We start from the raw sequence: 279,614 nt of genomic DNA on the forward strand, positions 1-279,614 counted from the left end.
TCTCACCCTGGCCAGTGTGGCTCAGTGGCTGGAGCATCACCCCTCAAAGCAAAAGGTCGCAGGTTCATTCGCACGTGCCTGGCTGCCTGGTTTGCCGGCCAGGTCCCTGGTTGGGGGCGGGTGGGGGTGGTGGGAGGCAGCCTAGTCACTTCCAAACCTGGAGCCCAGGGGGCCTTTGTGTCTGACCCCTCACATGATTTTTGCTCATTTTTGGTCACTGGAGATGTTGGCCTTGCTTTCGGAGCCTGGCTTTGACATTTACATGTTCTATCCACAAATGTTCTCTTTCACTGCGTTTTGATTGAAGCCAGGAATGCGTTGGAGGCAAACTTGCCGAGCTGTTTGCCCCGATGTCAGTTTTATTTCTTTCCCTTTATCCACGGCAGCCCCCCCAGTTGCCCTCTCTATACCCACCCCCTTCTTTTCCCTCAAACACACCCGTATGTTGCTGGGGGTGCTTATGTGCCCCAACCACATTCCCCATCCTCCCTTTTTATAGAAGTAGCTAATTAGAGGTAAGGAAAGGATCATTTTGTGAGGCTTCCAGGAAAGCGCTTGAAAAGAAGCCGCTCCACCTGGACCCTTGCAGTAGAATTGCATGCAGATTCTCTTTCTCCTTTTAAAAATCGAGGTGAAATTTACAATTCACATAAGGAGAACCATCTTGAAGTGCGCAGTTCAGTGGCATTTGGTACATTTGCCACGTGGTGGACACATTGGACCTCTGTCTAGTCCAAAAACGTTGTCATCACCCAGAAAGGAAACTTTAAGGTTCCCTTCTGCTTTACGAATTTGCTTTTGAATGTAACAATCTTGAATCCAGGCAAAACGTGGTTTCCGCTCACGTGCAATCTAGGATTTAGCCCTGATTGTACTTGGAGTGGCCACCGACAGGGGCCCATAACGCACGAAGTATTTTATTCTCCCCCCAGGGCCAGGCTCCATTGTCAGTTGGTGAAACGTTAAAGACCCTTTGTCCCAGGCCTGTTCTCTGGCTCCTCGTGATACTTTTCGATTATTTCTTTACGGTGAAACTGTCAGAAAGATACGCACCTCCCGGGTCCGCGCAGCCGCCTCTGGGAGGACGTGTGAGGTACACTTTTTACTGTTTTCGTCGGTGTGCGTGGTGACCTACTTCCCGTGTTCGCGTTTTGCACCTTAAACTCCCTCCTCCCTCATTTCTTTATCATTCATCTTTTTAAACAGTTGCTTGGCTGTGCTAATTTGATTACATTTTACATCTGTATTTCCGAATCTCTCCCTTGCTTGGCAGCTGTGAGGAGGCCCCTCATTCCAGGGGCCGGTGCCCCCGGGAAAGCGGGGCCGGGGCCGGGGGCGGGGGAGCGTGGAGTGTGGGGAGGTGGGGTGGGGGGGCGTCCGAGGTGGACCTGGAGGGTCCGCGAGGGGCGGGGCCTCCCGCGGGGTCTGCGGCCGCGCAGGGCCCGGGCCGCATTGCGCTCTGCGCGCCGGCGCGCGTCGCTCCTCGGCGGGGCGTCCTGGGGCGCTCGGCCCGCCGGGCGGGGACGCGCCTGGGGCCGAGGCCGGGCCTGGACGTCGGACGGCCTGAGTCTGCGGGGGCCGTGTCCACACTGAATGGGGGGCCCGAGCGAAAGCGCAGAAAGGACCGTCCTTCCCGGGAGGCCGCGCTTGCCGCGGGGTTTTCACCCTCATTGGAACGCGGCCCAGAAGACGGAGCGACAGGCCGGCCCGGGCCCCGCGGATTAGCGAGGTAGGTGGGACCAGGTGTGCGCCCTGCCCGCGGGCTCCGCGTCCGGAGCCCGGCGCTTCGCCCTGCGCGGCGCAGGAGGTGGCGCCCGTACCTGAGGCCCCAGATCCACACCCGCCATGTGTGCCCGCGGCCTGCCGGCGGCCGTTTGAATACCGGGGCCCCTGAGTGTCCTCAGCGCCTGTGGCTGGTTCTGCGCAGTGTAACCCTAACCCTAACCCTAACCCTAACCCTGCTGGCCGCGGCGCGACCCCGCAGAGCTGCTGCGCCGGCTGCCTCGGTGCCCGGCGAAGCCATCAGATCCAGGACTTTTATTTGTTGGATATTTTTTATTATTGTTCCAATCTCACTACTAGGTATAACTCTATTCAGATTGTCTATTTGCTTTGTGATTTAGCCTTGGTAGGCTTTGTGTTTCTAGGAATTTGTCCATTTCACTTCGATTATCCAATTTGTTGCCGTGCAGTTTTTCATACTTCGCTCTCATATCCTTTCTATTCCAGCCGGATCAGTAGCAATGTGCTTGTTTCCATTTCCGGTTTCAGTTATTGGAGTCGTCTTTTTTTTTTTTTTTCCCTCCATCTAAGCAAAGGTTTGTCCATTTTTGTTTATCTTTTCAAAAACAACAACCACAACAGCCATTGGTTTCATTTCTTCTGTTGTTTTTCTACTTTGTTGGTTTCTGCTGTAATCTTTGTGCTTCCTTCGTTCTGGTCGGTTTGGGTTTAATTTGTGGTTCTTCTTCTAGGTCTGTAAGTTGTCAAGTCAGGTTATTGACCTGAGCTCATTCTTGTCATTTCCTGTGAACCTTACGGTTACAGCAGCGTCCGGCCGGCGGCTCCTCAGCGTCCTCACGGTCGCACCAGCGCCTGTGCAGACCGGCAGGGCGGACGGGCACTAGGGCAGGATAGATCAATTAGGGGCGCTCAGGCCTTTGCTGCCCGGGAGGTGGCGAAGCAGTTTGGAGACCACGGAACTGCAGGAGCAAGTCCCGAATGCCTCCCTATCGCTCGTGTCCTGACCTCCCTGCAGCCGCTGCCCTCAGCGCTCAGCCGCTCTCCTGCCGCGCAGCTGCGCGTCCTGGGCGTCTCTCTGACTTCGCTTATGCACTGGGGCCACATCGGTGAGGACGCACTATTCAGAGAAGCCTAGCCTGACAATGCCCGATAGAACTGCACTTTCTAGCGGAGCTGGTGTGGCTCAGTGTATTGAGTGCGGGTCTGCGAACCAAAGAGGTCACTGGTTAGATTCCCAGCCAGGGCACAGGCTTGGGTTGCAGGCTGGGTCCCCAGCTGGGGCCGCGTGAGAGGCAACTGATGGATGTTTCTCTGGCACATCGATGTTTCTCCCCTTCCCTTTCTCCCTGTCTTCCCCTCCCTCTAAAAATAAATAAGTACATGAAATCTAAAAACAAAAACAAAAAAACTTTCACTCAGTGGCTGAACCATGAGCACCTCACGCGTGATCACTCTCTGTGAGAAGCACCTGGTCATCTGCCCGCGGCTTTTGTTCCCGTCCAAAGGGCCTCTTCTCACCCTTCCTTACTGCGACGTGTACTAGGTAGGAACTACGCTCATCTGTTCATACTGATAGATACGTTTATTCGGAGAGCCTTTCCTGAGTACACAGGCCCATGCTGCGTCCTTGTAGATCCTGATAGGTAGGGAATATAGATTGGCATGGGACTGTGACCGTCTGTACACTGTGCTTTGAGTGGATTTCCAGGTAATTGTGATACATCCTGCCTGTTGAGGGCCACCAACTGAATCTACTCAGAGGCAACGAGAGACACACTCAGACGTGCTGGGGGCCGAGGCTGCAGATGGGAGCGGGAAACAAAATCATGCGATGTTGGTTGAAATTCAGTCTTATCAAGTGCTGTCTGGGTACAGTTAGTGCTTTCCAAAGTGTGTTAATGAGAAATGTAGGTAGTGACTACCTTCAGTGTTTGAGAAAATGGAGTTGAAGAGGCATGGTTTGAAAAAGGGTGTGTGTGAGAGAGAGACAGACAGACAGACAGACAAAGCTAGGGAGAGATGCATTTCCTAGAGGACATCAGAGTTTTTAGTTGAACTGCTGCTGGGAAGTAGGCTGCTGCGTGTAGGGATCTGTATCAAAGGTGTAACTTGTGATTGACAGTGAATATTTATAAAATATTTGTTGCGTGTTTTTGTAAGGGTATCTTGAACAACTGACATCTTATTTCATGCATTGGCACGGATAGCGGGCCACATCCCTAGAGATGCACATAATCTGTTTTATCCCACATCTGCGGCTTCCTGTGCGGCCCCTCCGGCCCACGGTGCGGAACCACCCTCCCGCCTTCATGGCCGTGGCTCTGCCGGGTTGGCCCCATTATCTTAGCCTCTGTGTAATGCTCTCCCCTCAGTTCATCTCCTGTGCTTAGTTTCCCCTCTTGTTTTAGCCCTAAAGGTCCTATTTTTTAAATAGCAGATAGGTATATGTCCACCGCTCACTTTACTCTTCCTTTCCCACTGTAATAGGCATTTTCTTTCTTTTCTTTTTTTTTTTCTGACCCAAGGAGCTGGGGCCTGAAATTTGAGAATCAGCAACATAATAAATTATACTAACATAGGAAATGTGTTAACTTTTTAATAGTACACTTAATTTTTTTATTTCTAGAAGTCAGGAAGTTTGATAGTCAAATAAACAGGAACCATGAAAACCAAGATACACATCTGTGGTGAGTTTCACTCACCAACAAAAAAAACCACCCTGACTACGAGAAAGAGAATGTTTTCAGAAAAATATTTACTCTGGGCACAAACCCTGTGTCTGGGGCGGGGGAACCATCCTGTCAATATGACTCGTGGACTGAGTTTGAAAAATGTTTCAGCACCAATAACTAGTGATAAAAAAATCATTCCAGTAAGAACTGTAATGGGATTACTGCACGTGGGAAGTTCCTTATTGGAAAACAAAAACAACAGGGAAACATCCATATTGGAAAGAGATCTGACGACTCTAGCCAAGATGAGAAACCCCTAAGTCGTACCGAGGACCGTACGGAGCTCCGGAAAATTCCCACGCTGGGACCACCGTTTGAAGACAACGGCGTGTGGAGGCTTCTCTGATACGGCAGCCGTGCTAGCCCCTCAGGGGCGCAGACAGAAGAGAAACCCTGCGATCGTAAAGAACGGGGGACCCATCAGTGACATGTCCGCCCTCGGAGCCCATCAGGCAGCGCGCACAAGGAAGAAGCACCCCGAAGTCAACGAGTGTGAGAAGTCAGCCCTCGTCAAACAGCAGGAAGTTAACAGAGAGGAGAAAACCCAGGCATCTAATGAAAATGAAAAAAATTCCAATCTCAGAAAACTTGCCCTGGAGAGAAAACCATGGAACGTAGTCGTTGTGAGAAATCTTTTAAGCAGGAGCCCCACCTCACTCAACATCGGGAGACCCATGCAAGAGAGGAGCACGTGAAAGCAATCAATGTGGGGAAACCTTCCCGAGACCGCAGCCCACAGACCCTCAGAAGAGCTGCCCGGGAGGGAGACCCTGTGACGTGACAAAGCCCCCGTGAAGTCAGCCCTAACCGATCGGCAGGGGACCACGTCAGACACGCTCTCTGTGAGCAGCGAGCGTGCGTCTTTTAGGCGTAGCTCAGCGCTGAGAGTCCAGCCGAGGCCCCCGCGGGAGGGGAGCACTGTCCACGTAGCGAGCGTGGGAAAGGCTGCTGTGCAAAATCACGCTCCGGCCGTCAGCAGAGCACACACACGGGGAGCAGCCGTAAGAACGGACGGCTGTGGGAAGTCCCCCCGCGTGACTTCCTGACCTAACTACGCAGCAGAGCACTCACAGGGAGGAGCCCCGTGGGCCGATGGGCGTGGGAGGCCCTCCCACGGTAGGCCGGCCCTCCTGTGCCCCGGGACGCGCGCGGGGCACTGAGCCAGCCCTCGTCCTACGCCGAGCATGTCGTCCAGGGAAGAAAGCTGCGGCTGCTGCGAATGCGGGGAGACCTTCTCTGCGCACTCAGAGCTCATCTAAAACTCAGACAGGTTTGGAGCCCTACACCTGTAACGGGGGTGGTAACTCCGCTGCGATGAATTGGATCCGCACTGTGATGGAAGGAACATCCACAGGGGAGAAGCGCCACGGATGCAGTAAATGCGGGAAGTCCTACGAAACGTCAGCCTTCACTCTCATCAGAAACCTCACACGGGGAGAAAACCACGTGAAAGCGATGAGTGTCGGAGAGCCTGCCACGTGAAGTCAGCCGTGAAGTCACACCGGAGCTCACCCTGGGGAGGCTCGGCCCTTTAAACATGATGATGTGGAAAGTCGTTCTACGTGAAGTCACTTCTGAATACCCCTCAGAGCGGTCACCCAGGACGGATGCCCAGCGGGTAACAAGTCTCTTCGGTGCCGGCCGCGGGGCGGGCGGTCCGGGCGAGCCTGCTCAGCAGCCAGCTCACTGGCGCCGCAGGGAAGGGGCGGGAGGTCGTGAACAAAGGGTCCTCTGTGGAGACCACGTCTTTAAGAAAACCTGCGATGTGGCTTTCCACAGCCCGTTCAGCTTGCCAGCTGCGGATGGTGTGGTCAGCTGCCTCTTAGGAAGCCCACGTGTCCGACTTTTTCTGGAATTAGTTTCCACTGGGGTATCCACAAGCCTCAGTATCGGTTCATACGAGTAGCAGAGAGGTGTGGTCCCTAGTGCCTGCTCCCCAGGGCGGTTAGAAGCCCATGGAAGAGAAAGGCCACCCCCAGCAGGGACAAACCCCCTTCCGGACTGATCCCTCTCTTCTGGGCCCTGCACCATCACTGAAAGCACCACCACCTGCGTCCAGGGCAGCATGCCCACCCACTGCGGCGGTGTGGCTTTGGAGCGAGGGGCTGCGGGCCAGCACCCCGCGCCGGTGTCCACTCGCCTGAGGGGACCAAGGCGCTGCACTGCTTTCCTGTCTCTAGAAGGCACCACGGTGGGTGAGAGTATGTGGTGTCCAGCCCGCGTCTTCTCCGCCTGCCCGAACCTCCCCGAGCAGGAGCCACGTCGGCCCTCCCGCAGAGCCGTCGCCCCTGCGGCGTGGTTCCCCGGCCTGGGCTCGGCTCTAACTTCTGTGGCATCTCTGCGTCGGGCTATGGAAACAAGCCAGTGGCTCATGCTAGTTCCTCAATTTGGCAGGAACCATAGACTTCATATCCAAGGAAGGGAAAGCTCTGTTTGTGGTGTAGCTACCTCGGTGATGAAAAGGAAAAAGCAACCTAATTTTAAAAGGGTGTTTCCTTGTTGAATGGTCATCCTGCAAAGCTGGCCAGTCTCTGGACGGAGACCATGCCTCTCAGCATGCAGCCGCCTTTGGGGAGCTCAACTGGGCGGCCCAGCCAGGCAGACGGCGATGGGACAGAGGCGAGGGGACCTGTGGCCTCAGCCACAACGTGGCCATGTCTTCATCTTGACCTATTTGAGGCCACGGCAGCCACGACTGACCCAGCCCTCCACTAACCATAGAATGATTAGAAACATGGGAGGGGGGCTCATGCCCACCTGCCAGGGAGGGCTGACCTCCTGCTCAGCCCTTGGACGCCCCTCCCAGGGCTCCTGATCTGCTCACGCCATGAATTACGACGTTGCTGTGTCTACACAGCAAGCGCTCGCGCCGTGTGAGCTTTCAGCCTTTGCTGCCCGGCAGGCACGGACTCGGACCACGGTGCTTCCTCCCGCTGACTCGGGCCTGTGTGACCTACACGCTCGCCAGGAGAGGTAAGCTTCTCAAACGTGGCATTCCGTCAGCTCCAAGACAAACCGTTACAGAGGTACCCAAACGTGATCGCAAGTGACCAGGCCAGGCTCCGAGGCGGCGGCCCCGCACCGGCCCCTGTACTGCAGGCTCTCCGCCAGACGGAAAGAATGGCGTCAGCCACGGGAGCTTTTCAAACGTTTTACTGAAAATGCACACCGTGCGCTTAAGCGATGACGATGACACGCGAGTGTGGGAAACCTTTGCAGATATCACTTCAACAAACATATTGTGAACACATGGTTCCTACACAAAACTCTGCAGCCTGCCGGGCCTGCAGGTCCTGCTCCGTGGCACAGTCCAGTCACCTAGAAGGCAGCGGAGGGAAGTGTGACAACAACACGGGTGCCCAACTGGTGGAAACACGTGAAAAGCGCGGCCGTTCATCTCAGCGGTGAGGGGCGAGTTATCCAGACAGAACAGGTGTCAGGCTCTGGGGAGCAAGCAGAAGTAGGTCCTCACCTTACTCTGTATGTTGTCAACTAACATTGTAGCAACGATGCATGGGGGATATAAATGAACCTAAGCAATTCTTGAATGTCGTGAATTATAAAAAGGAAGATTGTATCAGGTTCCAAAGGTCCTTAGGTCAACGATGTAACAATTCAAGGAAACATACACTTAATTGTTTCTAATGCTCAAACTACTTACATCAAAATTTACAGAAAATAAATCTCTATGTCAACACCTCGAAATAAATGATTTACCTAAAGTCCAGTTCTCAACTGTGTAGCTCCTACAAAAGTGTAACTTTGTATCTTGTTATTACTAACAGAGCAACCTAAATCCACTTGCTTAAAAATAAAGTTAGTCTTTCACAGAAGAAACAGTCCAGAGGTGAAGTGGCTACGTGGCTACGTGGCTGGCTGGCTCAGCAGCCTCAGCATCATCAGCCGGGCCCCGGGCCCTCGTCTCCAAGTGCGCTCCGTCGCAGGGAGACATGACCAGGCCTCCCATCCCGACAGGCAGCGTTCGACACCAGGTCCCATGTCACCCTTCAGGGTTCCTTGAATCTCAGAGGAAACCTTTGCCAGATATAACCTGTCCGGTATCTCCTTCGTAGACGTGCCTAGAATTGGCTCCTATGACCACTCCATCCCTGGTGCTGAGAGAGGGATAATCATTGGTCAAAACTGATCAGGATTTATCTCCCGTTCCGTGAGGAGACTTGGCGACGCAGGCTGTGCCAGCAACCAGTAAGGAGCAAGTGACGAGGGAGGTTACTCAACGATGTCTGCACAAACCCATGCAAACGTGTTCATCCACTCAGGACCCGGAAGCAGTAGAGCACAATGTTTAAAATACTATTATAGAAAATAAAAATACAGGTCATTCCTCGGTTACATTGTACAGTGGCCTGCACACTTACATTTGTGCAGACATCCCAATAATAATAGATGGAAAAAGTTAGATACAAATTAGAAAAAAAAAGTAAGTAAAAATGGGACTATTTTTAACCTGTGTAGAATTCAGTGAATATTACAGTTGTTTCTCACTATTGGAGGCTTCAGTAATAATTTAAAATTAGCTACGTGGTTTTCTATCTACTTTATGCATAACTGCTGTCTCGCTGACTCAGATACAGTTGATAATATTATAAAAAACATTGACTTCTTTATGGAAGAATCAGTTCGTTAACAATGATCAAATACATTGTGTTAGGGAAGACTACAAGAAGCAGCATCCTTTATACCTATCATATATTAGTTCAATGACAAAGCCTATCAGATACTAACATGGGGGTGCTATTTAAAATAAGGGATCTTGCTGCATGTCTTACAAATTACTCCGAAGGACACACTGCCTTTTCAAACATGATTCAGACTGAACATACAACTCCTGTAATGTATCATTCTAAAAAGCAAACATACAAATAAAGTTGTACATTCTCAGGAAACACTTATATATGAGTTTAATGTGGCTGTGGTGCTGTCTTGGTTAGCTCTCTGATTTTACAGCTTCTAGTTACACAAGGAGCACAGTTATTCACAACGTATCTTTTTGTACAAAAAACTTATTATATCAGAAACATAACTTTTAGTATCAACAATTTCCAAAGGAGTGTTTTCCACCTCCCTTAGAATGACAACTTCCCCTTGGTATGAATTCCCTGAAATGTAAGAGTTGGAAACCACGGAAATGTATATACATTCTATGTCTTTATAAATTTTACTCCTGTATAGTCTGGTGGCCAAGAAATCATGCAGCCTTGTCGCTGCTGTGGTTTCTACCCTGTGAATTTTCAGCTTACAAGCCTGACTGGCGCACAGAGGCCGGTCTGCGCTCCCCCCAAGTGCTCGGACCTAACGACTGTGGCGGGGCCTTGCACACTGAAAGGCTCTCCGGTGTGGTGTGAGGTCTGGCTTCAGAGAAGTCTTCCCACATCCAGTACATTCGCATTCCCTCTCCTGTGGATTCTCTGATGGCTATTGAAGGCTGATTTGTGGTAGAACTTTTTCCCACATTCGTTACATTCATAGGGCTTCTCTCCTGAATGAGTTCTGTAATGTACAGTGAGGTATGACATTCGAGAGAAGGCTTTTCCACACTCGTTACATTCAAAGGGCTTCTCTCCTGAGTGGATTCTATGGTGTATGGTGAGATATGACATCTGAGAGAAGAATTTTCCACATTCGTAACACTCATAGGCTTTCTCTCCAGTGTGCGTTCTCTGATGTCTATTTAGGGCTGAATTCTGGCAGAAGGTTTTCCCACACTCGTTACATTCATAGGGTTTCTCTCCTGAATGGATTCTATGATGGATAGTGAGGTACGACATCTGAGAGAAGAACTTCCCACATATGTAGCATTCGTAGGGCTTCTCTCCTTTATGTATTCTTCGATGTCTACAAAGGGCTGAATTCTGGTAGAAGGTTTTCCCACACTCGTTACATTCATAGGGTTTGACTCCTGAATGAGTTCTGTGATGGATAGTGAGGTACGACAACTGGGAGAAGAGCTTCCCACATTCGTTACATTCATACGGCTTCTCTCCGGTGTGTACTCTCTGGTGTCTCATGAGGGCTGAATTCAGGTAGAAGGTTTTCCCACATTCGTTACATTCATAGGGCTTCTCTCCTGAATGAGTTCTGTAATGTACAGTGAGGTATGACAGCCGGGAGAAAAATTTCCCACACTCGTTACATTCGTAGGGTTTCTCTCCTGTGTGCGTCCTCTGATGGGTGGTGAGGGTAGACTTGCGGCAGAAGCACTTCCCGCATTCATTACACTTGTAGAGCTTCACTCCCGTGTGAATTTTGTGATGGTCATTCAGTGCTGACTTCTGGGAGAAAGTTTTCCCGCAGTCATGACAAACGTAGGGTCTCTCCCCCGAATGTGTTCTCTGGTGTTGTGTGAGGTGTGTCTTCTGGCAGAATGATTTTCCGCAGTAGCTACATTCATAGGGCTTCTCTCCTGAGTGAGTTCTCTGATGCTGAATGAGGTGTAACTTCTGGTAGAAGGTTTTCCCGCATTCGTTACATTCATAGGGCTTCTCCCCCGTGTGTGTTCTCTGATGGACAGTGAGGGTCCCCTTCTGGCAGAAGGACTTCCCACACTGATTACATTCATAGGGTTTCTCTCCTGTGTGAGTCCTCTGGTGGATGATGAACTTGGACTTCTTGCAGAAGGATTTCCCACATGCACTGCATTCATAGGGCTTCATTTCCATGTGAGACGCAGGGTGGACACTGAGGTTAGACATCTGGAGAAAGGCTATTTCAGATTCGTTCCACTTGTAGGGCTTCTCCTCCATAGGAGTAACAAAAACTGGATCCTTTGCAAAGGCTTTCTGGCATTCAATATATTCAAAGGGTTTCTCCAAAATATGAATATTCTGATAAATACTGTCTTCATTCAGAGTATAAGCGTCCCCATTTTGATTAAGTTCACTAGCTTTCTCTCCTGGGTGCGTTTTCTCAAGCTTCACGTGGAGAAGCGCCTTCCCGCACGCGCTGCACGCGTCGGGCTTTGCTCTCGCGTAGCTCCCGTCGCTGCTGATGTACTCGGAAGTGGGCTTCCAACTCTGCCCGCAGGAGCCACACTGCGAGAGTGCTCCTCTGGAGGGAGCGGGGTTGGGTTCCACATTTAAAGTCTTACCAAGAAGACTGACCCTCTCTTCAGTCAGGGTTTTGCTGCTGATGGACACAGCCTGCTTCGAACGCCTGTCTTCGCTTTCCTGGACTGTCTCTATCCCATCGACTTTCCAGGTGTCTTCTAAAAAGAGGCAAAAGTAACCAAATTTTGTACATCTCCCTACACAAGATATGGACTGACACACGCACAGGACTCCCATGTGGCACAGATGCCAGCTTCCCAGACAGATGAGAACAATTCCATGCATCCTTTCCCCCTTATTCTTTGGTTTGGGGTAACACGCAAACACAGTCTCCCGTGGTGACAAGACGGGGAAAGACACTGACAAACACACAAGTACCTGTGATCTTTACTACCTTATAAGATCCTGCTCAAACTGGGGATAAAAGGCAAAATAGAAACTCAGAGCAGCGATCAGAACACGGGGTGCCTTCCGAGTGCCCGACGGGCCAGAAGTGAGAGGGCCCCCAGCAAGCGGGGTCACGAGGCGGGGCAACGAGGGGGGCTCGGGGCACGGAGGCCATGGGATCTCTCCCAGGGTGGTCCGTTCCGGGGGAGGAAGAGCAGCGCCTCACACAGGGCCGTTGCCGACCCGCTGGGAGAGACGTGACGGCTAAGGCGCTGTCCCCTTGCCCTCAGAGGTCTGTGGCAGCGTTTTGATTGGTCTAGATCCTTCCAATCCAAAAATTCGGCCATTTTTTCAGATTCCACAGAGCAGCGCCAAGCACAGCGACACCTAAACCCCCTCGGGGTTGGGGTGACAGTCCTGCACCCGGGGCTCTGGCTCTAGTTCTGTTCCCTTAGAGGACAGTCCCGGGAACAGCTGTGTCCCACGGGGAGCGCGACCGACCACAGAGCAGGCCACCCCTTCTCAGGTTTTGGGTTTCTTAACTATTCTAATGTTACGATTTAAACAGAACTCATGCTGACCGTGGGACTCTGTGTGCTCCTCTCTGGACACGGCGGCGGGAACTCTGGTAGGTGACCAGGGCAAGTGCGTGACCGGCCCCCTGGTCAGCAGCATCCCTGGCGACGTGGGGACAACACCGTGCCGCCTGTGGGCTGCGGTGGGATTACGCGAGTTAACACAGATCACGTGCTCCCAACGGCGTCCGGCACAAGAGACGCGCTCGGCACGCTTAGCAGCTATGTTTTCCACTTCCAGTCTCCGGACATCCTCCTTCAGCTCGCCTCGTCTTTGGCGCACGCGCACGGCCACTTAACTCCGAACGCGGACGGCACTGAGTTTCGCTTAGTGTGCACACGTTAAAAATCAGATTCCTCCACCTGCTCCAAAAATTGTGACCTTTATTTTCACTCATCTTACAAGTTTTTAGACAAACTTGACTACTCTCCTTGCTAGTGTCCACATCAAAGCCTACAAGTGCCATAAGCCCACTGTCCAAATAGCCGCAGATAAAAACCTGGTGGAGAATACTTCCCACCACCTCGATGCACAACGAGGACGCGACCTGCACCGTCCTGGCCTTCTGAGTGGCTCCTGCCCCAGGAAAAGCAGCCCCTCCACTGGGCGGGGGGCCGTCAGACGCGGCCTCAGGGCGCCCGCCTGGACGCGGCGGGCAGCACCTCCCCCACGCTGCCTCGCAACAGGCCTGAGGGAGACGCCGTCCAGGCCGCTGCGGTGCTGGCAAGGCCAGTGTGCGCCCTGCCCTAAGCCTGCTCCTGCTGTGTCACTCGGTCCACGTGACTTCCGGCCTTGGTTGGTGCAAACCCTGCCTCCAGGGGGTTTCCCTACTTTATCAAAACGCTTCTCGAACCTTTCTCACCTCAAGCAGCCATCTTCCCTTACAGCTGAAAGTAACTACCCTCCATACAGTCCCGTTAGCACAGCGTGACCCGGCCTTGCAGCAAAACACCAACACCCCACGGGAAAGGCTGAGTTTCGGGTTCCTCCAGACGGCCCTGTTCTCTGTCCTTAACTAGAGCCCGGCTCTTAGAATGCGTGGCTCCGCTTCCTGTATCTTTTGAACCCTAAATAGAGACCAGAGATGCCGTTCTTAGTCTGAACGCTACGGGTGTCCTTCAAGCACCTGCAGAACATGGGAGTGTGGCCCAGACATGCATGTTCAGAGACGATCACCCGCAACGTATTTCTGACAAGATGGACAAGAACGTTCTGCCACCTACCCAGCTCCCAGGTGACCAAAGAAATGCACATGCACCACCCGGTACCTCCTGCGCGAGGCCGAGCCTGCTTGGCCGGGCTGGGAACCGGGGAGGAGAGATGCTCAGGCAGAGACCACGCACACCCCGCCGGACAGCGGGCGCCTGACTCAGGCCTCACTCTTTTAAAGGTATCGCCAAGAGCAGAGTCAAAGTCGAAGGAGAGAAATTGGAGTAAGGATAAGAGTTAGGAAAAACTTCAAGGAGGGAAGGGTTTGAAAATTTGAGCTCAGCCTTAGTGAACGTGTGATCTGGCTGAATGAAGCCCACCCCACTGTAGGGACACTAATCACATGAACACGACCCATTTAGGAATCTGGGCTAAATGGAGTTTTGTCCAAATGGAGCAGCATTTCGGGAAGCAACTGAAAACTGCTTTTTCCAGGCAACACAGCGTGCGCACGGTGGCGTTCCCAGGAGGACATGGAGCTTACGCTCCCTTTAGGGAGCCTGGGGAGCCTTGCCCTGCGCGATGGGCCGCGAGAGGCGCTGGGCACTGCGGGTGAGCACGTCCTGCAACCCCAAGCCTGGGAGCGCTGGCCCAGAGGACAGGGCAGGCGGACGGGGTGCGGCAAACAGACGAGCAGCACCCGGGGGCTCGAGGCAGGAGGGGCCCCTTGCAAAGCAAACCACTCAAGGGGGAAGCAGGGCCCACAGCCACACCTGCTGTGGCGGGGCACTGGGAAGCCTCGGGGACTGAACGGTCAGTAAGAGAGATGAGGTGAACCCAGCTCCTGCTGTCACCAAACTTAACAAGGGCCGGGGCCCAGGAATGACGACCAGCTCACGTGCACACGACAGCGCAGGAGAGCCGCCCTGGCGACCGAGGCAAAGGACGGGAGTCCGGGGTCCCGCCTCAGAGAGAAGCGAGGAGAGGAACAGGACAGAGACACAGCTGGGGCATCTCACAGCAAAGAAGAAGAAAGGAGGTACTAAGAACAGAAGGGACACATAAGTTATTTTTTATTAATAGACGAATGACTGCCTCAAAACACAAGGAGGCTGTGACACTGGCTTCTGAACGTGCCCTGGGAGCGAGCGAGGCGCAGCGTTTATGAGGAAGAAGGAAGCAACTGGACTTTGGTTCTGGGAGGGAAGCGTGGGAAACCCGGTTTTTGTGGGGAAGGAAGATGCCTTTGGGGGCGAGAGTCAGGGAGCTACCTGTATCACTTCTAAAGGTTTGGGACCATTACAAGCTCCCGGAAGGAACACGGCCAGTTACCACCAGTCCCCTTAGCACCTCCGCAACGCACCTGGGCCCCTCTGAAGCAGCAGCTCGCCTTCTGCCCACGGCTCTTCCCCTTGCTCCAGCCGGATGATAACTTCCGGTTTGACAGCGTGACACCCTGTTAGCAGAGACGAAGGAGAACCTGAGCCAGGCCGTTGGCCTGCCGGTCGCTTCTGTCTGAGCACAGTGCGGCCTGATGGACTCCGCCCCCGAGTGCCCACCTGAGCCTTGTCACACCCAGGACCCCTCCCTGGGCAGCAGACCGGAATGCCCTGCCGGGCGACCGGCGTGCGCCGCCCACACCTGCCCGTCGCGTGCAAAGCCGGAGTTGGGCGTGCGAGGGGGACCCCTACGCTCGGCCGCCGAGCGCCCGGCCGGCTCACCCACGGACACCAGGTGGCTGTAGTTCTCCAGCATCACGTCCCGGTAGGTTGTCTTCTGCTCGGGGCCCAGCTGCTGCCACTCCTCCTGCGTGAAGTCCACAGCCACGTCCCTGAATGACACTGGCCCCTGTAACAGCGATGTGATGGGAACTGGATGACGCAGAGAAGGCGTCCAGGGACAGGAGCTCGCCAAGCTCACGGGTTAAGTACAAACATCGTACACCTTTTATGTTGCGGCCATGGAAGGAAATCAAGCTATCGGGCAGAACTGAAAAGAGTTCGTTCAGTGTACATAAAAAAAAGAAACTGCTGCCTTGCACTGAGAGCCAGGGACAATCCGGCTGCTGGGGACACTGAGGCTGGCAGGCACAGGCCTGAGGGCCACTCGTAGGCACACAGGCCACACTTTGCCCCTTCGCTTTGCCAGAACGCGAGCAGTCCTGGCGTGGCTCCTCTCACGCTCCTCCTCGCCTCAGGTCATCCTGAGGTCGGGGCCCCGGGCTCCGTCCTCGTCCGTCCTCGTCCTTCGCTCGCTGCCGCCTGCGCTCGCCGCTCCAATGGAGGTCTCACCCGGCTGCCTGGCTCAAACTGCCACCCAGGCACCAACATTTCCCAAATGCGTATCCCTGGCCCGGACTCCTCTCCTAAATGCCAGGCACACAGGCCCTGGGCCTCAACCTCAACGTGCCTGAAATTCAGCTGCTGTTCCTGCCCAACCTGGTCCTCCTACAGCTTCTAGAAGGAGCCGACCTGCAGTGTTTGCTGCAACTGCCAAAGTGCAAGCAGGCCCGGCGACATCCAGCCTCGCCTGGGGTTTCACCGCAGAGGTCGGCCTGCAGCGGGTCTGCCCGAGGTTTGTGCCTGGAGTGCGCCGCCGCCGCCGCAGGACGATATAGCCTTGCCGCGAATGTCCTGAACGGCCCGTGGCGTGGTGGCAGCTTGCCCACGTTCACTCTAACGTGTAAGGAGAAGGGGAAATTGCACTGCTCTCCCTCTGGCTTGAAGCAAGAAGCTTTATGAGCACTTTTCCCTTTAATAAAGCGGGGTTTCAGGAAACCTGGACAACAAGCTGGGAGAGCCATCAGAGCTGCAGGTGCTGAGGGGTTTTAGGCGAGTGACAAAAGACAGGGAGCAGCCCGATGGCAGGCAGCCGCCCAGAGCCAGCGTTGTGGTCTCAGAGGCGCTGCCACACAAGCCAGAACATTGCACAGGGGAGGGGGAGCGCTTTGTGACCTTCTCAGTCACCACCACCTTAGAGCCAGCTTTCCCTGCACGCAGGGCCACGCAGCCCCCTGCAGCAGGGGAGGGGACACGTCTCCTCAGCCTTCTGAGAAGCCTCTCCTAACTGGCCAGGGAGGGAGGAAGCACCGGAATTGCATTAGCAACGACTGAGAAAAAGGGCGGCCCCCGGAGGACGGGAAGTGACAAAGAGCCAGCAGAGGCCGAACAGAGGCGGTGATGTGCCCAGATCTCACACTTCTCCCGGGAACAGCGGGAGCTGCTGGGCCGAAGGTCGCCGCCCCGGGCCCAGAACCTGCCACAGGGTCCTTCTCCACTTCCGGAAAAAGAAAGCCACTCTCAGACACTCAAAGCCCCCGGAGCCAGCCGGGAGCTGGCACACCGCCTACACAGCCTGTCCAAAGACAGCGAGGACGCGCGCTCCCAAGCCAGGAAGGGGAGGCGAAGAACAGAGATAGATGAGACAGTCGCCGGGCCAATGACTCCCTCCCTCCCTCCCACCACCACGAAAGGCGCTGCAGCCAGCGCTCCCAGAAGGGCGCCCTCTCGAGCTAGGAACCCCACCTACACAAACTTGCTCATTTGGGGACATTGAAAAAATACAGAGTACTCGGTTTCTCAAAATGAAAAAAATCACAGGATTATATGGTAATCCTGAAAAATAAAGTCAAAAGACCAACAAACTTGCAAGAAAATGTTTACTAACATGACCCAAGCTGGAAAAACATATAACCATTTAAGACGACTTTGTAAGTCAGCAAGAAAGCAAACCGGTATCATGACAGAAGGGCCGGCCATGGGCACGAACAGGCACTTCCCTTGGAAACAGACATGGCCAATCTGAAAAGCCTGCATGCGGTATGGTTCTGACGCTCTGACATTCTGGAAAGGGCCAAACCACAGGCAGTGAAAAGGTCAGCAGCTGTCAGGGGCGGGGGCGCGAGGGAGAAACAGGTGGCGCCCAGGGGACTTCAGGGTCCTGACACTATTTTGTACGGCAGAGATACGGTGGGTCCACGTCACTAAGCATCTGTCCAAACCTAAACCGTACCAGACAAAGAGTGAACCCTATTGGAAACTGCGGGCTTCAGACACTAATGTGTCGATACCGATCCTGCAGTTGTAGCAAAGTAAGGAACTGTAGCTCCTGTAAGATGGTGGCAGGAGGGGAGGCTGGGAGGGAGGGGTGTGTGAGGGCTCCGCCGTCTGCGCAACTCTCCCGTAACCCTGAAACGGCTCTAAACGTAGTCTATTGATGGGAAGCACGTTTCTAAATACGTAAAAACGTCCAGCTCGCTCACGACTGAGACTGTCGTGGGCCTCCACACACGCCGTCGGGGCCCAGGGTCAGCCCGGCACCCCATGCTGTCCTCCTTTTCTGGCGTCTCTCTCGGAACCCGGGTCCCCTCGACTCACTCCCCTCCATCCGCGCTTCATGCCCATGGTCCCTGCACAGCGCGGCGTCCTTTTATCAGAGGACTCGCTTTCCAATGCCAAGGTTTCAGATTCCCCACAAGAGAAGGCAGAGTGGGGGCAGCACCGGCAACCCCTCAGGGGGCCACGCCCACGGCCGTCCGCGTCGCACCGTCCCGCCACTGCGGGCCCTCGTCCTGAGGGCGCCCAGACCCCCCCCAACCCCCGGCCCCCGGGAGCCACAGCCGGTCGCCTCGTGCTGCTCTCCGTGGGAGCACGTCGCCAGCCCCTGCAGCCGCTCGGGTGCTGCTCGTCTCAGGGCGGTCACCGCCACGCACTGCCGCGTCCGGCCCACGCCGGCCCCTCTGCCGCGTGACGCCGCCGCACGCTGTGACGGGGCGGCTACCGCCGGCCTCTGCTCGCCGCCACCGCAGGGCCCCTGTTCTGATGGCTGGGGGGCGGGGGATCCGTGATCGCCCACAGCTACTTCCATGATCACCTCCTCCAGGGAGAATGGATGCTCCTTGAGGGGAAGAACTGCCTCTTAAAATCAGGGCCAAGGACAGACCCGGACACAGAAATCAGCAAGGAGACTGACTACAGACGGGCAAGGGGGCAGTGGCACTATTGCAGACCCCGGGGCACCCTGACCGGGTCAGGCCTGCACGGCGGGCTGCACGATAAAGCGTGACTGGGAGATGTGCAATCTCTGCCAGAGACATCGCTGCCCGGTCTACTGTGTGGCCCCAACAGGCGACCGGAGGGAGAGGTGTTTATGGGACTCATTTGGAGGATGAGAGGGCCATTGCTCCAGACGGTCCTCGGGTTACCCCTGCATCAGGCAGTAAAGGCGATATAGCTATGGGACAATGGCGTTTCCGTTACCAGCAGTTATGTGCACCGTGCACCCGCCGGGGGCATGCCCTTGGCTTACAGGAAGCGCAAGGCACCAATGGTAACGGATCAGGGTTTGTCATTCTGGGAGGCCAGTCACAATCACGGCGAGACTGTCAACAAAATCTTTAAAACCCATGACAGAACAAGTGTTTCAGCTGGTCAGTTGTTAGTCAAGTAACGGATGGCATTTGCCTTTTTTGTAACAAATATCAAGAACATGGACACACTGGTCCTTTGGCTTTGGGAGCCCTGAAGAGTCATGCTGTCCACACACGTGAACATGACAGAAAACGCCTGGTGCTGATCTGCTGCCCCGTGATTTGTCTGAGCACATCTTCTATCTGGTCTACTTGCCCATTTTAAAGCCTGAACTATTTGCCTCCTAAGGTGTATTATAAAGCAAACTAGAGAGTAAACACATCACCAGAAGAACTCACCAGATATTTATTCATTTTCTGCTGCTCTTGGAAAGATGTGGATGACGGTGAAAGTGAAGGCAGACCTGGAGACGGAAAACACAGGCGACCAAGTTACGTGCTCTGGGCGGCGGCTAAGGGGGCACTCTTCCTGCGTCAGACCTCAGCCAGGAAGTTCCAAGGAAGCCATCTAGGGGAGACTGTCCCTATAAACCTAAAGAAGTGACTGGAAGAATGAAAGGGAAGGAGCACCCACTTGGACACCTGAAACTCCCACACTGACTGAGTGGATACATTTCTGATTAGTGAATGAACATCAAAGCTACTGAAAGAATCTGCCATCCTTACACATAAGATGAAAAAAGAAATTTTGTTACATTCATCTTTCCTACTGTTCTAACAACTTAAGATCAGAAAGTCCGCGGGATGCTGTAAGTAAAAAGGATATATTTAGGCATGGCTAAGTCTTTAAATCATTTGTACCAACTGGAGTGTGCTGCCCAAAGGATCTCTTATCAAGAAGCTTTGACTTAACGGTAACAAAGTGCAGTCTCTCCCTCTGCCACCGAGGCAGCAGGACGGCCCCCTTGCAGGCTTAGCCTGCGCTGCCCTGCGTGACTGACCGCACAGGGCAGAACCAGCGGGAGTCGGCACACACTTAGATCAGAGAACAAAGGTCCCGACGCGCCTTTAGAGACCCGTCCGGAACGTGGGGAGGACGAGAGCTGAGGAACGGGTGTCGGGTGTGCAGGGAGAAGGGGTCACGGCACGTCAGCAGCCCAGGCTGTGACACGCTAGTCGCCCAGGAGACCGAGAAGTCACAAGGCCCAGGGGAGCGCCCACTCCAGAGCGGCCAGCCGCTGCGCCCCGGCCCAGACACCGGGATCGCCGGGAAGCGGCCCCCGCCCCACCCGCCGCACACTCGCGTGTCCTCGCCCCGGCGAGACCCGGCCCTGCTCACCGGGGCCGCAAACGCACGACCTACCCCGGCGGGACTCGCTGATCTGCCCCGAGGCTCCGGGACCGGGCTGCTCCTCCGGAGCCTCCTCCCCGGGGTCCCCGCCGCTGCGCCTCCCAAGGCCGCGTCCCCGAGGAGCCGGCTCTGAGCCTACGGGACAAACCCACTCAGGAGAACATCCCTCCCGGGGCCTCACCGCCCCGCGCGCCTCGGCCGGGCCGCCGCGAAGCAGACGGGCCCGGCCCGGACCCCGCCGCCGCCGCCCAGCTCCTCGGGCCTGGCCCGCAGGCGGCGGGGTCGCCTCGGGGGTCCCCGCTCCAGACTCCGCCCGCCCGCGCGAACCCTGGCCCGCACAGCCCCGCGCCCGCTGGGTGGAGGCCCGACCGGACAGCGTCCAGCCCCGCAGGCCCCGGGATCCTCGCCCAACGGAGGCCAAAGCCTGGGAACCACGGCCAGCGGTGACCTGGGCACGGACAGGAAGCGACAGCAGCGCGCCGGCAGTGCGCGTGCGCGAACACGCACACAGCCCGGGGTGCACATGCGCACGAGGATGCCGGAAGTCCGCCTGCCAGGGCCCACCGGAGCCGCGGGACAAATACCAGGACTCTATTTCCCATAAGTCCGCGTGCGCCGAGTTAGGGGAGGTCTTAGTAGTCCTCCTGCTGTTAAGAGTCTGGTAACTGGTCACTGATACTCTTAAGCTCTCAAGGTAAGGACAGAACTAGGTCACCAGGGCACCTGGTGCAGCAGCGATGTTATAGATTTCAGAGGTCTGATGCAGGGGCAATCGGGGTCCCAGGGGACCTGGTGCAGAATTGGCCCTTAATCTCGTACGGACACCTGGTGCAGCAGCGATGTTATAGATGTCCGTTTGAATTAAGGGGCAATTGGGGTCCCGGTTTGGACGGCCGTTCTCCCTGCACAGCACCTCTTAACATCTATAACATCGCTGCTGCACCAGGTGCCCTGGTGACCTAGTTCTGTCCTTACCTTGAGAGCTTAAGAGTATCAGTGACCAGTTACCAGACTCTTAACAGCAGGAGGACTACTAAGACCTCCCCTAACTCGGCGCACGCGGACTTATGGGAAATAGAGTCCTGGTATTTGTCCCGCGGCTCCGGTGGGCCCTGGCAGGCGGACTTCCGGCATCCTCGTGCGCATGTGCACCCCGGGCTGTGTGCGTGTTCGCGCACGCGCACTGCCGGCGCGCTGCTGTCGCTTCCTGTCCGTGCCCAGGTCACCGCTGGCCGTGGTTCCCAGGCTTTGGCCTCCGTTGGGCGAGGATCCCGGGGCCTGCGGGGCTGGACGCTGTCCGGTCGGGCCTCCACCCAGCGGGCGCGGGGCTGTGCGGGCCAGGGTTCGCGCGGGCGGGCGGAGTCTGGAGCGGGGACCCCCGAGGCGACCCCGCCGCCTGCGGGCCAGGCCCGAGGAGCTGGGCGGCGGCGGCGGGGTCCGGGCCGGGCCCGTCTGCTTCGCGGCGGCCCGGCCGAGGCGCGCGGGGCGGTGAGGCCCCGGGAGGGATGTTCTCCTGAGTGGGTTTGTCCCGTAGGCTCAGAGCCGGCTCCTCGGGGACGCGGCCTTGGGAGGCGCAGCGGCGGGGACCCCGGGGAGGAGGCTCCGGAGGAGCAGCCCGGTCCCGGAGCCTCGGGGCAGATCAGCGAGTCCCGCCGGGGTAGGTCGTGCGTTTGCGGCCCCGGTGAGCAGGGCCGGGTCTCGCCGGGGCGAGGACACGCGAGTGTGCGGCGGGTGGGGCGGGGGCCGCTTCCCGGCGATCCCGGTGTCTGGGCCGGGGCGCAGCGGCTGGCCGCTCTGGAGTGGGCGCTCCCCTGGGCCTTGTGACTTCTCGGTCTCCTGGGCGACTAGCGTGTCACAGCCTGGGCTGCTGACGTGCCGTGACCCCTTCTCCCTGCACACCCGACACCCGTTCCTCAGCTCTCGTCCTCCCCACGTTCCGGACGGGTCTCTAAAGGCGCGTCGGGACCTTTGTTCTCTGATCTAAGTGTGTGCCGACTCCCGCTGGTTCTGCCCTGTGCGGTCAGTCACGCAGGGCAGCGCAGGCTAAGCCTGCAAGGGGGCCGTCCTGCTGCCTCGGTGGCAGAGGGAGAGACTGGGCCTGAGAAGGGCGGTGACTTGTCCGAGGTGTCGGGGTCTGTAGGTGGGGTTGCTGACACGGCTAAGGCTCCCGGGTCAAGGGTTGTCCCCGCTGTGTTACCATTTTCTTAATAGAAGGTTAAGAGCAGTGCTAAGTTTAGTCAGATAAACACAACCATGCCTTGATATACATTTATCCCATTTTTGAAAGCTCATGGTCTATGTTCCAGTGGATTCTTTGATTTTTAGCAATTGAAAAGAACAGTAAGAACATATGTAAACAGTATAAAAGGACTTTTTTCACTTTTTCTTTATTCCTGGCCAACTCTTTGAAAAAGGAATCAGTGTTTATATTCACCAATGAGAGTAACCTAACTATTTTGGATCCTTCTGGCGTTGACTGGTTCAAGTGTGTGTTTCTCTTATTACTCTTTTTAGTCCCTTCTGAGTGTTCATGGGGTATCATTTTCTTGAACTTTCTTTGGTGGCTTTTGTGCAAGAGATTCTTGCCTCATCAGGCCAGGCTGCTCATGACTTCAATTACTTGCTTCTTCTCCCCTAGGTCCACTGTTAACAATCTCTACAGTTTCCCAGGAGCAGCAGAAAAATGCGAGAATTCCAGGTGAGTTTTCCCACCTGGCATTGTAATACATTTTAGGAGGTTTATAAGGATCCATACTTTAAAATAAGAACATAGAGGTACATAAAAGACATGTGAAATGCAGTTCTGAGAGTGTGAGACTGGTGCCAAGAATCTGTGTTAAATTCACTTATACGGGTAGCCTGGTACTTTAGAGCCGTTGAAGTTGAGCTGCAAATATGACCAACCTCCTTGACTGTCAAAGAAAAAGGAAAATACCATCCACTATGTGATTTCTATAGACTATAAGAAGATAAACCATTTTTGTTACCTGTGTGTTGCGAAGATTTCCTGGGACTGGGAAAATTTTCTTCGATAAAGTTGATATAACATGAATAGATTTTATAATAATCATTGCAATATATGGCTCATACTCACCATTGTAAGCAGAGGGACCTCTGCCCAAGGAGAACTTGGTGCTTTTGATTTTTCCAGGCACCAAAATACTGTGATGCAACTAGACACATTTCTGTCTTTCCTGTTTTATCCAAGGATAAAACTGAAGCCCTGGACAGCGACCTGTGCGTCTCTCAGATATTTCTGTTAGTCCATTTCTTTGGCTGCCCAGCAAACAGAACAAAAAAGCATTCTCTTGTAAGGGTGTCAGCGCTTCCCGTTCCTGCCTGAGTTCTCAGAGTCTTGGCTTTGTCTGTACCGCTTTCCTGCAGCTGTTGGTAAAGATCAGCAGTGGCCTGATTGTGGCCAAATCCAGTGGACATTTTCCAGTCCTTTCCTCACGGGAGCATTCATCTGCCTTTGATATCTGTTACTTCCAATCTGATATTTTCTCTCCTTATTTGGCTTTAGAAACATTTACCCACATTTCTGTACATCTCTTTCAACACTAGAGCCTTTCAAAAGGTGAGTGGGAATAACGTACAATACCATCCTTTATGATATATCCGGTGTTCAAAGTTTCAGTTTTCCAAATGGTTTTTTTTTTCCTGGTTTATCCTTTTCAATCAGGATACAGAGTCCATATGTTGCAGTTGGTGTATTGGCCTTTTAAATCTTTTACTAGTAGCTCCCTCTTTATGTTTCATGTTATGTGTTTGCAATATGTTTTTTGAAGAAATTGGGCTGTTTATCCTCAGTTTCCCGCAGTCTGGATTGTGTTGGTTGCATTGCCATTTGTTTTAACTTTACATTTTTTAAAAAATCCCTTGTACACCTTGTAAAATTAATAGTTAGCTCTGGAAATTCACTCAGATGTAGGTTCAGTTCTTTCGGCAAGACTGTTGTGTGAGACACTTGTGTTTTCTTTTCCAGAGGCCCACGTTACCATCCTGTCTTTATTCTGTGATGTTAGCGTCTGTCGGTCCATGTTCATTGCCATGATCCGTCACTTCATTAGGGGAGACCAAGTGGTGATGTGCTTCTTACCATTTCTCCCTCATTTACTAGCTGGAATTCTTTTCTAAAGGAGAAAAAAAATCTCTCGATCGGTCCTTGCCCTTTGGGCTAAGATCAAGTGTAGTATCTCTCTGTTCTCATCAGTTTAATATCAGACACGTGCTCTATCCGAGGACCACACATCTAATGGAATTTTTGGAGCAGGGAGATAGACTAGGAGCTTACTCTGTTCACTCTGCAGCATTGCGCAAAATGCATTGGCCCGATTCCGTGAGATAGATAACTGTGTCTAGATCTTTGAAATCCTCTCAAGGAGCCGGTGGTGCACGCGGGGATTCAAGCAGCTTGCAGTGGTCCCAACTGCAGGGCCAGGGCTGGAAGTCAAGTAGCCAGTCTCTCGAGTCCCAGGGATGAGTGAGCACATAAGGCGGACCTTCCACCTGGGGCTGTTCGCTCGGGCTGCGGGGAGTCTGCTGGTGTGTGTGTGCACGTGTGTGTGTGTTGTGCGTGGCCCCCAGGACTGGTCCCTGCCAAGGTTCACCTTCCTTCTTTTCAATTAATTGAGTATTCTTTATGATTCCACTTTATATCGTTTGTTGGGTTGTTAGCTATAACACTGATTTGTTACTTTGGTGGTTTCTTTGGGGTTTATAGTATGCAACTTTAATTTATCATGTTTTATCTTCAAGTAATATCCCATTTCACATGGAGTAGAAGTTTACAATTACCTTTCACTATTCCCTCTTGGTCTTTACCCTGTTGCTGCTTTTTACTTTTATAGGGAGTATCCATCCTATGATACACTGTTATTTTTAATTAAGCAGTTACCTATATCCATCCTATGATACATTGTTATTTTTAATCAAGCAGTTACCTGTATCCATCCTATGATACATTGTTATTTTTAATCAAGCAGTTACCTGTTCAGGGAGCCCTGGCCTGCTAGTGGGTCAGAGCAGAGATCCCATACCCCAGGGCTGCAGGTCCATCGCGGTCAGGGCACATGCAGGAATCGGCCACTGAGGGCGCGAATGACCGGAACCACAACTGGATGTTTCTCTCTTTCTCTCTCCTTCTCCCTCTCACTCTCCTTTCCTCTCTCATTACTTACAAGAGGTGTTTTCTCTTATTACACCTCTTGTAAGTAATAAGAAAAAATACATAGTTACCATTTCTGGTACATCTTTTTTGCTGCTTTTAAACTTTTCCCTTTATCACTGGTTCTGACAATTTGATTGTGATATGTCTTGATATTGGTTTTTTCATGTTTCTGTGCTTGGGGATCATTGAACTTCTTGGATCTGTGCATTAATGATTTTCATCAACTGGGAAACTTTGATGATTATTTTTTTAAGTACCACCCCCCTCCCCCACCACCACTGTTGAGTGATTTCTATTACCTGTGTGTTACACTGCTTGAAATTGTCCCAAAGCTCAGGGATGCTCTTCATTTTCTTTTAATTCCTTTTTCCCTGTGTTTCATTTTACCCAGTTTCCACTGTCTGTCTGCATGTTCACCACCCTGATTTCCGGTCATGCTGTTAATCTAGGCCAGTATGATTTTCACCTAAAGAAGATGGTGTCATTTTTATCTGTAGAAGTTAAATTTGAGTCTTTTAAAAATATCTTCTGTGTCTCCACTCATTTTTTTTCAGCATATGGAATGCGGCTATAAACCATTGTAACATTCTCCGCTAACTGTAACCTCTGTGTCAGTTCTGAGCCCATTTCAGTTGAATATTTTCTTTCCTCCCTCTTTCTCTCAATTTCTTAGCTCCTTCTCTTGAACTCTGCCTCGGTTCTCCCTCCCCGTTCCCTGGCCGGGGGCTCTCAGGCGGCGGCTGCAGGGCTCTCCTTGTTTGTTATGTTTCCCATCTCTCGTGGGAGTGCCGAGTGTGTCTCCAGCAGTAAAAGCCTGACTTTAGAACTGAGAGCACTGAAGCAGGAATATCTGCGAGCGTGCTTGTCTGTATAAGTTTAAAAAGTGTGCATACGCGCTTGTGTGTAATTGTGATATATGTGCATATATGTATTGCTTACATAGGTATGTATCACATATACGATGCATGTTCAGCTGTAAGAGTTTGTGTGTAAATATATACATACATTCATATTAGTAAAGTATCAGTCAATTCCTATTTCCTTGAGAGTTTTCTTTTTCAAATTCCGTTTGCATATTGAATGTTGCCAGAGACTTTTTCCGCATCTTGGAGATACAAGATTTTTCTTCTTATCACATTAATGGATTCTAATGACAGATCATATGAATGGGTTGGCAAGTATTAAAATCTTCTGTTTTCTTGGAATAAGTCCCATTTAGCTGTTATGTGAGATCTCTTCAATCTGGTATTGGATTCTGTTTGCTACTATTTTACTTTGGATGCCGGCCTGTGCTTTTCATACTGAGTGAGCCGCCTCCTGACCCTACGGCCCCCGTCCCTGTACTTTCTTCCTGTCCTCCCTTCTGCTCGCTGCCTCTACAAATGTGCCTCCTCTAAGTACCTGTGTAAGTGGAGTGACACAGTATTTGTCTCTTTGTGACTGCGCTATTTCCCTTAGCACGATAACCTTGAAGTTCGCCCATGTTGCAGCATCTGTCAAAATTTCCTTGTTTTTGACGGCAGAATCGTGTTCCATTATGCGCGTAGACTGCATCTTGCTGGCCTGTTCACCCGCCAGCGGACGTGGGGGTTGCTTCCACATGGGGCTGTTGGAATAATGCTGCTGTGAGCAAGAGGGTACAAACGTCTCTTCAAGCCCTTACTTCCAGTGTTTGGGGTGGAATTGCTGGACCATGCGGTCATTCTGTGTTAGGTGTTCTGAGTCCCACTGGACTGTGTCCACAGCAGCCGCGCCGCGTTTCAGCTCCACCAATGGTGCGCTCAAGGGCCCAGCGTCTCCAGTGCTTGTTATGTGGCCAAGGGGAAGCTGTGCGGGTTGCTTGCTGGTGAGAGCCGTTTTCTGGGAGCGGCCTCTGGGAAAAACCTCCACGTCCAGTATGGACTGAGTTGACCGTGCGTCCCGGTTCACCTGAGACGGCCTTGGATCACACCTCAGCTCCCGGTGTGCCGTCTGCCTTGGTATTTGTCCCAGATGGAAGTTTCCTGTTTGGCCAGCGAGTGTGTCGCCCCCTGATTATGGGGCTCTGCAGCGGCATGCGGTGCTGGTCGTGGCCGCAGGGTTTGACCCGACTCGGCAGTCATCCGGCCGCTCTGCGCCCTGGGGGCAGGAAGCCGCCCGGGCCGCTCGTGGCTCTCTGGGCGGGCCGGGGGTCACTTGTGCCACGGCCGCCAGCACAGCCAGTGTGGCAGGGAGGGGGACAGGCAGGGTCCTGGGCGCCAGTGAGAGGAGGCAGGAGAGGGGGCCCAGCCAGGGCTGCTGAAGAACACAACCGGCAACAGGCGGCTTTGTGCACTTGCCCAGTGTCCACTCAGCGCCTGCAACTCTGCGAGCGGGAATGAAGCTTACTCATCACGGCCTCCGAACCCAGGTGCTTCCATTGTGAAACCAGAAAACAGTTTCTTTGTGGTTTGAGGGTTTTGTTAGTTTATTTTATTTTTTGGCACAAGAAGGTCTGAACCCAGAGACCATGCGTTTTCTAAATGGTTGGTTTTTCGTCCACAACTTGTAACATAAAAGGTGTACCATGTTCCTGGCTGACTTCACCAGGGAGCTCGGTAAGCTCTTGTCCCCAGATGCCTTGTCCCCGTCACCCAGTTTCCCCCATGGTGCCTTTGCAGGAGCCAGTGTCGTTCAGGGACGTGGCCGTGGACTTCACCCAGGAGGAGTGGCAGCAGCTGGACCCCGCGGAGAAGACAACCTACCGGGACGTGATGCTGGAGAACTACAGCCACCTGGTGTCCGTGGGTGAGCAGGGCGGGCACTCGGACTGTGCTCTGGGAGGGCTTCTTGTCCAGTGATTTTATCCTCCACTTTGAAGAAATAAGTGATAAGCCCATTGAATTCCCTTTGGGCACCAGGTAGTGTTTGTATCTCTGCTTCTCCGTGAAGAAGTTCTATTGTTGATGAGGTGCAAAGCGGGCCAGCTTGTCCTGCAGCCTCGGGGGCAGCACTGTCTGTGCAGGACGCGCCCCCAGCCAAGCAGCTGGCCCGAGCCTGCTCCGTGTCTCATGCACAGGGTACGACAGCGCCAAGCCCAATGTGATCGTCAGGTTGGAGCAGGGAGAAGAGCCATGGGTGGCCGAAGGTGACTTTCCATGCCAGAGCTGTCCAGGTAAGTTAGTAGAATGTCACAACTTTAGAAACGATCCCCGGACCCCTGGGAGTGACTCCCGTACCCCTCCCTGCTCCTCAACGCCCTGAGTCCCAGCTCCCGGGAAGCACTTGCCCGCCAGCTCGTGGCTGCAGCCTCCCGTGGTCTCACATGTGACGGCCACATGCAGGGGCGTGCCAGGCTTGGTGACCAGCCTCCCCACTATCACAGAATTCCTTTGTTTCCAGGCACTCGAAAGGCCGGCAGAAAACGTTCTCAAGGTTGTCCTGTCTGTTCTTATCTCCCATTTTCTTTCCATTCTCGCTGTGAAGTGCCCCAGGCTGGTTTTCTGTGCCCAGTTTCTACCCCCGCCCTTTGCTCTCAGATGCTGACACCTCGTCCCCTCCGAAGCTGTGAGGCTGGTCCCCGCCTCGCCGCCGGGTGTGCGTGTGCTTCTGGGGGAGGTGCTGACGGCTGCCCCGGCTGCGTCCCGGTTCCTCGGCGCTGCGACACCAGCTGCGCCTCCCTCGCTCCCCCGAGCGCCCTCACGTCTGTGTGTCTGTCCATTCCTGTGTCCACAGCAGGTGGTCAGGAGGCGCCCATCTCACCGCCGGCTTTGGTCCGTTCTCTGGCCTCCCTCGGGGCACTGCCTCCTCAGGCCTGCTTTCTGCCTCTACTTTTCTTTGGGTCCCTAAAAGGGATCATCTTGTCTCAGCTTTTGAGGCTTTCCAGTTTGTGTGTATGCTGCCGATCCACACTGACACCCAACACCTTTAACCTGCAGTTGAGAGGACGGTTCTGCCCGGCAGGGGGCGGTGCCCTTCCTCCCTCCTCAGATCGCCAGCTCTGGGCCTCGTTCACCCTTCGTTCACTACAGGGACAGGCTGCGTGAACAGGAACTTGGGCACAGGCTTGTGGCTGGGGCAGGTACCTGGGTGTCCTGGAGCAGCAGGTGTCTATGGAGACCAGTGCGACACTAGTTTGAACATGTACTGTGAGCCCAGGTCCCCAAGGGTCCTACTGGTGAAGCCTTGCTTCTCTGTCTTTTTCTTTTGGTGCTTGGGGCTCAGGGCCCTGTGGATTTCGGAGCACAGTTGGTCAGTGTTGCATTGCATGTGGATGAGAGCAGGTAACGATGGACGAGAGAATCTAAAACTCTGTACTATCCCTAGAGAAATGTTAGTATTTTGGGGGCAACAGTAGGGATCTGATGTTTAAGGTTTGACACCAAATGAAACCCAGGAGCATGGGACTCTTACTTGTACTCAGAATTAAGTTACAGTGTTGTGTCAGACACATGACTGGTTTGGGGAAATTTAAGTCAGAAAACTGGAAGAAAATTAAGGATGAAGCGGCATTAGCCTGTGTTTTGTCTAGATGCATGTGCTGCCTGGGCTGGTCTGCTCCCAGCCCTGTGCCCTGGGCATGGCGGTCCACAGTCCAGGCAGGTGGAGCTGCGTCACAGTCAAACCACCTGTCCAGGGTCCCCCAGCTTTCACGTGTTGGGGTCGGGGTCCCAGCACTCCCAGCCTAGCCACTGTGCTCTGCTGTGCAAGCAAGTCCCGTGAGCATAAAATAAGACTGTCAGTCCCTCAGAGAGCAGAAACTTTTTTTTTTTTTAAGATTTTATGTATTATTAGTTCTTTTAGAGAGGAGGAAAAGGAGGGAGGATGAGGGAGAAAAACATCAATGAATGAGAAACATCCATCAGTTGCTCCCTGTATACTCCCCAACCAGGGACTGAGCCAGCAGCCCAGGTATGTGTCCTGACCGGGAATCGAACCCGTGACCCATCACCCGGTAGGTCAGTGACCAACCCACTGAGCCACCGTGGTCAGGGTGAGAGGTGATCTTACTGGAAAGTTTTCTTGCCATCTGGTCTTGGGTCTTTGGGATACTTATTCCCAGGGAGCTCTCCTTCCTGGTGAATGTGGTCAGGACTAGGCAGTTGGGGCCCTGGTTGTGGGACTGTCTCTAAATGGGAGGGGAATGGAGCTTTCAGAATGTTTATTTGGATTTCTGTGCAGAATAGAAAGGCCAAGATTTTGGAAGGATCTATACTAGTGAGGATGTTACTATGGTAATTGTGTTATGAAATGATTTATTACCATTTAATATAAATTGGAATTTCTCCCAGATGTAATTCATACTTGAATGTTCCCTTTGAATACCCACCTAGTAATTGTTCTTCCACGGGCACCGTTTGCTCTGAGTCCCCGAATTTCTGCCTGGATCTAGCACTCTTTCCATGACTTTGTCCTCTGCTTTTCATTTCTTGTGTCTATTTTACCTTTTCTACCAAAGTGCTCAACATATTTGTAAAGTAACAAAGGTACTTGTGTTCTAGGTGAATTGATTCTCCTTTTACCCACTAATGCTGAGTCCTATCTCAGCCTCATCTCTTCCCCATGCCCCTCCAGCCCCACCTCTGTGTGTGTGTGTGTGTGTGTGTGTGTGTGTGTTATATGACAAATCAAGGGGAAAAGAGGACTATACACTTGTAATAATTTTTTATTTGTGGAGATTGGCCAAGGAGCCAGAGTCAACCCCACAATAGGGCACTTGAAACCACTCCCATTCTGTAGCTTGTGTATTCAGATTCACAAGGTTTATTTAACTTTATTCCTTTTCAGAGGAAATCTGGAAAGCTGATGATGTGTTTGACAGAATCCAAGGAAGTGAAGATGAACATTCAAGGCAAGCTGTTTATATCAGTAGCAGAACCGTGATTGAAGAGAGAGAGAATGCATTTGATAAAACTTGTAATGCAGAAGCAAGCCTTGTTCCTTCAAGCATCTCTCACAGTTGTGTCTCATGTGGAAAAAATTTAGAATCTAGTTCGGAATTAATCATTAGTGATGGAAGCTATGCAAAAAAGAAACCTGACGAGTGTCGTGAATGTGGGAAAACATACCCTGGAGAGAGACCCTATGAATTTAATCAAAGTGGGGAAGGCTTTACTCAAAACGAAGAAAGTGTTCTTCGGAAAATTAGTATTTTAGAGAAACCCTTTGAATACAATGAATGCATGGAAGCCTTAGACAATGAAGCCGTTTTCATTACTCGCAGGAGAGCTTATGTGGGGGAGAAGCCCTATGAGTGGAATGATTCAGGATCAGACTTCCTCCAGATGTCAAATTTTAATGTGTACCAGAGATCACAGATGGAATTGAAGCCCTTTGAATGCAGTGCCTGTGGGAAATCCTTCTGTAAAAAGTCCAAGTTCATTATCCACCAGAGGGCTCACACAGGAGAGAAACCCTATGAATGTAATGTGTGTGGGAAGTCCTTCAGCCAGAAGGGGACCCTCACTGTCCACCGGAGATCACACTTAGAGGAGAAGCCCTATAAATGTAATGAGTGTGGGAAAACCTTCTGTCAGAAGTTGCATCTCACTCAGCATTTGAGAACTCATTCAGGAGAGAAACCTTATGAATGTAATGAATGTGGGAAAACCTTCTGCCAGAAGACACACCTCACCCTGCACCAGAGGAACCATTCAGGGGAACGACCGTATCCGTGCAGCGAATGTGGGAAATCCTTCTCCCGCAAGTCAGCCCTCAGTGACCATCAGAGAACACACACGGGAGAGAAACTTTATAAATGCGATGAATGTGGGAAGTCCTACTACCGGAAATCTACCCTTATTACACATCAGAGAACACACACAGGCGAGAAGCCCTATCAATGTAGTGAGTGTGGAAAGTTCTTTTCTCGGGTGTCATACCTCACTATACATTATAGAAGCCATTTGGAAGAGAAACCCTATGAATGTAATGAGTGTGGCAAAACCTTCAACTTAAATTCAGCCTTTATTAGACATCGCAAAGTACACACAGATGAGAAGTCCCATGAGTGCAGTGAGTGTGGGAAGTCCTCTCAGCTCTATCTTACTGACCATCATACAACTCCTTTAGGGGAGAAACCCTATGAATGTAATGAGTGTGGGAAAACCTTCCTTGAAAATTCAGCCTTTGATGGTCATCAGTCACTCCCAAAAGGAGAAAAATCCTATGAATGCAATATATGTGGGAAAATGTTCTCTGATTTGTCGTACTACACCCTACACTATCGAAGTCATTCAGAAGAGAAGCCCTATGGCTGTAACGAATGTGGGAAGACCTTCTCCCATAACTCATCCCTCTTCAGGCATCAGAGGGTCCACACGGGAGAGAAGCCCTATGAGTGCTATGAGTGTGGGAAGTTCTTCTCTCAGAAGTCATACCTCACCATACACCACAGAATCCACTCGGGAGAGAAGCCCTACGAATGTAGTAAATGTGGGAAAGTCTTCTCCCGAATGTCAAACCTCACTGTACACTATAGAAGCCATTCAGGAGAGAAGCCCTATGAATGTAATGAGTGTGGAAAAGTCTTCTCTCAGAAGTCATACCTCACTGTACATTACAGAACTCATTCAGGAGAGAAGCCCTATGAATGTAACGAATGTGGGAAAAAGTTCCACCACAGATCAGCCTTCAATAGCCATCAGAGAATCCACAGGAGAGGAAATAAGAATGTACTGGATGTGGGCAACCTCCTGTGAAGCCCAATCTCATTTTAGAAAACCCTCTGAATATGATTTGGAGTGAAATATCATGATCTGAGAGCTCATGCTTCTGAATGGGGAAACACATTTAGACATTAGGTTCATTTTAATTTTCACAGAGAAGAATCCCTAAGAAGGGAACAAGAAGCAAAGCCTTCAGCAAGACACTACAACTCATTGGACATTAGATAATTTATACGGGAGTAAACTTTATAAATATTTAATATTTATTTTGGACTCAAAGTGTATTTACATATCAGGGAATCATACCAAGGCAAAGTGTCGAAGTAATAAATGGGAAATATTTTGTCTTGGACATGGTTAGACCAAAAGCCATATTTCTGGTGTAAAATCACATGTTTATAAGAAAGATGTCAGAAATTATCACCTCTGAATAAACCTTTATTGTATAAAATGAAGCTTCCAGGTCAGCAGGCCTGGATAGCGAGGTGGGCAGCATTAATACCCAGAGGGGCGTTTCCGCCATGTTTTACACAGGCAGTCTAGCAATAATTCTATGCAATTCTACACTGGGGTTTGAATACGTGTGGAAAGGCAGTAGTCTTATTTGTAATGAATGAGATGGCAAAATGTCAGTGCGATGCTTGAGAGGTACAAAATTAAATGCATAATTTTCTATTTTTTAGAGGCATTTATAAAGGGGTTTCCAATGCCTCATTAATAGTGGTTTTTTGTATTTTTCAACTACATTTGAGCAAAAAAGATTTTACAGCAGACTATTTTCATAAACTGTAGGTAGTTTGGAATTAAGTCTGTTCCAGTGGTAAAGGACAGCCATACTGTCGTCACTCGCGGAGCGCGCCCGGCTCTCAGGCCGCCTCGGTTTCACCCCGCGAGTGGTGGCGCAGCGCGCCGGTGTTGGGTAACTCAGAGGTTTTGTCTATGCCTCTGTTTCATAGGAACACAGGCCCATTGTTTCGTGCACTACCCCTTATTTCCAGTATTTTGAAAGAAATTAACACAAGTCTCACAGACACTTTAATGAACTCGGTGTCTTTTCTCCCCTCTTTCCTTGGTGGAAGGCGTTGGTGCCTCTCATTTCTTCATGTGACTTAAAGGATGAAGTCCCGATTAGTCTGAACTGATCCTGATAATTCCATTCTGACTGCCAGTAACTCTTACAGTGGCTACCTGACCCCACCCTGGGCACACAGTGATCCAATGTGTCTTACCCCAGGGATGGGGGGTGTTTAAATCATCAAAGATGAGTAACCGTAGCACATCACATGAGGAAAGGTAACAGTAGCAGGAAACTGATGTGGTAAAATCGTCCCCATTGGTGATCTTAGCCAGCTGTGCGTAGACAGATGCTTCTGTGGTCGCATAAACAGTATCTGGAACCACAGTCAGCAGCGCTCCTAGAGGTGAAATGTTGAAAGTTTTCTCCCAAGGTCAAAATAATGAACAAGGATGTCTACCAGGGCTCATTTTATTCAATATTATGCAGGTGGACCTAGCTAGGAAAGTGAAGGAAGGAAGAAACAATCAAAAGGCATAAGGTTTAGAATGAAGTAAAAGTTATTTGCAGGTGACATGATTTTCTGCATGGAAAATTATGACGACGATACAGATAATTAGAATTAGTAAATTTAGTGAGGTCCCTGCATACAAGATCATTATGAAAAAATTGTTTTGCTATACCAGCAGTGAATATAGAAAATGAAAAATTTAGAAGCAGTACCCCTTAGAATAGCATCAAAAATCGCCAAGAGCTTAGGGGAAAACTTAAGCATATTTTGAAATTTAAAAAAACCCAACAATTATAAAACAAGGAAACATATTTAGTTTGTGGGTTCCAGCACTGTTCTTTAAAAGATGTTAGTTTTCCTCAAGTTCATATATTCAATACAATATTAAAGTCCTAATAAGTTATTTAATTGAAATTTAGCTAATTCCAAAATCTGTGAAAATTCAAAAGACTGATCATAGTCAAGGCTATCTTCTAGAATAGACAAAGGAAGAGGACACTTACAAATATCAAGGCCTGTTGTAAGGCCATAGAAGTTACGGTGGTGGGACACAGGCACAGAGGTAAATCAACCAGCGGGGCAGGCTGGGGGGTCCAGAAACACCCACACGTGACACCATGCGGTGAGGAGGAAGATGATGCTGCAGTGCAGTTTGGGAAAACACATTCTTTCCGATAAATGCTCTGTCCATTAAATTTCGTAATAGAAAAATTGATGTGAAATGCAGATCTAAACATGAAATGTAAAATAATAAAGCTATAAGGAGAAAACAGACTGTAAAATTATAGTAAACAAAATTTTCTTAAGACTCAAAAAGCATCAAAGTATAAAATGTGTTTGGATATATTAGGTTTTAAAACTTATATTTATCCAAAAAGACACCATTAAGAAAGCAAATAGACAAACCACAGAGGGGGAGCAGACTGGAGCGCAGCAGGGTGGGGGGCTGGCAGCGGGCCTTTGGGGCCTCGCCGGCCGGCCGGTCTCCACCCTGGCCACTCGACCTCGCTGCAGTGCAGCAAAAGCCCTGTACACCGCAGAAACGAGCAGGGTGGCCGCGTCACAGTGAAACTCTTTGCAAACAGGCAGCAGTCTGGGTTGCCTGCTGGCTGTAGTTGCTGACCCTCTAAAATGTAGAAAGAGCACCTACAATTCAACAAAATTAAAAAACGGTTCAAAGGCTTGGACATTCACTAATGAGGATAATCGTATGGCCAATAAACATGAGAAGGTATGTTAATTTTATTATCAGGAAAATGCACATTTTAAAAGCGCCATGTGGTACTGCTTCCCAGCCACCGAAATGGTTAGAATGAAAAGCATAAAAAGCATCACATTTTGACAAGAATGTAAGCCACGAGAAGTCTATGCTGCGGCTGGTGTCGCAGATAGAACCCTTCTGGAAAGCCAGCGGCTCTTCAGGCCCAACATGCGTACCCTCATAACTCAAACCCAGCAGCAGTGCTCATATGTGTCCACCAAAGGGAATGTACTGGAATATCCGTGTAAAATGCACAAACCAGAGTCCTCTGAAGGCACATGTGCCGTAGGATGAATGAACGTAAAGTGATGTGTTTCCACTCAAAATACCATAAAGCAAAGAGAATGAACGGACAGTAACACCGCTCAACTCCACGTACAGGGACGAACAAAGGGCTCAGACACAAAGGCGAACACCGTGTGACTCCATCTCTGTGCGGCTGGAGGACGCGCCGAAGCGGCCTATGCAATTAGAAGCCGGGAGAGCGGTCAGCCTGGCGAAGGGCGGAAACGGGGCCTTCGCAGGCCCTGGTAACAAGCGGTTTCGAAATCCGGGTGCTGAACACTTGAGTGTCCTGTGCACTCAAGGTGTGTTTTTCCGCATGTGTATTATACTTCCATAAAAAGTTTTTTTCAATCTCAAATGTCTACCATTCTTGTTGCTCAGCACTCCTGCCATATTTTTCTACATGGTTATGAATATGCTGCAGAAGAAGTTCAGTGGTAGATTTTGCATAATTCTGTGCAGGAAATACTCTGTAGTAGTTTTAATGACAACTGCTGAGATTTCCCACGCTGCGATGGTAAAGCCTAATTACTGTACTATATATTTTAAGTAAAATATTTGAAAGGTGACGGGCCATTACGTATTTTGTCATCCTACCCTTTGCATATATAAGTGGGTCTGAACTGCCTCTTCAATAAAGAACTAATGTGTGTCAATGCTTTGTATTTTCTCAAGTTGTTCACATTTCTGAGTCCGGGGGCCTTATTACCCTCTCGCAGAGGTGACTTTTCTTTGAGGTAGGTAAGTATAACGGTGAGTTTGATATAATGAAACAGTCTATGTGAAAGCTTTCGGTAGCCCTTTCCGATGCAGTTCACAGCACACACGGGAGTGAAGGAAGCGGTTAGCTAAGACTTCGCACCCTGAAAAACGAAGCCTGTGGCTAGTCGGCTGTGGGCTCAACGCCTGCGGCCCCCCTGCCCCGTGAACAGCACGTGGGGACGCGCGACTGAACGAGCAGACTGTGCGCGGCGTTGTTTCGCCTTTCTCACCCTCGGCTGGGCCGGGAAGTGTGAGCGGGAACTCGGCCATCGGGCTTGGGGGGGGGTCCCCTCCTCCATCCCCACATTTACTGCTGCTCAACCTGGGGCTTTCATATTTTCCTCTAAAGCCTCTTAAGCAGAACAAAAGACAATGCAAGGCCACTGAGCGCCTGAGGACAAAAGTTCGCCCGCTGTTCCTATTCCATCCCAGATCGTGGCCAGGGACGGTGCCCGCCGCGACCCGGCGGTTGAAGCGGGAGCTGGAGGGCGCAGAACGGCGCTGATCGGGGTAGAGCTGCCCTCAGAGGCGGGAGCCCCGCCTCGCAGGGCTTCGGGGACAATCTAGGAGGAGGGACAAGGCGGGGTGGGTCTAGCTCAGCCAATAGACGGGTGGCTCCGGCTTAGGGGTGTGGCCTCTTGTGCCAGGGACACGCCCAGTGGGTGGAGATTTGTCTTGGCTCTAGGGGCCTGGTTGGGGGATGTGGGCGTGGCTTTGTCCTGGGACGCGAAGGTAGTAGTGGAGGGCGAGGTTGGGGCGTGGTCAGGAGTGGGCGTGGCTTGGGCTCGTGCTGGCGTCCGAGCGCCAGGGACCGCTCAGGCAACTGTCAGGATCCAACAGTCCTGGGGGAGCCCGAGACTGGTGACCGGGCTGTGGCAGGTGCGGGGTGACTGAGGCCTGGGCGTGTGGGCCGGGCCTCCGGGGCGATGGGCCCAGCACATGGGAGGCGGGGAAGGGGTCGAAAAGGGGAGCAGAGGGCGTGGGCAAGTTGGCGGGCGGTGCGGGGACAAAGGGCAGGGCCTCTGACCACCCACCTGTCCCGCTCGCCCCCTCCCCCAGCCCTGCCTGCCTAGCCATGTGGTGCCCACTGGTCGTGCTGCTGCTGCTGCTGCTCTCTGTCACCCCCGTCCCCACCGCCACTGCCGCCCCCATCCCGAGTGCCGAGGCCGAGGCCGAGGACAATCAGCAGAGCATACTGCAAGGTAGCGACCGCCTCTTGTTGGGGGTCGGGAGGACCGGAAAGAGGGACAGGCAGGCAGCGACTGCGACCCAGGGAGAGAGAGACAGAGCCGGAGACACCGGGAGGGGGCCGCGGGACAGAGGGAGGCAGCAACGGGGGAGAGTGGGGCAGACAGAGAGAGGACAGGACCCGAATGAGAAGAGGGGACAAGATGGGGGGGTGCTGGTTGGACCTTGAAGGTCAGAGGGTGGAGAGGGAAGGGGGACAGAAGGGGACACGGGGCCACCCGGAGAGCCATCCACTCCTCAGCCGGGGACCCCCGGCTCAGCTGCCCCGCCTTCGAGCCCCGGGGTCCTGCTGCGGATCAGGGGCAGCTGCCTCTCTGCCCCGTGGGCTCCGGCGCCTCCCCAGGGGCCCTGGCTGGGGGGCAGCGCTCTTCCTGGCCCGGAACAGGGCGCACCCCCTGGAGCCCATCTCGTTCTTCACCAGGCACCGGAGCCGGCGGAGACGGAAAGCTGTGGATGGCCAAAAACGCGGCTCGGAAGTGTGGCTCCCCTCCTGGGTCTTGAGGCGGCTGTGCGGCTGGGCACCCGGGCCACCCGGCAGCCGGGAGCCGGGACAGCCGCTCCGTGAGAAGCATCTGTCCTCAGCGACGGGCTCCTCAATGGGGCCCGCGGGGCAGGGGCGCCTGGGGCCCCCCTGCCCCACACAGCCCACCCCCAAGACCCACTCTTGACCCTTCCCAGGCTCAGCATCAGCTGCAGCTGCTGGGGATGGTCATCAGAGGACTGGCAGGGGACAGACTTGTGTCCTCAGCAGACCCCACCCCCAGCTCCATTTAGAAATAAAGTTTTTTCTTGCAGCCAGCCTGCTATTTCCTTCTGAGACCAGTCCCCAGCTGGAAAACAATTTGTCTACTTTTACCGAATCCTGCTTACAAGCTCCCAAGGTGGGAAGGTGTTGCCCGATGCCTCCCGTGCATCCCTGAGAGCGTGGCTCACATTTAGTTCTCAAAAAGGCTTGGTTGTCAAGAATTAGATGTGCGCCAAGCAGGTCCTCTGCGTGCTGCCTGGAGGGCCGCCCTTCCCGGCGCCCCAGCCTCCCTAAAAATGCATGCTTAACAGCAGTAATCGCAGGAGGTCAGGAGGAAGGTCATCAAGCCAAAGCTTCCTGTCCAGGAGAAGCTGGCACAGCTGACCCAGTCCCCTGAAGCTTCAGAAAATGGTCCCCTGCAGGGTCTTGCTCTGCCCTTGAGCAAGTCACTTGGAACGGGGGACACTCTTCGCTCTTTGGCCGCATGGGGTGGTGAGGTTTCCCTCTCCCCACTGACAGGCCCACAGGGATGCTCTCTTTCGGGAGCTAGAGTCGCCCTGAAGAAACAGAACTCTTCAAAGCCCCCCTGAGCCCTGTCCCCCTGGGCCCACCGGCGCACAGTGCCTTCAGGTCACTGGCACACAGCTCTTGAGCGCGGTGGTGGCATCAGCTGTCTCTGTGGGTTGTTTTTCAGCCTGAAGTGTTACTATTTGCTATGCATTCCTGTCCATCAACCACATTTGGGATGCGAGATGCCCACTCATCTGAGAGGGAGGTGCCAGGGATCCCGGCGGCAAGGGAAGGCACCGTCTTCCCTGCCTCGTGTCCAGAAAGCGATGGTCACATCCTTGGACACCAGACACAAAAACAAAACTCATACAAGGTGCTAACAAACAGTGTTTTCCTTTCGGGAGGAGGAAAGACAAAGGCGAGGGGGGTGGAGAGGATTTCTGGAATTCTGGTAATGTTCTATTTTTTTTTACTTTGTGAAATTCCATCCCAGCTGTACTACTATTTTCTGCACTTTTCTGTAAGTCTATTACATGTTATTTTTACTATTTATTTTTTAAATGGTGACTGGCATGTAAAAATAAAATTGGATTCCTACCCACATCTTACAGGATAAATTGCATGTGGATTAAACATTTAATGAGTTTAAAAAAAAAATCAAACCATCAATGTAAAAAAAAAAAAACCCATAAATATTTAAGAAGAAAATGTAGGCAAGTATGTTTTGATTTAAAGTGTAGAGAGTCTTTCAAGTAGGATGCAAACCCAGAAGCTATAAAAGAAAATATAAGTCTGACTACATGGATATAAAAAAAGAATTTCTCCGTGGAAAAAAACCCGCTATAAACACCAAAAGACAAATATCGAACAATGAAATTAAAAACAAGTTATAACCAATAAGAGAGTCAAAGGCAAATGGAAAAAAATGAGAAAGAATATGAATCATCGGTGCCAAAAGTACAAATATCTTTTAAAATATGAAAAGGTCAACGTTATCCGTAGAGAAGTACACATGAAAATTACACTGAGATACTGTGTTTCTATTGAATTATCAATGTCAAAATGACCTCTCATTCCTGTGCTGGTGAAGGTGTGTGGAGACATGCGGATCTGCATGTACTCCAGAGGGAAGCACAAGGCGCTATAACAGCCAAGGAGAATGATGTCAGTAATTAACAAAATAACAAACCTTAAAATGTGCAGACCCCTTGACCTACTGGTTGCACACACGCCAAATAACACAGGGACAAGGTTGCTTATTGCAATATTGATTATAAGAGCCAAAGATCAGAAACCACCTTCATGTCCTTCAACAGGGACTTTTAAATCAATCATGGTGTCTACCTACAGTGGCACAGGATGCAATATGACAAAACGTGGGGACACTTGTCATCGTACTGAGGCAGTACAGGATAGACGGGGACCACTGAGCAGCTGTGTGACCACAGGCAAGTCCTGCCGTATCTGGAGGCCTCCGTGGTGATAATAGTGCCTACACAAAAGGGTGGTGAGGATTGGAGGGATCTATTATTTTTCTGTCACGAAAGAACAGTGTCTGGTAGATAGTAAACACTACATAAGCATTTGTTAAATAAACTAGAATATACCAATGTAGAATGATTTCCAAGATACACTGCTAAGTGAGAGGGGACTATAATAATAATTTGGGGATGCTGCTAATAGTCTGTCCATTGAAAATAGCAAATAACACAGACACACACCTACTATCCTGTATTTACCTAGACTCTCTGTAAGGAGATACGAACCCGATAGGAGCTGTGGTCTCTGGGTGAGTGTGGAGGTCACGTTCCCGGGGCAGGCAATACTTTTCTACCCTGGGAACTTTGAACCAGGTATCTCATATTTTAAAAAATAAATCAACACTTGAATAGACAGTGAGAATGAATATGTACAATAGTACATGGAAAACACATGTACTTCAATATTAAATGGGAATAGCAGGATACAAAGCCATGTAGCCTGCAATGCCATCATTTTCTCTCCAAGGGGGCAGAACCCAAAGTCTGCATTGTTGGGCTCTGTGGTCCAGCACTTTTGAGTATTTTTAGTGATAATGATGGTCATGGTGATGGCGGTGGCGGTGGCGGTGGCGGTGGTGAGGGTGGGGATGACGATGAGGATGAAAATTTCTACCCCCATCAACTACACCAGTCAGTCTATCCCGAGACCTCCAGTCTCCTGGCCGCCCCTTGGCTTGAACTTTGGGGAAATGTGGAGAAAGCAGCAACTTCCCTCTTTTCTCTGTGGGGAGCTGCCTCCCCGCCGGCGGTGGGCGCTCATGGCCCTGGGCCCAGGCTCGCCCCCAGCTCTTGCTGCAGACAATCTCTCCGCCTCTGCAGGCAGCGGACGCCCGGCCCCTCGCCTGAAGTTTCAGTCTCCCCCGAGCCCCCTGTTCAGGTTTCCCGAGTGTCCCCCGTCTCATCCCAGCAGCCCCTGCCCACTGAGGCCGCCTGCTCCTCAGGGACCACAGGTGGGGGCGATGATCATTAATGAGACCCCGGGGCTTTGGACCAAGGCAGACCCTTAAGTGGGCCCCGGGAAACCTATTAGGTGACTTCCCGTCCTGAGGGCCCCTGGGCGCAGCAGTGGGAAGGTCATGGGAGGGGAGGGACGCCGACGTGGCAGAGTCAGCCTGCTCTCCATTTTCTATAAAACCCTTCTGCAACCCACTACTTTATTCCTTTTATTCACAGAGGAGCTGACAGTCAATGCGGGCCTCGAAGCATGAGCAGATTTCCAGGTGTGGAGGGTTCGGCCCGCCGTGGAGACGCCTGTGTGGGGCTGCGGAGGAAAGAATGATGTGGCGCGTGCAGGTGGCTGCGTGGCTCTGTGTGAACGACAGGCGGGGTAGAGACGGTGAGGGGGGGACCAAAAAAGTTCCAGTGTGTCCACAGGGTAGTGGCTGCAGCCTGTACTCCTTCTAACCACCATTCAGGGCACCGTCTCCTCAGCCCACGCTGGACCTGACGCCCCGCAGGAGCCGCGGCCGGGACAGCGGGCAACGGGCCCGGTCAGCAGAGGAGCTGAACGGGGTCCGGGCGGCAGCGCGGGTCTGGCGGCCCCGAGTCCGGACGTTCCCTTTAAAGAGTTTGCATATTCTGCTCTTTCCCCTCCAGGGATGCCCTGGAAGGTGCGTCCTGTGGCTTCTGGTGCCAGGTCCCGAGCCCGGGGCCCCTGCTAAGATTCAGCAGCAGAGACCCGTGTTTGTCACAGAGAGGACATTCTGTGAGGAGGGAGCTTTAGCTCCTGAAGGCTGGACACACAGGAGATTTCCTCTCTCTCTCTCTGTCTGCCTGTGTCTGCCTGTCTCTCTCTCGGCGCAGAGCCTGGTGAACCACTGGGGCTGGGGACACCCCGCCACATGGCGCGTCTCCACTTCTAACCTGTCCTCCACGGGTCGTACCCCTCGTTCTGCTTCTGCGCTTCTTCGCCTGTAAGTCGGCTTCCGGTCGCCCTCGTTTGGGTGGGGAGGCCTGACAGAGAGAGACAGCACAGGTGTGGAAACCAGTCAGCCCTGGGGACAGATCCCAGCGGAGGGAGGGGCTGGCCGAGCTCTCCCAGTCTCAGCCTCCTCACCTGTACACTAATAGCGGCAAGAGCCACACGACTTCCCGGTGGCCTTGCGAGGATGCAACACGACCGAGCTGGCAGAGCGCTGGGGATGCTCCTGCGCCCCGCCCGGGCTCCGCCGCGGCAGCAACCGTCCCCGCAGAGGTAGCTGCTGTTTCGGTTCTGTTCTCTGACGCCCGTGGGCACTTAGAGGGAAGGCAGGGTGCCGCCCATGAAGCGTAGGCCAGGAGGCCACGGGGGGAGGGCTGACAGGAGGGCTTGGGGAGGAGAGACCAAGGCTGGAACTTGAAGAAACAACAGGTCTCGGAACCGAGCAGCTTGGAAGGGGGCCTCCCCCACCCCGGGTTCCCCCCGCCCCCACTGGTTACCTGGTCCCGCCAGGAACTCCTCCCTCCTGAGCAGGTCAGCCAGGCGGGATGTGACCGCCTCCGGGGCAGAGGGCACAGAAAAGCTCTGGGCACAGCTTGACACCTGGGTGACTTTCATTTGGCAGAGCTCCCACCCCGCAGGACCTGCTGCGCAGGCCCTTTCTGCGCCTCATCTCAGGTCACGGAAACAAGCCCATGGGGCTGAGGAGGCTGCCGGTGCCTCAGATGGTTCCAAACGCTCCCTACGTTCTCCTCGCTGCTCTGTGAAAGAGCAGAGATGAAAAGGCGCAGGGGCCCGAGGCCCGCTTGGGCCTCCGAGCTGCCCTCGCTCCACGACAAACCGGGCAGTTCGATCTTGGGACATTGGGAGCTACAGAGCCTGAGTCCCACATCGAGGGGACAAGTGAGGGACTAGAGACCCAAAGAAAGGTGTGACTTGGGCAACATGACAGGCGGGACTAGAAGCCAACCCCCATGACTCGGCTCCCAGCCTTCCCTATTGTCTGAAGCCACCCAGAGGGGAGCAAGGAGGCAGGGCGCGCCACAGCGCGCTGCACACGCCCGAGCGCGTGGGCACGTAGCACAGACGCGCTGGTCTAACCACAGGAGGTGCTCTGCTACATACACCGGTCTCAGGTCCTTCTAAGAAGCAGAGATTGACGACAACTATGTCACAACTGTTCTGACGCCTCCCTTACTGAGTCTGAATTCCAAATTCAGCCCATGTCTCCCAACTTCTTCGTGGGCTTTTGAAAGAGCAGAGTATCTTTTTCTAAAAAAAATGGTTCACCGCGGGTATAAACATGACCACAAACACAGCTTTTGATTGTACATAAAATGTCAGAGCTGAAAGAAACTGTAAATATCCTCTGGCCCAACTCTCTTTTCTTACAGGTGAGGAAACAGGCTCCGGCACGCCCTGTCCAGGCGCCCGTCACACGGTGGGTGGCTGGGGATGGTCGCACGGTCACAATGCGGTGGCTAGTTGGTCTATGCGCTATAAAAATGACCTCACGCCCCGCCAGCCTCCCATGAGGAGAGGAGCCGTCGGTTACACGCCAGCCTGGTCAGGTAGTGTGGCGCCTCGATGGGCATCACTATGTCCCACATGAAGTGCTTCAAAGTGGGGTTTCCGCCCAGCCAGGCAAGGCTCCTTGGGGAGGGTGAGCCAGAAGTGGCTCAAAGGAGGGAGGACTGGGGCGTGTGCAGAGAAGGGGAAGGGGGAGAACGTGTCTCTGAGCTGAGAGAGTAAGGACAACTGCGCTCGGATGGCTGGATGGGGAGACGAACGTGGCCCTGGTAGGCTTGGGCGGGCAGGGCGCTGACCTTGAAGCTGATGGGCTGCGTACGCCCCATCGGAAATGAATGGTCGATGCTGAGGGCACTTCAGGGGAGGAGCCAACAGGTGTTGGGGGCAGTTGGCTGTTGTAAAGGGTGAGCCCCCCGACTCTGGGGGTCCAGGGCCTGGAACCCGGGTTAGGGACATCACAGGGACCCTGGGAGGAGGTGTACATCTGGGGGAAATGAGGGCTGAGTGACAGGTTCCTTCACTTAGAGCAATTCAGCAAATAAGAACTGGGACCCACATCTCTGATCCCAGGGGACTGAGTTGAGTGGCGTTGCCACAGCAACCGTGGAAGTAGAGGAGGACGCCAAAGCTGCCTGGGGACAGGACTGTCTACCCGGGACGTAGCGTGTGAGTCCAGCCTCGGGGGGTGAACAGAGCTCTCCCAGGTGGCACGGGGATGCCAAAGGGGACCAGTGAGAGAAAGCAGCCATGAGAGGAAAGAGGACCTCCGGGAGTTCTGAGTGTTTCTGACGGACGTGGTGCCTGGTGGCACTTGAGGGTGCAGGGCTGCGAACTCACCTGCAGGGACTTCCCGATTTCCCACGTGGCCCTGGGCCCGCTCCATCCGCAGAGGCAGGGGGAAGTTGGGGGTAGAAATAATATGTTCGGTTGGGGACAGGCTGAATTGGAAGGTTGGCGGGACACGTGGGTGGAAACCGCAGGGTCCGCAGCCAGGGGAGGGGTGGGTCTTTAGAGGGAGGGTCTGTCAGCAGAGCTTCAGCCATGGTGGTCATTTCATGTGATCGGTCATGAAGGCTGTTTTTCATCATAACATGGAGGGGGGTGACCATCCTCCCTTGTCATTTTTCCCCTATAATGGAGTCAGAGAGGAATGACAGGCCCAGCGTGGGTCTGTCCTGAATCCACGAAGGGGAGGAAATGGCAACCATACATAAAACAGAAGGCCAAGCCCAGGGCAGGAGCAGAGGAGCACAGGTGTCCTGTTAGCAAAGAGCTGGGAGGTGACCCTCCCCCAGGAGCGGCGTGTGCCTGGGAGGGGGAGCAGGCAGGGGGAGACGCTGCGACCTGGAGCTTCTAAGATGCTCAAGCCCCTTCGCCTCCTGTCTCCGTCACTCAGAACCAGCCCACTCAGTGAGGATGCTGCCGGGTAGAAATCGGAGTCCCTTCCGCTGTCTTCTTGTCTTGTGGGCTGGGATGCAGGTTGCGTGGCGCCGTAGGTACAGATGACGCGGGGTTTGGAACACTGGAAGGAGGTCTGCGGGGTGTGGGGGGCCAGAGGGAGAGTGGACGGCGGTTCGGCACATCTGAGTCCCTGGAGGACGCTGGGTCGCAGGAAGTGAGGGTGGAAAGTACTGGATGGTGGAGAAGACCCTGGGTCCCTGGGAGAGGGGAGTGGGAATGTGAGAAGCCAGGGGTGGCCCCTGGGAGGCTGGGTCAAAGGTTCCCAGGCCAAGGGAGGGTCACCGTGACTCTGCTCCTTGCCTGCACACTGTCCTCCCCCAGGTACCAACATGAGCCATTGCCCAAACTGGACCGCCCCGCAGGAGTTTGTCATCCTGGGCTTCTCCGGGTGGTCCCAGTGGCTCCGGGCGCTGCTCTTTGCCCTCCTCCTGCCACTCTACCTGGCCACGCTGGCAGGAAACCTGGTGATCCTGGGCCTGGCGCTGGTGGACGCAGCGCTGCGCACGCCCATGTACTTCTTCCTGGGGGCGCTGTCCGCCGTGGAGGCGGCCTACACGCTCGTGCTGACGCCGCGCATGCTGGCGGGCTTCCTCCTGCCCCCTGGTGGCCAGGCGGTGGCCCCCTCCACCTGTGCCGCCCAGATGGGCCTCTTCGTGGCGCTGGGTGGCTCCGAGTGCCTGCTGCTGGCTGCCATGGCTCTGGACCGCTACCTGGCCATCTGCCGCCCTCTCTACTACCCTCAGCTCATGACCAGGAGGCTCTGCTGGTGCCTGCTGGCCTCCTGCTGCGCGGGGGGCTCAGTCCTGGCCATAGGCCTCACCGCGACCATCTTCCAGCTGCCCTTCTGCCACGGCGGCGTGGTCAACCACGTCTTCTGCGACCTGCCGGCTGTGCTGGTGTTGGCCTGCGGGAGCCGCGACCTCCAGGAGCACGTCCTGCTGGTGGCTTGCCTGCTGCTGCTGGTGCTGCCCCTGGCCCTGATCCTGCTCTCCTACACCCGGGTGCTGCTGGTCATTCTGGGTGTCGGCGGGGCCGCGGGCCGCCGCAAGGCCTTCCACACGGTGGCGTCGCACCTCACCGTGGCCGTGCTGCACTACGGCTGCGCCACGGCCATGTACGCCAGGCCCCTGCGCAGCCGCTCCCTGGAGGAGGACAAGCTGGCGTCCCTCATCTACATCAACCTCACACCGCTGCTGTACCCGGCCATCTACACGCTGCGCAACCAGGACGTGCGCGGCGCGCTGCAGCGGGCGCTCAGCTCCTGGACGCGGGGGGCCGCCCACCAGGCTGGGGTCGCCTAATGCTGGCCGCCAGGTGGCGTCTGTTCTGCCTCTCCCTCTCTGACTGATGGAGGTCTCACTGTTCCAGAGCCACCCATGGGTCCCCGTGCCGCCCAGACAGCGCCTGGGTAGCGTTTATGGACATCTGGAGCTGGATGCGCCCCGCTTTGGGAGGACTTCCTGTGCAATGTAGGATGTTGAGCAGCACCGCTGCCTCTACCCACTAGATGGCAGTAGCACACACCGCTCCCAGGCTGGAATCCGCAAAACTGTCATCGCACGTTATTGCCTAGTGTCCCCCCGGGGGCAGAATCACCGCTGGTTGAGAACCACTGCTCTAAATTCTAGCCACAAAGTATCTTTAGAAGAGAAATGAGAACCAATGTACAAGGAGTTTATTTATAGTAGACAAAAACCTGAAAACAATCCAAATGTTCATGACCTTGATAGATACAAACCACGCACAGCAGAGTCAGGCCGTGGCATACGACGCAGTGATGAAAAAGATGGGCCTACTGTTGCCAGCAAGAAATAAGCCCAAGAGAGACACAATCCTGAGCATAAGGAGACACAAAGAGTACCTGCCACACGCTTCCATTTAAATAAAAGCCAACGTCACACTCATCTGTGTGGGCTGGGGTCCTGATTGTGGTCACCTGGGGAAGGACTGGACCGCAGGGGTGCAGGCAGATTTCTGGGGCGCTGGAAATGTTCTGGGTCTCGATGTGGGTGGTGATGACATGGGTTTAGTGGTGAGCGAAACGTCATCAAGATACACACCAGACGTGTGTCCTCTGTCCTTGGCGGGACACGCTGCAGCCGACGCAGGCTGGTCGCAAGGTCGGACGAGGCGTCATAACCGCCGCCGCGCTGCTCCCGGCCTCCGGCCCGGGCTCGCGCCTCCCTTCCACCCACGAAACGCCTGTGTCATTCAGGGGTCAGCCTCAATATGACCCTCGCTAGAGACTGAAGGTTCGTGTACCCCCGAATGTCATGACGTGGGGAGGGGGAGCCTCTGGGGACAATTGGCCATGAGGGTGGAGCCCTCATGGGTGGGGATTAGTGACATTGTGACAGAGGCCCCTTCAGCCCTGCGAGGACCGGGGGCAAGGCGGCCATCCTGAGTCAGGAAGGAGGCGCTCGTCGGATACTGTGCCTGCTGGCGCCTTGACCTTGGACCTCCAGTCTCCAGAACCATGAGAAATGAATTTTCATTTCTTTTGTAAGCTACTCCGTCTGTGGTATTTTGATACAGCGGCCTGAACAGACAAAGACAGTACCCTTTCCTTCCTCCTCTCAGTTGTAATTATTGTCATTCTAAAATATAATTTTTTAAAAATGTTTTATTTATTTATTTTTATAGAAAGGGGAAGGTAGGGAGAGTAACATCAGTGTGTGGTTGCCTCTCATACACCCCCTGCTGGTGACCTGGCCTGAAACCCAGGCATGTGCCCTGGCTGGGAATCAAACCTTGTGGTAAACAGGCCGGCACTCAATGCACTGAGCCACACCAGCCAAGGCCTAAAATGGTTAACACCTGCTTCACTTCCCAGTCACCTAACCCCCTCAGCTCCTCCCCCCAACAATTAGATTGTAAGCCCTGTAAAACCAGGTCTCAGATCCTGTTCTTATATTTCAAGGTCAGTGACCTTGGCAGTTCTTACTAAATAGCTGACAAAGGAACACACCAGGGACAAGCTCTGGGTGGTCTGGGGGTTCCAGGGCCAGGGGCACAGCTCAAGTCCTACCAAGGGGAAGGATCTAGAAGACTGAATCCTCCCTGGTCTGTTCCTCAGAGCATCAGGACCAGCTGTGAGAACCCCGCCTTCCCCATGCGCAGAGCCTCGGAAGCAACAGGTTGGCAGCTGGGCATAACAGCTGCATCTGGGAAACAGGAGAGCCCTGGCCGTGTCCCAAGGCCAAAGTCCCAGGTTCCATGTGAGGGAACCGCTCTTAGAAACATCTCCTGAAGGGTGCATTCGGGTGCATTGAGGGGTATAGTCTTGGAGGCAGACTCAGCGCTGGGAAGGGCTGCCTCCTGCCTCTGAAGGCTGATTGGAGCCCAGCGAGGATCGTACCTGGGCAGGGAACGTGGGGCGCCAGGAACCAATGGTCCCGAAGCGTCATGAAAGGGGGCCTCTGTCCAGCTCTCCAGGCTGCCTCCATCGTCACCTCCTGCTTCTCCCTGAAGTTCTTGTGACCAAGCACTACACGCCCCCACCTCCGCCCCAGATCTGCTCCCCCAGAGAGGCTTAGGGATGCTGGGCCCTCTGCGGTGCAGTTGCCCACGTGGCCAATTTGTTCCAGTGAGTCACTGCTCAGGCCTGAGGTCTCCACCCACAGCATAGTGTCCGGGCTGAACGCCTAGGAGTAACAGCCACAACGCGGAGGGAGGCGGTGTGCGCCTGACAAGCTGCAGGGGCCTCCTGGGGGTGAGCAGCCTGGGTATTCGCCCAAAGGCCGCTGTGGTTGTGCTGGAGTAAGAGGTTGTTTACCTTTTCATGTGAAGTGGAGTAGGGACTCAACCTCCGCACCCTAGGTCCTGGGATGCTTTTAAAGGGCCATGCATTTGGGGTCTTTGGAAATATCTCCGGAGGCTGCGTTTCTGCGGCTCAGAGGGGAGTGTGAAACCCTCTCAGCAGCCCCTTTCCCTTCCTCCTGCTGAACATAGGCCTGTTTGTTGGTTTTCCTCTTTGACTTTTTTCTTTTTGGCTTCTTTGTTTCTTTTTTCTTTTCTTGGGTTTCTTTCCTCCTTTTTTATTTTTTATTTTTGTAGTTTTGTTTTTCTTTTTATTATTTCATTTTTGTGATGTTCAACATCTCTTCAAATATTTTGAATGTTGGGATGCATAAAGCTGCAATTTCAGATTTTTCCCCTTTATTCAGCTATAACAGACATACAACATTGTATTAGTTTCAGGTGTACAACATCGTGACTCCGTATTTGTACACACTGGAAAGTGATCGCTACAGTGAGTCTAGTTATCTGTTGCCTCACAGAGTCACAATTTGTTTTCCTTGTGAAAAGAACTTTCAAGATCTTCTCTCTTAGCACCTGTCAAATACACAATGCAGTTTCGAGTTCCAGTTCCAAACCGTGTTACCTCGCACTGATTTGACCTCGCAGGTGGCCCCTTCCCTCTCCAGGGTGTCCCCATAACGTCCCAGCACTAGGGTCGGGCTTTGCTGCCCAACAGCGGCGGACTCTCCGCTGCTGCCCGCAGACCCGGCGACAGCAGAGGACCAGCCAGTGCTTGGGTGCCCGAGCCGCACCGTGGGCGCGTTACAGGTGGCCTGGCACCAGGTGCTCAGGCTGTTTGCATCAGAACATTAGCTTGCGTCACCATGCGGGAGGGGTGGAACCCAGAATAGCCCCTGTGGTCAGGGGACGCGGGCGACAGCAGTACGATGTGCGGCAACAGAGCCCGTGCTCGCCTTTGCCAGGAGCCACTTGTTCCTGGTGCTGGCGCCCCCTACTGTCTGGGTAGCACTTGGCATCCCCGCACCTCCCCATCCCCCTCCCTCCTTCTCAGGACACTGCCTGGCACCTTCACCCCATAACGAACTTGGGCAGGGCTGCCGCTCTGGCGTCCCGGCCACTAACTAACGCAGCAGGACCTCCTCAAAGTAGTGGCCAATTCTCCCAACAGTCGGCAGCGGGGGCGGTGCTGGCGGTGCGGCCGCGCACCTGAAGCCAAATACCCCGTGGGGCGACAGGCATGCGTTCGCCCTCTGGGGCCAACAGTGCTCCGAGGTCCAGGAAGCCTCAGGTGCTTCTTCAGGAGCTGGCACTGGGTGGAAGGCAGGAGGCCAGCAGGTGGTGAGACCCCCAGGCAGCGCTGTTCACCTGGGGGCACGCGGCAGCCGGCCATTTGCAGCTAAAAGGCTTCCAGAGGCCTATTGCCAGCGGACGCCTCCACCTTGTCTGCAGGTCAGTTGTTGTGACTTTGTTAAATGAACGCCCATGGTGCCGTAGTGCGGACGGTGAGCTCGTTCACCAACAGACCGCAAGGGAAGCTGCAACAGGGAGGTTTCTCACTCACAGGCTGGAGGAGGCACACGGCACACGACACCCGGACGGGCCACTTGGGAAGGTCAAGGCAGAGTGCAGGCCGAGGAAGGTAGGATGGGGGCACAGGCCTTTACTAGGGTCCCTGGGGGAAGCGCTTTGGGGTTCCGGGCTAGGGCCCGACCGGTCCATTCCCACCGAGGGAGCCTGGGCCTGGAGTTCCATGGGGCTCTCAGCTAAGGGCACGCAAGGCACAGGGGCCGGCAGGCAAGGGAGGCTGATGATCCCAAGGGTCGTGGGAGCCCTCACAGGGACTGAAATTTGCTTGTGACTCTGCAGCTGCCCTCCAGGTCGCGCACTTGCGTGAGGGGACCCGTGTCTGTCCCAGGCCCCCGTGGACGGCCAGGCCAGACAGTGGATCCGAGGCTGCAGTTCCGCAGAGATGGAGCGAAGCCACGGCCTCCCTACGCGCCAGCGAGGCCGCGGTCCTGCTGCTCACTCCTGTCAGCGCCGTCTTTCGTCACGTCTCGGCCACCCTCTCTCTGTTTACCTTTCTTCCACGCTCTGTTTGGTCTTTTAGGAACTCCAGCTGCTCCGGTCATTCCAGTCTGTCTCTCGCCATTCGCTCCCGTTTCCGTCTCTCTACCCTGAATCGCTCAGCGGTTTCGCGTTTGCTGCTCTTCGGCTGAGTGTAACCTCCCGTTTGACACGTTCAGAGAGTGTTTTAAGGCTGAGTTTTAGATGTCGGTGACTCGGTTTTTCATTTCTAGATGCTCCAGGTAGTTCTTTCCCAAATAAACCAGTCGTCTTGCTTTGCGCCCTGCTCTGATATGGTTTTAAGTTTTGTTTTGAATCCTGTTTAAAGATAGTTATTTTAACAGAACTTCCAGTTTTTCTGTTACTTAAAATACTTGGGATTCTTATTTAGTTAAACTGTCTGTCGACTTTCATGGTGGGTTGGTTCCTCATGTTTTGTAATTTTGCACTATGAACTCATTTTGGGTTTATAGGAATGTGTCTTCCTCCGAAATATTTTATTTGCTTCTCTAAATTGTCTCACAATTAGACACACCCTGGGTGTGTACGGCCAGGACAAATTTCTATGTCAACTGACCCGTTTTTCTACTGGGCACACGAGTCGGCAAATTCAAGCCTTGGGTGCGATGAGCAGACTTTTCTCTAGTCCCCCTTCTCACTATATGCACAGATTTTTGTAATCTCTACCTTTATTTCAGCGCCAGCTCCCTGCCTGCTGGGGCCCAAGGACTTGCTTCTCATCCTCCTGTGGCGCTTAACACCAGGTTTCGGGGGTAAACAAAATTAAACCCTCAGCACAGCTGTGGATCAACTCACAGACTTTATTTGTGGCTTTCAGGTCCCTCTGCCAAGCTGGCACCTGGACCTCGCCTATTTTCTTGCCAGCTGAGTTACACATTGAACAGGTTGTGCTACTGTTCATGGGTTCCAGCTCCCTACAGTGACATGGGCCTTGCTGTAGACAGTCTACCACACTGCGGGGAGAGGGAGGTCACACGTGTCACACAAATGTAACTTACAAACTAGTGATTGAGAGGTTGTCAGATGTCATGAGCAGTGGGCTTCTCTAACACTTGTCAGTAAACAGACAGACAAAAACCCACAAATGGCATGGGGTACGGTGCGGGGACCTCTGGTTTAACAATAAACTCACGTTGTTCCAGTTATAATGCATATCACAAAGACAAAAGACTGTGATTCCGTGTGGAAAGATAGATGTCATTCTATATATTATGGGGAGTATGTCCACAAATTCTCAACTATGTTCAATTACTAATGAAGTTCACAAATAAATAAAATTCTTTTCCTGTACATCCTCAGGAACATAACCCCTATATAGCTGTGGGATTGTCCTAATGCTTATTAGATCTCTTGCTTAATGGTTTAATTTATTCACATATATCAAAGCGCAATATTCACAGTTAATATAGGTACAGATACACTTTATAATTAAATCTATTCCATAAAAATATATCTCTCTAGCTGCAGGGGTGTCCAGCCTTTTGGTGTCTCTGGGCCACACATTAAATACACAAACACTAGTGAACACTGATGAGCAAAAAAAAAAAGGTTTTAAGTAAATTTGCGATTTTGTGCTGGGCTGCATCCGTGGCCATCCTGGGCCGTGGGCTGGACACCCTGCGACAGCATCGTTTCCACCCTAGCGTTAGTTTTCAGAGAACAGACTTCTCCCAAGTCTCTAAATCGGTAGAATGTCCCCTTGGGATGAGCTTCTGCACAGGGTGAGCGAGGCGGGACTTCTCGCTGAAGGCTTCTCCACGCAGCACGCCATGGGTTTCCCCTCCTAGATGTGCTGAGACGTCTGGATAAAAACCCCCTCCCTTCATCCGACAGCCTCCCCCCTGTGCGGATTCCGTGGTGTCTGCCCCCTGGGGACGGTTTCCTTGCCCACGTGAGCTCTCTCGTGTGTCATCAGGCGCGAGTCCCGGGAGGAGGCCCGGCCGTCCTCGCCGCCCGCGCAGGGCGTGGATTCTGCGATGGGTGATGAGGCAGGGCTGCCGGGAGCAAGGTTCCTGGCGCTCTTGGCAGCGGCCGTGGGGTTGCTGTCCTGGGTGAGATCTGTGATGTCGATGAGACAGGGCTTGTTGGAGGAGGTCTTCTCGCCTTCCGAACACTTCGCTTATCAGGCTTCTCGCCACCGAGAACCATCCCGCGTGCAGGGAGGGGGCGATTTAGCACAAGCGCTGCTTCCCCCGGGTTTCTCTTCCCTGCGACTTCCCTGACGTCTGCGGAGGCACGCCTGCCCTGGGGCTGCCCCCCGGTTCCGCGCAGCCGTAGGGTTTCTTGCCTCTGTGGATGCTTGGAGCTGGAAGGAGTTTTGCTTTATGGGAGAAGGCTTCCTCGCATCTGGTACGCTCGTGGGCGCGCTCCCCGCCGTGGGCTCCCTCATTGCCGTGAAGGGCCGGGCGGTCGCTAAAAGCCTTCGGACACTGGTTACAGCCACGTGGCGGCGCCCCAGGAGAGGGAGGCTCAGGCTTAGAGTAGAGAAGCAGGTTCCCCTGTCCGTCCCACTTGAATCTCCGCCTGGCCAGGTAAGCATTAGGCCTGACGTCCGCGTCATGCTGCGAGCTCGTGCCACGAGAGTCACACCTATGGACCTGTTGTTGTCTCGGAGGAACAAGGTTTGCGTTCTGACTGGTGTCTTTTTCCATTGCATTGCATTCATGGAGCCCTTTTTGGGTCAAACCTTTCTTGTCTAGGAATGCGGCTTGCCTCCCAGGTTTGTCTTGCTCTTCCCGTTGTCCGCCTGCTTGGGCATCAACTTGCGAGACTTCGGCTGGGGAAAAAAAAGGACACACGCTTGTCACGCTTCTGGGATCACATCATGGAAGGAAATTTCTTCAGAAACATTTGAAAGGAGGATTAAGTTTGCAGTTTCAAATCTAGTTGCCCGGATTAAATAATACAAATCTGGTTACAAACACCTCCCAGTCCCTTGGCTTTTGAAAAGGAAAAATGAAATACTGGAAATAGGAATAAAACATTGGCCATGAATAAAAGCAGCCTTGCTGTTCACGGGCCTGACAAGCACGTTGGGAGAACGCACACGCACACGGGGGATGGTGAGAGAGAGAGAGCGAGCGGGAGGCTGGGTTGGCGCGGTTCTGAGGGGCCAGCCGCCGGGGAGGACGGGCCTGGGCCGCGGCGTTCGCGGGTGCCCGTGGTGAGGAGGCTCCCGTGGCACGCGCCCTCTCACGCCTCCCGGGTGACTTACTGACTGCAGAGCAGGGAAGTTCCCAGTGCGACCACGGGTCATCCCAGGCATCCCCAGGTGAGGGGAAACGAAGCAGGAGGTCAGCACGGAGATGAGGGTGGGTAAGAAGTATTAGCAAGGATGGGAGAAAGACTAGGGCTCCGGGAGGAATCGGGAGAGGAGGGTTTAGGGATTATGAGCAAAGGACTCAGGTTGGAAGAGGTCAAACCGGGTCTGAGTTCCCTCCCCGGGTCCCCAGGTCGCGGATCTGTCCTTCCTTCCGCCTACAAAGTCACTAGCTGACTTGCTCCCACGGAGCACCACGCCCTCACTGGGTGGCGGAGGTTCCGGCTCTGCAAGGCCACGCCGCAGCCGGGCACGCTCATGGGCCCCAGAGCTTGGCCTGGTGTCCTGTCTGAGGGCACAGAGCGCAGGCCGCCTTGCCCCGGGGGGATCCCCGTTGGCGTCTGATGGCTCGGTGACCATTTACTCCAGATGTAAACCTGGACAGCAAACCTGGCCAAGAGCCAAACCTTCATGTGTCCCTTCCCCGTGTCTGACGGACCCCGCAGCCAACCAGCCCCGCACTGATGGCTCCAGGCCTCCTGGTGTCCACAGGCCTGTGGGATCTGCTTTGAGAATCTTAAATGTTGGATTCGTCACCCTGCGCTTAGATGCTCATTTGCTTTTTCCTTCATTTATGTTTTAAACCACACGCTGTACCTCTGTCTCACCGCGGGCACCCCGACCCAACGTGGCCGCAGAACTCCTTTGCTTAGAAACATTTGCTTCCCGAGCTGTGCTCCCTACGAGATGAAACCAGTGGCTGCGGTTTTCCCCTCAGGACTGGCTGGGCGGGGGCCCATCCAGCGGGTAGTTTTAAAGGTTGCCAGGTGATTCCGGGGTGCACCCCTGATTAGTAACCGCTGCCCTGAACAAACGCTTGCTACAGCGTCCCTGTCCCGCGAGGAAGAGGCAGTCAGTGTCCCCTACGGGAGTCCTACAGAACTAAGGACAGCCCTGGCCAGGTGGCCCAGTGGATTGGAGCGTCATCTCATACGCCAAAGGGCTGTGGGTTCCATCCCGGTCAGGGCACATGAGGGAGGCAACGGATGGATGTTTCCCTCTCTTTCTCCCTTCCTCTCTCTCTCTCCAAAACCAATAAACAGATCCTTGGGTAATGATTAAAAAAAGAAGAAAAAGAAATAAGGACAAATAAAATACTTTTCCCCACGAGGTTTGACAGGATGGAGAGGAAGCTTCATTTATAACTTATGAGACAAAATGAGACCGTATTACATGGTTTTGAAAGAAGACAGATTTAAAGTCCTATACAAGGTAGTAAATTAGTTTTTGAGGCATTTCAATGGGACAGAAAAACAACTAAAACAAAAATGAGCGGCACAAGATAAGAGTTGTTTTTAAAGGAGGGCAAATCTATGGAATCCCTGGCTGCATGAGGAAGCCTATTTCATAACCGCGGGGAAAAGTGTGAGAATGAAGAGTCCAGAGAAAACCTGAGCAAGCGAGGTCTGAAGCGGAGATGGTGGGATACGCACAAGGAGAAATAACCATGGACTTTTTCTTTCTCTAAAGTCCAAGGAAAGGAGAGTGACCACACAGTGACGTGTGATACGTGCAGGCAGCGGGACCATTCGGGCATCCCAGGTTCCTGGGCTAAGTGTCCAGAGCTGCTTGGAAAGACCCCAGCCTTTTAGGACTAGTTGCCTGACACAGGAAAAACCCAAGGTTCTGCTTTGTGACCTGGAAGTGTTATGTCCACGGTCCCCCTGAGGGCTGGTCCCCTCACCTGGGACGCTCCACCCACGGATCTCTTCCTCCTCCGTCCATGCTTCTTGCCCCAGCTCCAACCTGGAGATCACAGCCGGTTTGGTGACGTGACACCCTGTTCATGACAACAGTTACAGAGTTTATGCTGAGCCGCCAGAGCCACCTACACAAGCAGGACATTCAGGCCACACAGGGGCCATTTACCTCTCAGCCAGAGAAGAGCTGTTTCTCTTGGGAGGTAAATTCACAAATAATCCAGGTGGGAGGAGATCAAGACTCTTTGACAATTGAGCCACAAGGCCAAGCACTGCTGGTGCTCGGGCGGTTTGACATCACAGAGGGAAGGAAGGAGCTGGGATGTGACTGGGGAGTACGGGGGGCTTCCTCACCCACGGAGACCAGGTGGCTGTAGGTTTCCAGCATCACGTCCCGGTACAGGGTCCTCTGCGTGGGGTCCAGCTGCTGCCACTCCTTACGGGTAAAGCCCACAGCCACGTCGCTGAATGACAAAGACCCCTGCAAGAGCACGTCCCGATGAGCCTGGCGGCTCCGCCCTGAGCGCTGGGGTGAGGTGTCGAGCAGGTGGGTTGTACCACCTCCGGGTCGGGTTCCCCATGGGAAGTTATGTAGAAACCTAGCGTGTCCCCACCTTTGTACATTTGTGGGAGAGAGAAAAAGTATTAGAAAAGATGTCGCTTCTGACCCTGACTGGTGCGGCTCGGTGGATGGAACGCGAACCTGGGAACCAGGAGGGCGCTGGTTGATTCCGCGTCAGGGCACACGCCTGGGCTGTGGGCCAGGTCCTCAGCTGCGGGGGTGTGAGAGGCAACCGAATCTCTTGCACATCGATGTTTCTCTCCCTCTCTTTCTCCCTCCCTTCCCCTCTAAAAAAAGTAAATAAAATCTTTTTTTAAAAGAAGACCTCACTTCCATGGAATGAATGGAATTCATTCATTCAGTGAACAGGCATCTCTTGCAGGTGTTCCTGGCTTTCTGCCTGGTGCTTGGGGTCAAAAGCTGAAGGCAGCGCGGCCGCTGCGCTGGACTAAGAGTCCCGGGGAAGGAGATGGTGGAGGAGACCGCTGAAGAGTAAGGCCGCGCTAAGCTGTGATGGCAGTAAATGCAGAACGGACGCGAAGATGGCAGTCCGACTCAGCGACTAATGTCAAGCCCAGCTTCCCCGGGGGTCGCGTGGGAGCAGTCGTGGAACATCAACAGCGGGTTCTGAGGCCGCAAGGTTGTTCCTATCAAGACGCAGTTCACAGGGGTCTGTTTCTCAGGGCCTGCGCTACGGGGCCTTTACTCGGGGCCCTTGGGGGCGCTGTGCTCGCCCCGTGTTTCATGATCGTCGGAGCCCTGCCCCGGCACCGGCGTGTGAGGGAGCCGTCACCCCTCCGGGCTTTACCGCCGGGCATCCTGATAGGGCTGGGGAGGGGGTGGGGCTGGTGGGCGTGGCTGCGGGCCTGAGGCTGGCTCTGCAGCGGGGCTGGGCCGCTGGCTCCAGGGCGGTGGGTTTCTTTGCTGCGGATGTGGTGCTGGCAAATAGAGCTACAGTTCAGTGCCGCCCCTGGGGTCCAGGCCTGTGTCTGTCTGCCTGCATGCAGACCCCAGCCCGCCCCCATTTGTGAGATCGCAGGCAACTTCTTCCTGTCTCTAGCCTCTGGTTGTTGGTCTGTAAAACGGGAGAAAGGGTTCATATCGACCTCACAGGATTATTCTGGAAATGATCATGAAAAACACAGTCCGGCACAGAAGTGCTCAACAAATGGAGTTTTAAAACTTTTATTGTCATTACCTTGACTGCAGACGGCCCTGAGAGAGCGAGGTTCCCCAAGAGACTTGGTTCCCTGCGAAGCGAGGGCTTCCCAAAAGACACCAAACGGAACCTCTGCCTCGACGGTCGGCTTTCTCTTCTGAGAAGCCTGCGGAGTTACCACCTGGCCTCCCACCTCTCACGCTGGCCCTGCCCCCAAGTTTTTGGTGGCGAATGTCCAGAGAGTCCCAGCTTTATTGGCCACACACACTCCCATCAAGACAGGTCCTGAGCTGGACACCAAGACCCTGTGACTGCGTCCCTTCTGGGACCAGACAGCTGCGCAGTTTGTCCTGAGGCCTGGCCTTACCCGGGACTCACAGTCTCGCTGAAGCATGTGGTGCCCCGGAGGGTCGCAACTGCAGGCGCAGCCCCCCAGCCCTGCCCTGGACTAAGCTGGACCCATCTGCATCCTCTCTGAGCGGGCACTTGGACCCTTTCCATGGCGAGATTTATCTGAGGGGTGGGAGCCACTGGGCATCCTATGCCTGGCCTCACGGACGAAGTCAGTATGACAGAAGGAAGTCACAGGGACAGAGGACAAAGGAGACTCCTGGTGCTATCTGGGTTTCTGGGTGTCACTGTCTCCAAGTCCCAGCTGCATACCCGCACATCCCATGGGTGCAGACTGCTGCCCCGATTCTTTGTGCTAAACCAGGCCTAGCGGGGTTCCTGGCTCATAGCTTCTGCGCAGCGCACTTGCCGTTCCTGTTTCCGCAGAGCCCGGGGGAGGGTGTGCTTGGGGACAGAGAAACGTGAAGGTACAGACAGGCTGATGGCGAAGGACCGCGCTGAGGTCTGCCGGAGACGACCCGACGGGGTGAGAAAAGGCCGCGTGGGAGGCTGAGGGCAGGTGGGCGCGGCCTAAGTCCTGAGCCGAGGGGTGGCCGCCACCAACCACTCAGGGGAAAAGGCCAGACTGCTGCCCTCCTGCCCCCGCCGAGGACCGAAACCGGGAGCTGTTCACTCTCCGTCTGTGACGACAGTTATTGGGAAAATACCGCATTTTGCCAGGTATAACGCACACCCTCCGTATTGTGCACATTATACACGGGATTACTATACCCATGGTGTGAAATCCTTATACCCGCCTATGGTGCACATCCTTATCTTTCCCTCAAAAATTTGGGCACAAAGTGTGCATCATACCCGGCAAGCTACGGGTAACTGGAAGGGCGCGCTAGCACTCATTCCTGCAGAGGATGCGGCGTTGTATCTAGGTCAGCTTGAACCACACCAGGCTGTTCACGCCCACCCTCGGCAACTGTGGTCACAGGATTCTGTGCTGGTGTGGCATCCACTGTTCACCCCGAAAGGAAGTCACAGGAGACTCGCCGCGGCGTCTGCTTCAATGTCTTCATTGACGTGGGGCCCCCTTGCTGCCACGCACAGACCAGACTTATCACACCGATCTCCAAGCACCCCCAAAGCTGGATTTCCCCTGAGACGTGACAGGCTTGTCCCAGGCAGACCACACACGTCACATAGGGGATGGACTCTGTCTTTTTTAAGTGCCAGGAATGCCAGGCAGAACTTCACAGGGCAGCCAACAACTCCGGCAGCCCCGTCGGCATCCGCCCACCCTTCCCGCGGCCTTGGCCTTCCTTCCCCTCCATCTTGCCACTGATCCTGATTTCTGTTTGCATTCTGTTTTACTGGCTGCATTTTCATGAGCAACCTGAAATCCACGGTTAAACAGCAAGCAGTAGAAAGAAAGGCCACACTCACCTGGCACATGGCGCTCAGCTGCCGGTCTGGGAGAAGCGGACACCTGCAGAGGCAGAGACGGGGGCGGGGGAGGGGAGGGCGTCAGGCAGCTCCCTCTGGCCTCCGCCCGGAATCTGCGGCTGCACTGCCCCCGCGTGGACGGGCAGGCTGGCCCCAAGGACCCCCTCAGCTTGGAACGCGACCGGGAGATTCGAACCTGGATTTTTGCAAGTAATGAACACACACCTCCGTGTGTTAGTAATTAATGGGCAATTTACTACCCTCTGCCCACCCTTACGCTCCAAATTTACTCACTAGAAATTTTTTTTTTCTGAAGAAAACAGTCATGAGTTCGGGCAAAGATTTAGTGGCCAGTTATTTATTACAAATTTGGTAAAACTCTATAAAAACAGAAGTAACTAAATATTCAGTTATAGAACACTAGTGAGATGAATATACTACATCCAAAGGGAAATAAACATTTTGCAGCAAAAAAATGGAATCATAGAAAACCATTTATTAAAACATCACACTGATCATTGTAAAAGGTGGTTGAACCCCATCCGCCCCAACGCGCGCGCGCGCGCGCGCACTCATGCACACGTACAGAATGACCTCTCAGGTGACGGAGGCAAAAGCCTACGAGCAGTTTGCTTTGTGTAGCTGGATCATGACCGTTACATTTTTTTTTCTTTGCGCTGAGGCGAATTTTTTACCCTTTTCTATGAGAAATGGGCATTCAGTATATGATCATCTGTGAAAAGTTATTTTTAAAATATCTGTAACCTACTGATCTTCTAACCCAAAGCCTCTATCACCAGTCCTGCCCTGGTCTTGAGGAAATTCCCAGGGAAATATAAAATGCGTTTGTGAAGGCTGTTTAAGGGGGCTTAGCCCAGCCATGTGGAGCCCCATTCACCAGGGGCACCCAACACTGTCCGTGGACCCTGCTGAGTTTCGTTCGTTTCTCCTCTCGTAGCTGCCGTTTGCCAACACCGCCTTTTACTAAGAGCTGTCCTGGCCATACCTGACCTCTGCCCAGGGGGCGGTCCTGGTCTGGCTCTGCCACTTACCAAATATGGGACAAGATCTGATGACTTCTCCTGAACCCTCCTTCTCCCTTCATCTGGCTGCATTGGGAGGAACACGGAGGTTCAGGGGCAACTCTTCTGCGACTGGAGGCCTGTCCTGGGCCCCAGGCCTACCTGTCTCCTCAGCAAACACAAGGTGGGTCTTAGGTCTGTTTCCTGCGCAGGAGAGAGGCGCCCTGGAGTTTGATCCAGGAGCTCTGCAGAGACGCTAAACTCTAGAATTACAGGGACTTCAGCAAGAGTGCTGAAGGGGGTGGGGTATTTTTCTTTTAAATCAGACCACGTAAGTGCTTAAAAATAAAAGACCGGTTAATAAACCAAGATACAGTTAAAGCATGCCAAGATATGAATCAACTTAAAATATTATGGAAGAAATATCTGACACGGGAAGTTCTCCCAGCAATATCAGAACTGAAAAAAGCAGCTTCAGAAGCATTATGACTCACAGATGGGTACCAGGTGGGTGGGTGGGATTCCCCCAGGAGCCTGGGAGTTTCGGCCAAACCCCAAACCCTCCAAGTTCTAAGGAGCAGCTGCTGGGCATCCCCTAGCCGACCCCTCCCTTTGAGGGAAGCAGTTGAAGGAGAGCCATCCCCTCGGAAGGAGTGTCGGGTGGGCTGTCCTCCCTCCTGAGCTGAGAGGGGCCTCCAAGGGAACTGTCCACGGAGACGGGATGGAGCTGCAAAAAGTGGGCCGGCAACCTCGCACCCCCAGGTTGGATGTGTGTTCAGCTGCAGAAACTCCTAGGTGCACAGCAGCGAAACACGAGAGCGCGTCTGAGAAAGTTTGGGGTGTGGGAGAACCCAGAAACAGGTGCCAGCTTCACAGCTGAGGAACTTGGATATTAGAAGCCAGTTAAAGCCACCCGTGGCGGCCAGGCGAGGAGAGGGGACAGGAGCGAGAGACACCTGTACTGTGTGCCTTTTCTGGAACAAGGATGCAAATTCCAAGAGGTGGCGAGGAAGCGGAGTGGGCCTGAACCGCATTGCCGGGACAGTGACTGGGCAGGCCGCCTGCTGGGCGAGGAATGCCGCCCGGGGTGGGGGGCACCGCGCAGCCAAGAGCAGGGTGTGCACAAAGTCTTCTAGGGAGCCCCTGCTGCTGTCGCAGGCTGTGTGCCCCACAAATGGCCATCAGCCATCGCGTGGCCTCCTGCATAATTGAGGGCAGCCACGGTTAGGCAGTGAGAGCTACAAATAGCGCCAGGCAAGGAGAAACCTGTGCTCCTCTGCCCCTACGGTCATGCACCGCATAACGACCTTTCAGTCAATGACGACTGCATATGTGATAGTGGTCCCCTAAGAGCATGATGGAGCTGAAAACTTCCTGTCACCTAGTGACCTCGGAGCTGTCATATCCTAGGAACACATCATTCACGTGTTCGTGGGGATGCTGCTATAGAGAGACCTGCATTGCTAGGTGTATCAAAGTGCAGCACGTACTTGATCATGACAATAGATGACAATGTTGCTGGTTTATGTATTTACTCTTCCGTTGTTTTAGAATGCACTCTGTGTACTTAAAAAAAAAGTTCGCTGTAAGTTCGCCTGTTGCATTGGCAGCCTCGCCCGTCTCGTATTTACCGCCTCTCTCGAGGGCGTAACTGTCATCGTCTTGCATGGAAACACGTGACTCATTGATTTCATACTGTTCCGTACAGGAACATGCTGCAGGTAGCCGAGGAGTGACAGGCTGCACCGCGCAGCCTAGGCGGGAGGGAGGCTGGACCACGCAGGTGTGTGTGAAGTGTACACTATGATGTTTGCACAGTCACGAAATCCGTTAATAACACGTTTCTCAGAAACTGTGCCCCTCTGTTGTTAAGAGATGCATGACCGTATTTCCCCCTCCGCATGCCCTGATCCGGGAGGAGAAAGAAAAAGTCCAATGAGAGGGAAGCGTCAAGGAGGAGGGCCTTCCCCTGGAGAGATTCGACTCCAGCTCCGCTGGGAGGAGGGAGAAGTTTGAACTGCGCATGCGCGTGAAATGTTCGGTAGGCTGTTGACAAGTCAGGGGAGACTGTTCTTCATTATAACCTGAAGTGATTGAGTAACTGCAATTTCTCTGCATATCATCCTGGTAGGGAGGTGTTACAGGTTGAATTGCGTTTTCCCGAAAATATATATGGGCGTCCTAGCCCTCAGTGCCTCCGAACGTGACCTTATTTAGAAATAGTCTTTGCAGATGATCAAGTGCCCATGAGGTCCTGAGGGCGGGCCCTAATCCGATGTGACTGTGTCTTTGTGAAAAAGGGACATTTGGACACAGACAGGCACAAGGAGAATGTCACATGAAGACGGAGGCAGAGATCAGGACGATGCTGCAGAAACCAAGGAGCCACAAAGATCGCAGTGAATCTCCAGAAGCTGGGAGTGGCCTCGAGCCGACCCTCCCTCCCGGCCCCCGGAGCACCAGCCCTGCCTGCCGCTGGACCTCGGACCTCTGGCCCGCAGAGCTACGGGAGACTACATTTCTGCGGTAAGCCCCTCAGCCTCAGTGCTTTGTGGCTGCAGCCCCAGGAAACGCGAGAGAGCAGGGGTGAAATGCAGGGGGTGGGGACACTTCCTGCATTTCCTGTTTGGAAACATCAACCTCTGCGCAGGAGTGGGTTTTCCTAAACATATAAGGAACACTTCCGTAGAAAACACACAAAATGTTAACAATGGTTACCCCTGCGTGGTAGGATTTGGTTTGTTTTTACAAAGTGGCATTTCCTATTTTTTAAAACAATAAACACACTCATTGTTTAATGTGTAAATATTTCAGAAGAATATACATATGCCATCTTTGTGGGTTTTCTCTCCGCAACCTTCTATCAGAGCCCTTCCCCTGGAGGAGAGGAAGTCTCCGGTGAGAAGGTGGGAAGGGGTGGAGGTGGGAGGCGGTGGGCTTTGAGGGGGCATCGTGGCTGGGGGAGGGGCCCCCAGCAGGACCTGCGGGACAGGAGCCCTGGGGGCTCGCGTGGGCCGCGCCTCTGGTGAGCTGGGTGGCTGTGAGCACCTCCTCACGCCCGTTGTTGCCCACTGTCTTCCATCTTTAACAGGAGAAGGAAAAATGAAATACTCTCAGGTTAAGAAAGCAACTCTGGTGCCTTGGCTTCACTAGAGGTGGTTCTTGCACCACAAGTAGTGACACATGGAGGTGACAGCAGGATGGATGAGCTAGACCTCCTGGCCCCGGGCAGCAGGGAATGAGCGCGCACAGGGGTGGGGGGACCTCAGTGGTCCAGGCCGTCCTGCGTCCCAGGGATCCCTGCCCTCCACGTCTGACTTCCAGCCGCCGCTCCGCCGGGTACAACTTCCCTAACCCGAATCCTAGAGGGTCCCCTGATGTGATGGCACCACCCAGAACCGTTCTGTCCGCAAGCGGCCCAGGGCTGTTTTAAGATGCGTCTCTGGAGGCTGCCCCATACTGCGACCAACTGCGGCCCTACCCTACGCTGCCCTGCCGAAGCCCCCGCCCAAAGCACGCTGCTGGCCTCCGGGCCTCCTCCTTCACGACACTTCTCTATTCCTGGGGCTCCCGGGGCTCCAGGCCCGGGGCCAACATTGCTGAGCCCTGCTCTCCTGCTGAGAACTTACCCTCAGCTACGCGCTCAGCTCCGACTCTGGGGAGCAGAGTGAACTTGAATGGGCAGATAGGACTGAGCCCCTCAGCTACAGTCTGATTCTGAGCCTCTGCAAAGACACTAAGAACACCTGAAAATACACAGACGACGCGGTGAGACTCGCATGAAGACATCAGCAGGACACTTTCACTTTACCTCTGAGTCAGAAAGCAAGTCGGGGCAGAAGGGAGAGTCAGAAAGAGTGAACACAAGATGGCTCCCATGTCCCGTTTCTGGCCTTGACAGTGGACACACTGTGCGAGGAGGAGCTGGGAGAGGACCTCAGGTGGCAGCCGGCGAGGACTCGGGGCGTCGGGCCTCACACTGGCAGGAACCGGCTGTCAGCCCTTGAATGAGCCGGAAGCAGACTGTCCCCCTGGAGGAGAGTCCCAGGTGGGAGGCCAGCCCATCTGACTGGATTTTGGTCTTGGGAGACCTGAGCAAAGAGCCCAGCCATGGCCCCCCAAGCTGCTGCCCGCAGAACTCTGAGCTCAGAGAAGAGTGTTGCTTTATACCGCTAAACGTGCGGTAATTTGCTACGTGGCCCTAGGGACCCTACACAGTCCTCCGCTGCGGGCTCAGGAGGGAGGTAAGGGCTGGCGCTGGCCAGAGACAGACTCCTGGGGTAGGGCCGGTCTGGAGGAGGGGAGCGGCTGCCATCCTGGGAAACACCTGAAGTGTCATCTTTCCAGAAAGTTCTTTTTGAGGAACAAAAGCCCAATGCTGCTCTGGGAAGGGCCAACCGTGTGGGTCCCAGAGCCCAGGTAAGACCTGCCGCGTCTGGCAGGGGGAGGTCAGGGGCTGGCCTATGTCCTGGCTTGCACTTTTAGAGCCTCCTGCCATGTGGGGGGTGACAGCATCCCCACAAGCTCCAGCCCTGAGACTCAGGGACCCAGAGGCTGCTCGAGCCTGAGAAAGAGCACCCTGCCCCTCCCCCACCAGGCCGGCCAACACTGAGGGGCAAGGGGGGGCATCAGGAGGAGAAGCCCGCGCCCTGGTGGCAACGGTAATCAGCCCACTCAGTGCACAGAGCAATGCCGGTGAGATGCGAAGAAAGCAGTGGCCTGGTGGTAACCATAGCAACAACAAATGCCAGCCCACTCAACTCCTGATCAGTCTCCACGCAATCAACCTCCTGCCCTCGCAGCCCACACACAGGGGCAGCCGAGGTGAAGCCTCTTCTGGCTGGCACACAGTGTCCGGAATTCGTTAAAAAAAAAAAAAATGAGACGTACAAAAAGCAAGAAAGAACAACCCACTGCAAAGAGACAAAGCGACAGAGCAGGGACCAGGAGCCAACCCCATCTTAGGTCTGGGTCACCAATAAATGCAAACAATGCATATGCAGCTCAAACACACGGACAACAAACACTGACGCAAACGGGAGAAACCGACAAGCTTTCGGCCACAGGGAAAGATTCTAGGGGGTATTTTTAGAAATGGCTACCTAGGATACAAAAGAAAAATAAGGATGCGTGACATGTGAATAACTTCATAGCTTGAGCTATTGAATCAGAAGAATGTACTTGATAATTAGAGAATATACTTTCTTTTTGAGCACATTTGGGGTAGTTATAAAATTGACAAGTCAGCTAAGAAATAAACCTCAGCAAACATTTTAAAAATCAACATTGCATAGATGCTTCTCTCTGAATCTAAAAGCAACAGGACTTGAAAATAATAAAAAGAATGCAAAAATATTTATGACGGCCGCAAAAATACTACCTATCAAAATTGGTGGATAATTACACACAGACACTCGAAGGAAAATTATAGCTCTAAGATATATGCATTAAATAAAACTGAACGTTAATGACGTTCAACTCAGGAGGTGAGCACAGAAAAAAAGAGTAAACCCAGAATACGTGAAAGGAAAGAAACAAGTAGGAACAGAGGTTTAAAAAGAAGAAACCAAAGAAATGAGAGAGCTGGTCAAAACAAAACAAAACAAAAAACAAAACAACCCTGACACAAATATTTTACTTGAATCTACTCCTGATGAAACCTGAGGATCATTGTGTAACAACTGGCCTATACTCCTCAAAGCGTAAGTGTCCTTAGAGACAATGGACTGGGGAACTGTTATGGAGTGAAGGAAACTAAAGAGAGTTGGAAAAACTGCGATGTGTGGTCTGAGATTCCTTTAGCAAGAAGAGGGAATTGCTGGGATGGCCAGCGACGTCTGCCTGAGATCCGTGGGCCGGATCAAGGCACCGCATCAACGGGCAACTCCTGATCTCGATCGTGATTGTACCGTGCCGCGGTGACAGCCTGTCCTCGTGCTGGGGAAGTGCACCTTAAGGGGCTTGGGCGCACACGCAGGCACGGCGTGGAGGCAGAGATGGATAAAGCAGGCTGCTGTGTAACTGGGCGGAAGGAAAATGGCTCTGCACAGTGACCCCAGGCCGTTCATTTCTTCTCAGCTGGTTGAGACCAAAGCTCAAAAGACCGGCAGCCCCAAAGGGAATGGCGAATGGGCATGTCCTAAACACAGCCCAAAGAGCAGCCAGTTCGCAGTCGCTTAGAACCTGCCTGCCTTGCCCGCTCCGTGAAGCTGCACCCAGTGCTGGTCAGCCACAGGTAGAACTGCCCGCAAAGCTACAGCCACCCCACGGGGCTCGGACCCAGAGGTGCCAGGGGGTTCTCTTGTCCTCCTCCCTCTGGGAAGTGGTCCTTAGGCGCCAGCCCCTGGGGGATCTCATACCTCCCGGGGCACCCCCGCCCTGCCATGAGCTTGTGTGTGCCCCTGTCACCTCATGCTTCCATCTTTCCCTTAGTCAGCCCTGAAATCCCTTGAATCTCTCCATAAAATATGTGGTAAAATGTTAGTATTTGGGATGACATCCCAAATTTTAGAATTTCAATGAAAGGCATTCAGGAATTCTTTGTACTGGTCTACCAACCATTGTGACTTTTCTTTAAGTCTGAAATTGTGCCCCAATAAAAAATTTTAAAAAGCCCCAGCTGCTGTGGCTCAGTGGATTGAGTGCCATCCTGTGAACCAAATGGTCATTGGTTCAATTCCCAGTCAGGGCACATGCCTGGGTTGTAGGCCAAGTCCCCATTTGGAGGTGTACAAGAGGCAGCCGATCGATGTGTCTCTCGTTCATCAATGTTTCTCTCCCCCTCTTTCTCCCTCCTTTTCCCTTTCTCTAAAAGTAAATAAATAAAATTTAAAAAACAACAACAAACTAAAAAAACAACAAAAAACTAAAATTAATTCTTGAAAGGATTATTAACAGCAATAAAATAATTGGTTTGTATTTAAAACTAATGAAATAGACTAACTTCAGGCATGACTGATCAGGAAAACAAGAGAAGGCAAATATATACACTATTTAGGTAGGAGAAAGGAGACAATTTCAGCAGAGGTATTTTTAAGTTATTAGACTACTCTAAATAGGATGTCATAAACTGAAATTAAATTGGGCAACTTTCTAGAAAAATATATATTACAAAACTGACAAAACAACAGAAAACTGCATAAACCACTAAATAGAAAATGAAATGGATCCACACTCAAAAATATCCCCATCAAAGAAACAATCAAATCCTGTTCGAGATTTTTGTAATATGCATAAGCCAAGATGGATTTGTACCTAGAATATATGAAAAAATGCTAAAAATAAATAAGAAAAAGACAATCCTAAAAAGATACAGGCAAAGGTAATGAACAGACCAAACAACCACATGTAATGTTTACAGCTACATTCATACCTAGTAAGTAAATAAAAACATAGAAGGGCACAGCGATTTCAGGACTTGTGACCTCCTTGCAGCAGGAGGGAAGATGGAATAGGGTTACTAATAGAAGTTTGGTGTTTTTTAAAAAGAATTATTTCGTAGTAAGAAAAACCTGTAATAACATCCAAGTTCAAGTCATAATGGAAAAAAATTTTTGATACGTTTGGCCTGGTCAAGATTTAAAATTACACTTCCAACTTCATTTGCCTCCCCAGCTCGAGTCCGTCCCACCTCGGTCCAGAAAGCATCAAAGCCAGACAGAGCCATGATCTTCGCACCACTTCCCGCCCTCGCCGTGCCCCAGCCTAACGGTCTACACGGAACTGCGCCGCCGCCTCTCACCGCCCCGCGCACCGACGCGCTCACGCCGCCCCACCTCCGCTCGCCGAGGTAGGGCAGCCACAGCTTCCCGAGTCCGAGACGCAGTCCCCTACTCACTGTCCTCGCTACCTTAGTTCAGCCGCCACCACCTCTACTCACCGCTGGGACAGTCTGACCCAAAGACAGATGTAACTGCGTCAGGCACCAACAGGACTCAGTCTGCACCCCCTAGGAAGCTACTTCCCGGAGCCGCCTCCAGCTGCACCTCCCAGGGGCTCCTCCGTGGCGCCAAACTCAGCGCTCCCGCTCATCCTCATCTTTTAAGTCTGATCTTTCGTCATGCCGTCCCCGGCAGGAACCGACCTCCCTCCCTCCCTCCCTGGGTCCACTCACCCAGCCAAGACAAGCATCGGGGCACCTACACTGGGGAGCCCTTTCGTGTTCACGGGACCCAGAGCTACACAGGACCCCAGCCAAGGATGGGACCCGGTGCTTCCCTGGGACTCTGACCCAGACACTCAATAAAGGTGTGCCGAACGAAGACAGACACTTGTAGATCCCTGAAACCACAATCATTTCACAGCCTGCCTTCGTTGCCTTCATAGCTCAGAGCCTACCGTGGGCTGCGATGTGGGGTCCACCGCAAGGAAGGAGGGTCGGAGAGACGGGTCCTTTCCTCAGCAGTCCCTCCTGCCCAAAGGAGGCTTGGCCACCTGAGCGGAGTGGACCTGGATGGGCAGATAAACTCGGGGTCTAGGGACGGAAACACATCTACCACTGGGAAACAGGGGTCACCATTCGGGGGAAGAGCTGGCCCCCAGCTCACCCAGCCAAGGCTGTCACTAAGTCCCCTGCAGATGGTGAACTCTGACGTGGCCGAGCTGCAGGAGGACAGAGAAGTAGTAAGACCTGGCTTGCCTGCGCCCCCGCCCCAAACCAGCCAGGAACCCCGACCCCCGGCAGAAGACGTCAGACGCAGCTGCCCACCGGACCCCGCACAGAGCACCCTTCGCGGCGTGGAGTCTGCCACACGTGTCCGCTCTACAGCCTGACGCAGAGGCAACCGCCAATCCGAGGTGCAACGGAGGCCTCGGAACCCAGCAGGTCCAGGTGTTGGCCACCCGAGACCAGCCTGGGGTCCGGAAGTGCGCAGATCACACTCGGAGACCTCCCAACACTGCGTAGGTACCCCAGGACTTGGGCGGAACTACAACTCCCGGGAGCCTCCGCGCGACGCACTTCCGATAAGCCGTAAGGCACTTCCTGCCACGGTGGAGGCAGGTGTGGCGGAGGACGTGGCAGTGGGCACAGCTCCGTGGACTGGGCAGGAGCCGAGTACGGTGGCGGCCCTGATGGGCGGGCGAGGGGTCCGTGAACGAACCCTTTTCCACGTGGAGGCTGGGTGGCAGTCGCCCTGGCGTTTTTCCGCCATATCTGACCTGTTCACAGCCCCGCGGCGGGGGCCAGAGGGGTGGCTTGCAGCTTATGACTGCCCCTGCCTTGCAAGTCCAACGTGGACCTGTCTGAGGCCTTGGCCCAGAACTTCCACTGTCCTTAAGGGGACTTTTTTCTTTTTTGTGAAGACCTACCCTTCAGTCCTTGTGATAATCCCCAAAATTTGTATCATTATCCCCATTTCCCAGATGAAGAATCAGAGGCAGCCTTTCTCTATATTTTCATTCTGCAGAAATCCTTGAAATAGTTCTCAAATCTCAGGGAACACACTGCCTAAATATTATGTCTGCGATCATGAAGCTGTACCTCTGAATATGCAACATGGACAATGGCCAGACCATATATAGAAACAGTACTCCGACCTACCCCAGGAGAAACCAAACCCTTACCTACAATAAACAGCCCAGGAAGCCAGATTGCTATCTCTAGAACAATCTATAAAGCTAAACAGTAACTTCTTTTAAAAAATATTTATTATTCGTTCGTTCATTCATTCATTCATTCATTCTCAGAGAGAGGGGAGAAAGAGAGGAAGAGGAATGTCGATGTGCTGCCTCTTGCACGCCCCCAACCGGGGACCTGGCTTACAGCCCAGCCAGTGCCCTGAGAGAGGATCCAACCAGCAACCTTTTGGTTCGCAGGCTGGTGCCCAATCCACTGAGCCACACCAGCCAGGGCAAAAGAGTAACTTCTGTAATAGTTGGCCCTAAATCACCGGGGTTTAATCAATAACTGACAGCTTCCCTAACTTTTGCCCCCACTTCTAAGTTAGGACCAACCAGAAAAAAGTCAAATATGTACCTCTCACCAAAAACTTCTCTAGATGTTGCCAAATGTCACCAGGGAGATGGGAGAGGCAAAATTGCCCCAAGCTGAAAACCACTGGTTCAATCTAGCCAAGTAGTTTATGTGAGTTGGGCCAGGAGTTACAGCTTTATCAGACTAGACATTTAGAAAGCGAGCGACTTGAATCCAGAGTACGTAGCTTACAAGGTAGAATCTGTTTCCTTCATCTATAGTTGAAGCCTGGACCATGGTCTATGGGAACTGATGGGGTTCCAGCAGCACCTCCTTTGGAGAGGGGGACTTGGCACCCCTAAAGCAACTATAAAACAGGGTTTATCACTCCTTCTTGTGAGAAATATTGTCCTGGGGAGTGGCCCTGAGTCTCACGTTCAGCCTCAAATCTCTTTCCCAATATGGAATCTTACCCAGGAGTAAAGTAGCCCCATACGTCCTTGAGACAATCAATAATAATTTAACAAGTAGCCAATGATGGCACAGTTAAAATATCACAATGCAGACATTATAAAAGCCCCGTAGTTCAATAATGTGAACCCTTGGTCTCATCAGGCTTCAACTAGGGAATCAATGTCTCATAATGAAATCTCTTTCTAGAAAAAGTTAAACGACTAAATCTCTTACCCTTTACTTTAAAAATTCTGCACAGCCCTGGCTGGTGTAGCTCAGCTGGTTTGAGCGTTGTCCTGGGAACCAAAAGTTTACAGGTTCAATTCCCGGTTAGAGCACATGCCTAGGTTGCAGTTTCCACCTCCAGTAAGGGTGTGTGTGGGAGTCGACCAGGCAGGGTTTGTCGGTCTCTGTCTCTCTCTCTTTCCCCCTCTCTCTCCCTTCCTATCTTTCTAAAAGCAATGAAAAAAATGTCCTTGGATGAGGATTAAAAAAAAATCCTGCGCAGTCCCACTATGTGGGTGTCAGGTACTGAAGTAAAATCTGCCTTCTTCTGAAGTCTGTGCTGTCCTCCATTAAAATTGATATTTTTGTAGGCATCTTCAGGGTTGGATTAACTCTCCCCAAGACTATTGTGTTTTCACTTATCCAAAACCCCAACTAGTCAACTAGATATCTAAAATGATACAGCAGTTGTAAGGAGCTTAGAAGTTGCCTCTCTATTCACACTACAAACTAAAAGCTCAACAAGTCTTAGATCCATCAGGGAAGTGAGGTCACAGGGCAAGCCGCCGTCCCCAAAATGGGAGAGACAAACTGGCAGATTCAGAGAATCACAACTTACCAGAGCAGAAGCCTGCATGTGGACCAGTCTGGGGTAGGAAACTCTGGACTGTGATCGATAACTTGCTGGAGGCCCAGAGTGGACAAGTGTGAGGGTCAAAAGCTCCAGGGAGGTCCCCACACTGTGGTGAATTTTACCCCTGGGAGCTTGACCAGGAGAGAAAAGTCCCGTCCTGCTTCCATCTGAAACACAGCTGAGCACTCCGTTCTTCCTAATGAGGGCTGCCCTCAGGAGAAGCTCCTTAACCAGAGCCTGCCCTGCTGGGGTTTCATCCGAGCGGTGCCACTAGGGGCGGGGGAGGGGCTGGGAAACTGGCAGCACAGGCTCCTGAGTGGGCCCTGTGAACGCTTCTGCGTACCCCACACCTTACCCCGCCTTGCTAAAGGTCACCGTACAGCAGGGTGTTGTGTTTTGGGGGGGTGTGTGTGTGTGTGTGTGTGGTTTTTTTCTCCCCCCAGTACAAGCAGGTCCTCAAACAACATTGTTTCATTTAATGTCATTTAGGTATAACGCTGAGGAGATGATGTAGAAACTTAATTCTCATTATAGCAATCAGCTTATGGTAAAACTGCTTTCATTATAGTTGTCTTGCTGGAAGTCGAAGAACCTATCGGCTTCCTTAAGTGAGGACTCAGTGTACATCATACCCACCTTTCAACAAAAAATTACAAGGCATACTAAATGGCAAAAACACACTTGGACGAGACGGAGCAAGCACCAGCGCGAGGGTCGCAGAAGGCGTGGGGGGAGGGGGAAGAGGGTATAAGGGGCGTTAATGGGAATGGAAAAAAATGCAATGAAAAATCGACACAAAACGAGACACTGGCGCATTCACAGGCAGGGGGAGGAAATCCAGAAACAGAACCAACTGTGGATGCAGGACAAGTGCTTGCTGGGCGAAGGCGGCGTCTCAGGCCGGTGGGAGGGATAAAGGACTTTCTGTGTGCGACGCTGGGGTGACGGGCCAGCCTATGGACAGTGATAGAATTAAATAGATTCCTCATGCCGAATACCCAGTAATTTCCAATGAGTTAGAGATTTAAGTGTAAAATGAAAACTGAAACCATGCAAGTGCCAGAAGAAAAGCTGGGGAAATTCCTCGGTAACTGGGAACGGTGAGAACGTCCCTGAGACCCGAAATCTGTTTGCAATAATAGGGAAAGATGAACACATTGGACTGAATGAAAACTGAAAACACTTACGTAGCATACAAGCCTGTGACCAGAGTAAAAAGACAAATGACTTCCTGTGGAAAATACCTGTGATGTACATCGCAGGCAAAGGGTTAATATTTGTAATATAGAAGATGTTCCTAAACTTAGAGAAAGACAAAACCCTATGCAAGCATGCCCATTAGACATGAATTGACAGGTCACAGGAAAAGAAAGACAAATTCTTTAAATATATGAAAAGTTGCTCAATCTCATTCATTTTAAGAAACACACAAGGAGAGAGCATGTCTCACAAATCAGATTACAAAAATGTAAATATTTGATAACACAGTCAAAAATATTTATTAATTGCCTTTGGAAGATGCTAGGAGACCAAATCATTATTTTGAAAGCAGATATATATGGAGGGGGGGAGATAAAACATTTGTCTTCTCTTCCGTATCTAAATTGTACCGGTGGGTAACCAAATAACTGATATGGGGTAATCAAATAATGGATAAGGGAGAATCAATAAATTAAGAATTAATAGAATTATAATATTCATCATTTGGCAACCCCTAATGAATCCTTAGGCAATGACCGCTGACATCTTTTTAAATACGTGAGAAAACCTGACACCCTGTTCACCTCTACGGCTGCACGCGACATCAGCTCTGAGTCATCTTGGAAACGGCAACAACCTGCGTCTGCCCAAGCCTCGGGGCTGAACTACCAAATTATAGGGAAACAAGAGGCGACAGGAAAACACGCCAGATAATGTCGCAATGAGGCCGCCCGCACAATCCAGGCTGCAGGAGGGTCAGCGGCGTCTCCAACGCTTCTGGTAGCTGCGCCACGGCCCCCTTCTCTCCCTCCACAGTTCCACGCCCGTGGCCCTCAACTCACAGAGGTGTAAACTGAGGCCCCGAGAGCTCAGGCGCAGAGCGCTTGGAGATGCAGGAGGCAAGCTGGTATTCAACTGGGTCACCTCCTCCTGAGACGCCCCCACCTGATCTGTTCCTTTATTGTTCCCCGCCCCAAATATTGCAGAAGCCACGGAGGCCCGCGTGCCGATGTTCTTGCTTTATGCCCGTGCCCTACGTCATCGGGCAGCGCCCCTACCCCACCCGCGTCTCCTCCCCTGCGCGGCTCCCACTCTCCCGCGCGTCCAGCACGCCCCCAGCGAGCTCTGTCCCCTCGTGAGACCCATTCACCCCAGGCGCCACCTGGGGAAGCTGCAGCCCCGAGCACCAGCGTTTGGATAAGAGCCCTGCCTGCCTAACTTCTACCCCGCTGCGCCCCCTGAGGCCTTTCCCTGTCCTGGAATGGAGGAGGGCCGCTGAGAATGGCAAGACCCCCGGGGACTGAGGGAGGAGAGCGAGGTGACACACCACCCTGAGAGGCTAGAGCAGGGGCGGATGACGTGCACGGGAGTCAAGGGCCCGCAGAGCGCGCTCGCGGCCTCTGGAGAGCAGGCAACACACGCCATAGCACGTGCCAGCCTCTCTCTTCACCACAGAAAAGTAAGTTTTTGGACACTCCAGGGTTGCTCTCTTGTGCTTCTCCGAGGTGGCTTTCTCCCGGTCTAGTCTGAATTGTTGGTTTTATTGGGATAAAATTAACATGTGATGTGAAAGCTCAGAACATAAGCATGCAATTTGGTGAGTTTTCACAAGTGCATACACCCACGTGACTAAACCCTGTTAGGATATGCAGTTGTCCATGGTCCCAGAAACTTCCCTTGTGCCTCCTTTACCCAGGCTCCGGCCCGTCCTTGAACCACAGGTCTGAAAGGGCCCAGCACCTTCGCGGGCTCGCAAGCCCCCTAGCTGCCTCCGCTCGCCAGCGGCCCCTGGCCCGCCATCTAGCCATGATCCCGCCAGGCCCCTGTGAAACGGCAGTCCCTGACTCCTATCCTGGAACGAGCTTTCTGAAGACACCAGTGACCACACCATCCATGCTGCTGGCTGCCACCATGAGGCCATCGAGGTCAAGCAGCAAGTGGAATTTTTCACTCCCTCGCAAACCGCCCACAGAGCTGATTTTCCCATCTCTCTCTTGGCCCCTGGGGCTCCAGGCCCATTCTACCCCATGGTTAATATCTCTGACAAAGCAGGCCCGGATAGAGGGGTGAGGACCCCTGTAATCCCCTTAGCAATAGGACATGCTGTGCATTTGAATCATGTAATCCCATCCCCATAGCAACACAGAACCTCAGAATCACCGTGGCAATGGTGCTCACTTAGCTCAGCCCCTTAGATGAAGATAGAAACAAAAACAAAACACTCAAAGACACGTCATTTGCTGCTCAGATAGCCTTCCTATCCTTGTACATAGTTTTTGTTTGGACTGTTTATAATAGATGTTGATTCAAATAGGATAAGCCTGGGAGTGTCCATTTTGGCCGTTGACTCATGGGCTGATGGGCTGATTTCAAATCTGAAGCTGTGTCCCCCACCATTAGGGACACAGGGGGCTTATTTGGTGGCGGCAGAGCCAGTCTCCCGGAGAAGAATGTTCCTGGGAGACAGGCAGTGGCAGTGTGTATACCAGGGCACACAGTAAGAGTTCCACTTGGCCAAAAGCTGTGACTGCCACCAGGTCATTTGGGCTTCCTTAGGCCAACAGACCAGCAGGCAAAGAAATGAGTTGCTCCGTCGGTGGGGTACCAGGCCCCAGCAGTCATGGGGAGCCACGGTGCTGATGCAGGCTGCGAATAGGAACGGGTATGTCTGGAACGCCAGAGAGTCGCTGAATTGGGTCTCGGGGCTTCTGTGCCTAGTTACCACCAGAAAAGGGCAAGAACAAAGGCATAACAAGGGCGTTTGGTAAGCGGGGTTCAGACCTCTCAGAGAGGCATGTCGCCCTGCCCAGCAATCAGTTTAGATCGACGAGGTGCAGGCTGGAGATGAGGGATGGGGTGGAGGAAGAGAGAGGCCACGCTCATCAGCTGCAGCACACAGTGAAGGGCCGGCTGCCGTAGGGGGACTTGTGGTTTATCCCAGTGACCCTGCTCTAAGGTTTGTTTTTTTAAAGTTGATTTTATTTATTTATTTATTTATTTATTTATTTTTAGAGGGGAAGGGAGGCGGAAGAAAGGGAGGGAGGGAAACATTAATGTGTGATTGCCTTTTGCGTGCCCCTACTGGGGACCTGGCCCACAACCCAGGCCTGTGTCCTGACTGGGAATTGTACCAGAGACCCTTTGTTTCGCAGGCCAGCGCTCAATCCACTGAGCCACACCAGCCAGGGCTGACTTTGTTTGTTTGTTTGTTTGTTTGTTTAAGAAATCATGACCGGCCACCACTTTGAAGAACCAGTGGCGAGGCAGAATGAATGGGGCACAAGTGGGTGCTGGGAAATCACATGTGACCCGGAGGAGCAGCTGCCCGTGCCTCACCAATGATCCCAGGCAGTCACGTCCACTCCAAAGGCAGCTTACTGTGAGCACCTGCAGCTCCAGGCCCTGGAGCTTCTTTGGCCGGCTGCTGGGGGCACACTCGGACCACGCACAGGCCCAGCCAGAGGTGCTGGAGGGAGGACGCCCCTGGAAACAGCCCGCAAGCAAAGACAGGCAGTGAGGTAGCGAATTAAACCGCAGCATCCTCACCTCGTGGGTGGGCTGACTTCGATATGCTCTCTGCATGTCTCCCAGAGTCCCCGATGGGATTAAGCTTCAAAGGAAACTGGCTTGATAACATGCTTGATTAGCTCCCTTTCCTGTCTCGCTTCCCCACTCCCCATGGGTATCACTTCCCACCGTGTCCCCAAAACGCCGCCTGCATTTTAATCCTTATGTCAGGGTCTTTAGGGAGAACACAAACCAAAATACCGTGTCCTGTAAATTTTCAAGTTTATTGATTATATAATCAATAATCAAGGTTATTGATTTTATTCTTGTAAGAATATATATAGATATGACTTTTGTCGGGTTTGTAATTGATTTCAACCTCAACTTTTGTTTTCTTGATCTGAGTTATATCCATCTCCTTAATTGTCTTCAAGAAATCAAAGACTCAAAGGATCTTCTCTTTATTTCCCCCTCCAACATCTATCTGATTGGCTCCTGAGTTGACCTTATCTTTATTATTTTCTTTCTTCTTCTTGCTTTGGGTTTGCCTCTTGAGTTCAATAGACTTTGTTGTTTCTTAATAAACGCTTTTAAACTAATCAATTGTCATTATGTACTTCTTTTGTGGTGTGTTGACATGAAGCAATTTTTATATCCCTCTGTTCTAAATCTTGATTGGCTTCCTTTGTAGTTTCCATTTTTTAACTTGAGTTACTTAGTAATATGCTATTTCGTTTTCAAATGTGGAATTTTTCCACACGCTTTTATCATTCATGTCAAATTTTATTGCTTTAAGATTGGACTGAGTATTTTAATTATTCTAGTTCCGCTCTATTAACACGTCTAATTTCCTTATTCTGTAGTTGTCACCCTTGAGATCGCAGCACACATCATTGCCTCCTTAGCGCCTCCTATCCGTTTGTGGTTTCCTCTGTTGCCCGGATGACGCCAGGACATCGGAACACTGGCACCCGCCTTCCCAGGAGAATGCGGTACCCGCAGTGTTCTGAGAACTCCAAGCCGAGGCGCTGGGACTGGCGGCTTCCGCTTCGTTCTCTTAGAATGCTGGCTCTTGGGATGCTCCGTCAGGGAATCCAGCTATGTCTTTGAGAATCACAGCCCACATGGAAGGCCGTAGGGAGAAGAACCAGGGCCCTCTGCTTCATGGCTCCGGCTGAGCCTCCAGCCACCCGCCAGCCCCACCCGTGAGCCAAGCCAGTGAGCACTGCAGCCATTTCCGCTCAGAGGATGCAGTCCCAGGTGACAGCATGAGGGACAGAACTGCCCGGCTGAGTCCAGTCAACTCACAGGGTCACGAGGGACAATAAAACGCTTTTGCGGTTTAAGGCACTACCACAGTTTCAAAGCTTATGAGTTCCAAAGTCCTGTTTTCTGTGGAACTGGTCACTAGTTTTTTATCCTACATGATATTATAGACCTTAGCAGTTGTTTTAAATAAAGATTTTATTTATTTACTTTTAGACAGAGGGGAGGGGAGGGAAAAAGAGAGGGAGAGAAGCATCAGTGTGTGGTTGCCTCTTGCACGCCCCCTACTGGGGACCCGGCCTGCAACCCAGGCCTGTGCCCTGACTGGGAATCAAATGACCCTTTGGTTTGCTGGCTGGTGCTCAATCCACTGAGCCACACCAGCCAGGGTGACCTTAACAGTTTTTAGTAAATGTTTATTTCAAGAGACTAAGTTCTCCACTGTCAGCTGAAACAGGTAAAATTAAAAACAAATGAAACTTAGAGCTGCAAATGTATTTGGAACTGTGTTCAGTAAATCATAGCCACAAACGTTACAATACTGAAGTGGAAGTGATACTTAATTTTAGTCCACACATAGCGTTCAGTGCCTCACACTTCAATGTTTCACTACAAACACATTCCTTACTAGGCTTATCATCAAATGCAATTGTAAATTTTACCTCGTTTCAGGTGTTCACATACATCATTAATTCTCGAATTTCAAATCCAGGACTGGCAACGGTTTTTAATGATCTCAGTCTAGAAATTCTACTTGACTAATGTGAAGTAGACTAATGGCCAAGAAGCTTACGGGAAGGTCAGAGCAATCCTGACCTGAAGCCAGAATGGAAAAATTCACACAGAGCAGGAAAATGGGTCAGATCTTACGAAGTGGCAAGGGGAGAAAAATCTGGAGATCAGAGAAATGGTTGGGAGGCAAATCTCTGCCTTGCAGCAGCAGCCACCCGATTTAATGGTGCACTAGGAAAAGGTCAACGCCTGGCTCGTGGGGAGAGCTCAGGTGTGCCGCCTTTGCTGATTTCTATGGTGTAAACACTCCCGCCGTGGCCTCCTTCAAGCTACCAGCGTGGCCTCACTGGACAGGGAGTTGGAAGGAATTGCACACAGTGGGCTCCAGCTGCTCCAGCACACCGCTGGCTCGGTGGGTCGCTGCAGTGTCTAAGAAGACCCCAGGCTTTAGGGAGGGTACGATTCAATGGGCTAAAGGAGAGCCTTTCAACAAATGGTCCTGGGAAGATGTTGGCCACATGCAAAGAATGAAATTGGACCCTTAACTAACTCCCTACACAAAAATAAATTCAAAATGGATTGAAGACCTAAGTGGAAGATCTGAAACTATAAAACTCTTAGACGAAAACATACAGCAAAACATTTATGATATTGGATCTGGCAATGATTTCTTGGCTATGATACCAAAGGCACAGACAACAGCAACAACCAAAAAAATAGGCGAGTTGGACTTCATGAAAATTTTAAAAACTTGTACCTAAGAAACCAATATCGACAGAATAAAAATACAAGCCACAGAATGGAAGAAAATATTAGGAAATCATATATCTGACCTGAGGCTAATAACAAAATCTGGAGAACCCCGCAAACTCAACCACGAAGAAACATACAACTCCATTAAAAAATGACCACAAGACTGAGCAGACATTTCTATGAAGAAAATATACAAACTGCCAATAAAAACATGAACAGATGCTGAAAATGATGAATTGTTAAAGAAATGTCAATCAAAAGTACAATGAGATACCGCCTCACCCCCATTTTGATGGCTACTATTTAAAAAAAAGAAAACACAAATCCAGAAAGTAACAAGAATTAGCAAGGATCTGGAAAAATTGGAACCTTTGTGCACAGATGGTGGGAATGTCGAAAGGTAGAAAACAATATGATAGTTCCTCAAAAGTTAAAAAATAGAATTACCATGTGATTCAGCAATTTCATTTCTGGGTATACACCCAAAGGAACTGAAAGCAGGGGCTGTAAGAGCTATTTGTACAGCCATGTTCATACCCACATTATTCACAAGAGCTAAAACGTAGAAGCAACCCAAGTGTCCATCAACAGGTGAATGGATGAGCAAAATATGGCCCATCCTTTTAATGGAATATTATTCAGCCTTAAAAAGAAAGAAGATTCTGACTCAGGCTATAACACAGATGAACCTAGAGCACATCACGCTAAGTGAAATAAGCCAGTCACAAAGGACAGACACTGTATAATTCCACTTAAAAGAGGTAGTTAGAGTAGTCAGATTCCTAGAAACAGAAGGTAGAATGGGGGGTACCAGAAGCTGGGGGGAAAGGGGCGCTACTGTTTAATAGGTATAGAATTTCTGTTTTGCAAAAAGAAAAGAGTTATGGAGATCAATGGTGATGATGGTTGCAAAACATTTTACTATACTTAAAAATGGTTAAGATGATCAATTTATGTGTATTTTACCACAATAAAAATACCTGAAAAATAAACATATGTTGAGCAAAAGAAACCAGACACAAGAGTACATGCTTTATGATCTCATTTATCTGAAACTACAGAAAAAGCAATTCTAATCTAAAGGGACAGAAAACAGATAATTGGTTGCCTAGCACCAGGGATGAGGGTGGTAGATCAAGTAGGAAGGAGCACAAGGGAATATTTTGGAGTGATGGAAATGATCCCTAACTTGATTATGGTGCTGGCTGCATGGGTACATAAATCTGCCCAAACTGATAGAAACATACACTGAAATTGGGTGCATTGTATTGCATATAAATTACACTGCAATAACATTGATTAAAAAAAAAAAAAGCAATGGGCCAGAATAGCAGGAAATTACTACTTCTGAAAGCGGGCAGAGTTCAGGAATAATTTCCCCCACGGCCAGACTAGCACCGCTTCATCTAGATAAAGCTGACGGCAATGCCGCAGGTGAGCTCTTGGGAACAAAGCGATGATGCACGAATTGTGAAAACAGCAGCCCTCCACTACCACGAATGACTTTGCAGGTCACAGGCACATTCTACTAACTGTAACGAGAAAATGAAATAAAAGAAGCAGCGCTGTGATGACTCACGGGACAGGCTCAGGGTGCTGTGCGTGGTTCACACCTCAGCCCTGACTGCAGGGATGGAGAGCAGGACAGATGACACGGCATTCCGTGGATGGAACTTCCGTGCTTCTCCCCAGGACAATAGCAAAGCATCATTGTTGACAATAGTTTCATCTGCAGGGAGATATGCCTTGCCCTTTTTGATTCTTGATGCAGTAAACAAACAACAAAAAAGTGACTGCTCCTATTGGCACAGCACTTCATTTTTCCTTTAAACTAAAAAATAGGGACCAAATATCCCTTTACTTCTGATTGCTTACAAACAATTCCATTCTTTTCTTAATGGAGCTTGTTTTCAGATATACACATCACACCTTCATTTGATTTAATGCCCCCAATTTAATTTTTATTGTAGCTCATCGGTTTAATTTTTAAAAATTCAGTAATGTCGTTTTATTTCATGGGATCTATTTTTATGGGTACTTTCTGCTTATGGAAAGTGAGACTTGTATTCTATGTAGTGAAATGACATTTTCTTTTAAAATAAACATAGTTTAACAAAAAAATGAATCAATCTAAAGAAAAATATCACTCGTAGGCATTAAGTGGATTGGGCAAATATTGTGGTAGGACTGCTCAGATGTCTGAAAGGCTGTTCCCTTTTCAGCTCTCCTGCTTTGTTGTTCAATGGGAGGGCGGGTGTGGGCTTACCTGTGGCATCTCGATAGGATGGAGTGGGGTCAGCAGCGCCCTATACAAGTGAGCCATCTTTTATCTTTAAAAAAATTATTTATTTTTAGAGAGAGGGGAAAGGAGTGAGAAAGAGAAGGAAACATCACTGTGTGGTTGCCTCTTGTGTGCCCCCTACTGGGGACTTGGCCTGCAACCCAGGCATGTGCCCTAGACCAGGAATCAAACCTGTGACCCTTTGGTGTGCAGGCCAGCATGCAACCCAGTAAGCCACACTGGCCAGGGCTCATTTTGTATCTTTCATACCATATTTTTTACCGTACCTTTTCTATGTTTAGATATGTTTAGACACATAAATACTTGCCATTGTGTTACAATTGCCTGCAGTACTCAGTACAGTAACACGCTGTACAGGCTTGTAGCCCAGGAGCGATGGGCGATGCACCGCACAGCCTAGTGTGTAGCGGGCTGTACCACCTAGGTTCGCGTAACGCACTCTCCGAAGTTTGCACGATGATGAAATCGCCTAAAGACGCATTTCTTAGAACATACTGCCTCCCTTAAGCGATGCAGGACTGTAATTGCCTATTGACATCACTACTTAAGATTTGTGGGCAATTTAGTATGTCTAAAACATGTTCGCTGCTCCTTACCCTGACCAAAATCTGTTCTCCTTTCTCCCCACGTCTGTGAATGGAACCACTACTTACCCAGCTGCACAAGCCAAAAACCTTGCAGTTATCCTTGACTCCTTCCTTGCTTTCTCACCCCACATCCAGTCCCTCCATGAATCTCTGTTCTACCTTAAAAAAAAACCCCAAAAACCCTAATCTGATTATATTTCACCACCTCCTCCCTGACCATACGAGCCCAAATCGCCAACGCTTCTCAATTAGACCCTCCAATAGCTTCCTAACTTGCTTTCCTGCTTCTGTCTGATCTTACCTCTTCAGAGTCTATCTTTGCAAAACATAAGCAGATACACTCACGCCCCTGCTCCCAATTCTCTAGCAGCTTCCATGACATTTAGAATAAAATCCAAATTCCTTCTTAAGACCTAAGATTAGGGCCCCTACCACTTCGCCAGCCCCATTCCCCACCACTACCTGTCTGTCTCACCGCACTGCAGCCATGCTGTTTTCCCTTTCCCTGCTTTATTTTTCCCGTGTTTATTTTCCCCCCTAAATACTTCCTGTCTGAGCCAATATTTTAGTTAGTTAGTTCACTGGTTAGTTCACTAGTTATTGACTTGCCCGCTAAACCATGAGCTCACTAGAACAGGGACCTCTATACCTTCGTATCCCCAATGCCTAGAACAGGGCCTGGCACACAGGAAGCCCTCCGAAAATATGTGCTGAATGGAAGAATGACTTGTCAAGGGCAACGGAGGCAAATAGGTGCCTACCCAAGAGATTTCCACGGCCACCTACCCCCACGCCCTTTTCAACTTTGGGACGCCAGGAACCCCCCACGGGGGCGGCGGGGAGGCAGTCTCAGCCCCTTTCGTCCTCCCGCCCAGAGGGGGAGTCAAGACTCAGTGTGCAGAGAGCGGGATGGGGCCGCGGACAGGCGTCCCTCTCTATGGTCTTAGTCCCCCAGCCCCTCCTCCCTCGCACCCGGCGTGCCTCTATGGTTCTTCCTGTCATTAGTCGGGAGGGGGCGCTGTGCGCAGGCGCGAGGTGACGCCGCGGCAGGGCCGGAAGGAGCGCAGCTGGGGCCTCCGCGGCGGCGAAGGAGCTGTCGGCCACAGCTTCTGGAGATTAAAAGCCCCGGCGACAGAAGCCGCCAAGCCCGCCTCGCGTGCCGGCGAGTTGAGTGGAGAGTAAGTGTCGTCCGCGGGGCGCGCCGAACTCCTCGAGGAGGCGAGCGGCGTCTCCGCCCGGCGCCTCCCTTGGTCCGGGGTCGGGGCGGGGGCCTCGGCCGTGAGGGGCGGCGGGGGCGCGGGGCGCCGCCGAGCGCCGGGCGGCCGGAGCAGCGGGGCTGGCCGTGAGGCGGCCGCGACAAAGGCGCGCGCGCGCGGCCGCCGGACCCTCCCCCGCTCCCCGCACTTCGGGAAGTTTCGCGGGTCGGTCCGTCTGCCTGCAGCGCGAGGGCGAAAGCGCCTGAAGTCCGAGTGTCCTGGACGACATCCCCCGGGAGGCGGCGTCCGTGCAGCCGAGCGCGGCCGGGAGCAGCGCGGGGGGCGGTGCGCTGTGACTTTGAACTGCGGGGTCCCTGGCCCGGGGGCTGACGCGCCGCAGCCCCGCGCCCTCCGGGCTCGGCTCTGGAGGGTCGTGCAGCCCGGAAAGCCGGCGACGCCTCCGCCGCGCTGGAGAGGACGTGCAGGTGTGCCCGAGCCCCCCGCGGTGCGGAGAGGGCGAGCCCGGCGCACGTGCTGCAGCGCCCGGCGGCGCACGGGAGCGGCGCTCCCTCACGGCGGCTCGCCCGGCCGCTGTGCAGCGCGGGTCCAAAACTTCGGGCCCCTTCAGTGTCGTGACGAGCCGCCCCGAGTGCCTGCGGGTCGCAGCTCAGCTCCTAGCGCCGGTTCCCAGGCGCAGCAGCCGGGGCCCTGCGGAAAACCGCAGTACGCGGGGCAAGTGCCCTGGCAGGGCCCGTTGCCCCGGGCCTTCTGCTAACGGAAAGGGCTGGCTTACCCCGCCGGGAGGGGACGGGGGAGATTTTAGGGCCGACTCCAGCTCCAGTGCGTCGTCCGAAGGACCGAGTTGGCCTGGCTCTGGTTTTGTAAAAGTGATTTTTTTGTGGCTTGGGGGTAGGGAGTGGTTGGACTTGGGGAAATAGCTGGAGATGGAGGCTTTCGATTTTTATCCCGAGGCCCTGCAGCAGCCAGTGAAGGGGAAGCCTGGCAGCCCCTGAGGAGAAGTGTAGGAAAGGAAGTCGAGAAGCGGGGCGAGGAGACTGAAAGTTTCTGAAGCTGGAGAGCTGAGAGAAGCTGGGTCTGTTCACCCCGAGAGGTAGCTCCTCTTTAATGAGTGTTTACTATACTCCAGGCTGTGAAGGTTTCGCAGGCATCGCAGCTACTTTCACACCTAACCATGTTATTTTGTCTCGGTGGCTAATAGTATAATAATAGGACAGAACAGGATGCTGTGTGCCAGATATTGTTCTAAGCGTTTTCCATATGGTAGCTCTCCATCCTCGATGGCGTGGGTTTTGTTACTTTTAAAAGGAAGAAAATGTGCTGAAAAATAGCTTGCTAATCACAAAGCTTACAAGGGACTGAGCTAGAACTTGAACTCGGTTTGGTTGCAGAGTTCATGCTCCTGGTTATTCTGTGCCACCTGTAAATATTTATTCAAAAAGCTCTTACGAGTGTTAACTTTGTGCCAGGCAGTGCGCACGTCCTGGGATTAGGGGGATGAATAGGATGCGGGGTCCCCTCTTCTTGGAATTTGTTTAAGCCCAGGAGATGGACATTCAGCGCAGCTTCCCAAATAATTGTGGATTATTGTGCCAAGTCCTTTGATGGAGAGAGAGGTGTGTGCTTGAATACTGGGGATAGTCGGGAAAGTTCTCTCTCAGAGGAAGTGACATTTAAGATGAAGTGAACGATGACAGAGTTCATTTGGTCAAAGAGAGTCAGCGAAGGGCGATCCCGCCAGAGAAAAGAGCGGGAAGAGGAAGGAAGCAGCGTGGCTGGTCACGAAGACCGTGGTCTCTGCCGCATGGTGAATGGGGGAAGAGGCGTGCGGCGAGGCTCGCTGTGTCCGCAAGGGTCCTCGGGGCAGCGTTTCACAGGCTCTACCATCGTGAGATTTGAGGGTTAGAAAAGCAGGCTCTTGGTGCTGTGTTAAAATATGTCGGGGCACAGCTCGTAGGCAGTGTTGGGATAGAAGGGACAGGGTGTCATGAGTTCAGAGAGGATTCAGCTGGAAAAAGGGCTTTGACAGCGGTGATTGCGGCCCCCACCCCACCTTGCGGATGAGAAGGGCTTGCTTCGCTGTCCTGGTTAATGTCATGCACTAGGCTCTTCAGCCCACCCAAAGAAGATTTTGAATTGAATTTTTGGATGAAAACCTCTTCTATTGTGAAAAGACACTAATTACAGGATTTTTAGAGCCCCTTAAACTCCAGACTAATTGTTTGTATAATTATATCTAATTATGGATGGCATTTTACCTTAGTTCTTTCCTTTTTGTCAGTGTTTTTAATACTCATTGCATTTTCTTATTCTAAGTTCCTCACCTGCCTTGTTCTTCCTTAATAGTGTCCCCATCCTTCAGTCGCCTGATTTCAACATCTAGGTCACCTTTGACTCCTTTCTTTCTCTTGCCCTGATGGCTAATTATACAGAAATCCCATTGAGTCTAATTCTGTAATCAGTGTCTAATGTTGTGTTCCTCTCCTGCCTACTGTTAGCTGTAGTTCAGACTTCACTAGCCTTATTTCCGGGTTTCCTGCCACCAGATGTCTTCTACAATCTGTCTTACATATTGCAACTAGGTTGATTTTCCTAAAGCATAACTCTGCATTGCTTCCCATTGAACAGAAAATAAAATCTGAGCTCTGCTTCGGTTATTTATCGATGTTTTGGCAAACCACGCCCAGACTTAGTGACTTAATACAATACAGCAGTTTTATTTGTTGATCGTTTTGTGAGTCAGGAGACTGGGAAGGGCTCACCCGGGCAAATTATTTGATTCTCATGTCGTCGGATGGGATGGCCAGGGCTGGGGGACCCACGTCCTAAGAGGCTTCTTCACTCCCGTGCCTGTCAGAGACTGCTGGAAGGCAGGGCTCAGCTGGCCTTGCCCTGTCCCTGTGCCGTGTCAGGGCTTTCCTCGTGCTCTCTCCAACAGGGCATTTGCACGTCTTAGGTGGTAACTCTGGGCTTCAAGAGCCTGGGCTGGAAGCTGCTGCCTCTCTTAAAGACTAAGCCTGGAGCTGGCACTACATTCAGTCTAACCTATATGCTGCTACCTCTGCTAAGCGTTTCCAGACTGCCTCCCTTTCCCCAACTGGAATAGTTTTTTTATTGCACCAATGGCTTTCAACTTTTTTTTTTTTTAAAGATTTTACAGAGAAGAGGGGATGGGAGGAGGAAAGAGAGGGAAAGAAATACCAATGTGGTGTTGTCTGTCACGTCCCGCCCACACCCCCACTGCACCCCTTGGCCTGGCCCGCAACCCGGGCATGTGTCCTAGACCGGGAATCAGACTGGCAACCCTTCAGTTCTCAGGTCAGCACTCTTATCTACTGGGCCACACCAGCCAGGGTGGCTTTTTACTTTTTAGTATACTTAATTATGTGCATATTTTCTCTCATTGATGGGAGTCCAAGTTCTTTGAGGCAAGATGCATGTTGGTATAATACATTGTTTATACCATATGGCAAACCACAATAAATATTTGTTGAATTCTTTTAATGTATTTTAATTTTTAAGTGTTAATGTAAATAATACCAATTTAGTATAGAAAAATCAGAAAATATAAGGAAGCAAAAAATAAAAATGACCTTAAACTTATTACTTTGAAAAAGCCATTAACTTTTTGTTGTGTTGATTTAATATTGATGAAATATTAGTATTTAGATATGCTAATGGCATCCAAATACTGGTTAAGATGAAAAGCTAGAATTTGAATGAAAAGCAAAAGTTATTTATAGACTCCTGAAAAATATGCTAGGAAGAGACATCGCGGGGGCTGGTATGATGGGCATGTCAGCCTCTCCCAGCCTGTGCTTGACTCTGCTTTGCTCACCTTTCCCTGGAATGTTCATAGATTAATTCATTAAATTTGAAACATCTTTTATTGCCCCTAAATCCGTGTTTGCAGAAATGACAGGCCTATTTATGGAACTTACTCTGGAAAGCAGGAGCACAAAAGCCCAGGACTGTGCAGTGTTATACTAGGGACATGTGGAAGGAGAAACATGAATAGAAGCCTGAGAAGAAAATGATCGTCAGAGACAAACCCGTCTGTCTCTGTCTCTGGTCATGAGGAAGCAAAGTTGCAATTCTGAGACCAGAAAATTGCAGGAGAGCACCATGGGTGATCCCCCCCGCACCCCCCCAACTTTCTTTGTTTTCCAAATTTTCTGTAATGGGCCATACTTTAGGAATGAAGAAAATCCTGATAAACTGATTGTTGTCACTTAAGCCGTTTTACCTGACTCTGGTTACTTACGGCTGTGATTCTCACCTCCAGTCTTTGACAGAGAAAGATGCGTTTGGAGCCAGCCTATAAATCAACTGTGAGACACTGGAAATACAGCTGTGAGTAAGACATAGTCAAGGGCACAGGGAGAAAACAGCTCAAATGTGAACTCTTTCTCGTATGTTGGTTCATCCATAAAAGGAAGGGCAGTTGTTGCAGTGGAAGAGAGCATAGAACCGTCATCTAACTTTCTTAAATTTTTACAATAGTACTTCTGCTGAAGATTCTCCAGTTATGAAGTGATAAAAATATGTGCTAATGTTTAGTTTTATTTTGTAAGCATTAACTGATATTTGACTATAAACAGTAGTCATAAACATACCTTTAATTTTTACAATAAAGAGAAGAGGCAAGAACTGAAATAATCTTTCTTGGGTGGCATTCCAGTTTCTGAACTTCACTTTTTTTAAACTATTCTCCTCAGTTTTCTGATCAAGAGGTGAATAGCTTCTTGCTACTTGCAGAGGGAAAATGAAGTTTCTTTTAGAGAAGGAATTAAGCGTTACTGTGAATAGTTATACTACTAGTGAAGAGTAACTTGTAGGAGGGACATATAGTCCTCCCCGTTGTTTTGCTGTATTATCAACTCTTATTGTTAGTAAACACTGCATCATCTGTGTACTTGTGATAAGGCTCTTGTTTTATTTAATTGTCAACAGAGCTTTACAAGATAAGAATAGCTCTGTTTCACAGATGATAATAATAATAATGGTCATAATGTGACACTTGCTATGTCGCAGGCACTGTGCTAAAAATGATACATATTTAATTCAATTAAATTTTAAAATAATTGTATTCTTATTTTACAAATGGAGGAACCCTTAGGCCCAAGAGGTTAAGCAATTTACAAGGTTACTGATTCACTAAATGGTGAAGCCAGGTTTATACCTAAGCTGCCTGATCTGAAGCCCAGATGAGAGAGGACTGAATGTCAGAGGGTTGAGTGACTTTTACAGAGAAACTAGTCAGAGGTAGAAATTCCATGATCAGATTTCATTTCTCACTGTAGCTTCGGGCCACTGTATGTGCCCTTCATGGGAAATCTTGCTTTTAAAGCACCACTAGTAATTGGCTTAACTACAAGCTTGACGTTCTAACTAAATTTGATGTAAAGTCACGTTTCCTTTTGATTACCAATCTAAATTTGAAGGAACCTAGTTGTGGTAAAAGAAGAAATGAGACTTGGCTATTGCAGTTGAGTGTTCAAAATACTTAAAAAAAAAAAAAAAACAAAACATTTTTCTGAAAGAAACGCAGTAAAGTACTTGAATTGACACCCAAGCTCTTCCCTTTATACCACACTGTTTATAGATAACATGGCTGTTAAATCAAGTGAGACACCCAAACTTAATCCTTGGATTTGTAATTTAAAAAATTTGAGATACCTTTGTCCACTTACAGATACCATAAAATTCTGTTGTAAAACAATCTTGATATACAACTTTGTATTTTCTAAGTTGGAACAATGCTGATATTATTTGACTGTTAACTCTATGTAGACAGTTAATGGGAAACCAGGGTTTGGAGCTTACCTCCTCTAAAGCATGTGGTTTCTCCCAGGAAAGCAAAGAAAATTTAGGTAGAGGTGAAGGAAAATGTTGAGTGGGTAAGTTAAAGACAGAGTCTTGGAACGAAAGAGGCTCCATAGCAGTTATAATTGTATCCTTTTGGTTCTTATTTATTGATTTTCATTCTTCTAATGTTTATCAAATTAAAGCAGGAAAATGGTTCAACATCAAACTACAGAAAGAATTAAAAGCAATAATCATCTCCTCTTGATCCTCAACTGCTGTTTCACAGAGGCAACCACTTTCTCCCCTAACTCGTTCCCCCTAACTTTCCTGTTGTGAAATACAATACACACAAAGAAGTTCCACCCGAAACAACTAAGTTTAGGCCTGTGCCTCAACTTTATCTAAATGGAGTCATCCAACATATATAATACTTTATGTCTGGATTCTTTTACTCAGTCCTTGTGTTTTAATATGTATCCATGTTCTGTGTGACTGCAATGGCTTCATTTTTATTTTTTTTTGCTGTAGGTCTTAATTGTATGAACATACCATAGTGTATTTGTCCATTCTGTCATTTATGTGCGTCCCTTTCTGTTTTTGGCTTGTAGAATTAACGTTGCTGTGAACATTCTTGTGCATAGACCTGTTGCACATAAACAATGCGTTTCTGTACTACAGATTTCTAGCAGTGGATTGTGTCTTTATGGGTTATGTATCTTTCAATATAATTGATCAAGAATCAGGCCTTCAAGGGAAAGTGGTCGGGGGTAGGCAGAGACAAATGTATTTGAAATGAAAAAAGAAAAGAAAAAAGAATCAAGCCTTTTTTGCACAGTTATGTTACCAATTTACATGGACACCAACAGTGCATGAGGACTTTATCTCCACATCCTCAGTGATACTTAGGTGTTGTTTTTTGGATAATAGTCATTCTGACAGGTATGAAGTGATACTGTGGTTTTGATTTGCATTGCCCTGCTGATAAGTGATGTTGAGTGCTTTTTCATGTACCTGTTGACCGTCTGAATATTTTACTTGGAAAAAAGGGCCCATTTTTAAATTTGCCCATTTTTAAATTGGATTATTTGTATTTTTGGTATTGAATTATGAGTTCCTTATATATTTTGGATTTTAACCCCTAATCAGATAGATGATTTGCAAATATTTCCTCCCATTCCACGGGTTACCATAATTGAGTTTTTTAATTATTCCATTTTCTCCTCTTTTATTAGCTTTTCAGGAACGTGTTCATTTAGGGTTTGTTTTTACTTCTGTTTAGTGGTATTTTCACCATAAGCTTGGGATGCTTCTGTTTTGACCAGATATGTGGAAAGAGTTTTGGTATTTTCCTTGTTCTTAATGTTCCTTTTGTTCTTATTTTTCAGAGCCTTTGGAACAGATAGTCACCATGTTCAGATATTAGCAAGCACGTGTGTGCGTGCGCGCCCGCATTTGAAAATGGCAGAGGGAAGTAACAATGAAGAGGTGATTCACTTGAACAACTTTCACTGCCACCAGGGACAAGGTGAGCGGTGGTTCTCCCTTTCATCTTGCGTTTCCTCTTAGCGTTCCAGTTATGTCTTCTTTAAAATGAGCCTGTTTTGCGCCATGCAGAACCCAGAGTTGTTTCAGTTTTAGGCCTCAGAACATCAGGTGTAAATGCACTCAGCAGACTAGAATTTTGTGTCAAATGATGATACTTGCTGGCATGACAGAAGTTTAAGAATCTTTCATCACAAGTAAGATCAATAAGCTGTGCCTTAGCAGGGTAAAAAGAGCTGCGAACACACAGGCCTTGGTGCTTAAGGGATGAGGGTATGACAGCAGTGGTTGTCCTCTGTTCTTAAAGGGGCCGTGACTGCCAGGAAACCCTCCTCCACACCTGTGTGATCTGAAAGCACTGAGGCTGGTGCTGAACCACTTTTGCCCCCTCATACGATGCTTAATTTCTTTTTTGCCAGAAGATTCTGGTTTAGCCTTACAGGGAATTTCAGGACATGCAATCTTCTGTTTTACAGTTTTTTTAATTTGGGGAAATTCATTGATTCATAAAGGGAAGGGAGCTTGCATTTCTATAACTTTATTCCTAAATGCTTATGAAATTTCCTGCCAAATCCTAATTCACATTTATACATCACTAAAAGAAAAAACTTTGTGCTAATGAGTAGGGAAAGATCACTTTTTTTTGCAAGTATATAGAAGAGGCTGTACTAGGGTTTTTTTGTTGTTCCCATTGATACTATTTTGTGTTTATGAAGATGATTTTTTCCAGCAGAGGGTAAATTGTATATATTTGGCTTTCAGAGCCTTTAAAATAGAGCAAATTTTATTAAGCAAATAAATTGAAGAAAATAAATAAAATTGTTTATGCTATCAAATTATGAGTACTAAAAAGAAATACTGATTTTTTTAAGGATTTTTATTAGTGTACTATAACTTGATAGTGATTGTAGCTATAATTTATTGTGATTAAGAATGTTTTAAATCTTAGCTATAATTCGTAGGTATGAACATGTGAAAAATGATGTTATAGGTTTTTTAAAGATCTAATTGGTTTTATTAAACAGTTCATGAATTCGGCACATCTCTTCTAGCAACTAGAAGGGCGCTCCTTGGAGGCATATTTTTCTGTCAGACAAATTTCATGCACCCTACACTCATCAGGGCTTCCTTTAAGGCATGCGGAGTTGTTTTGTGTTTATTGTCTATATTAATAATTTTTATTGAGCCGTCCCCTGCAGGTCATTTGGCAATCTGTACGAAGCTATAATTTACATACAGTGAATTCACATATTTTAAGTGTATAGTTCAGTGAGTTTTGAAAAATGAATACACCCATATAACCACCACTTCAATCGTGATATAGAACATCTCTATCACCCCAGAAACATTCCTTTATGCCTCTTTACAGCCTATCTTCACCCTGTTCCTGGCCTGAGGAAATCACTGATCGGCCTTCTGTCGCTATACGGTTTCATATAAATGGGAGCATGCAGTGTATCTTCTTTGTGCCTGAATTCTCCTGCCTAACATCATTTATTTTGAGATTCATCCATGTTGTTGCATGTATTTAACATAAGTAACTCCGTCCCTTTTAGTTGCTGAATAATACCTAGAATTCTGTACCCAGTGAAAATAGGCTTAAAAATTAAGGTAAAGTAAAGGTTAAAAGTACAGGAATGAAAAGAGCATATTATGCAAATAGTAGCTAAAAAGAGAGTTAGTATATCTATATATAATCAGGTAAAATAGACACTGCAGTCAGAAGTATTAATAAAGATTTCCTAATGATAAAAGGATCAGCGCACTAGAAAGGTAAAACAATTCTAATCCCTACACACTTAGTAACATGGTGTCAAAATATACAAAGCAAAAATTGGCAGAACTAAAAGAAGAAATGAACAAGTCCACAATCATAATGGGAGGTTTTAACATGTTTCTCTCAATAACTGGGAGAGCAATCACACACAGACATTTGTATGAATATAGAATATGGAAGAGCATGATCAACAAACCTGACGTGATAGACATACACGAAATAGTATGCCCAATGTATTTACAAAAATTGACCATATTTTAAGCCCTAAAACAAGTTTCAAGTTTCAGAGGATTGAAATCATATAGATTATGTTCTCTAACCACATTGGAATTAAGCCATAAATCAATTACAAAAATATAATTAGAAAAATCCCTATACGTGTGGAAAACAGGGATGCGCTTCAGAATGACCCATGATTTGAAGAAATCGCAATGAGCTCTGGCCACTATGGCTCAGATTGTTGGAGCATCATCCAGTGGACCAGAAGGCCATGGGTTCAGTTCCCGGTCAGGGCACATGCCCAGGTAGCATGTTCCATCCCGGTTGGGGATGTACAAGAGGGCAGTCAATCGATGTCTGTCTGTCTGGCTCTCTCTCGCTGCCCCCTCCTCCCTCCCTTCCCCCTTCTTCTCTCTCTAAAAGCAATAAAGGTCCTTGGTTGAGAATTAAAAAGAAAAGTCACAATGAAAATTAGGAAAAAAATTTGAACTTCACGATAATGAAAATACAATCTGTTGAAGCTTATGAGATGCACCTAATGTCATGTTTTGAAGAAAACTTGTATGTGCATAAGAAAACCAAAACCAAATGTCATGAAAACTAAAATGCATATATTAAAGTGGAGCTGGGAAATTAATCTAAACCAGGGCTCAGCAAACTGAAAGAGCCAGGTAGTCACTGTTTTAGCTTTGCAGGTCATGCAGTCTTTGTTGCAGCTCCTGAGCTGTGTACCATTGTAGCATGGAAGCAGCTGTCGATAACACATAAATGAATGAGCATGGCTGTGTTCCAGTAAGGACATGAAGTAGCAGGTACTGTTCTACATTGCTGGCGGGAGTATAAATTGGTGCAGATAATTTGGAAAGTTGTTGGGCACTGTCTACTAAAATTGAACATACGCTTTTCCTATGACTCAGCAAAGAATGCACTCAATTGAAATGAGTGTACCCAGAGACATGTCCAGGAGTGTTCATAACAATGCTGTCCAGAGTGTCCAAGGCCAGAACCAACCCAAGTGCCCATCTACAGAAGAATAAATAACGGTCTAGTCACGCAGCGTGTTACATCCAGCAAGAGAACTACTGCAGCATGTGAAGGCGTGGATACGTCTTAGACATGTTGTTTGCAAGAAAGCCAGAAACAATAGCATATACTCAGAAACAAACAAAACTAGTCTGCAGGGTTAAGAGGCTCCCAAAGTGCTGGAAGTGACCTCAGTGATGGTGGTCGCACAGGTGTGGACTTTTTGTATTAAATTGTGAGTTACACGCTTGGTTCATAGATTTTGTTATTCTTTAATTTTTTAAAGTATATTTTTAAAAGCTACTGTGTTTATATTTGGTGTTTGGGGAAGTACCTTGTCACCCACTGGGCTTCACTGTAAGGTGATAAATTTCAGGCCACCCTTTTCATCGGGTCTTCGCCTTGGGCTAGTGCTATCATCTGAGAGGCCGGCAGCAGAAGGCAGCCAGGTCTTACCCATTACCCTGTTTCCAAGGCATTTCTTTCCTCCTCGGCCTGTACATGGTGTCCAGGGCCTCTGTGCCGCAGAGTCTGTTTAGAATGGGCCTCCACAGGGTGGCCAGGTGAGGGGCTTGGCAAGGTCTCTCCCCAAAATCAACAATAAAGTTAGCCACCATTGTCAGAAACTACCTCTTAAAGACCGGAAACAACCAAAGATATACAATAATTGAGACCATTTGTTCAGGAAAATCCAGGATTTTGCGGCATGACTTGGGCCACTTCTGGTTGGCTCCCCCTCTTGCGGGAGGCTGGGTTTGAGCCTTGTCCCCGTGGCCGGAGCTCTGGCCATCTGTTTGGGTCTCTTGCCAGCTCTCATCTCCTTTCCTCTTTGTGTACTTGCGGAGTTCTACTTGAAGTTCCTTTACTGTCACTGTAGTGGGGCTTCAGGAGGTGGTGATGATAATCACTTGAATTCATTCTGCCAGATGTCACCAGAAGTCCTGTCGTGCCCTTCTCAGGCCCTCGGTGCAGTGGGTGGTTAGATTTTATCTGTCTACTGCTGTGCTGGTAGCAGTGGACTTGACATCAGGCAACTTGTACTGCATGTCAAGTACTATAATAAACAGGCATTTTATGTGACCTTTCTCAACTCGTACAATTGCTCGAGGTAGGCACCATTGTTAACCTTTTTGCAGTGTTGAGGAAATAGACGTTTAAAAAAGTTAGGTAACAGCGGAAGGTAACTAGCATGTGGTGCAGCTGAGACTGGAACCCAGGCCGCCGGCCAGAGAGCACGTAGACTTTCCTGTTTCAGACGGCCTGCGGGCCCTACCTGCAGCTCTGCTGCAGGACTGACGCGAGGCCACGGGTCGCAGGCTGCTCTGCAGGTTTCCTGGTGCCATAAAAATACAGGGCAGGGCAGCAGCAGGCTTACGGTTCCTTGTACGGAAAATAGTGCAGTAATTAACAGATAAGAATACAGGAATAAATTGTCCTTTGTGTACCCACAACTGTAAGCCTACTTTTGCTACACTCTGTATGTGAGGCCTTAACCGTGAGAAAGAAATGACAGATTTAATGGAGGAATTTCAAAACTTGTAATGTGAGGCCTCTTTCTTTTTTATTCTTAAACTTTCTTTTCTAGGAAAGTTAATGCATTTTCTCTTCATTGCCCATTTTAGCTTTAAGAGTTTCGTGGACAGGAAAAAAAATGAATTTGTGTTATCCTGTAGTTCACATCCAGCACGATCTGTTTTCAGACAAATTAAAGGAATTTAGAGACCTTGAACAGAATTAATACATCTAGATGTTAGTTTAGCTCTAATTATATTTAAAAAGAAACTAGAAAAGTTAAATTGCTTACTCATAGATGCTGTATGAGTGTTTGGCTGAAACACTGAAATATGTTTCTATAAATGATACTTAAGGTTTAGGTCTCAGTTGAGCAAATTTTAATATTTTAAATATTAAACAGATTTTACTATCTTTGAATGAAACTTTTTTCAGACCTATCAGCTTGAATGACAGTGTTTTATTCCGTGGGAGGATTAGAGATGAAATGGGAGGCCATGATTTCACTTTTAAAACATTGACAGATTTCGTCAACAGATTTCTCTAGCCTAAGAAAAAGTTGATAATCTTGAGCATAGTAATTGCCATATTTTCTCAAGTGATTCCCAAAATGTGTTATTGGTAAAGATCAGCATGAAAACATAGTTCTTACTGCTTAGGTGCATGTGCCACTTGAGATACTAGTAACCATGAACTTGGCTTTAGACTTGACCCCTTGTGTGCCAAAGCCAAACTAAAGGACTGAATGGGATCGTGCCTCCCCCCTGGTAACAGTGTCCCCTGCCTACTTCTAGACTGGATCAGTCTCAGAGAGGGACCCATCACCATATCTGATGACTCCGATGAGGAAGGAGTTCCAATGATGGTCACCCCAGCCCCTCCGCAGCATGACGAAGAGGACCTGGATGATGATGTCATCCTGACAGAAGTGAGTTCTCTTAAACGTACCATGGTGGGGCGTTGTTCCAGGGTAGCGACCGATTGCTCAGCCACTTCAGCAGTGGCACTGTGCCGTGCGGTAGGGCCGCTGAGAGCGCTGCCTGTGCTGCACGGGTCGCGCCCTTTGTTCGCACGTGTTCTGTGTTTCTGAGAGCAGCCCCCTTCCAGCCTGCCTGTGTCCCCTTGCCTTCAGCAGCTGTGTGTTTTTGTGTTTCTGGACTTAACTCAGCTGCACTGTTGCTGTCTGACTGTTCCCGGACCAGACCACGCTGTAGGAACTACTGTGGCCTTGTAGCTCATCTTAACGTCAGGTGGCGTTCTTCTCCCTTATTGCTCCGCATTTTCAGAATCATCCTGGGTATTTTTCTGCTTCCATTTTAATATAAATTTGAAGAACAACTTTTCTAATACAGACAGATAGACAACAAATCCTATCGTTATATTTATAGAACAGTTATTATAATACTGACCCTTTCTAAGATCCATTTTTGTCGATTGAAAAGTCTGTTGATTCTCATATATTAAGTTCATACTCAGTCACCTTATTTTTATTGTCTGTAGTCATTATTTCATTTGACTTATAATTCCTCAAGGGGGGGCAGCTTATTTATCTGCAAATAGTGCTTACAGTTTCTTATCTAATTATATTACATGATACCTCCTCAAAAATTGTGATAGTAGTAATGGGAATAAGAAAAATAGCCATGGACATAAGTGGCTTTTTTGGGTGAGAAAGCATTTTTAAAATTACGCCAAGGAAGTAGCCATCTACTTTGTCTCAGGTTTTTATTAGTCAGTGTAGAATTCTATTAAATTCTGTGTATTCATCTCCCAGTTTAAATAATGTTTTTTAATATATTTTAATTCTGTATACATTTTTATTTTTTTAATATTTTTAAATTTATTTTTAGAGAGAGAGGAAGGGAGAATAGAGAGAGAAACACCAATGTGCAAGAGAAGCGTGGATCGGTCGCCTCTTCCACACCCCCAGCTGGGGCCCACCGCCCAGGCCTGTGCCCTGATCGGGAATCAAACTGGCGGCCTTTCGGTGGACAGGCCAGTTCTCAGTCCACTGAGCCACACCAGCCAGGGCTTAATTCTGTATACATTTTTAAAAACACAACAGTGTGTTTTGTTTTATACAGTCAATATTCACTTGGCTTTCTCCAAACTTTTTTTAATCCTAACCTGAGGGTGTATATATTTATTGATTTCGGAGAGGAAGGAGGGGAGACAGAGACAGACATTGATGTGAGAGAAGCACATTGGTCGATTGCCCTCTTGTACATGACCCGACCAGGGACTGCACCCGCAACCTAGGTATGTCCCCTGACTGGGGGTTGAACCCACAACCTTTTTGGTGAATGGGGCGGCTCTTCAGCCAACTGAGCCACCCATCCAGGGCTCTTTGTAATAATTTCTAGTTCTCTGCTGACATTCTCAATCTAGTCTTTTATTTCCTTAAGCATGCTGAGCATGTTATTTTAAAATCCACGTGTGGTAACTTCACTATCTGAAACCTCTGTAGGTTTGTCTCTGTTGAATGTTACCTCTCTCAGCTTGGTTTTCTGTAATGTTGCATCAGTTTCTTATATGCTTAGTTATTTTTTATTGAATGATAGTCATCATTGTATATGAGGAATTTGACATCATAGATGACATTATCTGTCTTCAGAGAGGGCCTGCTTTTTGTCTCAAAGCAGGGTCAGGGGACCAGCAATTGCAGGTTCAGGAATTTAACGTATCCAAACTAGGGTTCTGTTCCTGGGAGGTCCAACCTGTTTCCAGTTTACCCGGGTTTAGTGGCAAAGCCCTTGGAGGACTTACGCTAGAGCTTGAAAATTACCAGAACCCTTCCCCATGGTGAATTCTGAATTCCAGTTTTTGTACCCTCAGCTCCTCAGTAAAGATATCAAAAGTTACGTTTATCTCATTCTGTAGTCAGGTCTAGAGTTGGTGGAGGCACCTGTAGGAAAAAAAGGACTCCAACGTGGGGCTCATTTTGCTGTATTTCCTCTTGGTTCCTGTGCCCCTGTATCTGAGGCCTTCAAGTGGATGTTTTGGTTTTGGTTTTACTTTGATTTTTTGATTAGTTTTTCTGCTTTTACTCTATTGAAGGGTTTATCTGAGTGACCTAATGTTCATTTATTGGAATCAGAAGCCCACTTTTGTGTTCTTCACCTCTGTGCTTTCTGAATCACTATGTTCCAGGAACTCTCAATTACGTGGTTGGGTTTCGTTTAGTGGTTCTATTTAAAGAGACTTTTCAATTTAATAGGTGAATTGACCCTCATAGTTGTTATATTTTAGTTCCCTTATAGTATTTAATGTGCTTCATTTTGTATTGCTTTTAAAAATAATTTTTCACTGTGTTCCTTGCATCTTTGAGGTTTTGTTTTTATTTATATTCGAAGCATGAGTTCTTGTTAATTTGAAAGATTTTTATCCATAGTTTTATTCTTTTTAGTTCTTCCAGTAGTTACTTCTATACGTTGAAATGTTGTCCTTACATTCACCATTTGATTGATGAGGTTTAAGTGTGTAATCTGACCCCAGCTTCTCTACTTCCCTTCCTGCCTTTTGATGGTTATTTTATTTCCACAAATAATGACTTAAAAACATTTATTAAAGAGATAATTATTGTATTACTTCTTTGTGCCCTTGATTTTATATTTTGTCGTCATTTCATCTGTGTAGTGCTGATTTTCTAGTATATGTTACTCATGTACCACTCCGTTTTTAAATAGTTAGGCATCTATCTATAGTTTCTGGGTTGGTTGTTATTGTTACTCAAATTTGAATACGAGAGAGAGAGAACACACACACACATGTGCTTTTAGAAATGGTTATGTCTGTGTTTTGAGAGAGAGAGAGAGAGTGTACACACATACATGTGCTTTTAGAAATGGTTATGTCTGTGTTTTGAGTTTAAGTATGGAATCATTCTGCATATTGTTTTGCAACTTTTCTTCATTAATAACACTTCTTTGGTGAGCTTCCCATTTCAGTACATATAAGCTACCCCTCTTTAGGGGAGGGGAGTTGGAGAGTATTCTGTACAGCAGGTAGTTTACCTAAGTGTTCTTAGGGACAAACTTTAGAATGTCTCCAGTGCTCTTCATGCTACAGACATAGTGGCAGTAAATTTCCTTGTATATGCCCCTGTTAGACACAGAAAGGAGCTAAATAGGAAAAAAGCAAGATTGATAGAGCATACGGATATACATTTTTTATTTTAATAAATAATGCCAAATTGCTCTTCTACTTACAGCAGCAGTTTCATATTACCTAAAATTTTCTAGTCTATGGAGAGAAAAAAAAAATCTTGTTTTAATTTGCATTTTGCTGTTTATTAATGAGGTTTACATTTTTTATGTTTATGGAACATTTTTGTTTACTGTTGTCATTTTTTTCATTATTTTCTCTACATTTTAATGGTCTCAGGTGAGATTATAATTCAAATTATAATTCAGACTTTATGAATGGCTACTTTCATTCTTAAAATGAATATAGTATGATCAAATTTCAGTGCTACAATAAGTGTGAAGAATAGGTTTTTGTAGATGAGGGTGATTTTGTTTCTTTCCTGTCTTATCTCAGAAGCTGCATGTAAGTACGTAAGGAGGCATAGACATAGGAAAGAAATTGAATTATTATTAAAATTTTATTTTTTCTTAGACAACTAAACCTCAGACAACACGACCCAATCTCATCAAACCAGCTGCCCAGTGGCAAGATCTCAAAAGTTTGGGAGAAGAAAGGCCTAAAAAGTCTAGAGCAGCTTTTGAATCAAATAAGAACAACTATTTTTCAGTGTGTAACAGCTCATTGTTTGATTCTGGGACGCAGGGCGATTCTGAGGATGACTACGGGGAATTTCTGAGTCTTGGGCCTCCTGGAGTTTCTGGATTCATTCAGCCAAGTGGCCAAACAGAAAGAGAACCCAAGGCTGGACCCAGTCGTAACCAAGCGGCCAGAGATATTGTCAACCCCGGATCAGGGCCAAAAGTCTTCATCTGGAGAAAAAGTGGCCTTATTCCAGATAGTGACCCTTTGGACACTCAGAACCAGTCATCTGAGTCATCTGAAGATTCAGAGTCAGACCTGTTATCAAACCTCGAAGAATCAACCGCTATCCTCGACGATCAGGCCATCGAAGAAGACTGCTGGTTAGACCACCCTTACTTCCAGCCTCTGAACCAGCAGCCCCGTGAGGTGACAAATCAGGTGGTTCCTCAGGAGCGGCCGCCGGGGTCAGAGCTGGGCCCGCTGTTCTTCCAGCATGAGGCCCTAGGGCTGGCTTTTCCAAGGCCCGCCTTCCCAAGACCAGGGCCCCAGCAGGATGGGATTCCAGGCCGCTCCTCTCCTCAGCCTGCCCATCCTCTGGGAGAGCTGGAAGACCAACAGTTAGCAATAGACGGTGACGAGCCAGGCCCAGCCTTTCCGCTCCAAGGGTCTCAGGAGCCCAATTTGGAAAACCTTTGGCAGCAAGAAGCTACTGAGGTAGATCAAGAAGCCGTTGCACTATTAGTGAAAGAAACAGTAAGTTTCCTTTTATTAAACAAACAATTACAGACGCTAGGTGTACTGAGTTTTGTTTTTTTATTTTCTTGCAAAAGTGTTGTGTGTGTGCACTTTGTTTTCCTAAGGGGTATACAGCTGCATTTACAGAGTGAAAGAGAAACTCTGGAAACTTGAAAGTTAAATCAGGATTTCTTAATCTATTTTTAATGCCCCAGCAAGCCCTCTGGGGTTCCAGCTGTCGATTGTGGATAACCTGCTGCTGACACATGAGCAGTTCCCCAGGTTTTAAAGTGGCATTGGGCCAACTCCCAAGTGAAACCCTTAAAGCAGGTTTGCCAAATGACCTAGAACTGCACTGTCCAAGGTGGGAGCCTCCTGTGGCTCTTGAGGTTTAAATGTTTTAATAAAATTTATGGTTTTGTTTCCAGCAACAGCGGTCACATTTTAAGTGCTCGATAGCCACTTGGGGCTGAGCTGCTGCCATATCAGAAAGCACAGAGCAGGGCATTTCCGTCGCTGTACAGTTTTGTCGGATAGCGCGTATCTAGAAGGTAGTGCAGGGCTCTTTGTCCTGGCTCTGCGGCCCTTTGCCTCGGAACAGCCTCTTCACCCTTCCTCCCCGGCTTTTTCACAGGGCCCACTAGGTCGTGTGCTGCTTGGGGGTAAGCACTGGATGGGGCTTTATTCATGTTGGGACTCCCTTTGCCTGGGCAGAAATGTTCAACGTTTTTTAAAAGAATCAAGGATGTACAAATGAGGGCAGAGGACCAGGTGATCTCTAGAGACCTTTCTACATTCCATACTCCGTGTAGACAGATAAATCTGGGGACCTCATGTGGGGTTTTAAGCCAGTCACAAACATGCTTTGTAGCACTTTTCTAGTTTGTAGTCATTCATATACTTTTTGACATCTGGGTTTTATTGCAATTTGAAACCATTCTAGTGTATGAAATATAAATAATGTTTTTATTCTTCTCTAGGAAATAAGATTTCCAGATGTAGCAACTGGATATATTGAGGAAATAATTCATTTGAAGAATTACTATGATTTGAATGTGTAAGTATACCACCATGCCTTTTGTAAATTTTTTATTGTAGTAAAATAACACAAAACATAAAAATTTATAATTTAACCATTTTCAAGGGTATAGCTGCATTACACAGCCGTCACCACCATCCATCTCCAGAACTTTCTCATCCTCCCGAATTGAAACTCGGTCCCCATGGAAGCTGAACCCTGTGTTCCCCGCGCCCCCGCCCCGGCCCCGGCGCGCACCCTCCTCCTCTGTGACTGACTGCGCCGGGGGCCTTGTGGGGGCGGGCTGCGCAGTGTCTGTCCTTCTGCGCTGGCCTTGTCTCCCTCGGCAGTGTGCCTTTTCTAATGATCCTGTTAGAAGAGCTCTGATTTTAGTCAGATACAGATTTGGTTTGTTTGGTTTTTCAGTCTCATGGAATCCTGCGTGTTTGGTTAATTCTGAGCATTGATACTGCCTGTGTTTTGGTCAAGATGTTAAGAGGTTTTCTTTCCTGTATTTGTACAGAAAGTGCCAGCACCCAGGGCACCTGATTAATCGAAGTATCTGCATTCAAAATGAAAACTAAGTCTCTCTCCTTTTAGTCTTTTCCCCCTCCTTTTAGTCTGTAGGATGAAACACTTGTAAATTTGGAAAGAACAGTAGAATATTGAAATTAATGAATTTTCAACTAATTAGTACAGATTGTTTTAATTAAACCAAACAGGCGGTGTACTTCCAACACCCTAGTAGACCATTTTCCACGCACACCGCTCGGAAACCCCTGACTTCATTCATGGGTGGGCAGTCCTAGCAGAGTCTGTTCGTTGGGGGAAAGATTTTTATCTGCCCCCCAAATTCTGGCATCTGGGAGTGTTTTGGTCTGTGGGAGCCACACTTCCCAACAGGCAGGTTGGAATGGAGGAGCTGTCCCACCTCTGGTTTGTTAGACGTGCAGTTACGTGTGTGAAAAGGATTCTTTGGGATTCTAGGCCTGTGCCCGGGGACAGTGCACTCTTCAGGGTGGCTAGTTCTCAAGTCGACCTTCAGAGGTCTCCGTAACCTACACCGCTCATCGCTTTGCGCTGGAGCAAAGAATTATTATCGGTGAGGCTGACTTAAACGTGTCTCCCCTGGGCTGCAGTTCTGATACGGGGCCTTCCCCTCGCTGGGCCTCTCATGTTGTAGCGGACAGGGCTGGCGATAGGGAAGAGGAAAGCTCAGAGAGGAGAGGCATTTGGGGCTCCCGGAAGTGATGGCGAAGAAGCAGCTGTCGAGGTGTGGACTGCCCTGCAGCGGGCTGAGGAGGGGGAGGCTGTGCAATCAGGCCGGTGCTGAGGGTCCTCAGGGGGTCGCAGAGGAAGTGTGCCTCCCATTTTTTGGTCCCCAAGCACTAGGGTGAGGAGAAGAGCTGGAGGTGGGCAGTTTTCCTCTCTTCCTGCTGTGCCTGTCGTACTGTTAGAGGCCCCACTATGGGCACTGGCCAGGAAGGACCTGTGGGAAAGGGAGTCAAGTGAGAACCGCGGGGGGGCACCTCCAACCAGGAGGAGTCAGCCTAAGAACTGCAGGGGCCGGGAAGGCAGGAAGGGGCCGGCGCGGCCTCACTTGCCCTGCGGGAGGGTGGGGGGGAGCTACCCGTGCTGAAGTGACCGGGCTGCACCACCCAGCTGGCCTTGAACTCTGGATTCCTCCCAGGAGCGCACTTGGTTGCCTGATTTGGTTGTTACAGGCCGAAGAGCCCTGTGAGGAAACGTTTGTTAAATCGGGTGGGGATGCGTCTGTGTGTGTTACCTTACTCTCTGGATCCTCACTGGCACAGTATTTGGTAGCGGTGGTAGAGAGACAAGGCTTTGGGTTTGGTGGGAAGAGCAAACACGATCTGTTCTTTCAGCCTCACAGGCTGGTAAACAAACTTGAGTGTCACTCAAATTGCTCGTAGAGGTTGACTTAACCACAGGGTTACAGAAGTATTAATGATTAACAGGAGGGCTTTCATATTCCTTTTACTTATTCTCCTAGCAAATGAATTTAATTGTAGGGGTGTAAATACATACTTCTTCCCACCCCTTATTTGTTATATGGTTTTTTGACAAATAGATACTTTTCATCTAACTTCTCCAGTTCTCTACAGTTAACCAGTAGGAATCTCAGTGACTTCACTACATTGACACCCAGCTAATAGAAAAACTTCAGAGGGCTTTGCTTTTTAAACTATGAAGCAAAAATAGAAATTCAGAGTAATTGTCTTCAGTCTTATTTTTACTGTTGTTGTGATCTACAAACATTTTAATTCCTCAGTAGGTCACTCCTAATGTGTAATTAGGGACTTCATTTCTCACACATTGCTTTGAATCAATGGGCAGGTGTGGGATTTGGGAGCCGTATGAGTCATGTCATTTATTTTTGCAGAATTTGTAATTTCCTTCTGGAAAATCCAGATTATCCGAAGAGGGAAGACCGAGTGATCACCAACCCCAGTAGCAGCCTGCTTGCCAGCCAGGACGAGGCGGAGGTGGGTGAGGGCTCCTGTTTTGCAGCCTTTACCTGAAAATGCTCTGCTTTTTCCCTATGTGCTTTATGGGAAGAAAGTGCTTTGTCAGGTCACATTTTTAAAGACTATCCAGGAAGAACGGGTTTCAGAATACATTTATATTTTAGTGAGATTTCCCAATCAGCCACTTTGAACACTGTATTTAACTTCTTTAATTGTAACTCTCTCTTCCCCTTCTCATAAACAAGTAAATCCTCCATATCTTCAATCACACAAAAGTAGGTTCCCAAAATGAAACAAGAATTGGTCAGGATTCTTTTGTCATCTCGGTGTTTTTTAACATTGAAAATTGAAAACATGAAAAATTTTAAACACATAGTCATGTTAAGAGATTTTTACACTGATCACCTATACACCCAGCAGCAGTGCTGTTAAAAGTTAACATTCTGCTGTGTCTACTTTGTCCCATGTCTGTCCCTCTGTCCATCAGCACATCTGTCTTGTATTTTATTTCATTATAACACATTTAAAAGTAAATTACTCCCTGGCTAGGTGGTTAAAATGAATGTCATCCGGTACACCAAAAGGTTGTAGGTTCAAACCCTGGCTGGGTTGTGCGTATGGGAAGCAACCAGTCGGTGTTTCTCTCTCTCTCGCTCTCCACACCTTGCTCTCCTCTCAAATCAATTAAAAAATATATCCTCAGGTGAGGGTTTTAAAAAGTAAAGTAAATTAAAAAAAACAAAACAAAAGCATCAATGCACTGCCCAAATATACTTCACCCTGCAGATCAATTGCCTAGAGTTCTGTATGTCTTTACAGTTTTGCTGTAAGATTTATATAAAGTGCATACACCTGTGTAATCAAATCCTATATCAATATATAAACAGTTTGATTTTTTAAATTTTAATCATTGTCTTCATTTGTGGTCCAAACGAGCACTTAGTGGAAGTGGTGAAGGAAAATATAGTTTAGAACTGCTTCAGTGGGGTCCGTTGCCCCAGCCTTCTACTTCCCACAAATTCTTTTGACTTTTCTCTTTTACATATTTTGTAGCAGGAAAAACTTAATTTTTAAAAACATTTTGTAGAAAGAAGATGGCTACAAGATTGGGTTCAAATCCCCTGCTGTATTTTTTTAGCAGCTCTAAGTAGTAAAACTAGTCTCCAGACTCAGACAGCCGCTTAACATCTCTGAATCACGATTTTGTCATCTTCCCTGAGGCTGGGAGCCTGTTCCCGTGTAGCTGTGAGGCGGGCTGTCCTGTTCTTGAGTGAGCAGCCCTTCGGTCCCGCCTCTGATGCTTTGCCTCTCTCTCGTTTCAGTTGCCGGAGATAGACTTTTTTGACTATTCTCAGTTGGCTCCTCTTGACCAGCCCTGCTTCATCCAGGCCGCCGACCTCCTGATGGCCGACTTCAGAATGCTCAGCAGCCAGGACATCAAGTGGGCCCTGCACGAGCTCAAAGGGCACTATGCAATCACCCGAAAGGTGTGCGCTCTGTCTCCTGGTGGGGTTGCGCCTTCCGGCTACTTCCCCCTGTGATAGCAGAAGGAAGGGTTCAGCTTATGTAAATTGGGGTGGTTTATGATGGCGAAGGGCTAAGGAGTTGGTCAGGGTGAAGATAAATAGGCAAAGGTATTTGCTGACCGGGAAGAACTGAATGAAGAGAAGTGATGTATTAGAAGCAGGGAAGTTCTGGCTTGACCATGAAGACGCGGAGAGTAATGCGTTGTTACATGGTTTTTTGACAAACAGATACTTTTCATCTAAATTCTCCAGTTCTCTACAGTTAACCAGTAGGGATCTCAGTGACTTCACTACATTGACACCCAGCTAATAGAAAAACTTCAGAGGGCTTTGCTTTTTAAACTATGAAGCAAAAATAGAAATTCAGAGTAATTGTCTTCAGTCTTATTTTTACTGTTGTTGTGATCTACAAACATTTTAATTCCTCAGTAGGTCACTCCTAATGTGTAATTAGGGACTTCATTTTTCCCGAGCCGCTCCTCCCTTCTGTGCTTCTGGCTTATCCCAGGTGGCTCCGGGATCGGACGCACAAGGCAGGGCTGCCCAGCAGGCGGTGGTTGGCCTCAGAAGGGAGCGGACAGCTGCCGAAAGCTCCCACTATTTAATCTCCAGGGCCCTAAATAAGATCCCACTTGAGGGCCTCTGTTCCAGACAAGTGCAGGCCACTGGTGGGCAGCGGAGATGTGCCTCATTAGTGAAGTCCATGGCACAGCACCTGCTTCGTGGTGGTCAGACAGGACAGATGAGAGCACCAGCAGCTCTTTGGCTTGTTCCTCCTCCTCTCCTCTGCTGCCATGAAATCCGTGTCTTCTGCTGAAGTTCTGGTGATTCTCAGCAAACTGTGCTTTTTGCAAGAGGACAAACATGCGGAGTTATTTAAATGGTTAAAGCACCCACCATGTCTTAACCTGAAAGAAGGTGAACCGCAGGTTGACTGTGACCTCAGGCTGAGTCCAGGATCCTCCCATCTTTAAGTTGCCAAGAAGACCCAGGCAACTCTCGACAAACTCCTGATTGTAGGTTAATTTTAGATAGAATTACTCCGAAGGGAATACAGAGTTAGTGCTTTCTATTTCTGAATCTCATTCCCCAAGTTACCTGGAAAGGAGATGCCTGTACTGTCATTGAAAGGTGAATGAGCTTCTCCCCAAAATAAAAACTGCAAGGAAGCCAGCCCCTTACCTGGAGGCTCTGCTGCTGCAGTGGCATCTTCTGCGTTCTGAGCTCCCAGGGCGCCCGGGGCCAGAGTGAAAGGGCCGCAGCAGGAGGCAGCTTCTGGGGCCTCAGGGTGGCTGGTCCTCATTAGTGACGGCCCCACCAAAGGTTTGGTCATCCTGCGACCCCCTTGTTATTTGGGTGGGAGGTTGTAGAATTTTGTGGTTCAGTTTCCCTCATTTATACCTTTCTTGCCCCTTTCCTTATCTTTCTGACCCTTTACGTTTTTTATGGCATCTGCTTGTTTTGGTGGGTATTTTGAAAGTTTACAGGCTATTTGAATGAAAGTGAGGTGTTTAAAGTGTTTGGCAGAAGCGGAAATCCGGTGTGCTCAATTACAGCTTAGAACTCCCCCTGCGATGTGCAGAGGGTGCGGGAGAGTCCTGCCCTGTGGGAAGTGACCTCACGCGGGCAGAGGTGCAGCAGGCGCGTCCAGAGGCGCGGTGTAATTATAGCAATAGCACGTCTTCCTGTGCCTGCTGCTCCTCAAACGTGATGACAGCTTCGGGGAAGCATGTTCGCTGTGAAGGCAGTCACGTTTCCCTGGATTTTTTTTTCACTTTCTGTTATAAACATCAAGCACCGATACAAGAGATTGTATTATAATAAGCCCTCGTTTACCCATCACTCAGCTTCGGTAATTATCAGCTACTTCCCAGTCTTGCTTTATCTCTACCCGCTTCCTCCCTTCCAGGCTGTTTTGAAGCAGATTCCAAGAATCATTTCATTTTCTGCTTTGTTTTTTTTTTTTTTTTTTAAGATTTTATTTATGTATTTATGGGGGGAGGAGGGAGAGGAAAAAAACATCAATTTGTGATTGCCTCTTGTGTGCCCCCCACTAGGGACCTGGCCCGCAACCCAGGCATGTGCCCTGACTGGGAATTGAACCAGCGGCCCTTTGGTTCTCAGGCCAGCACTCAATCCACTGAGCCACACCAGCCAGGGCCATTTTCTTTCCATTTATAACTGTCTTGGTGTTTATGTTTAAAAGATGGAGTTGTTGTTTTTTTTTTTGAAAACCATAATCAAAATACCATTATTACATTAAAAATTATTAGGTAGCCAGTCAGTGTTCATATTTCTCCGAATGTGTCAAAACAGCTTGTTTGGTGCTATTGGGTTCCAAGTGAAATCTGTTTATTTTAGTTCATTGATATGTTACTTTAATTCTTTTAATTTATAAGTTTTTGCTCTTCCCTCCTCCAGGCTTGAGTCTCTTTATTCCTCAGCTTTTATGCCATCAAGCGCCCATTCTAGTATTTTTAGTTTATACCTTAAAGAAATTTTGGCCATTGCACAGATATCCTAAAAATCTTAGTAGACTGTGTCCCTGACTCTCAGATCTAAGACCACAAGTGGGTGTTTGATTTGCGAATGGGAGCTGGAGGGACTAATGCTAGTCAGGAGCAAAAGGAAGGCTATGCTTCCCCGTCTGTGTTCCCCTGCTCCCCCGTAGGCTTGAGGAGTGCTCTGCTGGTAGCTCCCGGCCACCCCTGAGGACACTGGCATCATAGAACACAAATGAGCTGCCTTCCAAGGAGCTTTCAGTCTGTTTGAGATTAAAAAGAAAGATAGAAACGGTGATAGTGCAAAAGAGAGGTAGGTACGTGAAAGCACTAGGACAGAAGTGAAGAAGGTGGTGTTTGAACAGAGTTTGAACAGGGTCTCAAAGAATAGAGGTTTCCAGTAGAGTAATGTTGCAAAGGCTACAAGGCAAGAAAAAGTAACCGTGGCGCCTTCGGCATGTGTATGTGTGAAGTATGACTAGCAGGTCTCAAAAGGAAAGGATTCGGACAACCTAATTTTATCTGGTGTGTGTAACTCAACCTTCAGTCACTATTAATATTAAGATAAGTGATGATCATTAATATAACTTTTAAAAGTGAGATTCTGGAGGCTCCTTTAATTTGTAGACAACATTTTGTATGAGATACAGTTTCTGGACAAGTGTCAGTTTGTGTTTATGTATATGGATTTTTTGCTGCTAAACAGAAACATCATTTAAGTGGGACAAAGGTAGTGGCCTCAGTTTACTTCCAGCGAGGAGCCTCTGCGCCTGCGGGGTGGTCGCAGGCCTGGTGGGCTGCCAGCTGTGAGCTCGGAGCTCACCCTCCAGTTCAGTTAGTTGCTGACCAGGAAGGGATGTCTGCCTTATTTATAAAATGCAGATTCTAATACCTGTCCCGCATCCTTTCCTGAGTTTTCTTCACAAATAGCCCTTTAGGTAAAACTTGTTAGAACTTAGCACTCTTACAGCTGAGTACAAACATGTGACTGTAAGATTAGTGTCTAAGGGTTCGTAGGGAGCCCCTGGGGTAGTGGGACTTCCAGAAGCAGAAACAAAGCCAGGAAGGAGGTACTGCAGCCGTGGAGGATGTTGATGGAGGTAGAAAGGTAGCGAGATGAATGTTGCCTTTGGGCAGTGAATCTGGGAGCGCACGGGGATGTCAGAGAGGGGAACTTTAGATCTGAGCTGGCCCGAGTTCAAGTCCTAATTTTAATGAAGGTTTGACTGGGGGCAGGTTCATTCATTCTCCTCTCTAAGCCCTACTTCCCTCTGCTGTGAAATAAGGAACACTTCCCTCAGGATCCTTGTGAGAATTAAAGCAGTAAGAAGGTGCATGGTAGCGCTAAGCTCCCAGGAGGCACATGTAGCCACTGGTAATTCCCTTCTGATTCCCAAACCTAGGAGCTTGAAAAGGAAGGGGTAGGAGGTGGGTTAAGATGAAAAGAGATCCTTCCCTCTTCCGTAGCTAAAGTACTTTTTCTCTTGTTGTCCTTCTGCCATGGAATACACGGCTGTCTCTAAGGTAAAGGGGTAAGAATAAGGTTTATTAACAGCATCCCTATACCCCTTACACAGCCCTGTTAAAACCGCGCGAGCAGCTGAGGGTGTGCCCTGGGCTGTGGTGTGGAGGCCCAGAGTCTGGTGGAGGAGGTGCTGTGAAGCAGCATCACACTAAGAAGTCTGTACTTAACAGCTGTGAGAAGCATTTTGAAAGAAGACTGCAAGGTGCTTGGAGAGTGTGGGAATCGAAGGTGGGCTAAGAGGCTCCGGAAGGGCCTCCCTGAGCAAGTGACGTTGAGTCACAAACCTAAGTGTAACAGAAGTAGGGGCTCAGTAAGGACGCACAGAAGATGGTGATTATTTTTCCTGGGATGAGGAAAACTACTCCGAAAGCTACTCTGGAGAGAAAGGGTCGTGAATCCAAGCTGGGAAACACTGAATGGCCAGCAAGTAAAAATAACTTGCTGTGCGGTTGGATGGACACAAAAGGTGGGGAGCAGGCGCTGGGGATGGGATTTTGAGAATTATTGGCACAGGGAGGGTAACCTCCCCAGCCTGGATGAGTTGCCTTGACAGAGGCTGCCTAGGGGACTTCCACATGTGAGGACCAAGGAGAGGAGGCTGGCGGAGGAAGAGCAGGCAAGGAGGAAGCGGAAGCTGTGAGAGGAACTGTCAGTGTCATGGATACGCTGAAAGGTCAAGTGGGACGGAAGCCAGGCGTTAGGTAGTACATTAGCAAGTGGAGAGGCGGGTTCACGCCAGATTAGAAGTTGGAGAGCTCACGGGAAGTGAGGTGTTGAAACACGGACAGTCCGTGCCTTTGATAAGTTTGCCTCTGAAGAGGAGGAAGGAAGAGGGGAAGGAGGCCAGGAGAGGGAGGGTTTTCTTTTTTAAGGTGACCAAGACTTTAGCACATTTAAGTGCCTATTGGAAATATCTAAAAACGGGAGGAGCGAAAGGTATGAAAGAAAGGGGGTTATTGCTCCCCTCAGAGCTTGGTGCTCCAGGACAGAGGGGAAAGCCACCGAGGGGCGGTGGCGGGGGACCGATGGACAGGGAGTGCTGAGCAGAGAGATGCCACGTAGGACGCACCTGTAAGTGCAGCTTGCTAGCCACTTGTTAAGTGATTTAACTTGTACTTATTCAAGGGCAGTTTGAACTGTTTCTATTTTTTTACGTTGCCCTTTAATGTGTTAACAAGCATTTTGGTTCTGCCATTGTAGCAGTTGATGAAAGTCTAAAAACAAAGATAATGAAATGCTACCTGTTCGTTTTGCCACTGCCTGTTTCTGTAAACCATGCAGGGGAGCCAGCTAAAACTTGAGTCCAAATGCGGTTTGGGATTGCCTGTGTTTGACGTATTCTTGAGTCCCATCTACAGTGGTAACCTTTCCCTTTCTCAATTTTTAGGCCTTTTCTGATGCCATTAAAAAATGGCAGGAGCTATCTCCAGAAACCAGTGGAAAAAGAAAAAAGAGGAAAGAAATGAATCAGTATTCTTACATAGATTTCAAGTTTGAACAAGGTAATGGCAAACTGTGTGTGAAGCTGCCATGCAGAACTGTCCCCTTCCCGCACACTCGGGAGGGACACTGCAGTGTGGCTGCTTAGGGAATGTCCTCAAGACCAGTCCGGGCAGTGACCCTGATGTGGACTGCTTGGAAGCATATCAGCGCTTTTAAATAAAAAGTGGCTACAGTTGCCGTCTTCCTTCTTTCTACTTAGGAGCCACCATGACAGGAAAATTCGGTGCGACATTCCATTCTGTGCACTCAACTGAATTACAGACATATGTTCAGTAGGCCAGTTTACACCAGCCCCAAACTATAGACCCACCTGCTCTCTGTATTAGAGTGGGTAATAAACCGCTATAGTCACGCAGCACAACACTGCCCGGGTAAGAGGCACACTCTGATTGGAGTATAACACGGAAAAGAACATGAAAGGCAAAAAGCGCACATAGGTTGGGCACCAGGGTGGAGCCCCACGTCCCCAGCTGGCGGAGCAGGCGGCGGAGGGGCCGGGTGTGCTGCGGGAGAGGAGGCGGGGCCCAGGCCCCAGAGGGCCGAACGGCTGGCCTGGGCCCCTAGCAAACAGTTACTGGCATGATTTTGCATTGCAATGTCTTCTAGGTGACATAAAAATAGAAAAGAGGATGTTCTTTCTGGAAAATAAGCGGCGGCACTGTAGGTCCTATGAGCGGCGTGCCCTCCTTCCCGCTGTGCAGCAGGAGCAGGAGTTCTACGAGCAGAAAGTCAAGGAGATGGCAGAGGTGGGGCGGCGCGTGGCGCGGTGTGGGCCCGCTGCGAGGGCCCAGCGTTAAAGGTTCTTCGAAGATTGGCGTTTTCTTTTGTGTGACTAATGTGAATGAACTCAGTTTTTAAAAGGAAAAGAAAACCGGGTTTTGTAGTGATATTAAAGTTCACGGTTTCATAAGTCAGATTTATAGTAGAGAATTTTATTTGGAGCTCAGCACCCGGTTCTGTTTGACTTCCCTCAGCCTCTAATGGTGGAGAAAAACCAGAGGTAGACCACTGCGCTCTTTAGTTCTTCCAAATGTACCATCAACTGCCAAACAGGGTATATGCATTGGTTACTTAATATGTGTCTTCTAGACCAGTGGCTCTGAAAGTATGACCTATGGACCTCTGGTTTCCCCCCTAGACCCTTTTAGGGGTCCTGCAAGGTCAAATCTTGTAATAATGATAACACATTTACCTTTTCACTGTGTAAAATTTACATAGAACAGAAGCAATGGTGCCTTATCATGAGTCAATCCAGTGGCACTGAATTGTACCAGAAATCATTATTTTCTTCACCACCATGCACTCACATTTTTTCAAAATGGCAGTGCCACACAATATAGCAGTAGACAGGCGGACTGATAACTCTGTGGCAGGTGGACCAAGATGACTTCTCCAAAATCCCGATTTCTGAAACATCTCTGTGAGAGAGAAACATCAACTGGTTGCCCCCCACCCCCACCCCGCACTCCCTGACAGTGCTGAACCCGCAACCCAGGCATGTGCCCCAACCAGGAACTGAACCGATAACCTTTGCTTTGTGGGATGACGCCCAGCCATCTGAGCCTCACTACTCAGAGCTCCAAAATTCCAACTTCTGCTTGAGATCTAGAGTTTTATCACTGGCCACAAATAATTATTCAGTTTTGAGGAAATGTCTGCCAAGCACCAAATGTTTTATCAGTCGTTTTTTTCACGTAAAAGCAGCATTCTTTTTCTAAAGAAGAGGTGCCTGATTCAGCAGCTTGCAGCCCTCAGGCACCTGGGCTTCTCCCTTGTGTCGACCGTCATAGGTGCAGCGGGGCTGCTGGCTGCTTTTTTCCTGGTTTGTCAGAGTGTGGAGAAGGTGTTTTTGAGGGTCAAAATTTGATAAAATTTAAGCTGCTAAACCATGTAACTGAAGAGATGACTATTAATAATAGTTTTATTTCGTCTGTGGAAAAAAATTCTAAATGGTTTGTGGCATCTTTATTAAATTTGTACCTACACGTGTGGTTTTTTTGTTCTTCAGCATGAAGACTTTTTGCTTGCTCTGCAGATGAACGAAGAACAGTATCAAAAGGTATTTTGAAAACTCACCTAATTCATTTATTCTGGTATTTTTCATGGGCTGTTTTCTCTTATCACATTACCTCAGGATTTTGATGGCACATTGGTTCCTAGATAAGCTCCTGTTATTCTGCTGAGTTTGTAGCCACATCACAGTCGCTTGAAACGTTATTGTCACTCTTCATACCAGACTGGATGAGAAGTGAAGGGAAGATGATGATAGACGTGTTCCTGCTAAGGAACACTGCCGTAGTCCATTGAATGAACTCTTACAGGGAAACTTAGACCTCGCCCATCATGTAGGGTTAGAAGGCAGAGGCCAGAAAACCCAGGGCCGGGGTCTGGCGCACGCGCTGTTCCTCCAGAAGCAGCCTTTCCTGACACAGTGGGAATGTACTCGGGATTCTGGCTGTAGTGAGTCAGTGGTTGCTTAAGATAAAGCTTGGGTTGGGGCATGATCCTCTCACACCACTCTCTTGCAACAAGAGAAAATCCAGCTTTTGAGAGAACATTTTTCATGCCGCTTGTCCTAGACTCTTAAAATCCTGTTAGCAGTAGAATCGGATTTGCAGGCATATAGTTCTCCTGGCACCATGGAATTCATGACTATGATAAAGCTAGCAGAGGATGACGACAAAAAATATCCCCCAAAAGTGAAAATCTCACTTTCTTTAACTATATGTTCATATTTGTTACCAGCATCTCAGTCTACATTTATACAGCAGAAAGCAACTCTTTTTTTTTTTTTTTTTTAATTTTTAGAGGGGAAGGAAGGGAGGGAGAGAGGGAGAGAACCATCACTGTGTGGTTGCCTCTTGCGTGCCCCCTACCGGGGACCTGGCCTGCAACACAGGCATGTTCCCTGGCTGGGAATCGATCCAGCAACCCTTTGATTTGCAGGTGGGCACTCAGTCCACTCAGCCACACCACTCAGGGCAGAAAGCAGCTTATTGTTTTATGGCTTCTAGGGGTAGCCCTTTACCTCAGGGTACAAGTAGGGGAGGGGAATGTGAAACATGCTGCCCGCCCCCCTTACATGTGGGGAATTTCACGTGTGTTTGTGGCGACCTGCAGGATGGCCAGCTGATTGAGTGCCGCTGCTGCTATGGGGAGTTTCCGTTCGAGGAGCTGACACAATGTGCGGATGCTCACTTGTTCTGCAAGGAGTGTCTCATCAGATATGCCCAGGAGGCCGTCTTTGGATCTGGAAAGGTAAGCCCCGAGGACCTCGCCCCCAGGTGGGAAGCATTCAGAGTCTGAGGCGACCACGTTTATAGACAAGTGTAAAATGCCTTTTCTGGAGTGAGGTGGAACTCTGCTAAGACACAGGAATGTGCGATTCCTCGACAGTGCCCGATCTGTGTGACGATGTTGGTTCCAAGCACAGCAGATCTCTTCAGGGAGTGGTGCCCTGGAGTGGTGTCCTTCCCTGCCCCCAGCCTTCCCAGCCGCAGGAGCGCCTGCTTCTTCCCTCATAAGGAAAGGTTCATAAGGAAAATGTAGACTCAACTCAGAAAGAGAGAATCTTGCAGCCTGTTTGAATGTGTGGGAGTGTAATTTAGTGTTTTTTAACCAATTTTTTTAACGATTTTACAGATGTATTAAAATAACTTTTATACGTGATCATAATTCTCCTTTCAAAGTCAGTTTCTCTTGATAACAGCATAACAATATGGAAAGGAGTTTTGCTTTGTCTTAACGAACAGTTAAAAACCAAAATTGCTTTTCTTAAATGCCCACCAATAATCAAATCACTGAATGTCATTATTCTGAAGTTAGTTGTAGTTTAGTCAAGAACGGAGTAACAGTTCCGAGTAGATGGGTTGTGACTGGCAGAATAATGCCACGGCCTCCCCGACCCGCACCCCACGGGCGTCTACCTCCTCACCCCCACAGCCTGTGCCTGTACTACCTGAAATGGCAAGGGGGATTAAAGTTGCTTTTCATGTCACCTTAACCTAGGGACATTGTCCTGGATTATCTAGGCGAACCCAGTCCTCAAAGACAGGGGTCCTCAAAATGGAGCAGCAGGAGAGGTCGGAGAGCTGTGGCATGAGGGGTCCACCTGCTGCCAGTGCCTTGAAGGTGAAGTCCAGAGCCCTCTGGCCCAGCTGCTCGGAGCCTCCTGGAAGAGTTCTAGGCGCCTGGCTCCATCAGAGGGCAGAACTGGAGGCTTTTCACACAGCCGTCTGGTGGTAGTTCACAGTCCTGGCAGCTCCCTCCCCTCCTGTCACTCACCCCTGCCTCCCAGGATGTCTGGGCCCTGCTTCCCAGGGCTGTGGAGGGAACCAGCTCCGAGGATCCTTCTCAGAGGCGGGGGGCGCCCCCCGCCAATCTGCTGAGCCTTTTACACTCCTTCGCCTGCCTTCCATCCTCATGTGCTGTGGTTTGGGCTGATGGAGGTCCGCTGGGGGTATCAAAGATGGACTTCGTGTTTTTGTTTCATAGAGAAGAGAGGACAGCGAGATCTTTATTATCTCAGAGCCTATGTACTTAACCACGATTTATTTGCTTTAGATGCATTTAACCACTGAGGCTTTCCATTTTTCCGAAACCTCGATTGAGTTTTCTTTTTTTCCTTTTCACGCCCTGACCTGGTTGTTCTAGTCAGAGCTCAGCTGCATGGAAGGCAGCTGCACGTGTTCGTTCCCTACCAGTGAGCTGGAGAAGGTGCTTCCCCAGACCATCCTGTACAAGTACTACGAGCGGAAAGCTGAGGAGGAAGTCGCCGCAGCCTATGCTGATGAGCTTGTCAGGTGAGTCCTCGGAGTCGGAGAGTGTCATCTGTCAACTCAGTCTCCACGAGGGAGGCTGCCTGAGCCCTTGGACCAGGTGGCGAGAATTCTGTGACAAAACTGTAGCTTCCTGATTTTCTGGCATTTCTTACTGGGCGTAAAAGACTTGATCGTGGGAAAAGTCTGCAGGTCACATTTTTGCCTACATTCCTTGGCATCTCTTAATCGTCTGGCTTATCAGTAAAAACATTGTACATTGGGTTGGAGGACAGGTGACATGTGCGAGGAGTTCTCAGAAAGGTGTGCTTATTGCATGGTTTGCACTGAAACGGGACCCAGACAGCACCTGTGTTTCCTGGAAAGAGCCCACACAAAGGAGAACCTCAGTCCATGTTTTAATGAAAAGGACAAAAAGCAGATGTGGCCATCCAGCTGAGAACTCCATCACAGCACGAACGTCACATGGAACCACATCGAGCTTTCCTGTCCTGAGTAATGTGCCTTCTGCTCTTCTGACTGTAGGTGCCCCTCCTGTAGCTTCCCCGCTCTGTTGGACAGTGATGTGAAGAGGTTCAGCTGTCCCAATCCTCGCTGCCGAAAGGTAGGGAGGCGAACTTTTTTTATGTGTGTATTTAAATCATGGTATCACGAGCTACCATAATGGCCTAGCCATCTACTGGTTCGTTATCTGCGTGCTGACTCCCAAGAAGGGTTTGAGTGCTCCCCCTTCATGAAAGCAAATGAAGATGAGTACTTTGCGATGGTGGTTGACATGGTTACAGAGACAGGCCACTTGTGGGATTGCTGTCACAAAACTCTGTCTCTCTGTTATGCACTCTTCCCATAGGTCAGAGACTGTCACGTGAGATGTGATGAGTTTTGTGTTTCTTCCACAATGCCGGCATTATTCTTGGCTTCTCTTTTTATCACCCTGTTGTGCTCAAATAGTTTCCCACCCTGCCATTTTCAAAGTCCGGCCTAACCTCACCACTGTGATTAAGGGACTAAGCATTATGGTGACATCTCTGTCACATCTGGTATATTATTCACTTAACTGTTCTCATAAGAAATGAATATGTCCAGTGAGACCGAAGCTATCCAGTCGCCTCGTTATTGAAAATCTTTCTTCTCTTTAACTAGATGACTATTCTGTAAACCAAGAATGTCTTAAGTTGTTAGCTATTTATAAGCCACTTAGAGTTTTTAATAAATATCAGCATCCACTTAGACAACTGTCTTCTAAGCCATTTTTCTAAACTACAATAGCATGATTGGAATTGAAAACTATATCTCTGCCCCTGCCTTGAAATGAAAGTAGATATTGGGCCCTGGCTAGTCTGATTCAGTTGGCTGAATACCGGCCTGCGAACCAGGAGGTCACTGGTTTGATTCCCAGTCAGGGCACGTGCCTGGGTTGCGGTCCGGGTTCTTCGTTGGGGTGCCCAAGAGGCAACCGACCAGTTGATGTTTCTTTCTCCCTCCCTTCCCCTCTCTCTAAGAATAAATAAATAAAATCTTTTTTTAAAAAAGTAGATATTGGAAAAGGGAGAAACTAAACTGATGGACTAATAAAACTTTTTTGTTTCCAACATTAACATTTCCGTGTAAAATCTGGATGTATTCTTATAACTGACGTATTCATTTGATAATTTGTCCCCACCTCAGCCTGTTGCAATTCTCCCAAGAGTCTGGCATCTTGGAGCTCAGCATGTGGAGTGACGGACCGTCCTAAGATACAGAGAGCAGGGAAGCAGTAGCCAAGGGAAGGAAGGATGGGAGTGAAGTAGAAGTGAAGATGTTGGAATGTTTTGGGTCCAAGGAGCTATAGCATTCTGGACACCGACTGCACTGGGAGTGTGTGTGAAGGGGAAGGTTCGTGAGCTGGATGGGGCCAGGGTCATGTGGCCTTGACGCCATTCTGAGGCAGAGGGATGAGGGAGGGTTAAATACCAGGGAGACCTGTTTGGCTGTTGAGTAGTACAGGTGAGAAATGCATATCAGGACCACCGCATCTAGAGATTCCATGAACTGCTAAGGTAGCGCTGGGAACCGTATTTTCTGCTATGACTCCAAGTTAGACTCTATAATGAAAGTGCTCATATATGATTTGGAAGGCCAAAGAGAAGGGCAGGCCGCTACTCTCCAAAGCCCATTGTAAGCAGCCCTGAGGGCACACCGTGCATCTGGAACAGCACCTGCAAGTGTCGAGAACATCCAACCTGGGATGCCTGTGTAAGCCTGCCAGAGGTTCCTCAGATCCTGGGCAGCAACACCAGATAGTCTGCTTCCTCTCTGTGGGAGAAATATACATTCTTTGTTGAACTTGGAGGTGACCATGTAGCTTCTTCTGGCTAATGAAATGTGAGTGTGGGTGAAATAGGTCACTTGCATAAAACGTGATAAAAACAGATACTTCAGAGTAATGTCAGCAAGATAGTAGAATGGGCAGCCTCAGGCCCTTCTTCCCCCTAAGTAACCCTGATTCATCAATAAACGGACCAGTTCCCTTTGTGAGAAATCTAGAAACCAGTTTAGAGGCTCTTGCACTCCAAACAGTGGAAAGCCAGCTGCAGTGAAGCCTCTAGGAAAATTTTAGAACTCACACCAGAGCCCTTCTACCAGCTCAATTGGGAGGAAACTCCTGACCCCTGGCTTCTCTCAAGTGAGGGAATGAGAAGAGTGGAATATACATCTAACTCGCCGACTTCTCAGAGGGCTTCCCAGGGCGCTTCTGTCTTTCCCGACTAAGCCCTGACAGGAAAGGGCACCAGCTTGGGCACTGAGAACAAGGGCAGTGGTTTGAACTGGCGTATACTCACTTAGCATTGCCTCCCCTCTCTGCTTAGTGAGGGAGAAAACTCCCGAATTCTGGTTTCTCCCTAAGGAGGGAAAGTGTTGGAATGCATGTCCAACCTTCTAGCTGTTGGAGGACTGTGCAAGGGCCTGGTTTCTGTCTTACCTGGCTCCAAGCCCTGGCAGGCCCCCGAGAACAAAGAGCTGGGCATCTCGCAGCGGCTCCGGAGAACCTGCACTATTGCAGATAGACACCAGAGGGAGCAAGAGATTACAAACTGCTGAAAAAAGAAACTAGCAAAAACCTCTGCTTGGGAATTTACACACATAAAGTCCCAAGGAGGTTCATCCATGCCAAAGGTTTTAGAGGCTCCCCAAATCTAAGCTGGGCTGACTGATGAGATTTTTTCCTGTACAAAGCCTGTCTGTAAAGTCTAGGAGAGGTAACTTTTTTCAAATGTGTGGATTCCAACACAAAGTAACCAGGCACAAGAAGAAATGTGGTCCAACAACAGCAAAAAAACACACAAAATAAATCTTTAGAAACTTACCCTGAAGAAATGGAGATACGTGAATTATCTAACAAATTTCAAAACCATCGTGAAGATGCTCAGTGAACTCAGGAAAATGGTGCATGGAAGTTATGAAGAGGGTAATGAGAATGTGAAAATATCAACAAAGAGAAAATATTTTTATTTGTTTGTTTGTTTTTATCCTCAGCCAGGGCCATCCTTATTGATTTTAGAGGGGAAGGTAAGGCGAGAGAGGGAGAGAAACACTCATGTGAGAAACATCAGTTGGTTACCTCTCACATGCATCCTGACTTGGGACTAAACCTTCAACCTAGGTATGTGCCCTGACTAGGAATTGAACCTTGTGATCTTTCCGGTCACGGGACAATGCTCCAACCAACTGAGCTACACCAGCCAGGGCAAGAAAATATTTTAAAAGAACCAAATAAAATTTGGACCTGAAGAATACAATAAATGATTGAAAATTTTACTAGAGGTGTTTAACAGCTGACTTAAGCCTAAGAAAGAATCAGCAAACTCAAAGACAGGTCATTTGAAATAATCTACTCAGAGAGGCAAAAAGAAAAAATGAAGAGTAAGGAAAGCTTAAGGGATATATGGAGCATCATCAGGCAAACCAATGTGTGCATTTTGAATATCCCAGAAGGAGAGGGGAGAGAGAAAGAGGCAGAAAGCATATTTGAAAAAACAATGACCAGACTTCCAAAATCTGGGGAAGGAAGTGGACATCCAGATTCAAGAAGCCAGATACACCTCAATTGGGATGGACTGAGGCATTTTATAATCAAATTGTCAAAAGTTAGAGACAGAGAATTTTAAAACAGCAAGAGAAAAGCAACTTGTTATATACATTGGAGTTCCCATAAGATTCCCAGTGAATTTTTCAGCAGAAACCTTGCAGGACAGAAGAGAGTACTGCTATATTCAAAGTGCTGAAAGAATAAAAGAAAAAATTGCCAATCAAGAATACTGTATCCAGCATAAGTTTTCTTCATCCACAGATAAACAAAAGCTGAGGGAGTTTATCACCGCTAGACCTGCCTTACAAGAAATGCTAAAGGGACTCCAAGTTGAAATAAAAGGATGCTGGATATCAACACAAAAGTTCATAAAGGTATAAAGCTCATTGGTAAAGGTAAATATATAGACAGTAATGTATGTATATGAAATCACTTTAACTGTGACATAGAATTTCAAAAACCAGAAGTATTTACAAAAATGTATTAATTGATATACAACATAAAAGATATAATTTGTGATATTAATAACATAAAGAGGGTAAAAGTAGTTTCTGTATGTGATAGAAGTTATTAGCTTAACATATAATGTTATAAATTCTATGGTAATAGAACCCTATGTTAATTCTCACACAAGAGAAGGTGAGAAGGAATCAAAGCATATCGCTACAAAAATATCAGTGAAACTTAGAGACAGCAAGGGACAGAAAAACTATAGGACAGAGAACAAAATGACAATAGTAAGTTCTTCCTTATCAGTAGTTACTTTAGCTGTAAATGGATTAAACTCCCCAATCGAAAGACATAGAGTGGCTGGATGGATTTTTTTTTTAAAGGATATAACAAGATCCAATTATGTACTGTCTACAAAAGACTCAGATTTAAGGACACACGTAGATTGAAAGTGAAAGGATGGAAAATATATTCCATGCTAACTAGTAATCAGAAGGGAGCTGGTGTGGCCGTGCCTAAATCATACAAAATAGTCTCTAAGTCAAAAACTGTCACAAGAGACAAGGACATTATATAATGATTAAAAGGATCAATTCGTCCAGAAGATAAAACAAGGATAAAAATATATGTGCATCCAACATCAGAACATTCAAACTTATGAAGCAAACATGAACAGATCTGAAGGGAGAATTAGACAACAATACAGTAATAGATTTCAGTACTCTGCTTTCAATAACAGAACAAGGAAATAGAAGGTCAGTAAGGAAGCGGAGGATTTGAGCAGCACTGTAGACCAGATGGGACACCATGAGAAAACTACAGACAGTATTCCTGACGAATGTGGATGCAAAATTCCTCAACGAAGTAACTGGGAGTCCAAACTCAACAGCACATAAAAAGGCTCATATTGCACAACCAAATGAGATTTATTCGTGGGATGCAAGGGTCAATCAACAAAAATTAATCAGTGCACCACATTAACAGAAGGAAGAATGAAAATCATATTCAATAGATGCAGTAAGAATACTTGACAAAATTCAACATCCTTTTATAATAAAAACATGAATCCCAACATAAAAAGGTCATATATGAAAAGGCTACAGCTAACATCATACTCAGTGGTGAAAAACTAATAACTTCTCTACTAAGATCAGGAAGAGGGCAAGGATGCCCACTCTTTCCACGTCTACTGAACATACTACTGGAAGTTCTGCTAGAGCAATAAGCCGGAAGAAATAAGTAAAAGGCATCCAGACTGGAAAGGAAGAGGTAAGTTATCTCTGCTTGCAAATGACATCTTTTATGTTAAAACAAAACAAAACCTGTAAAATTCCAATTCTTTTAAAGAAAAGATTTTACTTATTTTTAGAAAGGGGGAGAGAGGGACAAAGAGAGGGAGGGAAACATCAGTGTGTGGTTGCCTCTCACGCCCCCACTGGGGACCTGGCCCGCAACCCAGGCACATGCCCTGAGTGAGAATAGAACCGGTGACCCCTTGGTTTGCAGGCTGGCACCCAATCCACTGAGCCACACCAGCCAGGGCTAAAATCTCACTTTTTAAAAAACTATTAGAACTAATAAATTCAGCAGAGTTGCAGGATATCAAATCAACATGCAGGAATCAGTTCTGTTTCTTTAAACTAACAACAACAAAAAAATCCAAAAATGAAATTAAGTAAACAGTCCCATTACAGTAGTATAAAAAAAGAATAAAATGCATACAAATAAACTTTAACTAAGGAGATGAAAGCTTTGTGTATTGAAAACCACAAAACGTTTCTGGAGTACTCAGGAAACTGGAAAGATATTCCTGTTCATAGGTTGGAAGACAGTATTGTTAAAATGACATACCTCCCAAAGCCATCTAAGATTCAGTGCAATCCCTATGAAAATCCCAATGGCTTTTTTTGCAGAAATAGAAAAAACAATCCTAAAGTTCATATGGAACCTCAAAGGACCCAAATAGCCAAAACGGTCTTCAGAAAGAAGAACAAAGTTGGAGATCTCACACTCCCTCACTTCAGAGCATATTGCAAAGCTTACAGTAATCAAAGCGGTACGGTCCTAGCATGGAGACAGACGTAAGGCCAGTAGAACAGAATAGAGAGCCCAGAAATAAACTCATGCATAATATAGTAAAGGATGCCAAGACTGCCCAGTGGGGAAAGGATGGTCTCTTCAAACAGCGCTGGGGAAACGATAACCACATGCAAAATAATGAAATTGTACATTATCTTATTAAAAAACCAACTCAAAATGGATTGAAAATTTAAACATATGACCTGAAACTATAAAACTCTTAGAAGAAAACATAGGTGGAAAGTTTGGTGATTTTTCTGGGTATGACACTGAAAACACGGGTAGCAAAAACAAAAACAGACAAATGGGATTATATCAAAATGAAAAGTTTCTGGACAACCAAGAAAACAGTAGTGAAACAGCAACCTAAAGCATGGGAGAAAGTATTTGCAAACCATTTATGTATCTGAGAAAGGATTAGTATCTGCATCATAAAAGGAATTCCTACAGCCCCAACAAACAAACAAACAAACAAACAAATAACCCAATTAAGAAATGGGCAAAGGACTTAAGTAGACTTTTCTCCAAAGAAGACACACAAACATCACTAATCAGGAAAATGCAAATCAAGACCATAGTAAGGTATCACCTCACATCTGTTAGGATGACCACTACCAAAACAAAACAAAGTGTCAGCAAGGATGTGGAGAAGTTGAAACCCCTGTGCATTTTTTGTGGGAATGTAAAATGATACAGCTGCTATGAAAAGTTGTATGGAGTGTCCTCAAAAATAAAAAATAAAAAATAAAATGATGCAGATATCCTATTTCTGGGTATTTATCCAAAAGAATTAAAAACAGATCTTTAAGAGATATTTGCACTCTCATCTTTATTGCAGCATTATTCACAACAACCAGGGTATGGAAGCAGTCTAAATGTCCAACAATGGATGAGTGAGTAAAGAAAATGTCTCTCCATACAGTTGAATACTATACAGCATTTAAAAAGAAAGAAAACTCTACACATGCAACAACATGGGTAAACCTTGAGTACGTTATTGCTGAGATAAGCCAGTCAAAAAAGACAAATACTATGTGATTCCAGTTACAGAACGTATCTAAAGTAGTCAGGCATAGAAGCAGAAAGTAGCTGGTGGTTGCCAGGGGCTGGGGGAAGCGGAAATGGGGAGTCGTCATGCAGCAGGTATGGCGTTTCAGTCTGCAAGATGCAGACATTCTGAAGACCTACATAATTACACGCGTATAGTTAACAGTACTTCACTGTGCTCTTAAAAATGTGTTAAGGTGGATTTCATGTTATATGTGTTTTAGCACAATTTAGAAAAGAGCAGCATGTGGGTTCACTGTCGCTTTTCCTTCTGCGAAGATGGCCTTGGAGTAACAAGTCTTTGTTCTGAGGTACTGAGGTTGGAGTTTGTTCCCAGCTGCGTCACCTGGCACGCACGTGCCGCGTGATGGGGGTCCCGAGCAGCAGCGCCGACGGGGGGTGGACGAGGGGGGCAGGTCTGGAAGATGGGGAGGAGGTAAGGGTAGAAAGAAACAGTCTCAGGAGAGGTTGGGAAAGGTCCCCCTGCTCTGGCTTGGGCCACTATAAGTGGATGATGCTATCACTTAAAATTGGAAATAGAATCGAAATAATGATTCCGGGAGAAGATCAATTCTGTTTTGGACATGTTGAGTTTTGAGTGTGGAAATACTTGGTGTGCACATGTTTTCCAATGGCCGGCAAGTAGGTGCTTGGTAATTAATTACTTGGTAAGTGACCACGCAGGAGGAGAGGTCAAGGCCGGAGGACGGCTGTGCCGTCCTGAGTGGGAAGCACTGAAAGGCAGAGGACAGGGGAGCGACAAGGAACTGGGGGAGGCGGAGGGACTGGAGCTGGGGCCAGCGAGGAGCAGGAGAACGGCTGGGAGCATTTTGGTCAGAATCCTATCAAATTTATAGATGAGTTTAGGGAAATTACTACCTTAAAAGATGTCGAGGCCTGCTATCTAAATTCGAAGTCTGTGTTGGCGTCGATTCAAGTCTTGCCGCGGCCGTCGTCGCGGGGCTTTGCCCACCCCCGGCGCCTCAGAGCAGGCGTCGTGGGGCTCGCGCCGCGACGTCCCGGCTCGCTCTGTGCTCTCGCGGAAAGCTCTGTCTGCTTCTGGCCCACCGCGGGCCAGAAAGTGCGAGCTGGCTCACAGGAACCTGAGGCAGTGACAGCGGGTTGCAGAGAGGCTCCTGCCAGAGGACGGGGAGAGCTTGGATGAGACCCACGTCCGGCCCTACTGTGACTGTGCGCTGTGGCGAGAGCCGCCACGAGGTGGCACTGGAGCTCTGTGAGGAAAGGATGTTCTCTTGGGCGCTTTTAAAGTATGTGTCGGCAAAACACTGTCTTGTAAGCGGGACTGAAAGGATTCTCTTAGGCTTAGCACCAAAGCAGCCCGCGCCTGCCTTCAGAGCGCAGCGTCCGAGGTGCGGTGGCGCGGGCATCGGCTTGCCCCTTCCCTTCACATGGGTGCTCCTTACGGCCCCCTTTCTCTCCGGCTGAGCCCGCGTCATCCTGGGGGGTTCCTATGCTTTAAGAAATGAGCCCCTAGCTAATTACGGCCCTTGGAGAGGAAGGGCACCAGCCTCTTCACTGTAGTGGCTGTGCCAGTGATCTGAACTCAGCCGGACTTCCAGGCGCCTGTCGCCCTGGGAAGAGGTGTTCCTGCTCCTGCGTTCCCTGGAGGAGGGCCAGGGCTCTGTTGCTGTCAAGTGAGGGGAGGGCCTCTCTTTCCTTGGCGTTTGGGAATCTTTGTCAGGACCCTCAGCGCCTGCCCCCGCCCGGTGTTCTCAGATGAAGGGGTCACCAGTTTGTTGTCCACGTGCCGCTTGAATCTTGAGTTGGATGTGTTGGAAGAGGAGTTTGAAAGTGATGCTTTTGGAATATTTATTCTTAGGGTCAGAAATTTCCCCTTTGAGTCTTCTCTGTCTTTCCAGAAGCATAACTTTGCTCCATCCGGTAGAGCTTTCTGGAAAGGCAGCCAGGGCCACAAGGTGGAGGTTGGAGCTCAAGAAGCAAGTGCTAAAGAGAGAAGGGAGGCCGTCAGGTGGTGAGGCTTCAACGAGAGTGACTGAAGAACCGAGGGTGCGTTTTTTCCAGGAGTCCAAGTGTGGGGGTGTGTGACTGTGTGACCGCTCGTCTCTCCTGAATGTGACCGTTTTCAGTGTAGCTTTCCCACCCATCAGCGCTCTTCCCTGCTCGCCTTTCCAGGCCCCTTCCTGTCCACTGTGGCATTCAGTGTTACTGACTCTACAAAAAAAGTCAGATATACCCGAAATTCACATCTGCAGCGGACCCGTTTTGTTGCTTTAAAAAAACGGGCATCTGCAGCCGCCTTCAGTAGCTGAATGGCTGCGTGAAGAGAATGTAAATGAGTCTGGACCAGCTGTCAGTGCCAGGGAGGCTCCAGCTGTGACAGTGGACGGTTGGCACTTATTAGCAGCACTGTAATTTGAGGCCCAGCCAGTCAGCTGACTCCTGTGCTGAGCACAGGCCTTTACATTTATCTAGATGTGAATGAAGCTTGATCCTCTTGTTCCCGCTATCAGGGAGGACTTTATTCAGGAAGTAACATGGCTGAGAACCAAATGTCTAGGTAACAGAAGGAGTTTTAAGTCCCCAAATGAGGGCTCATTTACTGGTGTGTCAGTCCATGCTGTGTATTGCGAGTCCACAAAAAGGGGAGGGAGGTGTCCCTTCTCGGAGATTCAGCCTGTCCCTGTTTCTTGCAAGATGAGGTGCTTCCGAGCCTGAAGGCTCAGGCCACTTGGCTTAGGACCTCAGGCTGCAGTGATAGGCAGGAGTGCCTCCCAGAGCCCTCGTGCAGCTGGTCCCCGCAGCCACCCTGTGAAGTGGACACTGGCGTGTGAAGTCAGGTGATGGCAGAGTGGGGTTAAGGACCCAGAGGGAGGCCTTCCTACCCCAACGCCGTCCCAGAGTGGATCCCAGGCGCCGTCCCTGTGAGCTACCCTCCCAGCAGGCACTGGGCAGAGCTGGCAATGTAGCAATGAGGTTTCTGGGATTTAACTCTCTTTTTGTTAGTTTCCACTCTTTAAAATCCCCCCCTAGTAAACAGCATAGCTTACTAGGCCTTCTGGGTCCGTGAGAGGTTTGGGCTGATAATTACCCACACTTCCTTGCTTAATATCCTCACATCTCAGGCACTGTGATTAGAGAACCTGGATCTTTCACAGAGGGGGAGGGGGAGGGAAAATTTGTGTGTTTCCATGAAAAATAAAAGCAACAAAGGCAAGTACTGTTTACCTCTCTTCCCATCCTACCTTCCCAGTAAAAGTCAAATAACTACTCTATGTGCTGCTGTTTGCAGTGCTTATTTAAAAAAGGGGCAGCCCTGGCTTGTGTGGCTCAGTGGACTGAGCACCAGCCTGCAGACTGAAAGGTCACCAGTTTGATCCCCTGTCAGTACACATGCCTGGGCTGTGGGCCAGGTCCCCGGTTGGGGGCGGGCAAGAGGCTCTACCTATCAATGTTTCTCTCGCACATTGATGTTTTTTTCCTCCCTTTCTTTCTCCTTCCTTTCCCCCTCTCTAAAAATAAATAAATAAAATCTTTTAAAAATAAAGAGATAAACATCTACCCAAAATAGGGAAAGGTAAAAATACACGTGTTAAACTAAAATGCCAATCTGGATAAAACATTTATTTTTGTTTCCATTCAGTCCCACAGAAATAGTTTTTATTCATGTATGGCATCCTCTTTATTCCTTGATTTGGGCATTGAATGGTGAAAACCACTGCCCTGTCCCCCCTTGGGCCCACCTTCGAAGAGGCAGGGGACTGTTCGGGCAGAGTGACACTGCCATGCCAACACCCCCCCCCCCCCGCACCTGAGGGCCAGCGCAGCCCTGATTCCTCCCCTTGAAACTCCCACAGGCTGAGCTGCCAGCATGGGCTCGCGACCCCCAGGAAATGGGCGTTGTTCCGCCTCCCGGCCAGAGAAGAGAACATTCCCCGCCTTCTTTTCTCACCCAGTGAAGAAAAAAGATGGTTAAAATGTTGCCACCTTTCCAGAAACAAATCACGGGATTTCCTATTCAGTTCACAGTGAAGAGGCTTTGAGTTTCTCCCCTGTCAGCATTGCTTGGGAAAAGTCCTTTTTGCTGGTCTTGATTAGTGAGGTCTGTGCTTTGCAAGGTCTTTTGAAGACAGTATGTGAGCAGCATTTCCTGCAGCTGCTCTGGGTCCAGCACTGAGCTGGAATATTAGAGAATTCATGGCTCTTACATTGCAGCCAAGAAGACAGTCTTGCCCAGTGGTTAAGATAGGGATTTTGACATTAAACCTACTCAGGCTTTAATCCCAGCTCTTCCACATCATGGCTTCATGACCTAGGGCAAATATATCATCTCCCTGAGCCCCTGAGCCCCATTTTATTTTCTGTCTGTAAAATGGGAACAGTTGTGCTTCCATCGCGGAGCTTTGGTGGAAAGGAAGTGGCCTGTCGTCGTATGTCCGCAGAGCTGTGGGTGGAAGAGGGGAGGGCATGAGGCAGGCGAGCGCCGACTCCACCGCCCAGTGCCGCTCATGTAGGAGGTGGGAAGGCAGAGACAGGCCGGCACATGTGCAGGTGCGGCGCCGGCCTGGAAGGAGAAACTTCTCCCAGTTTGTCAAATCCGCCACCTTTAGAGTGTGGAGTTCCCTTACAGTGGGCATATGGGGGACCAAAAGATGACTCCTTCGTGATTTAGTTTTTCAGATCACATACAGTCCTGCTGCTGCTTACAGATTTCGTCGTGCGAACATCGCAGCGCACACTTACACACACAGGTGGGACAGCCTTCCCCACGCCTCGGCTGAGCAGCGCGCTCACTGCTCCCTGGCTGCAAACCTGCACAGCAGGCTGCTGCCCAGAGCGACGTGAGGTTAAATCAAGGGCAAGAGAACAGACGCCATCGAGAGACACCGTAAGCACGGGCCGTATGGGGCTGCTGCTGGCATACCCAGGCGTGCTGTTTTACAGCAAACTGTGTGTGTGTGCGCGCGCAGAAGGTACATTCTAAAATGACGATAAAAAGTAAATTGTCATAAATACATAAACCAGTAATAGTCACTTATTGCCAAGTATGCACCATGCATAACTGTGTGTGCTACACTTTCATACGACTGGCAGTGCACTAGATTTGTTCACACCCACATAACCACACATGTAAGTAACATGCTACCCTATGACATTACAATGGCTGTGACACCATTAGACAACAGGAATTTTTGAGCTCCATCATAATCTTAGGGGACCACCATCGCATATTTAATGAGTTTTTGAGTATAGTCATGTACCACACAACAGCATCTCGGTCGGTGATGTTGTGGTACATGACTATATTCAAAAGACTCATTCCTTACCAGCATGCTACAATGTAAAAAGGATAGATTTTTGAAGCTAAATTTTTTGCTAATGAACATGTTCTGTAAGAGATAATCGTTCGTTTAAAGAATGTATTTATTTTTAGAAAGAGGCAGAGACGGAGGGAAACATCGATGTGAGAAAGAAACATCAACCAGTTGCCTTTCACATACGCATCCTGACTAGGGGCTGAACCCACAACCCGGGCATATGCCCTGACGGGGAATCGAACCAGCAAGCTTTCGCTTTGTGAGATGATGCCCAGCCAACTGAGCCACACCAATCAGGGCATCTCTCTCACTTAAGCCCATGTTGTTCGAGGTCAGAGACGGACCCCGTCATGCCCTGTGGAAAGCGGTGTTCTAAAGAAGGCTGCCGGTGGGTTCGCCCTCCAAGGTCTCAGTTGCCTGGTTTACAACATTCTGTGTCCCTTCCTCTGGGAGTTCTTGTTGATTTTTTTATATCTGTCCAAAAGAATTTGTATTTCAAGGAATGATATGCAAAGAGCTAAATGTAGGAAGGGTCCAGAAACAAAATTGATAGTGCATTTTGCTGGAGAACTTAGAATTAGTTGCAAATGAAGATTAAAAACCCACACGTGGTTTGTCTCAGTGACTTATTGGTAATGTTTTGTGTCTTTCTGGGAGGGCACTGACCTTTTGCGTCCTGACCACCGTGCCCACCCCCGGTGCAGCAGGCAGGCCTGGTGGGGGCTGCCACCTTACACTGACCTTGTCACCAAAGGACATACCTCCTTGTCTCTCTCTTGTTGTTTTGGTCTCCATTAAAGAAAATGGGTTTGTGTGGGCACTTTATTAGAGTCGAGCCTGACCCTGCTCCATGGTTTTTGTGGCCGTCATTCATCGGCCTCACCACAGTCTCTCCTGGTTCACAGGCCATGAACAATCATGAGCTTTGAGTGCCTCCACTTCTGGAAACCACACATCACTTGTTTAGTGCCTTTATATGTTTTGCTAAATTAACTTAATGTCATGTTTCTGTGCCTATGGCCTCATCAAAGGAGAGGTACATTTTGATTCAAGGTCTTCAGAAATCTCACATTAAAAATCCCTCAAGAATTGATATCTACAACATATCTTTTTATAGAGTCATTTGCTTCCTTTTTGTCTTTACACTAATTGTGTGTTACCAGGTGTCAGCGCCTTAATTTGTTTCAGTGGTTCTCATTGCAGTGTCCTTGAGGAGGGAGTGTGCGCGCGCACGTGCCGGGGGAGTGCAGAGCAGTGGGGTCCCCTCTTTGCATTCTCGGCACAGAGCGCTGCAGAGCTTCCAGCCTTCCAGGTGGAGGAGAAATTGTTGCTATGGTGATAGCACAAGCATGAAAACACCCTGTATCCCCGTGGGTGCCTGTGTCAAGGAGGAGGAGTGTGGGTGAGGGAGGCCGTAGCCAACAGGAGTGCTCCGAGAGCACTGAGCAGAATCAGAGTGAAGCCTAGGCTCACGCCACTGTGGGGAATTTCTTGTGTTTACTGTTGAATTCAAGGTCACTTTCCGATTACTGTGGTGTCTGAGAGGTATATAGTCTTTTACTAGTGCACAGAGAATAAGAAGGGCTTCTTTCACCTTTCCGGTCCCTAAATGTCATATAACCTTCTCCCAGACCACGGTTAGAAAAGTGTGTCTCTGCCTGTGGCCAGTGTTCTGTTTGGAGTGGGATCGCCCACCCAGAACCACTGTCCTTCACGTGGCCGGCCGAGGAGCCCGCCTGCATTTTTTTTTTTTAAACTAAATGGTGGTGTGTGCGCTCTGCCTGCACTGTGCGCCTTGAGAAGACAGGCTCGGAATCGCCGTGATAACTCAGAAGCACAGTGCTGAGAACGCCAGTCCAGTCTCCTGGGGTTGGGGTGAGGAGCACAGCCCCAGGCCAGTGCGCTCCTCTCCCAGAGATCAGAGCAGGTGCGGCCAGGGCACTGGGGGCGGGCGTTTCACATCCTGGGGGCGGCGGGGCTGCCACTAGAACTCTCCACATGTTTCTGGGGCTTTCTGCTCCTGATCTGCTCAAAGCCACACTGCTAGCAGGAGTCACACCCTGGGCTCCTTCCTGTTTGTGTGTTTTCAGGTGTGATTTTGGTGTGATGGGTGTGTGGTCCAGGATTTGCTTCAGAATTACACAAGAAGATAGGAGAGTAGATGGGGTCTAGAAAAGCTAAGGTGGATCAGGGGTTGATAATTATTAAACACAAGTGATGGGTACATGGGATTCATGATATCTACTTTTGTATATATTTAAATTTTTTCATAACAAAAAGTTAATTTTACAAAACACCAACTAGAAAAAACTAAGTCTGTTTGACGTTATCTGTGCTCATACCTGCGTGGCTTTGCTGCTTTGAGGAAGTTCACTCTCAGGAACTAGACTGACCCTTACTCAAATGTTGGATGTATTTTGTGGCATGATCACTTTTTTAAGATAGAGGGAAAGTTGTAACAGGAAAACGTTAACAGCTGTCTGTGGAAAGGTTAAGGGCTAGTCATCCTGGGGGAGGGGAGGCTTCGTGGGTAGTTTCTGTTTGTACACGGTTCTCCCGTAGCGGGGGGCAGAGACGGGGGTGACCTGGCGTTTCCCAGCTTCTCTGAGAAAGCAGACTTCAGCTTCCTGTAAGGACTCAAAGATGGATCCTAGACCGTAACATAACCAGGGAGCTGGCTCTGGGAGCCCCTGGCCCTGCTCGGGGCGCTCTCTGAAGCCACAGACTCCTCTCTCTAACACGGCTCCCAGCACCTGGGCCATCGAGGCCAGAAGAGAGACCAGATGACCTTTGCGGTGTCCTTCCAGTCCAGAGCCTGCGACTCCTAGAATGTGAGAGTTTTCTCCCAGCTCTGGCATTTGGTTTTCAAAGAGCAGTAAGCTAAGGGAGTTTCTCAGATCAAATCCCTATAGCCTCATGAAAGCACTTTTCAGTTTTATTTCCCATCAGAAGTTCATATGAAAAGCATTTAAGTTTCAAAAGCTCCCTGTGTCTGAGAAGCTGATTCAGATTCCAGCCCAAAGAGAGTGAGATTACAGGTTTTTCTTCTCTTGCCTTTAACTGCAGCTTGTCCTTTTGCCTCCCTCTCTCCTCTTCTGCCAGATTTTGCAGCTAAAAACACCTCCTGTGGCTGCTGCTTGTGTTCCCACAATCGTCTCAGCTCTAAGGCCCGCTCACTTCCCATAAAACCTTCCGTGCTCCCCCAGGGCCAGGGCGCGCTCTGACCTCAGCTCCCCTCTCCAGCTGGGCCCTTCTCTCCAGACAGGCCTCCCTGACCGTCACCGCCGTGGCCGTGGCCGTGGCCGTGGCCCTGCCTGGCACGCAGTTCCTTCCCTCTCTTCTCCTCTGCTTTTCTCTGGTCTCTCTTTTTCCTAAAAACGTTTGCCAGGTCATCATGTGGAAGAAGCTGATGAAGGTCGCGCCCCTCGGCCTTCATTGGCCTGATGCTTCCTCCCTCTTTGAACACGTTCACTAGCCTCTCCCTCAGCAGAGATGGGCAGGGTATCACCGCTTTGGCTGGAGTTTGGCCATTCGCACAGCAGCTATTTATCAAGCGCTGTGCCTGAAAAACCACGAAAGGGGCGCAGCCCTAGCCCAAGGTCGGGGCGGGGACCCCTCAGATGCAGACCATCGAGTAGTGAGGCGGTGATCTTGGCGACCACAGGCAGTCAGAAGGTGTAGCTGGGAGATACTTCATGAAGGACTGGGCCCTGATGGGACCTAAAATGGGTGGGGATAGGGACAAAGTGCTCCTGAGCCAAGGAGTGACTCCAGCGAAGCTGTGGGAAGGGTCAGCCAGTAGACAGGCATGACAGGGCAGGCGGAAAGAGGACTCAGAAGACAGTAGACCCCAGATGGAAGAAGGCTTTGCAGAGCAAAGAGAGCAAACTTGATTCCAGACACCCCAAGGCGCTGCTGCAGACCTAATGCAGCAGCGATGTGATCGGAGTGCTGTCTGGGGCCGGCGGGCCTTGTGGAGCCATGAAAGAGGGAGTAGGGGTTGGGGAGAGATTAGGCACAGAATGTTAAGGGGCTGGCACCTCTCATTGGTTTCGTTACACAGGTCACATGTAGTAACTCAGCGCCCCAAGAGCTGGGAACACACAGCACTCCTCGTCCTTGGTTAACAACACCCCAGCCCCAGGGCTCACGGGTGTGGCGGCACAGGCCTTTGCTGAGGTTCTTTCTCCTTCCCCAGAAGGCCTCGGTGGGGCTGGGTTGGCCTGCAGGGGAGAGGCGGCCCGTCTGCGCTGACAGCGGGCACCGTGTGGGCACGCGTCCAGGAGGCCGCCTCGTGTTGCGCTTCCTTCCCACAGTGGCAGGCCCTGGAGCACCGCCTGTGGGTGAAGCGAGTGTCGCGTCGGAGCGAGCCGTGCTGTGGCTGCAGAAAAACGGGGGGCTTGGCCCCTCTCTCTTTAGCTGCTGCTTCACGACAGTTCCATGGCTGAGCTGTGTTTTTAGTCCTCAGGCACCTTAACTATGGAAGAAATCCTGCAACCGTCCTGTCCCTGTCCCCCCCGCCCATTTAAAAAGACTTGTTTTCCATCTGAAAGCATGTTGGGTGAGCTTAATTTCTCACTCAGATAAGCTTAATTTCACTAACTCTCATGTGCATACAGATAATTGCCTAATTCTCCTTTTGCAACATGTTTTCCCAGCTGCTGCCAGGCCTGCTTTTTTCCATGGGCCTCCTGACAGAAATGCAAACAGTTTAAGGCACCATGGTATCAACTGCTATTTGTTGCATAGGGGCTTGGATGTTGGTGTGTTTTCCTAAGGAAGGTATTTAGCTGGAGTTTGGGGCCACTTCCTGTCCCTGTGAGCCGGACAGGAGACAGGGATCAGGGCTGGGCTGGGCCACAAAGGAAGCCACAGCCCTCTCAGAGTGAGCCCTCCCCCCTGCCAGCTTCAGTCCTGTGACCTCGTTGTGTAAGGAAATGAATCCTGTTCCCTTGGATGCGGTTGGACAGAACCTTGTTTTCTGGGGCACCTCTGCTTCGATCTTTCAGGAGAACACAAACAGCCTTTTCATACCTTGTTTTGTAAAACGTGCACTTCCACAAAAACAAGGCTTGACATTGCTTGTAAATAGACAGATCCCTTCACAGGCCGGGCCGGAGAGACTGCATCTGGGAGCGGTTTGGCGGGGTCTTGCTTCCCCTCGCTGAGCCTGGTGTGCACTGTCCATCCCAGGGTGGCTGAGGGAGAACACTGTCCTCTCGCTGCCAAAACCACAACAAATGACAACTTTCCGTTCTGTCATCTCTCTCGGCTCCACTGCTGGGCTTGCAATTCATTTTTCTACCATAAAAGGGCAAGGGAGCTTGTGCAGAGCTGCGGTGCCTCCTCTGCAGGGAGAGCGGGAGAGGGGGCCGAGGGATGCGCCACGGGAACAGCAGCGCTCTCCCGTCCAGGCTTTGGCATCCCTGGCAGCGTGCGCTCAGCTGTGGCGCTTGAGTATGTTGTTCAAACCCCGTTGGGAGCAACTGCAGGAAATGCCCAGTGGTGCTAGACTGTGGGCACTTGGCTCTCTCCATTTGTAGTTGCGGGTGTGGACATACAAGGAGTCCTGGAGATCAAAGAGCCCAGCCACCTTCACTGAGCAGATGAAAGAAGGTTCAGGGCCAGGTTGAGACAGCTTAGTGAAACCCTCAAACCTCCATCTTCCAGTTATATGTGGGCTTTGGGTCCAGGTATAGCTCTCAAACCTGTCTCTTTCCTCAATAGTAGAGTTCGATCCAGTTAATGGTGAGTCATGGAAACTGACAGTAGAAATAGAGTTTTTAATCGATCAGTTTGGTGGGTTTGTGTGTCAGCCAACCAGGGTATTTCAGAAAGTATCTATGGGGGTGGGCAAAAGTAGGTTAATAGCCCTGGCTGGTGTGGCTCAGTGGATTGAGCGCCAGCCTGAGAACCAAGGGGTCGCCAGTTCGATTCCTAGTCAGGGCACAGGCCTGGGTTGCTGGCCAAGTCCCCAGTGTGGGGCACATGACGGGTAACCACACACATTGGTGTTTCTCTCCCTCTCTTTCTCTTTCCCTTCCTGTCTAAAAATAATAAAAATAAGTAAAGTCTTCTTTTTAAAAAGTAGGTTAATAATAATACAGTAATTAATAAGTAATATGAGAATAAACTGTTTCATGTACTCAGAACTTTAACCCTACTTTTACCTATCCCTGTATTCTTTGTAGCGATACGTGTAGAATACATGGGTCCTTTAGGTCAAGGGTCCCCAACCTCTGGGCTGAGGACCAGTGTTGGTCCCAGTCCACAGGTCCGGGACCTGAGTGAGCGAAGCTCTCCTGAGCTCTGCCTCCTGTTACCCCACTCTCACCCCTGTCTTCCACGAAACCAGTCCCTGGTGCCAAAACAGTTGGGGAACTGCTGCTTTAGGTGATCGTAAATAAATGTTTAAAATCAATACAGGAGCAAGTAGAAGGCAAACACTTAGCTCTTTTGACAACACTTAGGGCACTTTGGAGACAGTAGCTACAAGACTCCTGCCCTGTGCAACCTGACAAAGGAACCGGGGTCCCAGCTCAAGGCAGCAGCACAGAGAGTCATTTCAGCAGGAGCTCCATGGCCCCCAGGCGGGTCTCTGCTCCGGGCCTCCGCCTTCTCTGGGGACCCGCTGCCACCCTGGAGAGAACAGCATTACAGATTCAGCCAGCAGCAGCGCCCACCTCTTTTTGCCTGGCCCCTTTGAAGCTCTTCCTGTCAAGTGGAACTGAGATTTGTTTTTTAAACTTACCTTGATTCTAACTGCACGTCTGATCTCACAGTGGGTGCTGGAACTCAACCAAGTGCATTCCTGAGGGAATAAAAACTGTGTCCAAGAATCTTGCTGATCTGGGAATTTGGGAGGAAAGCAAGGATTTTCAAGGTTAAATTGTGTTACCCAGATAGTGCTGGTGGTCAGAATAGATTCTGAGCTCATTGGCTCAGAATCAAAAGTTAACTCAGAAGTCATTCCTAAAAGAGAATATCACTTGAGCAGCAATGGCGGAAACCACCTCAGTGTGAATGACTCAGTAGTGCATTCCTAGACCTTGTTGGAAGCTGTGAGTGTTTGAAACCTTGCCCTTCCAGCCAATGAAACAATTGAATAGGCAGCCATCAAGTGGGAAGCATACACAGTTCTGTTGTAGCGCGACCTTTCCGATTTGTTTTTTCCGCAACAGCATAAAATTGAATAGCTTATTGATCTGTCAAAGAGCTAATTGTTGTGTTTTTCCCTGGTACTTCTGAAGATCTTTTCTGCTCCTAGAATAAACAGAACAGTGCGCAAAAGATTTTGTCTCCACTGTGCACTCCACCCATTCTTTCCTTGTGAAAACCTGAGACAGTGTTTTTCATCAGCAGCAGCAAGTGGATTTTGTCTTACAGAACAATGATTAATTCTTGTTCAGTGTAATTTTTATAAGGCAAATTTCTCAAGCAAATAACACTTCCGTCTTAGACTGAACCTCTCCTTCTCATCCAGCACTGTCTACACATGCCTGGGCATTATAGCCACGTGGTGACCAGCTTAGAGACATCAGCCTGCTTGCTTCCTAATTTGGTCACAGTATGCTTCAGACAGACTTGCCTAACTTAGAAAACACAAACACAGGGAGTAACTTTGATAGAGCAAAAGGGAATTTCCTCTTATCAAAAGACCTACAGTTTGCCTCTTAACTTCCTCTAAAAAGAGGAAGTGACACTTTGGGAGGTTAGAGCTCAGCTACCCTGAGTTCCCTCTTGAGGCCTGCTTCTTCCTACCGCCCCTTCCCAGCTAGCGCCAGCTCTTTCCTTCCCCTCCTTCTTAATGCCTGTCATCACTGAGGGTTTATTCTCAGGGAATTTTAAGGAATAAATATTCATCAACAGGGAACAGATTAAATACATCTTGGTACATCCATCTTGGTACATCTTGGCATGTACCCAGGGTCAGCAAACATTTTCCATAAAGGGTAAGATACAGTAAATATTTTAGGCTTCTCAGAGCATGCAGTCTCTGCTCTAGCTACTCAGCTCTTTGTAGCTCTCAAGTAACTGCAGACAATAGAGAACAAGTGAACGTGGCTGTGATCCATTAAGATGATATTTACAAACGTAGGCAACAGGCCAGATGTGGGCGGCGAGCTACAGTTTGCCAACCCCTGGCATACACCACAGCGTGAAAAAGAATGACGTGCATCCAGTTGTACCAGTATGGAGCTGTTTCCAAAATGTATCGAGTGAAAAAAGCACACGGCAGAACAGCGGGTTTAGTGTGTTTCCATTTGTGCTCAAATTTGAGTGGGAGGAGGAGGAGGAACTGTGTGTTGACTGGTCGGAGCAGTCTGTGTGGAAGGGCAGGTGAGGCGTTAGCCACAGGGAATCGCTGTTGGGGCGGGAGGCCCCCTTGTGGGGGGGGTGTTACTTTTTTAATTAAAAAATAGATTGCACACATTTTCATCGGGCCAGTCATCTGACTTGTAAAGCAAAAGGATTTTACTTTGTATTGTTTAAGAGAACTTGAAAGAAATGTGCTTTATAAAATGTGCTTGTGTCTTTTACGGCCCGTGGCCATTTCCCCTGGACCCCTGTGGGCGCTGGCCTTACTGCCCTGGGGGGAAGGCCTAGCCTTAGTCGGGGGTGAGGTGATGGGTTTGGTGGCAATGGAGCTGGGACTCCTGCCGCCTTGCTTCCCTCTGGCCCTGTGGCAGGAGCCCTGCCCACAGCAGAGCCACTGGAGCTGGAGCTGGGGGGCGGGGGGCAGCCGGGAGGAAACCTCGGCCCAGCAGTCAGGGCCCGTGGGAATGAACACAGCGTTCAGTAATTGCGATTCGGGACTGCTTCCAACTGCTTCCTTTTCCCACAGAGACTACTTCTGACTAACAAGGAAGGATGCGTTCTGATTTCATCCAAGCATTGCGATGACCGGTTTTAAAAATGTCTGCTTTAGGTTGTTAAGCCAGTAGATAAAGTTGTTCCTACTCTGTAAAGCAGTTCACATTTGAGATGCGAAGGGCAAGTGAAAGGCTTAGTAGCAAACCCTTCTGTCTGCTTAGGTGGTGACATGGATGTGAACAGCTCAGGAGTCACGGGTGGACGCCTGCCTTGCTTCAAAGCCCCTCCCCCATCTCCCAAACAAATATTTCTCAAATAGCTATACTGATCCTCCTTTAGGCATGGTGTGCAGGCTTATTTGCTGTCATTGTACACAGCTGCAGGCAGGAGCATCGGATAGTGCATCTTTTGGAACCCCCCCCTTGGAGACATGTTCCTGCGGGGGTTTGCAGAGATGCGGGTCTCCTCCACCAAAGGAGAGCCTGGTCTCCCCACTTAGAGCCTGCTCCGCATCTCCTGTCCTGACTTCCCTGTAAGGGAGTTAAGTGGGAAGGTTCCAGTTCTGCTCAACAAGCAGGCATTGCCTTTTATACGTCAAGTCATTTAAAGCATCGAAAATATGGCCTGGCCGGTATGGCTCCGTTGATTGGGCATCATCCTGCAGACTGAAAGGTCACAAGTTCGATTCCCGGTCCGGACCGATGCCTCGGTTGCAGTTCGGTCCCAAGGCAGCCAATCAATGTTTCTCTCACACAATGATGTATCTCTTTCTCCCTCTCAGATAAAAAATAAATAATAATAATAAAACACCGAAAATATGTTTGAAAGATACTGGTGTAGTTTCCTCTGACCTCACTTTCATACACTAGTAACTCCAGTGCTGGTGACTTAGCACTGACACACCCGAGGCGTGTGTCCACTCCTGAAGCTAGGGGAGGCTGCCCTTAGCTTGATCCAGGACGCTAAGGTGTGCTCTGCCATACAGATTGCCCTTAAGGGAAGCTGAGTGTTTTAAAAAGTAAATTTAAGGCTACCTCTCTCCCTCCCCCCCCCTCCCCCTCGCGCGCACGCCCCCCCCCCATTGTTCTCTCCATCACTGCTTTTAACCTTGAGGTCTCTGTTGTGCACAGAGGCATTCATCCTGCCCCTGCTCTTTAATTATTAATGGGCCTGGAGCAACCCATCCAGAACAGCGGCATTACTAATTACTGCTTATAACTGAGAGGTAAGGCGCAGGGAGTAAAGTGGGTCAGGAGGCAGTGTCGTGACAGTAAAGTGCTGCTGCGGGGCAGCGTGGCCTGGCGTCAGTGCTCTTTTGTTTAGCGGGGAGGTGGGCCTTCACCAGAGACCCATCCGTAGCGCCCCGGCTGGCAGGAGGGGAGTTCCACTTCCCAACCAGTTGCCCCGCACTCAGGTCTGCACAGGGTTAGAGGAGGGAATTCATTTCTGTCAGAACTTACAAACATCCTGAATTCCTATTCTGGCAGAACAAGCTGGTTGAAAGTACGATCTCTGCGCTGGTCACATGAGCCAAAAGGAGACTGCAGGGGGAGGACCGCAGCCGCATCCCACTGTGTATGTGCACATGCTCACACGTATGGTGGAATCAGCCCTTCACCTCCAGCTCTGAGTCTGTTAGTTTAGTCTCCCCGAGTTCCAACTTCATAGCAAGTGTGTATGTGTGCACAGGCCAACATGGCAGCGGGAGCAGCGTGACGGCCACTGTGAGAGGCACGCCCGCGTAGGACCTTTTTCATGGCCTGAGCAGTGTGTGTTTCCCTTCTGCCGTGGCCATTGCTGAATCTCAGGCCTTTGATGTACCTGGAGGAACCTTAGCAGAAACCCGCCCGGCTTCTGAGCAAGACTGGCTAGAGGAGTGGGAAGGAGGGAGCGGCTTGAAAGATTTGAGTAAAATAAAATACAGCAGAACTCTGCATGCGTGGCTTGCCGGCCCCCTTGCATACCGTCGTCTTGAGCTCTGAATATCTAATTCTCCTATCCATGCTCGCCGTCCCAGAGTCACAGCCCTGAAACTAGACTGCATGTGCTCCAGAACATTCCCTGTGGAGAGTCCAGGAGAAGGGGAAAACTACTTTGAAACAATACTGTTTTAATTGCTGAGAAGTAGGAAAGACCGTTTTGAGAGCACACAAAGCTTAGATTTTTCTAGAAAACAGTTTTGGGAAAGTGGTGAATTACTGATCACTTGATAGCAGAGCCCAGAGGCTGTGGGCTTCTAGGTGCCCTGCCTCCTGGTCTTGGGATGCTCCACTTTCTCTCTTCCCCTGCCTTCTTTTCAATGCCACAAACGTGGCCATAGTGGGGAGAGTGTGGAGGTGAGTCATGGTTCTAAGACTGAAAGCAAATGCTGTCAGTTCTCGCATGGCTCAGACACCCGCAAGCCGCAAAGGCCGCCGTGTGTAAAGGGCAGGGGGCGGGGGAGTGCCAAGCAGCGCTGGCCCAGACCCCCTTCCTCGGCAGGCAGCGGGCTCCGCCAGTGCGCGCGCACTGACGGGCAGCTGCGTACTGGGGGTTCGCTGTTCTGCAGTCTTGGCTTCCTCTTCTTCTGCAGCAGAATCCCGTTGCCCCCACAGTTCTCGGGTCCACTTGAGGAAAAAAGCATTATTTCCTTTATTCATTTCTGTGAACTTTTATTTTCTGTTCTGTCCCTTTGTTAATATTTGAATTCAGAGTCTCTTAAATTTTACTTTGAAAAGCACAGTGATCTACATAATGTTAGGTGTTACCATGTAAAAGTGTTACCACATTTTACCAAAAGCAATGCTTTTAGTGATAAGACAGCAAAATGGATTTAATTGATAATCGCCCAGTGCTAGAAAAAGCCACCAACAAAAATTCACATAACCCATTCCAAAAAAATAAGCCAGACCTGTACTTACTGATCAGGAACTGTATCCAAGACAGTACACTGTCAAATGAAAGCAAGGTACAGTGGGCGCAGGGCGAGCTTTTGGCTTCTTGAATGTAAATGTAAAACATTTCTCTGTTAGCCCTGGCCAGTATGGTGTGGCTCAGTTTGGAGCATCAATCTGTATCCCGAAGGGTTGCGGGTTCGATTCCCAGTCAGAGCACATGCCTAGGTCGCAGGTTCAGTCCTCAGTCCACACGCGTAAACAAGACAGCCAGTCCATGCTTCTCTCTCACATGATTGTTTCTCTCTCTCTCTCCTTTCTATCTAAAAAAAGATTTCTGTTAAGTATGTATATTTTTCTGGAATGAAACTGCAAAAGGAAGGCTTGAAATGAGAAGGGAGCTTTCACTTTTTATTTATACTTTTTTGTATTTTTTATTATGTACAAGTGTCTTTTTTTCTTTCACCCCTGTCAACAGAGATTTTTTTTAACCCTCACCCAAGGATATGTTTATTGATTTGAGAGAGAGAATAAAAACATTGATGTGAGAAACATCAATCCGTTGCCACCCCTTATGCACCCTGACTGGGTATTGAACCTGCAATCTAGACACATACCCTGACCAGGAATCAAATCCGCGACCTTTCAGTTTACGAGAGGATGCTCCAACCCACAGGGCCCAACTCTTACATATTTTAAGAAATAATTGATAACTGCTGTTCTAACAGAGCCCAGGATTTAGACAGGCCATGAGGCCCTTGTAGGCGATTGGCCTGTGCTGTTAACAGCCTTCCCTGAAGGTGCTGGTGGGTGGAACCAGTAGTGCTTAATCAGAGGACCGATCACATTCAGACTCCAATCCGCTGGCTCTGTGAGCTTCCACAGATGATTTATGCAGACTTCCTGGTCAGAAAAATGGACGTGCTGCTTCCTGTTGCAGTTCCCTTGTGGGGCTCTGTGAGGCGGGGCTCCGCGGCGTGGTCACGTGGCCACTTGGTCTGGAGTTCGGGCAGCATGCTCTGTTGTAGACGCGGCAGATCAGGAGCCTTCCCTCCGAGACACGCTGTGAGGGGGCGACCGGTCTCATGGTTGACTGTGAAAGAGAGATTGTCCCCAGAAGATGACACAAAGCTATCCCACGGCAGTAGAAACAAAGGACTTTGTGCCAGAGGGGACCCAGAGGGGAGGGGATCAGAGAGAGTTCAAACTAAGGGAGACTCATTGGGTAAATAATGGGGAGCCTGAACACGGAGATGTTTATCACGGCACATTTTTCTGAAGCTCAGTATGGACTGAGATTGGATCTGCATTCTTCCTGCCATGTTTTCATAGTGCGTGCTTCACTGAATTTTTTACATAGTTTTCTATAAGATTAGTACTTAGAATACATTGTACTGCTATAAATGAAAGGAATTCACATTTTGAAAATGGTTTCCTTTTGTCCAAGCCTTCTTAACATGCATGTTTAATTATGAGGCATGAGGATTGATGGGTGTTTGAATATTTAAAGCACTTTCCCAAGATTACTCTGATGTCATTACTCCTGAGATTGCTGTTTGCAGCCTTGGTAACTTGTCATTTGGGTGTGACTGCGAGAGGAGAGGGGCTAAACTGTGGCTTCTGTCAGGGTCGGCCTTTGGCTTTTCACTTCCCTTCCCCTCCGCCCCTCTGCTCCTATTTGCAGTTCCCCACTTTGGCCTTTTGGTCCGGGGAGAAAAGAGGAAAGATAGTAAGATTTGTCCCATGGGGTTTGTCGTGCAGCTTGCTGTGTTTGCGGGTGGCGGCAGTGGGTGTGCAGCCCGTAGCACCCAGGACAGTGAGGCAGTGACAGTTCCTGCAGGCCCACTCTCCTGAGACTGGAAATCTGCCCTTGCGCCCTGAGCCCTCCGACAGGGGCTCGTGGGGCGCGCTCCCCGAACGGTAGTCCCGTTCATCCGTGTAGTTCTCGGGTAGGGGCCAAGAAAGTGGGGCAAAGAGGAGGAAGTGAGTGTTCAGGTTCACTGTGTTCCTTTCCACCTGGGCTGCCAAGCCGGCAGGGCTGCCCCGTGACCACGCGTCTGCAGTATGTGACGACCACGGGGAGCTTCCCTGACTCCTGCAGCCTGCGCCCAGTGACACACTGCTCCCCCCTCTTTCTGCAGGGGTCTGGCTCCTTGTAAGAGTACGAGGGGAGGCAGAGGTGTGCCGCCTCGTGCGCTGCATGCAGCTTGCTGCCTTGATCCCTGGCGCCCTCGTCCGCGCTGACCTGCAGCTGGGGAGCAGCCGCAGGCGCCCCATGGGTCTTGCGTTTCCTTTGTGTGGAGATAAATCGGGTGTCCTGCTGACTTCTTCTTTAGCCACCTTGAAGAAAGTGGCTAAAGTGAGGCATGTTACTTGATTTGCTGGGAGAGAACACCTACAAAAGGGAAGGCTTTCTTTTCTGCTTGTGAGGTGCCACTGGAAGAGCTGTTCCTATACGAGTTCCGTCCTTGCCCTGCTGCTCAGCAGCCAGCACATGGCCACTTGGGCCTGCGTGGAACTGGGGACATAACTTGGGCTAATCTCCACGGCACCTGATAGAGCCCAGTTCTCAGTTCCAGAAACGCCAGGGAGCGCTGTGCAGCGGCTGTGGTAGCTGGGGCTTCCTGGAGCGGGTCAGAGGTGACAAAGTCTGGCAGTAGTGCGAACCTCAGGGCTTTTGTTCCTTTTTTAAGGGACTTGGCTTAGAAAGCCCAGCTAATGAAAACCTGTGTTCGCCTGTCACAGATCAGTGCCAGTTCCTGACCAGGCGCAGTTGCTCTTCTGCCCCTAGCTCTTCACACGGCACCGTCCGCTTTGACCCAGGCCTTTAGCCAGCCTGGGCCAGCCTTTTCGCCGTGTGTGCCTGGTCATGTCATAATGTTACCGTATTTCTTTACATCACAGCTGCCCCCATCATCATCCAAAGTGAAGCTGGAAAATCCTGTCCCTTGCTTGTCTCTGATGACAGCCAGAGTAACCTGGCTGTAACCCTGCCGAGCTCATTGTGAACTTGTTGCGACTTCACCCCAAGACGCTGATCTAAACGCCACACCCCTCAGCTCACTGATTATCTGCTGCGGGGCCAAGCACCTGAAAAACTATTCCCCACCCTCAGGGCAACCCTGAGAGCAGCAGCGGCCGTTCACCCCATTTTACCAGACCACCCCTGGGGCTCAGGGCTTAGACACCTGTTAACTGAAGGGCCAGAATTGAGGCCAGCCCTTCTAGAAAGTTCTAGTGAAGTGGCCGAGGTCCCGAGGCCGTGGGCCTCAGGCTGTCCCTCTGTCACTGCTGTCATTTATTGAGCACACACGTTTTTCCCATTCATCTTTACAGAAACCCTGCCAGGTCCTTTTTCTCCCCATTTTCATTGATGAGGAAGTGGAGAGCAGGACTTGCTCAGGGTCACACAGATTCCTCTGGTCCCCTCCCCTGCCCCTTGTACCCTGTGATGCTGCAGCTTTAGCTTGTGGTCCGGCATTTGGTTCTTGCCACGTGATTGTAATCATTCCATGTGGACATCGTTGTGCCTTGTTCTTTTTTGTTCGTTATGTTTGCTTAGTGTGACGTAAGTGCCCTCTGCATTCTTAAATCGTTCGCAGATCTGTGTCTCCCGTGACTGTCGTTACATTAACCCTTGTGCTTTGACTGACCTACATGCACCGCTGACTTGGAAGTGTAGGATGTTTTCCATTTTTGCTGCTCCAAATAATGGAGTGCACAGCTTTGTACACAAAGCCTCGTCTTTTGTAAAATTATTCCTGAGGATAGATCCCTAGAGTAGGACTCCGGGGTCCAAGACAGTCAGTTTTTTAAAGAATATTTTAAGAGTTCCAGATTTCTTTCCAAAGAGTTTCAAGTGGTTACCTTTTCTCCAGCACATGCTGGTCATTTTAAAAGGGAAAATGTTGTCTGTTCTTTAGCCCCAAGCTGACCAGTAACGCGTACCCTGTGGTGTGGCTCTGTGGATTGGGTGTAGTCCCGCGAACTGAAGGGTCGCTGGTTCCATTCCTGGTCAGGGCGTGCGCCTGGGTTGCAGGCCAGGTCTCCAGTGGGGGGCGTGAGAGAGGCAACTGATCCCTGTTTCTCCCGTTGGTGTTTCACTCCCTCTCTCCCCCACTTCCCCTCTAAAAATAAAGTCTTAAAAAAAACAAAGCTGACCGGTAACACGTGCTGCGTGGCCGCTGCCCTTCCACGGGGACGCTGGTGCCTGTGAAGTGCTAATTTGTGATGATTCCAAAGGAATCAAAACAAAACAGGAAGTTTTACAGTTGAGATTTGAGCAAAAACAAATGTGAGCCAGCACATAGGTACAGAATTGGAAAACTTTGCCATTTAGAAAAGGGGAAAACACACAGTTTGTCCTGGCAGCATGGCACTCACCGTGGTCCCAGCTGTCCTCCTCTGAGTGGACAGTTGTGCCGGCACTTCAACCACCGTCGTTTCTATTACCCCTGCCATGCAGGGAGGGGCAGCTGCTGGGGTGCAGAGACCGCGTGAGAAGAGCCGTAACAAACGGCCATGCCCGTGCAGCCCGCCGCCTTCACAAGCATGTGCACACACTCCAGCAGGGCTGCTGTTGGCTCTGAGGTTGTTGCCTTTAGTCACTTTTGTATCATTCTTTAGAACCCATGAGGCCACCACCCTTGGAGGCTACATGTCCCATCTCAGCTCTGAACTTGTTAATTTTTTAAATTAATTAATTTATTTTTCCAAATACATTTGTCTCTGCCTTCCCCCCACCACTTTCCCCTGCCCCCTCCTCCCTCTCCCTCCCTCGGTCCTTCCCTACTTTGGCTTTGTCCATGAGTCCTTGCTATATGTTCCTTGACTTTCCCCTTCCCTTCCTTTTCCCCCGCCCACCCCTCCCTCCTTCCCTCTTGTCTCTGTTGGTTTCTTTTTCTTTCAGTGTTACTAGTCTTATTTTCCTCGCATCCTTGTTTCGTTGGTTAGGTTCCGCTTATAGGTGAGATATGGTATTTGTCTTTCGCCCCCTGGCTTATTTCACTTAGCATAATGCTCTCTAGTTCCATCCATGATGTCTTGAAGTGTAGTAGTTCTTTTTTTCTTTCTGCTGCATAGTATTCCATTGTGTAAATGTACCATAATTTTTTGATCCAATCATTTACTGATGGGCATTTAGGCTGCTTCCAACATTTGGCTGTTGTAAATTGTGCTGCTATGAACATTGGGGTGCATAGGCTCTTTGGAATTGACGTTTTGGGATTCTTAGGGTATAGTCCCAGCAGGGGAATCACTGGATCAAAAGGCAGTTCCATTTTCAGCTTTTTGAGGAAATTCCACGCTGCTTTCAATAGTGGCTGCACTGAACTTGTTAGTTTTTTTTAAATTTATTTATTAATTTTAGAGAGCGAGAAAAACATTTGTTCCACTCATTTATGCATTCATTGGTTGATTCTTGTATGTGCCCTGATCTGGGATTGAACCTGCAACCTTGGTGTATCGGGATCACGCTCTAACCAACTGAGCTACACGGCTGGGGCTCTGAACTTGCTTGTGAGCTTAGTCTTTTTCCCTTCCTGTTCTGGGTCTGTTTCCTGTTGGTGAAACCAGGATTGAGGAGTGTCATTTGATTGGACATTTTGATCTAAATGTTACCGCTAACCAGTGCTGTCTGTGTCATAGGTAAGTTACGACCATTGAGGCTTAGGCCAACATACCAAACAGAATACTGTCCCAAGACGAGGTATGGGATTCGTTTTTGACGCCTCTGAGTGAGAAGAGCAGAGAGAGGTTCTTGACAGGTTCAGTCGGTAGGCCTAGCGGGGAGGACGATAGCTGTCCTTGGCGCCGAGGGTCCTGCCTGGCCTTTGGGGCTTTGAGAAAACCTTGCAATAAACTACAACGCAGTGTCTAGCAGAACAGGGCTGGTGGTTTTCTTCCCAGAAGAAACATGACATGGTGATCCAAAGTCGTTTTCCTGTAGATATACAGTGTGGCACTTCTGTGAAGCCAAGCGTGGCTTTTTTCCATTACCCATTTCCATTTTACCCGATGGATAAAATTAAATGGTCCATTTATCTAGGGTAATTAAATTTTTTTAACTTTTTCCTTTAAAAAAAGGGATTGATTGATTGGTTTTTAGACAGGGGAAGGGAGGGGGAGCGGGAGAGAAACATCAATGTGGGGTTGCCTCTTGCACGCCCCCTACTGGGGACCTGTCCTGTAACCCACACATGTGCCCTGACTGAGAATCAAACCGGCGACCCTTTGCTTTACTGGCCGGCACTCAATCCTCTAGGATAATTTAATTTTAAAATACCCTGGATAAATGATGGGATAGAAAGACAGGATTAGAATTTAGATTCTGGCCCCAGATAATAATAGATTTCCTGGCTGGATAGATAGGCTTCTACAGTAGGCATGGTAACAAGAAACATTTGATTGCTGTTAATGTCTGAGCTGGCTTTTCAGTCCCTCTGAATAACAGCACACAACTAAGGTGCAGTCCAGATTTTACAGCAAGAAAGTGCAGTGTTCTTGTTGGTCTGATGAGAGGCTAACAGGAGGCAGCCAGCAGAGGGCCCTAGAGCCTCACCAAAGCCTAGAATCTGGCGTTGCTGGGAAACGTTGGGAAGCCTGCCAGTTTGCCAGCAAGCCCACGCTGGAGTACTCATCTCTGAACGAGGAGGCGGCTCCGGCACCTCTGAGATCAATATAAGGAGTCAGGTAGAAATTACAGTTATTCACAGAAGAACAGTTGCAGAATCTGGTGACCCGATGGTCACATGTGGTGTTGCATTGTGGGTGGGGCATGGGGCCGAGTGCCATTTTAAGTTAAAGAAGAACCCACTGGCCTCTACAGGAACTGGGAAAGGAACCAGAAACTATTCGCCCAGCTCCTTCACATTCTGTATCCCCTTGCCCTGATTTTTCTTGGGTCCTAGTTCAGTAACCCTAACAGGCTCTGCATGTGTGATCCTCCTCCTGGGCACAGTGTTGCCTGGGAGACCCTGAGCGACACGCCCAGCACTATGGACAGTAAATGCCAGAGCAGGATTAAGCTGTTTGGCTCTTAACCCCCAGTGTTAGCAACTGAGTGACTAGATTCCAGACTGGTTCTTAGTGCTATCTTTCTAAACTGAGGATCTTCAGGTAGGTAGGGCTGATTAATAGTTAGCTTAGACAATGCCTTTATAAGTGCTTGCTATTATTACAGTCTACCAAAAACTGGACTTCGAATCATGGACTGGATCTTGTATCTCATTGCCTTTTTTTTATATATAGACAGATTTCCCGTTATTTTTTCTCCTTGTAGAAATCTTGGGGGAATCTCAAGAACACAAAGGAATGCAGATATATTATTAGCAGTCACATCCTGCAGTGGATAGAACTTACCTAGTGCTCACCATTACTGAGTGTAGGATGCACTACCTGTGCCATTGTGTTCAGAGGCAAGGAAAATAGAGTGATTGGTGCCTCCTTGATTGGCGCAGTGGCGGTGTGTGCTCAGCAGTCTCTGAGGAACCTGCATTTGTTCTAGAATACATGCCTCGACAGCGGAGAAATAACGCCAGCACAAAATAAAATAATTTCCACGTTATACAAGATGTGTCAGAGGACCCTAAAAATGGGTGGGAAGTCCACGCACACATGCATGTGTGTGTTTTCTGTAGTGGTATTTTACTTAAATTAGACCACTGGTTAAATTTCTTAAGGTCATTTAATACAATTCAGTTTGTTTTGTTTTTTAATTTTTTATTGTACTTTTTTTCCATTACCTTTTATCCCCCTTCTTTCCCCCTCCTCCCCGGTTTTGCTCTTAAGAAACAATAACCCCAACCCATCTGGAAATTCGGGCCTCGGATGAGGTTGATTCTGGCATGGACTGGTCCCATTTTAGAGCACTCCAGCTGGACAGACACCTGGTCATAGGCCCAAGGTCAGCCTTGAAATAGTGGCGTGGGACAATAGCTGGAGGGGAAGTGCTTTGAACCTGAGGCCCAATGAAGGCCAGTGGCTTTTCTGTGTGTCACGGTTCTCATACTGTACCGTGTTTGTGAGTCCTTTATTTATTTCCCAGTTGTTAGGCCTGAAGTGCCATTCTTTAAAAAGCTAAGGATTTCGATTAAACCAGCTTTTTCTGGCTCACAGCTACTCTTCCCAGTTGTACACGTGTTCACCACCTATGCCCCTTCAGAGTGTCCAGGGTGCCATTTGTGTTCCAGGAGCACCACCGACGCTGTGGTAGCCACACAGCCAGGCAGATGGGACCGAGGCGGTGGGTCTGGAGCAGACTGCGCTGCGTGCCCCGCACAGACAGGCTTGCGCCCGGGGGCTGCGGGAAGGGGCCCACTGGCTCTGCCGCATATATCGCTGACCCCATTTCAGAGCAGTGCGTCTTGCACCTGCTGTCAGCACTTTGACTGTCAGCTTTGTTTTGTGTTAAAGTTTGCATGAAGTTCTAGGGTATGGAACGGGGAGGAGGACATTTATTTGGGATGAGAAGAACTTGGATAGAGGTGGTTCTGTGATCTGTGCGGCTCTGCCTCTCTCCCCAATCCACTGAGGTGCAGGCCCAGGAAAGCCCCTTTGATAGATGGATTGATTGATTGATTGATTGATCTGAGCCTTCAGCCTTCTGAATCCAGAGCCTCGGATTCTCGTCGGACTGACCCAGTGTCTGTGCAGGATGCTGGATGCGAAGCGCCCAGTATAGCAATTAGCACATAACAGACACTTAATAAATGGTCCTTCGTTAAAGTGTTCCAGAGCCATTCCTTTCTTTGCCATCATTTTAAAATCAAAAATTAACCTTTTAATTAAACTGTAGGAGTTCTGTGTTACATAGAAAGCTAGCTTCTTTTTTTTTTTTTTTTTCTTTTATTGATTAGAGAGAGCGCAGATCCAAACGGCGCTCTAACCAGCTGGTACCTGGCCAAGGAGGAACTGGCTCTTTCTTGCAGGGACTGCTTTGCATCCCACATCACTTTAAAGGCCCCCCACTTTGAGCCCCACAAGTGAGAGTGGGCATCGGTGCCTCTTTGAACAGGCCTCCCAGGGGTTCCCGGCTGGCAGGTTTTTCTAATGGGCTGTGATGGTGTAGAGTTGTTTCAGGGTTTGGAGGGGTTGTTTGTTTCCAGAACGGAGCCACATGGGAGAATTTTTTCAGAATGTGCCATCCTTCTGTTTCCTCTGGTTCACTCTCTCACTCTGGATTGCAGCCTTGGCCTCCTGGACTACCAGTGTATAAAATCAGATTTTTATCTAAAGTTCCAGCTTTCTGGCTTCTCTTCAGTTTAAAACCTTGGGCAAACTGAATTCTCACTTTTGCTTAGCGACCATCAGTCGCCGCCCTCGGTTGGTGTGTCTGTAACAGCTTGCATTGCCTGCTGCCATGTGGGCATTTCGAGTTTGCCGCTCCTGGTCCTCTGCAGTCTCCCAAAAGTCAGGGACACAGTCTTGTTCATGATCGTTCATGGTAAATATTTGTTGAAATAGAGTCAATTATTCATACCTAAATATCATAACTATTTGTTGTTGGGGAGCAGTAAGAGAATGCAGAGAGACAGATGCACATGTAAGTCACCGGGTTTTTGTGCATTCTGGATGGCACCTGTGTGTTCGTCTGGGTGGAAAGCACATTGGTGGCACTCTTGGTGTTCTGGGACTCAGTCGCTGTCTCTATAGCAGTTGCTCCTTCCCTCTGCTCCTCCCAAGAGTCATGATGTAGAGCCTCTGACACCTGGGAAGGTCAGAGGGCAGTAGTGTGTGCACGAGGGGGCCAGGACCTCGTGGGACCACCACCCTCCCATGTTGGATGGTCGCTGAGGGCCACCCTGTTAGGGGGCTAGGAGCATGATAACACAGTACCACAGATTGGGTATCTTAAACAACAGATATTTATTTTTTTACAGTTCTGGAGGCTGGAAGTCCAAGATTAAGGTGTCAACAAGTTTGATTTTTTCCTAGACCTCTCTCCTTGGCTTGTAGATGGAGGCTTTCTCACTGTATCCTCACGTGACTTTTCCACTGTGAACACCCTGTGTCCAACCCTCCTCCTCTTCAAGGATACCAGTGAGATTAAATTAGGGTCCACCCTAGGGCCCTCGCTTCAACCTAATCACCTCTCTAACGGACCTGTCTCCCAATAGACTCGCATTCTGAGGGTCGGGGGTGGAGTTAGGACTGCAGTCCACAGCAGCCGCAGGTAAATGTGTCTCCCCTGCCTCGCCCCTCCCTGCTGCAGGGCGATGGGGGATGTTGGGATAGTTATTTTTAAGTGTTTTTGGACGTCATTTGTATCTCCAGCCATTCCTTAGGCTCTCCATTCATGTGAAATGTTTGACTTTTTCTTTCTTCAGATTATGCATTCCAAAAAGAAGCTTTTAATTATCCATATACAGGGTCTGGTAGAAGTAAGGCTTGCTTGAGTGTGGTTGGTAGGGTATATGTGACTGTCTCGCACAAGATGGAAAGCAATTTGAGCATTTCATCTAAAATGGCATGGTGTGCTTGAGTATGATATTGTTATGTTACAGAGTTACATGCTTGTGATTTTGTAATTTTAAAAAGGGGGGGGGGCGTTATTTGTGCTGGACCCTGTGTATTTAAACTACATTATGTTATAATAGCAAAAAATAAATAAGTGTAATTTTCTTTAAATCAAAGATATATCGAGCCCTGGCTGGTGTTGCTCAGTGGGTTGAGCACTGGCCTGTCGACCAAAAGGTCGCTGGTTCAGTTCCTGGTCAGGACACGTGCATAGGGTGCTGTTCAGGTCTCCATTTGGGAGCACATGAGAGGCAACTGAAGGATGTTTCTCTCCCTCTCTTTCTCCCTCCCTTTCTTCTCTCTAAAAATAAATAAATAAATAAATTTTTTTTAAAGAAAAGGTTCATGGGATCTTACAGAGTTGAGAGAACAATAAAATAAGTGTCTCAGAGCTGGGACTCTGGAATCAGACTGCCTGCATTCAAATGAAAGCTCATAGATCCGCAGGCTCTGTAACCTTGGGCGGGTTACTCAACTTCTTCATCCCTCGTGTATAAAATTGGGCCAATGATAAATATCACCTACTTAATTAAGTGGTTGTGAGCATTAAACGTGACGTGATATGCGCCTTGCTGGGCCCTGCGCCCAGCATGTAGTGAGAGGAGTGGCATGTGCTAACAGAAACATTTGGGTAGCTAAGACGCTCTCTAGCCTAGACACCTACTGCCTCTGCCAGAGCCCTTTTCTACTAGTGTACTTTTCGCACAACAATTTCAGTCATCTCGTTTAAAAGATTTTTTTTCTTGTGCTGAGGCGCCTTTTTTTTTTTTTTTTTTAATTGATTTGAGACAGAAACATCCAGTTGTTGTTTCTCTTATTTATGCATCTGCTGGTTGATTCTTATGTGTTTCCTCATCTAAGATGGAACCTGCAACCTTGGCATATTGGGACAAAGCTCTAACCAGCCCAGTGGCCAGGGCCAAGGCACTTTTTTTCCTCATTTGGCTTTTTAATCAAACCAGTAACTCAAACCAAACTAGTAAAACAAAGAGTAATACAATTAATATAAAGAATACAAAGAAAAATAAGGATCCATGATGCCTGTGAAGAAGCGATTCCCTGATGTCACCCTCTTCTTGTTGAGGCACAGTGCCCGAAGCCAGTGGGTCTCAGAAGTCTTTTGTTGAGGGCAGACTGTGCCAAGTGATGATGTGTCTATTTCAGCATGTCTGACAGTTGGGAAAACAGCATAAAGCAGAAACGGTCGTAATGGGACTTAGAGTTGAGCCAAAGACAGAGTTGTTAGAGTATCAGCAGATGTGTCCCCTGTGTGTTTCCAGGTCCCCCAGCCTGCACCCTGGCACGCAGGGCTTGGAGAGCCCAGCTGAGGCAGAAAGCTGCTTGTGACGTTTTAGCCTGTTGTCCGTCTGCTGTTATTTTGAGCATTCGCTATAAAGAAATAATTAAGAATGAAAACTAAGACACTAGCAACACCCCAGCACAGGCAGCCCCTCTGGCAGCTCTCCGAGAGGCCACGCACGGGAGCGGCATGGGGAGGGGGCACAAGTGATGCGGCCCCCACTGGGCAGGCTCAGCTCTGCCTTCCGGGGCTGGGCTCCTGCCCTCAAGGAGAGCTGTGGATGTGTGGCCCACGACAGGTTCCCCCTGGTGGGCCACAGGACCGGACCTGAGATTGGAGCCATGGATTAAGGCTGAAAGACAGCTTGGAAAAGATGAGAGGAAAGTAACGTTTGGGACATTCTGCGCTACGAGACCCATGCACAGCACCGTAGTTGCTCTTTGGCTTCTACAGCCACCCCTGAGGTTTTGAACATGAAGATCCTAATGAAAAGGTCAGGATGGGGGTAAAGCATGTTTTGGGGTCAGTGTGATAGGTACTATATAGCAGTGTGCTACATTGATTAATTTCTTTGTGACCAAATATTTTTTACAGTGTTTGAGATGGTGGAATCCTAAGGTTTGTTTTATACTTGAGTGATGGTTGGTCTTTTTCTCCCCCCCCCTTTTTTTTTTAATTTATTGATTTGAGAGCCCTTAATTCATTGTTTCACTTACTTATGCATTCTTCGGTTGATTCTTGCATGTGCCGTGGCCAGGGTTGAACCCACAAACCTTGGCGTATCAGGATAACACTGTAACCAAGTGAGCTCCCTGGCCAGGGCTAAGGATGGTTTGTTACAGGTAGAGCTGCCTCACAGGTACATAGGTTGGCCTTCCGGCACATGCTGCCTGTTCCCAGAGGCACATGGCCGGGCACAAGGCAGGGGGAGAGGGCCAGTCATCTCGTGGCCAATTGTCGGCACTGCAGAATCGTAGCTGGGATGAGCCAGAGACGCTGCGCTGGCCAGTGCAGCTCCCTCTCCCTTAGCGTGTGTGGAGTTCAGCTGACAGACTCTTGATTTCCCCTTTCTCTCACCGCAGCTAACTGGGGCACACCTCCTCCCTCCTCAGATCTGTTGGAGCCTGCGTTGGCCCTAGAGCTCCCCGGTGTCACCTCTGTCGCCGCCTCCACCACTTGCCTGTCCCCCCAGGAGCTGCGCGGCATGCCTCGCGTCCTGAGGGAGAGGGCACCTTCTCTCCGCGTCCTGCGCGCTCAGGGCCCGTGCTGTCCGCCCCAGAGCTAGCGCTGCGAGGTACGGGCGCGGTTCTGCATGGCAGGTTCGGCTGTCGGGTTGCCTGGGATCTGGCTCTCTTGCAGGGGGTGCTGGCAGTTGCTTTGCCGGCCACTCCTGCTGGGCCCTGGTTCCAGGAAGTCCAGGAGCAGCCTTGCAGTGAGCAAAGAGATCTGCTTGGCCGTGTCCTGCCCGGCTCTGGCAGTGTTTCTCTCTGACAGTTTAAAACGGTCTACTCTAGAGCTACCACCACTTCTGGCCATGGGGCATGGCTGCCGAGCCTCCCGAAGGCCTCTGTTCTGCGGACTCGCGTTCACTGTTGTTCACAGAGAGCGCGCCCTCCCAAGGACCCGGGGCTGGGCCGCCCTTCCATTCCTCACGTGGTCCCTGGGAACTTCTGTGAGAAAGAGCCTCTCCGATCCTTTAAAGAAACTTTAGGATTTTGAATGAGTAAATGAATCGTAAATTAATGGCTTTCAAACTGTTTTGACTGTGACCCATAGTAAGAATATATTTTATCATAAACACAATACATACATAAATGTGCATAAATATATATACATATAACCAGAGCAGTAGTTTTACAAAACAAGTACCTGACGTGAAATGCACTCTCTAGTATCTTTTCTGTTCTAGTTAAAACAACAACAACAACAAAAAAACAAAAAACCACCCACTGGTCATTACCTACTAAAATGATTTCACAACCCACCAATGGGTTGCGAGTCATAGTTCAAATATCACAGCTGTAAGTAACTTCACTTCCCTGAACTTGTACGGTTGTGTTGCATGCCCGCTGCCAGCGAGTCCTATGAGTGTGGCTCTGCCACAACCTCCGCGCCTACCCTTCCAGGCCCGCAAGGGAAGCGCAGAGGCGGAGAGCTGTCCGTGAAGGGGGTGCCACATGGCAGAGAGGGGCGCTTTGGACCAGCCCCACTCAAAGCCTCTTAGCGAGAACCCTCCTTCATCTCGATTTACTACGGGCACGAGCTGGAGTCCTTATCGTTACCTCCCAGGCCCCAGACACCGGCTGTCCATTTGGCTCTTGCTAGCGCCCCCCCCCCCCCGCCGCCTTGCCCCTGCTGTTTCTCACTCAGCCCGGAGTTCTTCCCCCAGACGCCACAGGGCTCACTTCCTTGCCTGCCCTAAGTCTTTGCATACACAGGCCTTCTCAGGGAGGCCTCTGTAGCCACTGACTTTATACTTTGTGAACAATTCCCGCCGCCCCCACCCCCCGCACTCCCGCGCTAGCATGCTCCCTTCCTGCGTTGTCCTTAGCACATAAACGTCCACCTCCTGACATCGCTCTGGGTGTTGCCAGTATCGTCCAGTACATGGCACTTACACGTATCTATTATATACATGGGCATTTGAGAGAAACGGCCATCAGTATTTGAGTAACTGCTGTAAAGGAATTGGTATTTTGTGTTATTCTCTTAAAGGTAAAATAGGACTTGTATGCATTCCTGGAAGCTCTGACCTCCCACTTTATGTTAAAAGTCCTGGTCCCCATGGATGTAAAAAGCTGGCCGCTGCGGCTCTCCCGGTCAATGCTTCTCAAGCATCTCCCTCTCCCAGGCGTTGCAAACCTTGGTAGGTCTGGGTGCCTTTATAACGTTCTGTCCCTAGGGGGCAGCATCAGCCCAGAAACCAAAATTGAGGCCACATGTTTTTGTCACCTACTGCTGCTGGTGGATCCAAAGGAAGGGGATGTTTGCTTCTTTCTAATCTGCAGGAGTAACACTTGGAGATTTTTTTTTCCAGGCTCTACTTCTGTACCAAGAAATGGTAGAGTACACATACAGGGCACACATTATTTAAAACCCCTTAGTTTAGTCTATGACCATGAAAAACAACAGTATGAAGTCTCCACTAAGAAGTCTTTGCCTCAGGAATGTTGCCCAGAGCTGGCACCTGGCCGTGCCCAGATTTGAATTTCTGCATTTAGAAATCTAGGGTCTGCCTTTGAAAGATTACTTACTTTGAGGAAAAGAAAGAAAACCCGTGCAAGGAGAGCTCAACTTCTTGGAGAGGTGTGATGCAACCAGATCATTACAGGGCGGTATTAAAAGAATTGATGTTTGAATTTTGTTTGTCCTGTCAGAAATTCAGCGGGCCCAGGCAGGCTGGCTGTTGGACTCTGGTTGTATGGGAGGGAGCGGAACCTGCGATCTGGCCTTGGGGAGTAACTGACCTCCAGAGCCCCTGGAGCCAGACTGACTCTGATCTTCCCATTCTGACCCCTCTAAACTAGAGGTTCCAGGCAAAGGTTTGCCCACGCTACCATTGAAGCTTTTTTAACAGAAGTGAAGAGATCAGTTTCCACATATTGAAGCTATGGGAGAAAATCAGCAAAGAACATCTTGATCGAAATATATTCAGTACTTTCTCAAGCACCATCTGCAAGCATTTGGTCATTAGCTTCTTGGTAATAACTGATTTTCCCAGTTTTGCATTAGATTGGGAAAGAAAGGGAGCAAAGAAAGGAACCACAATGAAAAATATCCCAAAAACCTGGAATAATCTTCTGGGGGGACCCCTTGTAGTACCGGCTTCCCCCTCTAGGTGAGTGTTCTAGGAACCCATCTGTATCAGTGGACCAGCTGGTGGTGGTGTGAGAGGCTGCATTTGGCTTCAGTGAAATTTTTTTTGAAGACTCATTAAGCGCGTTTGCCCATTTAATGATTGGTGATTTATTAGTGCATCTACCCACACCACACTGAGTGTTCGGCAATTTTTGACCAAGAACAGCATGACCCCTGTGCCCTACCCTCCCTGTTTACTCAGTCTCACCCTGAATGACTCTTTGTTTCCCGGGATGAAAAAATTCCTCAAAAGGAAATGTTTTACTGATGTGGAAGAGGTGAAACAAAAAATGGCAGAAGCACTAAAAGGCATCAACATTGACAAGTTCAAACACTGTATTGAGCAGTGGAAAAAAACACCTCGATAGGTGTATTGCATCTGGCAGAGAGTACTTAGAAGGTGACTGAAGTTTAAACACATGTGAATAAATATGCAATTTTTTATAAATGAATTCCAGGCTTTTTTGGGTCCCCCCTCGTACATAATCTGTATCCTTAAGACATAAACCCTAATGATTTAACTTGATAGGGTCTTATATTTAACTTGGTTTTCTCATAAAATTGTCATTATACTTTGTATAATTGTAAGACCTCATAAGGACGAAATAACGTTCTTTTTGGCAGAGGTCAGCTTCTCCTGTGCCCCCGCCCCGGTGTGCGGGCGAAGTCCTGGGGGCAGCGGCAGGGCCTCTGCGAGGAAGTGCGCACGCTTTGTCTTGCCACCTTCGTCTCTGTGGTTTTTCATGTATTCAGCCCCTCATGGGGATCAGACCTAGTGTGAGACCCTAGAAATTCAAAGATAACAGGCATAGTGTGGTGGATCGTAAGTAAGCTCCTTGCAGTCAGGAATTTGCAGCTTATGCACCAGTGAGTCCCCATGTAGCACAAAATTGGCAAAGATAACTTTTTTTTTTTTTTGACCTGGATGGGTTGAACCCTCCATTCCAAGCCTGTCTGCAGTGAGCAACAGGGCATAGTTTTTGCCTGCAAGGAGTGCTTGGCTCCTTGGGGATGTGATGTAATCAGATAATTAAAGACGCTATTAAAAGTGCTGTAATGGAGTGGGAGCCACGTGCTCCCGGAGTCCAGGGGAAGAGTGTCAACTTCAGCCCAGGTCATTTGGGTTTCCCTAGAGCCCCTGGCATTTGGAGTGGGGACTGATGCTGCCAGAGGAGGAGGGACATCTAAGGAGAGCGCCCACCGTGGTGTTGGGTGTGTGGCACTGGCAGGCAGCCAGCTGCTAGGCATGCGAGGGCGCCGCCTCCGAGCCCCTCTTCCACGCCCCACCCTGCTCCCACCGCTCTAGCGAGGGCCCCCAGGTTTGAGCCGCGGCGCCGGCTCTGCACAAGGCGCCCTTCGCGCAGTGTGAGGCGCATCCTCCCTGCCCGCACTCTGCCCCACACCTCGGCCGCAGAGCGCACGCCCTGCTGTCTGTCGTTCCTCCTGCCCACCCCTCCCAGAATGTGGGCCGACTATAGGAGGACAGAGACTTCATTTGTTCCCTGATCCTTTGCTGAGAACAGAGCCCGGTCACCGGGGCTCACCGGGGGGCGGCTCTCAGGAGGACGAGAGGGACAGGAACCTTGAGTGAGTGAGAGAGAGGGAGAGGAAAAGTAGGAGAGCGCGCTGTCGCTCCTTTCAGGCACGAGCATCATTGTTGCAAGTCCGCGGGTACCAGCGCTGGCTGCTGCAGACGTGAGTAGCAGGTATTCACAAGCAAAAGCGCAGAGGCTGGGTAAGGGGAGGGCCAAGCGACGGGTCTTCGCTTCCGGTGTGGAACAGTCACAGTGAGCCTGTCTGTGTACATCTAATGGGAATCTAAAAACACGCTTCCTTCTCTGCCCTGCCAGACGTGCAGCTGGCTGAAGGTGGCAGGAACAGCCACTTCCCCACATGTCCAGTCTGAGGTTGCTCAGAACGTCCCTGTCATTACCGTTAAGAAACTCTAGTCCATCCTGCATCTCAGTGGGCCATTCCCAGCTCCCCGGACACACGGGGAGGCAGGCGTCCTGCACAGCTGCAGCCGTGCGCCGCCCCCTCCGGTTCCCTGACACCCATTGCCCCATGGCCTTGCTGATCTTTCATCTGTGGGCTCCGTCCACAGGGCGCCCATTGTAACTTCCAGGCTTGTCTCACACCCTTGTGCCTCGGCATTTCCAGTAAACAATGACCTGGCCTTGCCTGACGGTCACTGTGCTGGCACGCATGAGTGAGAGTAGAGGGGAAGGGGCAAGCGGCTTTGGAATCAGGCAAACTTGAGTCCGTAGCTCTGTGTTCTTAGACAAGCTAATGTATCTCTCTGAGCCTTCCATTTTCATTTACTTAAAAAAAAAATGGGGCTAATGTGCCAATACTTTCATTGTGGAGTTGCTGTAAAGGTTGAATGAGATGTGTGTGCAAAGCATCCTGTACCAGAAGGTGTTTGGGTTTGGAACCAGGAGGCAGTACTGTGGGGTAGTGGGAGGGATGAGACAGTTCAAGATGCTTGTTAAAGACGCGCGCTGCCTTGAGGATGACATTCCAGAGGGAAATGCATCTAAAGAGCCAGAATTGAAAGGGTCTTTTTAAAATAATAACAAAGTCCCTTTCTGAAGCCATACAGGAAAAGCTCTTAGTCCTGACCAGGACAGCTAGGCACGCTGTTTCCCCGCACCCGGGTCGGCCTCAGCCCTGCCAGGCTCAGCGCTGGCGCAGCTCGGCACAGGGCGGGGCGTGCAGGGCCGCGGAGGAAGTCTGGCCTGGAGTAGAATGCAGACTCCAGGGCTTGCTTCCCCAGGAGTCGCCTGCTTGGTCCTGGTCTGGTGGCGGGCTGCTGCAGGCGCTGCAGCTTAGCCAGGCAGCCAGAGCAGCCTTTCGAATGTGGAAGGGTAGTTCGCCCGCTCGGCCTGCTTCCCACGTGCGTCGCGCTGGCCTCCGTGTCTGCGCTGACCACTGTCCTCGTTAAGCCCCCCACCCCGCTGCCCTACCCCCTCCGCCCCTCGGCTCCGTCCACACGGACTTCCTCTGCGCTGCTAGAATGAAGACAGGCCCCTCCCTCACCAGAGCCCGGCACATCCTCTCTTCCCTTTGCCCAGAACATCTGCTAACCCTGCTCACCCTCAGGGCTCCGCCTCTGTGTCACATCCTCAGAAAGGCTTTTCTGATCCCTGACTGATACAACCCCGCTGTTTCACACAGCGCCTGACGCTTTTCCTCTGAAATATTCTGCCCGTGGTGGTAGTTATACATGTTTGTGTAATACCTGTTTTCCTCACTAGGCCATGAGCTCCAGGAAGGTAGAAACTGTGTCTGATTTGCTTATTGCCACGTCCCCAACATCTCACATGGCACTTGACAAATGATAGAGGTTCTGCAAATACTGAGGATGAATAAAGATGCCAGTCTAAAATTAAATCACGTTCTCACCTGTCCTCCCACACACACTCGGTCTGCTTCTCCTCCTGCATCATTTGATCCAAGTTCGTGTTTCCACCAGCCCAGCTGGTGTCCCAAGTTAGAAACCCAGAAGTTACTCGAGACTTCTCCCTCGTCACTTTCATTACTCTTCCAGTTGTGCCTGTCTTCCTGCCTCTAGTCTCAGCCCCTTTGGTGGGCAAATGCTCAGCCCGCCAAAGCATTTGCCCAAGCCGGGCCACAGCTCTGTGGCTGCGGTCGCTCGCCGGGTCAGAAGACATGCGCAGAGCAGGCCACCTCCCCGTGTGTGTGTGTGTATTTGTAAGTTGTGTGTATATACTGCTGCCATACCTCATACGTTATAGAACGTAACAAAAATGTAAGAAATTATACATGTGATATTAAATCATACTTTTAAATAATTTTATTTAATGACATGAAAACCTTTTATGCACATTAAAATATTGAGTATGTTTCATTACTGATGTTTAACGGCCTGGTTCTACATTTTAGATACTTGGCTTTAATGGCTGTTGTAGCTGGGAAAGGTACTTTACAAAGAGCTGTCAGCCTAGATGGGAGGGGACTTGGCTAGTTGCCGGGTGTTCTCACCACTCGGGTACTTGTAGTCGGTCCCATGAAGATGCCAACTCCTCAGAGAGTTCTCTTCCTTAGCCCCTCCCCCTCTTCCTTGCTGTCTCTCCCGGATGTGCATGTGCGGATGGTATTTGGGATGTTGATGAAATCAGCTGTTTCCTCCTGATCCAAAAATGCACACACACAGGCATTTGAGAGCGCAGTTTCCGATTAGATTTGAGAGCCAGGACATGCATGGCCTTAGTGTCCTCGCGGCGCTTGTTAAGGTGTGCTCTGCCTTCCAAAATGGTCCTTGGGACTTTCTCATTGGCCTCACTTTGAAGAATGGGATTTCTTCATGTTAGAAACGTTCCAGAACATTTCTTCTGCCTAATACTGTTTAAGTGTTTGTTGAGTCTAGGGACAAAGCCCAGCTGTGCTTCAGAGGAGAGAATTACAATTTAGTAAAGTATACGCTGTGTTTAGAAGAGAGGGTGCATTTTTAAAGAGAAAGCTCTGAATGTTAAACTTACCCAGCCTGCTGTTTGCTTGCCTTGTTTTAATGGTGGGTTTCGATGTCTAGCTAGCTAGACTTCTAAAAAGACACTGCTGTTTTATTCCCTGGGACCCTGGGGACCCTCCCTTCAGTGGGAAGTACCACGGCTGCAGATCCACTCACAGACTTAGGAGAGAGCCACTGTGATTCTGGAAGTGACTGGTAGCTTCTCAGTGACCTCTCACAGCTTGGTCCGGTCATCTTGCTGTCGGGGACCGGTGCCTTCCCTGGAAAATAGATTCTTCCCTCAAGAAAAAGGTCCCATGAATTAATAACTGGATCGCCAGGAATTCCACAAAGCATTATCTAAATGCCCTGCATTGTCTCCAAGCAGCTGCTCCTGGCGGGTGGCTAGGTTAGTGTTGTTTGGAAGGTTAGGGCCCAGCTACCAGCTCCTCTGTTCTCCAGCTGTTGTTTATCCTCCAGCTGCACAAAGAGTCAGGCAAAAGGCCTTTCAAACGCAGGGCTTATGCTGCTTTAAATTTCAGTGTGTAATAACTAGCTCACTGCTGGTTTAGCCTGTTTACTGAGAGGGATGTAATCAGTGAGCCAGAGAACGTCGTTTGCCTTGGAAGCAAAAGCATTTAATACAGAATCTTCAATCAGCTCACTTCCACCCCCGCCCCACCCCATTCTGTTGTTTGACGCCTTTTTACAACATCTGCCAAAGGGTTGTTCAAGTTCTCACCTCCCCAAGCAGTCCATTTCATTTTTCTCTTGCTTTAAATTTTATGTATCCTTTAATTAGCTAGTACATTTATATGATGATATAAGATTCAAAAGGCCTTTAGTAAGAAGTCTCACCTCTGCCTGCCAGCCACTCAGGACAATCACTACTAACAATATCTGGGGTATCCTTTCAGGTTGCATTTGTGTGTCACGGTCTTCTCCCCCTGCCACCATAGAAACGGCGGCATCTATGCCATGTATACCGTTCTGTGCCTTGTTAGCATCATCCTCCCAGTGTGTGTGAGAAAGTGCTCAGTGATGTTGACGGTACAGCGATGGGTGTTTTTAGAATGGATGTGGAAACGGAACCTCGTAAGTCTCCTGGTGATCTCTAGCCTGGCCACTCCCAGATGCTAAACATTTATACCCATCTGCCTGTCTGACATCTCTGCTGGGTGTCCCACAGGCCCTCCCCTGCCATCGGCACCCAAGTTAAACTCTGGATCTGAAAGCCGGCCTTCCCTCTCCCCAAGCCAGGCCTTTCCCACTGTCTCCAAGAGCCATCTGTGTTGCCCTTGCCTTGTGTTGCACAAACCAGAAACCAGGGTGTCGTCCTTGACACCCGCCTCTCCTCACTCCCAGAGCCGGGCATCGTCCGCCAGCCATTTTCGCTGCCTGAATTTCTGTCAGATCAGTCAGCTTTTCATCATGCCCTCCCCTGTCTCCCGAAGCCTCCTTGATCCCCTCCTGGTTGACTTTTATAGCTTCCTAACTGTCTTGCACACTTCCACCCTTCCCTGCTGCCAGTCTGTCCTCCATGAAGAACGAGCTTGTAAAATAACAAAGCTGATCATGTTACTCCCATGCCCGACACCTGCGGACACCTTCCTGGTGCTCTCAGGGTGAACGGCAGACCGTTCACAGGGGCCTTGCGGGATGTCGCTGCGGGCCAGCCTCAGGGGCCGGCCTGCCGCCTCGCCTGCGGCCCCGCCTCAGGGGCCGGCCTGCCGCCTCGCCTGCAGCCCCTCAGCCTGCAGCGCCGTTCTCCCGGGCGCTCGTTGGCGCCGCTTCCGGATTCCAGGCTCCGCTTCTCTAGCCTTCACTGTCCCCCCAGACTAGATCAGCTCCCCAGTTCAAGCTGACGGTATCTTCTCCTTTACTGTAGTTATTAGGATTGTAATTTCCACTTATGGAAATTAAATTGGATTAATTTTTTTTAACTCCTGTTATTGATGTGAGATAGTTTATAAACTACAAGAAATCCTAGAATAAAAAGTAGTACTTTTTTAAATTCATGTTTAGAAATGAAGTTAAATGCGGAGGATGACCCCGTGTTTGTGAGGGAGGCTGCCTGAGGGAGGCCCCTGAAGGGTCCTCGCCACCCTAGTGGCCTGGACCGCGCTGCAGCTCAGTCCTGCAGAAGCGCCCGTGCCGGGCCAGCGCTGGACAGAACACTGGGCGCGGGAAGGGCAGGAACCAGTAAGACCCAGACAGGGCCTGCCCTCTAGCAGCTCGCAGTATTTCATTTTTAAAATTCCAGATCCCATAATCTGGGATGGTTTTTTTTTGTTTGTTTTGTTTTGTTTTGTTTTGCAGGGGCGGGGGAGGCATTTTAGAAAGCCTCACACAAATTGGGTGATGGAAACAATGAGTCCTTTTTTTCCTGTATCCCCACCCGAGGACTTTCTTTTTCCCCCATTGCTTTTAGAGAGAGAGGAAGGGGAGTGGGGAGACTGTTGATGTGAGAGAGAAATATCCGTTGGCAGCCTCCCTTAAGTGCCCTACTGGGGATCGAACCCTTCACTGTAGAGGATGATGCTCTAGATGAGCCACACCAGCCAGGCCACGCCACGCCACGCATCCTTCTGCTCTAAGGAGAGAAAACTTGCCCACGCTTTTCTGTAATGGTTTTTCCCCTTCTGCCGAGCTGTCTGTAGACGAGCGCCTGCCAAAGGGGAGGGAGAGCCTCCAAAAGAGCGCAGGCAGCATGAAGGTTTCTTCCCATTCTCTGTCGTGGAGTATGCTCATCAGGAGCTGTCTGTGTGTCTGCTTTGTCCCCAGGAAACCTGTAGGAAGTGTCAGGGACTCTGGAAAGAGCACAACGGCCTCACCTGTGAAGAGCTGGCTGAAAAAGACGACATCAAGTACCGCACGTCCATGTGAGTAATGTTAACTCCGAGGGGTCCACAGACTGGTCCACAACACACCCCCACACACGTTACCCTGCCTTTTTGGCAGAGGGGACAGTGAGTAGTGTGGGGCAAACAGGTTCTCAGGACGAGCTCAGCCTAGAGCGGTCTCAAAGTGACACACTGTAGTTAGGGAAGGTAGCACTAAGCTTGTCTCATATGTATTTGCTGTAGGGTACTGGTGACACTGAGTAGTAGTATCACAGTCTCCAGAATGCAAAGTAACGCGGTCAGAAATGGGAGCTGTCACTGCACGGTGCTCCCTGTGTGGCTGAACGCTTCACAAATACTTATTTATTGAGCACAATGAGTTAAACAATACAGAAGTCTATTTCTCTCTCATGTAATAGTCCAGCCTTGCAGATGGGTGGAGCAGGTCTGCCCATGAGGTCATTCAGACACACAGGTTCCTTTATCTCAGTGCCTCGCTGCTGCCCTGGGTGGTGCTCTCACCTGCCGGCATGGGACCGGGCTCAGCCACATGTACGCTGCGGCCCTGGGGTAAGGAGAGAGAGACAAGGTGCCAGGCAGGCGGTTTTTCTTCGATTTGTGAGTGATGCAGAAGGTGTATATGTTACTTCTGCTTGTGCCCTGTTGGTCTAGACGGAGTCACGCGGCCACAGCCTGCTCCAAGGCAGACATCATGTGTCATCTCTAGCCGGGTGATTTTAGGTCCAGCCTAAATTGGAATGTTAAGGAACAAGTTTTGTTACTAAAAAAAATGAAGAGGGAAATGCCTCTTTGGGGTAGTTAACAGTCTCCAAATCTACACCACAGGTAGGCACTATTATCTTTGTTTTACAAATGACACGACTGAGTCACAGAAATCCCAGGTAATTTTCCCGTGGTCACACAGTAAGCGGCCTGTCCAGTGGCTTCCTGATGGCACTTGACCCCAGGCTTGTGGGCAGGATAACAGCCCCCAGAGGGTCCATGCCCTGATCTCCAGGACCTGCGAGCTGTGAGTATGTCACCTTCCGTGGCAGAAGGGACTCTCCAGGTACGATTCAGGCGGTGGACATCGACATGGGGAGGTTATCCTGGATTACCAGGTACACAGTCTAATCACGTGACTCCTTAAAAGCACAGAGAGCGCCTTTCTCTGGTCAGATGGAGAGGCAGTGATGGGCAGAGTCAGAGACACACGAGGAGAGCTCCCTCTCGTTGCTGGCTGTGAGGACAGAGGAAGAAGGCCATGAGCCAAGGAATGCGACAGCCTCTGGAAGCAGGGAACAGCCTTCAGTTTTTAGAAAACGGGACCTTGGCCCCACAGCTTCCGAGAACTGAATTCTGCTGACAGCCCCGGTGTGCTCTGTCTGGTGATGAGCACCGGACAGGCTCGTTCCCAGAGCCTCCAGGAGGGACCACGGCCTGCCCACCCTGGTTTTGGACTGACAAGACCCATGCTGGGCTTCTGACATGCAGGACGATAAAATAATAAATGTGTGTTATAATAAGCTAATACATATGCGGTGGTTTGTTATAGGAGCAATAGAAAACTAACACAGATTTTGGTACCAGAAGTGGAGCACTGCTGCAACAAATACCTAAAAATGCAGAAGTGGGTTTGGAATTGGACAAGGGGTGGAACCTGGAAAAATTTTGAGAAGCATGACAGGAGAAAACCTAGATTCCCTTGAACAGACCATTAGTACAAATACGACGTTAGAAACTCCACAATTGAGGGCTCAAAAGTAACTGGGGAACATTCCAAGGAAAACCTGAATTTCCTTAGAGAATACGTAAATCACCATCAACGGACTGTTGTTTGTAGAAATACGGACATTGAAGGCACCGCTGGGGAGGACTCAGAAGGAAACGGGAGCCTGTTGCTGAAAACTGGAGGAAAGGGAGCCCTTGTCACAGAACGGCAGGACGCTTCGCTCATTTGTGTCCCTCGAGGTGCTGAAGAGTGGAAAATGCAAGTGGAAAGAGATAAATTGAGGGAAGAGCTGTTAACGGAAAGGAATAGGATGTGATTGTTTCTGAAATCGTCATCCCATCCAGATGAGAAACCCTAAAACCGATGGAGTCACTGTCAGGAGAAACATGGTCTAGAGGAAAAAAACAAGGATACGGCCGGAATGTCGAGAGTATTCGGTCACACACAAGGCTCTTTGAAGAGACTGAGGGAGTGACTCATAGGTCCTCGCAGTCTAACAGGCAGCCTCTAGTAAACTCAGGCATTATTACTCAGCCTTCTCACCAGAAGCCAAAAACAGAGGTGCGGTTGTCTCGGAAGCATCTGCGAATGAGCTTCACGTCTAATGGCATGAGCCCTGTGACATAGATGGAAGACCCCAAGGGCCGTGAGGATTCTGTATCAGCAGCAGCACTGCCCGCTTGGACGGGAAGGGCAGGGAGCATGAAACGAAAGGCATCTGTCAGACCCCCAGACTCCACAAGCGGGCAGCAGGCCGATGAGAAACGGCTCAGCTGCAGCACACACGGCCTCGCTTGCAAAAAGGATGGTTACTCGGAAAGTAGGGCCGTGGGCCAGGAGGGCAGAGCCTCAGGACCGCGGGGGACTGTTCTCAGGTCTGAGACGTGAGGGGGTTGGTCTGGCTGGATCCCAGATTGATTGGGAGTGGTGACGCCTTTTTTCCTTTTGTTTTCTCCTCTTTTGAACCAGAATATCTGTAACTGTCATCCTATGCCCGTACCATCACTGTATTTTTGAAGCAGATAACGTGTTTCTTTAGTTTCTCAGGCTCAAAAATGGAGAGGAGGTGTGTCCAAGTGGGTCACATGCGGAGTCTCACCTATACCCTGTTTAGATGATGAGACGTGGGACCGTTGAGCCGAGGAGATTTAGACGAGGTTTGGGGCGTGAACCCGGAGCTGTGATGGGCGCAGTCTTTGGGATGAGGTGACTCTAGGTTGCGTGGGGGGGTAGGTGTGAGTCTTTGGAGGCCACAGGACAGACTGGTAGGCAGAAGAGCAGCCTCCAGAGGCGTCCCTGCCCTCTCCCCACCACCTGTGACTGTTTTTACCTCCCACGGCGATGGGCCTGTGCGGATGGAATTACAGTTATGGCAGCAGTAGAAAACCAGTACAGCAGTGGACACGGAACCACACGTGCTGCCCCAACTAGAAAAGTCCAGCGTTGCCTCCTCAAATCCTGTCGCAGCCAGCCAGCCTTCACCTGTCAGAGTGGCCACCAACCTGGCCGGCGCTGTGGCCTTGACTCGATTGACACGTCAGAGGTGATTCTTTCTTCAGATTAGCCACCTTGTCAAGCAGTGCGCTGATTTCAGCTGCTGTGCTATTGCCTGAAACTCTGTCAGCATTTCATTCGGACTTGTCTTTCAGCCGATTTATGACTCGGCTCCCGAAAAATCTGTTCTCGTTACTGTGGACACGTCGTTTCTGGTTTGAGTTGGGAGGATGGGAGGGTTTCTGTTGTTGCTGTTTTGGGGCCTTTGTTTTGCTCCTGAGAAGGATGTATTACTCATCTAGTCAGTACAGGTTTACTGAGTGCTCACTATAGATATCTACCTTTAAGAACCTTGAGCAAATTTCTTAATATTTCTGTGCCTCAGTTTCCTCATCTGTAAAGTGCAGAGCACAGTCATATCAACTTGTAGGGTTATTGTGAAGATTAAAGTACCCAGAATGGTTTTGGGCACATGGAATGTCTAAAGGAATGAATCCCCATGACATAAATGGAAGACCCACAGGCTTCCATAAGCAGAAGTCCCTGATTTACAGACGTGGCGCAAGCATGCGAACAGATAACTTCTTGCGCTCAGGACCTGCTTGGGCCTGCTCAGGTGTTTTCCACTTGGAGCTGGTGATGGGGTGATGCGCAGCCCTTTACTGGTTCTTGGGGCCCAGGGTCAGGCGCCTGCACTACTCTAGGGCCCAGTCTTGGGCCAGGAGATGCTGCTTAGAAGAAAAGCTGATGGCTTTTTGGAGCAGAGCCCCATTCTGGCTTTCAGGCAGTTTCTGCTGCTGGCCGCACTCAGTGCCTGGCCTGCCGTAGACCCTGGGAGCACCGCTGGGTCCAAAGCCGCCAGAAGATTGCTTTTGCCCTGGGTCCTACTTAAACCCGCAGCCTTTTGTATCAGCAGTAAATGGATCAGAGCAGCACATCCAAATATCTGTGTTGATTGCAAAGTCCAGAAAGGCCTCCCAAGTGTCCGGCTGCTTTCTTCGTGGTAAGGGACACAAGATACAGCAACGTGTGCTTAGCTTTGGAAGGAGTAGCCTAATGATGCACGCCTGATCGCCAGGTCACCAGGCCTTCGTAGGAATTACAGATCTCGGTGTTTCCAAGAGACTGACTTCCCACCGCCTGGCATGCACACACCGTATCAGTGTGTCCTAGAGTGCCTGCCACTTCCTGTTCACCAGGTTCTATCTGCAAGTCATTTGAATAGTGACCACTGTGTTGTCCTATTGGATAACAGATGTTCAAGGTTCTTGCCAACTGCTTCTGGTGTTCTCTGCTTATTGGACAGAGAATAAAAGCATTTTCCAGCTCAATAGCTTCATCCCAGTTGCCAGAGGCTCTTGTTTACTTGCCTTGGTGAGAAATGACATCTGGAACAGCAGCTGCAAGTACAGTCAGCACCTAACTAGGCATCCAGTGATGCACTGGGTCCAGGACCCATTCTCTCTCTAGGCCAGAGAAGTAAAAGGAGGCACGATGGCCGTCAGCGGCCCTGCATCCTGGTGGTGGCATCAATCTCAGAGGCGCCCACAGACCCTGGTATTACTTTCCACAGGGCGGGAGTGCTCTGTGGGCTTCCGCTTCCTCTCCCCGCCACACAGTGTTTATTTACTCCGTGGATCAGAGAGCCACAGAATCCTGCCAGGTGCCAGGTGTCAAAAGTAAGGAACAGCAGGGTACACACAGGAAATTATAAGCAGTTTATTGTCGCTGAATCATAAACTACAGCATAATAAATGATACGAGATGCGTCAGGTGTTCCAACAAAAACTTGTCCAAGAATGATCACAGATCACAGCAGCATTACTTAAAATAGTCAAAAGGTAGAAACAACCCAAGTGTCCACCAACTGATGAATTATTTAAAAAGTGCCGTATAGCCGCATAGCCGTAGAACAAAACATCCCTCGGCTGTAAGAAGGGAACTCGGGCACGCTGTGCTGTGGGTGAGACACACACCCAGTGAGAGAAGCCACGAAAGGCCACATCTTAACTGGTTGCATTTAAATGAAATGTCCACAGGCACATGGATATGTGCCGTGTGCAGAATAGGCAGACCCATTGGAAACAGAAAGCAGCAGCCATTTGCAGGGAAGGGGGCCACGGAGTTACGGCTTAATAGTTACGGAGCTGCTTTTCAGACGATGAAAGTGCTCTGGAACTAAACAGTGGTGAAGGCTGCACAGCTCTGCCAGTATACTAAATGCTCCTGTATTGTGCACTTTAAAATGGGTAAAACAGTACATTTTACATGCATTTTATCAATCCAAAAAAAGTGCATAAACGAAAGCCGTTGGAGACTGAATTGTACATGCCACAAGTGAAAACAGCGCCCAGTGTGCTTAAACAATGGGGAGATACATCACTCTGGGTCCGTAGGGTCTCCCTTGGTTATGTAGAGGAGGGTAGTGAATCTTCCTGTTTGAGGTCAGCAGACACAGCTGCAGCTCAGCCTTCTCTTCCTGTTCCAAACAGGAACACATCCTGTGGGCCTCTTTCCTGCCTAACTTAGCATCTCGTTGCCAAATCACTCTCCTAAAGAGAAATCCTAAAGAATCAACGGATTTCTCCCCAATTCCAGTTGGCATTCTTATGTTACTTGATAGGCAGTCAGTACATCCCACAAGAGCAATCCTTTTTTGGGTACAAGGCCATTCTGGCCCTACCTAGGACTCTTCCTTTTGCAAAAGCAAAAGACTTGAATGGATATTCATGCAGTATCGGACAGCTGTGTGAACATTACAGCAATGCTGAGTTGCACGCGATCTTTGTACAGTCCTCATCCATTCAGGAGTGCCCTTCCTCCTTTACCACGCCCATTGTTATTTCACAGTGGCAGCTGACCGAGTGGTGAACGGAGCAAGCGACCGCGCCCTCTCCCCAGACCCTCAGGGAGGACTGCGCAGCCCTGGCTCTTCAGCACCTCTCTCCCACCGCGCAGCCTGTGAGCTGCCGGGGGTGAGTTAGCCGGCCCCAGGCCGCCGGGGTGCAGTGGCCGAGAGCTGCGCCTGGTCTCAGGGGTGCCCTGACACAGAAAGTCTGTGCCGTAGGAAATTAGAGCTGTGCCCTGGCCAGGTGGCTCGGTTGGTTAGAGTACTGCCAAGGCTGTGGGTTCAGTCCCCAGTCAAGGCACGTACACCAGCTAACCAGTGAGTGCATAAATAAGTGGAACAACAAATCAACGACTCTCTAGCTCGCTCGCTCTCCTCCCACTCTCAAATTCAAAAAAAAAATTTTTTTTAAAGAAAATTGCAGTTGTGTTTCGGTCACAGCTTTTCAAATTGGAAAGTTTCCTGAAAACCTTGTGAGTCTTAACATGGATCCTTGACAGGTGCCTTCACAGTTGCTGAATGACTGAAATCATGAACATGTGTTAACTGTTACTTAGCTGATAATAAGAAATTCACTTTATTTAAACTTTGCTTAACAGTGTTTCCTGTTCAGCCAAAACTTGAAACTCATTTGTTTTTCTGTAACTTGCACGGGGTTTAAATTCTTTTTAAGCCAGACTTCTGCCTGCCTTTATTTTGGGTCATTCAAAAATTAGACCTAAATGAATAGCAGCCAATTTCGTAATGCATTTCTCTATTTTTAAAGAATGGTCTGGCTTCTAAGGAGCATACTACCACAAGAGTCTTCTAAATATAAGTAATTAAAAACACTCGCCTGCCCCTGATTCACATGGCTCCTCTCACTGAGCAGAAAACCTTGCAGCCATGGGAAGGTGGCTGCGTTTCTCAGCCTTAGGAGAGCGTCTGCAGGTCAGAACTCATCCCCACACTGTTAATATCGGGACTGCTCAGAGCAGAGGGGTGAGTCCCAACCTCGGGGCTGTCCTCCCTCCGGTCCCCTGTGCTCGTCCCTAGTCTCAGCGGGCTCGCCTCTGCACACCGTCCCGCCCAGACCGCACCTCTCTGTGCAGCGGGGCATGCCGGCACAGCCTGCCCTCCACCTTCATGGAACTCGGTTTTAAGTAGCTGGACGCAGACGCATCAGCAGCGGTAGGCCACGGCACCGGTGTTACAAAGAACGTACCGTGGATGTAACTTAGTTCTCCGGTGCCGGCTCCTGACAGAGAGCCAAGACCTGCCATGCTGATCCTCGTCGTTCGCGCTTCCACATCAGTCACAGCGCTCTGGGAAACGGGTCCTCCCTGCAAGATCCCCATTGCGTCCTGTGTGTCCACCCCTCACTGCAAGGAGTCTGGGAATGGGGTTCCCCTGGCTAGGGGATTGTCCCCAGCTGTGTCTGTCCCGCCCTCATGCCAAGTACTGAAAAACTCAAGGTGCTAATATAACTAAGATGTAGGCTAACTGGCTCTCCATCATCCAAATTTGTACGCATGAAACACATTACTTTGGAAGACCCTGAGTTTATTCTCCCATTTTAAGCCTACAGAAACTCCTATAATAAATAGAATAGTCATTTTTTAAGTGTTACGTGCCAGGCACTGTGCCAAGGTGCTTTTTATTTTACCTGTAATCTTCAAAAGTTGGGTTTTCTCCATTTAAAAATAAGGGAACGGAGTCTCCAGTCGTTTGAGGAATTTACCCCGGGTTAACAACTGATAGATTGACCCCAGCCCTCAGCCTCCAGGACACAGGTTCCTTTCAGTCTTTGTCACCAGGAGGGCTAGGAGTCATGCGTGGGAAGAAAGAAATACTTAATGGCCATATTTTTCTTTCTTCTTCGTCTTCCCTGCTATCTCCAATCATGTGTTGTTGTTTTTTCAGCGAAGAAAAAATGACTGCTGCTCGCATTAGAAAATGCCACAAATGTGGGACCGGCCTCATCAAATCCGAAGGCTGCAACCGCATGTCCTGCCGCTGTGGGGCCCAGATGTGCTACCTCTGTCGCGTGTCCATCAGTGGGTACGACCACTTCTGCCAGCACCCTCGCTCTCCAGGAGCCCCCTGCCAGGAGTGTTCGCGGTGCTCTCTCTGGACTGACCCCACGGTAAGAGAGTGCGTGGCTGCCTGTTGCTTTGTAGGGGGAATATCAATCAGTAAGGGATACGGTGAGGTTTAGTGCATACAAAACACATTGTGACCAGTGAAAAGGTAGGAAATACATATGCCAGTAACCACAGGAAAAAAAATTCAGAGAGCGATCAAAAAGCTGCTCCTCAGAAAGCAGCATGCCCAGTGTATGAGCAAATTCTTCGAATCCTTTGGGGCTGTGGTCCCCAACCTTTTGGGAACCAGGGACCAATTTCATGGAGGACAGTGTATCCATGGAGTTGGCGGGGGCACTCAGGCAGTAATGTGAGCGGAGCATCGCTCACCCACCACTCACCTTCTGCTATGTGGCCCCATTCCTAGCAGGCCATGGACCATTATGGGGGTTGGGGACCCCCGCTTTAGGGAATAAAATTTTTTTATGCCATCTGAAATATTTCAGAGCATAGAAAAGTAAGGAAAGTTTTACACATATTTGCATAAAACCTGCATAGTTCTGATACCAAAATGTAACAGAGACACCCCCCAAAAAGGAAACTATAAATTTATCCTACTTATTACTTTAGGGTTAAAATTCTCTGAATAAAATACCAGCAAATAGAAACCACGACCAAGTGAGATTGTTCCAAAACTGCAAGGGTGGTTCAATGTTAAGACCACTTAATATAATTCAGCACGTGATAGCTTCAGATGGTAAAATGTCATTGGATAGCACTGACTCGTGTAGTGCAGTGAGTTGAGGATCGTCCTGCAAACCAAAAGGTCGCTGGTTTGATTCCTGATCAGGGCATATGCCTGGATGGTGGGCCAAGTTCCCGGCTGGGGGGCGTGTGAGAGGCAACTGATTGATGTTTTTCTCTGTCCTTTCCTCTCTCTAAAAAATAAATACATAACATCTTTTTTTAAAAAGATGCTGAATTAATATCAGATATCCATTCTTGATTTGAGCTTTTAAAGTAGCATTGTAAGGGTGCTTTACTTAATGTTATATTTTTAAAACTCATATTTCAAAACTGTCATTATTAGCATTTTTTTAAGATTTTACTTATTTTTAGAGGGGAGAGAAGGGAAGGAGAAAGAGGGGTAGAGAAACATCAGTGTGAGAGAGAGACATTGATCCATTGTCTCCTGCAGATGCCTTTACTGTTCAGGACAATGCCCAACTAACTGAGTCACGCCAGTCAGGGCATTGTTAACGAGAATTTCATTGTGAAATATAACCCTGGCTGGTGTGGCTCAGTAGACGGAGCACTGGCCTGCGAACCAAAGGGTCACCGGTTCAATTCCCAGTCAGGGAAAGGTTGCAGGCCAGGTCCCCAGTAAGGGGCACACAAGAGGCAACCACAATATTGATGTTTCTCTCCCTCTCTTTCTCCCTCCCTTCTCCTCTGTAAAAATAAATAAAATCCTAAATACCAACCTTTAAAAAAAAATAGTGAAATACATAGAAGCATTCCCAAATAGTCAAATGTAAGATTATCACCACCGTTTTGTTCTGGAATTGCTAGTCAATACAGTTAGCTAACAGAATAATATAAAAGGTACAGATATTGGAGAAAATAATTGCTGTGTTTATTGGGCGCCCACATGTGTCAGATGCTCTTAAAAGTACTTTGATGTGTAAAGAAGAAAAGCAGATCCACCATGTTAAACCTAAGAAAAGACAAAATAATCAGAAGGCTTTTAGAAGTTGTGGATGGCTAGACACAAAATAAATATACAGAATGCCATTCTTAGTAGCAATATAAATCATAAAATACACTGGAAATGAACTTTAAAAAAGAATATGAAGAAAGCTATAAAATTATATCGAAGAACATGAAGAGGCTTGAACATATGGAAAAATTCGCTTTGTTCTTATATAGTTTTATATTAAAAATATATCAGTTCTTCTTAAAAAATAGTTTTAAACTTGAAACTATCACAACCAACTGTAAGTTGATCTATAGGAATAGCAATGTTACGTATGAGGAGACTTATTCTACCAAAAAGCGGTTCAGCCTGACAGTGAGCATTCCGCTAACTGGGGGCAAGTGACAGGCTTTGGAGAAGGGTACCGAAGCCCACGGGGGACCCGAGACGGCCCAGCCTCCACCTGAGACAAGTGGAGTGGCCTGGATGGCAGAGCGGCATCTCGCCCCTCACAGGGGACTTGGTATTAGAGAGAGATCAGTTCTCTCAGGAGTGGCCTAAAAGTTTACTGCAATTCCCTTTTAAATTCAAAGGATTTTTTTTTCTTGAAAAATTACCTGTAGTTTTGAAAATGAAACTGATTTTTACTATGAAGCTACACTGATCAAAACCATATAGACTAATACAAAAATAGGCAGATAGATCAAAGGAACAGCAGAGACCAGAAACAGACCCACAAGAATTTAACGTGTGAAAAAAAACACCATTTCAATTCCCTAGAGAAATGACAGATTTGTACTTTCGTTCCTGAGTGTTCAGTGTTGCCAGGGCTAGTCTGGCAGGAAACCCCGGCCTCATGAAGCTCACGGTCTAAGACAAGCGTCCTTTGTGCGGTCAGTGCTGTGTAGGAGCGAGGAGAGCACCGTGATGGGAGCCGCCGGAGGAGGCCGACCGCGGAGCGACCCTAGGGCACCGTTTGGGGGGGGTGGGGGGGACAGCAGGCAGGCCAGAGGAGCGTCACGGACTCGGCCCAGTGGGGCCCCGAAGAGGCTGCACGGCTCGCAGGCAGCCCGCTGCGTGGGGTGACAGGTGGGCCCGGAGCCAGGCCACGGGCCTCTCATGCGTAGCGGGCGCCGCTGCAGGGCTGGTGGGCGCACCTGGGCCTCAGGAAGTGTTCCGGTTGTACTGGCTATCGTGTGGATGGAGGAACCAGCGAGAGTTGGTGCAACATATAGTTAAGTGTTGTTGATATGTAAAGAGTGACGTGACTCAATAAGAAATCAGTAAACGTCCCTATATTAATAAGGATCGTTTTGTCTCTGAATATCAGAAAGCCCAAAAATAGCAGTGGCTTCTACCCAATAGGGGCTTATTTCTCCCTCACGTGTAGTGACTACCAGCGTTGGGCAGCTCAGGGGCAGGGCGCTCGCAGTAGTATGGTGTGCAGCTACACACCGCGGTGCTGTGAACCTGTGTTTAAAACGGGGAGGGGGACGCATGGCAAGACTGGGGCATAAAACACAGCATGCAGCCAGGGTCGCAGAGCTCCGTTAGCCCAGGGGCAAGCAGAGCAAGCGGCTGGTGACTGTGAAGTCGGCCACGTCCGGGAGACAGCAGGGTGCAGTGGAGACTGTGGCAGCAGGAGAAGCTGTGGCCCCTACAGGTTGTTGCCGGACCAGACTGTGCTCAGTTCCTGTGGCTTCAGACTGTCCAGAGAGGCTGGAAATGTATTTTAATGTGAAACCTGCCTATTTTTACTGATCATTATTCCAACCATCTTTAAAACACAATGCAAGCCAATGCTTTATAAGCCAAAGAAAAAGTCTCTGAGCCGCCAGCCTTCACCCCGGTGCAGGGACCCCTCCAGCACGGCCTACAGGAAAGGGCATCAGGGTCACAGATGGTCCCTGCAAAGCGCAGCAGACCGTCCTGGTAGCCAGCCCGTAACCCTCAGAGCCACCAGTTTTGAAAAGCAGTGAGTCCTCTGGAAACCAGGTGTCTGCCTACCAGGGACAAGCTCCTCACTGGCTAGAAAATTGGGCTGAGGCCACAGGAATTGCTTTTAGTCCACAGCTCTGTGATGACGTGAGGCCCTTGCTAAGCCTCCCCCGTGCCTCTCTCTTTGCCCCCACATAGCCCAGGGAAAACTCTGAAAGAAAAGGGAGGCTTAGCGAAGAGGGAAATCATGCCGCAGTTGCTGGCCGCGGTGGGAGCGCTGCGCGAGGGAGTCCTCGCTGCCTTCTGCGGCCGCACTGCCAGGGGCAGCTGCTGCTGGCTCACTCTCTGGAACCCCGCCCACCGCCGCCCCGGCACAGGGCAGCTGGGCACCTCCAGGAACTTCGTGAGGAAATAAGCTGCTTTTCCTTCGGCTGCCGCTTCTGAGAAGTGTTCCTCCCACTGCCCCGTTTCGTCTCTAGAAACAAAGCAGAATGAGAGTGACCACGCAAGGGACGATGCCTCGTGTCCTTGTCCTGGCCTGTTCTCGGCTCTGTTCTCCCTCCTCCCTGCTCTTGGTCCCCCTCCTCCTGCCTCCTCCTCTTCTTCCCACGTGTGGAGCTGATTGTAAAGATCTCTCATGTTGTTACCTTGTTTGGGTGCCGAAGCATGAGACTGCCCCCTTGTTTTCTTCTGGAATTGTCTTCTACCCTGAGAAAGGGTCTGGCTTTGCTCAGAATAAAGCTGGAAAGGAAAATCAGGCAAATAGAAGTCCCTTCCATTTCCTCTGGTAGCCACAGCCAGAGATTTTGTTCCATGTGTCCTGTTCCCATCAAAACTGGGATCAGCCGCGTTTCCTTGATTCTCACCAGGCGGCCGATTGAATTCCAACCCAGCATCTGCTGGGGCTCCTGAGAACACAAAGCCATTCAGAAGTTCAGGGAAACAAAGCACGCCCTGTCGCCAGAGCCTGTTTTCCGCTTAATGAACCCGCAGGGCCAGGAAAAGCCTCTCGTTGGTCAGCGGGGGAGGCGTCCTTCGGTGCTTTGGAGAGAAGTGGAGACTTCGTCCTGGGGGACCAGAGGCAGCTTAGGGACCCAGACCAGTCCCGGGCGAGGGAGCTGCATGGGTGAACAGTGACTTTCTTTCTCTGTTAGTTATCAAAACTAAACCAAAACATTCAACTGAGAGTCTTGTAAAAACAAGATGTCGTTTTGGAAATAAAAAAACAGAAGCAAGCATAGTCACAGCAAACCGCAGATTTCTGGGTTAGGGGTCAGAAGGCAAAGCCAAATCTCGACACAAACGAACGAACGTTATTTCGCTGTGAGAGAAGGGCTGTCCTGGGGTGTGACTGGATCCAGATATGCTGGCTCTTCTCTCTTTCACTTGGGCCCGTGAGTGGCAGGGGCTGACACGTCTTGTCTTGCTGTTAGGGTCTGTGTTCAGAACAGCCACCTGGCAGTCCGGCCTCTAAGGGCGGGGCCAGGTGCCTTACATACAGAGTCCATGTGGCTCTTGGGGTTTGGCTGCCAGAGACTGCACAGTTGTCTTCTGCAACCTTGTTTTTTTTTAATAGAAGAGTTAGAAGCATGTTCATTTAAAATAAAACCCAAGGCTTCTCCACCCAGTTTGCAGTGTGGACCCATTACCTCCTGGCTGTCGATGAGGAGACCTAGGTATCTTTCCCAAGCCCGCAGGGCATGGCACTGGCCGGCCGGCCACATGTGTTGGCGTATTTTGTTCTGTGGCAGTGCTCCCAGGAGCATGTGTGTCATCCCGTTTCACAAATGAGGGCACTGGCTGAGGATGGCGATCAGTAAACGGGAGTGTGTTCCCATCTCAGGTCGTCTGTCCCCAGCGTCTTGACAAGCTTCTCGCCTGCCTCCTCCCCTCCATGATCCAAGCTGCCCCCGGGCCAGAGCGTGAGTGGGTCTCCCTGGTGGGGGGGCAAGTGGGGGGGCTCAGGGCAACTGGGAGGCCCTGGGCTCAGTGGTCGGGGAAAGGGAGAGGTGGTGCGGGAGTGAGGGAGGAAGGAGGGCATTTCAGGGAGGGTCGATGAGGAAAAGCTGGGGACTTGCCCGGAGGAAAGAGACCAGACTTCCAGTCGGTCGGGAACTGACTGGTGGCTTCCGCACTTCTGTCTTCAGTTTTTTTAATTTACCTTCTAGAAAAGAGAAGATAGAGCAAGGCCCGGGCTGCCCCTCCCCCAGCTTTCACACTTGGCCAGAGCATTTTATTTCTAGTCACTGTTTAAGTACCGTTGTTTCCTTTACAAAGCGGGGGCGGGACTGCTTTTCTGTTGCACAGCTGAGGAAAGTGACATTCAGGTCTCTCGGTGGAACCTGGATGCATGCGGGCCCCAGGTCTTGGACCCGGTGTCGGCTCCTTCTACCTGGAAGTCCCCACCCCTGGAGTGAGAGGTCCCGAATACAGGTGCTGTCCTACAGGTGCCCCCGGGGCCCTGCGCCCAGTGAACCAAGCGGCCTTCTCAGGAGCGGGGTCCTCCCAGGACTCTGTCCTGCCGAGCAGGTTGCAGATGGCAGCGAAGGGGGCCTGGCAGCTCCAAACTGATGGTGTCCCTGATTGAAGACTTGACTAAGGACACGCGTGGCTCAGTCCAGGACACATGGCCATGGGTGTGGGTTGTGTTCGGCAAATGCCAGCGGGTCCCAGACTGAGCACTTGACTCTGAAAGGAGTCAAAAGACGGCCACACTCCAGGCCGCCCCCGGTCCCCGTAGAGGAGCTCTGGATGGAGAGGCACGCGGGAGCGGCCCGGCCTTCGGGCCCTTGCTCCTCCCCAGCGCGCTGCCCAGGCCCCAGCTGCACGGCATGTTCCCCTCCGGGCTGTGCTTCGCCCCCTCCCCGCAATTTCCTGTGGCAGGGACAGCTGGAGCTGGGGGTTCAGGCCTGCTGTTGCTTGCGATCTGCAGCCGATCTGGGAACAATTTGAAACTAAATCCTCAGCTCTTTGGAAGCCTTTTATGAAATCACTGCAAGTTTATTAACAACAGCTGTGGCCACACATGACCTGGATCCCACCCCCAACCCCACCCCCAGTATTGCAGGAGGGGAGCAGCAGTTCACTTGCAGTTCCCAGTCACCTTTTTAAGGGGAGAAGAAGTTAGAAGAAGAAGAAAAGTCACCCATCCTTCCTCCTTGGTCACAGGAGGCTGAAGAGCAGGCAGCCGGCCAGCCCTGCTGACAGAAATGTTGAGGAAAACAGGCTCAGAAGGACCGTTGGAAGCCTCGGCAGGACTGCCCTGTGCCAAGTGCCGAACGTCAATCTCGGACCCCTCTGGCCTGTGCCGGCAGCCCTTGTCCATGCTCGGTTGCGGGAAACGTTCTGTCTCCCGTGAGCTACTTGCATTTTCTCCACCTTCTCGTTCTCCCCTCTACTGCTGTCCTGCTAGAGCTGCAGGCGGCCTTGTTGAGTGAGAAGTCAAGCAGTTGGGTTTTGTGGCTTTTTTTTTTTTTTTTTTTTTTTTTTTTTTTTAATTAGAACCTCTGGTGAGTTCTACCTCCCTTCCGGCCGGCGCCTGCATGCTGAGTCCGTGTCCCGGAGGCCAGGCCCTGCCATCCACCTCCTGCCCCCCGCCAGGCCGCGCGCCCCGCCCACCTCCCCAGGAAGCGTGGAGTGGGCTTGCCAGAGCCAGCCAGCTCTGCTGCATCCTGCTGAGCTCAGGAATTTGGGGAAGGAAGGAAGGAAGCCTTCCCTCTGTGAAGATGCAACCTGCTCCGTTCTTTATTCAAAGTGTCGCCTAGACCTTTGAGCGGCGATACTCCGTGCCCCGTTCTACTTCAGCCCTTGGTCCTGTGCACTGGCTCCCCGTGGGGGCTGCACACGCTCCCGTCACTGTCTTCCTGGCCACCTCAGAGTGGCACGGGTGGCTCCCTTCTACTGCACCTGGCGTCTTGTTACACTCAGTCTTTTGAGACCCACCCATCTTGGGACAGACATCTTGCTCACTCACCAGCGTCCGCCCCTCCCATCGCAGCCCAGCCTTGCTGTGTGTGCGGCCCACAGATCTGCCAGCGCGTGTTCCCTGAGATCAGGAAGGCAGAGAAGAGGGCCCATTGAGACCTACTGGATTCAGCTTCAAGCCCACACCGGAGGCCAGGGAGAGTTGCGCCAGGTGGGGGCAGGGTGACCCTTGGCAGCCTTTCACGAGGGCTGTCGGTATCCAGCTCAGTGAGTGCGACAGAGCAGTCTGCTCCTCCTGCAGGCCCCCAGTAGCAGGTGGGCAGGGTGTGAGGGGGCTCAGGTCTCAGCAGGTTGGCTTTCCCCCCAGCCCTGCAGAGGGCCGAGCAGTTGGAGGAGCCCTAGGAGTGCGCTCCCGGGGCGGCGGCCTCTGCCTACCCACCGGGTCCAGAGCTGACCAGGCACCCCAGGGGGCTGTGAGCCCAGAGGGAGACCTGGCCCTGTCCTGGTGCCAGTGTCACTCCTCGCCACTCAGTGTCTTTGGCACATAACCACATGCTCAGAGCTGGTTGCTCCTGGGTAGAGTGTGGCCCAGAGAGGTACTTGGAGAGCAGGCGTGTGTGAATGGGAGCAGCACACGTAGGGGAGGGGACGTGTATGCATAGCCCGCCTTCTAGACGGGAACCTCGGCCAAAGTGTGCCCGGGAGTTCTCTCTGGTGAGGTAATGCATGTGAGAATCAAACCCTGGGTTTCTCCTGGCGGAAGGAGAAGATTCCATGGGACACCGCGGTAGTGTGCGAGTAACTTGGCCCCACGAGGAAACACATAAGGCCAGGAAGTCTGGACGTGTTCGTTCCAACCTCAAGGTGGGCCCGGAACAGCACCGTCAGGGCTAAAGGGAGCCTCCGTGGCCATGCGCCAGCGAGCCCTGCGGCCTCGGGGATGGAGCCCGCCTGCCCCTGAGGCTTCTGCGCTCCCAGCCCCTGGCTCCCCCGGGTCATCTCAGGGGGCAGCATGTGCACTCCTGGGTGAGCCGACCTGAAGAAACGAAGGGTTTCCTAAAACTGCTCAGGGGCCTGGCCCCCTCTGCTGTGTTGGCTGTTTATCTCCTTGAGTGGAGGTGTTCTATTTTGCCCTGTTCTCTGTGTGGTGGAGAAAGGAAATTTCAGAGTTCCGCCCATCCCTGAGAGAAAGAACCCTCTTTTATTTCAAGAAGAGTAAGATGCACTCTTTCTAGAACAAAGCAGGACCTAAAAATAGTCACCTCTGACAGGAATGGGGGCAGGGTGGGGCGGGCTGAGCCAGCAGGTTCCTGGGCCGCTCTGCAAGCCACGGCCCTTTCAGAAGCCTGTCTCCCACCCTGCCTGCCCTGCCCTTGGCAGGCAGCTCAGGCTTTGGGGCCGGGCATCCTGGATTGAGCCCCACGGGGCCCCGCTCCCTGCTCCCCTGAACATGGGGGTCAGTGAGTAGCACCTAACTCATGGGGTTGTTGAGAAGGTGACTCCTGTGTGAGGCGCCTAGAGCGAGGGCCAGCCCGGAGCCCCGCAGGCCTGGGCTTCCTGGCACAGACTCAGCCCTGCAAGAGGGCCGTGGGAGGGCAGCTAATCCTGCGAGCCGCTGCCGGCCTCCTCCGCCAGCCTCTTCCCTCCCATTGTTCCCCATTTCCAGCCCGAGGTGTGTCCTAGATCTGCAGAATGGCGAGCCTTTTTCCCAGGTGCCCTCATTCGCTGTGAATGGTGGCAGTGGGGGTGCCTAGAACGTGCCCCGAGGGAGCTCTTCTCCAGGAGGGCTTCTGTAGCCCCATCCGTCCCTCAGCTCCAAACCCAGGAAGTGTTCTGATGCGGGGCAATGTGCACATTTTATCTCAAAATATCTATGTGCTTGCCATGGCTTTTTTTTTTTTTTTTTTTTTTTTTTTTTTTTTTAGAGGGAGGGGAAGGGAAAGGAGAGAGGAAGAGAAACATCAGTGCAAGAGGAACGTAAATTGGTTGCCTTTCACATGCTGCCAACCAGGGGGCCCAGCCCACAACCCAAGCACGTGCCCTGACCAGGAATCGAACCAGCGGTCCCATGGTTCACAGGCCCACACTCAGTCCAGTGAGCCACACCAGTCAGGGCTTCACCCTTTTTTTAAACATTAATTTTTCAAATTGTGCTAAAATATATATAAAAGGAAATTTGCCATTTTTTAAAGTGTACAATTCAGCTTGCCTTCACTCTTTACTTGAGGAATTTAAAATGCTTAAAAGAAACTACTTATGAAAGGAATCTTCCCTTTAGAGTCTAACATATTTGGCTAAAAATGTAACTAAAACTATATGTATTATGCAGTGTTTTAGATCTTAGTTTGTAAACACATTGAGTGTCCTGTAGCTCGAGCCAGTTGGAGAAAGTTGAAAACTGAAACTCCTGACACCTATTCTAGGTGTACCGGACAAGTTGCTCATTATTTATGGTAACAATCACTGCTCAAAATAGTTGAACGCTGACATTTTCTGGTGAAATACAGACTGAATTCAGACTCTAAGGAGACTGCCTACACAGAGGAAGGGCAGGGCTTAGGGACAAATGGTCTTGAGTCCCCTTGCCAGATCAGGAGCGATCAAGGCAAAGAAAGGAAGGAAGAGGCTCCAGGTGGCCCTCTTCAGAAGGAGGAGGATCGGGGCTCAGGAGGAACCTCTGCCCGGCGCGCCCGGCCACTCCGCCCTCCAGAAGCTGGCAGATCCGTATCGGGAAGCTGAGCGTGCACGCGCCTCGGCCAGGGGCTCGGACCCACCTGAGGGAACTGGAGCTTACGCTGCGCTTCTCCAGGGCCGGGCTTGTACCAGGCAGCACTTGTATATATTACAGGAAACTTAGCGTTAATCACAATAGGCAGGTGCCCTTCCCGCTCACCCTCTCAGCCATGCAACAGAGGACCTGGAATCTTCCACCCAAAGGGGAAGCCTCTCAGCCCTCATTCTTCATTTATCCTCACAGAACTGCGCGGGCTGCCCACTAAACTGTGATCACAGAGCCAAGCCAGAAGCTCCGGGGGGCCCGGTATGCCTTGCTCTCTGCTTTGCGTCCAGCCCCGGAGGGCCTTGATGCACGCTAGTCGCTCGGTGCTGGCTCTGTTTCTAATATACATCTATAAGGGTGGTTGGGTTGGTTGGTTTTAGAGAGCAGGAGAGGGAGAAAGAAGGAAACGTCGATGTGCAAGAGGAACATCGATCAGTTGCTTCCCAGACACCCCAACAGGGGACTTGACCCGCAACCCAGGCATGTGTCCTGGCCAGGAGTTGAATGTGTGACCTTTCGGTTCACAGGACAATGCCCGGCCCACTGAGCCACACTAGTCAGGGCTGGTTCTGACTCCTGAATGAAAGGATGCGTGTACACCCTTCAGGTTTTCCACTCAGATCAACCATGGAACAGGAACGCCTTCACGGACTTGTCGGTGGATTCTCTCCAGGAAAGCTATCTGAGTGGCGCGGAGAACAGCGTAAAAGCATTTGCCTCATCCCCCACCCACCGGCCACAGCGTTGACCCGCTTTCCTTCCCTAGGACCTCGGTTTTCTGTGCTGTCAGGAGGTTGGAATGGGTGATTTCCAGGTTACCGTCTGCTGGCGGGAGCCTCGAGCCTCCCTCTGGGAACTGCTGGGCCTGAGCGCACTCAGGTGATATGGGAGAAACAGGGACGAGGTGGTGGTGATGGTGAAGGCAATGTGCTAATAGTTACAATTTACAAGTAACCAGAGTCAGGAAACCTTGACTCAGAGTATGGTCACTTGTACCATAATAAAGCCACTGAGCCCTGGCCACTGGCTCAGTTGGAATGTCATCCCATATACGGAAAGGTCACAGTTCAGTTTTGGGTCAGGGCACACACCTGGGTTGCTGGTTTGGCACCTGGACAGGGCACGTGCGAGAGTCAGCCGATCAGTCTTCCTCTGTCCCATTGATGTTTTACTATGTCCTCAGGTGAGGATTAAAAAAAGGGCCACTGAGGGAGACGTTGGGCCCTCTCCCAACCTGCACCACTCTTCCTTCAGTAGATCTTAGCCAGAAGGCCGAGAAGTAACGTGGCACTTTTTCTTGTAACTTCTCCTGTGCTGAAACTCTGTCCTGCCATTTGTCACCCTGTCCCTGCCCTCCCTCAGTAACGCATGCCTGCCTTCTGCCAAGTCCTTTCCACACCTGAGCTGCTTCAGCCCTCGCAGCCGAGACGCGGGTGCTCGGGGACTCACCCCGGGTCGCTCGCTGAGAAACAGGGCTGCTGCACTCCCGCCCTTCATCCCGGTCGCTGTCCTTTCTGTTTCTGTCTCACCTTTTCGCTAGGCCTGCCACTGGCACCAGGCAGAAAAGGTCTGCCAGCTCCTAATCTAGATGGTTGATCAGCTCTGTCTTGACAGTCACGTGGAGGCCTCCATACTGCCCACCACGCTCTAAGTTACCGGAGCCTTCTGTGTTGGTTGGCTTAGTGAATGCCGTGGAGAGCAGGAAGCTCTTCGTGTGGAATGTGTGCTAAGAGGCCAGATGACCATGTCTTGAAATTGTTTTTTAAGCATTTTTATGCATTATCTGGGGGCTGGACATGACCCATTGGGATTCCTCCTGGACATAGGACTGTCTGATGTGCACAGGCACCTGGCAGCTTCTCAGGTGCATGATGAGATCTTAGCCTTTGTCACCTCTCTTCCTCTTGCCTTGCACACAACACCCGGCCAGGTGTGGCTGGAGGAGACTTGGCTGTGTGATGAGGGTCACCAGGTGTCAGAGTTGGGAAGAACCCTTGAGACCTTGGGGACCTTTGAGCCCAGGCTGTCCTTTGGTATCTGAGGCCTGGAGAATAGAAGTGAAGTTGCCGCCGCCGCCACCCTCACCATCCCCTGCCCCCCACCCTGCCTGCAGCCTAGGTTATGCACGTAACACAGCTCCTTCGCTTGGTGGCTGTCCACGCATTCCATCCGTTCCATTGTTGGTCAGAAGCTTGCCCAGTAGACTCAGAACAGCGCCCAGTACAGCAGGTACCTGCCACATGCTGATGGCATAAACTCGTGGCACCAGAGCCCCTGAGGGTTCACAACTGTACGGTGAAGTCACAGGTGGCTGTCTTGGCTGTGACGTTAATGACATGCTAAGTAAATAGGCACAGAATCCATTGCTCAGCTGCACAATGGGACTGCCACACTCTCCACTGGTCCAAGAATTTCCACGGGTCCTTTCCAGCCCCTCCGCTCCCCTCTGTGGCCCTCCGTTCCCATCTGAGAGGTTCCGTGGGGGTCATGAGCCAGAGCCTCAGGTCAGCAGGAATATCCAGGCTGAGCCCTGAAGCCATTTTCGCCCAGAGCACGCCTGGCCACGAGCAGGCTCTCACGCGTGGTTCCTGGAAGCGGGGCTTTCTAGCAGGCACTTCAATGCTGAAACCTGTGTGTGCCCTCCTGCCCCCACGGTGGGCACTGCTACCCTTCCCCATATTTTTGGCTTGACTGCTTTTACCTCCTGGAGAAGGCAGCTGGAAGACCCCGCCCAAGAACAGAGCAGGCCTGCCTGTCCCTCAGCTTGCATTGGTGCTGCGACGGTGTCCAGGGTTGGCCACACTGCCCTCCTCTGCTCCCCACCAGGCCCCGCCCCCGAGAGCGAGGCCACCTTCCCACAGGCTCCAGGTCGTCGCTGGCGCAGCAGTTGCCTTGCCGTCAGCCAGCAAGAGCCGTGCGCCTTGGGGTTTTCAAGACTCCAGATCATTGAAAAGCCTCTGCTAGGCCATCGAGCAGCGAGTAAACCTCGCGCGCAGCGCAAGTAGGCGCAGTAAGAGCGGTCTGTCCGGCCAGCAGCCCAGCGCTCTACCCACAGTGCCCGGGGCAGGTGGAGATGTGGGAATGACACAGACCTGGTGCCCTGCTTTCCTGGCGTGGCCCCAGAGCCCCTCCTTAGCTCCTGTCCCCAGACTGGGATAATCCACACTTGAGGGGCCAGTTAGGCCCACCAGGTGTTGAGTTTGGAAAGAGGAAGTAGCAAGGTCTCTTCTTAACACCTCCGCCTCCTGCCTGCATCCTAGCCTGGCCCCAGCCACCATCCTGCTGGCAGGGCACTGCTGCTTCTATGGCCACCACTGTCGAGGAGCTTAAGGCCGGCTTCGGGGCCCTGCGGCCTCGGCGGACATTTGTCCAGCTCGCTTTGGCGACTTGGCAAGACCTCTGGGCTCCACACAAACAGCTGCTGCGCGCCGAGTCTATAAGCTCAGGTTTTGTCGGGCCCTGCCTACTTCCCAAATCCTCGGGTTCTCGGCCTGCCCCTCGGAGCTGCCTGAGAGGTTCTCCCCCTGCTCACCCTACAACAGAGCGAGCAAAACAGGCTCTTGGCCCAGCGCCCAGAAGGCCACCTGCCTTCATCCCAGCCTTTCAGAGGGGCTCCCTCCTGGAACCCCTCCAGTGAGGAAGAAAGAGGGTTCTCAGGGACCTGGGAACGAGTGGCGTGCAGGCCGAAGACCCCGCTGGTCAGCAGCACGTTTTCGGCTTCTCCCCGTTGCTGGCCAGCGGCAAGCCGGCGTCCCCCGGAGCCCCGTGGGGCCTCCGCACTGTGTGCGGCTTGTTTATTGTCTTGTTCTTCTAGGAAGATGATGAGAAGCTAATCGAGGAAATCCAGAAGGAAGCCGAAGAGGAGCAGAAAAGAAAGAATGGAGGCAAGTGCTCCTCGCCACCCTGGAAGGGCCGCGCCCAGCACGTTCCCCGCTGCTGGCCCTTCCGGAGGCCCCAGCACTCGCCCCGCCAGGGACTGCCCAGAGAGCGCAGGCCCTCGAGGCTGTAGATCTGGGCCAGCCCTGTGTCCTGTTTCCTGTGGGAAAGGCAGTGAAGGCTTAGACACGGCTTTTTAGTGTCTCCTCAGTGGCAGGAAGGTCCTGAGGGGCAGGTCTCATCTTAGGAAGCAAGTGCAGCCAAACCAGACTAGAAAGACAGCAGGCCTGCCTGCGCCACAAAGGGAGGAGGTGGCGAGTGCGGGCGGCTGCCCAGGGCCTGGCTCTGGAGGGGGGTCACTCAGAAGCTCAGCCTGTTCTGAGCTGGGTCAGTCCTCCACCTTCCAAGGTCGCATGGGTGGGAGTATGATTTTGTCCTTAGTGACAGCTGCCGATGGGACATTTATACTTTAAGGGGCCTCATTGTGGCCTGGCCGGCTCTCCTGTGTGCTCACGTGCACAGGTTCCTGGCCTTGTCGCCTCCTGGCTCCCGGCACCCAGCTCCAGGGTGGGTGGGGCCCATGGCAGGGTGTGCGCCCGAGTGCAGGACCAGATCCGGGCACCATCGGCCTGTTCTAACTGACGCGCTCTCCCTCCCAGAGAACACCTTCAAACGCATCGGGCCCCCCTTGGAGAAGCCTCCAGAGAAAGTCCAGAGGATCGAAACCCTGCCAAGACCGGTCCCGCAGAACCTGCACCAGCCACAGATCCCTCCCTACGCCTTTGTACACCCGCCCTTCCCCCTGCCGCCGGTTCGGCCCGTGTTCAACAATTTCCCCCTCAACATGGGTCCCATCCCAGCGCCCTACGTGCCTCCTCTGCCCAACATCCGGGTCAACTACGAGTTTGCCCCCGTCCACCTGCCCCTAGAGCACAACCTGCCCATGCACTTTGGCCCCCAGCCGCGCCATCGCTTCTGACGCCTGAGCCGTGCCCTTATGCGGCGCTGTCCGATTCCTAATAAAGCTGAAGTAAGAAACGGTGCCGTTTGCAGAGAGCAGGGAGGCGGGAGTGCCGCCAGGGCCTGCGGGCCTCCCGGGGGCAGCACCTGCTGCTCCGAGCCAAGCCGCTGGTCCCGGGGAAGAGGGCAGGGGGAGGCTGCAGACCGTGTGCTCGTGTGCAGGACACCACCCTGGGGACAGTTTAGGGGCCTCTTCCCTCTTGGCCCACTCAGGTGAGACCGTCTCACGCTGCGGGGTCTGTCCTAGCTGACGTAAGGTGTTCCTTGCTTACTCGGGCTCCCGTTGCCCGTCGGCCCGCGGGGCTGTCCGTCAGTCCCCAGGAAGTCCGCTGGTCTCCCACGTCGGGCGGCCACCCGGGTGGGGCGGGCCTGCATCTTCAGCCAAACAAAAGGCCCTTTTGAGGCAGCTGTGATGGGTCTGGTGGCTCTCCCTGGCAGCCCTATCACTGAGGAGCCTTCTCACCAGCCTGGCCATGAACAGCTCCCCTGAGGTGCAGTCAGCGGGTGCCCCCCACCCCAGGAGCTGCCCCACCGGCTGCTCTGCAGGCCCAGCCGCTGCTGTTCTCGGGGTAGGTGAGTTGTTCTGGGCCTGCGTGGGCTGCCTGCCATGTTCTCGCCGCCTTCTGTCCAGCCCCAGCCTGCAGTTCGAGCCATGTCTGAAGCTTTGCCCTGCCGCCAGCTCCCTGCTGCGTGGAACATCACATCTGCACTGGGTCGCAGAGCAGAGGCTGCTGAGGCCGTGGGGTCCCCAGCAGCTCAGTGCACCCCCAGACCTCGGGGAGGACAGCGAGCTGGGCCCATCCCTGACGTGGCTTGCCCTCCTGCCGCCGGAGGTGCCCAGCACCCAGCCTGCTCGCTGCTCCTAGGCCTGCGCGTCGCTCTGGTCGCCCCTGGCTGTCAGCCTCTCAGATGTATTTCAAGAATTAAAACGTGGCAAACCTGCCAAGTTGCGCCTTCTGCCTTTCCCAAAGGGGCCCTTAGCGGGCAGCCAGCCATGTGGGTGTGGGGTGGGCCCATGGGTCAGGCCTGCTCTGAGTCTCTGCTGCCAGCCTCAGCGGCAGCAGCGAGCACCTCGGGAGCATGTCACCCATGTTTCCCCGAGGGAGGGTCTCAGAACCATCAGCTGCCAGCAGGCATCCCACCAGATAGGGCGGGTCTGCAGGCATGTCCTGCCCCACTCGTGACCGCTCACCCTGGCCTCCTAGGCCTGAGTGGCTCTTCCACAGCCGGGGGCGTGCGGCTCCACGGAGGGCCCCGGTCAGGTGGCGCGCCGTCACGACCACCTGGCAGGTCCTCAAGGACCTGGTACGCAACGGACCAGAGTGCCAGCTTCCCCCACAGCCAAACGGAGGACTTGTCCTCCGTGGAGAGGGCTGGCTTTTCTCTGGGCCACAGGGCTGCTCCGGAGGCGTTTCTGTCAGTGCCCAGTCCCGAACGTTCTGCTCTCCGGGTGTAGGACAGTCACTGCCATGAGCTCTGACCTTGCGTGACTCCCTGGGCACCTCAGTGTCCCAGCGGCAGGACCGGGACCGGGCTCCTCCAGAAGCAGCCGCACTGGCGATGGGGTTTGGGAGCGAGGCGGGGCCGTGGTCAGCTGACAAGCCGTCTCTGGGCTGCAGGCTGTGAGTGGTAGGACTCCCGCGGAGGTCGTCCTCTGGCGGGGGGCAGGCAGGGCTCCCGGGGCGCCTGGCGCCTGCCCCTCCGGGCCGAGCACATGCTCCCCGAGCAGGACACTGCACAGCGACAGCCCCATTCCACTTGCCTTAAAACTGGAGAGAGGAATCTAGTATTTGCACTTAGCCAACAGCTGTAAAACGTTTTTTTAATAGTGCATGACCTATCGCTTTGTATGATTTAAGGTTTTTCTTTCTGGTAGTAAAAATACATAATTCTGTTTTAACTACTGTGTGTAAAAAGCCTGTATCATTATGTACCTCGGACATTTTGTAAATAAATGTTTGTGAGCTCTGCTCCCTCTGGCTTCATTCCTCCGCCTGGGCGGGCTCTGCTACCCCCATGACATCTCGGGCTGCAGAGACAGGGAGGGGCCCCCGATTCCCGGGGTGATTGGATCTAAACACTCAATGGAGACAACACAGCAAGATGTGATCCCAATGTAGCAGCCTGCTTGGGAAGGAAGGTTTTCCCACCTTCCTGCCCGGAGGGCGGGGTGGGGGACAAGTGACCCACTATGCCTGGCTGCGGTGCCAACCAGGGCCCAGGTTGGGCACAAACAGATTTTTAGCACAGGATCCCCATCAAGAAATTGTGGTCAGCCGCTCTTCCAGGCCTCTGCAGCAGATTCGCCCTGGAGAGCCCCTTGCGGGAGCTCGGCCCCCACCTCCCTGAAGGTTGGGTTCCAATGGAAGAAACCTCGCCCTCTGAGACCCGGAGATGGAGGCAGGAGGACAGAGCTGAGCAGCATGGGACAGAGGCACAGCGGCGAGTCCTCCCCGCAGCCCTGGCAGGGTGCCTCCTGCTGGGTGCCAGGATCCCGCCCGCAGGAGCGGGCCCCAGGGCCTGGAGGGCATCCTGGGCAGGGTTGGCTCACAGCACCTGGGCTTAGACCGAGTTCAAAATGTTCGTGAAACACAGGACTGTCCTCTCCTGCTGTTTGCAACTTTTTCCTGAATGGGTTTTTTGTTTGTTTGTTTGTTTGGTATGTGAAAAAGGTACAGCTGCCCTGACTGGTACAATTCTGCACTGGGGAGCTCAAGGTCAGTGGCTGGATTCCCAGCTGGGGCGCATGTCTGGGTTTCGGGCCAGGTCCCCAGTTGGGGGTGTGTGAGAGGCAACAATCAATGTATCTCTCGTACATCAAGGTTTCTCTCCCTCCCCCTCTGTCTCTAAAAGTGAATAAATAAAATCTTTTTGAAGTACATGTGACCCTTGAACAACGCAATAAGGGGGCACCAGTTGCCCACCCAGTTGGAGATCCAAGTATGTGTATAGCTCCAACCGCCCTTCCACATTCCCTATTGCCAGCCACCAGCTGACCCTAGAACAGCGCAGCTTTGAACTAAGGGTCAATTGAAACCCATTCGCATGTAGGGGGACCCACACAGCTCCAACCACCTTATGTGACCGTTGCCACATCCTGAAGCAAATGCAAGAGAAAAGTGACCTGCGTTCCCATCTTCTGAACGGATCGGTGTGTTTTTAAATGTACCCGTGCCGCCTCGTCATTGCTCCTGTACGTGTTGCGTATTTTGCATATTCGCAGCAATCGCATAGGCTCTCTACAGTTTCAATACTGTGAACAATAACACAGAGCCACTTTAAAACGGAGCTGGAGCTGCTGACCCAGAGGAACTGCCTTGCTTGTCTTAGGCCTCAAATCTTTGGCACACTCAAAAAAGCAAAATAACCTTTGGACTGGGCCTGGGACGGCACTGAGTCTGTTTGCGCAGATAGCTAGAAAAATGTAAAACGTTTGTGGTTAACCTCGCTCTGTCGCATTATCTTATCTGCCCCAGGAGAAAGGCCTGCCTTCTCTGGATGTAACTGTTCTCCTCCCCCTCCCGAACACCCCTGCTTTTGTCTCCTCATCCTCAAACACTGTTGGGGCTTCTGCCTGAGTGAGTAACTCTCCAACAGCGATTCTCATTGTATTCAAATAAAGGCTTGTTACCTCTCCCTTTGAAAGGCCCTTTTATTGTTAGGTTAACAAGAAGTAGATAAGCCATGGCTATTTGCCTCATCTGCTACAATCTCTTCCCATCCAGGGTGCCAGAGCCTGCCAGCGCTGCCCGCACGCCCCTGGCACGCCCGCAGCGTGAAGACCTGCACGGGGGCGACTTGACTCTTGGGACAGGGATCTCAGACCTTTCACTGGAGCTTGCTCCCTTCCTTCGGTCCGGAGTGCTCTCCAGCTCTGGGGTTCTATAAGGGCCCTAACCCGTCCCTTAGATGCCTTCTGTGAGGTTTCTCTGTCAGATTTGCCACAAGTGGTTCAGGCATTCCCTGTTCAGGGAAATTCAGGTGCTTCTGGGGGCCACCACCACGCACACCTGCCTCCGTGCGCACCCCGTGTGCTTCAGTACGTGTGTCTCCAGTGGAGCGGCTGGGGATCAAAGGACCCCGTGGGGGTGGGGAGCATCCACACCTTCAGCCAGATCCCTCCCTGCAAAGCCGTGTGAACCCCCCGGTCGCAGGCGAGGGCCCTGGGCTGCGCCCTGCCCTTCGCGGGCACACCTGTGCACCCACCCCCCGCCTGCTGGCCGAGGGCTCTTCCTCTGGAACCTGACCTCAGGGAGGCGTCACCTGTATTGACATCCCTTTCTTTAGAGAGGGCTGCTTCCGAGTCAAAAGCATTTGTGATTGTAATGTCCAGACATTTTGATCTCCATCCTTAAAACAATCTCTTTTTACATATACACAGTTGCCAAGTTATAAATGTTTTAAAATAGAAAAAACTTCAAAACACTAAAGTATGAAGAAGTGATTCATGACACAAAGATAACTACTGATAGTTTTTTTCCTTATTGACTTCAGAGAGAGGAAGAGAGAGAAGCACTGACTTGCCGTTTCACTCACCTGTGCATTTATTGGTGGTTTCTTGTGAGCGTGTCCTGCTCCGGCCGCGAAAACCCCCAACTTTGACTTACCAGGACAACACTCTAATGACTGAGCTACCGGGCCAGGGCAGTCCTGGCGACGTTTTTATGCATTTCCTTCCAGTGTGGTGTTTTCCTATGATTATACATTTCATTTCACAAAACCAGGCAACCAGGGGAGCGGGCGTCCACCCTCACCCGGCCTCAGCGAGGCCCAGGGAGCAGCGCTTCCGAGCCGCAGTGGTTAGCGGACTCCTGTTGGCCACCTCTGGGCTTCTCAAAATCCCCCTTCTCAAGCCGGGTGCAAGGCTCCCCCTGCTCAGCCCGCTGGCCATTTCTTCTCATGACCCCTGTGGGAAACGGTCACCTAAAATCCCCACCTGTGTCCTCTGGCTCAGGCTGAAGTAGGGGAACCACTTTGTCTACCGTCTCTGGCCCCTTCCACCAGCACCGTGTGGCAAAGACACCCGGGAGAGCTGGTCGCTGGCGCAGGCTGGGCCTCGCAGTAGAAGGTGCCCATTCCCACCCTCAGGAGCGGGCCTGGTGCCCGGGCCGACTGCCGCCAGGGACTCGTCTCCCCTGAGCAGGATGGTGAGTCCAACCCGGGCTGTCCTGGGAGAGGGTGTTCAGAATCCTCCTTGTGGGCCCCGCAGCTGTGCCCCCGACCCCCCGACACGGTGCGTGTCCTAGGCACGTGCCCCTAAGGGACCAGCCTGGGCCAGACTCTGGGAAGGCGCCCCTCGACAGGACGGTGGGGCTGTCGCCCTTCCCATCCCTTGTATAGGGTGGGGTGCGCCCTCCTCCCCTCCTGGGTACCAGCTTCTGCCCCATCAGCCCGAGTCGGGCCTCATTCCCTCAGGAACGCGCAGCCACGTGGCCGGCGCCCATTTTTTGCAGAATCGATGTTATTCAGGACCAGTGCCTGGCTGGAGGTTGCAGGAGGGGACCCTGGGGACGTCCCCCCCGCCCCGCCCCGTGGCGCGGCTGGGACGCCTGGGCCCCTGGCAACACAAGTCATGCGACTGCCCGGCTGGGGACCCCTCCCGGAACGCGCCCCTCCTGGCGCGGTCCCCGCCCAGGTCTGGAGGAGCGGGGCTCCGGAGCACGCCGCTGTCCCCTCACGTCCCGGGGCCTCTTTTGGCTTCCAGCCCGGCTTCAACGGGCGGTGAGGGGCCGCCAGGACACGGCCGGGCGCCCAGCATGCCTGTGCGGCCCCCATCTGCCCTTGTCAATCTCTAGACTCCCCCCCGGGACCACCAATCACAGCACAGGCATCTCCGTTTCGTCATCAGCAGCCAATCAGCGCTTCTGCTGACCGCTCCCGCAGCGAGGCGACCACCAGGCGTCTCCCCCTCTGGGCCCCTGGGCCCCACGGAGCCCCCACTGCCCTCTGTCCAACCGCACCTCCCAGCCTGCCCTCCATCACCGCCCTGGTGGACACCCAAGGGACGCCCCGCTCCACCCGCAAGGTTGTCTTGCTGCTCCGCCCCCCTGTAAAAGGGGACCCCAGCTCCCCCATCCAAGGAGGCCCGGGGTTAAGCGAGGGACCGCCCAAGGGGCCCCGCCCAGAGCCTGCCTCCTTGACTGGAAGCCCCGCAGCTGGACCCAGGTTCCCCTCCCCACCCCAAACCTCCTCTGCTTCTTCCAGTCCGCAGATGGGAAAATGCCCCCCCCCCGCCCCGCCCTCCCAGAGCTGGACCAGGGTCCTGCTGCGATGTAAGCACCCACTCTGAGCTGAGAGCTTGGCCACCTGCCCGCTCCTCCCAAGCCCTGTGCTCACGGGGCCCCAGCTGGAGGGGGCACCCGAGCGCGGGGAGCCCCCTCAGTCAGGCCCCCTGCCCTGCTCCCCCTTGGCAGCAGGAAGTGCGCACTCCCTGCCTGGCGTCTGCTTGATCTCTGCCCACCTCCTCGGCGTGGGGCGTCCTGTTCCGCCTTGCACAGTGGAGGCGGGACCACGGGGCTCCCCTCACGGTGCCCGTGTAGGACTCCAGTGCCTCTGCGGAGACCTCCGGGGAGGCCTGGGGTCCACACCGTTACTAGGCCCGCCTCCTCCCGGTTCCCAGAGGCGTCCTGGCTGCCCAGACCAGCCCTCAGGGGCCTGGGCCGGCCCCTCACCGCCCTCTCACCACCGCCTTCACCGGAGACACACACAGGCCGGCCTGGAGCTGGATTTGTGTTATTTTATTTTGCTCTTTCCAGTCTGAAGCTACTATCATGGGCATTTGGAGTTATACAAATGACACTTACAAAAAAATAAAAGACCAAGACACCCAGAGTGAGATGCATGGCAGCGGCGAACCGCGGTGGGGGGCTGGCAGGGGCGGGGCAGGGTGGCTCCTCACAGGCTCCCAGTGGAGGGGGGCCCAGCTCCATCCCACGCGAGACCCAGAGTCCAGTCAGACAAGGAGCACCGATCGCGCCGGCTGGAGGCTCTGGCTGAGGCTGGGAGGGGCACAGCAGCACCAGGTAGGGAACACAGGCCGGGAAGACGGGCAGGTGGGACAGGCCAGGGGGAGCCCCCGGGCGGGTGGGGACGGATTCTGGATTCCAGGAGGCGCCCTACCTGCCCCACCACTAGAGAGCAGGGGCGCTCAGGCCTGGAGCTGTGCCAAGACCCTCCCCCAAGTCCCCTCGAGGACCACTCATGCCTCTCCCCAGGCTTGCCTGGGCCGCCTCCAACGTCTCATTAAAAAAAATACTGATTTGGTCATTTTCTGCTTCCAGTCAGGCCAGGGTGAACAGAAGAGACAGGGCCAGGGCCCCAAAGCAGAGGGACGCACTGCGGGCAGGCCTGCTCCGCGCTAAGGGGACAGGTGAGGGGCGTTCTAGTTTCAGCCCCCGCCCGTACGGCTTTCCTGCGGATGCAGGGCCGGGGCACCGGGAGGGGGGCCACGGAAGGGCTTGGGGCAAGTGCCCGGCTCCTGGGAAGCCGGGGCCGGGGGGCGGGGGCAGGAGATTCCAGTTACACTCCCCACACCCAGGCTCCCAGCCCCCGCTGCCCGTCGGCCACTGTGGGGAAATAAGGCTCAGAGTCATCTGAGGTCAGAAGAAAGACGTGCCAGCCTCGCCCACGGCAGAGGGGAGGGGGCGGGGGCCACGACCGCCAGGGACCAGGCCGCAGCCGCTGACCCGCCGGGGAGAGGCCACGCAGGCAACAGGTAGGGACACCGTTTTCTCTGGGTTTCCAGTTTGAAAGGCAAGGGGCTCGCTACCCTGGGCAGCGCCCACCTGGAGAAGAGTTAGCAGGAGGGGGCGGGGCGGGTGGGGGATGGGGGGGATGCAGGCGGCGGGCGGCGGGCGGCGGGGACTAGTACTCCCACAGCGTGGCAGGGTCGATGGTCTCGGCGCAGGCCTTCAGGACCCCCGCGTGGTCTCCCTTCAGGTAGCGCCCGCCCACCTTGATGGCAACCTTGTTGTAGTCGCAGAACTCGAAGAAGAAGTCAACGGGGGTGTCACTGCTGCTGGTGACCAAGGAGTCACTGCCCACCGTCCAGTACTTGCCTGTAGAGTCTGGGGGGGGCGGGGGGGCGAGCCTGTCAGGTCCTGTCCCCCACCCTGCAACCACGGCTTCCAGAATGGGGGTGGGGCGGTTAGGCCCACCCAAACCTCCCCCCCGCACCCTGCAGGGGTGCAGGGGGAGCCCCGTCCCCCGCCGCCCTGTTCCCAAACAGACTCCCGTCTGCTCTAGCTCGGTCTGGGGGGGGCTGAGAAGTCTCCCTCCCATACAGGCAAGAGTGGAAGGGGCTGCTCCCAGTCCAGAGGCCCTGGTGGCCTCAGACATCTGTCCCCCTGAGGCTTGGAGTGGCAGAAACCAAGTCAAAAGGAGGCCCGGCTGGGCCCCAAAGCCAGGGCCACGCAGGGCGGAGTCCCTCCCTGGCCCGGACAGTGCCCCGCCCCCACCCAGCAACCTCGCTAGGTGGAACCTGCCTTTGATGTTGTAGGCGCCGTCGTTGAACTCGAGCTGGAAGACGTCATAGTTGGAGCGGTTGGCGTCCAGGGTGCCCGTGACCTTGCGGCAACCAATGAAGCCGTGCTCCCCACGGAACACAATGATGGGGCGGTTGATCAGCTTCATGAGGAAGAGCTCCGTGTCCCCTGTCCCAGAAAGGGGAGGGGTCGTGAACTGCGACACCCAGGCCGCAGCTCAGAGGGAGAGGGCAGGGCCCGGGGTCACACAGCAGGCCGCCCTGGGTGGAGGCTGCGCGGGGACGGTGGGGGGCACCCGGTGCAGGGTTGGCGGTGGGGCGCATTGGTGAGCGGCCCCGGCATGGTTAGACCACGCAGGGAGGTGGGTCTTGGGGGGCACCCACAAGTGGCTACCTGCTGTCTCCACCGAGGCAGCCAGCTGCCCATTCTTCTTGGCCGTCACAAACTTGCCGTTGGACGCCCGCAGTGTGATCCGCCGGTCACGCCACTCGATGTCAAAGTAGCAGCTGGCATTCCTGGGTGTGGCGGGACAGAGTCAGGGGAGCCTCCCAGGCCCCGGCCCACAGGAAGGGCCGGTGGGCGGGCGGGCGCAGGGCACTTACTTGGTGGAGGCGGTGGACTGCACGCCCCCGGTGGTCGTCAGCGTCCAGTACTTGCCCGTGTGGGTGCGGAAGGCGCACTTTTTGGTGTCGCGGTCGATCTCCAGCTGGAAAGTCTCCTGGTCAGTCTCTTCGTCCTGATTGGCCGACAGGTCCATACCTGGTGGGGGAAGAGACTCCAGCTGGTACCCGGCCCGTCACCCCCCAACAGGCTCGGGCCGCCCCCCCCCCAACAAGCTCAGGCCTGCAGAGCAGGGGACAGACCCCGGGACAGGGGCCACCCCAGGAGCGAAGCTGCTCGTCTGGGTCCATGTCACTTTCTCTGAAGACAGAACTGACATCTTCCAACAGACCAGCTGCAGGAAGACACCGTAGAGCCAGTGGGGGAAATCGTCACATGGCCCGGGATTCGATATTAAGGATTAATTACTGTTAAATCGTGTTGTGGTTACGTAAGAAAATGGCCTCACTTTTTTAGAGGTACAGAAAGAGACATTTCCAGATGAAATGTCCTGATGTCAGGGATTCGCTTTAAATACAACCAAAAACCACAACCACAGGGAGAGATGAAGAATGCGCAGTAGGACGGGGCTCCCGTGCAGGTGCAAGGGGCAGAGAACGAGATCTGAGGGCGCAGCTCCTCTGGGACATTTAGGGATTGAGGAGGAGGCAGGAAGCCACACATCTGCCCCGGCCGCCACACCCTGGACAGCGCTGGGCGCTGGAGATCCCACCACGTCCTGATTTGCACGTGATCTGCATTGTTTTGCACACCAGGGTGGACACCCCCAGCGGAAGCCTGGACCTGGCATCTTTATCCCAGCAGAACCAATTTGCACCCCCGGGCGCCCTGGGTTCGAAGACCCCCAGCCCGGGACGGCTGCCGCGGTGCTGGCTGCCCGGCGAGGCGTTGCCAGCATCTCCCCAGCTGGGCCTTGATGCCTTTATGGAGTCGTCGCCACGGTGGCAATGTCGCGTGTCCCTTCAGACGGGGCGCTGGCGGGCAGCAGAGCCGGGTCTGAGTGCACCCGCCCCAGGACCCTCCTCGGCTCTCCAGCCCCACGCCGAGGGCCTGAAAGGTGCCAGCCCTTTCTTAACCCAATGACATGTCCCCACCCCAGTACCAAGGGGTGGGGACCTAAACCCCCACTTCACAAAAAGACTGAGGCAGGTAGGCGGTGTCCTTGCCCAAGGTCACGCAGAGAGAAAGTCAGGGGCCCTGGGGCTCTCAGGAGGGAGGTGGGCATGCTCAGGCCCTCTCCCAACCCTCCCTCATCTCTGGGGACAGTGGCCATGCCTCCGTGGATCCCCCGGGGCCTGAGCCGGACCCTCTTGGAGCCCCTTGGGCTCAGCCCTCCAGGCCCCTGCGTCCCTGTGCCTGGGACCTACTGACAACCCGGGACCCCAGGCAGTGAGCTGGGTCGGCCGTCACACCCAGGGCAGCACTGAGCTGCCACCAAGGAGGAAGCCACACTGGAGGACAGAGCCAGGGCTGGGGGCCGTCCCTGCTCAGACCCTGCCCAGCACGCTGGCCAACCTGCCTCTCCCCCACGGTGGCAGAGCAGCCACAGCCCTGCCCTATGGAAACCCACTTTGCGGCCACCGGTCCGCCACACGGCACAACCTGCCCAGTGCGTGGCGGGCCCTCTGGGTGCACCCTAGCAGCAGAAAAGCCAGAGGGGGTCCCCGGAAAGAGCAAAGGGGGCGGGGAAGGGGCCTGGAGCAGAGGTCAAATCTCTGCCCGCCTCGCCAGCCCCGCATGGAAGCGGGGCGCCCGCCAGCCTGCCGGGCGGAACTGGCCTCACAGCGAGCAGGGAGTTTGACGCCCGGGCGCGGCTGCCTGCCCACGGGGCACACGTGGGCTGGAGTCGCAGAGCATCACCAGCATCCGCTTCCTCAGAGGAACAAAGGGAGGCTCCCCAGCGCCCGGGGTCACAGCGGCCACCGTCAGCACCCTGGCTCAGACCCCGCCGGCAGGGCCGTGGCTGGGCCTGGGAGGGACCCACGGCGGGGGCCGGGCAGCGCCCACGGGCCGGCTCCTCTCCTCCAGCCTCCGCTTCTCTCTCCGCCTGGAGAAGGGCCCAGGCTCTCTGTTCTGCCAGGAGGCAGAGAGGACTCAGGGGCCTGGTGCCACTTAGACACCAGGACTTCCAGCCCCAACAGGACAGGGCAGGGTAAGGGGAGTTGGCCCCCCACCATCCAGCAAGGCTTCTCCGGGCTCCAAGGCCAGGCCCACACAGAAAAGACCCCTCATGGCCTTGGAGCCTCTAATTAGTGCTAGGTTACTATGGAAACAGCGTTTTCTTTCGGATCTTTCTTTTCATCAACAGCAGCACAGAAAACCTGAGTCACGGGCTCACGGAGGCCCTGGGGAGGTGGGAGGTGGGAGGTGTCGGGGCTCAGTGGAGCCCCCGCCCGTCCCCCCATCACGGCTTGCTCTGTCCCCATCCACCCCCTCCCTGCCTAACACCCCTCTGGTCCCCACCCCCTCAGCCTTAGCAGTTGCTAAACTTGGGGGGAGTTTAGGGGAGGGGTCAGAAGCTTCCGGAGCCTCCTGCCCCCTCCCCTCTTTCCAGCCACTCTCGCCACTACCTGGCCCCTTCAAATGCCCCCCCTCCCGCCGCCATCTTCCCGTAAGCTTTTCGCTGGGCCTGAAACGCCCCGCCTCGTGAGAACATCCTGCAAAGCCCAGCTTGACCGCCTCGCCTGTGGGCGGCTGGGACAGGGCACTTCCTGAGCGTCAAGTCCACGGGCGCAGCTGGCCAAGCGCGAGGCGGCTGTGAGAGCCGCTGGAAGATGGGGTGAGGCGCCGCCCAGGGTCTGGCTGGAGCCCAGGACAGGTGCGGTCCCCGAGGAACGGGAAGTGCTGGCCCCCAGTGCCCCAGCCACCCCCTCCCACCCTTGCCCAAGCTTGTCCTCGCTGTGGTCCCAGCCACACCGCTTCCCAGGGTCTGGGACGGACACGTGCCCTCTGCCTCTCACATCAGCTCTCGGGCACTGGGACCCACTCCCCGGTGGCCAGCCCTGCCTCTCACGGGGGCTCTGATGGCCTCCTGCGGGACATAAAGATGGCCCGAAGGTGTGCCCAGGGCGCCCTGGGGCCAGCCCTGCACCGGGGGGAAACTGAGGCAGGAGGGCAGGCTGCAGCTTCGGCAGGGAGCCCCCCGCCCCCGCCAGGCCAGCGGGTGCAGGCCTGCGGAGATGAGTCATGTCCCGTCGCCCGCCCCCCCCCCACCGCTGCAAGCCCAGGACGCTCCTCCTCCCTGGCTGGAGTTTCCCGGCGGTTCCCCAGCGGGTGCCGGAGGCCGCTCCTTGCCACGCAGGCCTGTCCAAAATGGCCTCTGCAGACATGCACACACCTGACGCCAACTGAGGGTCCTCCGGTCGCTCCCCCGCCCACCAGGGAGACTGGGGCCAGCTACCGTGAGAACGAGATGAAGACCCCAAGCGCTGAAGCCGATGGAGCCCCTCCCCCACTCCCACATCCCCCTAAACTCATAGATGAGCCAACACCCCTCTCTTGGCCCAATTTCCGGCTCCTCCTGCCCCATCAGCCTGAGTCACACCACGAACCCCAGCGCGCTTTACTAGAGAGGCGCGGGCGTCCGTCCAGGCCAGCCAGCGGCTGCCAAAAACCGCTCTCGCTTACTCTGGGTTTTCTGCTTCTTCCCACCTCGGGGCCTTTGCACAAACTGCAGCCGGTCCACAGGCTGATTCACACTGGCTTCTAGACCTCCTCAGAGAGGGACCTCCCCGCACCCCGTCTCATCTGGACCCCAGGCCTTGGCGTGATACCTCTGGGATAATGATCACGTCCCAGTGAGAACTTCGGCCCTAGGAGGGATGGGCCCAGGACATGCCCACTTGTTCGCGGCTCAGGCCCCAGCACGCCTCAGGTGGCAGGGGCTCAGTGTCTGCTGGACGGGGGAGACGCACCCCAGAGGGGACCCGCCCCACCCTGCACTGTGTGTTTGAGAGCAGAGGGGGAGGCCCACGTGGGCTGGGAGGCATCAGGGGGCCCAGACAGGGGTCCATCTAGGGGCAGAAAGGCCCTGTTCTGCAGCTGCTTCCCAGCTCTGGCCGTGGGCACAACGCTGCGCCTCCCTGGGCCTGAACTCACCCACCTGTGGGGCGGAAGCCCTGCCGCCCACGCCCATCAGCAAACTCAAGCACAAAATCGCCATCACGGCCCCCGTGACAGCGGGCCCGTCTGGGAGCGGCCACCCGGAGGGGGCTGCTCGGGGCTCCCATCCAGCTGCCTCCAACGGCTGGGGTCCAACTTCCCATCCAGGGGAGCAAGACCCCACAGGTCCCCCCAGTGGGGCCTCTGGCTGCCGGGAACCAACTGCCTTCCCCTCCTTTGTAGGGGCGGGACCGCCAAGAGGAAGAGAAGCCGCCAGGGGGGGAATCTGAGGAGGGAAAGACGGGGGCTCTCCTCTGGCTGGGAAACGGCCAGGCCGGCGGGAGGCCCGGGAGAGGACGCGATGAGCTACAGCCAATTGTTCTAGGCCGGGGCCGCGGGGGGAGGGAGGTTCACTCGAGGGCAGGGGGCTTCCCGAGGGACCCGGGCTCGCGCGGAGGCCGCCCTCCGGCGCCCGCAGGGCAGTGCGCACCACCGGCCCGGGGCCGCGCGGCCGGCGCAGGGCGGGGTGCCTGGCAGGCCGCCATCCGCGCCACGCCGTCCCGGCTCCCGGGCGCGCGGAGGGAGACTGCCTCCGGGGGAGGTTCCGGACCCAAGCACCGGGTTCGGGGCGGCGTGATTGGGGGTCCTCAGCAGGGGGGACCCGCGGAAATATGACTCCTCTCCCCCGCCCCGCCGCATCTGGTTTTCCCATCTGCAGAGACCGAGCAGGACAAAGGGGGCGAGGGAGGGCCCAGTCGAGGAACCCGCCCCCCTGTTCACAAAGGCCGCGGCCTCGAGCGAGGGCAGAGGCGGGAGGAAGGGCCGGGGGGAAGGGCAGACACTCGGGGGCTCCCCTCCCCGGCAGAGGCCAACCACCCCTGACAGCAAGAGGTGGAGAAAGGCCTGGAGGGCGGGGAGGTGGAGCGCACCCCGCAGAGATCAAAGCCTTCCCTTCTGCCCCCAAAAGACGGCCCCTGGGGTTTGGGGGCGCGTCCGGGACTTGTTACGACCCTCGCCCCCGCCCTGGAGCAAAAGGCCTGCTGACGGGGGGAAGGGCTCGAAGAAACGGGTGAGGCACCCGCGGATCCGAAGGACGAGCGCACGTGGGGAGAGCCCAGATTGGGCGGGGGGGGGGAGGTGAGAGTGGCACCTAGGGCGGCGCACACGCGGGGCCTGGGAACCCCGAACCCAGCGCGGGGTGGGGGTTATGCAGCGACGCCCAACGGTGGGCAAAGCCCCACCCCTCGCCCCCTCCTCCGGGTCGGAGCGCACGCCCCGCGGCGGGATGGGGTGGCCTGTGCGTCTAGCGGGGGCGCCGCTGGGAACTGCAGCGGCGCCGCGGGCGAGAAAGGGCGGGAGGCTGGAAGGCTGGGGGTGGGGTGCGCTTTGTGCACGGACCGGGGAGGCGGGGGCGGCGTCCCCACTCACCCTGGCGCGTGGACACGTTCCTCTCGTTGGCGGCCTGCAGCACGACCTGGGCGCAGCTCTGCTCCAGCGCGAAGAGCTCGTCCTTGCCCACTTTGGTGGCCTTGCCCGCCTTGAGCGTGCCGCTGGGCCCCGACGGCGCCAGGTAGCGGCCTTCGCAGTCGCGGAAGGCCACCTTGCCGGAGCGGAATTCGAGCGTGTAGCCGGTGGCGGGCTCGGGGCGCGCCACCAGGCGCCCGTCGTGGCGCAGGAAGCGGTGGTCGGCGGTCTGCACGCTGTAGCGCTGGTCCTGGAAGGCCAGCGTGATGAGCGAGTCGACGCCCCAGGGCACGTCGCGGTCCACGGCGATCTCGTCCGCGGGCCTCGCGCTCAGGTGTGCGTAGCGCTTGCGGGTCAGGCTGTAAATGTTGACCTGCGGGTGCATGGCGATGTGCACGCTCCACTTCTCGGCCGGCGACACGGTCTGCGCGAAGCACGACAGGCGGTCCTCGGTGCCGCCAAAGTAGCGTCGGTGCGCCTCGGACTGCAGCGACCAGCGGCCGTCGTCGTGCGCCACGATCAGAAAGCGGCAGTCGGCGCCCGGCACCTCGCGCTCACAGGTCACGTTGCCATCCTTATCCGCCGCCAGGTAGCGGCCCAGGTGGCTACGCAGGCACACGGCCGCGCTGCCCGCTTCGTCCGGCGGCTGCTCCAGCGTCCAGATCTGCTTCTTCTTCAGGCTGCTGGCGGATGCGTTCACCTTGAACCCGAACGCCTCGGCCGTCAGGTACTTATTGCCGCAGTTGATAAGGCCGAACTGGATCTGCACCGCCTCGGTCGTGCCGTTGGCAGTCATGGTGGCGGCGGGCGGCGGGCCCCAGCGCGGCCCGGAGGTCGGTGGCGGGTCCCCGCGGCAGCTCCGGGTTTCTTTGTTCGGCGACCGCGGGCCGGCGCGCACCCTCCGCAGCGCTCCACAAAGCCGGCTGGGGCGCCCCAGCCCCTTTATAGGCCGGGTGACGTAAGCGCCGCAAGGCCCCGCCCCCGCAGCGCGGCGTGGGAGGGGGCTCGGAGCCCGAGGGAGCCTTCTCCGCAGCCCCGGGGCCCCGAGGGGCGCGGGGGACGACTCGGCTCCCAGCGTCCCCTCCTTGTGCCCGGCCGGCCTCTGTAGCCTCCCACTTCGGCCACCACTCCTACCCCCAATGCCAAGGCCCCACCCCCGCAGCGCCGCAGCCCGAGGACGCCCCCGGAGTCCGGACCGACCCCTCGGAGGCCCCCCCACGCCAAGCCTCGCCTGGAGGAAGGACGAGCCAGGTTTGAGGTTGTGACGGAGACGTTGTAACTGGGAGGAGGCGGTCCGGAGGCAGCTCGGAGGAGGCAGTCTTAGAGCAGAGCCGTGAAGGAGCCCAGAGGGGCCCCTGCAAGAGCCCGTGGGCCGATGGGGCGGGGGTGGGCTTGGGGGTTGGGGGCGGGCAGGCCAGGAGCTGGGGGGCTGCCGACTCAGCTCGCCCAACCCAGGCCTTGCAGTGAGGCCCTCCCGAGGGGAGCTATGGTTCCCCGAGGCCTCGCTCCCAGGACGCTGCCCTGAAGGCCGCCCGGACCCCTCCCAAGTGGCCCAGGCACCCACCTGGCTGGGCCGAATGGATCTCCTTGGCAGGGGCCTCAACAAGTGACCAGCGTTCCCATCGTGGGGACGCAGAAGCCGCAGGATTGTGGGCCGCGGGGCAGCGGGCAAGCAGCACGCCCTTTTGGTGGGCAGCAGAGAGAGGCGCCACGGCTCCGGGCAGTGCGGCCCTGAGGCCTGAGCCCGGGGGCCCCCACTCCTAGGGAAGTGTGCCTCCCGCTCTGCACACACGCCAAACCCCAACCTCTCGGGACGCTCGGCCAGCACACAGGAGGGGTGACACGCTCATCCTTCGGGACCCTGCCTCTCCATCCTGCATTTCCGCTCTGGCTGGGTGCTCAGATGGTTAGAGCACTCTCTCAGAAGAGCAAGGTTGTGGGTTTGATCCCCGGTCAGGGCACATGCAAGAGTCAACCAAAGCAGGTGTAAATGAGTGGAACAACGGACCCATGTTTCTCTCTGTCTCTGTCTCTCTCCCTACCTCTCTCTCTCTAAATCAGTAAATTAAAAATAAGGGGGGGGGGACATTCCCGCCTCACCCCTGTCTAGGAGCACTTCCCTTTTCTGAGCTGCGACGCAGGCCAAGACTTAGGCTGGGACATTCCCCGCGTGCCGGGCAGCCCCTGGAATGCCAGCGCGGCCACAGGCTGCCCACGGTGAAGGCGCGGGCACCGCACGGGCCCCCGCTGGTCGGTCTGAGCCTGCACCTCCCCCGAGGAAACCCCCTCCAGGGAGTTTTATCTTCCAGGGGACATTGTGAGACCTCCTCGCCTTTGCGCCTCCCATGGATTTGTCGGCAGGGCCCCAAGCCCTGGGCTGGCAGGCCTGTAGGAGCGTCCCCGCCCACAAAGCTCGCCCGCTGGAGAGCTAGGACATCGAGTGTTTCCCAATTCGAGGTCATGTAATAGGCTTGAAACTCAGGGTCTCCCAGGCTGTGGGACGTAGGCAAGTTACTTAACCGCTCTGACCCTCAGTTTCCCCTTTTGTAGAAGAGATGCAAATCCCCCACTCAGTGGCCAGAGAGTCCCTGGGGACGCTCTCAGACACTGTTTGCAGACACCATCCACACCCGGGAAGACCTGCGTCTAGTCAGAGAGACCCGAGCCTCTGGCCAGCCGCCTGGCTAAGAGGCGAGGGGGTGGAGTAACGGCAGGCTTTGCGGGGCGGCTGCGGGCGCCCGGCTGGGTGTTGGCGGTGGGGCTGGAGGGCACTGAGAGCCGGATTGTTTTCCAAATAGACGGGACATTCACACAGTTCAAAGCCCAAGAATGTGAAAAGGCCTCCGCGCCCCACTCCCAGGCTCACTGCTGTTAGACTCCTATCTTGGGTTTCCCTTTCTTGATGCAAAGACAAGCAACCATGGGTGGGTTTCTTATTCTTCTGAACGTTTTTAAACAGTATTTTCAACCCTGCTTTTATTACCTGACGATCTCAGCACAGTTCCTGCTTCAGCATGTCTAAGTGGCTTCCTCGTCTCTTTTCACGGCTGCATAATGGTCCAGGGGCCGGCCGTGCCGGGTTTATTTAACCGTGTGGGCAGACCCCTGGTTTGCTGCTGTGGATGCTCCGCTTGGCCAGAAGCCCCTGCCGACAGCGAAGCCCTCCCCCGCAGACCAGCACCCTTTCTGTGCCCCTCACTGCCCCCCGATGGCCCATGCACCATGTAAAAAGGAAGGCCTGAGTGCCCTCCGTGGTGGGGAGCTCCCTGCTCTTTGTCCGTGGCAGTGTGTGTGAAGGCCCTCTGACATGGGTGTCTGCCTCGACGGCAGTGCCGGGTACACCCTGCGGGTTCGCGTGGGGCAGCCCCGGCCCATCGGCAGCGCGCGCAGGGAGTGCTCCAGGGCTGCTTGGCTGGGCGGCAAGGGCCTCGGTCCCCAAGGCTCAGGAAACCGGATTCAGAACCGGCTGAGCAGCCCTTGCTGGTGGCCTCATTTCTGTCCCCAGGTCAGGCAGCGGGGCGCCCAGTGGCCAGCCTGGGAGTGGGCCAGGCCCTGCCCCAGCCATGCCCTCGTTCCAGGGCAGCTCCCATGGCGCCTGGGTTCCCGTGGGGCCCAGGGACGTCGTGTCCACGTCCCATCGTTCCCTGAGGGACCTGAGGCAGGACCTGCACACAGGGCCGTGTGACCTCTCTGGCCACAGCGGTGCCCGGTGGGACGGAGGCTCAGGGAAGGCGGGGGGGGGGGGCCCAACGTAGTGGGGGGGTGGAGTTTTTTTGATTGATTAATAGACGGCTACCTGGGCAATATTGATAGATATTTAGATATAAAAATGCCTAGCCTGTTTCTGAAGATTTTGGTTTTACTTGGTTTTGACTTGGGTTTTTTGCTCTGCATCTTGCTTCCATCTGTGCCTCGGTGACTCGCCCCAGTCAGTCCCCTGTCTCCGCGGCCACTTCCAGTCCGTTCTCATGACACATGGGCGGTCATAGGACCCCTTCTGTGCCCCTGGCCGCACCCCTGGGCCCTCGCCTCCACCAGCCCCACAGCGAGGCCCCTCGCCTGGGCCAGGGCGAGCAGCGAGCAGCCCGCGCAGGGTCTCCGTCGCCTTGGGCTCCTCCTTGCAGGAGTCCCTCGAGCCCCACCCTCCAGCCCCGGAGAGCGGAGTCCCAGGAACTGAGCCCGGGCCCACCAGCCTCTGGGACCCCTCCCGCTACACTCTGCGCGCGTGGAGCCTGGCTGGCGGGGGAGGCAGCGCTGAAACCACCAGCGCTCCTGAGACCTCCAGGCACCACGCCAGGAGCCTTATCTGCCCAAACGCCTGACCGGCCTTTGTCCTGGCGTTACACCGAGGAGGAGGAGACGGAGAGCCGGAGAAATGGCCCGCGGGGAGCAGACTGGTGCCCCCCGGGGCGGGGGAGCAACTGCTTAAGGGGGCGGGCCCCTTTCAGGGGGATGAAAATGTTTTAGGGCTGGTAGATGTGGTCTCACGACACTGTGAACATACTAAATGCTATGGAACTGCACACTCGAAATAGTTCATTTATATTATGTGAATTTTTAAATTTCTTAAAATATGTTTATTGACTTTGGAGAGGAAGGGGGCGAGAGAAAGGGAGAAACATCGATCGGTTGCCTTCCACATGATTCCTGACCGGGTCAGGAATCAGACACCAGGGTTGGGTGGCCCTGGGTGGCCCTGGGCGAATCGCAGCCCCCGTCTATGAAGGACAGGAGGTGACGCCCTCCTGGGAGCTTCCGGCCAGCATCACGTAGAGCCAGGTGGTGGTGGGGAGCGAGTCCTTGTCCCCGCTGAGCCTCAGGCCCCCTTTTCTCCCAAGGAGACAGTGTGGCTCAGGTTTGCGTGAGGGGCCACATTGCAGATGCAGGGACGGCCCCGGCCCCGCCCGCTGCAAAGGACAGGCCTCGCAGCCCGGAGCCTGCGAGCGGTGTCCTTGCGGTCCTGCTGCCTCCACGGGCCCCTCGGTGCAGCCCGGTGCGGCCTGCGCCCCAACGGGCGCCGCTGCGGTGGGAAGAACAATTCCAGGGCCGGACCGCTGGCCGCCCTGCTGACCGTGGGGGCCAGGACAGCTGTGCCACCTGGGGCCACGGGCCACGCCCCAGCGCCGTCAGCTCAGAACCAAGGAGGGCAGTGCAAGGCCGGCACCGCCTCGCTCTGGCTCCACACACACCCCTGCCAATCTCTGCGCCCTCAGGTCACAAATAGGGAAACTGAGGCATGAATCAGACAGAGGCTCTGGACGAGCTTTGAAGAGGGACGTGCAGTTTCAGGGGCCCAGGCTGATGGCTCTCAGAGTTGCCAAGATACCTGTGACCCCCAACCCCTACCCCTTAACCGTGACCCCCAAAGGTGGGAGCCGAAGCCATGGGTGCCCAGGGTGTCGCCCACATCCTGAGCTGTAGTCCTGGCCGGGAGGCGGGGAGGACACCCCAGAGTTAGCCGTGAGCTCCAGGAGGGCCTCCAGGAGGAGGTGTCGCCTCCGCGGGGTGGGTAGGAGCTGGGGGGGCGGAGCCAGCCGCTGGAGCAAAGGTGTAACATCTGGCCTGCTCTGCATATGTTTCTGAAAATGTGACCCCAGAAACCACCTTCCTGTCACCCTCTGGATGGCGGTGCCCTGGGGGAGGCCCAGGTCGGCCTCTGCAGGCCGCTGGGAGGCCCCGCCTGGCCGCCCGCCTGACTCCCTGAGCCGCAGGTGCTGGCCGGCGCAGCTCCGAGGCCCAAGCACGGTTTGCCGAGCGAAGTTGAGGGACGGGCGCCCGGCCGGAGCCTGGCTAATTAAGAGGACATTAGCACCCTGGGCAGCACCTGCTCCTGCCAAGATGCCCTTGCCAGGAGCAGGGCTGGATCCCCTGGCCAAGCAGAGGCCACTGGCTGGTGCCAGGCCTCAGCCCCCAACCCCACACCTGGCTGCCACCCCACCCTGGCCCTGGACGCCTGTGGCTGCCTTTGGGGTCCCCCCACCCCTTCACCGGTGCCGCAGAGACCCCAGCAGCACAGGCCTGTCTCTGGCCTCCGCACCATCTGTCGAGGGGCGCGGTCCCCCCTTCCTCCCCGAGCCTGCGCGGAGCCCCCTCTACCACACATGCCAGAGGTCCGCGAGGCCTGGGTCGTCAGCTGCCAGGGCAAGAGCCTGTTCTCGCCGGCTCAGCGAGCTCTGAGCTATTCTGGTCGCCTTCGATGCTCGCGGGCGAGAATAACAAGCAGCAGCTCTCACGGCTGCGTCACCGCGCCCTCCACCCTCACGGCCTCCGATCCAGCCCCGTGGCAGCCAGGTAGCTTCCTCAGTGGCAAATGCCGTCCTGCCCCTTCGGCTTACGCCCCCCGTGGTCCAGCCTCGGCTCCTCTCTCCTGCCTCCCCTCTGCCTCCCCTTCCCTTGCTCACACCCAACCCACACGAGGCTGCTGCTCCCAGCCTCACGCCTCTGCCCGTGCCGTTCCCCCGGCCTGCTACGCCCTTCTCTGTACCTTCCAGCTGCCTAGCCCTGCTCACCCTAAAGACTCGGTTCACGCCTCGCCCACCTCCTCTGGGGAGACTCCTGGCTCCCTCCTGGGTGCCCGCGGGGGGTGGGGCTTACATAAGAACTGCCCGTCTCACGTGGGGCTGCTGAGGATTTGAAATGTGGCTCATGTGATGGAGGAGCTGAACTTACCATTTTACTTCACTGGAATTAATTTAATTTTTAAAATTTATTGACTTAGAGAGGGAGAGGGAAACATTGATTTGTTGTTCCACCTGTTCATGCCTTTGTTGGTTGATTCCTGTATGTGCCCTGACCAGGCATCGAACCCACAACCTTGGCGTGTTGGGACGATGCTCCAACCCACTGAGCCACCCAGCCAGGGCCCCCACTGGAATCACTAATTTAAGTGGGAAAAGCCCCAGGTGACTAGGGCCGTGTTGGGCCGCGCGGGTCTGGGCACACCTGGGGCCCCTGGGCAGCCTGGGCAGCCCCCAGGGGACTGGAGCAGTTTGGGGACTGGCGGGGTGTCCAGTGAGTTACAGATGTGACAACAGGCATCTGTAGCACCTTTTGCTACAGCACCTTTTGGTGGCTTTGCTCTTTTTTTAAAAGATTTTATTTATTATATTTCGGGAGAGGGAGGAAGAAAGAGAGGGAGAGAAACATCAGTGTGTGGCTGCATCTCACTGGGGATCTGGCCTGCAACCCAGGCGTGTGCCCTACACTGGGAATCGAACTGGCAACCTTTCTGTTTGCAGTCCGGCGCTCAATTCACTGAGCCACACCAGCCAGGGTGGTGACTTGGCTCTTTTGCCCTCCAGCCGCCACCGGTGGGCCAGGCTGTGTCCTTGTGCCAGGCTGCGACACCCACGTCGGGTCTGCAGGGACAGAGAGGGACACAGGCAGGATGGGGCCACGAGGCCAGACCTTCCCTCCCCTCCCCTGCCTCCTGGGCCTCCCTTGGCTCAGCCCTCCCTGCCCCTCCGATCCCCGGGCCCCCGACCCCGGCAGTCCCCAAGCAGGCGTGTGGCCCTCACCAACAATCTGCCGCTTCCCCGAGAGGACCTGCAGCTGGGCCTGCCCACGGCCTGGCATTCCAGGACGTGCCAGCTGACCGGGGACACAGGCCAGGATACTTGAAATGCTTACATGGGGACGGGGCGCTTTTACTATCTGCCTGGCCCGGGGTCCGAGCTCACACGGTCAGCTCCTCCCACCTGTTGGGGAGTCGGCGCCGGCGCCGCGGCTGTGAAAGGGCCCACCAAGAGAAGCGGGTGCAGGGTCAAGTTTGCATTCACAGTCCAAGCCGGGGGAGGGGCGCGGTGTGGGGAGAGACACTAGCAGTGAGGGGTGGGGCTTTGTGCTCCGCTGGATCGTAATTGGATTAAAAGGGGTGGGGCCTGCTGTTGTGTGGCGCCTGGGCTGTGGGGGGCGCTGTAACAGAGGCTACAGTTTGTCCCAGTGTCATCTTCCGCCCGTGGCTGTGCGGAGCGGTGAGTTCTGTTCTTGCTTCCAGTCATTTCCAGTCCTGGGAACACAAGCTCAGAAGCGTAAAATGACGACCAGTCCAGCAAGGTCGTAGGCCTGCCAGGCAAATGGTGCCACAGTAGCAGATGGGGCTGGCTTCGTCCTTTCACTACCCCCGCCTAGTGTGCTCCGCCCGGGCACTACCAGGGCCTGGGGCACTGACGGGTCCTCGGGTGGAGACGAGGACAGTTCCGGGGTGTGAACGAGAGGCCCACGCGCAGGGCAGCCCCGGCGGCAGTGGCAGTGAGGTCCCCACCAGCTTGGGACAGGAGTGGCGCTGGGGCCCCCAGGCCTGTGAGTGGGCACCGCCTCCTGCAGGCCGGGCCGCCCCCACAGGCCCCTCCCCCGAGCCGCGCCACCCCGCCCCGCGCCCCCTGGGGGTTGGGTGGGTCGCACCTGCCCAAAGGTCGGGCGGGGCCAGCTCCAGCCCCGCTAGAGAAACCCTGCACCCTCGTTTGGGGGCTGCGGCAGCCTGGAGGAAAAGGGGCTTTTATTTTTGCCAGAAGTCAAAGGATTCCGTCCTCACTTGGCTTCCCCACACCCTCCCTAGGCCGTTCCAGGACCCCTTTGGGAAAGCCCCCTTTCAGGCAGGATGCCTTCATTGGAAAACACAGAAAATTTGACTCAGCTGCTTCGACAAGGCCATCAGTTATGGCAAGAAATAAGAAGTCCTGAGGAGGGGAATTTCCCAGGGTGGGTGACTCTGACATTAGCTGGGAAAGGACCCTGGAACTTTCCCCACCCCTCACTCTATCATCCTTATCATCCTTACCAAGGTGGCTTTGCCCTCAGGCTGAGCCCCTCCAAGTCACAAGGTGGCTGCCAGGGCTCCGGACATCAAATCTTCCCAACTGGGAAGGGGATCCCATTTTCTAAACTAGGCTTTCAACAGCTTATGAACCCCTTCTCGGCATCACGTTTTTCAGTGCTTAAGACAAAACATGGGCTTGCAAAGGAAATCAATTCCATTGCCGTTGTCAACATACTGTTTGATTGTGACATGCTGATATATGTGCTTCTTATTAGTACGTTAAATGGCAGCCTCCAGTGGTGGAGGTAAGAGCTACTGTGATTCGGTCTAAATTGTTGCAGTAGGTGTAATACGGCCTGTCGGTGACTAAGCCGCAGGCCCTGCTGGGGTTTGTTGCTCCTGCTCCTAAGGCAGGGAAGTGCTGACCTCAGCCAGTGATAGTCAGGGCCTGAGGGCCTCCTCATCCAAGTTCACAGGCTCCAGACTCCCTGATCCGGCTGCTGGTGGGAGACTGGTTTTGTGCATCAAAGGAGCCTGTCCTCAAGCCAACCAGCCCACTGTCCCTCCTTTCTCGGTCACAATGTAAAAGCTGCCCCTCTCCGAAGCCACGCCCCCTAGAATGACCAGAAGACCCAGCAATTCCACACCTGGATTTCTACCCCGGAGCAGAGAGCAGGGGCCCAGACAGGTGCGTGCACACCTGTGTCTGTAGCAGCGTGACCGCCGTCGCCCAAAGGGGGAGGCGACCCAGGCGCTCACCACGGGCTGGAGGCAGAAGCAAAATGTGACAGAGGCTCACAGCGGAATGTCATTCAGCCTAGAGAGGAAGAGCGCGGGCACGGCCTCGAGGGCGCTACGCGACCTGCAGGAGGCCAGTCAGGAAAGGACAAATGCCGCGCGGCTCCATTCATAGGAGGCCCCTCGAGGAGTCACGTTCACAGACAGGAAGCAAAAGGGTCAGGGAGAGGGACCCACGGGTGCGGCCGGACCCGGCGACTTACGGGGAGATGCCGCCACGGCCCCGCGCCCAGATCCTCGGAGCGGAGAGCTCGGATCGACAGGTCTAGTCGACTTCAGCAAGAAACGCGGGTCCGCACGTGGACGGGAAAACAGTGGCTGAGAAGGACGGTGGGGCGGGGTGGGGCGCCCCCTTGTCAGGCCCGTGCCCACCTGCTAACATCTTTCTCTCCGGCCTCAACTTTGTCATCTGTGAAATGGGAACAACACTGCCTCCCTCCTGGGGCTGTGGGAAAATGTTCTGAAACCGGGGACGTGTCCACCGGAGTGCGCAGGGGGAAGAGGCCCGGGGCCAGCTGGCGTGGGGCTGGGTGCAGGGGGCAGTGGGTGTCCCAGAGGCCGGGCCCTGAGGGCCCCAGGGCACGGGAACCCGAAGGCTTTAGCGGGGGAAGAGGGGGCCTGGGGCTGAGATGGAGGAAGGGACCAGTGAGCGCACAGGAGGGTGAGTCAGCGTGGTGGCGGGAGCCCCCGATTCTGAGGGTCACGAGGGCAGCGTGCGGCCCAGAGGAAGTGTCTGGAAAGCAGTTCTGGTTGGACAGAGAGCTCTGACGCGGAGGAGGGGCCTGGCAGCGGGGAGCGCGAGCTGGGCCCACGTCGCCCTCGGGAGCCGCAGCCCCTGACACCAGGGCCACACGGGGCTGGGCCCCACCGTCCTCTGCCTGCCACTGTCCCCGACTGCCACCTCCCCTCACCCCCACCCCCTGAGGCCTGGATGGCGAGGAAGGCAGCTGCTGGGAGGCTGGGGGTACCAGGCCCATAATGTCCCAGTGGCCACTTCCCCCGGCTGCTGGGCCAGCCCCGACGAGAGCAGGGCTCGGAGGGGCCAGCAGTGCTCGGGGCCCCAGCCTGGTCTGCAGCCCAGTTACAGGGCTTTCTGGTAAAACCAACATAGAGAAACCTTAACAGAGGGGCCCCTTAAAGCTGCTTCCCCCACCCCCACCCCACCCGCGCTCCAGGCTCTGACAGCAGCGTGGACTCCGGTGCTGGGCGCGGAGGTTTCCCCTTTCACTCCCAAGGTGTTGGGAGCGCAGCTGCCAGCACCTCCGGGGTTCAGGGGCGTGGATGCCGGCCCCCTGCCACCCGCCGGGCCGCGGAGCCCTGGGTCTCCGTCCACCTGAGCAGCGCCTCCGTGAGGACCGCGGTGGGGCTCAGAGAGGTGGGTGCAGCGACTTGCTCTGGGATGCCCAGCTAGTCAGGGTGGGACCCGTGCCCCAAGCCTGTGTGCTGTGAGGGGACCCCACGCCTCGCGCTCAGCGCCTCAGCTCCCCTCTGCTCCTGGGTGGGTGCTGCTCCCGGGCCCCTGCTGCCAGCTCTGTGCACGAGTTCCCTGCGGCTGCTGTAACGAATGATCACAAAGCAGATGAGTTAAAACAAAACAAATTCATCTGTGAGCTCCCCAAGGCCAGGACCAGGCATCCGGGGCGCCACCAAGTCTGTAGGCCCCGTGCAGGGCCTGGCTTGCTAAGTTCCCTGTGAGCGGGCCGTCACGTGAGTGAAGGCCTGGGAGGACTCCACGGACAGGAGAGGGCACGTGCTGTGCGGCCACACCCCCAGGTTCAAGGACAGCCCGGCTGGTCTGTGGTGACAGCACTGAGAGCCCTGGGGGGGGGGGAACGTCCCGGCCGGGTGGGGCCCGGGCAGGCTTTGGGGGGCTGGAAATATTCTATGCCAGCCCCAGGTAGAATAACTTTATTTATTTTTAAAGATTTTATATATTTATTTTTAGAGGGGGGAAGGGAGGGAGAAAGAGAGGGAGAGAAACATCAATGTGTGGTTGTCTCTTGTGCGCCCCCAACTGGGGACCTGGCCTGCAACCCAGGCCTGTGCCCTGCCTGGGAATCGAACCAGCGACCCACCCTTTGGTTCACAGACCGGCGCTCAGTCCACTGAGCCACACCAGCCAGAACAAAATAGAATAACTTTAAATGTTCAGCAGTCACATCAAAAGTAAAACAAACAAAATAGTTTAATATATTTTATTTAACCCATTAATATATCTAAAATACGATCATTTCAACATGTGGTCAACATAAAAATTATTGAAAAATTTTAGGTTCTTCCCCGCCCCTGCTGAACTAGACGGAGCCCCACGGGACCTTTGGGCCGGGAGGCGCCTCAATGCACACAGAGTCATACTGAAAGCTCTGTGCACTTGGGCCTGTTAAGTCTCAATTTAAAAAAAATAAAAAACTGAAAGAAAAACATTTTCCGCATGGGTGACCGAGCCCCCGAGCCTGGGCAGGGCCTCCAGTGACCTGGGGGCAAGACTCACTGCGCTGAGTGAGTGGGACCAGAGCGCCTGCTGCGGGGCGGGCTCTCCTGCGGGGTGATCCTCCCAGACGGCAGCCCCGAGGCTGTGATTCCGTCCGGACGGGGCCCCTTATCTCCGAGCACAGCCGGCGGCCCATTGTCTCTGGAAGGACGGGAAGCGCAGAGAACTGGAGACCTGGCGGCGAAGGCCGCCCTGCCCAGCCCAGCCCTGCCCCGCGTGCCCCCCCAACCCCCGCCTCGTGTCTGTCTCAGTCTCTAGATCCAGGGGCCCTAGAAACACCCGGCTCCCCTCCCAGGCTCGGGTCTACCTGGAGACGGGTAGGAGAACGCTGTGCCCTATTAAAGCGAAAGAAGTGCCTTAATCACTGTAAAACGCACCCTCGCACGACTTCTGAAGGTAAAACAAGGAACGGGAAAGACCCCTTCCTGCCTCTTCCCTCCGCCCGTGCTTTCCTTTCCCCTCCGGAGCAATTGAGTCCCAAAGCCATTAGAAATCCAGGCACAGGGTGGGGGCGCCAAGGTGCCCCAGGTGGGATGTGCAGGAGTGAGGTGGGGACCTGGGGCGGCGGGAGGGGTGGGGAGCGCGTCTAGGCAGGAGCGGGCAGGGCCCGCACCCCGGAGGCGTCAGGAGGCTGTGGCGCCGCGAGCCGGGTGCACCGGGGACAGAGGTAGTGAGCGGGTACATTCGGACCCGGGCAGCCAGGCTGCTGCTGGCAGAGAAGGGAGTGAGCTACGCACGTGGTGAGAGAGGGGCTGGTGGAGTGCGCGCTGCGTGCTCGGGCTGAAGGACAGAAAGGTTTCCTCAGTTGCCTCCGCAAGGCAGGCAAATCGGTGGGCTCCAATGCGGGGTTCCCGAGGCCAGGGTGGGCGCATGCACAGGCCTCCTCCCACCTGGCAACCTCAGTCCGTTCTCTCTACGTACCAGTGTGTTGCCATTTTATTCATTTAATTTGTTTTTTTCGATTCCACATATGAGTGAAATTATAAGGAATTTCTCTTTCTCTGGTTTATTTCACTCAGCATAATACCCTCTAGGTCTGTCCATGCTGTTGCAAATGGTGATATTTCACTTTTTTACTGCTGAGTAATATTCCATTGCAGAATATTGATGTATAGCGTCTCCTTTATCCATTCACCTATCTATCGATGGACACCCAGGTTGTTTGCACCTAAGATTTACAATCTTAGCTATTGTAAATAATGCTGCGATGAACACATGAATTCCTGTATCTTTTTGAATCAGTGTCTTCATTTTCTTCAGAGAAACCCCCAGAAGTGAAGTTGCTGGGCCTGGGTCCTATGGTAGAACTATTTTGAATTTTTTGAGGAACCTCCCCAGCTAATGCCTTAATTTACATTCCCACCAACAGCGCACCAGGATTGCCTTTTCTCCACGTCCTCACCAATGCTTGTTATTTCTTGCCTTTTTGCTAATAGCTATTGTGAGTAGTGTGAGGTGTTATCTTATCACGGTTTTGAGTTGCATTTCCCTGGTGATTAGGGATGTTGGTCACCTTTTCCTGTGTCTGCTGCCCATCTGTATGTCCTCTTGGGGGAAATGTCTGTTCAGGTCCTCTTCAGGAAGCTCCTGTTTGCTTTGCTATGTACTTTTAATTAAGGGCTCAGATTTGATGAAGTTATAGGTTAACTTGTGGATTTCTATCTGATACAAAAGACTCTTGATTGTCCCATAGGACATTAGTCAGATTTTTTACATTTTTTATTTATTTTTAGGGAGAGGGGAAGGGAGGGAGAAAGGGAGGAGAGAAACATCAATGTGTGGTTGCCTCTTGCACGCCCCCAGGTGGGGACTTGGCCTGCAACCCAAGCATGTGCCCCGACTGGGAATCGAACCTGCAACCTTTTGGTTTGCAGACTGGCTCTCAATCCATTAAACCACACCAGCCAGGGCCATAATCGGATATTTTAAAATTGAATTCGAGAATCTTATCCTGGCATTTAAAACTTCTATTTATTGCTTTGAGAAGCATCGATTTGTTGTTCTACTTAGTTATACATCCATTGGTTGATTCTTATATGTGTCCTGATCAGGAATTGAACCCACAACCTTGGCATAGGCGGTGGGAGGCTGAGGCCCTAACCAACTGAGCTATCCAGCCAGGGTATCCCAGCATTCGTAAATGGTTTACGAATCCCATCCCACAAATGCTCTTCGCATCAATTTTACCATCTTATCGTTCCCTCTTTAATGAATGAGCTGAATCAAATCTCTGACAAACGTTCATTCTCCAGTTTGTCCAATAAGCTTCCAAACGCGCCTCGGAACTCTTCCGGAGAGGACCCTAGGCCAGGACGAGTCCAGCCCCGCCCAACTTGGCGCTGCAGGCGTGTCTCCAGCGCCACCTGGTGGCCACCAGGTGCCCTCGCAGCGTAACCAGGAAGTGGGCGGAGGCGCGGGGCAGCTCAGGGACTGCGGGATCCTGGGTGGCGTCTCCGCCTCCGGATTTAGGAGGAAACGGGCCGCCTCTTTTGTCTTGGTAGTCGTGGAAGGCTTCCCAGAGGGGGGCAAGCTGGAGCTGGGCCATGCAGGAGACATAAATTTGCTCTCCCAGTCCAGCCACCCCGGAGTGCAGGAGCCAGAGCGTGGTCTCGCCCAGAAGTAAGTGGACAGAGCGCGGCTCGCCGCTAACGCCAGCCAGCCTCATTCTTAGGTTCGTTATTCCCATTTTACGCACCGGAAAACTGAAGCTCAGTTCTTCAGAATATTGGCGCCGCTGCCCTGGTCCAGGGCTCACTCAATCCTGTCCCAGCCACGCACTCCAACCCCCTAAAATACCCATTCTGCCACGGGAGAGTTTATGATCTTTGGAGCCCTGCTTATTGAAAGATTCCCTTTATTTAGAGGAAGGGAATTAGCGCCGGAGAGGGCCTGACCCACCAGCTGAGTCACTCAGGAAGTCCAGAGAGGGCCAACTCTGCCGCCCAGCCACCTGCCAAACGCCTGCATCCCAGGACTGAAAACAGAACCAGCCCCCACCCCGCCCCAGATCCTTGCAGTCTGCCTCACCCTCGGCCAGGCTCAGAGATGGAGGAGCCAAGAGGATGGGGGGGAAACCCCCGCCATGTTTCCAGCTGCCTTTCTCCCTCCCTCCCTAAATCCTCAGGCTGCACTCCCATTGCCAACGACCGCCCCCGAACCCGCGCTGGTGCCTGCAGAAGCCAGGGAAGGGGTGGGGAAACAGCGAGGGTGGGCGTGGCACGCGTCCCGCGAGGACCTAGGGTGGGGCCTCTGCGAGGCCACGCCCCTCCCCTCCCACTCGGAGCCTTTTTCCTTGTCAGCCCCAGTTCCCAGGAATTCCGCTGAGTCACTTCCGAAGCTGCAGCTGCAAGCAGAGTGAGAACAGTAAGTGTCATTCAATTTGAGCCGCGGCCCAGCGCCGACCTAGGAGACCCGACCACTGTCTGTCTCTACGCCTCTTCGCGGGCCGGCGAGGCCACCCCCCCATTCCCTGCCGCCCTCCCCCAGCCTCCCTCAGGGCTTTTCACTAGCCACGCCTTCCGCCCGGCATTTTCCCCTGCCCCGCCCCGCACCTGTACCCAGCGCGTCCTCCCCGCAGTCACTACCGAGGCCTCTGCTCCGGCGGGGTTGTGCCGGGGATTATCTGCGAACCTTACCTGCAGACGCTCGGATGGGCACTTATATCGGCAAAGGTATCCAGGTGCAAACAGCGACCCGGGGGCGCTACTTGCTTCCTGATACGAGTGGACAGGTGCGCGCGCTGCGCCGTGTAGCCGTGTCCGAGGCTACGTTCCCTGCCGGCGCGGATGCGGGTCTTGGATCCATTGTCTCTCCGCTCCTAGCTCGCCCCTCGCGGCGAGGCCCGGCCGGAGGCTGCAAACTACGATTCCCAGAACCCCAGGCCGCGGCGGAATTCTTGCTCGGCTCGGCCAGTAGGGGGCGCCGGGGCTCTTAACCTTTCGGGTGCCGTGGACCGGCGTGGACCACTTAGCAAGCGATGATACCTAGGGATCTCGGCTAAGAATGATGGGTTTTGTGTTTTCTTTTTTAATTTTTTAGGCTTTAAAGTTAAGTTTTTATTGCATCCTTAACTTTTCAAATTCTGGTAAAATACACAAAGTATGCCGCAAGAACCACCTTTAACTAGTTTCGGAGCATTCGCATTGTTGTGAAATAGCTATGCAGACTTCTCATCTTGCGAATGTGAAACTCCGTACCCCCTTCAAATTCCCCTTTTCCCCTCCCCCCAGTAACCACCCTTCTACTTTGTTTCTCGGAGTTTGACTACTTTTACTAGCTCATATAAATGGAGTCACACAGTATTTGTCCTTGTGTCTGGCTTACTCACTTAGTAAATATCCTCAAGGTTCATCCGTGTTGTAGCACTAGTCAGAACGTACTTCCCTTCAAAGGTAGAATGATATTTCATTGCATGTATAGACCACATTTTGTTTATCCATTCATGGATTGGTCAGAATCGCGCTTGAGGAAATGTATTTAGAAAGTCACCGAGGTAGAAGAGAGGGGCTCAGGAAACAAGTTAGAGGCAAAATAGGACCCTTGGCGCCTGGGAGAGAGAAGCGAGCAAAACCACACCTAGGGAAAGGGTGGGGCAGAGCACCTGGCCGCAAGGAGAGAGCCTCGCCCAGAATCCTGCTTTTAAATGCTAAAATAAAATGCATAGAATCACAAAGGAAACTTTATAATTTAATTAGGGTTGTCAACAAGTTGAAAGAACAAACGGAGAGACTAACGTAGATGCATTTCCCTATGAATGTGTGAAATTACATATCTCAAGCCTAGAAAGGAGCCTGTTTCCACCAGGCCTGTTACATAGTTCAAGTGAAGCTTCAGTAAGTGGCCCCGCCACTTCATTCTCATTCCCTGACGGGTAGCTCAGTTGGTTGGAGGGTTGTCCCTATACCCCAAGGTTGTGGGTTCAATCTCCGGTCAGGGCACATACAGGAGGCAACCAATGAATGCATAAATAAGTAGAACAACAAGTCAATGTTTCTCTCTCAAATCAATACATTTTTAACAATTTCTACAAGTCAGAACTTTCTGGAAACAGCCCCATTTCTGCATAATTTGCCCACCTGTCTCTAGTGCTTAAGGACTGCCGCTCAGCCTGTGCCACCTGGGCTGCCATCAGCCCTCGGAGACCGGGAGCCCCTCTCGGAGGCATCTTCCCTCACATCAGCCGCAGAGGACAGCCACCCACAGCCCAGGGACGATGGCACCGCCTCACCGGTATATTTCTCAAAGGTGAACAGGTCACCGTGACAAATCGCACCCTTTGGATTCTTCCTGCCGATCGTGCCAGGGAAGTGCTGGCCCGTCCGCCTCCCTGAATGTAGGCCGCTGGTGGGTTGAAACCTCAGTCTACAGGCCAGGCCGTCGGCTGGAGGCGCGGCCACCGCACAGCTGACTGTCTGGGACGCAGCCCACAGCTGTAAATCCGGCCCAGCTTCGCTGTCCTAATCCACCTGGTTTCCTGTTGCTGGAAATCGGCAACATTAGTCTTTGTTCTGGTGTATAAACTGTTTCCTCCGGGGTCAACCTCGCCCTCTGCAGCCTGGGGCATGCTGGAATCTGACCCTAGGTCTGCAGCAGAAGGCCCCAAGGGGTGGAGCCTGCAAGAGGGTCCCTCAGGCGAGGGTGTTGGGGGGCCTCTGGAGACTCCTGCCAGCCCAGGGGCCGCCACACCCAGGTTCTCCGGGAGAGAAATGTCCCCACCAACAGGGCACTGGGAGGCTGTAGCTGGACCGTTTGGTGGGTGGGTGACAGCTGGGCCCTGGGACACCTAAGGACACCCTGCTTGCCTGGTGTTTTCTCACAGCCACGTCCTGTCCAGCGAGGCCGGGGGACTCTGAAGGGGGCACGAGATGGGGAGCTGTGGGTGAGGGTGGGCTGTGCTGCGAGGAAGACTCCAGTCAGTCCCTCAGGGACTGAGCAAAGACATCACAGGCCCACCTTGCCAGAGGTGAGGAGGGCCCCGCTGAGGGGGCGGTGCCTTCCCTCAGCCCCCTTCTCTGGGCCGCCACCCTGCTTTCTTACTCTCAGGCCTCCCCTGCACTTGAGCAGCTTCATCCCCTACGAAAGGCTCTGCTCCCCACCCCGCCCCCACAGGCCTGTCCATCTAGCTCACTCGCCCCTCCCCCACCTTGCCCTTCGCAGCTGGGTCACCTTGGCCTAATCACGTGACCCTGCTGCACGGGGGATCTTCATTCCGGGTGGGTGGGTGCTTTCACCAGAGAGCCAGGGTGTGGTGCCCAAAAATAATGGAGGCGATCAGTCTACCTCCTTTTGTTCTCTTTCCTCTCCCCCTCCCTTCCCAGATGCCCTTTCATAACACCACACCTGCTCCCTTCCCACCTTCTGGCTCTAGTGGGTGCCCACAGCCCTCGGGGGCTCCCTGGGTTCTGCACCCCCAACAGTTGCCCCCCTGCCCCGGGGCCGGGCTCCAGGCCTCCGCAGCTGGCACCCACCATCCCAGTGTGTCCTCGCCACCCAGAGGATCCGGCCTCTTGGAATCCGAGGCCAAGTGACCTGCCGGCTTGTGCCCCACTGAGTATGCCGGCCCCGAGCCTCACCTGGAGTGACCCCGGCTCCGGGGACAGGACATTAGGGACAGGACGGGCAGGGCACAGGGCTGGCTGGCCCCGTTTGTCAGAAACACAAGCCTTCGCGGCCAGGCCGGGCCAGGCCATTGACCTAAGGGAGCTGTGGGCAACGACCTTCCCACCCTGTTCCCACACCCCAGCAAGGCGTCCCTTCTCCCCAGGGGCTGAGGGAAAGGCGAGCCCACGCCCGACCCCTTTGCTGAGCACCGGCCGCGCGCCCCTAAGCAGGTCCCGAGTGCTGCATGGTGCAGAAGAAACCGGGGGTCGAAGACCCCAGGCCCAACCCCAGCCCGTGTCTCCCCCCCCCCACCCTACTTCTTTTTGAAAAATGTGAAATGTTGGGAAAAATACAGAGAGGAACATAATGCACCTCCAGGCGTAGTAATAACTTCACCATGTCTCTCCAGCTTTGTTTTCTCAAATCTAGGCTCACAGGGCCGGGGAAGGCCCAGTCCTGCGCTGCCCCCCGCCCCTGCCCCCTCGGCCCTGCAGCTGCCTGGCCCCTTCCCATCTGTTTCTGTTGCCTTTGTGTGTCCACGTGGCCATCTCTGAACAATATACGGGTGTCCTGTGTGTGTACTTTTACAGCTCTGGCTGGGTACAGTTCCCCTACAGTAGAGGTCACCAACCTTGAGTGGCCAGCGCCATCCTGAATGTCCAGCCATACAGCCACCACCCTCATGTGCACAGTCTCCCTGTGCCCCGCCGCCCATAACCACCACCCCGGCTCTGGCCCCAGACGCGAGCGGGGCGTGTAGGTGGGACCTGCACCAGACAGCGGACGGCGTTTGCACCCGGGGCTCCGGCGGGCGACCGGCAGACTGGAGGCCGCCCGCTCCCACTCCTTCCCCGGCTCTGAATTCCACCCGACATGCCTTTGACCTGCCCCTGCGGACCGGCGTCTGGGGTTTTCATCCCGAGGTGTCCTTACATCTCACAGCCTGCCCAGGGCTCCGTTGCACTTTTCTCCCCAGGGGACCTCGCTGAGATTTGTCTGAGCAGCAGCCGCCGCCTCCCTGGCAGGTCACCCCTGCGGGGCCCGGCGCCCACTCCTGGCTCAGCCCGCCCCGCCCCTCCCGCGCAGCTGCCGGCTGCCTGGCGGCTTCAGGGTTAAAGCGCCGCGGGGTCAACGGGGGGGGGGGGGAAGGGTGGGTGGGCCCTCCGCTGCGGTCCCCAACTCGGGGCTCCCCCAAGGCCAAGTACCCCGGCCTCTCCGAGGGCGCCCCCGGACCGGGACCCACACGCAGGCCAGGCCCCACACCCCGCCCCAGGGCCCAGCTACCCTCCGGAGAAGTCGGAGCATTTCGAAAGGCCTAGCCACCCCTGGGACCCCTCCCCCGGCCCCTCCGCAAACGGGAAGCTCAGGGAGGAAACGGTGCGCAGCGGGCCGGGCAGCCCGCGGGTCCTATGACTAAGTTCGGCTCCGCGACCTGCCACCGTTTGCCTTTTATGGCGGCTTCGTGGGCAGCGGACGTGGTTCCGAGGGGCGGCAGTGACTACGGGCGGGGGGCTGGGAGGGCACGTCCGGCCCCGCGCCGCCCCGCCCCGGGGTTTGCGGCGCTGGGCACTCGTGCTCCCCCACAGGGCTCCTAGACACCCCCACCCCCAGCTGGCCTGGTCCAGCCTCCCCTGAATTTACAGAGAGGGAAACTGAGGCCCGGAGACGGAGGCACACTGTTAAGGTCACATATCGCAGGGCAGAGCCAGATGACACCCAAAGGCCCTGCTTCCCAGCCCAGGGCTCAAATACAGATGACTCAGGCTCCCGGGGGGGGGGGATGGGCAGCCGCATTTATTGAGCGCCCACTGTTTGTTTCCAGGTGCTCATTATTTCTCTTCCTCGCGGCAGCTCTGGAGGGAGGATGGGCTTGGGTCCGCGCCCCGCGCCGCCGCGGGCGCGGGTTCTCCTGGGAGGGGCGCTTGGTGCCAGGCCGGAAGCAGCTGCGCCCCCTCCCCTTTCCTCCTCTAACCCCCACCTGCCCCGGCCTCGTGTCCTGCTTTATATTTGCACATACTCTGGGCTTGAAAATCATCTCCCCCGTTTAACACGTGGGGAGAGTGAGGCTGTGGGCAAAGGTAACTGAACCCAAGGTCACAGGCAAACTAAGTGGCATCGCTGGGGGCACGACTCATTTAGGCCTGGGGGGAGTACCCAGACCCTGGAGGTATTAACATGCACGTGCGCCCCACACAGAATGGGAATTGCTGTGCATCTACCAGGAGCTGAACGTCAGTGTGACGCTCTCAGCACGTTTGCAGTTTCCTGATATTCCCCAGCGCCCGGCCCCCAGCCCAGCACTCCGTCTGGTCCTACTCCGCTGCGGGTCTCAGGTTGCTCAAATACAAATTGGGGACAGAGTGAGGGTTCACTGGGACGCTGTACACAGCAGGGGATCCAGGAAGGAGCCTGGTCAGGGTCTTGGTCTGGGACACAGAGGGGGAGGGGCGACGCCGGGATTTAGCAAAACCGGAGGCTGGGCTCCCAGGCGGTCGCCGGGCCCCTGGGGGGAGGGGGCGAGGCCGGGGCTGCCCGGGCGAACCTCCGCTGCCGGCCCAACGCCCCCTCCAGGGGCGCTCCCAAACCTCTCCTTTTATGGAGAGGAAGTTGGGCCAAGTGGGCTGGGCCGCCTGGGGGGCGGGGTGGGGGCGGCGAGGGCCTGCTGGGCGCCGGGCTCAGAGCAGCCTGCGCTGGACACGAACTAGAGGTGGCCAGTTTATCTCCGTTGATGGGCCACGTGAGCCTTGCAGGCCTGGGAGAACCAGATAATAACCACCCCGCCCCAGCCCCAGCTCTGCCCAGGCCCCGGGCTGAGCAGCCTAGGAGCCAACCCCTGGCCCGGGGCTCCAGCCAGCTGGGCCCAAGGCCTGCCTGGAGGTGGGTCTGACCGGGCTCACCTTAGCGCAGCGCCCCCTGCGGGGACCTGTCTGGGCTATCCAGGTGGGCCCTGCCCCCTCAGGCTCGGTCAGACCTAGACCCCTCCCTCCTGCCGCCTGGGAGAGCCTTCTGGTGTGTCTGTCCTGGGTCGGTTCGTGGGCCCAGGCACCCAGCAGGGAAGGTCTCTGCCACCCGCAACTGCCCCCACCTGCTGCTCCCTGGCTTCGCAGCAGAGGGAGGGCTGTGAAGGGCTGTGGGATTTGGGGAACCCAGTATTTCGCCCCCTCCGCAGGTCCGCCATCCACCTGGCAGGGACCCTGGGAGTCCAGGCTGAGGTCCCTGGGCCCCATTAAGCAGATGGACACCCCGAGGCGCAGAGAGCAGGCAGCGCCCACGGCCGGGTCCTGCTCTTTCATTCTTGGGCCACCGAGCCCTGACCAGGGGCTCTGGACACTGGCATGCTGTCCACGGTGTTCCCAAGGAGGGTCCCCCCAAAGGAGGCCTGTGACAGGCTGTGATTCCCCCCTCTCATTCCCCTGGGAATTCCTAGGTCTGAAAGGGAAATTGCAGAGGCCTGTGAGCTGGAAGTCAGAGTGGGGGTGTGGCCAAGGGCTCTTCCGGGCCAGCTCCTCTGCGACACCTTCAGTCCCCTCCCGCCTCGGGGGTCCGGGAGCCCCGCCCGGCCTTCCCAAGCGGGGTGCTCTGAAAGACCTCTAGGCCTCTTCCCCGCCTGCGAGCACACCTGCCCCGCCCCTGCCCCCAGGCCCCGCTGGAGCTCAGCTGAGCTGGGCTGGAATGCTGGCACCGCCCCAGTGCGCCCTCCGGTCAAGGTGGCTGCCCTGATTAAGTGTAGATAACACCTGCAAGTGGCTCCTGACGACTGGGAGAGGCCAGACTGCAGCCCTGGCTCTTTGCCCTTTGCCTTTTGCCCTTTGTCCTCTGTTCAGGGGGCTCCTGGACCTGGAAGTTCAGCTCACCCGCTGAGGCATGAACACCCTTCTCTTCCTCTTTTTGCCCCCTCCCCCCAAGCCCACCATGGGTGGTTCCCCAGAGAGGAACCACCGGCCCCCAGTTCTCCCCTGGGACCAAGAGCAGTCGGCACCAGGGCAGACACCTTCCGGCCTGGGAGCCACGTGGGGCACTTTTCCAACCCTGACACACTGGTTCCGCCCTCCATTCAGCCCCAGTTTTTTACCCCATTTTCCAGGTGAGGAAACCGAGGCCCTTCCAGGTAGAGTGACTTCCCCAGAGTCACAGAGGTGGCCCACCTGCCCCGTCTCACCACCTTCCCACAGGGTGTGTGTATGTGACCTTGGGCACGGCCCCTCGCTCCTCTGAGCCCAGCGGTGATGGGGGAACCACCGCGGGGCCACTGACAGGCAGTGAGCGAGACAGGCCTGGCCCCCGGAGGCCCGCGGAGGGCGCCTGGCATGAAGGGACAGCCGGTGGGGCCTGGCAGGGGCCTGTGCCTCGCCTCCCACAGGTGAGCGCCTCCTCCAGGGGAGCACAGCCTACGCCCCAGGCAGGGTCCGGGTCCCCGCTGTCAGCCTTGAGCTGCAACTCTCAGCCGTACGACGTAAGCTGCCCTACCCAGGGAATTCTAGGGCATCAGAGAGGCGGGGAGCACCCCAGCCATGCAGGTGGTGAATCATTCTCACACCTCTGGCATTTTTTAAAAATATTTTATTTATTTATTTTTAGAGAGGGGAAGGAAAGAAGAGAGACAGAGACAGAGACAGACATCAGCGTGTGGTAGCCTCTTGTACATTCCCAGCTGGGGATGTGGCCTACAACCCAGGCATATACCCTGATTGGGAACCGAACCAGCGACCCTTTGGTTTGCAGGCTGGCGCTCAATCCACTGAGCCACATGAGCCAGGACCACCTCTGATATTTCTAATACAAATTGCACTTGGCCGGAGGCAGCGAGAAATCTGAGGCCCGAGGCTGCAGAGTCGGTCTGGGCCTCCCGGCCCCTGCTTAGGGAGGAGCATCCACTGCAGCCGCGGACTTTGCCCCATCCCTCTTCCGCTCCTGCCACCTCTGTGGCTCCCTAGGGCCCTTGCGGGACAAAGTCCCCGCGCCTGTTGCTGCCAGTCCTCTGGGGCACGCCTGCCCTGGGCATCCTGGATGCCAGCTCATGGCAGGCACATGAGGCGCTGTCTCCTCCTGGCTGGACTCCAACACCACACACTTCCTGCGTAGCCCGCAGTTTACTGCCCTCGCTGGTCCAGGGCTGATGCTGACAAGAGAGGAAAGGGCTCCTGGCCAGCTCTCAGGCAAGGAACCCCCCAGGGCCTCCTGCTGCCACCCGGGAGGCCGGGTGCAGAGGTCCAGGTCCCGCTCCCAGCAAGGCCCTTATGGGTCTCCCGGAACCCCCGGTGCTGGGCCCCAGAGGCCGGCCCAGCAACCTCGTGCCTGCGGGGTGTCCACCCCGGAGAGCCTGCCTCTTGTACTCCGGGCTCTAGAGTCCAAACTTAACCCAGGGATGAGAGTCTGAGCTGTAGCCACGTCCACCACAGCATCCCCATCGGGTGCAATGGGGCCTGAATTCAAGGCCTAGCGCACTCCTCCCGAGGGATAAGGACTCTCAGCCCCCTCTGACCCGCTTCGGTGCGGGAGGCTGTGTCTGGGGGCTAAGCAGGCTCCCCTACCACGTGCCCAGCTCTCCCAGTCGGGCTGTTTCTCAGCTGGCACCTCCATGTGCTCTACTGGGCATGGCCGGACCGGGAACGATGTCAAGCCAGGTCTTCCCACTGAGGTTCCCCCGGACTCAACCTCTGAAGCTCCCAGTCACAACGGGTGCTTTCAGCTCTCCTGACGCACCCCTCTGTCAAAGCCCTCCCCAGAGCATCTCCTTGGCAGCCTCCTATTCAAACTGCAAGGCCCAGCTCTGAAAACTCCTCCCCTGGAAAGCCCTACCAGACCCGCAAGCTGGGTTGCCCCTGCTTCCCTGCTTCAGGTCAGCCTCTCACACGGCCAGATGTCAGACTGTTGTGTCGTCATCCCGTGTGTGTGTGTGTGTGTGTGTGTGTGTGTGTCCCCGCAGCCCCCCGGCCAAAGAGGCTGCAGTCTGACCTGTATTATCGCACTGGGTGAGTCAGCGGCAGCCTGGAGACCTGAGGGCTTCCTGTGATACTCTTCCTCCCCCGCTCTCCTGTCAACACCCCTGCAAGGTGTGAGCCTGGAGCCCGGCCCGCCCCTTCCTCCCCAGGCCTATTCTTCACCGGCTACGCAGTCCTGGAACACGGCTCCTGCCAGGGCTGTGCCCACACCCTCCCGGGCGCGACGCTCACACCCTCGGGAGACAACGCATCTACTGCTGCTTCCTGTCTGCCTTCTGCACAGAGCTGAGTCCCATCCTTCCTTCCTCCCCCCCTCCCTTCCTTCCATCCTCAGATGGAAGCTGAAAACTCCACTAACCACAAGTTGGGGATCCCACAGGGAACGCGGCAGATGTGGTCCTGCCTGTGGGGCGTGGAGAGAGTGCAGACCTGCGAGCACTCAGACACATCCAGTTCTTAGCCGTGAGGAGCAGGACAGGGCCAGGAGCCTCAAGAGCCCTGCCCTCGTCTGGGAATCAGGGAGGGCTTCCTAGAGGAGATGATGTTTCCACTGAGCCCTGAAGAATCAGCAGAACTTAAAGAAATAAAAAGAGAGTTTTGGGTGGGGGTGGGGAGAAGGGTCCATCACAGACCCCGAGAACAGCAAGCATGAAGGGCCGAGATGCCAGGAGTCTGGTGTTGAGGACCCCCAGCTGGCAGGGCTGCGGGACCACACTCCCCACCTCGCTACTGTCGTAGGAGAACGCACACGCTGCTAGTGTTCAGCTACACAAATCGCCACAAGCTGACTACTTCCGCCTGCCCCGTGCCCTGATGAAGAGACACTTTGGGCTCCCAGACGCCCCCTTGGACCCTCCCCAGCCACGGCTCCCCTGCGCAATCCCTACCCTGCCTCCTCCTCGCAGACGCTCTGCCCTGTCCTCACACTCTATGAACTCCGAGTCACACAGACTCACTCCTCTCTGTGTGGCTGCTTCTGCTCAGCACGTCTGTGAGTCCCGTGTCAGGTGAGGTCAGTAGTTTATTCCATTATGTGAACACACCACGTTGTGTGAACGCACCCGGTCTCATTTATACATCCTGCTGCCCAAGTGCCCGGGCAGTGTTTGGGTTTTGGGGCTGTGATGTGTGTGTGTGTATACACATTTAGATGAACCTGTAGGACCATTTCTGTCCCTGTCTTTGGGAGGACACGTGGACGCATTTTTCTTGGACAAATACCGAGGCGTGGGATTGCTGGGTCAAACTGGAAGCAGATTGTAAAGTTTTCCACCCACCCAGGCCCCCCCCCCCCGCTTGCTGACACGTGGTGTCGCAGCCTTTGCTGTTCTTCCCCGGTGGGTACGCTGCGCTATCTGTGTGGTTTTACTTCACATTCCCTGGCTGACCCATGATGTTGCACATCTTTTATCTCTGAAGAGATTTGGACATGGGAGTGGCCTCTCGTTTAAAGCGATTGTTCAAGGCTTCCACCACCCCCATGCCGGCCTGTTTGCCCAGTGCTACCCGGCCTTCTCCGCTGGAAACACTGTCCAGCAGGACTGGGCGGCAGGGGGTGCGGGGGCAGTAGCCACAGGTTCCCTCCTCCTCGCCACCCACCCCTCCCGGCCTGCTCTGTGTGCTGGCCGAGGAGGGAGGGAGCCAGCCTGGAGGCTGCATGCTCCGTCTCTGCCGGAACCCCCACCCTCCCGGAGCCCCCAGCAAGCAAGGGAGGAAGCCGAGGTATCAGGGCCTTCGTGCCTCAGGGACAGGGAACGTCCAGCCCAAGGTCATCAGCGTATGGTCCCCATGCACTTGCTCTGGGCAGGCCCCGCCTGAGCTGTTCTGGTCATTTTCCTGTCCCCTCCCTACAGCTCTGTGACGTAGGTGAGCCACTTGTCCAAGGCCACCAAGCCAGCTTGGCCATGGCCTCAGTAGGGGAGACGATAGAGCTGGACACGTAACCTCCTATCTACTCCTGTGGCCCCGCTGCTGTCCGCCGTGTGCCGGGAACTGGGGGCCGGCTGGGCCCCACCACCCCCACTCCCACCTGCCGCGGGGCCTTGGGCGTGAGGAGGGGCTGGCGAGAAGCATCCCCCGGCACAAGCCGGACCCTGTGAGGGCCCTGAAGCCCCGTCTGTCTCAGGGAGGGGAGAGGACCAGGCTCGGCCCAGGGCGGGGTCGGACCAGGCTGAGGGTGTCTGAGCGGCCAGGGCCGCTCAGGTTGCTCAGAGCCATCACCCTTCCTGGCCTTGGAGGAAGGGGTCCTGCACCGTCCTGGACAGGCCAGCCGGGGCCTCCCCGTGAGGTGCAAAGCGCAACGCGCCGAGGCCCCCGGGCCCGGCCCCCAGCGGCGCAAGCCTCGCCAGCCCCGGCCTTGGGGTCTGCTTGGGTGAGGCGGCAGCTCGCAGGGTGTCTGTGACAAGCCCCTGAAAGGCCCAGAAGGCCCGCCCGGGAGGTGCCATCCGCACATGGAGCAACCCCGGTGGGCCCCGAGATTGTCGGGGGCTGAGTGACAGCGCTGAGTCCCACTTAACAGAGGGCCCGAACGTGGTTCAGAGAGAGAGAGACGAGGGCCCCGCGTCATCTCTCCTCGGGGGGACGCGACATTCCTCCTCGGGGCGCCCCGTCCGCTCTGGGCCTTCTCTGAGGACGCAGGCCGCCGAGCGCCCCCCGGGCCTGCCCTGAGCCCCCAGCACCGTCCTCCCGTGCTCCGGAGCAGGCGTCCCGGGCACATCTGTGTGCCCCCACACCGTCACTCCCATGCTTCGGGTCTGCGCCTCAGCAGCCCAGGTGACTTAGCTAAACAGCCACGACGACTCCTTCGCGGCCCAGGCAGTGGCCGCGGAGCCGGGGGCCTCCCCGCCTGGCCCATCAAACCCAGGCCCCCGAGCTCAGGGCCCCCTCTGGGCTCGCACAGGATCAACGTCCCGGAGGCAGGGCTGTCCCCAGGGGACAGCGCAGGCTTCGGGGAGGGGGTCCCCTCGTGTCCCCAGAGGCCGACGCGGGGCCGGGCACCGGGAGACGTCAGGAAACCCGGACCCCAGGACCTGCTCGGGTCCCCGGTGAGCCCAGTGGCGGCTGAGATTCCTGGCTGAGGAGGGCCTGGTTACACAGCGACGTGGCCGCGGCTGATCAGGTTTCCACTTGGATGGGCCCCAGGACCCACGGCCAGAGGAGTGGCACCAGCTGACAAGTGCCCTGCGTGGAGCCCCGCGTGTGCGCCGGGGGGGCAGCTGGGGGGCTGGGGACTCTGCCACTGCCTGCCGGCCGCCCTCAGCCTCAGAGCACGGGGCTGAGAACAGCACCCACCGAGGCCGGAGGACACGGGGCCCCTCGAGGTGCGCTGTGGCTTTGGCCCCGAGCCAGGCCCTGGACTCCCAGGTTCCAGTACATTCCGGGAATAGGTCATAGTGAGCTATTAGCTGCAAGGCAGGCGGAGCCTCCTGCCCTCCCTGGTCTCCGTTTGCTGGTCTGAGAAATGGGGAGATTCCAGCTCAGTGGGCAGTGCGGTCTCCGCGAGCCGGCACAGGCCCAGGGCCCTCGGCCGCCCCTGTCCCCCCAGGGGCTGGGGAGGCCAGGCTTCGAGGAGGGGGTGAGTGGGGACCTGGGTGAGTCAGCTGCTGCCACGCCCACCTGCGCTTTCCCAATGCCTCCTCCCCGCCTGTTCCCCTTTCACTTCCTCGGCCCCCTCCCCTGGGGGACCTCCACTCCCCCAACTCCCAGGGCCAGGCCGGGGGCCAGGGATGAGGCCGCCCAGCCAGAAAGGGGCCGAGCGCCTCGGTCCTCCCCAGGTGCCCCACCACGGGCCTGCGACTCCGGACCCCACGTCGCTGCCTGTTCCCAGGCCCCCGGGTGCCGACCCCCCTTCGACCTTTATCACAGCCCACGAGTTCAGGGCGTCCTCTGGGCTGGCAGGGACAGAGGCCTGAGGCGCAGGGTCTGCTGGCACCCAGGCTGCCGGGACCAGGGGTCTCCAGAGCCCCTCTCAGCCTGAACGTGAAGTTGCTGTCCCCGCCCCACCCGGTCTGAGCGATCACCCTGCCTCTCAGACCCCCGGGGCGGAGAGCCTGGCTTATGGGGCCGCCTTGATGTCTGGGTGACTCTGGGCACGTCCCCGCCTGCTCCGGGCTGCTCCTCGTGGAGCCACAACCGTGGGGAGACTGTGGGGCTGGGACCCGCACCCCATCTGCTAGGGGGTCTCAGGCCCCGAGGGGCCCTCTCCTGCCCCGCACGGGGGTCTGTGTGGGCGCCTCAGCTTCTCATTGGGAGGATGGGGCAACGAGCCCCCAGCGAGAGGGTCTGGGGAGAAGGGAGCGCTCGGCCGGCCTCCCTGGGGGAAGCCCAGGCACCCTGTTTTCTGAAAGCCTCCGTCAGGGCACCGAGGCTGGGGACTCCCCAGGAGGGCCGGGGCCGTCCTCTGTGTGCCCGGACACACAGAAGAGAGGGGGTAGTTTCTAAGGATTTTTCAAAACTCTCCCAAGAAGTGTCATAGGTTCCCAGTTTCTCCAGGGCAGGGAACCCCCTTTCTCTGATGACTCTGCCAGGGAAGGCCCTGGGAGGGACTGCGCTCAAGGCCAGGCCTGGGTGGGGACCGAGGTCCTGGCTGCTGCCCAAGAGAGCACACTGGGCCTGCCCCTCCCTCCTGTCCTGGGCCCCACTTTAGGGCTGGGCGTCTCCGGGGCAGCGGGGCTCCCTCTCTCCTGAGGAAGCCTGCGCTGTCCCCCCCAGGCAGCAGAGTGCGGTCTGTTCTGCTGTCCCCTTTGAGGTCTGTCTCTGGGATCACACCCGTTCAGGGTGTTGCTCAGCGGCTCGTGGCGCCGCTCTGCTCCGGGAACGCGCCTGACCAGCTCGTGTTGGCCTGTCGGGTGCAGGACCAGGGTGATGCCCGAGGGCCAGCTCCTGGCTGTGCTCCGCTGTGTGGTCCTGACTGGGTGGCCTCTCCTCTCTACAGGAAAGCGGCAGCTGTTACGATGGAGGAGGGAAGAAGTCCTGGCAGGCTTCCTGGAGGGGGCAGCCCAAGTGGGGACCCTGGAAGCTGTGGTCAAGTTGGGCAGGAGGCCCAACTTGAGGAACCCCAAGTCCAGTCCCTCCCAGGCCCTTAGGAGTCCTGAGGCCCAGAACTTTCTCTCTTTCAAGACAATCCTGGGAGCAAGGGAGGAGCGCAAGGGAAAGAGGCCACAGGAAAGAGCAGGCTTAGGCCCTTAGGACCCATTGCTGTGTGACCAAGGGCTGGTGGCTGTCCTCTCTGGGCCTCGGGAGGTAAGCGCTGAGGACGAAGGTGGGGCCCAGGAATTCAGACTTTGGAGCAGCCTTTGGACAGAGTCCCTGGAGGCACTTGGGGCACCTTAGCCAGGGAGGGGCAGTGGGAGGCCTCCGCAAGCCCTTGACAGCGGACCTTGCACCTGGGCATGTCACCATTCCTACCTCAGTTTCCTTATCTGTACAAAGGGGGTGCATTTGCTTGAATGTTTTGTCCCCTTTCGTTCAGTTTCCACTCACAGGGCAGTTACTGTGTGTGTATGGGGGGGTAGCGAGACTTTCTCTTCCCTTTCTCACCCCCACTTCTTCCTCTGAAAAAAAGGAGCTTGGGGGTCCCTGCCTGTGGGGGACAGTGGGGCTCTAGCTCCCGGGGCAAGGGCAAAGGCAAGGCGGCCAGTTTCCTAGGACAGTCAATGTCCTCTGGAGGTCTTCGCAGGGTGGGGGAGCTGCAAGAGGGAAACAGAAAAGAAAGCACCAGACAGGCAGGTGCAGTCCCCATTGGCTGAGCCAGCCCCTGGGGCCGCTCTGAAAACTCCCCGCAAGGACAAAGTTCCCAAGCGAAGAAGAACCTGTTCACTTCCTGCCCGCTGGTCTCCTCCCCCTTCCTCCGCCTGCTGCACTTCCTCTTTTCCTTCTCCCACTTGCCCTTTCCCCTCAGCTCCTCCCCACGACCAGGGCCCGTGCCCCCCGCCCCCCACATGCCCTGGGTCTTTTCCAATGGCTGAGGGCAGCCAGGCAGCCACTCATTCAGCAGAGCAGGGCCCTGGGGTGGGGACAGCGGGACGGGGTGGATGGATGGACTCCCTGGGGAAGCTTGTTGAAAATGGACTCCACCTCCATTTTTCAGAGGAAGAAACTGAGGTGAGGCTGAGAAGGGGAAGAGAGATCCACCCCCCCACCCCCGCCCCAGAAAAAGCAGTAGGTGTCCAGTGAAGGGTAGCTGAGCGAAGGAGGGCAGAAACACTAAGCTCTCTGGCGGGTGAGCTGACTTATGCAGCGGGCCCAGCGCGGTGGTTTTAAGTGGGGGAGGGTACATGTTGCAGATGCGAAAGGGCTCCCGCTGAGGAGGGGCTTTCTGGGCTGGGCTTTGAAGGGTGCCCAGGAGAGCACCAGGAAATGGCTGGTGCAGAGGGCCCCGGGCATTCCGGGCCGAGGCGGGTCGGGTGGCCTGGTGCTCCCGTGCCTTGGCCAGCCTGCCCCTGGTTAAGAGGCGAGGCGGGAGCACAAGCCTGGCCTGGGGACCAGGGCTGTCTCCCACCCCATGCAGTTTCCTGCAGGTGCCCCAGGCTGAGCCTCCCACCCCTTGCCCTGTGTCCCTGGTCCCAGCCTGCCCAGCGCCCCTCCAGGCCCAGGGAACTACCGGAAGCCACCCTCATCAACCAGCAGCAAGAAGGGTCACGCCCCCCCACCCAGTCCCGGAATCGCAGTGTTGGCAGGTCCCAAGGAGGCTGGCCAGAGGCCCACGACTGAGAGACACAAGGCCAGGAACCGGGCGGCCTGGCCCTCATGGCAAAGCGGCGGACAGGCCGGGAGCCTCTGCCCGGGGCTGGGGCAGTGGCGGGGAGTCGCAGCGAGTTTCTTGGCGGCTCCCTGGGAATGCCAGCTTGTGGCTCTGAGCCTGTGGGCTCTGCTCCGGGCTGGGAGATGGTCGCCCTATCCACCTGGTTGCAGCCTCTGCAACCTTTGAAGAGATCTGCTACCGGCTTCCTACTGTGGGCTGGACCAAGCCACCTCTTCCCTGGACACACATTCCACATCCATATATGGACTAACTGGTCACTGGTTTCAACACACACTCCACGAACACCTAGTATGCGCTGCAAAGCCCTGAGCAGGCTGCAGACAGGCCCATGGTGATGGGCCAGTACCCCTACTACACCACCTTTCTTCTCTCCACGTGAAAACTCATCTTCTTGTCGCCGACTCTCAGAAGGTGCACACATCCTCTCGGCTGAGCCAGGTGCCTCCCTGGGGGCCCACAACTCTGGGGCTTCCGTCCGCGAGGCACTGAGCCCTGTGGGCCACCATCTGGATATAGGCTTTTCCTGCCAAACTGGCAGCTCTCAGAGCAGGGAGCCACCGTGACAGGGCCCCCAGGTCTCGCCAAGTATTTAGAGACACGGGGCAGTAAAGAGTGACAAGGAGAGGGCCAGCAAGCCTTTAGCTACTGTTCCTGCCAGACCCCACCCCCAACTCCTCTCTGGCTCATTGAGTGTCCTCCTCCAGTCCTTGGGGACCTCCAGATGGTCCCGGAGGTCAGTTCAGCTGTGGCTACACGTGACAGACAATGGATGGTGGGCCCCATTGCTGTGCGGAGCAGTCCTGCCCGCCTGAACCCAGCAGCGCCTGGCGGCTGCCTGGGTGACCAACTGGGCTAGCGGCAGGCGACCGGCCTTGGCTGGGTGTGACCAGGCTGCCTCAGAGACAGCCTGACTCCATGGCAACAGTTTCTCTGCTTTACAGAGCCCACCGCTCCCGGGCCTGCACCAGGGCAGCCTCGCAGCCCTCTTCACATGCAACTTCCAGGCACTTGTCCCTGGGACTGCACTGTCCCTGTGGACCGTGGCCCTGAGGCCCTTGCTGAGTGGCTACAAGCTCCCTGGCTCCCCCATCACACCGGGTCTCTGGGTAGTGATCACCTCCACTTAGAAAGCTGAGCACCCCCAGCCGGAGCCCCCACCCCCACCTAGGCTTTCTGAGTAGTTGAAATAATGTTTGGCAAGGGGGGCGCCTCCCTGACCATCCCTACGCCCACAACTGCTACTTAAACTTAAGCATGCACCCCCGATAGCCACCAGAGACCCTCGCATCCGTGTTAACCCTTGTGCCCACGGGGGAGCTCACTGCTCTTGTGACATCCACACCCAGAGGGTCCCTGGGTGGGAGGACACGGAGAGACAGGCAGGCTGGTGCAGGCCTGGTTTTGCGGGGCCGTACTGAACACTGCCAAGCCGGGCGGTGGCCCACGGCGTGCACCCCCGGCCAGTGAACCCAGCACCCTAGGACGGCCAACGGCAAAACTCTCCCTCCTCCTCTTCCTCAATCTCGCTCTCGCTGTCTCCCAGTTCATCTCTCATTTTTTTTTTTTTTCCTTCCCAAAAGGAGGGGAGAGGGGGTGAAAAAATGCTGCACTGTGCGGCGAGGCCGGTGAGTGAGCGGCGCGGGGCCAATCAGCGCTCGCCGTTCCGAAAGTTGCCTTTTATGGCTCGAGCGGCTACGGCGCCGTCCTATAAAACCCGGCAGCGCAACGCGCAGCCACTGCCGCGACTTCGTCCACCCGCCAGCACAGGCCTCTTGCCTTCGCCGCTCTCCCGCCTTCGCCGGTCTACTCCACCTCCAGGTAAGGCCCCGGGCCGGCCGGACCCGCAGACCGGCGCCGGGCCCTCGCCTCCCCCGGGCATGCAGCGCCCCTCTCTCCTGCCCTGTGGACAGCGCGCAAGGAGTGAGACTTATGCCCTTGTCGTTCCTCGGGGCCGGGTTGTGCTACGCTCCAGGCGTGTTCCCCTGGTGTTGCCGACTAACCAGGGCGGCCACGGGCCTTTGTTCGAGCGGCTAGTTAGCTGCCCTGGGCGGCTGGGTGGGTGGGCGCGGTTGGGGGGGCACATCGGGCCGGGTGGGGGCTGGGGACCGGGACAGGACTGCGCGTGCTCATGCTCTTGCGCGTGCGCGTAAGGGTCTGGAGTTATTGCCCGGGCGAGGGTGGGGAGGCCCGCCGGAAGGGGTGGGGTCGCCGGGGCGCGTAAGCGCCTGCGCACACTTAGCCGCTACGCCGGCTCCTGTGGGTGTGGCCTGCGCGCGGCCAGCCGGCTCTTTTTGAACGGGGTTGGGGCGGGGCCGAGGGCCTGGCTTCCTGCCGGGCGTCGTGGGGCCGCCTCTAACCAGCGTTTGCCTTTTATGGTAATAATGCAGCCGGCCTGGCTTCCTTTGTCCCCAATCTGGGCGCTCGTCGGCGCCCCCTGGCGGCCAGAAGGCGTGGCGCGGCGGAAGTGGGCAGGGCGGGGGCGGCCCCACCCGACCTAGGCTCATGGCCCTGCTTTTCCGCAGTTCGCCATGGATGATGATATTGCTGCGCTCGTGGTCGACAACGGCTCCGGCATGTGCAAGGCTGGCTTCGCGGGTGACGATGCCCCCAGGGCCGTCTTCCCCTCCATCGTGGGGCGCCCCCGGCACCAGGTAGGGCACCAGCCTTGGGTCTGATTTGGTGGGTGTGGTCTCTTTGGGACAGGCGCAGGAGGAGGCCTAGCTCCTCCACCAGGGAGGCCTTTGGCGCTCTGGGCAGGTGGGGGTTGGTGGGGCTGTGCCCATGCTGAGGACACCTTGTCACTCCTTTCTCCAGGGCGTGATGGTGGGCATGGGCCAGAAGGACTCCTACGTGGGCGATGAGGCCCAGAGCAAGAGAGGCATCCTGACCCTGAAGTACCCCATTGAACACGGCATTGTCACCAACTGGGACGACATGGAGAAGATCTGGCACCACACCTTCTACAACGAGCTGCGTGTGGCCCCCGAGGAGCACCCCGTCCTGCTCACCGAGGCCCCTCTGAACCCCAAGGCCAACCGTGAGAAGATGACCCAGGTCAGTAGCCTGTTGGCCTCCCCTGGCTGGCCCGCCGTCCTTTGTGGCTCGCTCGTACCACGCCCTTTCTCACTTCTTGTTGTTCTGCTGTTCTCCTAGGACTTTCTTCTCTGACCTGAGTCTCCTTTGGAATTTTTCAGGTTCTATTTGCTTTTACCCAGATGAAATCTTTCTTGTGTTTGCTTTTCTGACAAGGTGTTTGAAAGTACAAAGTGTTGTGGGTGTAGGTACTAACACTGGCTTGTGTGACAGAGCCAACGAGGCTAATGTAAAATGGCCTTGGAGTGTGTATTCAGTAGGTGCACAATAGGTGTGAAGTGAATCCCTGTTCCAGGGTCCTTAGTGCACTTAGCTGTGTTCCTTGCACTGTGCATGTTCCCTATTCTGGCCTGGCTGCTTGCCGCTTGCAGCGTCCCTAGTGTGACGAGGCCCCTTTCCTCCTACAGATCATGTTCGAGACCTTCAACACGCCCGCCATGTACGTGGCCATCCAGGCCGTGCTGTCCCTGTACGCCTCTGGGCGCACCACTGGCATTGTGATGGACTCCGGTGACGGGGTGACCCACACAGTGCCCATCTATGAGGGGTACGCCCTCCCCCACGCCATCCTGCGTCTGGACCTGGCTGGCCGGGACCTGACCGACTACCTCATGAAGATCCTCACAGAGCGAGGCTACAGCTTCACCACCACGGCCGAGCGGGAAATCGTGCGTGACATCAAGGAGAAGCTGTGCTACGTCGCCCTGGACTTCGAGCAGGAGATGGCCACCGCCGCGTCCTCCTCCTCCCTGGAGAAGAGCTATGAGCTGCCCGACGGGCAGGTCATCACCATCGGCAACGAGCGGTTCCGCTGCCCAGAGGCCCTTTTCCAGCCTTCCTTCCTGGGTGAGTGGGGCCTCCTTGCCTCTCAAACCAGGGTCACCGTTGTGGCCACGCTGCAAAGCTAAGTCGGCTCTTCATTCCCTTTAGGCATGGAATCCTGTGGCATCCACGAAACTACCTTCAACTCCATCATGAAGTGTGACGTTGACATCCGTAAGGACCTCTATGCCAACACAGTGCTGTCTGGTGGGACCACCATGTACCCCGGCATCGCCGACAGGATGCAGAAGGAGATCACAGCCCTGGCTCCCAGCACGATGAAGATCAAGGTGAGTGTGTGCCCAGCCTGAGCTGGCCCGGCCCGGCCCGTGGCGCATCAGACTGCTTGGCCCTGGTGGGGTGCGCTGCTGCGGTGCCACCTGGGGTCCTCACCCCGTCTCCTTCTCTTCCCCAGATCATTGCGCCCCCTGAGCGCAAGTACTCCGTGTGGATCGGCGGCTCCATCCTGGCCTCCCTGTCCACCTTCCAGCAGATGTGGATCAGCAAGCAGGAGTACGACGAGTCCGGCCCCTCCATCGTCCACCGCAAATGCTTCTAGGCGGACTGTTACTTAGTTGGTTACACCCTTTCTTGACAAAACCTAACTTGCGCGCAGAAAACGAGATGAGATTGGCATGGCTTTATTTGTTTTTTTTTTTTTTGTTCGTTTGTTTTTTTGAATTTTTTTTGGCGCTTGACTCAGGATTTAAAAACTGGAACGGTGAAGGTGACAGCAGCCTGTTGGAGCGGGCATCCCCAAAGTTCTTCAGTGTGGTCGAGGACTTCGATTGTACATTGTTCATTTTTTTAAATAGTCATTCCAAATATCGTGAGATGCATTGTTACAGGAAGTCCCTTGCCTGCCCCAAAGCCACCCACGTCTCCCTAAGAAGGGCCAGTCCTCGCCCGAGTCCACACAGGGGAGGGTGATAGCGTTGCTTTTGTGTAAATTATGTAATCCAAATTTTTAAATCTTCGCCTTAATACTTGTTCTTTTTGTTTTATTTTGAATGGCCAGCCATCACGGCCCCCCTTTTTTGTCCCCCAACTCGAGATGTATGAAGGCTTTTTCGGTCCCCCCGGGAGTGGGCTGAGGGGTGGAGGCAGCCAGGGCTCACCTGTCCACTGACTTGAGACCAGTTCAATAAAGTGCACACCTTAAAGAAACTTGCTTTTGTGACCTGGCTGAGTTTCGGGCAACAGGGTGGGGTTTGGAAGGAGGGTGGGGGCCAGGCTGTCCCAGTTTCCCAGGGGCTTTGAAGTGTTCGAATGCTAAATGTCTGTCTCAGGGTGGGGACTCCAGGGGAGGAGTTGAGGACCCTGGCCTTGTAGACCGGTGAAAGGAGCCCCTCAGGCCGGCCTTTATACCTGTCCCCAAGTGCCCCTGCTTTTAGGTTCTGGGATGCAGGTGACTTGGGGGGGTTGTTCACCAGGCACCGCACAACTCCTGGGGTTGGGTGGGCGCCTTTGGTAGCACCTGTGGATGAGGGCTCCCTCGGGCAATCCTCGTGTTCTCTTGGGAAGGGCAGCGGTGCTCCTAGGCCATGCACTCCATAGGCTGGGGACAGGGCTCTGGCCCTTCACTACCTGCTCCCGTGGAGCCATCCTGCACAGCTGAAGAGGGGACTTGCCTAGGTGTCTGCAGGGCGGCACTGTGTGTCCAGGGCTGGGCTTAGAGTGTCGGGTTGGGCAGAAGGCTCTGGGCGTGTCAGGAGTCTGCACTGGGGCTGGAGGGCGGGTGCCTTCCTGTGCACACGTGGGCCTCAAGTGGGGTCCTGGTTTCAGCCTCCCAAGGCACTGCAGAAGCAGCGGGGCTCCCGGTGGGGGGTTTCCCTGGTGCTGCAGGTCAGTCACCTGCTCTTGAAGAAAGCCCAGCCTGGCCTGCCCTTCCCTCCGCCAGCCGCTGCTGCTGACTCCAGCAGAGAATGAGAAGGAAGGGGTGAGGGCCCCCGGGTTGAGGGATCTTGCCCCCGTTTCTCCAGAGGCACAATTGTGTCCCCATCAATCCAGGTTTGAGGCTTGAGGGGAGCCCCTGGACGAAGCCCTCGTGGAGGGGCACGGTGGCCCCGGGAAGGGTCATCTTACAGAGGAAGGGCAGAGATTTGCCCACTCAGACACAGTGGTTTTATTAGTGCCAGGTGATTAAGGAAGGAGACTATTTTAAGACCTTGTGATGGCTTCCAAACCCCAACAAGGAGACCAGTTTCCCAGCTCACCTGGGCAGGTTTCCCTGGTCTCGTTCCTAAAACATCACAGCAGGAATCCATGGGCTGCAGCACGGGCCCAGAGTGCGTGGGAGCCCAATGCTCAGGAACTTCTCTGGCTCTGTGCCCCAACCCCATGCAGTCTTAGAGGCCTGGGAAGCCAGGTCTGTGAAAGGAAGTCCCTCCCTGGCCAGTTCCAGCTCTTGTGAGCCAATGGGCGGTGGCGGGGCACCCTGGGCTCTGGGGGCTGAAAGGAAGCTTTCAACTTGGCATTCATTCCAGGCAGTTATTCATCGAGGCCCCATGTGCTGGGCTGGGGGCTACTGGGGTGGCCTGGACACAGACCCTGCCCTGCAGGAGCGGAGAGTCTGGAAAGAAAGACCTGCCCTGTCTCCCTCTCTCCTTCCTTCAGCCACTATTTGAGCCATGCATTTTTTTTTTATTTTATTTTTTTCCCAATCATTTTGCCTTTTTTGAACAACAGAGAAGGTAGTAAAAGGTCACAAACCCAGATGACTGGTGGAGGAGTATCATCCAGGGCAGGAAGCTTCCCCAGAGGCTTCCTGTGGCGAGGATGCCTGAGTTGGCCCAGGAGCTAGACAGTCACCTGGGCAGGTGGTGGGCATGCTTGTCTCAGACAGGCCTGCATCAACTGGGGACAGAGGCCTCGGGGAAGAACAAGAATGGGAGGGTGGTTGGGGCTGGAGCCCTCGGGAAGACACTGGTCACTGTCCATGTGCACACCCGAGTGACGGGAATATCAGTAACAGCTGGGCTGGATGGGTGGTTTTGAGCATCTGTCCCATCAATCCTTTCCCTTGAAAAGTTCCAGAAGCACAGCTGAGACACACATTTGACGTGCACAGTCCTTTATGCCTTGCTCCTTTCCTCCAGGGCCTGCAGGGGGGCTGATCCAAGCAAAGGCCCAGCATCACCCAGGCCAGGCTAAGTAGGGGGATGCCACGCTGCCACCTGTCTTCCTCTTAGCACGCATTTGCGGGCTGGGAAAATGAGGCTCAGAGAGGACAGGTGGCTGGCCCCAGGTCACACGAATTGTAAGTGAGAAAGCTGGAGTTGGACCCTAACACCTAGGCAGTCCGATCACTGCCTGCCTCACTGTCTCCCTGGATACACCATCCATTGCTCAACACGACTGTTGTCCTGTTTTATAGAAATGTGGGATTTCCTTCTAACTCCTCTGCAGCTTCCCCTGCCCTGGAATAGGAACTACTCACTTTCTCAGGTGGCTGGCTCCCCCATGAGGCAGCTCTGACTACCGGAGGTTCACCTTTGTAATGAGCTGAGACTGCTCTTGCTGGAATGTCTCTGCTTTTCAAAGCAGCCCTGCCTGGACAGAAGTGCGCCCCAAGAAACCTGTCTGAGAGGAGGGAGAACAGGCTAGTGCAGGGGCTTCGAGCCCGAGGCCCTTCCCTTCATCCAGGTGCCGCGTGCTCAGGTCGCAGGGAGGGTGCTCATGGACACACTGATGCAGAGCAGTCATCTTCCTTGTGGGGAAACTGAGGCTTGGAGGGTCAGACAGATCTGAAGTGTCAGAATTTGAATACGTCTTCCGGCCTGGAATCACACGGAGGCTGGAATCCTTCAGAAACCCCTGCCAGCGGCTGGTGCCCTCCTTCACTCAGTCATTCACCATTCAGCAGACACGCAGCGCTAAGGGCCGGGGGTGCAGCAGTAACATGGAGCCATTGTGCCTGCCTCCATGGGACTTCACTTTCGCTGCACTGTCCCACCGGCCACGAGCCAGGAGTGGCTATTTAAATTTAAAGTCGTGAAAGTTAAGAGCTGATGCCAGAGAGCAAGCAGCGACCCCCTGGGGTCCTCCCAGTTTCACTCCACGCCTTAGCTAGGCTTTGGAGGCGGCGCCGCACCCAACATGGCGACCGCGCAGGGCAAGCCGGCGGGCGAGCGGAAGTGCGTAGGGAGGGCGCCGGAAGTGGCGGGAGGCCCCGCCCCCTGCCGAGGTCTCTGTGGAGCCGTGGACGCGCCGGCTTTGAGCATCTCTGGACGGCTAGGCGTGAGGCCTGGCGCCACGGCTATCGCGGCCGCGGCTCGGTCTCACCTCGACATGGCCAGCTCCGGAGAGGTACGCGGGGCGCCTCTCTCCGCTCTACCCCCTGCCCGGCGGCGTCGGCCCCGCTCGGTCTTTCCCATCCCGATCCCGGTTCCTCTGCATCCTTTTCATCCCGCTCCGTCCTTCCCTTCGGTCCCCGGCCCCTCTTGGTCCTTTCCACCCCGACCCTGGCGTCGGCCGGCCTTGGTCCTTCTGTCCCAGCCCTGAACTCGGCCTCGCCCGTTCTCTCCCATCCTGACCCTGGCCTTCCCCCATCCTTCCCTCCAGGCCTTTCCCCTGGTCTCTGCAGGCACAAGCTCTCTCCCCGTCCGGGTGTCCATGCCTTTCCCAGCCCCGCATTCCTGACCGCCAGCATTCTTCCCCGTCTCCCCACCCCGTTTCTGGACTCCTCCAGGCCTCACAGACACTTTCCCCGTGTCCTCGTGCCTCTGCGACGTACTCCCTCCGTGACCGCTTCGCATCCCATCCTCCGTCTCAGAATGCTCGGTTTAAGCCCAGCCCAACTTTTCTCTGGGCCTCTTTGTTCTGTGGCTTGGGGGTAGTAAGGAAAAGCCATTTTAATTGGGGGACCTAGGAGTTACCCAGAATTCCTTCCCAAGGCTCAACAAACCTGGTCCAATAGAGAATCCTACCAATTCCCTGGAAAGTATTGCAAGGTATTTTCTCTGCAGACCAGGGTTTAGGGGAATCTGGGCTCGGCCTAGAGTCTTTCCTTTTCTTGCTCCCCACCTACCTTTATATGAACCTGTGTTTATAGCTGTCATCCACGACTGGGAGCACACTTCCTGACTTAAGGACTTGTGGGAACAGGAGAGGGTGCTGGGGAGCAGGAGGGGTGGGACTTGGGTAGGAGCACGGAGGTTGGGGATCGCTGACAGCTCCCATAACTTTGAAGTGAACTTGGCTCAGAAGTGGCCCCTGCGGTGGCTCCGCGATTGAGGGGAGGGTGTGGGGCCCACCTGCAGACCGGAGGTGCATTGAAGGACAGGGAAGCCGCAGCTCCCAGAGGAAGAGCCCTAGGGTAGCCTGGCTGCGGTAGCAGGTTCTGGTTAGCGGTGTGTCCTTGCGGTGCTGCTGGTGCTGGTGGTGGGCGGTGTCTGGTGTCTGGTACCTTGGTCTTACGGGATCCTGGCCCAAGGGCCCCCTCCTCCCCGTTCCCTGACGCACATGTGCCAGACCTGGCCGGTGGTGGGAGGGGTCTTATTCCACTGTGGACGTGGAGATCAAGGTCCCTTTTTCTCAGATGGTCTCATTTTTTTTTTTTAAATGGAGTTATAGTTCACATACTGTAAAACTTACACTTCTAAAGTGTACAACTCAGTGGTTTTAAAAAACATTCATGCCCTGGCTGGTTGGCCCAGTTGGTTGGAGTGTCATCCCATTCACCAAAAGGTGGTGGGTTTGATTCTCCGTCAGGGCACATCCCTGGGTTGTGGGTTCAATCCCTGGTCGGTACACATATGGGCAGCAACTGATTGATCTCTCTCTCTCTCACATCGAAGTTTCTCTCTAAAACCAATAAAGATATTCTTAGGTGAGGATGAACAAAAAAAGGAAAAAAGGGAAAGGAAATTAGCTTAAAATATATATATACAGATATTCACAGGGTTGTACATCCTCACAATCTGATTTCAGAAAGGTGTGTGCTGATTTTGAAAGTCATCACTTGTTTAATTTTTTTATTACTATTATTTAGAAAAGAAAAAGAGAAACACCGATTTGCTGTGCCAACTATCTACGTAATCATTGGTTGCCTCTTGTGTGTGGCCTCGCCAGGGATCTAACCTGCAGCCTTGACCTGCGGGGATAATGCTGTGACCAACCAGTCATGCGGGTTTTTCTTATATCATTTTTTAAAAATTTTACTTATTTATTTTCAGAGAGAGGGGAAGGGAGGGAGAAAGAGAGAAACATTGATCCATTGCCCCTTGCACGCCCCCAGCCGGGGACCGGGCCCACAACCCAGGCAGGTGCTGTGACAGGCGAATCAACCCTGCAGCCTTTGGTTTGTGGGAGGACGCTGCCCAACCAGCCGAGCCACACCCGCCAGGGCACAGTCGCTGCGGGTTTTACGTTCAGATGCCAGGGCCCCTCCCAGAGCTTCTGAGGAGCAGAGCTCCACTTCTAGTTCAGATGATTCTGAAGCAGGTGGTTTGTTGACTCCCTTGGTTCAGCACCTCCTCCTCTTGGGTGTTAAAGAGGGATCCCTATTCAGGAGCCATTCCTGGCCTCATGAGGGGACACACGCGCGAGCAGGCTGTTACTGTCCACCTGAGGAGCCTGGGCTCTGGAGCGGGAGGAGGATGTCCGGTGGAGGTGGGAGAGGGGCGGAGGGGGGTGAAGGGGGCCTAGGGGGTGCCAGGAGGGCTTCGTGGAGGAGGGAGCATTTCAGCTGAAGGTCCGAGACCCAGCGGAGCGATGAGACCTGCTTCCAGGGTGGCCCCTCCTCCTCCAGGCCACCCAGCATTAGGGCACAGGATGTGCCAAAGGTCATCTCCTGGGATGTGCTGAGACTGGGCGGAGGAGGCCATGACTCAGTTCCTGGCTTTTTTTTTTTTTTTTCCTTCTTTTTTAATTCTTGTAATTTTTAGGTGGTTTTAAGAGAAATTTAGCAGTAGTAGTATAACTGGGAATTACATGATCCTGCAGTGTTTTGCCCTGTGTTCCTGGCACTCTGCGGCAGCGTTCTTACCTTGGTAAATCTGCAGTTTGGGGATCAGGGAGGGTCCACCTCAGGCCCTCCGTCTTGTCCCCCAGCTCCCTCGGTGCCAGAGCCCTGTTTGCCAGCTTGCCTGCTGGGGATTGTCCCTGTCTGAGCCTCTCCCTGCGGATGGAGTCCCTAGGTCTAGGGTTGGTCTGGGAATCTGATTTTCAACAGGTGTCTGGGCGGGATTTCAGGTGATCGGTTTGGGGACATTTATGAGGAAACTCACTTATGGCCCAAAACATTGGACCCAGAATGCAGCAGCCCAGGGCAGCAGCGGACGGGGGTCTGACAGCTGCCTGCTGCCCCTGTGCACCAGCGGCAGGAGAGGGAAGATGGGTGGAGGTCAGGTCGAGAGGAGAGAGGGGAGTGAACGCGGGGCTGGCTGCTGCCTCTTAGGAAGAAGAGAGGGAGGTGCTGGTGAGCAGGTTGGACTCATTCCTGGGAACCCCTGCCTGGCCTGGCGAGGGCTTGGTGGGTGCAGGGCCTGGTGGGACAGGGTGGAACCCCACAGTGCCTGCGTCGGGGTGTAGACGGGCTCTGCCTCCCCAGACTCCACGGCTGCTGTGGCAGCGGCAGGACTTCCCAAATGTCAACACTTCGATCCATGAACATCAGTGTAGAAAACTCAGGCCGGACCAGGGGCTGTGGGCAGAGTTGCTGGAAACGTCAGTCAGCAGAGCGAATTCAGGCACCCTCCTGGGCGGAGGCTGGGAGGCGCCCCTCAGATGTTTTAGAGGCAGGAAGGTCCCTTTGGGGAGTGTTGGGGATGCATGGACTCCCTCCCCTGTGGGCTCCCCTTAGAGCATCTGAACTCCCTTGGCCTTGATTTGGGGATTTCGTGTCCCCCTGACCGAGGCGGAGCTCCTCCCTCTTGGTTGTACACATCGAAAAGGCGCTGGCCAGGCGGCCGGAAGGCCCACCTTCGGGCAGGAACCCGTGCAGGCAGCTGCGGGAGCACGAGGAAGCCTGCGGGTGTCCTGCTGGAAATGCCAACACGGGTTCTAAGCATATGTGTGATACATGGAGATAGGTTGAGCAGGCCCTATGATTTATTACCAATCTTAACACTGAAAAATGTCGCCAGTCTAGTCAGGGCTGCCATTTCTTGTTTGTAAGGACTTCATAGTTTCACTCACAGCAGCGGTCCCTCTCGTTTTACTGGCCCATAGTGACAGGGCTGGAAAGAGTCACCGTCCACACGGTTCTGAGGATCGTATGCGGTGGCTCGTTGACCCATCACACCAGCCCTGGGAGGGACCCCGTTACTGTCCCCAGTAGTTGTTGTTTCTTCATAGAATTCTCCTCCCCGAGGATTACAGTCCCAATACAGCTTGACATTTGGGGCCGAGGGGTAGGGTAGCAGGTTTCACAGAGAACCTTGGCCGGTGGTCGTAAGTTGAGTCTGAAACATGCCAGACTTGACCGAAGTTCTTCAGCAGGAAAAATCACTTTGCAATTTCAAAAAAAAAATTGCCATTTCATTTCGTTGTGCCACAGAGCCCACTTGCAATTGCATTTCCAATCTCTTCTCTTTGGAGAGAGGTCCTGGTGCGCAGATTAAGACGAGCTTTTGACGAGTGTCATGGTTCTTGCTCTGCAGTTAAGGTTTTTGGTAAAAGCACCTTCTCTCCCACGGACCCTCTCCCTGGCTGGAAGACCGGGCTGAGAGCTTCCCTTGGGGGGTCCCATGGGAATTTGGTACCCCCTTATTTTCAGGACATGTCCAGCGACGGCGACGTGCCCCCTGCAGCAGCCGAGACGGCGGGCAGCGCCCACCTGCTGGGCTTCTCCGACGAGATCCTCCTGCACATCCTGAGCCATATCCCCAGCACAGACTTGGTGGTGAACGTCCGGCGCACCTGCCGGAAGCTCGCAGAGCTGTGCCTGGACAAGAGCCTCACCCACACTGTGCTGCTGCAGAAGGACTACGAGGTGAGGCGTGGCGCCTGTGCGTGCGAGCCGGAGGTGGGGAGCGGCCCGAGCGCAGTGCCACTCACAACAGGAGCTGGGCGCTCAGAGCCCTGACTGGGACAGCCTCTGAGATCCCCATGTGACAAAAACCAGGGGCCGAGAAGTACGGGAGCGTGCCACCGGGGAGGAGGGTGCAGGCATCGGGGACGTGGTCCCGGGAGGGTGCTTGCTTTGCTGCCGGCACCACTGACACCCGCCAGGAGGGCGCCTGCCGCCGGCTGCCCTGCGTCCTTGGTCCCACTCGGCGTTGTCAGTCTTTCGAGCTTCGGCCGTTCTAGCGGGTGGAACGTGGCACCTCAGTGGTTTCCCTGTGTCTCCCTGACCGAGGCTGTGGTTCACTGTCTTTCCCTCAGCTGCGTGGGCCGTCTGTGCAGCTTTTCACAGGCGGGATTGCGCAAGGCGTCTGCCCATTTCCCGTCGTCCCTCTTTTCCTTAGCCAGTTCCAAGAGTCCTGTGTGTGTTCTGGACACAAACCCTTTGTCAGATACGCGCATTTTGAGTATTTTCTCATAGTCTGCGGCTTGCCGTTTCATTTTCTTAAAAGTGGATTTTGAAGAGCATAAGTTTTCAATTTTGGGGAAGTCCAATTTACTGAATTTTTGAATTCATGCTCTTTGTACTCTGTTGAAGAAATCCTTGTGAGACCTGAGGTCACAAGGCTTCCCCCTGTGTGGTGACCACCTTTTTTTTTATATACATAACGTTATATAGGGTGGGCAGAAGTAGACTTACAGTGATGAGTATGCAAAACAATTTATTCCTGTATTATCATTTATTATTGTATTATTTTCCCCATGAACAACTGTAAACCTAGTTTTGCCCATTCTGTGTTTTAGCTTCAGGTGTACAACGAAACGATTCCCTATTTATAAGTGTTGCAAAACGATCACCAAAATTCATGCTCTTACAGTTCTAAAAATATTTTTCTTATAACGAGAACTTCAAAGGTTCACCCCCAGTGCCCTGCAGGTGTGTGAGGCCATCGCAGCGCCGTGGTCTGTTTCTGCCACAGCCGCCATCCACTCCATCCACCTTCCCCCCGCTCGCTGGCCGCCGCCGCTCTGTGCTCGGTCTCTGAATGTGTTTCTTACATTACAGTTTATGAAAATAAAATAAATACATTTTATTTATTTTCAGAGAGAGGCGAAAGGAGGGAGAAAAAGAGGGAAACACCAATGTGTGGTTGCCTCCTGTGCGCCCCCTACTGGGGACCCTGGCCTGCAACCCAGGCCTGTGCCCTGACTGGGAATCTAACCAGCGACTGTTTGGTTCACAGGCCAGCACTCAGTCCACTGAGCCACACCGGCCAGGGCTAAAAAATTTTTTTTAAAATTGATTTGAGAGAGAGAGAGAAACATCGATTTGTTGTTCCACTTATTTATGCCTTCGTTGGTTGATCGTTGTATTTGCTCTGACTGGGGACCGAACCCATAGCCCGGTGTCTCGGGATGATGCTCTAACCAATTGAGCCCCCCAGCCACGGTTAGAATGTTATTCCTTTCTATGGCTGTATAGCGTTCTGCTGTGTAGATGGACCCCATTTGTTCATTTTTCATCTGTGGGTGGACACTCAGGCTGCTTCCACCTTTCGGCCACTGCGGGTGATACTGCTGTGAACGTGGGTGTGCGAGGGTCTGTCTGAGTCCTGGTTTTCAGTGCCCGTGGGTGTGCACCTAGGGGTGGGATTGTTGGGTCATCACGTGGTGACTCCATGCTGAGCTTTTTGAGGAACCACCCCTGTCCTGCCGCAGCTGCGCCTGTTACATCCTCACCGGTTGGGACTTGACTGCTGGTTGGAGGTGCGTGTGTAGGGAGGAAGAGGAGGCGCCAGCTCTCCCGGAGCGTCCCCCTCTGCCAGGGGACGGGGCCTCTGCAGGCCTTGTGGGCCCTGACAGCCTGGGGCGAGGGCGACCCCTGGGTGCTTCAGCCCCCTCTCCTTCCTGTCCCCGCCCCGTCCCGTCCTGCAGGCGAGCGAGGACAAGGTGAAACAGCTGGTGAAGGAGATCGGCCGGGAGATCCAGCAGCTCAACATGGCCGGCTGCTATTGGCTGTCGGGCTCCACCATCGAGCACGTGGCGCGCTGCCGCAGCCTGGTGAAGGTGAACCTCTCCGGCTGCCACCTGACCTCCCTGCGCCTGTCCAAGATGCTGTCGGCTCTGCAGCACCTGCGCTCCCTGGCCATCGACGTGAGCCCTGGCTTCGACGCCAGCCAGCTGAGTGGTGAATGCAAGGCCACTCTGAGCCGTGTGCGGGAGCTCAAGCAGACACTGTTCACACCCTCGTACGGCGTGGTGCCCTGCTGCACCAGCCTCGAGAAGCTGCTGCTCTACTTTGAGATCCTGGACCGCACGCGCGAGGGCGCCATCCTCTCGGGCCAGCTCATGGTGGGCCAGAGCAACGTGCCCCACTACCAGAACCTGCGGGTCTTCTACGCCCGCCTGGCGCCTGGCTACATCAACCAGGAGGTGGTGCGGCTCTACCTGGCCGTGCTCAGCGACCGCACGCCGGAGAACCTGCATGCCTTCCTCATCTCTGTGCCCGGCAGCTTCGCCGAGAGCGGGGCCACCAAGAACCTCCTGGACTCCATGGCACGCAACGTCGCGCTCGACGCCCTGCAGCTGCCCCGGTCTTGGCTCAATGGCTCGTCCCTCCTCCAGCACATGAAGTTCAACAACCCCTTTTACTTCAGCTTCAGCCGGTGCACCTTGTCCGGCGGCCACCTGATCCAGCGCATCATCAATGGTGGCAAGGACCTCCGCAGCCTGGCCAGCCTGAACCTCAGCGGCTGTGTCCACTGCCTGTCCCCGGACTCGCTGCTGCGCAAGGCGGAGGACGACATCGACAGTGGCATCCTGGAGACGCTGGTGGCGGCTTGCTGCAACCTGCGGCACCTCAACCTCTCGGCCGCCCACCACCACAGTTCCGAGGGCCCCGGCAGGCACCTGTGCCAGCTGCTGGCCCGGCTGTGCCACCTGCGCTCCCTGTCCCTGCCCGTCTGCTCCGTGGCTGACTCGGCGCCGCGGGCCGACTGCAAGCCCGCCCAGCCCGCCATGCACGCCGTGCCCTGCGGCTTCGGCAAGAAGGTCCGCATCGGTGTGCAGACCTGCCCCAGCCCCTTCTCGGGGCAGGCGGGCCCCCAGCCTTCCTCCGTGTTCTGGTCTCTGCTGAAGAGCCTGCCCTTCCTGGAACGCCTCGAGCTGATCGGGTCCAACTTCTCCTCTGCCATGCCACGCAACGAGCCCGCGATCCGCAACTCCCTCCCGCCCTGCAGCCGGGCGCAGAACGTTGGGGACGCGGAAGTGGCTGCCATTGGCCAGCTGGCCTTCCTGAGGCACCTGACGCTGGCCCAGCTGCCCAGCATTCTGACGGGCTCCGGACTGGTCAGCATCGGCCTGCAGTGCCAGCAGCTCCAGTCCCTCTCGCTGGCCAACCTGGGCGTGATGGGGAAGGTGGTCTACATGTCTGCCCTCTCGGACATGCTGAAGCACTGCAAGCGGCTGAAGGACCTCAGGTGAGGGGCCTGGCAGCCCCTCCGTGGCCTCGGCTGGCTCTCTCAGGCCTGGGGACGGCGGAAGGGGAGAGAGTAGCGGGGCCCTTCGCTGGTGAGCGTTAGCAGGCCTGCCACACGCCTGCCCGGACAAGCCAGATGCAGACCCGCCCCCAGGAGCCGAGAGCCGTGGGCCGGGGCTGACCGGGGACTCGGGGCGGTGACTGGACTCGGGGCAGCTGCAATCGGCGGGGCTGGGGAGGTGGGCGGGTGGCGGCAAGCAAACCGTGGCTGCGTGAGGGCTGCGGACAGGGGAGGAGGTCATGGGGGCCTGAGATCGGCGAGCTGGCCCCTCTGACAGGCCGTAGCCAGAGGGCACCCTGACACGAGGTGTTGTCCCCACAAGGGATGGCTGGCATCACTTTGTGCTCAGGGCCGGAGCCAGGGGCTTTCAGGCACTGTCTGATTTGATCCCCAGGACACCAGCCGTTGTTCTGCGGGGCAGAGGCGGCTTGAGGCAGGAGCTGAGGTTCAGGATGTACTCAGGTCCATCTGGCTCCAGAACTTGACCTTGGCCCTTGAGCCATGGAAAATGGAGACAAGTGTATCCTTTGCAGACCTCCGCTCTCCCCCTCAGAAGGTTTCCCATGACAGGAAACCAGCCAGACCTGGACAGAGCCGCCCAGAGCTCCCCTGCCAGGCTGCACGCAGCTTTCCGTCTGCGCCCCCTGCAAGCCCGGCCTGCCCAGCGCTGGCCTTGCGGAGGGCGGGGCAGGTCCCAGGAGCCCCAGGGTTTTCCTGCCTTTTCGGCTCAACGCACCCTGGGTAACGAAATCCTCCGCCTCCCTCCTCGTGCCTGCCTCGTGTTCAGGGCCTTCATTACGTGTCTACTGCCACCTGGGGACAGCAGTGCTCCAAGGCCCCAGCTCCCGGGGCTGTGGGTCAGGCTCGTGGTCCAGGCACGTGTCTGGCCTCTTCGGAGCTGCTCTGCCCGGTGGGCGAGGGGACACGGGGGTAGCGTCTGAGCTGTCCAGTGTCCTCGAGCCTCTCACCCTCCTGAGGGACCTGGGTGAAGGACGGTCCTGTGGGACGCGACCACGGCAGGGGTCCTGGAGTCAGACAGCTGGGGTCAGCCTTGGGCTGCGTGTGCCCAGCTCCTTCCTCTGCAAGGTGGGACTGTTGAGACTGAAGGACCTCCTCCTGAGAAGGCATGGGGACAGGGCGTGGCACCTGTAATACATGGTCAGTCTAGTTCTTTATTCACTCAAACGTTCCAGCCCCTTGTATGCCAGGTACTGTCCTAGGACCTGGAGCGCTGAACAAAGCAGAGGTCTTTGTCTGTGGGAGTTACGTTTTCATGAGGAAAACAGAGCAGCAGCGAATGCAGGAGAGGAAGTACAGGGCGTGTCAGAGGGTGGCAAGTGCCGGGGAGAAAGGGCAGAGCAGGGTGCGAGTGCCTGGGTGCGGGGCCGGCAGTGGAGGTTCAGTTCACGGAGGAGGTGAGATTTGAGGGAGGGCTTCGGGGAGCTGAGCCAGCAAAGCAGAACTGGGGGACCCTCCGGTCACAGCGCACCAGCTGGCAGCATCCATGAGCCCCAGGGTGACCTTCCTCTAAATGAGCTAAAGTGAAATGAAATCCAGCCTCCAGTTCTTCAGCGACATTAGCCACGTTTCAGGGGCTCAGCAACTGCGTCGCAAGGGCCAGGTGTGGGGCGGATCGCATGTGGAAGGAAGGGACCCCGTTAGCACAGAACATGCTGCTGGACGGAGCTGAGGGGGCGCAGGGCTGGGCAGCGGGTGTGCCGGGTCTTCCGGAGCAGCGGGCCCATGATGCCGGACGTGCTTCCAGGCGAAAGGGCCGGCCCCGCGGCGGCTTTGGAAAAGACCCGGGGGCCAGGCTGGAGGCTGGTGCAGCAGGTGGGCGGGGGCAGGACAAAAGGCAGGGGTGGCCAGGAGTGGCTGGGTCTGAATTCACCGAGAATTTGCCGGCTGATTGGGCGCTTGGGGGGAGTGGGTGGTCTGGGTGGGTCAGAGGCCCCTGGCCCGGGCAGCTGAGCCGGAGCAGCTGCCCTCGCTGAGGGGGAGGCCGAGTGGAGCCTTGTGCACGTGTCCACGCGAGCCTGAGAGACCCCGGGCCCCCGTGGGGGAGCCATCCCCAGCCAGCACGCGGGCCTGGAGAGACCACAGATGGGGGACAAGCACTGGTCAGGAGGAGGAGGAAGAAGCATCAGCACAGGTGAGCGGGCCGCAGCCGCAGGGAGGGAGAGGTAGGTGGAGTGGGCAGGTGTCCCAGAGGCTACAGGCGGCGGCGGCCGTGGCTGCTGTTGGGTTCACTTGGGGCAGCTGTGATGGTGCTTCTCCTGCGGGTACAGGTACTACCCTTTTTCAGCACCCCCAGGAGGGTAGATGTTGTGGACCCATTTTGCAGGTGAGGAAAGTGAGGCCCAGAGAGTTAAGGACCTTGCCCGGGTGACACAGCTGGTCTGTGGGCAGTTGGGAGCGTTTCTGCCTCACGGGCCACTGGGTATTGAATGGGGTAGTGCAGCACATTTAGTGGCTGCCGAGTGGCTTCCCTGGCCTGCAACATGACCCTTGTGGCCAAGGTCTTCCCCAGGAGCAGGGCCGTGCGTGCAGCCTGAGCGATGTGGCTGGGCAGGCCTGCGGGCCTCGGAGAGATGGCCTTTGTGGGCCGCCCGAGAGCCAGACTGCAGCTCCTAACGGCCTCTCTGTGCACGCCGGGTCGGGGCCGAGTACTGCCTGTTCAGGACAGGCACCGGCTTCTCCCCAGTGCGGCCATGTGGCCCTGTCCCTGTGGATCCCTGCCTTCTTCAGGGGGGCGGGAGTGAGATGGGCAGGTGCCGCCGGCCGCGTGGGCGGCAGCCGCGGACCCTGGTAAGGGTCCGCACTCAGCAGAGGCTGCGCGCCAGCAGCTCCTGCACTTTCCGGCAGGTGTTCCTGATAGGGCAGCCTCTGGGCCCCAGCCCGGCTGCTGCCACTGCCACTCCCTCCAGGGAGGCCCAGGAGTCCGAGCTTGGTGCCTCGGTGCAGCCAGGGCCGCTCCTGTGGGGGGCAGTGTGGAGACAGGGCGTGGTGCCCGGGCCTTGCCAACTGCAGGTGCGTGGGGCACTCCTCGGCAGCCAGAGGATTCCAGGTTGGACAGAGGAGGGACCATCTGTCCTGAGAATGACTGAGCCCTGCCTTGTGGAGGAGGGAGGGTGTGTTACCTTGAGTCACCCTCGGCTGCCCGTGACCTGGAATTGGGAAGGCGTCTGGGCAGATGCAAGGGAGCCCTTCAGAGCCAGGCCCCAGAGATGTCCCATGATCGCCCTAGAGGCCTGGGCGCTGCTGGGCGGCCAGAGGGCGGGGCAGGCAGAAGGAGGGGTGGCCCAAGCCCTGCCTGTGGCCACAGAGCCTGGGGAATCTGAGCCACCTCTCCGGCAGGGGGGTTGGAGGCCAGGTCCTCCCTGGTCGGGAGGTTGAGGTACAGGTGGTAGGGAGAAGGGCCGCTGGCCTCCCAGGCGGAGCCACTCATGGGAGACACCTTTTCCTCATCCCCTGTCCTCCCCAGAGACCCCGAAGGCCACTCACACCAGGTCTGCTCTGACGGGACAGGGGCAGGTGAACAGGCAGCCCCACCTGCCAGACCGCGGAGCGGACCCGCCTGAACCCCTGTGACAGGCGGCCTCCTTCAGGGTGGGAGAATCTGGACGTGGCCGGCTAGATGAAAACACTCTACAGTGTGTCCGCAACACGGTGCACACCTGCCGACCGGTTCACAGCCCAGGAGCTGGAGCTGGGTCTCCGTGGCAGCAGCACAGACCTGCATCGCCACCTAGCGACCAAGACGCAGGCCTGTCCCCGCCGGCCGCCTTCCAGCTGCACCCTGACACCCTGCTCCGTAGTGGCTTCAAGTCAGAGGCCACCTGGCAGCTCAGCAGTCCTGGTTCTGGAACGTGGGCCCCTCCAATGTTCCTATTTGCAGGTCTGCAAGGAGATGCTCTCCTTAGGGTTGTTTCAAACTGATGTGTTCATGGTTTTCAGGGGAAAAAACATTTAGGCCACCGTGGGACAGCACCTGCTGGCTGTCCAGGTGCCGCGGAGAGAGGGCGGTACCTGTCCCTCTGCTGGGGCGGTTCTGCGGCCGGGCGCCGCTCTGCCCACGGCGCCAGTCCCGGCTCTCTCAGGGGAAGTTCATTCAGGGGGCCCAGGGACAGGCCCGTGCACGGCGGGGGTGTCCCAATGCCGGCTCTGGCTGCCCGGGCAGCTCTTCCTGGTGTCTGCGCCCAGGCAGCCCTGCTGGGGGCTCCCTTCCTGCACGCTCGGGGCTGTAGGTGGGAGGCGACGTGCGGCTTTTCGCGGTCACTCTCAGGAGCACCCACGTTTTACCCCGCAGTCTTAGCATCGGGAGCTTACCAGGGTTTCTACTACATTTCATTAAACCCACTTCGAGGCCGGTCTCCCTGGCTGCTCTTCAGTGCCCAGTGGCTCCCAGACAGGGTGGCGGCTCAGAACCGACAGTTCAGTGGTGCAAGGGCGTCTGTCGGACCACCGTCTGGGTGACCTTTTGTTCTCACGGACCCGACTTTGAAATCCCTTCCCCGTGGTGTGGCTCCTTAGTGTCCCCGGGTGGCGGGACAAGGAGACCAGCATGAGGCCTGTGCAGCTGTTGTGGGGGTTTGGGGACTGCTCCTTCCGTAACTGTGTCCTGGGTGGGTCAGCCTCTCTGTGTTACTGCGTTCAGAGAACTGGGGTTCTCCCTCCACCTGGGGACTTGGGGGGACTGCGTAGGGACTCTGACCCCCGTGCGGGCCCGCTGCCCTCCAGGGGTGGTGCGGGCATTTCCTGCCCGTGTGGGGGCTGCTCTCCCCTGGGACGAGCGCACAGCCGCAGACCTCTGCGCAGCAGTGCGCCAGGCCGCCGGCCTGGCCGCCTCGGTTCGTGCTGAGAAACACCTCATGGGGCTCCTTGTGGGTGCGCCGTGCAGATGGAGGGCCTGCCTGAGCCTCCACAGGGACATCTGCTCCACAGGCAGGGCCACGGCCTGGAGAGACACGAGCTGGTCCGACACAGCGTCTCCGCAGGGAGTGACTGGCACGCAGTCCTGGGCCTTGGGCGGGTGGCGGAGGTGGCTGCGTGGATATGTTGGCTGGTCTCGGGGGATGCTCAGAGAGCCCTGTCCCCACGGCCGTGGCTGCTGCCTGGCCAGCACTGCCATGTGCCCGGCGCCAGGGCCTGGTTGCTCACTGGGGAGGGCTGGGCCTCGCTGTGCTCGGGCCCCGACCGCGAGGCTGTGTGTGCAGCACACGCGTCCCGTCCCATCCCTGGCCGCACGCGTTGCACCCTCCTGCGGGCTCACACCGCCCTCTCTCCCCGCAGGCTGGAGCAGCCCTACTTCAGCGCCAATGCGCAGTTCTTCCAGGCGCTGAGCCAGTGCTCCGCGCTGCAGCGCCTGTGCCTGGTCTCCCGCAGCGGCACCCTCCAGCCCGAGGCCGTGCTCGCCTTCGTGGCCCGCTGCCTGCACCTCGTCGTGTGCCACCTGTTCACCGGGGAGTCCCTGGCCACCTGCAAGAGCCTGCAGCAGACCCTCCTCCGAAGGTGAGTGGGCGCGGTTGGCAGGGCTGCGGGGGCCGGGGGCCGCCCCCCGCCGGCCGGTCCCTGAAGGGCCCTCGTTGCTGTGCCTCCCCCAGGCACCCTCAAGGGCCCCCCGTGTATTTCCTGCAGCGCTGGGCCGCTGGGTGGAGGGCGGCTCCTTCCGCCGCAGGGCCTCCTCTCCTCAGGCGCTCTCTCTGCATGGGCTCATTTTCTACAGTTGAGGTCCCCTCACCCCAACGGCAAAGCGGTCTCACCTTCCAGTGTCCCGTGATATCACACGCGTCCCCACAGCACAGTCACGAAAGCTGGGGAACGGTGCAGTGTGGCTAGGCCGCCGCGGACCTCGGAATTGTCTGTTTCCCCGCGGTCCTCTGTTCCAGGATTCCACGCAGAGCCCTCGTCCTGGCTCCATGGTCACGTCTCCTTAGTTTTTTCTGGTTTCTTGTGACCTTGACACTTGAAGAGCATTAGTATTTCGTAAAATGGCCATCTGTGTGGGTCTGTCTGATGTTTTTGGCCAGAAAATGGCAGAAGCGATGCTGTGCCCCTCTCATCACATCATGTGAGGGGCACACGGTGTCCTCAGGTCTTGTCACTGGTGGGCTTGGCCTTGTTCGCATGGGCAAGGTTGTGTCTGCCAGGTTTCTCCGCTGCGAAGTCGCTGTCGCTCCCTCTCTGATGAGTGGACACCTGTGGGGAGGCCAGGCCCGCGTCTTCGGATGCCGTTTCCCGTCAGACCAGCCGGCCCTCCGGAGTCGTCACTGTGCCGCCCTGGCCTTTGCGCAGGGACGCTGTGTCCCTCCCTCCCTCCCTCCCTCCCTCCGTGTTGGTTGGCGGAGCTCTGCTGTGGGACAGCCGCGCCGCCTCCGCCTATTTCTGCATCATTCCTCGGCCCGTGGCCTTGTGCGGGGCGCCGGCGGGGGGGTGGGGGGGGGGGGGTGGGGGCGGGGCGCGGTTTGTGCGAGTTACCTGCTCCCGAGTTACCTGCTCCCGTGGGCTTTCGCACACGGCTTGGAGGGCCCATGCGGGGGCTCAGGTTGTTCCCAACGTGGCTGCGGGCTGCTCTTGCACTTCGGGTCCTGTGCCCTTTGACCCTGCCCCTCCCGCTTCTGAGCACTTTCTCTTACTTTCTGTCACCACAAGCCGCTCCAGGCTCCTCTTCTATTACTCCTGCCCCGGCTCTAGAATGGACTGCCGCCAAGGCAGCCCGGGTGCCCGGTGTGGGGGAGTGGTATTTAGGAACCCAGATGGGGTGTTAGGTGTGCCCGCTGCTGCTGGGCTGTCCTCGCCCTCTCGGCCCGGCCCTCTGGGCCCCCGGCAGGAGGGAACTGGTCGATGCCCCGCCCCCATCCGCATCTATTTCCGCGTTATCCGCTGGCGCTCGCACCGAAGGGATTCACACTGAGGCCTCCGGCCGCCGCCCCGCACTGCAGGTTCCTGGTCGCCTGCCCTCCCGGGGCTCGACTCCGCCCCCGGCTGCTGACTTGTTCCGCCCCAGTGGACGCGTGAGGCCGTTTCAGGGACGCTGACCGCTGCGCGCGCTCTTGGTCTTCACCTCACGGTGCCCAGTCAGAACGCCGCTCTCCCAGGGTCTCCGGTCGTCCCTCACTCCCGCCTCCTCCAGCGTGGTCACGTCACTCACCCCTAACGCAGTCAGGGCCGGTTGTTACTGGGTGCCATCCCGTGTTACGTTGGCCCCACATCCTGTTTGGTTTATGTCTTTGTTTTTTCGGTGCGTGACGCTTTCCTGTGGTGCAGAGTCAGCTCTGTGAAAGCCGTGCTTGGAGAAGCGCGGCCCGCCCTCCCACCGCCCCAGACTCCCGGGTCTCCCCCGACTCCCCGTCTCGCCGGCCCCGCCCACCCCGCCCGCCTCCCAGACTCCTTTGCCCTTCCCGTGGCCTTTGCACGGGGAGCGCACCCACGGCTCTTCGAACGCGCTTCTCGGCCGCGCTCTGCCTTTTCACCTAATGGTGTATCTTGGAAACCACTCCTTACCAGTTCACACAGCTCTCGCTTCTCTTTCTACAGCTCGGCGTTCTTTTTCTATTGTGGTAAAATATGTATAACAGAATTTACCATTTTAACTGTTTTTAAGGGTCCAGCACAGTGGCGTTTAAGCGCATTCACCCCGCCGTGCGGCTGTTGCCGCTGTCCGTCCACAGCACGCGCTCATCTTCTCTGAGAAGATGAGACTCTGTCCTGCGAGACAGTCTCCCCACCCGCTCCCCAGCCCCTGGGAACCTCTGTTCCACTTTCTGTTCCTATGAATTGAAGCGAAGGTCTTTGAACTCTTAAATTTTTTGTGTCTGCACTTTGTTCAGATTTAGCAGCAGGGGTTCTTTGGATGGTGGCAGGTAAAGGAGGTGGATTTAAGAACAGCTCTCATCCCCCGGGGCTGGGTTCCCCTCATGCCCCCATGGGGGACGTGGTAGAGGTGGGTGCCCTCTTGGCTGGTGTCCTGCACACCGGGGCCCAGCGGCCTCCGTGAGGGCGGCCGTCCTGGAGTGGGCGCGGGGCCTGCGGGGACTCCCAGAATGGGAATGCAGGCCGGGGACCCCGGGGCAGTGCCTCCTGGGGAGAACCGGACCCGAGCCGGTGGGGGCGCTCGGAGACCTCTCCTGCGGAGACGCCGCGGTGCCCCTGAGGGGGCTGACGGCGGACACCCGCATTGCGGCGTGGCCGAGAGGGTCGCAGCCGCCGCCTCCTGCTTTCTGCATCCCCACTGCTGAGGGAGATGACAGGGAGGAGGCCTGGCTGTCCCCAGAATCCTGAAACGAGCTGTCAGCTGCGGTCTCCGGGCCCCTGGGCCCCGGCGTCCCGGCGGGCAGACCGCATCGTGGTCTGCTGTCCTTGCGGTTGGCTGCTGAACGTCCCAGGAGAAATCCTAGCTGGAGCTTTCTCCTCCCTGGCTGTAAAAACAATACATGTTTATAATATTTCTAAAAATATAGACTAAGCCGTTTTTAAGTGACGGCTCCCTGCGGTTCTCCAGTCCTTGTGCGGACAGACCGGGCTGAAGCTCCTACACTGTTCTCATCGCCTGACTTCTTTATTTAACGCCGCCTCTTGGATTTCTTGTGTCGGTAAATAGAGCCCCAGACTACCTTTTTAAATGCTGTTTGGTGTCCGTCATGCGAGGCCGCGGTGGCTCCCGTGGCTGGCGTGGCTGAGTCTGCGGGCGCTGAGCTGTCAGAGGGCTGGCCCGCGGACGGGCCGGGCCGGGCAGCTCCCAGCCCGTGGGCTCCAGGGACTGGGGCGCATGCGCGTGGGTGGTGCGCCGCTCCGCCCAGTGGTCCCCCTCCGCCTGTCCGCAGCCCCTTGGGGGGAGGCAGGGGCTGGCGCTCTCGGGCTGGGGGTGTGGCCGTGAACACGCCTCGGTCCAGTCCTCCTGCCGACCCTGTGGGTCCCGCCCCGCAGACGCTGGCCCGGGGGCCGCCTGCCCCTCCCCGCGGCGTACCCTGTCCGTGCCGCGCTGGGGCTGCCCGTGGTGTCCAGACCTCGCGAGAGCTCTGTGAAGTGCGTTCCATCACCCCGGTGTGCAGGTGGGGAGACTGAGGCTCTGCGAGGTGAGTGAACAGTGCAGCCAGGACCCCAGCCTTGGAAGGACAGAGGGGACGGGCACCCACACCCTCCACGGGGCTGTGCTGGGTGCTTGCAAGGCTCCCCAGCCCCCACATGCTGAACGAGGCCCACGAACCCCCAGCCCCCACATGCTGAACGAGGCCCACGAGCTTCCCGATCCTCCGTGTTCAGCCCAGCTGTGTCCACACCCAGGCCTGCGGACAGCCTGTCTCCTCCAGCCCAGCTGCTGGGGGCTGGGCGGAGCTGCAGCCCCTGCGACATTCTGGGAGAGGCCTCTGTGTACGTCTAGGCAGATGGCTTCCTGGTGGCCCCCTATGCCGGGTCTTTCTGGGCGGGGAGGCGGTGCGGCTCCAGGCAGCTGTTGGCCCTCTGTCGGGCTGGCTTTCCTGCCATCCTGTGGCCAGATCCCCGCTGCTTTTCTGCGAGTGCCCAGCAGGCGGCGCCATGGTTCGCGGTAACCTGCGCTGACGCCCCACACTTTGGTTTGTCCTCTCCACCGGCCTGCGGGCCCCCAGGTGGAGGGCTCAGAGCGCTAGAGGCCGGCTTCCCTGTCCGTCTCCCCGTGCCCTTCTCCTTTCTCACCCTTTCCCTGCCTCACGCTCAGGGATTATCGAAGGGGACGAAGCACCTGGTGCCTGACGGTTCTGTCACTCGCCTGCCCGGCTCTGCAGTGTTGCCTCTTTCCCTGTGACTCAGCCAGCAGGGCTGGGGTCCCACATGCAGCGCTGTTGCTGGGGAAAGTGTCGGCTGGGTCATTGACCGTCATTTCTCTTTAAGTTTTTTACTTTTTAGAGAGAGGGAAAGGGAGGGAGAAAGAGAGGGAGAGAAACATCAGCGTGAGAGAGAAACATCGATCGGTTGCCTCTTGCACACTGGCTGGCAACCCAGGCCTGTGCCCTGACTGAGAGGCGAACCACCGGCCTTTCGGCCCACAGGCTGGTGCTCAGTTCCCGGAGGCACGCCGGCCAGGGCGACAGTCCCTTCTTACTGTCGGGGCCTGTGCGGGTTTGGCAGTGGGCCCTGGGGCGGGCCCCGGCTCTCGGAAAGCTGGCCTCCGAGGGCTGCTCCCTCGGCTGCGAAGCGAGTCTGAGCAGGCCTGGCCTTAGCAGAAGGGTGGAACCCACCCGCCGTCCGTCAGCAGGAGCCTGGGCGGGGAGCCCCGGGGCCCCCAGCCGTGGCCTGACATGCGGCTGGCGAGCCAGGAGGAGGCTGCCGCCGCCGTCGGACGGAGAGCCCGTGTAACAGAGTGAGGGGCTTTGGGAGACAGCGGCGGGCGGGTGATGCAGTCCTTCTCCCTGATGGGCCCGAAGGGTTTCCGGGAGCGTTTGTGAAACCTGTATTGTCACCCTGGAGAGGCACTGGGGTGTCTGTTGGGAGGAGAAGGGACGGAAGCTCCGGGGACCCCAAACTGACTCCTCCACATTCTAGTCTCACAGAGGCACGGTTGTTGATCAGGCCTTTCCAGTCCCAGAGCCTCTGACTCACATTACGGCTCCAGTGGTCTGGGGCTTGTGGCTTTTCAGTCTTGTCACGCCAAGTGGGACCTGGAGATGCTGCCGACCTCGAGTGAGCGTTTCAGACCCCGGTCCTTCCTGCCCTGTGCTCCGCGTGGGGAGAGGCAAGGCCTTGCTGCCCTTCCTAGCCGCGAGGCAGGTTGTTGGCAGAGCCAGGGCCTGGGTGGGCCCAGGTGGGCGCTGGGGCCCCGCAGGCCCAGCGGGAGCTTGGAGGGCTCAGGGCGGTGTTGGCTCTGAGGGCCTTTGATGGGTGCTGCTGTGTCAGCTCCCAGCGGGCTGATGCTTGGGGGCCGCCGGCCTCAGTGCTTCTCGGACATAGTTGTAACAGTGCAGGTGATTTTTGTAATATATCTCATTGCTTTGGGGTTTCTATAAGACCTTTATTTTGGGGGGAAGAAGCTGTCAACTTTAATTTTGTTTCTAGTTTCCCAGGCAGAGAAGCAAACCCCGCAGGTGTTTTTTAGGAAAAAAAAAGTCTGTTCTGCGTCCTGGAGCGCCGAGAGCAGGCGTCTGGGTGGCTGAGTCTCACAGAGCCCTTGGTGGTGTGCGCACCGGGCCCCGGCAGAGACTCCCCTCCGGGCACTCGGCACTCACAGCCTCTGTGCTGGCAGACTTAACTCAGTGCTTCCCGCAGTCTTTCTGAAGGCCCCAGTGACACCCTCAGACCCTCCTTGGGGGGCAGGCCTTCGTGCCGGCCCCGCTGTGACCCTGGGCACCCTGCGCTGCCAGGTCTCCTCTTGCCCCTCGGCTGTCACCTCTCGCTGCTTCCGGGGGAGCCAGGTGGCGGGCCGGCGGGCACTGGGCCTGGAGTCGGGCTGCAGGCCCTGAGTGCGGCCCCTTGCCTCGTGTCTGCAGGCCCCGCCTCCGTGGTCCCGGGGAGGCGGGGCGCCTGCCTGATGAGCGCCCCGCCCCGCAGCAGCAGCCAGGGGCAGAGTCAGGCCTGGGGGCGCAGCAGGGGGCCTCTGCGGAGGGGCCTGTCGCCTCACAGGCCTGGCCTTTGTCCTTGGTGACTCCAGGCCGGGGCGTTGGACAGGTGATTAGCCCTGGCAGGGGGAAGGCCTTGAGAGGCGACCTGTCCTGCCTGTGGTGACCATCCCAACCTGGCCTCTTGGCGAGGGTGGTGGAAGGAGTTTTGTTTTATTTATCGAATCTGTTCACTTGAACCTCAAACGATGTTGGAGTCACGCAGGAGAACGTTATACGTACAGAAGTTACGTGGAGCACACGGAGCTCAGGGGCCGCATGCGCCCCCGCCTGGCCCAGCGCTCGCCTCCACCGTGGGGCCCGTGCCCCGCGCCCCGCGCCCCCAGAGGGGTCCCCAGCCCTGCCCTGGGCCGCGAGGGGTTCCTCCGTTCCTCCTCTGTGCCTGTGACTTCCCTGCTTTGTCGTCACTGGCTGCAGGCTTCGCTCTGTGCGAGGCCCCCTCCCTGTGGGGGCGGTGCACCCCGGTGAGAGAGTGGCAGGCCCCTCAGGGCCAGAAGGGTTTTTCAAAGAGGACTGGGGCCGGGGGTGCGCTGGCGGAGGGCGGCCCGGTGCAGGTACGTCCCGAGCAGGCTGAGGGGCGGCCTGTGGAGAGTGGTGGGCTCCTCCTGGAGCAGCACCCCCGCCCCTGCCCTTCTGTGCAGGCTCCCGAGCGCTGTTCCGGCTCCTGGATGGCCGCTGCCGCCCAGGCCGCCGGGGCTGCATGGAGGCCGAGCTGCCGCCACCGCATTCCCGGCTTTTGCTGAGAAATCCATCCCCTTCAGCAAATTGACAGCTCGTTGCAGCCCTGGGAGGGAGGGCGGGAGGGCGGGCGGGCAGGCAAGGCGCCTTTGCACGCACACCCCACCTCTGAGACTATTCTATTTCAAGTCAGGTCAGTGGCACAGCGGGTGGGCAGGCAAGGACTTGCTGGCGAGGTTCACGGTCACAGACAACGCTGCCCTCGAGCGAAGCGCGCGAAACGCCCTGCACAGAACTGGGAGGCATTTCCTCAGCGTCTTTATGGCCCAAACATCAAGTTTTATGAGTGCTTTCCTGGCATCGACTTTACATGAGTCGTTAATCCAGTGCTGGGGGCCACGGGGAGAGGCTGGGGGAGGCCCGGGCAGACCAGGTTTCCTCCTTCCTTTACGCAGGCGCCGGACGGGGCACTTGCTTTCCTCCTGGCAAGCACCCAGGCTCCCTGTCAGGTGGCGCCCCCCACCCCCTTCCTGCCAGCTCAGACCTGAGGGACGGGTTCCCCGCGACTGCAGTTGCCCTGGGCTCTGGGTGTCTTCTGTCTTGCTCCTTGGGGTCTGCTGCGCCCCTTTCTCCATGAGCTTCCATGGCGCCCGGCTTTGTCTGCAGGCTGCTGCACAAGGGCCGGCCCCCATCTGACAGGGCACGGGGGGCCCACTCTGCCATTGACTGGCTGAGGGACCGCGGCCTGGGTGCCGCCTCCCCAAGCCCTGCTCCCTCAGCTGGGAAGGGGGTCACAGTGCTGGCCAGCCACGTGGGCCTCGGGGAGGGTGGCACGGGCGTCTGTCGGCACTTAGCACGCACTCGGCCTGCTGGGGCTCCGTGGAGACCGGCCCCTCGTGCTTCCCGTCCCCTGCACAGAGGGGGCCCTGTGGGTGCAGCGGTGGGGAGGTAACTTGGCCGCCACTCGTCACATTGCAGGTGGTGGTTCCAGGCTCCCAGCGGTGCCCTTGGCTCCATTTCCCGCAGACTCGCTGCCTCTCTGGACTTGGGAGTTGGTACCCCGCCAGGCCGCCTGTGGGGGTTCAGCCCTGTCCCTTCTCTCCACCCCACGGCAGGTGCTGTCCTTGGTTCTGCAGCTCCTGGGGCGCTGCCCGCCACCCCGACGCCCGCCTCCCTCGGCCCAGGGATGCAGGGGCTGTTCTGGCCTCTTTCTGCCTCCATTCCCTGGCCAGACGCTCCGTGGGGCCCAGACAGATGCATGATAACGCCCCCCCATAGGCAAGGCTCCCTCCGTGTGCCCTGGGGCCTCCGCCCAGCCCCCATGGGAAGGGCCCAGGCGCACCCCTCCCGCCGCGGCTCCTGACGGCTCACCTCTGCTTCAGTTTCCAGGCCGAGCGGCCCGCGCTGAACGTCGTCATCTTCCCCCTGCTCCACGAGGGCCTGACTGACGTCATCCGGGATGTCCCCATGGTGCACCTGGACGAGATCACCTTATTTAAAAGCAGAGTGGCTGAGGAGCCGCCGAATCTGTGGTGGTGACTGGCTGGCCAGCCCCGGGGGGAGCCCTTCCGGGCCGAGCCCCCGCCTGCTGCCCGGGCCGCCGCCGACGCTCACCGCCTGCCTGCAGCGTCCCAGCTCACCTGCCGGACTCCGGGACCCCTGGCTGCTCACAGGGGGAAGGGAGGCCTCCCCCTGGCCACCCTGCACCCACCGGCCCCTGGGGCTTCTGGCGCATCCCCTTGCTTTCTCCTGTGCGGGCCCCTCGCCCTGGGAGCTGGGGCTGTGAGGGCACAAGGACAGGGAGGGCACGCCTGCCTCCGCCACCCCCAGGCCCGGCTGCGGGCGCGTTTAACTGACTCGGACTGTGGCGCCCTGACTCCCCAGGGCTCTGGCCAGGTCCCCAGAGCCCCGTGTGGCCTGTGCTGCCCCTCACTTCAACCTCCAGGGGTGTCCCTCTGCTCAGGTGTCCCTGGCCACCTGCCATTGGGCTGAGTGGAGGGGCGGCCTGAAGCCCAGGGCGGGGGTGGCCGTGCCTGTGGGTGGACATGCTCTCCTGTGACGTGAGCCCCCCTGTCGGTGGCAAGCGCGACACAGCGAGGAGCTCACCCATCTTGTGGCCGCAGGTCTGGGCCTTCCCAGCGCGACGCGTCCTCGCCAGCTGTGTGCAGCGTTGCCCGGCAGCTGATGTCGGATGGGGCCAGAGCCGGGCCGGGCCGGGACCCCGGGGCCGGGCTGCAGTGCCCTGCGGAAGTGTGTTTCTGGGGAAGCAGACGTGTGTGGCTTCATGAGAAAAACGAGAGAAGACGCTCAAGGCCAGGGTAGTGACCCAGTCGCCCTGTCTCAGATAGCTTTGCTCAGCACTTTAAAAATGTTCCGCGCAGCTGTTCCAAAAACGAGGCCCGCCCCCGGGGTCCAGGCCCGCCCTGAGCCAGCCGCTGCCTCTGCCTTCCAGCCCCGAGCCCCGCCCACGCTGGGCATCACCGGGGGGCTCCCCGCGCCGCACCTGCCGCCCTCTCCTGGGCTCAGGCTGCCGAACCCGCAAGGCCCTGCTCACATCCCGCTGTCCTGCTGGTCCTTGACCCACCATCTTCCCACTCTGTTTCCATGGCGATGGTCACCCCATTCCGTGAAGCTCGCCCTGCAGTTGACGCACTGTTAAAGCAACAGGGGCCTGGCCCCTTGGCATCGCCCCGTGCCCTTCCCTGGAACCCAGGAGGGCGCACGGGTCAGCAGCCCTCCCCTGGGGGCCCAGGCCGCCAGCGCTCGGCTGCTTCCTAAACACAGCCTGTCTGGCCGCTCGCAGCTCCGGCAGCTCCGACTCCGCCATGTCCGCTCCGACCGAGCCGGCGGTGCGTTTACACAGGTGCCGCCGGAGACCGTTCCCCCGCTGCCCCCCTGGTTTCCCTGCCACAGCCGTCTCCTGAGCACAGGGCGCCCTCCCCATCCCGGGCTGCACCTGGGGGCGCTCTGTGTCCAGGTGAGTACCCCCCAGCAGCCCCCCGCCAGATCTGCACCCTTCACCCTTGCAGGCCTGGCCCCACTGTCCAGACCTGTCCCTTCCCGGCCTCAAAGGCTGCAGGACAGGCTCTCCTGGGCCCTGGAGAGGCGGGGCCGATGTCCCTGTTCAGGGTCACGCTGCTGTAGGTGAAGGTCTGAGAGGTGGGAGCACCCCGCTCCCCAGTTTCTGGGCTTTTCTCTGGGGTGGCGCCTGGAGACCAGCAGGTGAGGGTGATGAGGAGGGTTGGGATGCGGCCCGGGAGGAAGGCAGGTGACCGGTCCTCTCCCGGACCCCCAGGGGCCAGGCCCTCCCCGCCCAGGGCTCCAGGAGGCTCTGAGTGTCCTCTCCATCTGGGCCCCTGCCCCTGGGAGTTACTCCGGAGGCTGAGTGTTTTCAAGCTCCTGCCTGATGGGCGGTTCTCGTGGGCAAGCACTTCTACCCCATGGCGTCCCTTGCGCCAGCAAATGGCTGGGAGGGCGCGGGGAAGCGGGAGGCTTGTGTTCTCGGCGTCCCTGCAGCCGTCCTCTTGCTGCAGCCGTCCTCTTGCTTGGAGCAGGCTCCCCGCCACTCCTGCGCCCGTGACAGGACTCGCCAGATGTTAATAATGTGCTTATTCCCTCTAAGTGCCATTTTGGCACCAGCGTTAATTGCAATTTATATTCTGCAGCGTTTTACGCTGGGAAGAGAACCCACCCTAATGGTCCCTGGTCGGCAGAACCAGGCTGTTAAGCGGCAGACCATATGCTGCCTGTGGAGAGGGGCCTGGTCGGCGCGGGGTGTGTGCGTGCCTGTCTGTGTGGTACCTGCACGTGTGGCCAGCTGTGTGCGTGTGCACACTGTTCGCAGCTCTGTGCGTGATCACGTGTGTGTGTGTGCATGGCATGTGAGCACGCGCGTGCCGAGGGGGAGGGCGTGAGGAAGGAGGGCCGGGCATGTATCCCTTTGTTAAAAGAGAGAGGCCCCCACCCCAGCACTGGCCTGCGGATGCTTCTGGGGAGGGATGCCACCGAGGCGGCAGGCCCCACCCTGCTCCCCAGCCTTGGCTCGTCCCCCATGGGTGCGTCTGTCCCAGGCCAGGAGGCCGAGGGGGACGTGCCGCGTGCTCCCCTCGCTCACGCGACGGGCCTATGCTCCCTGCCTGTCGGCTGTCCCGCCGGGCCCTGAGGAGACGGGGGCTCCAGGTACCCCCACTGGGCCTTGGGGGGTGGGCCCGTGTGCATGCCGTGGGAAGGCACTCTGCTCCGCCAGGTCTGCGGACGCCCTGGCGGGGGGTACGCCAAGGGCCACGCTCCCGAGGCTGCGGGGACAGAGGGCGGAGGCCTGGGCTAGAAAAGTGGGGTGGGGGTGGGGCCCCAGGAGGCCCGGAGGGCAGCCCGCATGGCCCGCTCGTGCCCGCGGCCTCCACTCCTCGCCGAGGAGGCCCTGCCCGGGGACCCCCGGGCTCAGTGGCACTGGGGCAGTGGCAGCCTCCTGCTGCCTTGTTTTTGTCTCGTCATTTGCTCCTTTGGGATTTGAAAATTGCTCAGACCTTGCAAGAAAAACAAGAGAAATCGGTGAGGAAATTATTGGTAAGAAAAATAAAATTAGCAGTGAGGAGGACGGCGTGGAGCCGTTGGCAGAGGGCTCCAGCAGCTTCAGCCATGAAACCCAGGTCGAGGGGGGTGGGCAGGGGTGTGGGCAGCCGGGGTTCTCGTGGGCTCGCTTGCGGCCCTTCCCCCCACAGGCAGGAAAGGGACAGGATTGTGCGTGAGGGGCTCAGGTGCCCCCTGTGACAGTCACCAGTGCCATTTGCACCAGGGATGCAAGGTTCTAATTAGAAGTGACCAGGGTCTACTGGGCACGACGAACAAGTCGGGTACAGACATTTTTTAAGAACAACTGCAGGTCACACGGGCCGACCAGCATTGTCTGAACGTGCGGCTCCCCTTCCTGAAGCTCTTTCCTTTCCTAAACCACTCCCGTGTGGGGCTTTGTTTGTAGCCCGGGGACCTGGGTACGCGGTGGCCGTGGGCCACCCGTGGGCCACGCTCCATCGCGGAGCCGAGGCCGGGGCCCGGGCCTGGAACAGCGGGTCCGAGGGAGGCGATGCCGCCGTTCTGGCCCTGGCGTGTGCGTGCGCCAGGCGGCCGGGGCGGCCGGGGCGGCCAAGCCAGACCCCCCAGCCCCAGCCGTTTCAGGCCGTTGCCCTTCTGCTTGCGGCTCTGACGAAACAGCTGAGCCCAGAATGTTTCCAACGGTGGGGTTAGTCGCCGGGGTGTCACGGTGTGCATGCAACCAAGTACTACATGACCGGATTCGGGCCACCTGCCTTTGGACGACAGGCCTTGTCCGTCTGGTGATGCCTGCTCCTGAGTTTTGTGTCCCAACTACATTTTGAATGGGTGTTTTCATGTAAATTTGTGGCATGTGAAAAGTTTCAAATAAAGTGGACTTGATTTAGAAAAGCCGGCGGCTGTGTGGTCCTTCCAGGAGGGACACTGCTGCCTCTCCGTGCGACCCTGGCCACAGGGACTGAGTCGGTTTTCTTTTTATTTAACATGTATTTTTTCAAAATTGGGGTATAATACATATAACAGAATTTACCATGTTAACCATTTTTAAGTGTGCAGTGACATTAAGCACATTCACTCTGTTGTGCTACCATCACCAAAACCACCACCACCTCCAGAACGTTCTTGCTGCCGCATGCGGAGACCCGTCCCTGAGAGACACCCAGTCCCCTGCCCCGCCCCCGGCCCCCACCCTTCTGTCTCCGTCTCCAATAGAGGCCTTGTGTAAGTGGGACCCACAGTCTTGTCCTTCACCATCCGGCTTCCTCACGGCCCCAGTCTCAGGAGACACTCCCTTCGCCAGGCTCCAGACCTGGCCACAGCGTGGACGGGGTGGACGGGGTGACCGAGGCAGGGGGCCAGGGCAGGGCTGCGCCTCCCACGTCCCGGGCGCCCACCTGACCCAGTTCCAGGCCGAGGCAAGCGCCCCTGGGAGGGGACAGGCCCGGGGGAGGGGGCTGCAGTCTGGGCTGGAGCCAGGGAGGCCCTGGAAGGGCCCGTCCGCCGTCGTCGATGGGCCTGTGTCTCAGGACGGCCTGATGCCTCTCGCCTGCGCCTCCCCTGCGGAGAGCCCGGCAGGCTCCACCTCAGGGCGGGGGGCGCGGAGGCAGTGACCGGCCGCGCTCTTCCGGCCGTTCGCCCTGCGCAGCTCAGCAGCAGGGCTGTTAGGGACGGCTGCTGCTGGGGTTTGCGGCCAGCAGATGCCCAGGCCCCTGTGGCCGCTCCGGCGCAGGGGGAGCTGTGGGGCGGGGGCGGGGGGCGGGTGAGGGGGCGGCGCGTGCAGAGCGGGCCGGGGCCCGGTGGCAGCCGGGCTCGGGGCCAGCGCTGCAGTGGGGCCTGGCCCTTGCGGTGGCACCACCGTGGCCCCGCAAAGACACGCGCCATCACCCCACCTGGGGCCCCACTCGGGGCTTTCTATATTTAGGGTTATTTCCTTCGGAGAGACTCTCATGCACACACCCGCGTGTACCCTCACGCTCCTCCCCGGCCGCACACTCAGACCCACGGCCTCACACCCACGCCTCGGTGCACGCCCGGCCTTCATAGCCACGCGCGCTCCCAGAGCCCCGCACACTCACATCGATCGCACACCTGCGCGCGCACACATGCACACATGTCACGTGCGCTCACAGTCCCGCCCATTCCCACCAGCACGTGCATGGATTCACACCCACATTCGCAGACATGCCCCATCTGTTCTAACCCACACTCAAGCTCACACGCATGCTCACACCCCAGCTTTCACGCATAGACTCGGGCACGCACTCCGGCATTCACGCCCGCCCTCCCACGGCCCATTCCCACCTGTCTCACGCATGTTCACACACACGAAGGTGATGTAGACACACATCCACACACGCAGAGGCGCCGAATTCATTTTGCACACCAGTTACTTAACTCCCTCGATTGTAGGCAGGCTTTCGCATCATGTTCATCCCAGGAAACCTGGAAAATTCAGAGAAACGCCTGGGAGAAAACACATCGCCCCAGTCTGCAGCCAGAGAACCTCTGCCCGCGTCCGGTGCCCGTCCTCCGAGGCCGCCTCCCCCTGCGAGTCCCCCCTGCCCGCTGTTGCGGACGTCTGTCGTGCGACCCTCTGCCTTGGGCCTGTGTTGCTCTGAACGCCTGGAAAGCACCTGGCCAGTGCTCTTCAGACTCATCATTTTAATGACATGGCTTTGCTGCCATCACCCGCTGGCCCCCGCTGTCGGACAATTAGCGTGTCTAATTAGTCACTCTTCCAGAGAAGGCTGCTCCGAGTGTCCTTGGGCTGGAGCAGCTTTCTATATTTAGAGTTATTTCCTTTGGAGAGACTCTCATTAGTGAGACTTCCGGGTCTCAGATGAAGTTTTTACGGCCGGGCGGAGCTGTGTTCTGGCTGGGGGCTCAGCCTCTGCTGCCGGCCCGGCTCTCGTGCGGGTGGTCGCCTCCCAACTGCTACATTCCTGATTTCAAAAGTACTGGTTGCCCCTGACATACGTGGTTATTAAGGCATACAAATTAGCAAATGCAGATAAACTGGAATTAATGAATCTCTGACGCTGTGGTGATTCTCTGCGGCCCCCAGGTTTGTGTCCAGGGCGGGCAGGGTGGCGGGCGGGGTAGACAGCGACCTCCAGCTGGCTCTGTGGCTTCGGAGTGGTCTCAGCAGACCCCGGCCCCTCCTGCTCACCTTGCATACCAGCCTCAGCCGTGGATCCCGGCGCCGGCTGCACGAGCTGTCCATGGAATGTGTCCCTGCGTCAGGTCGTGTGGCAAAGGGGAACTTGGTCTGCTAAGCAGCAGACGTTGAGATGGGAGGTTAATCTGGTGGCAGAGGAGGGAGGTGGGGAGGGAGAAGCCAGGCGGCAGGAGAGTGACTCCACCCACGTTGCTGGAGGAGGGGCCATGGAACAGAGTGCAGGCGCCTCCAGAAGCTGGGAAAGGCCGCAGATTCGCCCCTGGAGCCTCCAGGAGGAGCCGGCCAGCGAGGCCCACGTCAGACTTCTGACCGTCAGAGCCCTAAGAAAATTAACTCGTGGCGTTTCAAGCCGCTAAACGGTGGTAACACACAATGTCGGCCATGGGGAACGAACGTCGTCTGCGGCACCTTGATCCCGAAGGCAGGACACTACCCAAGACAGGCGACCTGTTCTGGTTAGAAGAAGGCCTGTCGGGATGAGTAGGTTTGTGCAGCGCTGAATGTGGGCCCACCACAAACGGATGCCGGCCCTTGGTGGAGGGGTCACGTGGAGGTGGGCGGCCCGGCATGCGGCCGGGGCGCAGACCCGCGCTGGGCGCAGGGACGGCCGGCCTAAGCTGGGATGGGTCCAGCTGCCCCTCCCTGGGCATGGGGCGGGGGGTTGAGCGAAGCCGGGAGCTTTGTGAGAGGCTACCTTGTTTCTCCAAAATCCAGAGGCTGGGCTTCCCTCCCCCCATGCCAGGACCCACGCGAGGGGACACCCAGTACCCCGCCCCCGGCCACAAAGGAGCCTACCCTTCTGGGAGGCCCCGGCATTTCTCTTAACCTTTGCTGTTTTTTAAAAATAAAACACCTATATAGAAAACCCCACAAGACAGAGAGTAGGATGAGGTATTGTAAAGTGTGGAGAAGCAGCCTCCTGCCTCCTGGAGCGACCGCGGCCTGGCGCTGCCTTGCCCCCGGCTCCCAGGACCGGCTGCTCTGTCTTTGAAGCCTTGTCCAGAGGTTGCCATCCATTTATTTCTTTTATGAACAGGTTCCATTTTTCAAAAAGATTCTATTTATTGACTTTTAGACAGAGGGGAAGGGAGGGAGAGAGAAAAACATCAGTGTGTGGTTGCATCGCGCGTGCCCCTCACTGGGGACCTGGCCTGCAACCCAGGCCTGTGCCCTGACTGGGAATCCAACCAGCGCCCCTGTGGTTCACAGGCCGGTGCTCAACCCTCTGAGCCGCACCAGCCGGGGCCGAACGAGTTCCATTTTGGAGAGCCTGGGAGAATTCCCATGGTTGGGGTTGGTTGACTGTGTCATGTGGTGCCACTCCGCACGTCGTATTTCCTGCAATTGGCAGCTGGATCCAGAGCTTTGATTAGACTTGGGCTCCAGCCTTCATTTTCTTCAAAATATATTTTATCGATTATGCTGTTACAGTTGTGCCAATTTTTCCCCCTTCACCCCCCTCCACCCTGGATCCCCCTTTCCCTCCAGCAATTCCCCCAGCTTAATTCACATCCACGGGTCCTGCATATAAGTGCTTTGGCTTCTCCATTTACTATTCTGTTCTTAACCTCCCCCTCTCTATTTTGTACCTGCCAATTATGCTTCTTGTTCCCTGTATGTTTTCCCCCATTCTCCCCCCTTCTCCCTCCCAACTGCTAACCCTCCAAATGATCTCCATTTCTATGATTCTGCCCCTGTTCTGTTTGTTTGCTTAGTTTGTTATTTGAATTCCATTACTGATAGTTGTGAATTTATTGCCATTTTAATGTTCATCCTTTTGATCTTTTTCTTTTTCTTAAATAAGTCCCTTTAACATTTCCTGTAATAATGGTTTGGTGATGATGAACTCTTACAGTTTTTTTCTGGTCTGGGAAACACTTTATCTGTCCTTGGGTTCGAAATGGTAGCTTTGCTGGGTAGAGTCATCTAGGTTGTAGGTCCTTGCTTTTCATCACTTTGCTTTTCATACTTTTTTCCAGTCCCTTCTTGCCTGCAAAGTTTCTTTTGAGAAGTCAGCTGTAATCTAATGGGAGCTCCTTTATAGGTAACTAACTGCTTTCCTCTTGCTACTTTTAAGGTTCTCTCTTTATCTTTAACCTTTGGCATTTTAATTATGATGCATCTTGGTGTGGCCCTCTTTGGGTCAGTCTTGTTTGGGGTTCTCTGTGTTTCCTGGACTTGTATGTCTATTTCCTTCACTGAATTAGAGGCGTTCTCTTTCATTATTTTTTCAAATAAGTTTTCAATTTCTCGCTTGTCCTCTTCTCCTTCTGGTACCCATATGATTTGCGTGTTGGTACGTTTAAAGGTGACCCAGAGGTTTCTAAACCGATCCTTGTTTTATTTTGTTTTTTAATTCTTTTTTCGTCCTGCTGTTCTGATTGAATGCATTTTCCTTCCTTACAGTCCAAATTGTTGATATGAATCTTGGCTTCATCCCCTCCACTATTGATTCCTTGTACAACTGTCTTTATTTCACTTAGTGTAACCTTCATTTCTGCCTGGGTCTTCTCTGTGCCATTGAAGTACCCAGTGAGTACCTGGAGCATCCTGATAACCAGTATTTTGAACTCTGCATCTGATAAGTTGCTTATCTCCATTTCATTTAGTTTTTTCTGGAGTTTTCTTCTGTTCTTTCGTTTGGGCCATATTTCTTTGTCTCCTCAATTTGGCAGCCTCCCTGTGTTTGTTTCTGTGTATCAGAGAGAGCTGCTTTGACTCCCTGTCTTAGTGGCATGGCCTGTTGCAGAGGAGTGGACCTGTCGGTTGTGTGGGGTGGAGCCTTAGGTAACCCCCAGGGTGGGGCGACCTGCGCCACCAGTCGGCCGCTCTGTGTCGGGGCGGACTCGCAGAGGGGACACGGACGCTGCCTGGCCGATGGAGTTCTGCCCAGGAGGAAGCCGTTTCCCCACTCACGCTTCACTTTCTCCCCAGGCCGCTGGGCCCTTCCAGCTGCTGCCATGGCGCGGAATCCCCGAGCGGGTGGGTCTGCGTGAGTCCTAAGTCTGTTGCAGGCCCTTTAAGAGGACGCAGTTTCTTTCGCCCCTCGGTGCTCACTGGTTTTTACAGCCAGAAATTATGGGGACATATCTTCCTGGCACTGGGACCCTGGGCTGGGTCGTCTGGACTGGGACTGGGATCTCTTGCTCCTGAGGCGTCCCTCCCACTTTGTATGCACTGCACGTGGATGTGGGACCTCCCATTCCCATCTCTGTGCCTCTCTGCATCTCCGCCCCTCCTACCTGTCTGAATGAATGGGGCTTCTTCAAATCCTTGGTTGCTGGACTTCCACGCAACTCAGTTTTCTGACAATTCTGGGTGAAATTTGTCTTGTAGTCGAGTTGTATTTTTTGCTATAGTTGTGCGTGGAAACCTCCATCTTGACCGGAAGTCCCAGCCTTCATTTTTGGGATGGGAGTCCATTTGTGATTCAACAACGAACATGTATTGGGATACTCCTAGTAAGAAGTCCTTTCTCCAGCTGTCCCTCACCCACCCAGTTCATGTGTGGCTTCTACTAAGACTCAGTCATTTTTCTTGAATAGACACTCCCTAGTGGCTGCAAGCCTCTGTCTGGTTCCTCTCCAGAGTTCTGAAAACATTGATTCTGATTATTTTTGCCAGTTGTCTTTCTTGCCTTCATGAAAGGGAGACTTTCAAGGGTTCTTATTCGGCTGTTTTTGTCCCCGCCGCTCCTGCAGTCCATTTTGACAGCTGCATAATATTCCCCCGGGCAGATGGATGACAACTTACTTAACCTGTTTCCTGTGGCTGGACGCTGCGATGGTTTCCCATCTTTTATGATTACCTGCACTGCTGCACGTTAATAACTTGCATAACTGTCATTCTACACATGGGCAAGTATCTATAAAATAAGTTCCTAGAAGTTGAATTGCTGAGTCAGAGGGTATATGCACTTGTAGCGGCGACAGATGCTGCCCCCGCTGTCTTCCACTGGGCTGATGGAACCACCTGCGTTCCCACGAACGGGGTACAGGGGGTGTCTGTTTCCTAGGGTTGCCAATAGAGGGTGTCCTCTAACGTTTGGATTTTGCCAAGTCGATGAGTGAAAAATAGCATCTCGTAATTTTCCCGAGCATTTCTTTCAGGAACAAATTTGAGCATCTTTTTATATATTTTAAAGACCATGGGGATTTTCCTTTTTCTGTTATTTTTTTCTCATTGATTTATAGGCGCCCTCTCTATTAGGGAAGCGAGGGTCTTTATTTTTATATAAATAAATATGTGCTTCCCAACACTGTTGGCGTATCTGGCTCCCGACGGACCCGGAGGCCGTGGAGGCGCCGGCTCGGTCGGAAACCACGCGGGCTGCTCCTGCCGGGGGTCAGGCCAGGCCCTGGGCTCTCCTGGGGGCCTTGGCTGTCTGACGAGCCTGGCTCGGGGACACACATGGGTACCGCGTCGCCTGTCGGTCGGGGGTGCTTTTCCCCCCGCCGATGCCGTCCTCCTCCTCCTGTGACCTCAGCCATCTCGCCGTGTCCCCCGCAACCCAGAGGGCTTGACGGCCGCCTTCGAGAGCTGCCCCCTGGGTGCGGCCCTTCCAAATCAGAACGACAGCTTCCCTTCCTGCACGACGCTGACCTTGCTCAGACTTCACTGTCATCCTACTGAATTTGGCTCTTCAGTCGGTCTTTTTTTCCTAATTTTAACACTCACTTTAAAAACACAGCGAATATAAACAGACAGAAGGATAACCATTGAGTCCCAATACTACTATTCCGGAGCATGTCTTCCTGGCCTTCCTCTGTGGGCCTACCCCTGCGCGACCTGGACACCTCGCAGCCGGGTCCCACACGCGACACGGCGTTGCCCCGCGCACGTCGTTATTTCCCCGGTGCCCGTGTTCCTGCCACTCGGAACCCTCTGCGCCCGGATTGGTGACAGCTTCAATTTTCACCTGAATTATTGAGCGGACCCCCAGGGATCGCACACCTCGGTGGGGTCCAGCCTTTCGCTTTTGTAAACAGAGCGGCGCTGAGTGTTCTTAGGAACTTCAAGGCTGGTGCATAATTTTTTTTCTCCAGAACCGAGAGCATCCTTAGAAAATTTCGAGGTCTAGCGTTGCTCAGGCATGGAGGCAGGTGTCCAGGCACGCGGCTGGCTCGCCCCGCAAAGAGCAGGCACCGTCCCTGGTGGCCAGCGGACCACGGCTCCGCGTCACCTGTTCCCTCCCCGCCCCGCACGTCTGTCCCGGCACTGAGCCTCCGCCCGGGGCACAGCCGGCCGCCGAGTGTCTGAGAGACGTGGATTCGATCAAAGGGGGAGGGAGAGGCGCTTTGGTTCAGGGTGGCTCCGTGGAGCGCAGGTGCCTGGGGCGAAACCTGGCAGTAGGGATTTGTTCCTAGAATGGGTTTAAAGTTCTAAATGTTAAAACACAGCAGCAAACAGCAATGATAACGAACCTTGTCTTTGCAGGGTGGTGGGTCACTCTGGGGGGGAGACGTCCGGTCGGCCTGTGTGTGACAGACCTTGTGGCCCCGTCCCTGGAGGGCAGGACTGGTGCAGGGCCAGGCGTGGCCACTGGGGGCGCACCGACCCCAACCGGCCCCTCTTCGGGTTGCAGGCTCAGCACCTCTGTGTCTCCCCTGGCCCAGCGTACAGTAGGGCCTGAGTCACGCAGGGCTGGAGACGCAAAGCCACGTGCATGTGTGGTTTCCTGAGAATGCCGTGGAGCCAAGCGCTGTGGTCCTTGTTACAGATGGGGAACCCGAAGCTGGTGGGCCGAGGCCCCCGCCCAGCTCAGCACACAGAGGGGCCCCTTGACCTTCCCTGGGCTCCCCACCCGGTCCAGCTTCCCTGGGCCCAGTAGAAGGCGGGGACAGGAGCCAGAAGAAAGGTGGGCAGAGGACAAGAGCAGGGGGAGTGATTTACGGCGTAAACACAGCACTTGTGTGTGGCAGAAAAATACTTTCTTTGAACAAACAAGACTCTCAGCCCAGTTTCCCAGAAGCGCTATTATCTGGGAACTGCGCTGCGCCCAAAGAAGAAAGAGAAAACACACGGGGTGGGAGGGTGGGGGAGGAGCTGGGGCGGGGGCTGCTGCCTGCAGAGGCCGAGGAGGCTGCAAACCCACTGCAAGCACGTGCTGCTGGGGGCCAGGGTGGGGCCCCCACAACATTGAGTGGGCTGCACAGTTGATTTTGTTGCACAGGGGGGCGGGGGGGGGGCGGGGAGGTGAAACTAGATGGTTTGGTCTCTTTGCCAAAACTGCCCAGGTGCTCAAGCAGCTGCCGTGCCCTCAGCCTGGCCAGTACTTCGTGCGCCGGAGCTGGGCCCAGGCACACCTTTGCAGAGGGCTCCGCGGCGTCCACCGCAGCCTCCAGTGAGGTCCTGGCCCCCGTTTGGGTTCCGGCATCAGACATGCAGTCGCTCAGGAATGCTCTCAGGGTGCCCGCACCCCTCACTGCCCCCAGCAGCCCCGCTGGCCTTTCTGCTGCACAAAGGAGTTTGTGTTTCTGCCTGGGTGGGCTCCTCTCTTTCACCCCCCATCCCTCTAGGCCCCCAAATGCTTCAGGGTGAAAGCTTTCTAGGATGAGAGAGGCCTTGGGGAGCCCTGGGCCTGCTGGTGCCTGGCTGCCTTTTTTGGGGGGCAGTGGGATGCCCCCCCGCGAGGCGCTGGGCGCTGCTCCCTGTGGGCTGTCTGCTGTTACCCGGCAACCGGCTGCTTCTTATCAGCTCCCCGACAAGCTCCAGCCAAATCCTGAAATGGCCCCACCTGTTTTTCAGTTTGTGGTTTAGGTTTTTTAATTTTATTTTAGGAAGTGAAATGAACAACACTCGTTCTGGAAGGGGAAGATAAGACTCGGATCCGCCGGAGTGATGTCTGCTGGAAAGAAATCTCTTTTAACTTGTGGGCAGTTTTCCAGCGCAGCTCGGGCGGTGCGGAAGCTGGCAGCCCCCGTGCTGGCAGGATTGGAGGGCGGGCTGCGGGCACGGGCCAGGCCGGCGCAGCGGCGGGGTGGCCGGCCGCCTGGCCGAGGCTCGGAGATCCGGTGAGCAGGAGCCGGACCCTGTCGCCGGGCCCGCCGCCCACGCCGCCCGCCCAGCCTCTCGAGGCACTGCGGGCCTTTGCAAGCCGAGAGCTGCATTTCCCAGGCCTTCTGGTGCCTTTTAAAATACAGCTGGATCGTCCCTGACGCTGGAGAGGCATTCCTTGCTTTCGTGCCACCTGGAAGCTGTTCAGTCTTGCTTCTGAGGGGCCTCATTGTTACATTGAAGCTCAGGGGAAACACAGTCCCACCTCCTGTGTTAGGATGGCTTTGGGAGTGAATAATAGAAAATCTAGCTTGAATCAGGTTAACAATAAAGAGGATTTACTGTAATGAACAAATGATATGGGTGGATGTCAGGTCAGGATTGATCCAGCAGCTCAGGACTGCCTCTCAGGGCTCCGTTTGGGATCCTTTCTGGGCAGCCGGGCTGCGGGTTCCTTGTTTAGTCCCACCCCTGAAGTACCCGCCCGGGGGAAGAGCACGCCCTGGTGGGCTTAGACCACTCAGGGGCCACGGAAACGTGGCTGCCCCCGAGTGGGGCTGATGGGATTCTGAGGAGCACACAGAGTCCCCCAGTCGTCTTCTGATCTCCAAGTGTCATCGCCGTTGCGGCTCTGACGGCAGCTGCTCCGATCCGAGCGGGTCTCCGTCCACCTGCGAGTCCGTGCGCTCTCAGAGGGACCACCCTGTCCTGTGCCCCATGCTGTCCCTTCTCCGTCTGGTGCCTTCCCCCCGATGCCTGCTCTGCTGTTGCTGTCTCCCGGTCAGAGGCTGGAACACGACAGGAACCCCGCAGCCATCGTGGTGCCACGGGGTCACCTTGGCGGGAGGGCGGGCAGTCTCCAGGTGACAGCAGGGCCTGGGGGAGTCGCAGCTGGTCGACTGTTCTGGAAGGGTTTGCGGAGACAGAGGAAACTGCGGAAAGCATTCTGGGGAGCGGGAACGGCCTGCGTAGAGCCCCTGAGGGCTACCGGGGAGCCGGGGGCAGGAGCCGGGGGCCGGAGCCGGGCAGTGACCGCCTCCCAGGTGAGACCCTGGTGAGAGGTGACTGGTATGCAGGTGAGGGGTCCTGGGGCGCTGGGGAGGGGTGTCGGGCGCCCAGGGAGGGTTGGCAGGCTTGGGTGGGGACGTGGAGTGGGCAGAGGTGGAGGGGCGCCAGGAGAGCGGGGTGGGTGGGAGCCCCTCCGCCCTCCGGGGGCCGAGCAGTGGGAGGGGCCCCAGAGCCTGAGATGGGAACCCGGGCAGCCTGGGAGGAGACGATGCTTCAGTTGGAGCTTCCGATCAGGGGCTTGTGGCGAGGCCTGGGGGTGTCAGGCAGGAGGGGGCCCAGGTGGGGGTGGGGGCAGTGTTTAGGGTGAGTAGTAACAGGAGCTGCTCCCAGAAGGGGCCACTCTGGGTCCCCCCTGGTGGCCCCTCTTCTGTGTCCATAGGCCCACCCTCTTCCCAGGGTGACCCCGCCCCCACTGCCGTTGCTGGGGGGCTGGAGACCCAGCAGGGTTGTTAAGGTGATGGGCTGCGTGGCCAGCAGGGGTCAGCAGAGCCTGCAGAGATGGGAAGAGCAGGTGCAGCTGGGGGGGCCGCGGCCCCTCCCCCGGGCCCTCCTGCGGCTGTGCCAGGAGGGACCCCCAGCACTGCCAGGCTCAGGGGGGCCGCAGAGCCCCCGCCACCAGGGGCCTGGGGCGCTGCCCTGCCTTCGCCATGGGGTGGGCCCTGGGGAGACCAGAGGAGCGTCCCCTGAGGCCTGCCGGCCTGGGGCAGGCGCCGTGCTCTCTGGGTCTCGCTCTCCCCGCCTGCAAAGTGGGCCAAGGGGAGAGGGGCCTGGCCCGGGCTTCTCTCCCTGCCTGCCCGTCGGGCTGGAGGCCCCCCGGGTCAGAAGCCACTCTGCCCTGGGAACAGGTACACGCAGGGTGCACGCGCCCTACACACACACACAGGTGGCCTGCACAGGAGCCAGGCTGCCTTTCACCCCAATGCTGCACGAGCTGCCGATCCCATTGCACAGAATGTTCACGGGGTCCCAGGGGCCGGGGCCCCCGCCACGCCCTCTCTGAGCCTCCATGGGCTCCTGGCCCAGGGACCCTGAGGGAGGCGCCCCAGGCCCCCGTGTCTCTCCCGGCTGGGCCGCAGGACCAATGCCATGCGACCGACAGGTGGGGAAGCTGAGGCCATGAGGCCACGAGGATGGGGAAACTGAGGCAAGCTGGCCTCCGGACCAGTGTGGAGGGAGCAGTGGGGCGTGATCCCACGCGGGAATCAGATGACTCCACAGGGGTCCCAGCCCCACTCTCTCTCCGCCTGCCCCCTGGACTCTGCCCCTGGGATGCTGGACGCGCTGAGTCTGCTCCCTTCCTACGCAGCCTCCGCTTCCGCCATTCACGTC

The 279,614-nt window shown here is 53.9% G+C and overlaps 7 protein-coding genes and 1 pseudogene across 10 annotated transcripts; 6 read left to right on the top strand and 2 right to left on the bottom strand.

Annotated features, from left to right (window-relative positions):
* Positions 1-7,462: 7,462 nt before the first annotated feature.
* ZNF12 (zinc finger protein 12) lies at positions 7,463-20,804 on the bottom strand. 2 transcript variants are annotated; one of them, XM_054571190.1, is made up of 6 exons: positions 20,762-20,804; positions 20,326-20,448; positions 19,362-19,426; positions 15,376-15,502; positions 15,018-15,110; positions 7,463-11,700 (listed from the first exon to the last, which is right to left on the bottom strand). In XM_054571190.1, exons 3-6 carry the CDS (start codon positions 19,374-19,376, stop codon positions 9,851-9,853), a joined length of 2,085 nt encoding a protein of 694 aa, XP_054427165.1. In that variant the 5' UTR covers positions 19,377-19,426; positions 20,326-20,448; positions 20,762-20,804; the 3' UTR covers positions 7,463-9,850. The 2 variants fall into 2 exon arrangements, with proteins under 2 accessions (XP_054427165.1, XP_054427237.1); XM_054571262.1 differs by having other exon boundaries at positions 20,683-20,791.
* Positions 20,805-21,493: 689 nt separating this feature from the next.
* On the top strand, positions 21,494-36,765 carry RBAK (RB associated KRAB zinc finger). 2 transcript variants are annotated; one of them, XM_054571084.1, is made up of 6 exons: positions 21,494-21,534; positions 21,848-21,970; positions 22,952-23,011; positions 28,123-28,249; positions 28,521-28,616; positions 31,229-36,765. In XM_054571084.1, the coding sequence occupies exons 3-6, from the start codon at positions 22,997-22,999 to the stop codon at positions 33,139-33,141; spliced, it is 2,151 nt and encodes a 716-aa protein (XP_054427059.1). In that variant the 5' UTR covers positions 21,494-21,534; positions 21,848-21,970; positions 22,952-22,996; the 3' UTR covers positions 33,142-36,765. The 2 variants fall into 2 exon arrangements, with proteins under 2 accessions (XP_054427059.1, XP_054426998.1); XM_054571023.1 differs by having other exon boundaries at positions 21,505-21,613.
* Positions 24,471-24,646, top strand: LOC129071346 (uncharacterized; annotated as a pseudogene).
* Positions 36,766-46,224: 9,459 nt separating the features above from the next.
* LOC129068897 (olfactory receptor 10AC1-like) lies at positions 46,225-47,196 on the top strand. The gene has a single exon (XM_054571379.1). The coding sequence runs from the start codon at positions 46,225-46,227 to the stop codon at positions 47,194-47,196; it is 972 nt and encodes a 323-aa protein (XP_054427354.1).
* Positions 47,197-83,904: 36,708 nt separating this feature from the next.
* Positions 83,905-187,763, top strand: RNF216 (ring finger protein 216). 2 transcript variants are annotated; one of them, XM_054571572.1, is made up of 17 exons: positions 83,905-84,039; positions 91,269-91,408; positions 96,751-96,884; positions 100,574-101,437; positions 102,400-102,476; positions 104,842-104,944; positions 106,249-106,413; positions 111,866-111,980; positions 112,588-112,727; positions 113,990-114,040; positions 115,102-115,239; positions 116,635-116,783; positions 117,285-117,363; positions 164,317-164,414; positions 172,352-172,574; positions 186,664-186,733; positions 187,385-187,763. In XM_054571572.1, the coding sequence occupies exons 2-17, from the start codon at positions 91,342-91,344 to the stop codon at positions 187,702-187,704; spliced, it is 2,793 nt and encodes a 930-aa protein (XP_054427547.1). In that variant the 5' UTR covers positions 83,905-84,039; positions 91,269-91,341; the 3' UTR covers positions 187,705-187,763. The 2 variants fall into 2 exon arrangements, with proteins under 2 accessions (XP_054427547.1, XP_054427473.1); XM_054571498.1 differs by lacking the exon at positions 83,905-84,039 and having other exon boundaries at positions 91,275-91,408; positions 100,745-101,437.
* A 7,845-nt stretch (positions 187,764-195,608) lies between these two features.
* On the bottom strand, positions 195,609-203,219 carry FSCN1 (fascin actin-bundling protein 1). The gene is made up of 5 exons (XM_054591708.1): positions 202,379-203,219; positions 196,831-196,987; positions 196,622-196,743; positions 196,229-196,396; positions 195,609-195,811 (listed from the first exon to the last, which is right to left on the bottom strand). The coding sequence occupies exons 1-5, from the start codon at positions 203,208-203,210 to the stop codon at positions 195,609-195,611; spliced, it is 1,482 nt and encodes a 493-aa protein (XP_054447683.1). The 5' UTR covers positions 203,211-203,219.
* A 32,248-nt stretch (positions 203,220-235,467) lies between these two features.
* Positions 235,468-238,848, top strand: ACTB (actin beta). The gene is made up of 6 exons (XM_054571686.1): positions 235,468-235,584; positions 236,289-236,417; positions 236,581-236,820; positions 237,267-237,705; positions 237,790-237,971; positions 238,097-238,848. Exons 2-6 carry the CDS (start codon positions 236,295-236,297, stop codon positions 238,238-238,240), a joined length of 1,128 nt encoding a protein of 375 aa, XP_054427661.1. The 5' UTR covers positions 235,468-235,584; positions 236,289-236,294; the 3' UTR covers positions 238,241-238,848.
* Positions 238,849-241,874: 3,026 nt separating this feature from the next.
* Positions 241,875-264,031, top strand: FBXL18 (F-box and leucine rich repeat protein 18). Its single transcript, XM_054592637.1, has 5 exons — positions 241,875-241,989; positions 246,401-246,616; positions 248,623-250,166; positions 255,519-255,737; positions 263,875-264,031. Exons 1-5 carry the CDS (start codon positions 241,972-241,974, stop codon positions 264,029-264,031), a joined length of 2,154 nt encoding a protein of 717 aa, XP_054448612.1. The 5' UTR covers positions 241,875-241,971.
* Positions 264,032-279,614: the final 15,583 nt, after the last annotated feature.

The sequence above is a fragment of the Pteronotus mesoamericanus genome, unplaced genomic scaffold (assembly GCF_021234165.1).
Source record: "Pteronotus mesoamericanus isolate MK-2021 breed Mesoamerican mustached bat unplaced genomic scaffold, CSHL_Meso_final contig_1, whole genome shotgun sequence".
In the NCBI taxonomy this organism is placed as follows: Eukaryota; Metazoa; Chordata; class Mammalia; order Chiroptera; family Mormoopidae; genus Pteronotus; species Pteronotus mesoamericanus.

Excerpts from the sequence above, each read along its gene's own strand:
- ZNF12 (XM_054571190.1), bottom strand. Across the intron at positions 15,111-15,375 it reads CAGCCACCTGGTGTCCGTGG|GGTGTCACGCTGTCAAACCG; the intron begins GTGAGCCGGCCG and ends CTCTGCTAACAG. Across the intron at positions 11,701-15,017 it reads GCTGCTTCAGAGGGGCCCAG|AAGACACCTGGAAAGTCGAT; the intron begins GTGCGTTGCGGA and ends GCCTCTTTTTAG.
- RBAK (XM_054571084.1), top strand. Across the intron at positions 28,250-28,520 it reads CAGCCACCTGGTGTCCGTGG|GGTACGACAGCGCCAAGCCC; the intron begins GTGAGCAGGGCG and ends TCTCATGCACAG. Across the intron at positions 28,617-31,228 it reads TCCATGCCAGAGCTGTCCAG|AGGAAATCTGGAAAGCTGAT; the intron begins GTAAGTTAGTAG and ends ATTCCTTTTCAG.
- LOC129068897 (XM_054571379.1), top strand. The coding sequence starts at position 46,225 with ATGAGCCATTGCCCAAACTGGACCGCCCCGCAGGAGTTTGTCATCCTG.
- RNF216 (XM_054571572.1), top strand. The coding sequence starts at position 91,342 with ATGGCAGAGGGAAGTAACAATGAAGAGGTGATTCACTTGAACAACTTT. Across the intron at positions 104,945-106,248 it reads CCAGCCAGGACGAGGCGGAG|TTGCCGGAGATAGACTTTTT; the intron begins GTGGGTGAGGGC and ends CTCTCGTTTCAG. Across the intron at positions 115,240-116,634 it reads CCGTCTTTGGATCTGGAAAG|TCAGAGCTCAGCTGCATGGA; the intron begins GTAAGCCCCGAG and ends TGGTTGTTCTAG.
- FSCN1 (XM_054591708.1), bottom strand. The coding sequence starts at position 203,210 with ATGACTGCCAACGGCACGACCGAGGCGGTGCAGATCCAGTTCGGCCTT. Across the intron at positions 196,744-196,830 it reads CAGTCCACCGCCTCCACCAA|GAATGCCAGCTGCTACTTTG; the intron begins GTAAGTGCCCTG and ends CGCCACACCCAG. Across the intron at positions 195,812-196,228 it reads CGGCGCCTACAACATCAAAG|ACTCTACAGGCAAGTACTGG; the intron begins GCAGGTTCCACC and ends CGCCCCCCCCAG.
- ACTB (XM_054571686.1), top strand. The coding sequence starts at position 236,295 with ATGGATGATGATATTGCTGCGCTCGTGGTCGACAACGGCTCCGGCATG. Across the intron at positions 236,418-236,580 it reads TGGGGCGCCCCCGGCACCAG|GGCGTGATGGTGGGCATGGG; the intron begins GTAGGGCACCAG and ends TCCTTTCTCCAG. Across the intron at positions 237,706-237,789 it reads TTTCCAGCCTTCCTTCCTGG|GCATGGAATCCTGTGGCATC; the intron begins GTGAGTGGGGCC and ends CATTCCCTTTAG.
- FBXL18 (XM_054592637.1), top strand. Across the intron at positions 246,617-248,622 it reads TGCTGCAGAAGGACTACGAG|GCGAGCGAGGACAAGGTGAA; the intron begins GTGAGGCGTGGC and ends CCCGTCCTGCAG. Across the intron at positions 255,738-263,874 it reads CAGCAGACCCTCCTCCGAAG|TTTCCAGGCCGAGCGGCCCG; the intron begins GTGAGTGGGCGC and ends CCTCTGCTTCAG.